Below are 288358 nucleotides of genomic sequence, written 5' to 3' on the forward strand. Positions count from 1 at the left end.
AGGAAAGAAATTTTAAAAACCCCACAAAAACATACAAACTCCATTTTTTTATTGTTAGATTCAATAAACAAATATAAAATCACTGTCAAAATGTTTCTAGAAATTCTCAATTTCTGTACTTAGGTAATCATAAACTAGCACTAAAGTTTCTGAACTGGCACTGCCCTGGGTCCCAAGACATTTTGAGCAGCACTGCTTGGCACAGCCAAGAATCTAGCTTCTTTATCAAATAAATTACAAGGAGGGAAGGAGGAAGGGAAGAACCTATATATTAAAAATAGCATAATTTAAAAGACCTACCTAAGCCAGTCACAATATGTGGATCTTATTTTGAATCTGGATTCAGACTTAGTAAAGCAACAACCACAAAAAAAATGATTTATGAAAGTTGAAAATCTGAACCAAACTATTATTTAAATGAGATATTTTTAATGGTACTGGTTATGTACCTTATATTTTAGAAATACATAATGAACAATTAACGAGTAAAACATACTGATATTTAAAGTAATACAAGAGAGTTGGGAGTAGAGATACACACACATAACACAACTGGCCTTAAGTTGATAATTATTGGAACTAATTATTGTATGAGGGTAATTATCCTATTGTCTTAATATGCTTGACATTTTCCACAATCAAATAACAAATTAGTAAAATTAAAAATTTAAGTTTTAAAAACCTGACTCCCCTATAAATGTTTTTTAAAGGATTAAAAAGGAGTAATTTTGGAGAGGCAAGTTTCCACAGCATCCTAATGCCAGAAAGGGTAATAAAATCTAAAAACTTTTATAAAGATCACGTTGAATGTAAACTGTTTGAGACCAGCCTGACCAACATGGAGAAACCCCGCCTCCATTAAAAAAAAAAAAAAAAAAAAAAATTAGCCGGGCATGGCGGCACACGCCCGTAGGCCCAGCTACTCGGGAGGCTGAGGCAGGAGAATCGCTTGAACCCGGGAGATGGAGGTTGCGGTGGGCCAAGATCGTGCCATTGCACTCCAGCCTGGGCAACAAGAGCGAAAGTCTGTCTCAAAAAAAAAAAAAAAAAAAAAAAAAAAAAAAAATTAAGTCAGCTGCAATCCTAATTATATCCCTCAATCAACTAATAAGCAGAAACTACTATGTATATGATGTTCCATTTGTGTGGTGCGACTAAAGAAGGGAGATTTTCTGAAAATGCCAAGAACAATACTAAAATTATATGCAAAGAGCACGTTTACTTTCTGAAAACCTCATACAAATCTTTTGTATTTGAAGCCCTATGATAAAAATTACCAGCATTAAGTGCAAAAAGTCCCAGAGAAAAACATTATTTATAATGTATAATTAACGGTCAACATTGGTCACTAGGATAAAACACAAAAATCACCCCTACCATTTTTATGCTTTAGCAGCTCCTCCTCTCATTCTAATCTAGAATCCCAATTTCAAAGGACTGATCCTGACAAGATTAAAGAAGCTTATAACTTCCCTAGTTGCAAGTTCCAAAAGCAAGCTGAGAAGAAAGGAAGATTCTTTAAAAGTAAGATTCTTATTCACTATGACTGTGTTTCTGTAGTTTACAGGCACCTTATTCTCCAATCTTTTAACAGCTCTTCTCCCTCTTATCCGGATTCACCTGTAAGGTTTTAATTCCAACAAACTCTTGACAGCAAGCCGCTCCTCTCTCTACTCCACCCCCTTGTCTGTGACTTATAGTATTCTGTAATTTTACTCAGGCTGTGGGTCTCAACTAAGTATGCAGTGAGTTTCATAGGAGGTGACAAAGAGGTGCTGCCTTTTTTTCTCCAAGCCCGTCTTGCTGACTGTGATGTCTCTCTTGTGCTGTGATGGAAATAAGAGATCTAAAAAAAGTAGGGTTTTTGTTGTTGTTGTTCCCCTCCATTCATCCTCTTTGTATTATTAATTGGTGCACTCTATCTTCAGGCATCAAATACTAAAACAATTATAAGTAAGCAGACTATGTCTGAAGAACGGCTTAATCTAACAACTTAAAAGTATCGGGTTATTTCCATCACCTGCTAGCCATTCAATTATTTTTTTGTGCCCTTAAAACTTCTTATAAACATATTCAAGTATAATTCAAATGGTTTAAAAAGCTACTCTGGTGGTCCACAGAAGTAATGGCTGCTCTGTAGATTCAAGCTAATAATAAATGACTAGCTTGGTGTTACCTTAAATGGGTTCTGGCAGAAACAGCAAGTGTTACCAGAAGCAGAAAAAATACCTTTCCAACACATATAAAAATCAAGCAAAGTTTCATTCAAACCTATCTGGGGAAAATATGCTGTAATCTAATTTTATCCAGAAAAAAATTTGAATTTTAAGAAACCTATGACCTGTATATACGAATGGTTGACGCAAAGTAAAACACTATCATGCTATGACTTCCAGTGATACATGAAGAATCCCCAAACATCCCAAGTCACAGAACTTGTAGTGAAAAACCTTGTCTGCAATCAGAGGCAAGCAAGTCTTTAAAAAATCAGCCACAAACACAGATGGTATTTTAAATATACAGTAGGAACATTTATTTTAACACTTCTAAAAGATATTTCTCCATGCCTGATGATTTGATATAAAAATCAAACCCATCATACTTTCCCCATCAGTCTCTCTACATTTAGGGCAATCAGAAATTTGTACAACACGAATATTTGCTTCTGAAACGAGAATTACAAATTAAATGATAACAAAAATACACAAATCAACTGGACCCTAAACAAATTTCTAGTGAATTCTTTCCCTTTTCCCCCAATCACCTAGAGCTTCTTTCTTCAGCCTCATTCTGCTCCTTTTCCTTTCTTTGCTTGGCCATGAATTTCTGTTAAAAGCAATTTGCAATATAAAATACTTATTAGACATTATTTTGCTACATGTGCAAATTTATCTACTGTATATTTTATTTATAATTTAAAAGAAACTGACCCTACAAAATATTATAAACACAGTGCCTTATATAAACATTTCTTCCTTTCATTCATCAGTCATTTGATGTTTATGATACACCAGGTATTATGCTTGGTGCCTGAGGATTCGGTGGGCAACAAGACAGATAGAATCTTTTATACAATAAAGCTTACATTCTAATGGGAGAAGAGAAACAATAAAAGAAAAAAATAAAATACTTTGGGGGCGGTGGTAAGCACTTCAAAGACAGTGTAACAACGAAACTGAGGCTGAACTTTTTTGGGGGTTCTACTTAGCTAGGTCTTTCTTAAGCAGACCTTTCTGGGGAAGTGATACTTGAGACGAAAAACATGAAGAACTGGCCATGCAAGTAGGACTGGGAAGCAGCAAAAGAACAGCAATATAAAGGTGCTAAGGCAGCAGTGGGTCTCTCATGTATGAAAAACAGAACAAAGCCAGAAAAGCTGAAACACAGAAAGCATTCAGAGAAGTAGAAAAGAAATCAGATCATGCAGGGCTTTAAAGACCCAAAATAAGAAGTTTGGATATTAGACCAAGTGCAATATGAAGCTACTAGAAGGTTTTAAATGGAAAAGTGACATGACGAACTAAGTTAAGCACACAGGTAGCAAAGCACAATGCATAAGAGCTTGGGCCTAGAATGAAATAGAGCTGAGTTCAAATGCTAGGTCTGCTACTAACTAGCTATGTGACCTTGGGTTTAGATATATAACCTCCTTAAGTCTATTTTCTCATCTTTAAAATTGGAATAATAGCATCTACCTCATGAAGTTGATGAGATTAAATAAGCTTCCAGCATAGAACAGCTCAATAAATGTTAGATGAGTGTCTGTGCCACAAATTCAACAGAGAGGATGTACAAAACTCTCAAATATTCAGCAGGAACTAGAGTCACCATTTCAATTATGGCTAATAATGATTCTCTAGAGTAACACTTCTTAAAGATGTGTACAAGTTAAAAAAGGTTTTGTGATTAAATCAGTTTAATAAATGGGTTGCATGAAGTTAAGCAGGATTCATTCCAGCTAGACAATTCAGAAACTTTAATATGCTAATGTCTACATGACAAGAGGGCATCAAAATATGCAGTTTCTTACTTTAATAATGGAGTGTCAAATGAGACTAGTGATCTACAGAATCTACTCTGGCAAATGTTGCTGTTCAAGTAAAAGAAATAAGGACTAGAAATTACAGGCAAGGTACACTGAAGGAGAAAACAGGACTTAGGAGGAATAAACTGGCATAAACATTCTCCTAAAGCGGGGGGAAATGTACGTTTGGGGTAGATAAATAATTTGATTCTAAGACAGTAACAACACTTCAAGATTTTGCAAGAATTTTAAAAATTACCTCAGTATTTTGCTTATGACGTGTACTCTTGCAGTGATTTGTCATTGCTTTTTCACCTGAGTAGAAGAGGGAACAAATTGGACAGAAGAATCCAGCCTTAGGTACAAGAAAGTCTAATTCTAGAGGATAAGAAGAGACAAGAAGAAAATTAACAATAATTAATCTCCAGTTGTGTTCATCGATTTATTTTATTTATTTATTTGAGACAGAGTCACTCTGTCATCCAGGTTGGAGTGCAGTGGCGCGATCTCAGCTCACTGCAACCTCTGCCTCCTGGGTTCAAGTGATTCTCCTGCCTCAGGCTCCCAAATAGTTAGGATTACAAGTGAGTGCCACTGCGCCCGGCTAATTTTGTATTTTTAGTAGAGATGGGTTTTTATCATGTTGCCCAGGCTGGTCTCGAACTCCTAACCTCCCCTATAGGATCTGCCTGCCTTGGTCTCCCAAAGTGCTGGGATTACAGGTGTGAGCCACCACAACTGGCCTTCATCAATTTATTTAAACATGACAAAAATATTAAGCACAGTACATACTTAAATATAAGAACAGTACACACTGCTATAAATTTAGGGATCAATAGTAGTAATTTTAATCAGAAAACGTTAAGTCTTTATTTCGTTAACACATTCTATAATATTCCAGAGCCTCTAGGGAATGCCAGTATGCCACTGCTTTGGTATAATGCCAAGTTGAATAGATTCCCACGGAGAATCTTCAGATAACAAAGAACTGTTCAATAATCAGAATACCAAGTCATTAGATAAGAACCTAACACTCTAAAATACCTCTGGCTGGGACAGGTGGCTCAAGCCTATAATCTCAGCACTTTGGGAGGCCAAGGCGGGCAGACTGCTTGAGCTCAGGCGTTTGAGACCAGCCTAAGCAACAAGGCGAAACGCTGTATCTACCAAAAATACAAAAATTAGCCAGGTGTGGTGGTAGACGCCTGTAGTCCCAGCTACTCATGAGGCTGAGGTGAGAGGATTGCCTGAGCCTGGGAGGAAAGGGTTGCAGTTAGCTGAGATCACATCACTGCACTCCAGCCTAGGCGACAGGGTGAGACCCTGTCTCAAAATAAAATATAATAAAAATAAACCTCTTAGGAATCCTGTTAAAATAAAAGAGAGAGAAGAGGTAGAATGATGGGCAACTGTCTGACTGAGGAGTATGATGGCTGAATAAGGTCCCCCCTCAGCTCACCTTAGCTGACCATGAACAAAGTCGGCTAGCAAAGATTTTCAGCATGTTCTGCTTAACTGGGGTGACTTTCTGCCTGTGGGCAAGTATAACTCAATTCTCACCAGAGTGGCAAAGAAAGCACCAGGAATAAAAGAGGAGATACATCCCAGATTTCAAGAGTGCAGTAAAAATATCCTTCTCAGGTAAAAACAGCCCAGTAAGCTGTCTTCAAAAATGCCACTGTGTAAAACATGCAAATTTCCACTATAAAATGACAACGCAGGCAAGGTTACCCAATTACTCACCTAAACAACAGAATACTTATTATGGTGTTGATTTTTAAATTTCATATGGGTAAGAAAAAAATGTCATTTTAACTTTACCCTCAGGGATATCAGATGCCACTGATTTGCCTGAAGAAGAGTCTTCAGTCTTCTTGCGTTTTCGCTCTGGTTCTGAATCCTTTAATCCAGATTCCTCATCAACTAAAATTTTTCGAGGAAAAAAAGCTATTCAGAATAGACTTACAGACTTTGTTAACATTGGGTAATTCTTACCTTTTTCTTTCTCAGGGAAAACCTCCCTTGGTTAATCCCATCTGGCCATTCTTTGAACAATATTCTCCAATATTCTTTAATGTAAGGAATAAATGGGTAAATCCATTCAAATGGATTTAGGAATATAGGTCTAAAGCTAACAGCAAATTTTATTGATATATGTTCCGGGCAGAATTTAAAGAGTAATACAAGTCCTATCATTACTGGCAAGAGAACTTATATATGCAAAGTGCTAAGCTGAGCAGAGAGTGGAGATTAAGGGAAAAGGATACCAGCAGAAATTGATTCTATGGCCCAATACCGAGGCCCTTCCAATCTAGAAAATTGAGCCGAAACTGATAGCCTAAGACCCCTGTTAGAATCACAAGTAAAATTATTAATATAAATGTTAAAGCCCACCGAAGTGAGTAACACGTAAGAAGCACTCAATGTTAGCAGACTCTGCATACTATGATCTTGGGGACAGACAAAAATGAAGACTGATTCCAAGCAATTCTGATTACCCTCAGTAGCTGAAATGCCTTACTGTTGCCTAATACTTGACAAAACCCTTTTACATATATAATCATTCATTTACCTTTTACCTCATGTAAGATAGGCAGGTCAAATCATTATTAACCCATCCCTATTTCTTCAGAGATAGAGAAAGCACAATCAAAAGAGGTAATAAACGGATATGCCCAAGGTTGCATAGCTAGTGAGTGACACAGGCTAGAACCAAGACTTTGTGACTTCAAGTTCAGTGTTCCCTCCATACATCTGGGCTACTCTGACTACTCTTTAGTATTCCTGAGGCGATGGCCAGGAACTTTGAAATCATTACGTACTCTTATTCCTCTCACACTTTACTGATCATCAAGTCCTACAATCAATAAGAAAAAGGTATCTTTCTTTTCTTAACTTGATGGTTAAAACAATCTGGTTTCCTTGCCTCCAATCTCCTTCTATAATTGTTTATTTCTTCATCAGGGTAATAAACTTTCCCAAACATATCTGTTCCTGCCACTCCAAAGGCACATTTATCTTAATATATAACATATATTAAAGTTATATAATTAAAATAGATTAAAATAAATGATTTAAGTTTACAATTGTGTGGAAAAATGACTTTTTCTTAAGCTAGGTCCTTTTGTCAAAACATATTGTTCATTAGTAAAAATATATTGTTAAGTAAGCAGTAACTAAATCATCCTTTTATATTACTCAGTTGCAGTGAGGTAGTTCTAAGCAAGCTGACTGCCAAGGTTGCCCTACCACACAGAAATTCTGAAGTTGGAGGGTGACCTTGTGAAATCATGCGAGAACCTAATTACTGAGCCACCACCTATACCTTGGTTATCAAAGATTGGTTATGGAAAAGAATAGACAAGGAAGAAGGAATGAATACCCACTTGACCATGACTTGGCAAAGAGCTTCGAGGGCATAATCAAAGGTAACCAATCATGTGGAAAAGTCAAGTAAGACTAACTTAAGAAAACACTTTAAAAAATCACGTTTGACAACAACCTAATGGGGGATTCATCAACATCATTTTCAGGAAGGTGGTAGGAGAAAGAAACCAAAATACATTCAGTTCAATGGGAAATTAAGACATAAAAGTAGGTGGTTCTTTCTAGATGTTTTGCTCTAAAAGCAAGGAGAAAAGATAGGAGCTAGAGAGATTTCAAGGTCAAAGGGATATTTCTTTCAATGGGAAAAACTTGGCCAAATTGTGTATTTTATGTGTATAAAGCAAAACATAAGTTGGCAGACAAGGGAGATCCTAGATTTACTCTGGCAAATAAAAACGAAAGCAAGGACATCCAGTGAGAAATGGGTTAGGTGATGTAGAAGGGAGAAAAGGCTAATTTTACATCTGGTTAGCAAACAGTAAAGAAAGGAGACCTCTAATACATTGGGAGCAGCACTGACAGCCCACCTGAGATCCTTGGACCAAATCATACTTGGTAAGTTTTCCTTAGAGAAGATAGGATAGGAAAGAAAGAGGGCAATAAGGGTGCTACAAAGAGAATGGTAAAAGCGATACCCTTACAGTGCTCTATTTAAATCATACTGGCAAGGTGATTTTTTGCTTAACCTCTCTAAATCAATAAACCCTTGCGAGCAAGAGCTATGAACTTTCTTTTGTCCACCCTTTTTAACACTGTTATGAAGGATGCCCAATACGACAAGTATCTGTTGAGTGACTACAGTATTCTCTCTCACTAGACATTTCCTTATTTGTTTCAAGTTAAATTTTATAAACGCTATTAAGGCTTCCTGTTTAATTCACTGGCTGGCTGCTGAGAAGCATCCACAAAGCAAGGTCCACAAATAATAGCTAGTTAATAAATAATTTCTATCTGATGCTGCAACGTGGTCAGAAAACCTTTCAAGGATCATTTAATCTATCACATTCTAATATCAATAATCCATTCTCTCTACATTACAAAGATCAAAATGTTACCCACATCTAATAACTATAGTTGACTTTTCCCACCCCTGCTCTATTCCACTGATTTTCTACTTTTCTTCTTAGATAGATCTTTAAAACTTCCACTACTCTCTTGTGTTGTGTAACTTTCCTTCCCATTCCAACAATCCTGCTTTACCTTCACTCATCTGGAAGGCCTCTTCACCTTTTGCTGGTTCTGTCACAACAGCTTTTTCTGATGGCAGAGTTTTCCCAATTCTAACTCTCTTGGTTGGAGTTTTAGCTTTAAAAAGAAAGTCCCAATTTATTGCTCTAGTAACAGTATTTAAATTGCTTTAAATTAAACATATTATACTGTCTGAATCAACATTATACATTTTTGCAAAAAATACCCAAATTTGGGTGGGAAGCCTACTGCTAACATAAAATAGAAGAATTCTATTTTAAAATAATCAGTTTAATCTAAGCATTTCCTTTTGTTCCCAGTTATCATTTTCCCAGTAACTATGCTTTTCTAACTTCTTTTCCCAGGGTGTCTATAAATGTTTTTCTAATTTGTTCCATAAGCTGTGGGACCTTCCTAGTATTTTATTCTTAGATGAGTTAAATCTTTCAGAAGGTTTTTTTTCTTCTTTTTGGAGACAAAGTGGCTCACTGTTACCAAGGCTGGAGTGCAGTGGCAACCATTGCTCACCACAACCTCGACCTTCTGGGCTCAAGCGATCCTCTCGCCTCAGTCTCCAAAGCAGCTGGGACCACAGACGCATGCCACTGTCCCTGGCTCACTTTTTAATTTTTTGTAGAGACGGAGCCTTGCTAGGCTGCCCAGACTGGTGTCGCACTCCTGGCCTCAAGCGATCCTCCCACCTTGGCTTCCCAAAGTGCTGAGACTACGGGCGTGAGTCACAATACTTGGCCTCAAGATTTTCTTAATGGAAATTATGTTTACCTCCCTCAAGTTCGGAAAGTGAGCTGCCCTACTATTCTGTATCATTACAATATTACTTTAAAATCAAATAGTTCCTTTATAAATAATTCTTAATCCTAAGTCTAAGCAAAAACTGGGAGGTAATCTGATGTAAATGTTCTTCTATTTATCAAAAGTTGTCTTTTTCCCACAATACAAATATATCATTTTCATTCCAATTCTAATTTGGCTACTTTAGTTTGTTTTCTGTTGTCATCCTTTCTTGAAGTATAACCTGGAGCAAGTTCTGCTGTATAACTTTAAAAAACTGTGAAACTTGTACACATTTCTTTGGAAAATTTATTGTTGATTTAACTATCTGTTGGCCTCTAATATCAATACTGGGTGACATTATTGGTAATGCCACAACATGTATTTTAAAATTAATTTTAAATGTAATCCCCTCATAAAACAGAAAGACTACCCCTTCCAAGTATCTACCTGTTAAGTGTCTTTCAATCATGGTTTTTAGATCTTCTTCCATAACATTCTCATTTACTGGACTCACTTGGGACAAGGATTCAAGTTTTGTCTTTTTTGTGTCCACAGCTCTCTTCTTTCTGTTCCCTTTTTTATCTGTGGGATGGTCATTTTTGCTTTGTGCTAACTCAACTTTTAAATCATTATCTCCATCTTCCTCCTCTCCAACTTCATCAACAGTAACAAAATTAAGCTCTTCTTTAAGGTTGTTAAAATCCGCCAGAGAGTCTTCATCCTCTTCAGTTACTTCATCCAAAGTCACTAAATGCAAATCACTGCTGTCATCTTGTATTTCATCTACAGTAACTAAAGTAGAAGGGTCTTCAGGCATCTGAGAAGAAATGAAGCCAATGGAATCCCTTACGGTATCTCCTTCATTTCCTTTAGTATTTAAAGTGGCAAAAGTTATGTCTGCTGACTCATTCAAAGGTAGTTCTTCCACTTCTCCAATTTCATCCACAGTTACCAAGCGTTCCTGTTTGAGGAGATCTTGTTCTTCAGCCACTGACAGAACAGTAACATCTTTAGGTTCACTGTGGGAAATGCAATCATCTTGGTCAATTAATTCATCTAATGTAAAAAGTGAATTTGAATTTTTTACCATTTCTTCCATATTTAGTTCTTCTTCATCAATTACTTCATCCACAGTGACTAGAGCTTGTGCTAGATGTGCAGCTGCATCTTCCTCTTCCCCAATCTCATCCAATGTTACAAAAGATAGTTCTCCCTCAACACCACGAGGGGCGGAGGTTTTCCCCTTTTTCTTCTTTAAGTTAAGTTCAGAGAAAGGAACATTTTTGAGAGTTTCTTTCCTTTTTCCCTTTAGTGGATTCTGCTTGGCCTGAGAAGGATTCACTTCTTCTATAACCTCATCCACAGTAACAAATTCATCCAAATTAAATGGAAATAATGGCTCCTGTTGGAGAGTTAAAAATCATAATACTGTAAACAAATTTTGACCACTGGCTAGATTCCAAATAGTCATGATAAATGTGCATGCAGATCATTTGGGAGAATTGCAGTACAAATTAGGTTTCCTAAAGACTAAAATTAGAGTTATTTTATTTTGTTTTTTTTGAGACGGAGTCTTGCTCTGTCGCCCAGGCTGGAGTGCAGTGGCGCAATCTCGGCTCACTGCAAGCTCCGCCTCCCGGGTTCACGCCATTCTCCTGCCTCAGCCTCTCCAAGTAGCTGGGACTACAGGCGCCCGCCACCATGCCTGGCTAATTTTTTTTTTGTATTTTTAGTAGAGACGGGGTTTCACCATGGTCTTGATCTCCTGACCTCGTGATCCATCCGCCTTGGCCTCCAAAAGTGCTGGAATTACAGGCTTGAGCCACCGCACCCGGCCTAGAGTTATTTTTTTTAAAGCCCACAAATGACTTAGCTATAATTCACAAAGTGTAAGCCAGAGGTAAAATCCTAACAGTGTCAACCTAATTCCACTTTTACTTAAATTCAATAAGATTACATTTCCTAAATGATGAGTTTTGAAGTATGACACATAAAAATACATTTAAAGTATTTGTCAGACAATACAAAGGATTTACTGTTCCGTATGTCAAACATCTAATAAGTGTTCTAGAATACTTACTGGACTTCTAAAAGCACCTCAAGTATAGTTAGAAAGTAAACAGCTAATTAGGCTGTTCCATTTATCAGTATATATTGATTACACATTAATTATATATAGAATACATATTTTAAGAAATACAGGCCGGGCATGGTGGCTCACACCTGTAATCTCAGCACTTTGGGAGGCTGATCACCTGAGGTCAGGAGTTCAAGACCAGCCTGGCCAACATGATGAAACCCCATCTCTACTAAAAATACAAAAATTAGCTGGGTGTGGTGGCAGGCGCCTGTAATCCCAGCTACTCGGGAGGCTGAGGCAGGAGAATCACTTGAACCTGGGAGATAGAGGTTGCAGTGAGCTGAGATCGCGCCATTGCACTCTAGCCTGGGGCACAGGAGCAAGATTTCGTTGCAAAATAATAATAATAAAAGAAATATAATGGTTACATTTTGAGAAAGTTGTATGAAAAAATTATTACTAAGACTCAATGCCTAACATAACTGTATTTGAAAACAACAGTACCTGTAATTTTTTTAAATGCCATCAATAGTAAAGAAGATAAATTCCTACCAGGGCTCCTATACATTTAGTATGTTATCAGTGATCAACTGCTATTTTATATACATATATATACACACACACACAAATATATATATAATAACGACATTAGAATATGTACCCTGTAATTTCTAGGGAGAATATCTGCAAGCTATTGTATTATCAAATTAACAAAGCAAACTGAAGTAGCCACAATCTTTACTTCTGCTTTAGTAGCCATAATCCTTACTTCTGCTTTAGTAGCCATAATCCTTATTTCTGCTTAAAACTAGTAACATTTCTCCTTGCCCCAACAACATAGGCCCAAATTCATCCCCTACCAGGTAAGAAAAGTAAAATGACTGAAAAAACATTCTATGAATGGTAAAAACCTAAAATAACCAAATATAAAATATGTTTGACAACAGAACTTGGTACCAGTAAAGTAAATCTTAGAGACCATCCACTTAAGGCTAAATTAGAGCAAAAGGATAACCTGTTTTAACAAAATGACGATGACTCAAGTCAAATGTCAGTCTCTTTTACATATATAATTTTTTTTTCTGTGTCTACAACCTATTCCCGTCAATATGAGATTGGAGGTACTGCCCTACTCTACTCTCTTTCTGTCCCCATATAACATTTTGCCCCCCTCCCACCAAGAAAGCACCAGGTGTTTAGACTAGCTCAAGGTCAAAAAGTAAATTAATGGTAGGATTAGAGATAAGTTAAAAACAAAACATCTCATTCCTATCCCTTGCTCTATACTCTTAGTCTCTAACATTGTTAAGGCAGGCACAGGTTGTAAGATAGATGAACTGTGCTATGGAGATGAAAAAGAAGGGTTAGGGTCTGTGATCTATTTTTTACCTCTTTAGATTTGGAACTTCTACCAGTAGTGCTTTTAGTATTCTTAGTGTTTTGCTCAGCCAAAGTCTGAAACAGCAAATAAGAAATACAGAAAAACAGAATTTACAACCATATTATTAAAGTTCTAAAAAAAAAAAAAAACCCAGTAAACATTACTCAAATATAGTCAATTATGCAAATTATTTAACATGTATACAAAACTAAGTCAACAGTCACTAAACAGTATAGGCACAGTCTCTACAAGTTGTAGTTAAATTCAGTTTTACTGATCTTTTCGTCTCACAATGTCTAGTTAGGCAATCAGTGACCTGATAAAGGAAGCTTCAATTTAAGAGAGGAAACAGTTTCCCATTCAGAAGCAGAGTGGTAAATCACCTTAGGAGATTCACTGCAGACTTTTTTTTTTTTTTTTAAAACCACAGTTATTTCCAAATTGTATCCAAATAATGCTTTTCAAACTTGTCAATAAATTATGAACTTGAGCTTAATACTCTAAATGTCTACTGGTTTAAACAATGGAATCATTTAAGAAAAGGAAATGGGAGCTTCTGGGGTAGAGTGAGGAGATGAAAGTATGAAACAAAATTACATCTCCTACTACACAGCTACAGCAGCGGAGCTAATCACTTCAAAGACACACTGTGCCATTCTTCCTACGCTCCTCACCTTATTGTTGCTGTCATCCCGTTTCATGATGGAAGGTCTAGCCTCTGTTTCCTGAGATTGTTTTGTTACATCCCTGTAATCCAGTTTAGAAAGCTTGCCTTGCAGGGCTGAGATCCTTCCACTGCCTCCTCTGGTAAGACTGCTCTGAGTAGGTTTGAATTTACTGCTGCTTTCTGCCAAGCCTGACCTGGCACTTGTAGGTTTAAGCAGACCAAATTCCTTGGCTGAAAGTTTCTTTTCAGCATTTATTTGATCTCTGGGCACGGGTTTTGGAAAACTTTTCTGATTTTCAGTTTTTGAAACTGTAGCTTTTGCCTTAGAAGAGACTGTAACAGCCTTGATGCTTGGTTTACTGCTAGATACATCTGATACAGCCAGAATACTAGTTTTACTAGTTTCATCAGGCTTATTAACCTGACCCACTCCTTTATTTGGGTATGCCTTGAATAAAGTGTTTTCTGCAGGCTTTTCTTTCATTGCTGCCATCTTTTCCACCTTTTCTGCATCCATCCTACCTTCGTTCTTTTCAGCCTTCTCTGTTCCTATTTGAAGATCCATTCTGGTTTCCTTAGTATTAAATTCATTCTCCTCCTTTTCATCCATGTTACCTTTTTTTCCAGAAATATTCTTTTTGTCCACTGTCTTCTCATCCCCAGTGGAAATTCCTGGTACTAACGTCACAATACAAGTTGATGGCAATATTTCTGAAACAGTTTCATGTTTTTCTGCTTCAGCTACAGCTTCTACCATAGTCTGTGTAATTCCAGAAATGAAATCTTCTGCTTCAGATGGAGATTCTTCCAGAATTCCTTTGATGTTCCTTTCTTCTATAAACACACTGTCAGATGGTAACAATTCTGTTTTAGGGTTAATAATTTCTGCCTCTTTCTTCTCCAAGTCACTGTTAAACATCTGCTGATTTAAAGCACACTCCTCGGCATTTTCAGTGAATTGTTCAATACTGACTGGAGTGGATGCTACAAGAGGAATTTCTTCTTTGACCTCCTCTCCTTGAGTTTCAAGCTCCAAAGTTTCAATAGCAAAGTCAGTATCACATGTTGCTTTTACAGGTTCTTCCTCACAAGGCTCTTCCTGCTGTACCAAAGTTTCTGTTTGAATGCTGGGAGTACTTTCTTCTTCAAGCTCATTAGGTTTAACAGAGGGACTATCAGTTGCTGTTTGCACCTCACTTTCATCAACTCGACTGTTTTTCAAGTCAGGGCTAAAAGTATTTAAAAACAAACAAAAAGAACACAAACAAAAACACAAACAAAAATCAAACTATGATGAGAATTCAACCATTATAAAGATTCCTGTTGATGCCAATTGTTAAGACTTCCTGATGCATTCGTAATAAGCACTGGGAAATCCAACCAATCAGCATAAAATGGGTAAGATGTTTTGATGGAAATATGTAAATAATATAAATTATGACTGTTGATATGTTCCTTTTGCATTCATGTGATTATAGCCAGTATTTTCCCTCCTCTGTCAAGTTAACCTCTGACATTGAAAGGCCAAATGTGAATCTGAGACACTTCAAATATCATCAGGTCCTATTCCCAACAGTGGAAACTGAAATAATAAAATATGTGTACAGTTCTACAATAAAACTAATGATCCATGCATTATGATTTAAAATTTTATAAGTGAACCTTACCTAAAAAGAACATAAACAGAAACTGGTGGGGGGAAAAGACCATACTCTAAATCATATCACCTTTTTATTTTTTTTTGGATGTAAAATATTTTTTTAATTACCCAAGAACCATATTTATTAATGATAAAACTTAGAACATTTTTTGGAAAGTATTCTTTACATACTCTATTGAAGATTTAAAGCTAGTGACAAAACCTGATACAATCACCTTATGTGAACATACAGTCTTATTATAAATATTTGCCTTTGGCTGTAAGAAGAAATACATTAAAAAACAAACCTTCCCAATTCAAGAGAATAATGTATACTTCTAATATTTAACTTAAATGTGTAAGTAGTAGTATTCAGAAGAAATGGAGGAAATACATGGCTAAGTATATGTAATTCATCTTATTTCATCATGGTCTTCCCAAATCTAAAGTACATGAAAAGTGAGTAGTCCTATAATTCCAGTACTTTCACCGAGGTAGACACGGAATAAGTTATTTTTATATTAATGTTCCACAAATCAGAGGTTTTCTTGAAGAAGAACAAGGAAAACCTTAGCTTCCAAAAACAATGCCCAACATGCTATCAATGCAAATTAAAATTTACCAAATATATTCATATAATGAGAAGCAGCAGATTGGAGAAAGACACCAGAGAGTGATCCTATCATATCAATACCTGATTATTAAAAAGTACTGACTTTCTTCTCCTATTTTTTAAGGAAGGAGAGGATGAGCCATCCCTTTTGACCTGCTTCTTAGAGGGTGGCCACGTACCCTTCAGTTAACAACACAAGATGATCTGTATCGTGTGTGCTGAGATGTTAACCATATTTAAGAAAGTCGTGCTACCACATCAGTATCTTAAATCATTTGAACCAAACTGGTCTTTCCTCATGCCCCAAAGATTACATCCTGAGGAAACTCTTTACCAGATTAGAGAAATACCTCTTGACCCTAAACCTTAATCAATATATATTCTATCCATTGTGCAAGTTATTCTTTGCATGCTGAAATGGTTTTTTTTTTTTTTTTTTAAATAATCACACTCCTTTTATTCAAAATATAAATGGCTTATTTTAAGAGTTTCAAATCTTTACAATTCAAAATAAAATTTGTGGCAAAGCACAACCGGAAAAAGAGTAGTGACATTCACAGTTACAGCAGGTATATGAATATTACTTTTCAAAACAAGCTTTTGTCTTTAAATTACAAGACTCATTTCCAATAATGAAGAATATACTCAAATTCCTGCCTCATTACTGTACTGCATATTAACCCTATATAAAAGCTTTAGAAACTTAGGGCTAAGTAAAAACATCTATGGGGCTAAGATAACAATGGAGACCTTGATTCCTGGCTCAAGGATATAGAAAGACTTTTCCCTTCACAAGTTTTTCAATAAAAAAGTTATTATCTTATATACAAACTGAACCATTATGCAGTTCTATATTTGAAATAGAGAACACAGGTCTACTCAGAAGAATTATTTAATTCCATATTTCTCCTTGTGTGCTAGTCTTTTTAAATCATTTTTAAATGATTTAAAGTAAAGTGTTTTCTTTAGAGAAGTCATCTACCAAAACTAGTATCTGCTTTCTGGCTAATATGGGAAAAAAGCCTCAATATTCATCAAGTTAGTTTGAAAAGACAGTTTGAAATGTCAAATAAATGACATTAACACCAAAGTTAAACAACCACTCTTTGTAACGATCAAATGAAAACACAGCCATATTCTGGGAAATGGAACAAAAAAGGATTCCAGAAAGGCATTTGAGATACAGATATCTCATTTGCCACGCCTCCCTCCAGCCCCAATATCCCATCCCAATAATACCAGAATTTCACAGCCTTCAGAAAAAGCATACAATAAAAGCTGGACATGAGAACAAACGTTAACACTGAAAGACAAACATCCTGAGAAACTTTAAACTGGGACTTCACAATAGTAAAGATTAGTGTTTATTTCAGAGGCCAACTGGTTACTTCCTAATATTAACGAATTAGAAAAATTTCACTTAGCATTCTTATTTGTGGCTTTGATCAGATGATAAATAAAATCTGTTTACATGCCAACAGGATGAGTTCAGACATAATGTGAATTATTAAATTATGAATGTATCCATGAGTTTCCTCTAAACAGTAAATAGTTTACATTAGTTATAAACAGAAGTATCATATTCATAATGAATTGGCAACCACAAGTGCTTTAAAACAAAACAAAACAAGTGCATGTAGTACCAGCTACACAGGAAGCTGAGGTGGGAAAATAGCTTGTGCCCAGGAGTTCAAGGCCAGCCTGAGCAACATCGCAAGACCCTGTCTCTTAAAAAAAAAAATAAAAAAATAAAAACAACAAACAGTATTTTCTCAGCATCAGCTCACTCCAAAACAAACGTTCAGTATTCTGGACATATCCCACAACTTTTTCTCTAATGTAAAAAAGGGGGGGGGGTGGGAGGAATTAAGAAGTTTTTGGTGCTAATTTTAAAAATTAGTTTTTTAATTGAGGTTGAATACATCTGTAAATTCTTTAAGAAATATATTCAATTTTAAAAGCTATGTCTAAACAATGAGAGGAGAACAATGACCAACTGCTATTGCTATGGAGAACAACTTTTCATGAAGACCTCAAAAAAACTCTGTAAAATGAAATAAAATGGGTTTTGCCACAGAGTTATCCTGGCCAATCTTTAGGTCTATATATAGTACTACGTAGGCACTGTTATTTATTAAGCCCTTTGTGAGCTTTCAAATCACACACTGCTGGTGGTACTATTTCTTAGGTATGTGAATGCACCTGGTATGACATACAACTTAAAAAACCCTGTGCTGACACACAGAGCAAACCTATTGCTTAATGTTACTGGTATATTTTAATGTACTCATCATCTTTACCAACTAAAATAATCTGATTTTATAAAAATTACTGAGAAGAAAAATCCGTTAAGACGTGCTGTTTTTCAGGGATCTTAACATCAGTGCATCAGATAAAATAAACACTTTACATATTTAAACACTTTCAAACTGCTGTTTCAAACAAATATACGCTCTTACAACAAGGACTAATAAATACTGATGACTCAGTATACAGGAGGAAAAAGAAATATTCTAAATCAGTGATTTACAATGAAGAGCAGTGAAAGGCAAGTCATTAACTGGTGGAACAAGGGTGGTGATAAGGAGGATATCCATCAGAATGAGAAAGTTATTAAGGAGAGGGTGTACTTTATGTGGCCAGAACAAGGCTGTAAGTCACCAGTTTGTGGAGACTTTGAAAAACAAGCTTTCATTCCTCTGATAATGCAAAACTGTATACATAGATTTTTTGAACAAATACTTACTTGCCCCGACCCAGTTGTTTTTAAAAAGTATCAAAACACAATGAAATTAAGTAACATTAAAAGGTTAAAATTTTACTATCGTGTTTATTTTGGAATAGGAAAATCTAACAAAAACAATGTAATTACTGTTCTGAAGTTCAGTTATTCGAGAGTCTTAAAACATTTTATAAAGAAGTGATTTAATTCAAACTGTTTATATGTGCAGTTACTCTAATATTCAGTAAATACTTAAATGAGAGTAAATAAAAAACAACAAACAAAACTCCTAGGTCAGGCTGAATCCAAAAAGAAAACTGTAACAAGCCCATATGTACACAAAATAAATACGCAGAATGGAACGTTTCACTACATGTGAGCCATTACTATAAAATACAGCAATAAAATTCAGAAACTAAATACTATACAAAAGTGTCAGTAAACATAAAGCAACATACCTTTCTTTTTCTAATTCTGGGTCATGCTCAGTTTGCACCTGTAATATAATCAGCATTTTATTAGATGCTATTCCACTGGACTTGAAATATTTAACTATAAAAGCAATGTTTTTAGTTAAAATTTAAGCTCAAAAAAAAAAAAACCTTAAAAATGTATCAAAGCAGTATCAAAGCAGCTAGTTTTCAGTGTCTACATTACTATCAGGTTCTAGAATTTTTTTTCTAATTAAAGACCTCCAAATTAGGTCACACACAATAACTTACACTAATGAAAAATAAGTTTCCTTAATAATGATATAAATAAACTTTATTAACTTTAGAAGCCTGAAAATTCTATCTTTTCCCTAAACAATAAACGTGAAATATCAACATCTTCCTTGTGGAATTATTTTAAAAGACTTCTAAGAGAGATCAGCTGACTAAAAAAGTTTCCTATTCAAAATACCTAGAAATGCTGAACAAAATTGAACAATAATCCTTTTAAATATTTGTCTGATATCTGATAAATATTTTAAATATTTGTCTGATATCTGATAAATATTTTAAATATTTGTCTGATATCTGATAAATATTTTAAATATTTGTCTGATATCTGATAAATATTTTAAATATTTATCTGATATGTGGGTCCCAAGAAAGCAATATTCTGGAGCCCCAAAAAAGGGCAGCAATTAAAAATCAGTCCCTATATGCCAAGCACTGTCCTAGGTACTTGGGATGCATCAGTGAACAAAATGGCAAAAATATCTGCCATTTAGAGCTTATACATACTAGAAGGAAGCCTTTTTTGAGAAATCATGCATTCTCTGGGTAGAAACCTTCTAGAAAGATTTTGTCAGACTAAAAACTGAAAACGGTACTTTAAGGAAATTCAGTGTGTCTAGAGAGGATTCCTGGCATAGATGTTTGAGTCCAACAGTAAAGACTTCCTTTACTGGGATATCTGGTGATAAGTCTAGCTTATATCCTAACGATACTGCCCAAAACTAAAGATGACGGTTTTTAAGTCCCAATTACAGAGAGTGTTTACTAGCAGCTTTCCATTAAGGAGAAAACCTTATTAGAGAGAAAAAAAAAAAAAAACCCTGTATGGTATCAGAGGAACTCTACATCAGATAAGAAGTTGGCCAACTTACTTCCTTATTCATAATGGAATAACAGAAAAACAAATGCACAAAAGTGAACAAGGTAAGCTAAAGAAAAGATATTTCAGACAATTGAAATGCCTTTTAAAAAACTCAAAAGAACATCCTCAGAAAAATTCAAGAGAATATAGCATCTATGAAATCAGTGCTGGTGTTATTTCCAGAAAAATAGAATATTAAAAATTGAAGGAAATAAATCAAAAAATAGTAACAGAAAAACTTCCCTGGGGCCAGGCGTGGTGGCTCATCCCTGTAATCCCAGCACTTTGGGAGGTTGAGGCAGGCGGATCATGAGGTCAGGAGTTCGAGACCAGCCTGGCCAGCATGGTGAACCCCATATCTCTAAAAATACAAAAAAAATTAGTGGGCATGGTAGCACATGCCTGTAGTCCCAGCTACTCGGGAGGCTGAGGCAGGAGAATTGCTTGAACTCGGCAGGTGGAGGCTGCAGTGAGCCGAGGTCATGCCACTGCACTCCAGGGAGGCTCCATCTCAACAAAAAAAAAAAAAAAAAAAAGGAAAAAAAAAGAAAAACTTCCTGCTCTAAAAGCAGGATGTAGGAAATGAGTCCCAAACCAAGAAAAAACCTTACGCACTGGACTAGCAATACCAACCCTCTCTTTAGAAATTCTTGAATCACCAAACATGTCCCTAAAGCCTTTGATCTGGTTCTTCTGTCTAAAAATCTCTTCTCCTTGAAATTTTCTTAGAGCTTGCTCTCTTCCATCAGGTCTCTCAAATAACTCTTCTGCTGAGGGACTATCACTGACCACTTTAAGATACACATTCCCCACATTAATCATTCTCTTTTTATCTCGATTTATTTATTCACAGTCTTTTTATTACTTTTATATCTGTTTATAGTCTATCTCCTCCACTAAAATATAATCCTAGAGGACTAGGACACTGAAACAATGTTCATCATGGTATTCTAATACCTAAAATAGTGTTAGCATAGAGAAAAGGAATTAGATAAATATTAGTTTAGGGCCAGGCACAGTGGCTCACACCTATAACTCCAACACTTTGGAAGGCCCAGGGTGGAGGAGCACTTCAGGCCAGAAGTTTGAGACCAGCCTGGGCAACACAAGGAGACCCCATCTACACACACACACACACACACACACACAAATCAAAAATCAAATAAGATAAAGTTAGCCGGGCATGGTGGCATGCCCCTATAGTCTACTCTGGAGGCTGAAATGAGAGGATTGCTTAAGCCCAGGAGTTAAGGCTGCTGTGGGCCATGACTGAACCATGGCACTCCAGCCCAGGTGACAGAGTAAGACTTCGTCTTTAAAACAAACAAACAGAAAAACAAACTCGTTTAAAGAATATATAAATCCTAAAACCTTTCAGAGGAACAAAATAGTTATGATCTAAATCAGCCTTCTCCTCGATAATACTGGATTCTGGATGCTAAAAACAATCAAAGGAAAAATAGCCTAAGCACAGAATTTTACATCTAGACAATCAATCAATGAAATATGTAAGAGCAAAATAAAGTCAGTTTCAAACATGCAGAATTTCAGAAAATGTACTGCCTCCACCACATACTTTCTGGGGTTAAAAAAAAATATTTGAGAATGTACTCTAGCAAACAGAAAAACAACCTGTGACGTGACAGAATCCAAGAAAAAGCAGACATAACTCAGAAAAACAATGAAAGAAAACCAAAGGTGTATAATTGGTCAACAAAGCAAATGACCATAAATTTAGAAAAGAGTCACAAGAATAGCCCTGAAAGGAGATTCCATTCAACAAATAGTAATTAAGTTACACAGATGATCACAGTAACATGAAGACTGTCATTTTTTCCCCCTTTCAACAAGATACAAACCCTAAACCATACAAGAAAATCATAATCTACCTACTCATGAAAATGTGGCACCATTTTGAGAAATGACTGGGAATATAAGAAACTCACCTGTGAGTGTAGAGGTTATGGACACATATTACGTATTGCCTTCTTTATAAACCCATTTTCATTATTACTTAATTCTGCAGTAAGTATCTTCATAATCACAATATCAAAAATGCAGATACTAGTTTTCAGTATTTAGAATGGAGTGCTACATGCTTTGTATACAAGCTAACTATAGATATTGAAATAAAGGTCAAACATACTATACAAAGAAGTAACATTTCAGTCTAACAAAAACAGTAGGTGTTGAAGAGAGGATAATACAGAGTTGATTATTAACTCATTTTAAATAGTAGTCAATTAAAAACTGTTATAAATAGGCCATATGTGTTATCCAACTTAAGCTATACGAATAAGGTTCTGGGTAAGCGCTTAGGAAGTGAAGTACCAATTCAGGCAGAAGTTTATGTAAATTTTCACTTGTTTAATTTTCTTTTAACTCTAAGAATTTGGGACTATATTTCTGGGATAAGGATTTCTGTACAGTCAGTGTTTAATTTTGAACTTAGTTGAACATAACTAAATAATAGCTTGAAAAATATAAATGACAATTGTTTAAAAATGCATGTTCTGCTGAGGAATAGCTAAAAACTTTTACACATTTTTTTCTGAAATTATCAAGTGAAATGAGCCACTCATTTGTGCTTAAACTGGTACCTACCATAATACATTTATTTAAAGATACTCTAATTTAGATTTAGATGATGAAATTGCCTTTTTCTTTAGATAGTGCAAGATTTTTAACAGACTGACAAACAATACAAGGACACCAAATATAAGGTCCTATTATTTACCTCTGATATCAGCATACAATGGAATAGAAGGAGAAAATACCTGAGTTTGAATTTAATGCTTTCAAAGGTGAACTATTCATAGCTTTCCTACATGTACTACTGTGTAAGCCAAGAACCTGTGAAATCTTATTTCTTAACATAAAAACAGTTTATAATAAATGTAACTGAAACAAAAAGAAGAACAAACAAACTTCTTTCTACCCAGAGGAAGCCAAAATGGATTCAAAGTAGCTGCATTCTGGAGACAATCATGTTACATACAAAGAGTCACTGTACACAAAAATGTAGATACCTACATGTCAACAATAAGTATTCAAATGCATATATGTTACATTGTTGAAAATTTCTTTATTCTCGTTTAGACAAATTTATACTGCTTTATAAACTATGAAAATTGGAACACTCATTGCAAAACAAATTGTAAAAATCATCTCTAAACACAGAAACAAGTTTGACTACTGCCTGAGAATGACCTTTATGTTCTCTGTATTTTCTAAAATCACAAAAGCTGAAGCAAGAGAAATCTTACCTCTGGTAAGTCTATCTTTGGAGATAATGAGCAGGTCAATATACGGTCACCAATGTTTTGTGGATTTTGTTTCAGAAAGCTGTACATTGACTGAGCAGATTCAGGACTATCTAACTGAAGAATTGCCTTTGGAGAAGATTAAAAAGTTATGAATAGTTCTTTAAAAAAATTAAAATTAGAATAACTACATAATCCAACAATTCCACTTTTTAGTATATCCTAAAAGGAATGAAAGCCGATACTTGAACATGTATTTGTACACCCATGTTCACATAAGCATTATTCACAACAGACCAAAGGGAGAAGCAACCCAACTGTCCATCAATGGATGAGTGGATATAAAAATGTGTTACATGCATAAAACAGAATTATTACTCAGCTTTAAAAATGAAGAAAAATCTGACACATGCTGCAACATGGATGAGCCTTAGAGACATTATGCTAAGTGACATGAGCCAGTCACAAAAAAGCAAATATAATTCTACACACATGAGGTAACTAAATTTATAAAAACAGAAATAATAGTTGATAAGGGCTGAATTAATGGCGAGTTATTGCCAAAAGGATAGAAAGCTTCAGTTTGAGAAGATAAAAAGTTCTGCAAATGGATGATGGTGATGGTTGCACAATGTGAAGGTGCTTAATACCACTGAACAAACAAACATGATTAAAATGTTAAATTTATGTCTTACAAACGGTAAAATTTGTGTATTTTACTACAATAATAATGTTTTTGTTTTAAAAGTTTGGAATATATTCTTCTTTCAGGTTTCAGATATGTGATTACAAAGGTAAGGTTAATCCTTATTTAAAGGAAACAAGAGAAAACAATCCTTAAAATGTTGTAAAGGCAAGGCAAAACTGAAGAGAATGATAGGTATTTTTTTAAATAGAGGATTAAAAATGTTTACAAGAAAGGTTCAGAATTCCTATGTGCCATCTGTGCCCCACCTTCCACTCTTTGTCACACTATTCATCATATTCCATTCTATGCTCTATTTATCAGAAGCATATCAAATAAGTTATTACCTAGTTGTTGGTTAATTAAGTGCTCTTTATGAATATTGTCCACTTTTATGTAAAACCCTGCCTTTCTAGGTAATATATGGCTGATAAAAATTTAATTTTAATGAACATATAGCTGAAATACATATTAAATACAGAAGGCATACCAAATGTAAATAAATGAATAATTTGTGGTTCTTTAAGAGGCCAAATCATGAAAGTAAGGAATGATTATTTTTGAGACAGGGTCTCGCTATGTTACCCAGGCTGGAGTGTGGTGGCGTGAACACAGCTCACTACAGCCTCCAACTCCTGGGCTCAAACCATTCTCCTCCCTCAGCCTCCCAGGTAGCTGGACCACAGGCACACGTCACCATGCCCAGCTAATTTTTAAACTTTTTGTAGAAACGACATCCCACTGTGTTGCCCAGGCTGGTCTCAAACTCCTGGGCTCAAGTAATCCCCTCACCTCAGCCTCCCAAAGTGCTGGGATTACAGGTGTTGGCCACTGAATCCAGCAATTATTTTATCTGTATCTCTCTCTTTCCATATAAACAAACAAATAGACCTAACTCAGGTGTTTCATAGCTGGAAGGGACTTAAAGAAACATTGGGTAATACCCCTTTCATTTTACAAATAAGTGTAAACCAACTTAGCCAAGACCACAAAGATAGTTAAGATCAGAGCCAAAGCAACTCAGGTCTAAACTTCCCAGTAAGATAATGCTGTCTGCATTATATTACCTTTCCCCCTTGTGTAAGTCTTATTTTTCCTTAAAAACTAGGAGTTCTGAAAAAAGAGAGGTCATCTCTTCTTTCTCGGCCCAGTCCAGAATAAAATATTCTGGTTTATCATAATTCTGCGAAGTGGTTGAGTAATATTTATAGGTGCTTCAGATCAGAAGCTGAGTTAGAAGTTGCAGATTGTCAGAATACAGGGTTATTATATATTCTTTATAGAATGTATAGCTAAATTATGAGGGAACTTGTTACCTTGTTTTTATTACTTATGAATACATGGTGATCCACTTTTCCAAACTGAAGTCCAACACAAAGTACACACTGAAGTCCATCTTCCAGTAAATTATCAAGATGTACAAATCGATCATAAATTGTATCTATGTTTGCCTGTAGTTTTTTTTTTAAGAGACAGCACAGAAAAAACCACAGCTGAAGCAACAAACGGTAAAACAGATTAACATTAACTTTATTACAGAGGTCAGATGATGTTCTCTCCCAAGAGTAAGAAAATGACTACATGGGGGAAGATAGTGAGGTCTTAATTTTACATACGAGTAATCAGTAAAACGACGTACTAAAATGGGAAGTATAATATTTCTACTATCAACATAATGTTTACCCAAAACATCCTCAGACAAGATATTGACCTATTAGACCATCTAGTATGCACTCCAGTACCTGAAAAAATTTTTCGCATCAAGGACTACAAGAAACCTTTATTTTTTTATTTTTACCAAGAAGACCCATCTGACATCTCCATCACCTCTATATCTTAAAATTAGTTCTAAAGTTTTAATTCCTAAAAGGCAAACAAGTAAAACAATGTTTCCATCAATTAAATAAGTATACAAAAGCATTTAAATGCAAAACTTACCTCTGGGTCATTTTCTTTTACCAAGGTTATAAATATAGCTTCCTAAAAAGCCAAAATAGATAAAGGTTGACAGTATAAGCTCTTTCTCATACAACTACTTACTTAGTTAAGATTTATAACATGACAATCTATACAAATATGCATTACAAAGTATTTTATAAAATTAAGAAGCAGCAAGATTTACATTATTTCCAAAAATCTTTCTCTCCTAAACAAGCCTCATTCTAACCCATACAATTTAATTCTTCTTATTCCCCTAAGAACATAAAAGACTAATAAGATAGTACCATTTAGGAAAGACATTCAAATTCACATAAGGAATAAAGAGATTTAATTTAGACAACAGGAAGAGAATTCAAACTACAAAAGAAAAGTTAACTAAGCAAAGTAGGAGATGAGAAAGAACAGAAATGCAGGCAAATAAAACAGCATAGAGCATAAATGCAGATTTGATGCTACTGAATTATGAAGAGACCAAGAACATCAGGAAACAAAGATATCAAAGCAGGCAGAGGACAACTAATGGAAGGCTTTGTGTGCAGCAAAGGAACTTGGACTTTATAAGACTGAGGATCCTAAATTTTTTTCTTGTTGATACTACTGACGTGTATAAAACAATCTCGCCAATTACATCACATTAGAGTGATTCTTAATGAAAGACGTTTTTACATTACATGCATTTCTACCTGCCTCTAGAGAGGATGTAATATTTCTACCTCATGTAATGCATACAATATTTCTACCTCATGCTTCTCAGCAGTTGACAGTAAATGTTTATAGGCCACACAGAGGCACTGAGGGGTGTGTACATGCGATAAAAGCTGAGAACTCAAACGAGTTTTATAAAACCGAAGGTAGCATGTATGTACAAGAGACAATTACTTTTGTGCATACAAAAGGTCCAGGAGGAGGTCTATTTGTTTTAGAGACTAGGTCTCCCTCTGTCACCCAGGCTGAAGTTCAGTGGTAAAATCACAGCTCAGTGCTGCCTCGAACTCCTAGGCTCAAGGGATCCTCCCACCTCAGCATCCTGAGGAGCTGGGACCACGGGCGTGTGCCTTCAGGCCCAGCTAATTATTTTAAGTTTTGTAGGCATGGGGTCTCACTTTGTTGCCCAGGCTGGTCTTGGGTCCTCAAGTCCTGGGCTCACACAATCCTTCCACCTCAGCCTCTCAAAGTGCTGGGATCACCAGCGTGAGCCACCATACCTGGACCAGTAAGAGTTTTTAAGAGATAAAGCAATGGTATACGGGATAAGGAAGAGGGAACAAGCTCACTGAGTTAAACAAGATTTATAAGGAACTAAATTTAAGAAATGAGAGAAAAAAAATTAAAGATAACTTCCAGAATTCTAGTTTAGATGACAGATAATGGCAGAAAGATAAGAGAGAAACCTGTCTTTAGACAAAATTCCACCTTTTTTCCATCCCAACATACATGAAGAATAGGATTCCCTCACTATGAAAGTAACTCTCAAACAGTGGGATGGGTGACTGGGTGATTGTTGGTGGGACAGGAAGAAGCTTTCTCAGTGTCTGTGAGAAAAATGTGACCCAAAGTGGAAAACTAGAAAACATAACAGACTGTAACACATCCGATTTAAAAACTTAGTAAGAACTAGTAAAAATGGTGGTCTGATTTACCTCATCTTTTATATTCATGTTTTCAGGAGCCATACTAATTGAAAGTTGATTTCCATCCATCAATACTGGGAAGCAGGTATAAAATTTTACCATAGACTCAGCAGCTTTTCTATTTATTTCTATATATGCCTTTTAAAATAGAAATTACGGTAACAAAAAAATCTTATGTTACTTTTTCTCAAAAACAGACTTACAAGTATAAACAAACTACTTCAAATGTCAAGTGAACTGAACAACTTAGTAAATATTTTTAAGATAAAAAATGCAGTCCTCAGAAAATTGAGGCCCAAAGACTATTACAACCATAAGCAAGAAATAAAGAATGAATAAACTCACTATACTAAGGCAAACTAAAGAGGGAAAAAAGAAGAGACATTCTAGCCACTGACATTAAGAAAAATCTTATTCAACACTGTATCCTTAGTACCTAGAGCAGTATCTGGCATGTAGCAGATATAGCTCTAATCAATATTAGTGTTTCTTCAGTAAATAAATTTATTGATAAAATATGAGAAATATGAGAAATGAAAGAACCAAAGAAACGTGTAATAATTGTGAAGTCATTTTTCATTTTGTTATTTTCATAGGTGTAAAACTGTAGCTCCACACATTTTGGTTTTAATTTTCACACCTTGGTAAGTAAAGAGGTTGAAACTTCTTCCATATATTTGATAGTTAATGAGGTAGAAAGCTGTATGTTTACTTATAGTTGTAAGCCTATTTGAAATGAATTATCTCTTAAGGTTATTTATTTATTGTAGTTTTAATAAGTTACAGCATAATGTAGACGTGAATCCTGTTCCCTTTTTTAAACAAATACTCTTAGTTTTTAAATTTTCATTTTAATTTGTTAATTTTGATTTCATAAATGTTTAAAGTATTTTCATTAAGTCTCCAAATATTTTAATAATTTTACTCAACTCCACTCAAAACTGGGCAGATAACTTAGGTTTAAAGTTCAACCACTGTACACAATGCAATGGGTTTTAGTATATTTACTGAGCTCTGCGATCATTCAAATAATCTACTTTTAACATAATGTGAAATTACACATAACTCACCTGTACTCATTCTCTTCTACCATCTTCTCAAGCACACTGGCTCCGAGTGCCTCAAAACATATATCCTATTCTACTTTCAAAGATCTCTAGTGACTACCAACTCCTTTCTATCCTAAGAACACTTCTTCCCACTATTCTAATGGTGTTATTTCCATGATTTAAACTATTTCCTGAAATCTCGCTCAATTAAACATACTTCCTACAAGTTGTTTATTAACATACATTTTAATGTGTTGTTTTAAAAATACAAAGCCAGCACATGCTTATAGAAAATTTAGAACATAAAGATAAACCTAGATTGTTTTAAGTACTGATGACATCATTAGTCTGAGTCTGAAAATGGTTACTTCCCATTTGAGTATCACTGATAAAAGAGCAGAAAGAGTATGAAATACAAGTAGAAGAATGATCTACAAAATCTTATAAATATAGCTTCCTAAAAAGCCAAAATAGATAAAGGTTGCTGGTATAAGCTCTTTCTCATATATATACTTATGTATTAAACATACTAAAGATATAAAACATTTCCTATTATTAAACATATTAACATAACATAGTAAAGATATATTTATTAAACATATTGAAGATATAAAACGTTTCCTATTAAACTAAAATTTTGAGTAAAACTTTGACATATTAGAAAGCCATTTGTCCCCATCATTAAAACTATGTCTCATTACAACAATACTAAAATACAGGACATCTGTGTTTTATATTTTAAAATCCCTTAGCTTGAAAGTTTACTTTGAGATACTGCTTTTAAACCCTTTCTTTTTAGTTTTGTAAATTTAAGTTTTTCAAAGCATGCTTGCAGAGGATATGAACAGCTATTAATCAACTCTTACCTTTTTATGAGATGATAAAATCAAGATATCCTTTAAACCACCAAATGGTTTTGCTAAGTCATAAACTTCTTCTACAGAATATCCTTTATTAGGCAAATTAGAGATAAGCATCACACACATTTCTTCTGTTTCCTTCAAAACAAATTTTTAAAATCTGTTATTAAAATTTCTTTGTTTTATATTTACTTAAGTTTATACTGTATATCATGTTATGTTACTGTATCATTGCATTTAATACTGAGGAAAGTCTGATAAATTCAAGAGGCTGGTCTGAACCTCAAATTAAAAAGAAAAGCAAAAAAGTTTGCAAATTTACACTCTTCAAGAGCACAGACTAATTGTAGTTATACCATCTGTCATCTAGTCCAGGTCTGCTGGACTCTTTTTCACCCACTGTTTTTTTTTTTTTTTTTGAGAGTCTTGCTCTGTTGCCCAGGCTGGAGTGCAGTGGTGCAACCTCGGCTCACTGCAAGCTCTGTCTCCCAGGTTCAAGTGATTCTTGTGTCTCAGCCACCCAAGCAGCTGTCACCCACTGTTTTAAAACACAAGTTCATTTGTTTCTGGCTACAACTGCTTCCTTTCATATACTGTCGCCATCCCAGTGCCTTGTGATAATATCCCCACACTCCAAATCAGTGTGTATCCTTTTATCTTCCTGAATAAGATAATCACTTTTAGGCAATACATAATAAAAAAGCTCCTGAGAATCTTTACCCCACAACCCAATCCTTAACGCAATTAAGCACTTTGTTTTCTGCCATCCCTTCTCTCAGATCCATTTTATTCTTCAAGGTAACTCTCTCATCAATGCCAATTACTCCTTTCATGGTTATTGGGGAAATTTCTAAAGATGATGTGCTATAGTCAACTTGGCAAGTTCTGATTTCTAGGGGGAAAAAAGGCAGGAAGTTACAATCTTCATAAACCATTTTAGTGTGACTTTACACTAAATTGGTGCTCTAAAATACTCTTCCTAAAATAAGACTTTACTACTTAGTTACTACTTGAAGAATGGATCTACTAGACAAAAATAAACTTATGCTCAACACCTGAAGGATCTAAAAATCTACACCAGCAAAATATAAATGATTGTAATGTATTCATAATAACAGATATAAACACAAAAAAACAATATATTAAGTGAACTTTACGTCCTTTAAATAAAACTGCAAACTCCACTTGCTTCCCCAAAAATGCAAACAACTGGTATTCTAACCATTAACATATCTCCCATTTACCTCTAAGAAAAAAACAGACTTCACAAAATTCTACTGATTCTAATTTAACCAACTACTGTCTACCCAAAACCCATTTTGGCATAACATGTTGTTCTCAATGAAAAGTAATCTTCAAAAAACATGTACATTTGTTGATGATCTGTTCCTAATTTTTGTGACTTAGTCCGCACCTCGGGGTTTTTGAGCTAAAATCACATTTTTTTCTCTTTTCCTTTTTAAAATTCATGTTTTAAAAGTCACAAATGACTGGAACTTCTCACATGCTAAATACCGTGAATTTTTTACCTGGGTTTTTAAGAAAAATATCTTTTGTTAAAATGTCTGGAGCTTTAAAGAAATAAATAAAATATGAAAACTGACCTTAACTGGTTCATTTTCTGTGGCCTCCAAAGCAGCATCTTAATACAAAATAAAATTAAAAACGATGCAGACATACTTATCAAGATCCCACTTTATTCCACAATAGATTAAACAGTAGCTACATGAAAACATGTAACACAACAAAAGTCTAGAGAATTAGTACAAAATAACTACAAAAGTGACATTGGCTTTTAAAAAACATACTTAAATTTCATTCTTTCTGACATCAAAATTTCAGATTAAGAGATAAAGACATGAATCATAATATTCTTAATTTCACTTAGGTATGGCATTGGTAATTAAAATAAGTAAAGAACAAAATAAAATTTCTATTGACCTACCAGAAATAGCTTCTTTAGCACAGTTTTCAGTGGCTTTGACTTCAACACTGGTCTTTATTTCAGAGTTTTCTGCATGAAATAGTCTGCTTTTATAGTCTAGTAAAACACTAATATAATTAAACTAATGAATCTAAATAGGAACTTAAGCTAGTTTGACATTTCAAGTCTCCTTAGGCTGACCTGACATAAGCCAAATACCTCTCTTTGAAAAACAAAAGACAGCAATCCCCGCTTTGATAATTTTTAGGCAGAATTTCAAAATATACCTTAAAGATGATCTAAAGAAAATAAATGGACCCATAGAGGGAAACAACACACACTGGGGCCTATTGGAAGGTGGAGGATGGGAGGAGGGAGAGGATCAGGAAAAATAACTAATAGGTCCTAGGCTTAATACCTGGATGATGAAATAACCTGTACAATAAACCCCCATGACACGTTTACCTATGTAAGAAACCTGCACATGTACCCCCGAACTTAAAAAGTCAAAGAAAAGAAAAGAAAACAAAGCACTGAATGACCACATTTCAAGCTTACCTGGTACAGTCACAGGTTTGTTAGAGTCTTTGTTTTTGACATTCCCAGTCTTTTTGGCTTCTAGAGACTTCTTTCCACCAGATTTTGCTTGTAAAAGTACAGTCAGCCATTATTCTAAAGGTCTGTTAAATCATTTAGCATGTTTCACACTAATGTATTAGCAAATTAGTTTGACTTTATCACAAAAGCAGCTCTTTTCCAAATAGTCATTATTTCTATTTATTTTCAGTACCTCTTTCCCAATAAGATTAAAAGCAAATTTAAATCAAGATACAACTTTTTGGTGATGCCATCAAATGAGCCACATGTTTAACCTTCATGTGGCAGACCAACATCATAATCACACACACACACAAATAATACTGTGTAATTTCTGCAAAGATTCTTTAGAATTTGTCTATTAGGAAAGATACTACTAAAAAGATTGCTCTAGTTGCAAGGTGCTAAATTTATTTTAAATAGTGTTCCATTTCTTTATGGAAAAAAAAATGAATTCTCCTAACATACTTTTTAAAAGTAACACGCATCTAAGAAATTGTACAAACTGGAGATGGCAATGTGAATTGACAACTCTAAAAAAACGAGGGAAACAGAGATTAAACCATTTATGGAGGGAAACGACAGAGCAACCCGTGATTACAAAGCTGTCAAAAATGTACAGTATATATATGTGATTGTTTACACGCACAAAAATGTATCTGCCTATCTGCCAAAGACAAAATTCCAACAAAATGGCTCAGGTTTTAAATATCAAGGAAATATCTACTAAACTCTTCAAGTATTAGATGCTAACAATTATTATACGAATTTAAAACGTGAATAAAGAATAAACAATAAAATCTCTCCTCCCCAATAGTCTTACCTGTTTTGATTGAAGCTTTATTACCTTTAGCAGCTACTGTTACCACAGATTTTACAGAACTTGCTGATTTCCCTAAATCACAAAAGATGCAGTCAAAACTGGTTTACTTAACCTCACAGAGAAAAAGATTTAAGAACAATAGGCTATATTTTATTCAAAACATAAAATGCTATCATCTTTGGGAACATAGGCCATTTTCTAAATCTAGCAATGATGATAATTTCTTCAGAAAAAAGAAATCACTGAAATAAGATATTTACCTCCCTACTGGGGTATAGGTCAAACATCCCTAATCTGAAAATCCAAAATCTGAAATGTTCCAAAACCTGAAACCCCGAGTGCTGCTGACACGATACCACAAGAGGGAAATTCCCAGGTAAGTACTTAAAAAAAACTGTTTCATGCACACAATTATTTAAAACACTGTATAAAATTGCCTTCAGGCTATGTATATAAGGTGTATATGAAACATAAATGAATTTCACGTTTAGACTTGGCTCCCATCCCCCAGATATTTCATTATATATATGCAAATATTCCAAAATCTGAAAAAAATCCAAAATCTTAAAACACTTCTGCTCCCAACCACTTTGGATAAGGGATACTCAACCTGTACTTAAAATAGCATTCATGCAAGTTAAATAAATTTCTGAATGTGTGGATCAACTAGAAGCAAAATTACTAATTCCAAGGACATAAAAACAATCCCATACTTTCAGCAGCTCCAAAAGCAGTTAAACCTAGATCCTCCCAACCCATGCTTCCACGGCTCCTAATTGATTAAAAAGCATTCAAGAACACTTATATCATGGTCAGGTCACAGAAAGATTGTTTTGACTCATTCCTACAGTTTCCTAGCTGTACAGGACTATTTAAATTGCTCTGACCATTATTTGTACCTACATTATCTATTACTATGGTCTATTTTCCAAGATGGTTCTGTTTATAAAGATGTGATCATCAAAGTGTTGCAGAAAATCGTCAGAGAGCCCAAACCCTTTCCACCATTCAGAGAGCAAGAGGAGATTTAACTTCGAAATTAGGATTCATAACAACTAGCGAGAATGGATGAGGAAAAAGCCCAAGATCAAAAATCAATAGATCTAAATTGAATTCCAATTTATATTAAGAAGCTTTGGGGCACGAACAGATTTGTGTACACATTTCCCTATACATAAGGGTGGTGATTGCCAAAATTACCTAACAGGAACGTTATGAGAATAGAATCATACTTTTTAAAATCATACAAAAAGCATTCATTGACATCTACAAAAATCAACTGAAACAGTTTACAAATCCATCCTTTACAGTCAAGACAGTCCATAATCTTTGCTCAAAAAGAGCAATACAAATCCTTATAGCTTGTCACCTAATTTGTCATTCACGACTTTTGCCACACTGCAGTAAACTGAGCCTCAGTGAGCCCTTAAGATATTTCTTTCACTATCCCTATGTTATTATCACAAGTCACTTCTATCTGGGGACTGGGACTTAAGGAAAAAATTAAAAATAGCCGGCATTAATTTCCAACAAGTAAAGGGGTAGCCATCAGCTTAATCCCAGTCTACCACATCCCCAATGACTCCCATACACTTGGTATCAAAGCAACATCAAAGTGTTAGCAAAATAAATGCAGCTTCAAGACAAGTTTCCTAGCCACCCATAACCCACTCAAATTACTGCTTCTAAGAAACTACTATATGAAAATTCTGGATCTGCCACTAATAATGATTTTTGCCAGTTCCAGGCTGTTTCCTTTCCTTTTTAGTATTATATGAAAGATTATTTATTTATTTGAGACAGAATCTCACTCTGTCCCCCAGGCTGGAGTGCAGTGGCAAGATCTCGGCTCACTGCAACTTCCACCTCCCGGGTTCAAGCGATTCTCCTGCCCCAGCCTTCCTAGTAGCTGAGATTATAGGCGTGCACCACTGGTGCCTGGCTAATTTTTTTGTATTTTCAGTAGAGACAGAATTTCACCTTGTTAGCCAAGCTGGACTCTTAACTCCTGACTTCAAGTGACCCACCCTCTTCGGCCTCCCAAAGTGATGGGATTATAGGCATGAGCCACCATGCCTGGCTTGAAAGATAATTTAACACATTGATCTCTATCCACTTAAAGAGATGACCCTGAATTAATCAGGATTTAGCAGAAATGGGAGAAAAACTGGAAAGGATTATGCCAGGGAAAAGAGAAAAAAACTTAATAATTACCTAAAATCCCACTATAGCTCACAAAAATTACAAGGGATCATATTTGTTAAACTATTGTATAAAAGAAAGGAAGAAGAGAGACCTCAATAAGAGAAAGAAGAAAATATGTGATACTCATCATGAGAAATTTCTCCAGTTAAATTATTTCAATAATTACTATAGAAGCATTATCTAGTACATATCATTTCTCAAAACTGCTGATTATAAATCTCAAAGATTAGCATGCATTCAATACAGACTATGTCATGTGAAATCCAAGACTACTACCATACGATTTTAAAATACATTAAAGTTTTAACTAATAGTCTAGAATCCTAATTTAAAAAACATACCTGCAGATTTGTTTACTTTGGCTACAGATGCCTTGGCTTGTCCAGTTTTGGCTAAAATAACAAGAAAAACATTTAAGTACTACATTACAAATAACATCATTTGGATTTAGTTAAAAGTCAACCTAGCAATAATTTCCAAAGAACCCTGCAAGAAACATCCCTATACTCATCTTTGTATGTCCATGGAATTACTATGGGGGCAAATTCTTAGATATGGACTTGATGTGTCAAAAGGCATACAGATTTAAATTTTAACAAGTAACATTAGACTGACCTTCAGAAAGGCTGAACCAATTAATATTCCCAACAACAGTACATAAGCATAGGAACTATTCCGCATTTCCAAACACATACAATATATCAAGTCAAAATCCTGCCAAGTCTGACCCACAGACTCAGGCCAAGCGACGGATGAAAAAAGTACACAGACACAGGTATTTTGCATTGATTGCGGCTAGGGGACTGCTCAGCCTTAGAGACACCAAAGAGAGAATGCAGCCCTGATAAGCTGGAGCCGCTTGTATTTATTCAGTACAGATTTAATGACAAAGGCCTGGAGCCAATACAATCTGTAGGTAATTGTCGCCCCCACCACCTTGGGAGCACTCCTGCACGCGATAGGATGATCAAAGGTCTGCAAAAGTAAATAAACTCGTCTACATAAATTCCTTTACACTCCTTTGTTACCTACTTCTTGCCCTTAGCATCAGGGTAAGAGAATTTAGCTGCCTTCAGCCTTTATTCTCTCCCGAAGCTTTGCAAAACCTCCCAGACTTCCAAGAAGGTTTGCGTCTCTCCTTATAACTTTTCCCACCACCCTGACTAATCTCCTACATCTCCCCCTTTTCTGTTTTTTGAATCAGGTTTTGTTGATTGAAGAGTACAGATGTGTGCAGCAGCAGGTTTGTCAGGCGTAGCGATTACTGCTCGTATTCCCGCTTTTCATCCTAGAATTAGTAAATAACGTAAGATAAACATAATTAGTAACATTTTTTTCCAATCAAGGAGTGAGGGTCTATCCAGGAGAGATGTTCTTGCACATCCTTCCATATAACTGGTTGTTGGGCATGTAGATCTATGGCGTTTAGGGATTCTAGAATTTTGGTTTTAAGTTGCTTTACGTCTGCTGTTAAATTATCATGTAAGGTCACCCAGAGGTGTTGTTTCACCTCATCCCAACTATGTATTGATTGGTTCCATGGTAGAGAGGTGACACAGATATGCTTATGCTCCCAGTCATAGTTTAATTGCTGTCAGAATGCCAGTGCATCTTGTCACTCCCCTACATGTTCCAAGGCAGCCTTGAGGGCTTGCAGATGTGCAAGAACCTTTTGATTTGTACCCTGCTATAAGAGAAGTTCATTACACACATTTCTGGCCAACTTATCTACAAAAGCAGCTATTTGTACTGATTCAGTAATAGATGCTACAGCAACACTAGCAGTTGCTAGGATAACTATGGCTGAGACTATAAAGGCTGTAAGAGTAACTATGAATCTTTGGTGTCTGACCTGGGACAGGGCATGTCCTAAGGTGGCAAGAGCAAAGGAACCTTGCCAGTCATGTGTCAAATTCACTGGTAGGAATGCCTCAGATTGTCTCCTTAATACCATAACACTGGTAATATTTAAATTAGATATATTGTAATTAGTGATACATGAGGTGAAGCAAGCCTGTCCTTGCATTCAGGTCACAAACGTGGAGTTTTGAGGTGTAATGGAAATACTGGTTCCCATAAGAAAAACATATGGATGGGTAGGGCAAATCAGGCACTGATCTGTGTGATTATGCATAAAGGTGCTAAGACGTCCCAGATGCCGTGTGTCTTGGGGTGGCAAGGACTCTACGTGGGGTCTGGGATATCCCAACCCCCCTTCGGCCCAAATCATAGGGGAACGGACATGGCTATGAAACTATGATTGGTGCCACAATGGATGCAAACATCAGTATGGTCGCCCTGTAAATGACCGTGGGGGCTCCAGTCTAAGATGTTAAATTGCCTAACTGGAGACTAAGGGCTTGTCCCCCCATGACAGACCTCCCAGCCAAAGTGGAATCCATTACTTTCCTGGCTTTGTTCTTTAGCACAGGGAAGAATGCTGGGGAAAGTGGCACTGACTGCCTTGCCCACTTTGAAGCTACTAGCAACCAAGAATGTTAAGGCATTTCCTTTGCCATGATGTAGCCGTAATTGTGTTTGGGCAGGTACATAGTAAGGGTTAGAACTTTTAAAACTTACACACGGTGGGAAGATAGTGGAGTGATATGCTAGTGTTACCTGGCACCTTAGTCCAATGTGTGCCATTAATAAGGGACCCTACTAGAGGTAAGTCAATCCCTCCTAGCCAAGCAGTTACGTTATTAGAGGCTGGGAAGGGGGTGTCTGTCCAGGTAACAGGGCGTAAGAAAGGTGGATCTAACAGACGAGCCAATAGAGTGTAGCCGGTACGGGTTGCAGGGAAAGCGAGAGCATAAAAAGGATCCTATGTGAGTTGCAACTTACACCAGAGAGCAGAGCAAGGAACAAATTATCTGGAGTGAATGGTTTCTGTGTCTGGAGCAGGATTTGCTCAGCCTTGTAAGTTGTCTTCTTCAGCATCCCCCAGGTAATGTCCGGGGCTTGTATCGTCTGAGGAAGCTGTGTTGTCTGGAGCTGCGGGTCCTGCAGGGTCATTTCCTTCACTTCTGGTACTGTGTTGGGTCCTAGCCATGCCATGGTATGGTCTGATGCATCGTGCTGGAATCCAAAGAGGGCCTGAGAGGGGTGTGAACATAAGCATATCATCTTCCTCACATTAGCAATTCATTTGGACCCCACCATACATTACTATTTACATCTTTTCATAAAACTGCGAGTTTTATGTCTTGAGAGGTTTTAGCAAAGTGCTTTTCTATAGTTGATTGAAATTTATCACTTAAATTTTAGAAATTAAGGGTAAATTACACTTGTGCTAGTAGTGTTGCAGGGTCCTTACTAATTTTCCCCCTTTTTTGTTTTCTGAGCATATCTTTAAGGGTGGAGTGGGCACGTCCTACTATGGCCTGTCAGTTATACGGGATGCCTGTGGAATGTTGGACGCTCCATGTGTGACAAAATTGTTGAAAATGTGAGCTGGCATAGGCCAGATTATTATCAGTTTTAATTTTTGTGGGCCACCCCATAAACACAGAAGTTAAAAGATGTTTAATGATATATCGGGTGGACTCTCCAGGAAGAGCACATGCGCTAATTAGGTAGGAACTGGTATCAACGGATACATGTACATATCTTAGTTTTCCAAATTTAGGGACGTGTGTAACATCTGTTGCTATAGTTTCAGTTATAAGGTTCTATCAGTTATAAGGTTCTAGTCCTCCAAGGTTAACACCTGTTGAAGGAAGGGATGTGCCTGTGAGCTGGCAATCTAGGCATTGCAGGATAATTTGTTTAGCCAGTCTTTGGGTAAGCTGCTATTGTTAAATTTCTCTAATTTTGGTGGAAAAATCGATGCAACTGGGTGGCTTGGTCAAGCAATGACGTCATAACCTGCAGGTCTGCTTGATCACTGCCGTTAAGCCAGTGGGCAAGGCAGTGAGCTGTGTGCTCGAATATGTGTGATAAAACTGACTGTGTATGTTGATCCAGCAAATGCTGAAGTCCAAGAAAAGGTGCACACAGGGTGGGCTCGACAGTGGACTTAACGAGGGCGGTCTCAAGGTTTTGCAACAAATAAACAGAGTCACTAACAATGTTAATGGGCTGAACGGAATAGGTTTCTAGGGCCAGTATTAGGGCTCCAACCTCAGCTCCCTGAGCGGTAGTAAATCCACATCAAGTGAGGGAATTATGTGGTTTCCACCAAATAGCTGCTTTTCCATTTTTACCAGAGCCATCAGTAAAAAGCATTAAAGCATTAGGTATGAGGGAGTGAACTACTTTTGCTGGCAAAACTACAGGAGTATGAGATAAGAACTGAAATAGTTTGTCAGCAGGAAGGGCATGTTTTATATGGCCTGCATAATCAGAGTGCTAATTGAAGATCTAGAGATGGAGCAAGACTGCTTCGAATTCTACTCAAGAAAATTCTTATGACATCAGGGTCATAACCTAGCAACAGATTGCATCGTCTGTGGCCCGTATAGATGACTTTACTAACTAGCTGGATATAGTGAGATAGTGTTTTAGTCCCAGTATGTGAGCAAAAGACACATTCTAGGAAGTGCAGTGCTGTGGCCATCTGTCCTATTAATCCTGTAGAGGAGTGTTTAGCAGGAAAAACAAAGAACTGAACTGAATATCGTGGATTTACGCTATCTAGTTGTCTCTGAGAAATAACTTGGTCTATTTCCTCGATTTCCCTTTTTGCTGCGGGGGTTAAATACCTGGGTGAGTCTAGGGCAGCACCACCTTTTAGTACAGAAAACAGGTTCTGTAATTTATCAGTAGTTATGCCCAAGGTGGAGGGATGCCAGTTAATATCACCCAGTAATTTTTGATAATCATTTAAGGTATGTAAGTTGCTAGTATTTAATTTAACCTTTTGAGGTCTTACTGACCAGGAAGTTAGTACGTACGCAAGATATTTCCAAGGTGAGGACATCTGTACTTTTTCAGGTGCTACGATTAACATCTTAACGACAGAGGCATATAAACTTAAAAGTATTGGCTCTGTTGGGTCTGCTAGCAAAATATCATCCACAAAATGAATAATCTTGCAATTAGGAAATTTTTTTCTACTGGGGAACAAAGCCTGATTACATGATGCTGACACATGGTAGGACGGTTCAGCATTCCTTGAGAAGTACTTTCCAATGAAACTGGCGAGCTGCCCTTTCATTACTGAAAGTTGGTATGGTAAATGTAAATTTTTCTCTGCCCTGTTCTGCAAGGGGAATAGTATAAAAGCAGTCTTTTAAGTCAATATCGACTATAGGCCTATCTTGAGGAACTGCCACAGGGGAAGGGAGCCCCTGTTGAAGGGGCCCCATAGGTTGCAAACTGGCACTGATAGCCCATAAGTCATGCAAGTCTCCATTTGCCAGACCTTTAGGGAATGATGAAAATGGGCAAATTCTAAGGACTGTTTGATGGTTCTATATGGCTGGCTTTTAATTGCTCAACTAATTCATGGGCTCATTGTAATTTCTCTCCCTTTAAAGGCCACTGTTCTACCCAAATTGGATCTTGAGAGAACCACATTAGGGGTAGGGGAGGAATAACAGTGGCCATTATTAGAAAGGGGTTTGCAGCACCCACTGGGCTAATAGGTCCCGTCCCCAAAGGTTAACAGGGACAGCCATGATTAGAGTTGTTAACTGTTTTTTCCCTCCAAATCGCAAGGTTAGGGGGTGCGTGCTCTGCTTGGCTGTGTGCTCTGCTTGGCTGTGTGCACTTCCCCAATGCCAACAATTTTTTGTTTCTGAGTGACCCAAGACCAAGTTTCTGGCCAGTTTTGATCACTAATAATCGAAATATTCTCCCCTGTATCCTATAAGCCAGTGAAATTATTTCCAATTTTTAAGGTAATCATGGGTCTCTGATCAGTGATTAATTGGTTCCAATATACTCCCATGGCTCCCGTGCTTCCAAAACTTCCCTTACTCTTTCCCTGGGCATTGGGAACCCAGTACGGTAAGAGTAGTAACTGAGCTATTTTAGATTTAGGGGGAAGAATATGCAGACTGTTACATTCCATCATAACTAATAGCTCACCTTGATAATCACTATCAATTACCCTGGTGAGCACATTGATTCGTTTACTGGATAGGCTTGATCATCCTAGGACCAATCCCACTGTTCTGGAGGCAGTGGGCCCCAGATCCCTGTTGCAACCCTTTTAGGGTCTTCTCCTTCTTTTAGCACTAATTTGTTGGGGGCAGAGTAAGTCCAATCCTGCGCTCCCAGAGGTGGCTGTTCTGAGAGTGGACTGTGGGCTTTCCAATTGACCGAGGAAAGCCACTGGCATTGCCCAAGTTTACAGCAGGGCCTGGGGCTGGCCCCTCATGAAGTTTCCCACCTGATTACTTAGGGGGTTGGCATCTTTATCAAATTTGGACTTGCACTGATTTGCCCAATGTTTCCCCTTTCTACATCGGGGGCATACAGAAGGGGGTTCTTTTCCTGAGTTACCTTGGTCTCTACTAGTGGGGCATTCCCTCTTCATATGACCTGGCTCTCCACATAGGAAACAATTTGGGTTTTTCTCCCTTTTCACTTCAGGAGGCTTTATTGCCATGGCCAATATTTTGGCTTTGTGTTTCAGTCCCCATCAGTTGATACGCTCATGTAAGTTCCCTGACCATAACTGCCTTTCCTCTGACTGCCTGCATTGCTTGCTAGCAGTCGACGTTAGCATTGTCATAGGCCAACTGCAACAATAAGATACCAGCGGCCTGGGCATGACTGATTTGTCTCTTAATTGCCTGGGTTAACCTATTGATAAATTCAACAAATGGCTCCTGAGGTCCTTGTCGAACATTTAGAAAGATCCCTGTTGAACTCCGCTTTCGGGAATTCAGTCCCAAGCCCTGAGAGCACACAAAGATACTTGTGCATAGGCTTAGGGAACAAAACTTTGTTGTTGTACACTGGCATAGGAACCCCTGCCCTGAAGCATAGCAGCTGTTATGTCTTGCCCGGCCAATTGATTCTGGTTGGCTTGTTATTCACACAACTCATCATACTCTGCCTTCCAGAGGAGGTACTGACTGGGCCCTAAAGTTGTTTTAGCTAGCACTGACCAGTCCCATGGGGCCAAACAGAAGTTTGTCTGCTATAGCTTCAATTAATCCTTTCATAAATGGACTACGGGCTCTGTTTGCTCTAATGCTTTTTCTTATCTTTATAAGCGTCAAAAGAAATGGGTTCATATACCTGAGGGCCTTCCTGATCTTGCATTACTGGGCAGGTTAAGAGCTCCCCATCTAATGCCACTTGCCTAAGACAGGGTCTCACAGCTGTAGTGTATCCCTTGTATTTTTCCAATTTACTGGGGGAGGGGGCTCTGGGAAAACCTCTGTTTCCTCTTTGGTATCTTTACCGGGTAATGGCAGGGCTGAGGGAGGCGGCGGCAGTAAGGTAGGTGATGGTTCCTCCTCCCTTCCCTTCTTGGGCTCTTCTGTGTACAGCAGGGCCAAAGCAGCCCTAAGTAAGGCCCATAAGGTTAAAGATGTTACTGGGACTCGTTGCCCTTGTGCATGATCTTGTTTAAGATTTCTCCCTACTTGTTTCCAGAGCTCTAGGTCCAGCGTGCCTTCTGCTGGGAACCATGGATTACGGGAAACAACAGTTTGCATGAGGTCCCTTAACTGAGCCTGCAAAACCGAGGCTCTGCTAGCTTTAAGCAGTTGTTTCAATATTTTTATATACTGTTTCTGTTGTGCAGACAGCTGTTGTCTCATGATGAAACTCCAGCCTGAGAATTCCCCTGAATTTAGATATCCCGAGTGGGCACCAATGACTTACTGACTGCACAGTCTCTTCGCCTTCATTTTCGGGGGTTCCGTCGTGATCCCTTGCAGTGTTCCTCACGAGGGGCACCAGCTGCTGAGTCTGATTCGTGGACTCTGGCCGAGCGACGGATGAAAAAAGTACGCAGACACAGGTATTTTGCGTGAGCGCAGCTAGGAAACTGCTCGGCCTTAGAGACGCCGAAGAGAGAACGCAGCCCCAATAAGCTTGAGCTGCTTGTATTTATTTAGTACAGATTTAATGACAAAGGCCTGGAGCCAACACAATCTGTGGGTAATTGTTACCCCCCCCTGTAGGGAGCAGTCCTGCACGTGGATGATCAAAGGTCAGATGATCAAAGGTCAGATGATCAAAGGTCGGATGATCAAAGGTCAGATGATCAAAGGTCGGCAAAAGTAAATAAACTTGTCTAGATAAATTCCTTTACACTCCTTTGTTACCTACTACTTGCCCTTAGCCTCAGGGTAAGAGAATTTAGCTGCCTTCAGCCTCTATTCTCTCCCGAAGCTTTGCAAAACCTCCCAGGACTTCCAAGAAGGTTTGTGTCTCTCCTTATAACTTTTCCCACCACCCTGACCAATCTCCTACAAAAGCCTAACATGGTTAACTGAAATGATCAACCTTCGCAATGTGAAATGGTAACTGGTAGGATTTTTTTTTCTTTAATTATAAGTGTAGTTGTATCCGTCTTCATATGTTTAAAAGTCATCTCTACTTCTTTCTCTATAATCGGCCTAATCATACTATTTTCCAATTTATCTTTTGGGTTGAGGCTTTTTTCTTATTTTTTATTAGAGTTCCTTGAGAAAATTAACACATAGGTTAACAATTTTTTAAAGTCACTCAAAATACTTATGCATTAATACATTTTATGTAGTCAAATGTCTTCCTGATTGGGAAGGACTTCTCAACCTAAATTTTACAAAAATTTTCTCCACACTTAAAGAATACTGTTATCATCTTATGTATCATTGTAAATCTTTGATCCAACTACAGTTTGATATAAGTGCTTTTACAATTTTTTTTTTTTTTTTTTGAGACAGAGCCTCACTCTGTTGCCCAGGCTGAGTGGCATGATCTCAGCTCATTATAACCTCCACCTCCCGGGTTCAAGCGATTCTCCTGCCTCAGCCTCCTGAGTACCTGGTTCTACAGGAGAGCACCACCACACCCAGCTAATTTTTGTATTTTTAGTAGAGACAGGATTTCACCATGTTGGCCAGGCTGGTCTCAAACTCCTGGCCTCAAGTGATCCAGCCACCTTGGCCTCCCAAAGTGCTGGGATTACAGACATTAGCCACCGCACCAAGCAAAATGCTTTTACTTTTATCAAAAGTAAAAAAAAGTAGCTAATTTAATGAATAATTGATCTTTTCCCAACTAAAATGAAATATTATACAAATTTACTGATGTTCTGTATGTTTTGGGAAATATCTCTGGACTCTCTTCTGACCTACTTTTTGTCTATTTAACTATATGAAACTATTCTAAATCTTCAAACTTTGTAATATATTTTAATATTTACTGTGGATAGTCTGTTTTCATTGTTTTCTTTAAAGAACTGTCCTGCCTATTCTTCTATGTTAATTTCTTATAATATATAAACTTAGAATCAGCTTATGTAATTTAAAATGTTTTATTGCTATTATTCTTTATACTTAGTGTACAAAGAAAAAAAAAAGGTTTAGCTGGATGAGGTGTCTCTAGCCTGTTATACTAGCTACTCAGGAGGATGAGGTGGAAGAAGCACTTGAACCTGGGAGGTGGAGACTGCAGTGAACTGAGATTCCACAACTGAACTCCTCCAGCCTGGGCAATAGAAAAAAAAGAAAAAAAGAAAAAAAAGGCATTTTATAACAGTGAAGCTTTCTATCCAAGAATGCTGTTTTTTCATTTAAGGCTCATTTTATGCCTTTTAATATTTTAGTTTTCTTTTTATAACTTCTACCATTTTTATTATTATAAATGGACTATTTAATATTAGATTACATAAGGAGCTCTTCTTTATAAAGCAATTAAACATGACATATTAGAGAATTAAGATGGGTAATTATAATTAAATAGCACTGTATAATTGATTCTCTTAGGTTTTCCATCATACTATCATATTTGCAAATAATAGTGTATCCTACTTTCCAATTTCCATGCCTCTTGAATTACACTGTACTGGTTAATGGTTATTAGTTTTAAAAAATATTTATTTTAACTCAAAGAGGTGTTGATGCATATTCTCAGTTTAGTTCCCAAGCTTAATGGGAACGCATCTAATGCATTATTAAGCATATGCTGGCTTTTCACATATGTGTACTTGTATATGTATGTGTGTGCATAAATAAAAGTATATATACACACATACATACCATATTTAAGAAACTTTTTTTTTTTTTTTGAGACAGGGTCTCACTCTGTTGCATAGGCTGGGATACAGTAGCACGATCACAGTTCACTTAAGCCTCCACTTCCTGGGCTCAAGCAATCCTCCCAGATCAGCCTTGCAAGTAGCTGGCACATGCCAACATGCCCAGATAATTTCTTCATTTCTGATACAGACTGAGTCTCGCTATGTTGCCCACGCTAAGAATTCTTTTTTAAATGCTAGAAATGGATGTTGAAGTTAATATCCCTCTCAGTATTCATGGAAAGGATCATATGTTCTTTTTTTAATATGGTAGAATTAACAGATTTCCTCATTTTGAACCATCTTTATACTTCCAATACGACCCTCTCTTGTGCATAGTCCGTTATTATTCAAAGTGCTCACAGACACTATATGTTAAAATTTTACACTAAAATTTAACATTAATATTCCTACACATAATTGTTCTACAGTTTTATGAAAGCTGTCAGCATTTAAAAAATATTTAACTTTCACTTTTGGGATAATTGTAAATTCACATGGAGTTGTATGAAATAAGAGGGAGAGACCCCATATACCCTTCACCCAGTTTCCCTCCAATGGTTAACACTTTGTATAACTGTAGTACAGTATCACAGACAGCAAACTGACACAATTGATACAATCTACCAACATCCAGATTTCACTTATTTTACATGCAATGTGTATTTAGCTCTGTGAAACTTTATCATAGGTGTAGATCAGTGTGACTACCACCAGCCAAGATACAGAACGGTTCCTTCATAATGATCTCTTCTAAAACCCATTTATAGCAATAGCCACCTCCCTCCCACCAACCCTGACAATCACTAATCTGTTCTCTCTCTGTAATTTCATTTCAATGTGATATACATGAAATTTGATAATATAAAACTTTTTAAAATAGCCATCCACTGAAGAACATTTGGGTTGTTTCCAGTTTGGGGCAATTATAAACAAAGTACCCATAAATATTCGTGTATAGGCCTTTGTATGAGCGTAAGTTTTCATTTCTCTGGGATGAGTGCCCAAGAGTATAAGTGATGTCATATGGTAAGCATGTGTTTAGGTTTGTTAAGTTAAATTGTCATACTCTTTTCCAGAATGGCTGTACTATTTCACAATTGCTCTTGCACACAATGTATGAGTTTCTCTACATACTCATCAGCATTTGGTGCTATCAGTATTTTTTATTCTAGCCATTCTGATAGGTGTTGTAGTGTCTTTGTCAGTATTTGATGCATTAGCCTGTTCCCCCACCTTTTCTCATTTCCCTTTTTATAGGAAGCTTTCCCTTCCCCTGAATGCCATGGTATAGCTGAAATCGATTTTGCTTTCTGAAAGATTTGGTGGAACTCACATGTGGGAGTTCCCACAGGTGAGCAGAGGGCTTTTATTGGGGAAATAACTGACTTAAGCAAACAAACACGAGGTGATCTCTGAATGGTGTGAATCACTTTCTTAAAACATTTTCTGAAATATTTTAAATTTTTCACAATAAACATTCATTACTTTGATAATTAGATTTGAAAGAACATCATTTTCAGCTGGGAACTGAAAAGGTAAAAAGAAAAGGGGACATATTATTTCTAAAGAAGAGAAAAGCCATAACAAGAGAAAAAAATCATTCGATCAAGGAAGTTTCATCAGAGATGAGCCTTACAGGATAAATCAGAATCTGTCTCCCAACTCTCCCCAAAAGGAGTCTTAACTGACTTTTTATCTTCAGTACCTTGCCTGCGACCTATTAAGTGCTTACTAAAGTTAAATGAAGTCAGACATCAATTCCATGCAAATAGACAGCGTAAATAAAGAACCAAGGAATGAAATAACATGGAAAATAAACTATTCTGAGTGACTAGAAAATACTACGCAGTTGACTGTTAATAGGTTCAAAAGATAATGTGGGGTCAAAGGGCAAAGAATAACTTATGGAAAGCCAAAGAATTCGGACTTTATTCCACTGGTCGCTAGAAGTAGAATGATCAGATCTGCTTTAAAGAGACCTCTGGGCAACAATGTGTATAATAAAGCAGAGAATGGAATAAAAAATACCAGTCAGGAGGCTATCTTCAAAAGTTCAAATGTGAGACGACAGGTCTGAATTAAAAGGAGTTACAGGCATGATGGAGCTACCTATAAAGCATTTGAGAGCTGAAGTAGATTCAAGGGAAAACTAATATGGATCCACCACTGATTGGCTGAAAAGAGGAAGGATGTTATCTAAATCTGAATTATGTTGAACAGAAGAAAAGAGAAGACAGGGTTAAGAATTACTCTACCGGATGATTAGTGGTAACTGTTAAATAATATAAGAAAATGAGAAGAGTATACTCAAGGGGGTAGAAGAGTTTATGTATGTATGGGAGATGTCCTTAAAGACTGAGAGGAAAGAAATCACCCAGGAAGAGGGCCAGGCGTGGTGGCTCACACCTGTAATCCCAGCACTTTGGGAGGCCGAGGTGGGTGCATCACTTAAGGTCAGGAGTTTGAGACCAGCCTGGCCAACATGGTGAAACCCCATCTCTACTAAAAAAAAAAAAAAAAGAAAAAATTAGCCACGCATAGTGTCGCATACCTATAATCCCAGCTACTTGGGAGGCTGAGGCAGGAGAATCACTTGAACCTGGGAGGCAGGGGTTGCAGTGAGCAAAGATCATGCCACTGTACTCCAGACTAGGCAATAGAGTGAAACTCCATCTCAATAAAAGAAAAAAAAAAGAAACCGCCCAGGAAGAAAAGCATGACATGAGAAGAGGAAAAGATTATTAGGAAAACTAGAAAGGCTGGAGAAAAGTAGTGATCCAAGAAAATCAAGAAGTTTTCATTCTTGAGGGAGGTAATTTAGTATATGCACAAAGCTTTGGAATCATGAAGTTTTGGGTTCAAATTCTAACTCCTCCACGTGGCCCTGACTCATTTAACCTTTCTGAATCTATCTCTTCTAGAAAATGAGAACAATGTATTTTTTTGAGGTGGAGTCTTGCTCTTGTCACCCAGACTGGAGTGCAGTGGCACGATCTTGGCTCACTGCAACCTCTGCCTCCCAGGTTCAAGAGACTCTCGTGCCTCGGCCTTCTGAGTAGCTGGGACTACTACCACCACACGCAGCTAATCTTTGTATTTTAGTAGAGACAAGGTTTCACCATGTTGGCCAGGCTGGTCTTGAACTCCTGACCTCAGGTGATCCGCCCACCTCCACCTCCCAAAGTGCTGGGATTACAGGCATAAGCCACCACACCCAGCCAAACATTAACTATAACTCAAAGAATGGTTTGAAAGATTAAACAAAATAACATAAATATACTATATGCCCAGCATAAATATCATACCCGCAAACATGAAGCTTCTTTTCCTTTTTCTCTCTTCTGGTACAGATTATGCTAGTAGGCCTGTCTACTTAATAAGTCATTTTTACCTTATTTTGTATACTAAATTCTAACTTTAAAACAAACTAATCCTGCATCACCCTTTACCCTGGTTCTGCTTTAGCTTTGTGTCACGGAACTTCTCGTTTTCTAAAACTCATATTACTTAATGTTTATTTTATATTTAATATTTGTCATCTCAAGTTAAAAATGTCAACTGTCTGGGGACAGGCATGCCTATTTGGTCCACTGATACATCCTAAGCCTCTACAAAGTGCCCCCTATCATGGGCATATAATAGGTACTCAATAATTACTATTTTTCTTTTTAATTAGTACTGGGTAAGAGCTCTAATGTTTCCATTTATGATCAAATCACACTCTTGCTTCCTCCCTGTGCTTATAATCAAATTTATCCTTAAAATTGCCCTAATTAACTCTTCCTATCACTCTTCAATCTGAGCGGATCTCAAAAACTTATCAAGTACCCTTCTTTTTCACCTGTCACTTTCTCAGTCCTGTTTATAGGTTCCTTTTTCTTTCTACATTTATATTGGAAGGAAGTACTTAGCTTTCCAAAATTTAGACCTTAAACTTAAAACAATTCCCAAGTATCTCACTTTCAATGCCATATGATTGGCTGACTAAAGAATATCTCTAGCAGATACCCATGACAGCTGAAATTTGGTAATGTTGAAATCTAAGGACCTAACCCCAAATTCAAAGGCACCACTGTGAGTTTTCCAATTGTAATCAATAATATCATCGCACTCTTAGTAAAACCTATCAGGACTGAAACTTGGAAATTTTTTAATTACTTAAAAATTTTTTTAAACTCATTTACTGAAAAATTCCATATAATAAAATGCAAATTTTACCTCCTCACATCACTTAACCTTTTTCACATCAGGTCCTAATCATCCCAAAGTGAAGCCCAACTGTTTTTTCTCAGTGGGATTTTTACACCTCTCCAATTTATCCAATCTATATAAGAATCCTAAACAATTAGTGAGTGGCTCCATATTCTCTACTGCAATTTCCCAGAGTCTGTACCAATTGTTACTAGCTCTTATACAGAAAAAATGGAGTGTACTTTTGCCAAGCTTAGGAAACAGTGGACTAAACAAAGCTAAATAGGTTTCTTTCCTAAAGGACTTCATAAAATGTGTTCTGTGGATTATTGTTTCAAAAGAGAAAAAAAAGCTATAACACACACCCCCAAACCTTTTTACCCAAAACATCTTTCAGAAATTACTTTTTAACACGACACATTCTGAAAATGCTACTAATGGGGTCAAATTTGAAAATTTCTCAGCATGACCCTTCAAGGCGTTCAATAGAATTCAACTTTGTTACCTTTGTTATGTGCCCTCCACATGAAGTAATCTTCTGCCTCCACATTTTATCTCTTCACATAACGTTACCTAATTTAAAATCTTAATCAAAATGTACTGCCTTCCAGAAGCCATTCATAGTATCTCTGCTAACCTTCAATACTTCAAGTACTCTATACAACTAAACATTGCGGGGAAATGTGATATTCCACACAATCCAATTTTCACCTCACTAGTAAAATTTAGTGCCTAAATTCTTACTTCATTCCAGTTAGAAAAACCAACACACTATATTTTTACCTTCCCCAAACAGAACATACAAAACGCAATGTAAGTTCCTAAATTTGTGTCTGCCTTATTTTAGCTTTTCTTTCCTTTCACTATCGAGCTGTTTACCCTCACTAGTAGTAGTCTCAAAACTTCTTTCCACCTTTCTAGTACTAAATGGACTAAGAAAAAAGAGAACCTGGATTATAAAACTGTATGCAAAATTTAACTAGATTCATAATGATGGCTTCAAGTATTTTCCTGAGTATAAAGAAATAGCTTTTAGTACATGAGTATGATAACATCCATTTCTGGATAGTCTTTTTTGCTTGCTTTTTGGCTCTCAATTAACCTCCAAAATCAAAGGGGACCAGATAAGCAATCTTAACATACCTTTCTTATGTTTTGTCTTGTGGGTTTATCGGGAGGGGATGGAGGGAGATATTGCGTAACTAACCTAAACATGTAAAAAACAGCTATTAACTGTGGAACTACGACAGATATTTCACATACATTATCTCAGATTTGTTGTATTTACTCCAAAGTGATTCTGTAATTACACAGCATTAACTATTAACCACCTGCTTAATACAGAGGCCAATTAAAGAATGCAATTTGGGTCTCCTTCATTAAAGCACAATAGTGTCTTCCTAGCATCATCATCTACGTTTCTACTAAACTGACAAGATACACTCATTTGAAACAATATTAAAAGTAACAACTTACCAGCAGAAGTTGAAGTAACAATTTCAACAGCTTTTGAAGCATCTGCATCTCTTCTATTTAAAAGGAGAAAAAATTTAGCAGCAACTTAGGAATTCTAAGTTCTACAAAATCCTAAAAATGTAATATTTAAACCTAAAAAAGTTTAAAATAATTCAACTGGAGTGATATCCCTCTTAAATTGCAGGTATAGTGATAAAATATATTTAAAATGCGGTTTTAAAAATTAAAATTTCTTAAGTCATATGCACATTTCATTCTCACATATGAAATCATAAAGTCACTTACTTTAAGGTAGATGCAGATACTTTCTTTGACTCTAAAGTCTTTTTCTTCACCTCTTTGTTCTATGTAGGAAAAATATTTTGAACAAAAGAAATTTAGTATAAAGCAATTTAGAAAATATAGAAGAAAAATCTAAAATCTTCCTATTCTAAAGGACACATGCTTATTACTTTTTCTATTTATAAAGACATTTTTTTCAATTTGTGATTACACAGCCTAATTTTACAACTCATCTTTTACAACTCATCTGCATTTTCTTATCATTAACTACAGTAGTTTCCCCTTATCCAAGACCCCTGGTGGATGCCTTGAAACCGTGCTCGTGCTGAACCCTATATGTACTATGTTTTTTTCCTATATATACATGAAAGTTTAATTTATAAATCAGACATAGTAAGAGATCAACAATAATAAAATAGAAAAATGCTCCCTTCAGCAGCATATATACTAAAATTGGAATGATACGGTTATTAGCATGGCCCCTGCGCAAGGATGACACACATATTCGTTAGGCATTCCATATTTTAAATTAAAAAAAGTTGTAACAATATAGTGTAATAAAACTTACGTGAATATGGTCTGTCAAAATATCTTACTGCACTGTAGATCTTAGCAACTTCAGCATACAATTTTTTTCTTTCCTTATTAAGCTGAGAACTTTCAACTTTTCACTAAAAGGAAGCATTTTTCAGCTTCTCTTTGGCATATCCAAATTGCCAGCATCACCATACTTGCATTTTAGGGCCATTATTAAGTAAAATGAGGGTTAAACACAAGCACTGCAATACAGTGACGGTCAATGTGGTAACCAAGACAGCTATTAAGTGACTAGTACGCAGGTAGCATATAAAGTGTGGATACTCTAGACAAAGCAATGCCTCACAGCCCCAGTGGGCTGGAGTTGGACTGCATGAAATTTCATCATGCTAACTTAGAACGGTGCACAATTTAAAACATGTTAATTGTTTATTTCTGGAATTTTCTATTCAATAGTTTCAAACCACAACTGACCACTGAAACTGCAAAGCCAAGCCTCAGATAATGGGGAACTACTGTATCTTTCAAAAACATGGTTTCTCATAGCACTGTGACATTTCAAATGTCTAAAGTTCAACTGCTATCACCCTGGTCTAATCTACTACTATCTTTTGCTTTGATTACTATAATTGCCTCATAATGGTCTCTGCTTCGGTCCTTGCCATTCACCCACTCTCTATTTACAACATAAACCTAGACTGAACCTGCTGTTCCACAACTCAAAACCTCTTGTTAGACTCAAGGAAAAAAAGCCAGTACCTACAATGGCCTCTAAAAGTTTACAACATATGTTCTACCTACCTTCTAACTCCCAAACCACAATACACTTCTTCCTATACTTCTTCACTCCAACCCCAAGCATCCTTTCTACTCCTCTAAGATGCTACACAGGTATAGGTTTGGCAGGTGCTATTCCTTCTGTCTGGAATGCCCTCAATCCAGGACGTGGTTTGTTCCCTCATCTTCTTCAGGTGTTTGCTCGAACATCACCTTTTCAATGAGATCTTCCCCAACTACCTTACTGAAAGTTGCACAGTTCTTCATTCCCCAACAAGAGTACTTCTATTGTCCTTTCCTAATTTTTTTTTTTTACCATAGCACTTGTTGAAAACAAACATAATATGTATGCATTTTTAACTTATTTGTGGTCTTTCTCTCCCTACCCCTTGAAGTTAAAACTCTGTGATACCAGGGACTTTGTTTTCTTCAATATTCTATTCTCAGTGCATAAAGTCATGCTTGAACATTCAGCAAGTACTTGTTAACTTGATCTGAATTTCATCATAACTGTTCTCATGCAATTTTATAGTTTGTTCTTTTTCAGCACTCTTGTCATTTCCTTTTGCACTATATGGGATTTTATCCCAAACGTTCCTTCAACTCAAATATTTAGAAGAAATTAGTTCTAGTTCTATTCTACTAATGGTAATTTTCAATTTTAAAAGAAATTTGAAACTACTGAGTTCCAATGTATAAGTTGAAAAATTTAGCCTTTACTCCTTGGCTACATTCCAATTTTTGATTATACATTTCAGACGAAAATTATCTTTCTGGTAATTTTAAGTGATATTTTTTGAAATTTATTTTATAAAAATATGATTATTTAGATTTCAGTCTATGTTTAACTGGTTTCATTGTTCACTGCCAACATTTTATATAACTTCTCCATTTCTTAAGTTCTTCATTTTAATGTTTTAGAAAAAGATGTATTAGTGAAATACCTTCTAAGTCCATGCATGTCTGAGAATAAATACTGCCCTAACATACACCTTAGGATTCCACTTGAAATGAATGTACTCAATTACAATGAATCACAATCTTTTTCCCACTCAACTCTTAAGAATGTGTTGCTTTGCGATCTCAAGCTAGACTATTTCTTTGTATAGTTAAACCATTTTCTGCCTAGATCACTATAAGGTGCCCCACCATAACCATGAAATTTAAAATCCTCAGTATTCAAGTGATGTTCTCTTTCTGGAATTCCACATAGGTACAGATTATGTCTTCTAAATATATCTACCGTGCCTTTCCTCTAATCATTTTTCACTCTTAACTTTCACACCAAGAGTAGGATCACACCTCTTGCTCACCACTGCATCTTCTGTAGATATTACAATGCCTGACACAACAGAGGCGTAACAGACGCTTAACTAATAAGAAATAGTTTCAGAATTAAAATGAAAACCTCTCATCCGAATTCTGATTGCATATTTTCACTTTTATCTCGTTAATTCATTAGATTTTCTGTAATGCTCAAATGTTCACTAACGCCCAGCATTATTTTGCATATCCATGCAATCTTCTTAGTTGACTACTTGCTCCAGTTTTAATTGTAATGTCCCCATGAATCTTGCTGAAAACACTGAATTGAAGTTTTAAAAATTGTTTTTTTGCACAGGGTTGAACTGCAGTAGTATGTCAAGGCTGAAAGGGTTTTATTAGAAATCTGATCCTACTCTTTTCCACATCAAGGGCTCCTGATCATTCCCCAGCCCCTTTTTGTTGAGATAGGGTCTCACTCCATCACCCAGCCAACCTCTGCCTCCCGGGCTCAAGCGATCTTCCCAACGCACCCTACCCAGCAGCTGGGCGCGTGCCACCACACTAGGTCAATTTTTAAATTTTTTGTAGAGATAAGATCTCACTATATTGCCCAGGCTAGTCTCAAACTCCTGGGCTCAAGCAATTATCTTGCCTCGGCCTCCCAAAGTGTTGGGATTACAGGCGTGAGCCACTGCACTGGGCTCCTGATACTTTAAAGAAAACTTTTAAAGTATGAGTACATGGCCCTTTCTCTGGGAAAAAAAGAATGTTTGCTTTCATCGGATTACTGGTAATGGTGGGGCAAGGAGTAGCTCAAAAAGACTTAAGAATCACTGCTTAAGAATAGATGTTGAGGTTATTATTAAATTATTATTATTATTATTAAAGACTAGGTTACAATGTTATTAATAAAGACTAGGTTACCTAGTTTCTGACAAGAGTTGTACAAATCCATATTAACATAGGGATACAGGATATTTTTTACCTTTTCTGTAATATTTAGATTCACAGAAGCAGCAAAATGGAGAAGATGTTACATGAAACACAGCTAGAGTTAGAGGCAGTCCTAACATGAAATATCAAATGTTGGGCAGGTAAGTTTTTTCTACGTTTTGACATGCCATGCCAAAATCAAGATTTGGACCAAGAAAGCTATAGCACAGCTCTTCTTTTTCCTAGTTTGTTCTTTGTTTATTTTTGGCTTGCACTGGTAAAAAAACTTTAAGCGGTAACAGGCCAAAAAGATTGCACCTTCCTGCCTCAGACACTTATTTACAAAACAAAACAAACAACAACAATTGTCCACATACTTCCAATATGAAGAAGGTACAACTCAAATTCTGTTCAGAGTTCCCTCCACTCAATCCCTAGGCATGTTGCTCTGTCACAACAGAGGTGTCATGAGTTAGCCTTCTTGTTCCAGCATCATCCAAACAACATTTAGCTGAAGAACATTAATATTTGCCGTGAAAATGGCATGTTTTCTAGCTTCTAGTGCTAGTATTTTCTTTACCCTATTCATTACTAAGAAAATCATGACAGTAAATATGCCTGGGCTCTTGGACTTACATTGCTACCTCACCAACTTCATCAAGAAGTTGGCCAAGAGAATTTTTTACGCTATATGAAACATTCTATTTCCTTAAATGTATCCTTACCTATGTTTCTTAACTATGTTAACCGTTTAGAATGAAAGAAAACTGGCCTTTTCAAAAATTCCCAAAATATAATGATCAGCTAGGTCTTCCTGGACAGTCACTAGTATAAGCCACTATTCCTTTCTGTTTTCAGGGTTACTAATCTACCCACAAACCACTACCATTATCACAAAAGGCTGAGTATATTGATTAAATGAGTCTTCTAATTGGACTTCAGTGCTCTTCTCCACTTTAATCAATCTGCTAGGCTTTGCCTTCAGAATCATTTGCCTAACTCATTCTCCAAACCATTTCCAAATGAATCTTTCTAATCTCCATTTTATTATGTCATGCCCCGGTTCAAAAACCTTGAATAACATATACCTTTCTACCGGATAAAGTTTAAAGTTCTTAAATTATGTATTTAATCCTTGTTTCTCCTTAACTGCCTCTGCAACTAGATGACCATGTGTCTGGTAGTTCTGGTAAATCAAATGCAGGCAAATGTTGCTGGCGAACTCATTCTTTCCAGAAAAGAAAACAAAAACTCATTTTGCTCTGCATTTTTATTCTTCTATGTCTCGAAGATAGAAAAGATGCCAGAAGGCGCAGAAACCCATCTTACAACTGAGGATGAAAGACACGTTCTAAAGATAGTAGTGCTGGAAGACAAGGCGAGGTTCCTGAAGATACTATGGAGCTGTTGCACAAGCACTGGACCACCTACATGCAGATTTCTGTTATGAGATAAATGTACCTCTTATTTGTTAACAATCCACTAGTGAGGTTTTATTAGTTGAAACTGAATGAAATCCTAAATGATAAAATTGGTAATAACTAAGGCCACACGATTTAATTTATTATCCAAACCAGGACAATGGGAATAAATGGATGGCATGTAGCAGGTATAAACTAGGATGACAGGTTACCCTAGTAGTAACTAACCAGAAAACATATGAGAACTAAAAAATAAAGATCCTCTCTAATAGCTATATGTAAAAATAAGTAAAATAATAAATTTAACCCCCACGAAATGTTCAAGAACTTTATGGAAAAAAAAAATAAAACTTGCTAAGGGCATAAAAGGAAATCTAAATAGACAAACCATGTTCTTTGTTTGTTTAAGACAAAGCCTGGCTCTGTTGCCCAGGCTGGCGTGCCATGGTGCTATCTCAGCTCACTGCGACCTCTCTACCTCGTGGGCTCAAGCAATCCTCCTGCCTCAGCCTCCTCCTGAGTAGCTGGGACTACATGCACACACCACCGCACCCAGCTAATTTTTGTATTTTTAGTAGAGATAGGGTTTCATCATATTGCCCCAGGCTGGTCTCAAACTCCTGAGCTCAAGTTATCTGCCCACCTCAGCCTCTCAAAATGCTAGGATAACAGGCAAGAGCCACCAGCCAACGAATCATGTTTCTTGATAGAAAGACTTAGTGTTGTAAAAATATTACTACAAATTCAACACAGTATTAATTAAATTCCAGTAAGTTTTTTTAAGAGAACTTAAACTGATTCTAAAACTAATGTGCAGGAGTAAATGTTCAGGATTAAACAAAATGAATTTAAATAAAGAGGAAAAACATTAACCAAAATGAATAAACAAAGAAAAATAACTCTACAAGAAAGACAGGGAAATATTATGAAGTTATAATAATTGTTGTAACAGAAACCACATAGTATTGCCACAACAGAAGAGCATGAAACACATCTATGTATACAGAATTTATACACATAAAAGAAGCTTTTCAAATCAACAAGGAAGGATAAATTAGGCATAGTGTTGAGGCTAACTGGCTCCCATTTTGGAAATAATACTGATTCCAATCCTATATTATGCTGCAAATAATAGATTAAGGAATAAAATCTTTTAGGCACTAGCACAGGCAAGTTCTTAAAAAGACAAAAGAAAAAAAGCAGGCCAGAAACAGTGGCTCACACCTGTAATCCCAACACTTTGGGAGGCCGAGGCAGGAGAATCACCTGAGCCCAGGAGTATGAGATCACCTTGGGCAACAAAGTGAAACCTCGTATCTACAAAAAGTAAATTAAAACTTAGCTATGCGCGGTGGCTTGCACCTGTAGTCCCAGGTACTCAGGAGGCTGAGGTGGGAGGATTACTCGAGCCTGGGAGGCGGAGGTGGCAATGAGCTGAAACTGTGCCACTGCACTCCAACCTGGGCGACAGAGTGAGACCCTGTCTCAAAAAGAGGGGCACACATCCTCGGAACCTCCTGAGGCTGTGTCCACAGGCAAAAAAATAATAAACAAAAAAATGCAGAAGCCATAGAATACCAATAAATTTGAGTTCATAAAAATTTCAAACTTGGTCGGGTGAGGTGGCTCACGCCTGTAATCCCAGCACTTTGGGAGGCCGAGGCGGGCAGATCACGACGTCAGGAGATCAAGACCATCCTGGCTAACATGGTGAAACCCCATCTCTATTAGTGGCGAACACCTGTAGTCGCAGGTACTCAGGAGGCTGAGGCAGGAGAATGGCGTGAACCCGGGAAGTGGAGCTTGCAGTGAGGTGAGACAGTGCCACTGCACTCCAGCCTGGGCGACAGAGAGAGGCTCTGCCAAAAAATTCAAACTTGATATATGTATGCATAACACAAGCAACAGACTATAAGAAAATACTTCTTACATATAATGCAAAATTAGTGTCTAGAATGCACAATATTCATGCACCTTCAAATGAATATTTTTAAAAAGACAACAATAACAAAATAGGAAAAGATATAGACAACTCACTTAAACAGTTAATAGATAATAGCTAACAATTATATAAAAAGATGAAGTTAATGAATAATCAAAAAGATGCAAATTAAAACTAGGTATCATTTTCTACATAATGAATTTTTAAAGCTGAAGAAATTAAGATGTTGTTGGTAATACTCTCATAAATTACCAGGGAGTAAATTATTACAGTTATTTAGTGAGCAATCTTTTATTATCCATTACTGTGTCCTATAAACCAACCATTCCATTGGGTAGGTATCATCTAAAAAAACACTATCATAAATGTCAAAAGACGGCCTGTGAAGGTACACAAGGTGTTAACTAAAGTTCTGTTTCTAGAAACAACCTAAATATCAATCAGTAAGGAATTGGTAATATATCTGTGGTATATTCATACAGAGAAACACTATAGAGAAGTTACAAAGAATGAGGAAAATCTAAATGCACTAACATTTGGTTAGACTACCAAATCAAATTGTTGAGAAATGTGTGTTATAGAGCCCCTATAAAGTAGCCATTCCACAGCTAGAAGAAAAATTAAATTACTAGAACACATAGCTGGGTGGAGCAAAATGGTAGAATAGAAGCCTACACTGTTCATCTCACCCCCAGCAGGAACACCAAATTTTAACAACTATCTGCACACAGAAAAGCATCATCACAAGAACCAAATATCAAGTGAGCAATCATACTACCTGGTTTTGACTTTGTATCACTGAAAGAGGCACTGAAGAGGGTAGGAGAGAGAGCCTTAAATCCCTGACAGCACACCTCCCCGATCTGGCCCCACAACATGGACAGAGTCTATGCACTTTAGGAAAGGACAGCGCAGTAACGAGGGGACTTAATACATTGAACTCAGTGCTGCTCTGTCACAGTGGACAGCAAAGCCATGCTGTACTCTGCCAGCACCCATGCACTGAAGGAGCCTTTGGACCAGACCTAGCCAAAGAGGAATCATCCATCCCAGCAATAAGAACCTGAATTTCTTGGCAAGCCTCACTACCATGGGCTAAAGTGCTCCAGGGTCCTAGGTAAACCTGAAAGGCAGTCTAGGACACAAGGACAGCAACTCTTAGGGCTGGGGCTGGGATTAGAGCTAGTGGGCTGGGATGGCATGTAACCTAGGGAGGTACCAGCTGAGAAAACTGGATATCCATATGCATTAATGAACCTGAACCCTATCTCTCACCATATACAAAAACCAAGCAAAAATAGATTAAAGACTTTTATCTAAGATCTCAAACTATGAAACTACTACAAGAAAACACTGGAGGAACTCTCTCTCCAAGACATCGGTCATGGCAAATATTTCTTCAGTAATACCCCACAAACATAAGCAAATGCTGTACAAAAATGAACAAATGGGACCACTTCAAGTTAAAAAGCTTCTGCAGAGCAAAGGAAACAACAAAGAGACAACCCACAAAATGAGAGAAAATATTTGCAAACTATCCATCTGACAAGGGATTAATAACCAGAATATATAGGGAACTCAAGCCATTCTACAGGAAAAATAAATCTAATACTCTGATTAAAAAAAAAATGGGCAAAAGAGCTGAAGAAACATTTCTCAAAAGACGACACACAAATGGCAAAGAGGCACATGAAAAGGTACTCAACATCACTGATCATCACAGAAATGCAAATCAAAACTACAACGAGATACCATCTTACCCCGGTTAAAATGGCTTTAATCCAAAAGACAGGCAAAAACAAATGCTGGCCAGGATGTGGAGAAAAGGGAACCCTCAGTATATTGTTGGTGGGAACGTAAATTAGTATGATCACTATGGAGAACATTTTGAAGGGTTCTAAGAAACTAAAAATAGGATCTACCATACAATCCAGCAATCCCAGTGCTGGGTATATATACCCAAAAGAAAAGAAATCAGTATATCGAAGAGATATCTACACTCTCATGTTTCTTGCAGCACTGTTCACATTAGCTAAGATCTGGAAGCAAACTAAGTGTCCATCAACAGATGAATAAAGAAAATGTGGTACATATACACAATGGAGTACTCTTCAGCCATAAAAATGAAGAGATTCAGTTATTTAAAATAACATGGATGAAACTGGAAGTCATTATATTAAGTGACATAAGCCAGGCACAGAAAGACAAAGATCACATGTTCCCACTTATTTGTGGTATCTAAAAAACCACAATTTGTGGGCTCTAAAACAACTGAACTCATAGAGACAGAAAGTTGAAGGATGGTTATGAGGCTGGGAAGGGTAAAAGGGGGTAGGAGGGGATAATTAACAGGTACCAAGAAAAAACAGAATGAATAAGACCTAGTATTAGCTAGGGCAACAGAGTGACTATAGTAAAAAATAATTTAATGGTACATTTTTAAACAATTATAAGAATATAACTGGACTGTTTGATACAGAAAGAATAAATGCTGTAGGGGACAGATATCCCATTTTCCATAATGTGATTATTACACACTGCATGCCTGTATCTAAATATCTCATGTACCTCATAAATATATATACCTACTATGTACCCACAAAAATTAAAAATACAATAATTTTTTTTTAAGATATAAAAATATTTTCTCAACACCCTATTTTAAAAAACACACACATACACATAGAAAACCTTACAGGTGAGATACACATATAGCTTTTTACTTAACAGAAAGCTCATCCTTAAAGGGTAATTTAAAGTAATTCTATAGATATTATCTACGATCATATAAACTGAAGCATAGAAATGATCTAGAAAAATGAAAGTTACAAAACTTGATACTTCTAAGGAAGTAAAGGCTCAAAGAATATACATTCTATGATTTTGTTTATGTAAAGTTGAAAACAGGCAAAACTCAACCATGGCATTAGAAATCAAGTTAGTGGTTACTTGTGAGAAGAAGGGAGGGTGTAAGAATTGGGAAGAAGTAAGCAAAGGACTTCCAGATACTGTCAATGTTCTCTTTTGTGACCTAGGTACCGGATTCACAGATGTTTGCTATTTTTGTGTTATATATGGCAAGTATTTTCTCCTAGTCATTATTTAATACTGTATATAGCACCATACATATATGAAGTTTTAATTTCAACATACTTGAATTAATGCACATATGTGTTGAGCTAACATTTATGTTTCTATGCATATTTCTATATGTGTGCCATACTTAAACAAAAAAGATAAACTAAACAACAGTGATAAAACATTTAACACCTAAATCCAGTTTACCTGTGCTTTTTTCTTTCCTGGAACACATATTTTCACACTTTTTCCTTTTATCATAAGAGGTGTTGTTTCAATGTACTTCATAATTGCAGTAATTGCCTCTTTAAATTCCATTTCTAGGTAAGCCTAAAATGAAATTTATTCCATCTTTAGTCACAAATCTATCTTTAAAAGTTCCTGCATTTTAAAATGGACTTAATCCTTTCTTTTGTAACATCAAACTATGAAACTACCTCAAGTCATGGTTGCTTTTGCCTGTTTTTATTTTGCTCAAATGTAATTTGACTAAGGATGTTTCACACATTAAATGGACATTTAACCTTACAGAATTTCTATACCACTACCAAGATAAAAAAAAATCCAGGCAGGCTAATGGAACAAGAGGAAATGAAAAGGCAGGGCTCACTGAACAATAGGAGGGAAGGGAAGATATGGTCCAACTTGTGGTAGATCTGACATTTTAAAGGCTTCTTGAAACGAAGACAACACTATCACTACGTTCCCTGTCCTGACTCACAAACTTTTAAAAAAAATTAAGATGGAGGTCTCGCTATGTTGCCCAGGCTGGTCTTGAACTCCTGGCCTCAAGCGATCCTCCAGCCTTGGCCTCCCAAAGTACTGGGATTACAGACTTCAGCCACCACACCCGGCCTTAACTCACAAACCCTTTTTTTTTTTTTTTTTTTTTTTTTGAGACGGAGCCTTACTCTGTTGTCCAGGCTAGAGTGCAGCAGCGCGATCTCTACTAACTGCAACCTCTGCCTCCCGGGTTCAAGAGATTCTCCTGCCTCAATCTCCCACGTAGCTGAGATTACAGACACCTGGCTAATTTTTGTATTCTTAGTAGACACCGGGTTTCACCATGTTGGTCAGGCTGGTCTCAAATTCCTGATCTCAGGTGATCCACCTGCCTCGGCCTCCCAAAGTGCTGGGATTACAGGCATAAGCCAACATGCCCAGCCTTAACTATTTTATGTTGTGCTTATGTTAAGAACCGTTCATAGTTCTTAACTTTATCATGTGAGTTACAGGAATATAACCCACAGAAAATACTTACCATACAAAGGAAATAATTTTAGTATTATCTAACCGGTGTTCTGAAGCAATGACTGGCAAACTATGGCATACTACCTATTTTTGTAAATAGTTTTTTAGACACAGCCATGCTTGCTCATTTACATATTACTTATAGCTGTTTTTGTACTAGAATGCCACAGCACAGTAGCTGAGATCCTATAGATGGCTCATAAAACCAAAAATATTTATCTGGCCCTTTACAGAAAAAGTGGGCACTTATTTTAAAGGATATAAAACATTATTTTGGGGCCTTGTTTATTCACATCCAAACATATAACTCTCAAAGAATAATTATATATGCAGTACAAGCAGCTAAGGAACACAACAGCAATTTATAGAATCATTAAAGCAATCACTTTGTATGAATTTTTACCACAGACTAAATGACTCACCTCTTTTCTATATGGAACAATCAGGACATCATTCACTTTCCCAAATGGCTGAAATAATTTTCTAACATCTTCTTCAGTACAACCATCCTCTGGTAATTCAGATATAAGAAGAACCGAACCATAATGCAATGACTGTTCTTTCCGAAGCTGTTTTTGGAGTGAAAGAAAATTTAAAATAAACCAAATTAAGCTACAATGTACAGGAATAACTTCCTATATAATTTCTTCTACCACTAATATTAGTACACTAAGGGTCTTTTCCAAATATTTTACCCATTTTTCTTTTTCCTTCACCATGCTCTTTATGCAGTTTTTTTAAAATCACAATTTTAACACTTTAATAAGATTTTAAATGCAAAAGTGGTAAGAAATGTTATTTATATTTTTTAACCCAGAAATGGTTTATAGGTGCTCTTTTCTGTTTATAGCATCTTATAGCAAATAAGATCTATGGAATGGTCCAAGGCCATTACAGAGAATTTTTCTATGAAACTACATGGCCCACCAACAAGTAAAGCTGAAATTAAAGCTCTGCTCACCCCCTCTGTTCTAATAATTGGAAATGATCTCTAGACAGGTATAATATTTTTAAAAATTCTTATGTAATACATACCATTTGAATCACACTGTAGTATCAACTTTACCACTTACGTTAAAAATTAGGGCCAGGCATGGTGGCTCTTGCCTGTATCCCACTGCTTTGGGAGGCCAAGGCAGAAAGATTGCTTGAGGCCAGGAGTTTAAGACCAGGATGGGCAACATACTAAGACTATAAAAAAAAAAAAAAAAAAAAAAGGCCAGGCCCGGTGGCTCACACCTGTAACCCCAGCGCTTTGGGAGACCAAGGTGGATGGATCACAAGGTCAGGTGTTCGAGACCAGCCTGACTAACATGGTGAAACCCCGTCTCTGCTAAAAATAAAAAAAATTAGCCAGGCGTGGTGGCACACGTCTATAATCCCAGATGCTCAGGAGGCTGAGGCAGGAGGCAGGAGAATCACTTGAACCCGGGAGGTGGAGGTTGCGTGAGCCAAGATCGCGCCACTGCATTCCAGCCTGGGTGACAGAGCGAGACTCCATCTCAAAAAAAAAAAAAAAAAAGTAAAACACCCAGCTGGCTGTGGTACAGCATACCTGTAGTCCTAGCTATCTGGGAGCCTGAGGCAGGAGGATACTTGAGCTCAGGAATTTGAGGCTGCAGTGAGTTATGACTGTGCCACTGCACTCCAGCCTGGGTGAGACAGTGAGACCCCCATCTCTCTTATTTTTTACTAAATAAGAAAACTTAAAAAAAAAAGTTCCACTGCCACCACCTAGCAGTCTTGAAACAAAATGAAAAGAACTTCATATATTAATAATCTTACGAGACTAATTCAGCCTCTTCAAAATTTTCCCTGTACTCAAAAATTTCTTCCCAATGCTCTTGAAAATTCTGTCAATTATCGGTTGATTACCGTAAGTTTATCCTTCTAAATGTAAGTTCTTTGGGGCAGGGAACAGCACTTACTGAAAGTCTTTCATGTATTGAAATACTGTTGAGAGCAATGCATTCCATACCTAAATACTTGAAGACTTATTAACATTAAAATATACAAAATATTTGATATTGGGCCTATTAGGATTTTCTCTGAAGATAGTCTCTTGATGTTTTAATATATTATTTAATAGTGATTTAATAAACATATACAATAAAACAATACCTTAGTATTGTAACCAGTAGGTTACGGTCAAAATACACTAATAAATCAGTACCAAAATATAAATTTTGCACTGTACAACAGAGTATTTGACTTCTGAACTGTACCACAAAAAGTATAGAACAGATGAATAATGATAAATTCTCAGGAGAGGCTCACTCTTATACCTTACTAAAAAAGATTACAAAAGCTCGATAATGCTGCTGGTGATTATTCATTTTCCCAATTAGAGAGCAAAACTCATCACAATGATCTGCCTGTGAAGCTAGCCAAAAATGCCAAACCATCAAAATGTTCTTTTGACACATCAAATACCAAACCACTGGAATTCCTAAGATACAAGATTTTGAACCTTGGACTTTTATTATACTCGTAAGAAAAACCAGTAAAATATTCCATACTAAAATCATGTAACAACTCATAAGTTCAAAGTTATTGGAAATATGGAATAAAAAAGTTAAGACAACTTCATTTTTTTTTTTTTTTTCTTGAGACAGGGTCTTCCTTCTGTAGTCCAGGCTGAAGTGCAGTGGTGTGATCTCAGCTCACTGCAACCTCTGCCTCCCAGGTTCAAGCGATCCTTCCATCTGAGCCTCCCAAGTAGCTGGGACTACAGGCACCTGCCACCACGCCCAGCTCATTTTTATATTTTTTGTAGAGAGGGAGTTTCACCACGTAGCTCTGGCTGGCCTCAAACTCCTAAGCTCGAGCGATCCACCCCACTTGGCCTCCCAAAGCGCTGGGATTCAGGCATAAGCCACCATGCCAGGCAACAACTTTGTTTTCTGTTTGTCACAGCAAATGTATGCGTACTTGCACCAACAAAGAATTATGAAGCCAGGCATAGTGGCTCACACACTTAGGGAGGCCGACGTGGAAGGACTGCCTGAGCCTAGTAGTTCGAGACCAGCCTGAGCAACATGGCAAGACCCCATCTCTACAAAAATTAAAAAATTAGCCAGGCATGGTGGCACACGCCTGTGGTGCCAGCTACTTGGGAAGCTGAGGCAGGAGGATCACTTGAGCCCAGTAGATCGAGGCTGCAGTGAGCCATGTTTGTTGCACCACTGCAGTCCAGCCAGGACGACAGAGTGAAACCTTATCTCTAAAAATAATTATTAATTAAAGTATTACCTTTCGCTGGAGAGAAACAGCTTTATCAGACACCTGTTTACATTCTGACAAAGTGTCATCTTCAAGATTCTTTGATTTACAACGAATAGAATGTCCTCCCAGATTTGAATCACTCTTTGTAGCGCTTGTAGGTTTAACTGATGGTTTTGTTCCACTGCTAGTTTTAGGCTTTTGTGCTGGTGAATGTCCCTTATCAGCAGCTTCAAGATGCTTCTGTTTATTAAATTCTGTCCCATGCCCAGATCGTTGTACTACATCTTCTAATGCTTTTTTTCTATCTAGTAAAAAGATATAAATATAATTTCAATTGGAAAAAAATTAAGGTAGGAGCCATCTCATGACATAATCACACAGTGCTATTCTTAAGCTAAACAGGGAGCACACAGCCAATACAAAAATCTAGATTTTATTCACTCAGAAGGCTTTTACATGAAGTTCCTTTATTCTCTTATACCAGTGATCCTCAAAGTTTTGGTTTTGAGACTGCTTTACACTTATTGAAGACTACAAAGATTTGTGTTATATTTACTGATATTTACCATATTAGAAATTAAAATTTTAAAAATATTTATTAACTCATATGTTAGGTTGGTGAAAAGTAACTGCAGTTTTTGCCACTGAAAGTAATGGCAAAAAAAGTAAATTCCCATATTAACATAAATATTTTTATAAAAACCAACTGTAATTCCCAAAACGAAATTAGTGAAATGAGTAGCACTATTGTACCTTCTTCCACACACTTTAATGTTGGGCTTAAAAGAACCACCTAAATTCTTATATCTGCTTCTGGATAAAGAAAATCCAGCCTCACGGTGGCATGTAGTTAGAAAAGAGAAGACCTCATAGAACTCTTAAAAGATCTTGAGGACCCCAATCGATCCTTGGACCATACTTTAAGAAAGAATGCCTTACATAATTAAAGGTATCTCCATTTGAATTCAGCATTTTAGACTATACTAGATACAATAAGACCTGTGCAAAGTACTATTTTTGAATTTTTCAGGCTAGTCAAGTGAAGCAGTGGGAGTGGCAAAGTACTTCTCAGATATTAACTATGGTTTCTTTCATTGTAGAAGAAGGTGTGTGTTTGTGTGTGTGTGCAGTGCATGTGTGAGCTATTTTTGAAAGGGTCATAAAATCAACATTAAGTCACAGGTTAAAAAAATAATAATTTCAAAAACATTTTAAATTAATCCATGGAATTCTATAATCAATTATTAAAGCCAACTAAGACATTTTTACCATCCTTGGTTTTTAAATATGATGTTGGTGGACACATACATTCACACACATTTCTTTGCCAAGTTACCAGAGGGAATAATTAACTCTGTGGCATGTGGGTCAGATTTCATTTATCAATTCTAAAATTTAATAAAATAGAACATTTCTCAAAATCCAAAAAGAAAGACATTTAACAAATTTAGTCAAAATAAGTACATTCACTATTTCATGGCCATCAGTGTACCTGATGATCTCACTGATCTCCTTGATATCCTTTCAGGGCTAACTGACCGAAAGCATTTTGGACTACCTCTAAATGGATTTCTAATTCGATATGGTGAACGGGATCTGGATCTGGATCTGTATCTAGAAATGAAACGATGACAAATTCTTGGACTTCGACTTCTCGGTCTATACATGTAATGCATTGGGCTTCGAGACCGACGGAATCTGTGACTTGAGCTTGATCTTCTAGAACGCCTAGGACTGGGGGAATGAGAACGTCTTCGTGGAGTTTCATTTTCTTTTCTATTGCCCTCATTTCTACAAGCAGGGGGGAAAAAAGAAAGTGATCAGCAATTTAATGTAAATTTAAATGATACTAAATGACAGAAGTACACCTTGTTAAAAACAGACTGTTAACAATACCAAACTCTGATAAAAGATATGTACTTAAAAATCTGTTTGTTATGATGTAATTCAGCCTTATAGGTAAATAAGAAACAATCAGAAGTTTATCAGCCCTCCATCTGCTTGGATGTCTGTTTTCTAGTTTACAGAAGAATACGATAATGAATTTCTCTGGTTTTTCCTGTACCAACATTATATCCAATTACGTTTTTAAAGTATTAAATTATGTAAAGAATTTAGGAAATGATTTAAACAGACGTTTTCAATCATTTTTTCCTGAAAGATTACGCCATCTATAAATATGACTTTGATTTCTCTATGTGTGTGTACGTGTGTGTACACACATCACCTGAGTAGAATCCCCTAGGGGATACAGAACTTAATAACACCACTCCTAGCATTCAAGGCATTTACAAGAGAAGATGTCATAAACATAAAATAATAATGTCACAATAAAATATTTTCAGAAAAGGCTAAAGAAAGTAGATCAGGGGAGGGGCTGTGTCACATTTAAGCTGGAATAAGTTAAAGATTCATAGAGGTTTTTGCATTTGCCTATTGTTTAAAATGGCAGAAGTAGAACTCAAAAGAATCACTTCCTTAAAATTAACTGTTTACTTTTAAAAGACAATCAAGTTTTAATAATATTACTATTCTTAAAAATTACCTTCTTGATGGGAGGATCTCAGGATTCCAATCAGGATACCTATTTTGAAAATAAACAATATTAACTAACAGCTAAAATAAGACTGAAAGGCTGAATTAATCTTTACCGGTAATATATCGAAAGGACTTTTCACAACCTTTATTGGAAATAAAATATTTTGAGTGTTTAATTCAATAAATAATCAAAGTATTATGCTAATAGGTGTATCAGGGAAACACAATCCCCATACTTTAACGGCCTAAACTTTCATTTAAGTAAAACGGCCAGCATATGCACAAAAGTGTTAAGACGTACAAGATACAAGCTTAGGTTAAGGGTTAAAAGAGAGAAGACAGTTCATCTACTTTACAGAACTCTAGGGAACACCACTCTTATCATATTCCATGTGGCAACTCACAGAATAAACATGAATGGTGCCCCTTAACTTGCACCAAGTAGTCCTCTTAAACGTATGTCCAGTGTGAGGAATCAGGAGAGAACTCACAGAAAGGGTTTGCTTTTCAAGTAGCCCTTACAAAGATCTATTAATAGGAACGGATCAGGTTAAGATTTCATGCAGTGGCAATATATAAACTAAGATTGGAGGCAAAACATTGGTGTTTTGTTCCAGGAAATGGTCTAGCTACAGCACAGAAATGATGAAAAGGAATTATAAAGGGGGAAACTTGGACAGGCTGTCTGTTGTTTCAGGTACAGACAAATTACGAAGAGCCTTAAAATCAGGTAATGAGGTTACACATAGGAAAAAAACAATGTGAACTTAACGAACATTTTTAAGAGAGGATAACAGGAATGTTTTCAGAACAAGCGTAAAGGAGTATCTGGAATTAGGGGAAAAGATGAGAGCTGAGATATTTAGAAACCAGGCATGTAGAAGCCACAATTATAGCCCTAAGAGTGAGACTAACACAAGATGGAGTTTATAGGAAAAAAGAGAGCCGAGGACAGAATCTTAGGCACATCAACAACTTTAGAGTAAAGCAAAGAAAAAAAAAAAACAATAAAGGATTAAGGAGTAATCACGGAAAAACTAGTAGGAGAAACAGTATTATCATAGAAGCCTAAGAAAAAGGCTACATCTTCACTCTCAACTTCTAGAAAATCTGAACTCTAAGAGGCATCTGGACATGCTGATTATATTAAATAAATAAATCACTACATTTAAGAATATAATTTCAGGAGCAAGGTGGAAGCCAGGTAAGGAAATGGAGGCAGCAAACTTCTGACAAATCACCTAGCAGGAAAATAAAGTTAGCTCAAATCTTATTAAAGTGGTTTGTCTTGGTTGCTATTTGCCTCAGACATTGTTAATGAGCTAACCCCACAGCAATTCTCAATTCCCTTTTCCCTTGTTTGCCTTTACTACAATGGCTAAAAAAGCTAAATATTTGCTTTCCCACTATCTCTAGAAGATAGTCAGTGGTAAGTTCTAACCAATGAGACATAGGTACAAAACCCCTGACGGACATCTGAGAAAGCTTCTGCCTCATTCTTCCTAGAGAATAGATATATTGTCTGGAGCATCTTTTAATTATGAGGACAAACTGTGAAGACAAAAAAGTTAACTTTAATCCAACATACCCATCACCTAGTGTCAACAATTCCCAACATATGGATAATTTTGTTCCATCTATTTCCACACTTTTAAAAACTTTCATTGCTCTGTACCATCCAGGAAGATAAATTCCTAGTCTTACAGTGATTCAAAGCAAATCTTTTATCATCAAACAAAACTGGGTTTCACTGTAGGTGCTGTCATTTAATGGCTATGAAACTTAAAGCCAATTACTTAGTATGTGTAAGCCTTAGCTTTCTCACATGTACATGCTGAAAATGAAGGTGATTAACAACACATCAAAGTTATTAAATTTCCAGAGCTCTCTAGTTTATGGTTCACAACAGCTTGAATACTAATATTCAAGAACTGGTAATAACAGTTGGGCACAGTGGCTCATGCCTGTAATCCCAACACTTTGGGAGGTTGAGGTAGGCAGATCGCTTGAGCTCAGGAGTTTGAGACCAGCTTTGGCAACCCTGTCTCTACCAAAAATACAAAAAATTAGCTGAGTGTGGTGGCAGTCACCAGTGGTCCTAGCTACTCAGCAGGCTGAGGTGGGAGGATCACTTGAACCCAGGAGGTGGAGGTTGCAGTGAGCTGAGATAGTAATAAATAATATTGTTGATCTTCACTAGGTTCAGGTTCACCAAGTTTAGACCTGTTCACTAGGTAACACATGTTCTCATCTCTGCTGCCCAGGTAGAAAGATACAGCATGTATACATTCTGCAAGCAGAATCTGGAAACACCTCTATACTGCCCAACTAGTCAAAAATGCGCTTCAGAAGCAATAACGCTCCTAACAAAGGTGGTATAACGTAACTATTAAGAGCAAGGACCTAGTTAACTGATATTATCTTTGTCCCAATGTGATGCAATAAATACACATCACCAATGAAGTATTTGCAACAAAAATGTTCTCAGTGAATTTAATGCTAAGGAAACAAATAGGAAACTATAGAAAGTGGGACACTCAACAAGTTTCCCAGACATTTCAAGGAAAAAAATCAACACCATAAAAACATCCTTCTCAAACAAACAAAAAAAGATGACAAACAAAACAAACAAAAAACAAAACAAAGAGTAGGCTATTCTAGATTAAAAGAGACTGTAATACATAAATCTTAACTGAATACTGGACTGGGGGTATGGATGGGGCAGACAAGAAGAGTTATAAAAGGCATTCTGAAAAGAAATGGGAAAATATGAATTTGGCTTACGTATTAGAAGGAAATGTGGAATTATTGTTATCTCCTTAAATGTGTTGTATTGTGGTTATGCAGAACGACGTCCTTATACTTCGGAGATAGATGCTGAATTTAGAAATGACATCTCATAATGTCTGCAATTTATTTTCAAATAGTTCAGAAAAAAATGTATGAAGATATAATAAAGCAAATATTAACAAATGGCGAATATAGATGAACATATAAATGTTTTTCTTCCTTTTTCTCTTCAATATTTTATTCTGAAAATTTTTTAAGCCATAAAAGAGTAAATAAATAAGATAAATAAAGGCCCATGAGCTAAACTAGTTCCGTTTAACTATGTGCTGCATGATGGTAGGGAAATTGTCTCTGTGCCTCACTTCTCTCACTGATAAAATTAGGAATAATCCTTATACTTAACACCTTGTAGATGGTTTTGAAGACTAAATCAATTATGTAAAGCACTAAGAATGCCCAGCACACAATAAACATAGCATAATTATCTATTTTTAACACTAAAATTCTGATGCACTGTATCTTTCCTCAACTACTCGTGTCATAATCCAGAAAGGTCCAATAAAGCGCCAGAGAGAGTAAGCCATAAGAAAAGAAAAATCTAAATATACATCAATGGAGGAATGAGTAGAAAGAAGGAATATCCCCATAACACAGCTTAAAAGAATAAAGAATGCAGAGCCCAAGCACCTAACCAAATCTAATTTATTTATTAAATGATTTTGCAGTGGAGAGAAAGTCATGAAGCAATTATTCAAGTGCATACAACCTGAATGTGATGGTTAATTCTGGATGTCAACTTGACTAGATTGAGGGATGCTTAGATGGCTGGTGAGGTATTGTTTCTTGGTGTGTCTGTGAGAGTGTTTCCAGTGAAGATTAGTCTGTGAGTCAGTGGGCTGAGTAAGGAAGATCTGCCCTCAATGTGGGCAGGCATCACGCCACAGGCTGGGAGCCCAGATGGTACAAATAGATGGAAGAAGGTGGAATTCCCTCTCTCCACCCCTCCTTCCCTCAGAGCGGGATGCCCTTCTCCTCCTTGTTCTTGGACATCAGAACTCCAAGTTCTTTGGCCTCTGGTCTATGCAACTTTCATCAGCAGGCTCCTGGGGCTATAGGGCCTTCTGCCTCAGACTGAGAATTATGCTATCAGCTTCCTTGGTTTGGAAGCTTTTGAATTTGGACTGAGCCACGCTACCAGAAACCCAGAGTCTTCAACATGCAGACAGCATATTGTGGGACTTCTCAGCCTCCATAATTGTGTAAGCCCATTCCCCTAGTAAATCCTCTCTCATATATCAATACATAGGCATACCTCAGAGATACTGTAGATTCAGTTCTAGAACATCACACTAAGCGAGTCACAGAAGTTTTTTGGTTTCCCAGTGCAAATAAAAGTTATGTTTAGACTATGCCAGTCTATTAACTGTACAATAGCATGTTTTTAAAAATGTACATACATTAATTAAAAAGTACTTTATTGCTAAAAAATACTGATGATCATGAGCCTTCAGCAAGTCAAAATCAAAGATCACTGATCACAGATTGCCATAACAGGTATAGTAATAATGCAAAAATTTGAAATACTATTGAGTGTGACTCAGGGACACAAAGTGAGCACATGCTGTTAGAAAAATGGCACCGATAGGAAAGAGTCCTGACTGGCCCAGTAGAGATAAGAAAAGAAGGAGGCCCTGGATCTGCCATTGTGATCAGAGTGAGGCCAGGTGGAGAAAAATGTGCAGAAGGTAAGAAACTGTGAAGGCATCATGAGGCCTGGTTAGGAGACACAGCCTGGAGAATTAGGAAAGATATACTGTTATTTTAAATTTCAAACCACAGTTACCTGTATAACGAAAGAACCCTTAAGCCCCACAATAGGAAAAAGTGGAAACTGACCAAGAGGATACCAGATCAAAGGATATATCCAGTTGCAGTTCTTACCAGCATACAGGTGCTAATACACATACTGTTCATTTTCAGCTTCAGCTCTTGATAGCTTTTGGCAGCAAAAGCACTGCTCAAGGCCAAGACGAGAGAGCGATTTGGTATTTGGGGAAACTGATTAAGATGGATTCTTGAATGGTACTCCCCAGAAGATACATACACATATATGTTCCAACCCCTGGAACTTGTGAATGTTACTTGATTTGGAAAAGGATCTTTACAGATGTAATCAAACTGAAACTCTTGAGATGAAATCATCCTGAATTATCCAACGGGCCCTAGATCCAATAGCCAGTGTCCTTCTAATAGCAGGGCATAGGGAGGTTTGAGAGAACAGAAGGTGGTGTGAAGACAGTAGCAGAGATAGGACTGATGGGCTACAAGCCAAGGAATGTCAACGATTGTCCCCAGTCACTAGAAGCTAGGAGAGATGCATGGAACAGATTTTCCCCCAGAGCCTCGGAAGGGAATGGCAGCCCAGCTAACACCATGATTTCAGACTTCTGGACTCTAAATAGAAATTTATTCTCTCCCAGTTTAAGTCAAAAAGAAAAAAGAAAAAGAAAAGAAAAAAAGAAAAATGGCATCAATAGACTTGCTTGACACAGGGTTCCCACAATCTTTCAATTTGTAAAAAAGGCAAATTATGGGAAGTACAATAAATCAAAGTGCAATAAAATGAGGTACGCTTATATCTATATATATCTCCCCTATTCATCTCTGTGGAGAACCAAAATACACTTGATATGGTTAAAAAATAAATAGAGTAGAACATTAAAGTAGCAGGCATGGAAAGCAAATGCTTTAAATCAGGGTCCTAAGTATATGAAAAAAATAATAGGCTTACCTACAATAAAGGCTTTAATAGGCATATACGTGCTGTTTGCTCAAGTAAATTAACGTTGTTATAATCCTCTTACTAGCATGAATGACTCTCTAAAATAAGTAACTCACTCCCACCCAACTAAAAATTCACCTTCGTAAGAATTAAGACATCCCACTGGGTACCTGTGGGAAAATGTTGCTTAGGAGAGATTTTCGATTTTCGACTGTATTCCTTACAGTGGCAGTAAGGCATATCCAATTCAGGTAACAAATTATCTCCCCATGATAACCTATGTTTGTCTTTACAGCATCTATATAGGGTAGTAACCCAATTTCCAGTCTTAGTGCCTAAGATCCAGATGACGCTTATTTCACTCTCAACACCAGTAGACATATGACACAAACCGAGATGGACTACCCTATTCCCACAGCCACTATAATGCGTTTAGGGATGGACAACTAACCAAAATTGAACCAGAAGAATCAAAACAAGGATTTCTGACAGAGTTATGGAGAAAGAAGTGCTTTAAAGGAAAAAGGTCAGACGGGAGGCATATGTTCTCAGAACCTCCCGAGGCTGTGTCATAGGGTGAGGGGTGGGATAAGGAAAACAAAAACAAAAACAAAAAAAACTCCTAGAAATGCCAGCTATACAGATCACTTACATCCAGAACCGTGGGGTCCATTTTGCTATGTGAAAGAAGTGTGTCCAAGATTTCATAAGGCCAATGCAAAAGACAACAGCTAAGAAAGAAGTATTTCTGACACCAATTTTTATTTGAGCATCCAATACAGCTGGCTCCTGAAACTTATTAATAGAACCACCAACCTCATTTAAGCTTCCCAGTTAAGTGAGCTTGCAAATTCTCTTACTTAAAAAAAAAAATTTTTTTTTTTTTTTTGGAACAGGCTGTTTGTTGCCCAGGCTAGAGTGCAGTGGCACAATCATGGCTCACTGAAGCTTCTATCTCCCACACTCAAGTGATGCTACCACCTCAGCCTCCCAAATATTATAACTACAGATGTGTACCACCATGCCTGGCTGATTTTTTTATTTTTATTTTGGTAGAGATAAGATCTTGCTGTGTTGGCCAGGCTGAACTCCTGAGCTCAAGCAAGCCTACCTGCCTCAGCCTTCCAAAGTGCTGAGATTACAGTCATGAGCCACTGCAACTAATCTGCAACTTTAATCACTTACGACCAAAAGGATTCTCAATAATAATCTCAAATCCATTTGCCCAATAACATGTTACTCTCAGTCTGGTGGCTAGGAACTGTTTCATGGTACTAAGGAAGACAGAGTTTAATTTGATGTTACTCCAAGAGATACAGGAACACAGTGTTAAAATCACACTTTTTCACCTCTATGGCCAGTAAGGAAACCTTCACAGGTGCCCTGTCTTTAAGAAAAAGGTGGAAGAATTGAAGAGCCAAGGTTAAGGAAGTAAAACATCTAGCTTGTCCATCCCTTACTTAAGGTATATTCTGAAAACTGGTTCTAAGTCAGAGAAGAGCTTTAGGTCCAAAATTGAATACTGGTGTTTGGTTTGCACTGATTTTCAGTTACTTGTCCTATGGGAAGAGGTGGAGATAGGAGAAGAAAGGATACCTGCTCTGATATAGATAAAAGATCCTGGGGAAGGTAAGCCAGCAAAGAATGAACTAATGACATAAAAAGTTTACCTACTAGGAATTAAGTTAGAAAAGTGTCAGAGCAAAGGATATATTGAATTCTACCATTTTGGAAAAATATTAAATATACTTCCACAAAACTAATATTTTTAAAAGACAATAGCTTTCCAAAAATATTTTTCTCCAAAGTATTATACTAAGGGTATTTAACAGTCACATCTGAACATTAACTATTTTGGAAATATGCTATCTATAATAAAAGAAAAAAATATTCTTACTGTTGACGTAACTGTCGACAGCTCTCAATATGAGTAGATGTATTTTGATGCTGAATCCAATCCTATTGTAAAAGGAGAAAAGTGTTGAAATTAGAATATTCCTCATGTTGACTAATGAATTAGGCTTTTAAAAAAGACAAAATTTCTTTTCAAAAATTCAACAAACGTACTCATAAACAGCATTTGGCTGCTCAGTAAAATTTTCACAAAAATTAAAGGCCTTGAAACAAATGCACTTAATACCATACCTCACTGATCCCATTTGAAAATATTTTAGTATAGAAAATATTTTAAAAATCATACCCGTGGATGCTCATTTTGAAATCAATATATAAACTTGGAGAAAATAAAAGCATGGATCAGAAAAAACTTACTGCAAATATAAAAACAACACACCAGAAAACACCAAAAAATCTATAAGTAAAATGGTATCTGTGAAACAGCATCTTCAAAATACAATATTTCAATGATAAATACCTCTAAAATTCACGCTAACAAAATCAACAATCAAAAAATGCTGCTGGGCACAGTGGCTCACGCCTGTAATCCCAGCACTTTGGGAGGCCAAGGCGGGCGGATCACAAAGTCAGGAGATCGAGACCACTGTGAAACCCTGTCTCTACTAAAAATACAAAAAATTAGCCGGGCGAGGTGGTGGGCACCTGTAGTCCCAGCGATTCGGGAGGCTGAGGCAGGAGAATGGCGTGAACCCGGGAGACGGAGCTTGCAGTGAGCCGAGATCATGCCACTGCACTCCAGCCTGGGTGACAGAGCGAGACTCCGTTTCCAAAAAAAAAAAAAAAAATGCTACCTGATAGACCAGTACCATTCCATACAAGGTACTCACTATATTGGCAAATAAATTAGGAAAAACATGGGAGAAAACGCTACTGATCAAATCTATTTTCAAAATTTAAAAGTAACAACATTTCAAAGATACAATATCCCTTACATACAGAGCTTTGAGCTTTACAATTAACGAAATGCTTTCTTTTTTTTTTTTTTGAGACAGTTTCACTCTTGCTGCCCAGGCTGGAGTGCAATGAGGCAATCTCAGTTCACTGCACTCTCCACCCCCTAGGTTCAAGTGATTCCCCTGCCTCAGCCTCCCTAGTAGCTGGAATTAACAAGCATGTGCCACCAAGCCTGGTTAATTTTTGTATTTTTAATAGAGACAGGGTTTTACCATGTTTGTCAGGCTGGTCTCGAACTCCTGACCTCAGGTGATCCACCTGCCTTGGCCTACCAAAAGTGCTGGCATTGCAGGCGTGAGCCACCATGCCCAGCCCAAAATGCTTTCTTATACATTACTTCATTTACAACTCAATCTGTCCTAAAATTACAATGTGTACCCATAAATAACTCTGGAAGACACATCTGGTTAAAAAAAAAAAAAAAAAGCCAATACAGTTTACAAAGATACAGTTTCCAAGGTGAAACAATTAGTTAAAAGCAATATGTATGTTACTCAATGTTTTACTGTTCCTCCAGCATTTGGAAAGGCAGAAAACTTAATAACTCTGTATTTCAACACTTTGCTTAAGGAAAATGTTATTATTTGTTTCCATTTGAAACACATTTTAGTTTAGGTCATTAGAAGTTTCCACAGTTAAAACCACGGTTGACAATAATTTTGAATTCTGCCTTGGCAAGAACTATCTGAATGAAGGTACACTGATTTGCAATGCTCAGCATCAATTTAAACTCAGCAACAAGGTATGACAAATCCTAAACTATTTCATTAAGCCATGGAATTGATTGTGGACTACAAAAAGAAATGTTTGTACATCCTGTTTAATAATACAAATAGAAAGCTAGAAGAAGATTCTCTAGTAGTACTAAAACCCATATTTTTAATATTAATTGGACATTGTTTACATCAAACAGACACACTGGTGCAGGCAGTGGGTTGGGCATGATTTATTTGAACCATAAAGTGTTTTATCTGAATATGTTGCCAACATTTAATAATCCAGAGATTTTTACCCCCAAGTCCAGATTTCCAGCTTTTCTTGAAAAAATAGGAAGATACAGTAATACAGGATATCATTCTTATAGCAACTATCACCTGAAGATGATGGCTGCCCTATTTAAAATATACTCTTCTCAGTTCAACACACACATGCACACATTCTCTTAGGCTTGCTTCACAAATTGACATTACTTGATTTAAGTTCAGTAAATACACCCATCCCACCCCCAACTTCTAGACTCTCTAGTAATAGACTACACATTAGATAATAGTCCAAAAGCAGCACTACCTCCCCAGAGAAAAAGTGATAATTACCTACTAGCAAGAGATGCTGCAAGGACTGTACAGAATTAGGCAGGCTCAGAATGAAACTGAAAATATCTACTCGTGTCAGGGCTCACTCACTATTCTCATCAGTTTTTTATTGTCGGTACTTTCTCAAACTGAATTATTTCAGTCATTATGACACAGCTCTAAACCAAGGGAAGTTTCTCCTTTAAAATCTGAACCCCAATTTAACAAGCAAATACATTTCACGTTCTCAAAGTACATCTTCACAGCTATAGTTTCAAAGACTCGAAGGTGGGGAATATACATATTGTCAGATTTACTCAGTAGGAAAAAGTTTACAATTGGTAATTTACATTTATTGGCTTCATATTTATGTCATATATACACACACAGGAACACTTACGAGGCTGCAAAATATATCACAGAAACGAGAGGCAGTGTGTACCATCAAAATCCATCTTCACAAATCCCTATCATTTGGCCACTTGGCAGTGAAAAATTCATTACTTAGATGAGCCCCATTCTGTTGTGCTGTCTGTTAAAAGGTGTGTGTGTTTTTTAACGGCAATCTAGGTGAGCTCTAATGATGACTAAATGATTTCCTTTCCTCTCAAATTTTTACTTTTATCCTATTAACCCAGGTTTTTACCATCTTATACTTGAACAATTAAAGAAGCTTCCAAGTGGAAGTCCTACTCCACATCATCTCATTTCTATTTACCCTGCATACTTCAGTCAGGTCTCCCTAAAATATACTTCTAACATGTCACTTCACTTATCAAACTTATTTAGCTTTCTAATGCCTCTCACCTCAAGTCTAAACTCCTAGGCTAGCTCTTCAAGAACTTTCATACTTATTTCTAATATGCTCATCACTCCTTCCCAACTGCCTCCTACCACAATGAAATGTAGTCTTCTCTCTGGACCTTTGCCTCTCTGTATGTTGTTGCCATCCCTCCTCTTTTTCTTTCTTTTTTTTTTTTTTGAGATGGAGTCTCGCTCTGTCACCCAGGCTGGAGTGCAGTGGCACGATCTCCGCTCACTGCAACCTTCTGCCTCCTGGGTTCAAGCGATTCTCCGCCTCAGCCTCCTGAGTAGCTGGGATTACAGGTGTGCATGACCACACCCGGCTAATTCTTGGATTTTTAGTAAAGATGGGATTTCACCATGTCGGTAAGGGTAGTCTTGAACTTCTGACCTCAAGTGATCCACCCGTCTCAGCCTCCCAAAGTGCTGGGATTACAGGCAGTGAGCCACCGCACCCGGCCCCCTCCTCCTCCTTATACTGGTATATCTAAAGCCTCAATTCAAGGCCCATCTTCAACCTACTCCATGAAGTCTTCTCTCCTACATTATTCTAGTCAAGACAGACTTAGTGCATTTAGTAACTGTCATTCCATTAGTCTAACTAGGCTATGAAAGTCTTTTGATGTCAGGATGCATATTTATACTTCTTTTTAAACACATACTGCTACAAATACAATAGTTAAAATAATTAAATTGGTAAATTGGTAATGATTAAATTGGTAAATTGATGATGCTGGCCTGAGTGATACACGCCTGAAATCAAGATAGAAATCTCTGTCCCCTAGAGCATATCCAAACAAGTTAAATAAATCACAAAACCACTTGTTGCCTTCTAATTGTTTTAAATGTCTTGGGTGCATAATTTCTCTCCTCGGTAAGACTAAATAAACTGCTTAATAACATCTAAAATTTTACACAGTTCCTCACTTCTGCCCCAGTACCTAATTGGAGTCAAGTACAAAACTGGTATCCATAAGTACATACTAAACTAAATGTACACCTTTTCTACTCTACAGAATACAAAACTTCAAGTTCTTTATTTAAAGATGTATTTTCTTGGATTCATTATGATTAATTAAAAGTTCAAAATAAATTTTAAAAAATTATGTGGTATGCCCAGTCACAAGAATACAGACAGACTAACACTCAATTCACTACTTAGGCCAGGACTACTTACAGATTACAATTAGGTGATATGAATTATTCTAAGACTTTCCCTTGTAAGGACTTTGCTATCCCTTCTGATGGAATAAGGCAACTATTATTTTAATAGAATTTGGCACATCTGGCTAAAATGGGGTAGAATGCTGCTTTCTTTCGCTGGAGTTAACCTTAAGAAAATAGCAACAGATCTAATTATCAGATTCATGTTGACAAAAACCTAGTGAGTGAATAATGAAAAGAAAATCAAAAGGCAGCACTGGAAGAAAAGAACAAGAGCATTAACACATAGATTTTTAAGCCTAAGTATACAACCAATTGCAGGCCATGGCCTTAAATCAAAGCTTTTTCCTATGTTAGTATATTCCCTTCTGACCTTTTACAATCTAAATCTATAAATCACATTACTAAATAGAAGAAACAGTGATTGCCAACCATACATAAGTAAATAAAATTTACTTGGAAATTCCTGCTCAAATCTACCAATGATTACGACTGAACAGTATGTTCTACATTATAGTACACTTTACTGCCTCTGCAAAATACTTCCTTCTAACTATACTATCAAAGTACCTAAATCTTCTTTATTTTTTAAAGATTTTTCTCTACAAATTTCTATCATTTTACACTATTACAGCTGGTCCCAGAATAATTACTGCACGTTGACTTATTTTTGCTATGAAGTTATTTTAGAAAGTTTCTTCTCAAAAAATACTAAAAATCACTAGTCTACATAAAGTCAGGAAATATCTAAACCAACATTAATTGTCTTTATCCCAAGACAGGTATATATGTGCAAGGCTATAATATACTGTCTCTTAAATGTGTGCATTACAAATGGGTTATACCATCACTTCAGTACAAATGGGTTATACCGTCTCTCTGTATTTTTATACTAACAGATCTTTTTAGAGAAAGGTGATTCCATGTGACACTGTCTTATAAGTACACAGCTTAAGTTACATACATTTTATGTTGTGTAAATGGGATAACTAAAAGTTCAAAATAAATGGACAAACTATTAAAATATGGTGTGCCCGGTCATAGGAATACAGTAAGCCTAATACTCAATTCAGTACTAAGGCCAGGGCTACTTAAGATTACAACTATGTATTGAGGTTGCAATTAAAATTACCTTCTGCCATTTCCTTAATGCCTAGTTAACAGCAGCATACATATCAGAATTTAGAGAAAACTTTGGCGCTGAGCATCATTATACAGTGATCTTTTTTGAAAAACACTCACCTTCAAATGACTACATTCTACGTTACACAGAGAACACAAATGTGGAAATATTCTTGGAGATGCTGCATAATAATCATTCATCATAGAAGGAGTTGGAAGTCTCTTCATCTTCTGGGCATCAGCATGTGAAAACTTTGGTAGCCAGGATGCTTTCACAATACCAAAGGGAGACCGAATGGGAATGTCAGCCTGTGACTGGTAATTCTTTTTACTTCCTCTTGATCCAACATGTACATTAGATGAATTAATCACAGGTTCATGTGGGATCCGCTCTTGCTGGCTTACAGACGAAATTAATTCCGACGAAAAAGGTTGCTGGTTCATAGATGGAGGAATCAGAGATTGACTCATTGTCTGGCTAACTGTTTGGTTAATGGATTGGTTGACGGATTTTATGGGTTCAAGGACTGACTGTCCTCCCGAAATGTGTAAGCCTGACATCTTGGTTCCACTCTCAACTGAGAAAAAGGACCGATTATTGGAGGACTCACTGGGAAAGTCCATTTGGCGAAATACGTCTTCAACAGGAAACATAGAATTACATATCACATTTGGATTGGGAACAGATGCAGAAATGTTCTGCTGTGACTGAAATTCATTCTCGACTTCATCAGTTGGAATTTCAGGATCATAAATACGTACTTCAAGTGGATCTTCCGTGTAGCCATATTTGCTTGCATGCCCATAATCGATCACATTACTTGAAACTGCTTCACTACCAAGTGTTTCTTTATTTCTGCTCTGAGAAGGTAAATTAGGTAATCGGCGCCCCATTTTTCGCATTCTTATATCCCTCAAAATTAATGGCATATTTTCAGGAGTTAGTTGTTCATCAGGATAGCGACTAAGTTCTTCTAGGTCTTCATTAGATAATCCAAAACTTGCTAAGATACTTGAGGCACTCTCTTTTGTATAGCGGCTCTGTACTTTGGGACTCTGCTCTGTAACCTGTGTTACAGAACTCTGTTTCACTGCCACTGATGCAGATATATGAGGCTCATCATCCCATCGGCTACCATGAGGCTTCCCCTTCTTCTGTTGTGCTTCATGAAAATCCAGTTTTTCTTTGGTCAATCTTGGATCAGTTCTGTGTTGAGTTACCTGAACATTCATTCTCTGTGGTCCCATGTTCTGATAAGATTCATGGCCAGCAAATCTGTGTGGAATTCCACGTGCTCTCCCTGCTGGGTAAAATCTTGGGAGACCCATAGATCCAGGCCTCATAAATGGTCCAGGAGGCCTCATCCCAGAAGGGTTAGGTGCTCGTGGCCTTTGAAGTGGAAAGTCTCCTCGAGGATTAAACCTGGGTCTCGACATGGCTATTTTCAAGAAAGCCTGATTTAATAAAGTATAAGGTGGTGTTGAACCATGTGAGGCAACGGCATTCAGCTGCTGAAGCGCCAACTGAGTCTTAATCTGAGCAAAGTGCAAAGGAGATGGGCCCAACAGAAGTGGGTTTGCAATGCCCAGGTTCAAGGAATTCACAAGTGGTGCGAAATTTTCCAAGAATAACACAAAGCTGAAAGTTAAAACACAAATATTAGATCATTTTAACTCAAACTACTTCATGAAGTGGGTTCTACAGCCAGTGTAAAACATTTTGAAATAAAGCCATGAAACCATTCTGCATTTCATATACTTTCAGAGTAAGGGCTTACGAGGATTTAAATTTCCCAAAAACTTTCTCTTCTTTTCTTTCCTGAATGCAGAACACAAGCCCCAAACCTCAAGACAGAGTTCATGTACATTGTGTTGCACTGGGTGCTGTCCTAGGTGCTGAGCAGTAATTACAACTCCTTTTACATAATCTTGAAAAATACTGGGAATTTATTTCACGCTGTAATACTGGGGAAAAAAAAGATGAAGGCATTAAAATACTTACAAATGCACACATATTTAATATGCATGTTATCAGATATACAAATAATGAAAATAAGAACCATAAGCCTAAAAGACCCATTTTTGTAAAACACAATCTTCCTTGGAATCAGCCTTGACATCTAATAAATCCCATAAGGCAATTAACTACACTTATGTTCCTATTATTAAACAGTTGTTTCTTGTAAGATAAAAATTTGTTTCCAACAACTTGACTACAGAGTCTAAGAAAACAGTATGCAATGGCATGGAATTCATTATAACACAGAACATAATACGTAACAAAACCAGTAACCTTTCCCTTGGATTCCCTCCACAGTCGCAGTATAGACGAATATATATGGATGACAATAATGATTAACTTTATAGAGCACTGTCCATGTGTCAGTCAGCGTTCTATGAACTTTAAATGGAATGGGTCATTTGATGCTCACAACAGTCCTGAGATATGTACAGTTTTACAGAGGAAGACACTAAGGCACACACAGGTAAAGTAACTTACAAAGACAAGTGATTGTGCTGAGATTTGTATTCAAGATTATCTGGTCCAGTAATCTGTGCTCTTAACCATTAACAGATGTGAGCAAAAGTATCTTACAGTTTCCAAGCACTTTATTAGTTAAAACTGGTTGCTGACCAGTTTTAACTGGTCATCAGACTGTACTACCCACTTCAACACTCTTCTCAGAAAACAGTACTTTAGCTACCATTCAGAACCAAAGTCAGCAGCCACATAACTTGCCTTTCCTCCTGCAATTAAAAAATGTATGAGCATGTAGACTATGCTGGTGCTTTCTATCAGGACCTCACTTTTATGTGTGATTGAAATGCATGGTGGAAAATGTGAGATCTTGAGGCATCTACAATTGTTATAAAAATCAACATCATGGATCCTATTTGCTAACCATCACTGTTTGGTTCAAGCTACAATTCCATCCATTACTTTACTATACACTTTTCTCTTTATTTATATATAATGTTAGTAATTGTTAATTTGGCTGGGAAAATGGTCTTTATCTGGTTAACACCCTCCCTTCCAATCATTTTGCATGCTGCCACATTTAACCTTTGCAAAAGGACGTTTTTACCACACAACTCCTCTGTTCAAAAATCCACAAATATCCCATTCCCTTCATTTCTTAGCTTTATTGTTTAAGGTCCAACCAATCTAACCAATCTAATTTTATCAGACAGGTATTTTTGCTATGCCTTTGTTCCTATTCTTCCCAACTCTCTTCATCTCTTCCAATCAAAAACAAACCTTGCCCCGGACGCTCACTTGACTTTATTTATCCTTCAAGGTCACCCCCATTCAACCTCCCTTGACTACCAATGCCAAGAGTGAGTCTTCTAATAATCTTTCCTTTTTTTTTTTCTTTTTTTAAAGACAGGGATGCGCTTTGTCACTCAGGCTGGAGTCCAATGGCGCAATCTCGGCTCACTGTAACCTCTGCCTCTCGGGTTCAAGTCATTCTCCTGCCTCAGCCTCCCGAGTAGCTGGGATTACAGGCATGCGCCACCATGCTACCTGGCTAATTTTTTGTATTTTTAGTAGAGAAGGAGTTTCGTCATGTAGGCCAGGTTGGTCTGAAACTCCTGATCTCAAGTGATCCACTCGCCTTGGCCTCCCAAAGTTCTGGGGTGTGAGCTACGTCACCCGGCATCCAATAACCTTTATTTATTGCTTGCACCATTTGTGGATTCTTACTATCTTATGTTTTTGCACTCATACACACATGGTCTTTTTCAACAACCTAATATCAATTGAAGGTTTATGTTCATGGCTAAGTCTTATCCCCCAAGCATATAAACCCTACTCCTACTCAAAAGATCCTCGAATATTTGTTAAACTATCTAAGTGACCACATCCAAAGTACTCATTAGTAACATGCCCAGGTTAATTTTCAAATAAGAATGAAACACAAAAATACATCAAATACATAGGCTTTTGATTCACCAGATACAAGCTGCAGACACAAGCTTACCAAACAATGATACCCAAATTCTGTTAAAACGTTCATTTATAACAAACTCACGGTCTTTTTAAACAATCATGAATCATATGAAATTGTGCCTACCTTCTACATAGTAAAATCTCTTCCAAAAACAACTGTCTTCACCCAATCCTAAAAGATACGCATTGCTTATGTAAGCAGTTTATCATCTAGTTATCACAATGCTTTCTGAACCACGTATTCCATTTGGTGAAGACTCCTCTTATAACTTCATAAGCACAAGCTCTTCCAAATAATGTTTCTCCCCCAAAATAAAACAGCAAAGGAACAAATTTCAATCAGAGTGATCTAATTACAAAATGGAATTGTGAACAAGTATCACTTGGAACAATCTCCATTTTAAATTCCTTAAAGGCAAAAATCTACTGTGTATTTCCTAATGTGCCCAACATTGCATTACAATGATTCAAGTACACATTTATAGAAGGTTAAGAGAACTGCCCTGGACAAACTGTATTCTCCAGAATACTAGAGTACTCTAAGAGTGGTCTTCTACAAAGATGTTCCCCGGCCAAGAAAGTTTGAAGGGCACCATACTTGCCTTTTAGAGGGGAACAATGTCTATTAGCATATTAAAGTCTATGAGAGGCCAGGTGAGGTAGCTCACTCACGCCTGTAATCCTAGCACTTTGGGAGGCCAAGGCAGGCCGATTGCTCTGTGCCCAGGAGTTCAAGACCAGCCTGGGCAACATGACGAATTCCTGACTCTACAAAAAAAATACAGGTGGCTCACACCTGTAATCCCAATACTTTGGGAGGCCAAGGCAGGGGGACTGCTTTGAGCCCAGGAGTTCAAGGCCAGCCTGGGCAACATGGTAAGACCTCATCTTTTCAAAAATGAAAAAACCAAGCATGTTGGTTTTTTCCAACTAGCTACTCAGGAGGCTGAGGTGAGAGGACTGCTTGAGCCCAGGATGTCAAGGATGCAGTGAGCTGTTTCCACCACTGTACTCCAGCCTAGGTGGCAAAGCAAGACCCTGTCTCAAAAAATTTATATAAATAAAATATCTGCCTATGACCTATATGCCAAATAACATATCTTCAATGGTTAAAAAAAAGTAAGCATTATGTTGCCTTTTCTTTGTGAATGAAATTTAAGGAGTATAATGGTCACCCCTTCTCTGAGGTGAATGCATTCCAAGATCCCCAATGGATGCCTGAAACCATGGATGGTACTAAATCCTATATATACTGTGTTTTTTCCTATACATCCATACCTGTGACAACATTTAATTTATAAATCAGCTACAGTAAGATTAACAATAAAAAACAGAATTAAAATATAGCATAATGAAAGTTATATGAATGTGGTTGTTCCCAAAATGTCATTCTCATACTATACTAACCTATTTTTGGATGGTGGTTGACTACGGGTAACTAACTGCAGAAAGTAAAGCCATGGATAAGGGGAGACTACTGTATACTCATATTTCATTTGCACAATTTTCACTTTTAATTAAAAATGTTAAGTACATTTTTAATCATTTAGCAAAGTTTGTCTTCTATCATTCATATCCACTCCAAATAAAATGTTTTAACTAAAAAGATGCTTGTTATTTATACTTCAAGCTTTCTATTTACAAGGTATCATAAAGTTTCCTTTTGCAATTACATAATTCTGAAGCCTTATTTTTTCAAATTTAACTTAGGTGCCCCACCAACAGCACTTTTACTTTGTCACTTAACTTTTATGTCCTTCTCAATCAATTCAAGGGAATAAAATTCCAAGATTAAGTATCAGGCCATTCAAGATTTTTAAATGCTAAGTACTCCCAAGAAATTTTGAGAAAGTTTTCTTAGCAATAAATCTAGAGAGTAAGTTCAAATTCAGCCTTTATTCATACAAAATAATTACTGACATCATTGTTCTACGTAAGGAAGGACCAAAGATATTACAGCCAGAACAGATCTCTCCTTCATATAGCTAACATTCTACTTTTTAAGACGGGGCTAGTAGCTCATAAAATAAGGGTAACCAAAATGATACAATATATAGTTAGAAATCTCTTGAAAACTTCCCTTTTCATGCTTCTGCAATTATAAAAGCTTGCAGAGAGACTGGAAACTGGTCAAACTATAGTACATCCGTATTTTCAGCATCCACTGGCAGGTCCTTAGAATGTATCTCCCTCAGAAAAGGGGACACTACTACGTAAAGGCTTTTAATGACCAGAATCAGAATCCATACAGAAAAGATAGGAAATTCTTCTGGGTTGGAGGGAATTTCAGAATTTGGATACTAAAAGTAGAGGGCAAGCTGTTATTTATTTTTTTTTTTTTTGAGACGGAATCTCGTTCTGTCACCCAAGCGGGAGTGCAGTGGCGTGATCTCGGCTCACTGCAACCTCCACCTCCCAGGTTCAAGCAATTCTCTTGTCTCGCCCTCCTGAGTAGCTGGACTACAAGCACGTGCCACCACACCCGGCTGATTTTGTTTTTAGTAGAGACGGGGTTTCACCATATTAGCCAAGATGGTCTCAATCTCCTGACCTCATGATCCACCCGCCTCAGCCTCCCAAAGTGCTGAGATTACAGGCGTGAGCCACCGCGCCCGGGGGCAAGCTGTTAATTTTAACAGGAGATGGTGTGATACAACAGGAAAATATGTGAGATTTTTTTGGTTGGGAGAGGGGAGCAGAAAGCAGTAAATTCAAATTCAAACTATAAAAGTCTGTCATCCATTTGTCTAAAAAGTCTATGACAAAAAAGGTTAAGAAATTCTATTTAGGGGTGTCAGAATCTACATTTTTAAGGCCTCATTCACATGGTTAGGAGACAATCTAATCTCTCTTCTATTCCATTTAATTTTTAGCTACTGGCTTTCCTACACTGCCACATGCCTAATGCTTTCTACTGGATCATCACTTCTGTACATCTCAATTTTGCTAAACACTGCTTTTTGTTGTTTCTGTTTTACTTATTGGCAGGCAGGAACATTTAATAGGGAATGACAGTAGGTCACAAATTTCCTTCTTATAAGTTTCCATCTAAATCCTGCATGCCACTGTGGGGTGGGGTGAGGAGATACATCCTAACAGACCCTTCTTTTTCCCCTTTTTGATTTTAGTGGAAAGGAGTAAGCTCAGAATTATTCACTCAATGTATTAAGTATCTTCTGAGAGCCTAACACGACAGTCACCAGGCTACTTCCTAGTTTCAAAGCCAAATAAAATACAGTTGCGTTCCTATAGCCAAAGTGCTAACAATCTAACAGAAAAAAAACAAATTTCAGTAAGGTTTGTCAGTATTATAAGGCTGAGGTATCAGAAAAGGAAGACAGAAATGCTTGAACTGAGTTTTGCAGGACTGCATCTTCTACAGTTTTGAGGAAACTAGTAGAAATGAGATTTCAAATAACAATGTCTTACTAAACGTGTTTATCAAATTTTCAAAAATTTGGAGTATCCTAAAGTCTTTGGATAAAATACTATAAGACAGTAGTACTGGAAATGATAAAAAGTAAATTTTAACTTATTAACTACATATTTCTGACAAAGGCGTAATATTCAAGACAAAAAAAATAGCTTCAGCTAAAACATTAGAATCTTCGCACCCTCAGGACTACTTGATAAAAGTCAGCTATGAAGACAGAAATCATCCCTTATGCCATATGTCAGCTACTGTTTTTACTGGTTTTTTCAATCCTCTGCTCTCTCTATACCAATTCCCTTACAAAATTACCAAGACACATACACAAAAAAAATCTCCAACTATAAAATTCAATGCATTCCTGTCAATACTTCTCATACGTACTTTTCTTTTTCCTCTCACCACCATCATCATCCCAATGCCTTTTCTTTGGCTATTATAAACTTTAAATCTACAGTTATCTATGTAGATTCACAGATGCACTGGCAAAAAGAGGCAAAAGTTACAGGCTGAAGTGCCTAATGAGTAAAATAATGTGGCTGAGATTTTCTTTAAAATTATCTGGGCAGGGGTGAGGGAAAGAGTGAACATGTGTAGTGGGGCAAGGGGCGGTGGTGGTGGTAGATGAAGGGAATTTGATGAAGCAAGACACGTAAAAATACTGGTTGTGGAAGCTGAGTAATGAGTCCCTAAGAATTTATCTGTGCTTTTTTTACATTTCTGAAGCTTTCCAAAATAAAAAAAGTCCTAAATATTAGGTATGACTTTTTTTTTTTTTTTGAGACAGAGTCTCACTGTCACCCAGGCTGTAGTGCAGTGACACAACCTCAGCTCACTGAAACCTCCACCTTCTGGGTTCAAGCGATTCTCCTGCCTCAGCCTCCCGAATTGCTGGGATTACAGGCGTCTGACACCACGCCTGGCTTTTTGTATTTTTAGTAGAGACGGGGTTTCACCACGTTGGCCAGGCTGGTCTTGAACTCCTGACCTCATGTGATTCACCCGCCTCGGCCTCCTAAAGTTCTGGGATTTCAGACATGAGCCACCATGTCCGGCCGGTATGACATTTTTAACAAAACAAAAAAACGGGAAGAGTAAAAAACCACGAACATGAGTTAGTAAGATGACATCATTCTTCTCAATCTAACATTATTACACCAAGGTCTAACAAAAGCCAAATCAGTAACAAGCTGATTAACAAGCAATGTATAAATAATAAATTCAGATTTAAGTCTAAAATCATTTTAATTATACCCTATACCCTTCCTTCCCACTTGACTTTTTTAACTATTACTAAACAGTTTGATATTTTGCTGTCTTTGTTTTGTTCCACCTTTTGGTGGAAAACATTTGTAAAATTTAGAAAGTAAAATTAAGCAAAACAAGCAAAGTGATCTTGGTAAGAAACCTCTAAGAATTAGGTTATATCACAACGAAGAAAATAAAGCCTCTGCCTTTTTAAGATAATGATGTAACCTGAAAACAATGTGATAAGAAACAGAAACCAAACAAAGGCAAATTTGGCATTAATACCTGGAAAACCACCAAACAAATTAAGACAGCCATTATAAAACCTTTCTCCTTTAACCCCAGGAGCTCTGGTCATAAAGAGGCTCGTTCATCGGAAGATTTATGGATAGTCATCTTATGAAATAAATAACCTGGAAAAATGAGAGTTGAGATCAGGGTTCTTAACTATTAACTCGTTGGGGAAAAAACTGCAATTAAATAGCATTAACCCTTTAAAATAAATGTTTTATTCCTAGTTATGTAAGTAATGTGTGCTTGTTACAGAAAACAGTAACAACCTGCAAACAAAATCCTTACCAATAAAACCATCAACCAGAGTAAATTCATACTCTGGTATAGTTTCATCTACTTTAGTGTACATTCATGCACGCATGATGGGGGGTGGGGTATATCAAACATTGTACAAAATTAGAACTATGCTATTTGCTCTTTTCAGTTGACATTTTATTTTTCTAAATTTACTATTTTTCAAAAACTGGATACTCAATAGTGACAAAACATTCTGAACCTTTGAACTGTTTTAACAAGTAACTAATAACTCTCATTTATGTCCTTTTAAGAACTAAAACATACCACTGTAAAACAAGAAATATTCAATATAATGTCAACCACAAAAATTCTTTCAGAAACACATAGTAGAAACTGGGTTCTTGAGGAAGCCATGACGAAACAGCTTGATGAATTGAAAAGATAGCGCTATTAGATCCTGTGAGGTATTTCTGAGATCTCCAATACCATGGACAATCAAGAACTGCCTATTATTTTGATGCAGTCTTTCAGAAGGAAGGGAGCCCTTAATTTTCTTTACAGATATGGGTAGACTTTATCCAAAACCATTATCAAAAATCAATCCATCAGATAATGGCTCCATTAGACTTATAAGGAAAAGATTTATATCAAACACGATACTTGGACTTACACTACTTTATAGTTTACAAAGCACTTTAAATATTATCTCGTCTGAGCTTCACAATGACCTAAAGAGCAAAGGAATTCCAGTTTACACATTAAGTAAAACACAGCTAGGAAGTAACAAGATTACAACATCTCCCATTGGTGTTCTTTCCATATACCAGATACATTAAGTGTAAATTTATTTTATAACTTTATTTCTAATCATAAAAAAGCAATACAGTTTCATAATCCGCCCCCAAAAAACAAAAACCACCCTATAACATGCAGGAAAGAATAAAAAGTATTCCATAATCTTCCCACAAAGGGAAAACTACCACTAACATTATTTTTCTAGACATACACCCATATACCTTATTTGGTACTGTTTTGTTAGAGCACTGTTTGTCTCAGAATATATAAATTCACTTTGGTACTTAAGAATGCAGTTATTACAATGGCTAGTTAATACAAGAGGCTGATTGTTTATTCAGCTATAAAAACTAACATGTCATTCTGTGCTTCCTGGTACTCAATCTGCTAATCTCTCCTACCACGCAGATAAAGCCACTCAGTCAACTTCTTTAATATTAGTCTTTGTCCTCTCTTGTCTCACAAAAGGTATGCAAGTAACAATTCTGAGGGTGCCACAAGTGTTGACAGAGAGTACCATGTTTAATGTTAAAATGCCAAAATGTGGTGCCCTCAAAGAAACAGTCAACGAAACAGAAAGCAAAAATAAGCAGAAAATTAGAAACGTTATCTGGCATCATGAAGGGCAACACCAAATTTCACTACTAACTGCAAGGATTGATAAACACCATGATTTCAGATTTGAAAAAAAAATGGAAAACTGCTAACGCACAATGTTAAGAGATCTCCATGAGAACCAGGCATTAATCCCATATAGCAATGATTTAATATTGTTATCAATTTCAGGAAAATGATTTTTTGATAAATGGGCTATTGTAAGATATACCTTTTTATTTCTTAGGAGCATGTGCACTGCATACATAAACGGGCCTCTAGGGCACAACATTGTATTTATTGTAAATGATGCTCCCCCGCAGATGTGCACTGGTGGCCTTGCTCTAAACACTCCTAGTAAGTATAACAGGTTAGCCCAAGAGAAACCACCTTATCCAAGTTGGAACAAAGAAATCTTCCCTAGGATTTTTTGTTAAACTAGAAATGAGAAAAGCAGTAGATGTTTCTAAAATTCAAATGCTGTTAACAGCCCTATTTACTGCTTTACCGAGAAACTGCACCATAAAACAACAACAACAACAACAAAAAAGTCACTGGAACAGAGGTAAGCAAGACCAAGAAGACAATAATGAAGGTATTCAATATCCAGTCTCAATTGTTTCTGAAGCCTAACTCATCCTTGCCCTCTCTGCCATTTGGTTATTTGCTTTTCTTCATGGAGTAACGTGGGCCAAAAAATGTTTCCATTTACCTAAAGTGGGTTCTAAAATCTTCAATTAAATATACCTAAACTGGCCGGGCGCGGTGGCTCATGCCTGTAATCCCGGCACTTTGGGAGGCTGAGGCGGGCGGATCACCAGGTCAGGAGTTCAAGACCAGCCTGACCAACATGGTGAAACCCTGCCTCTACTAAAAATATAAAATTAGCCGGGTGTGGTGGCAGGTGCCTGTAATCCCAGCCACTCAGGAGGCTGAGGCAGGAGAATCTACTTGCACCTGGGAGGCGGAGGTTGCAGTGCGCTGAGATCGTGCCACTGTACTCCAGCCTGGGTGAAAGTGAAACTCCGTCTCAAAAAAAAAAAAAAAAAAAAAAAAACACACACACACACACACAAACAAAAACAAACAAACAAAAACCTAAACTGACTAAATGCATTAAAAGCCATAAGCCTTAAAGTCTTTACAAGTACAGATGAGCATACAGTATGCCATCTTTTGTGTTAAACAAAAAAGGAAAATAGGAAAACATACATATACCTGTTTATGGTTAGCACAAAGAAACAAAGGAAGGATAATACAGAAAACGATGAAGCTGGTAATCTATAAGGGGCAATGGATAGAAAGGATTGAAGAGATATGGTAATGTTATTTCATGGAGCTTCTTACTATACAGTTTTAACCTTTGGAAACATGTTAACAATTTACGTATATTTTAAAAATCAATAAGGAAGGGATGGAGAAAAATATCTAACACTGAAAGCAAACTAATCCAATCATATTTCAAAGGCATACCACAATACACTGAAGGGGAAAAAGAAAACTAATCCAAGAACTTATAAACCACTATTCAATTTATGTACCTCACAGGAGGCCACACCCCGAGTGTTACAGCCCCCCAGGAAAATAAATAAATAAAAAACGATTTATGTACCTCAGTTTTGATGGAGCTAAGGGAAAGAGAATAACAAATTTTCACTCTTTTTAGTAATTTTACTTTTTGTAGTGGTATGGATGAAGCAATTCTGAAACTACTTTAGATATATCATAGATTTGAGCAAGTAAGTAAATGTTTTGATGGTGCTAGGAACTTAGGGCTTTCACTGTGGAAGACAAGAAATACAAATAGGAAATAGGAGAAAGCAAGAAAGAACTGAACAGTAATAAATTATCAAACACTGGAAAAAACAGGAGTCCATAAATACATAGCAATAAATTGATCAATGCAGAAGAAGGGAAGCTCTTATAGAGTGCTGAGTACCTACTAGTAAATGTAGAGTAACAGTTGGAGTAGAAAATCATTTTGCAACCATCATAGTAAAGAATGTTTCAGGTAAGAATCATGAGTGGGTGTTACAGAGGTAAATTCTGATGAGTAGGATATTTGCATGGTCTTAAAATGTCTCTCCACAGATTAATTCCAGGGGGAGTGGGGGGAAACAAGCACTTTAACCATAACATATGCTCACACACAGTATCATGCATGAAGGGCAAATGCAAATGGTGAATCTCCAGATCTGATTTCCTGGGGACATAGCATTAGTTACATGATTTTTCTGCCCAGGGACATATAATCTACATCTAATCAAGAGGAAACATCAGATAAATCCAAAATGAGAAGTGCTCTATTAAAGAGAAAAGCAAAGCAGATTGTATTCTTCAAAAATGTCAACTTCACAAAAGATAAAGGCAGACTATGGAAATGTTCCAGATTAAGGAAGATTAAAAAGACATAACAACGGGCCGGGCGCGGTGGCTCACGCCTGTAATCCCAGCACTTTGGGAGGCCGAGGCGGGTGGATCACGAGGTCAGGAGATGGAGAGACATCCTGGCTAACAGGGTGAAACCCCATCTCTACTAAAAATACAAAAAAGTAGCCGGGTGCGGTGGTGGGCGCCTGTAGTCCCAGCTACTTGGGAAGCTGAGGCAGGAGAATGGCGTGAACCTGGGAGGCGGAGCTTGCAGTGAGCCGAGATCGCGCCACTGCGCTCCAGCCTGGGCAAAACAGCAAGACTCCGTCTCAAAAAAAAAAAAAAAAAAATAGACATAACAACTAAATGCAACATCTGATCTTAGTTTAGTCCTGTACTGGAAGAGGAAAAAAACTGCTATAAAAAACATTATTGGGTCAACTGACAAAAACCAGAATACAAACAGTAGATTGAATAATTTTATAGGCTGCGCATTGGCTCACGCATGTAATCTTACTATTTTGGGAGGCCGAGACGGGTGGAATGCTTGAGCTCAGGAGTTCGAGACCAGCCTGGGCAACATGGCAAAATCCCATCTCTACAAAAAATATAAACAGTAGCCAGGCACGGTGTTGCGCGCCTGAACCAGTACTCCCAGACACTTGGGAGGATCGCTTGAGCCCAGGAGGCAGAAATTGCAGTAAGCCTGAGCCGAGATCACTCACTGGACTCCCGCCTGGGTGACAGAGCCAGACACTTCCTCAAAAAAAAAAAAAAAAAAGGATTTTATAAATGTGAAATTTATTGAAGTTGGTAACTATGATGACTATGAAAGAAAATATTTTTAGGAAATACACACTAAAGTATTTAAGGATAAAGGACCACAATATATGCAACTAACATCAAACTTTTCAGGAAAAAACCATGTATGTAGGAGACAGGGAACTCCGCCACCACCTAGCACTTAAATTCATTCAAATATAGTTAATGGCACAATATTTCATGTCCAACATTGGACTATGTGATCTTCTTACTGTATACAAAGTCAAAAAAAAAAAAAAAAAACTATAAGCAATATGGCAAGAGGCAGAAAACCTGCAGTATAATAAAGAGCATCAGCCTTAAACACATTTTTGGATTTGGCCCTTCTTTTCTACATCATGTTCACTTCCTAACTATTGACTGTTAGCCTATTATGCAATCCATAATAATCTAATCTTTGGGGAAATTTCCACTGATCTGAAGATACCCACCCTGCTAGGAGGGGTGCCAGTGAATGACTTCATGCAAAATTAGTTAACTCCCATAAGTAAAATTTAACACTATTAATTCAGCTTTAGAGAGGTAGTGCAGCATAGTCTTTAACAACTTAGACCCTACATTCAGTGTTTTAAATCTGGTCCTGCTGCTTGGTAACAATGTTACCCTGAGCAAGCTGGTTAATCCAAGCCTGTTTCATCCTGTGAAAATGAAACAACAGTACCCACTGGGAATGCTGCTATGAAGATTAATTAAAACTGTAAATCCTGACACGCAACAGGTGCTCAAAAAACGCTAAACAGTAAACAAAATGCTTTACTTAATAGGTGTTTCTTCCTTTTAGTAAGACTTGAGTAATTTTTCAAAATTATATTAGACATAGGAGTTAATTGCTTACATCCACCTTTTTTTCAGTATTTCCTATATTGAGATCTAGCAATTTATCAAGCACTTGTTTTGTTTGTTTGTTTGGAGATGGAATTTCACTCTTGTTACCCTGGTTGGAGTGCAATGGCGCAAATCTCGGCTCACTGCAACCTCCACCTCCCGGCTTCAAGCGATTCTCCTACCTCAGCCTCCCGAGTAGCTGGGATTACAGGCATGCACCACCACCCCAGCTAATTTTGTATTTTTAGTAGAGACGGGGTTTCTCCACGTTAGTCAGGCTGGTCTTAAACTCCCGACCTCAGGTGATCCGCCTGCCTTGGCCTCCCAAAGTGCTGGGATTACAGGCGTGAGCCACCGTGCCCGGCCTTATCAAGTACATTTTTAAAGTCACATCAAAATTCATGAATTCAGATGCTGATGAAGCAAAGGATTATCTAAATAATGTATAAAAAGCAAAGTTTTTCTTCAAGTAAACTGTAAGAAAAGGTAGGTGGGGAGTTTATAGACTTGAGAGTTATCAATCGTAACCAATTATAAATGAATTATGAACATTGGTTAGATCCTGACTCCAACAACCTTTACCACATATGCATGGGGGTGGGAGGTAGTGAGTTACAACTGGGGAAATTTGATATCTGTCTGAATATCTGATATTAAAATTAATTACTCATAGTTACTGTTGTTTTGGGTGTAATATGCATTTTTTTCTAAACACTCTAGAGAAAATTCTGAACTATATATTGAACTGATAGAAGGATTTGTTTAAAAAATAAGCAAGTAGAGATGAAACAAGACTGACCATTAGCTAGATAACTGAAACTGGACAGGCACATGAATGAATTAGTATCATTCTCTCTACTTTTGTATATGTTTAAAATTTTCCATAGTAAAATGGTTTTTTTTTTTTTTTGGTAAAAATATTTAAAAGAAAAGTTGGCAACTTTTACTCAGCAGAGACAACAGGCAAATTAGCTAAAAGTTTAATAGACTGTGGAAATAAGATAGGAAATTTTTTTTTAAACTTGAAAGAACAATAAATATATTTTGGTTCAAAAGAATTAAAAAATAATCCAAAATATATGTTCCTCAGGGTAATCATTAAGAAAACAGGCTGGGCGCAGTGGCTCACACCTGTAATCCCAGCAATTTAGGAGGCTAAGGTGGGAGGATGGTTTGAGTCCAGGAGTTTGAGACCAGCCTGGGCAATACAGCAAGACCTTGTCTCTACAAAGTTTTTTTAAAAAGATTAGCCAAGCGTGGTGACGTGTGCCTGTTGTCCCAACTACTCATTAGACTGAGGCAGGAACATCGCTTGCACCCAGGAGGTAGAGGCCGCAGTGAGCCATGGTGGCCTTCAAGAAAGGGTGAGATCCTGTCTCAAAAACAAAGCAAGAAAACATATGTACGTTAAAGCTATTTCTCCTGTTTCCCGGACTTTCTTCTCAAACCAAAACCCTTGTTATTCTTGACCCTCACTGGAGTTTTTTTTTTTTTTGAGAACGGAGTCTAGCTCTGTCGCCCAGGCTGGAGTGCAGTGGCGCAATCTCGGCTCACTGCAACCTCCATCTCCCGGGTTCACGCCACTCTCCTGCCTCAGCCTCCCGAGTCGCTGGGACTACAAGCGCCCGCCACCACGCCCGGCTAATATTTTTTCTATTTTTAGTAGAGATGGGGTTTCACCGTGTTAGCCAGGATGGTCTAGATCTCCTGACCTCATGATCCGCCCACCTAGCCTCCCAAAGTGCTGGGATTACAGGCATGAGCCACCGCGCCCGGCCCTCACCCACATTATTATAGTTGTGTGTTTTATTTCTACATCTCACCTTTTCCTCACTCTTTTTCCTTTCCATTATTCTCCTCTCATCTTCTATATACTTATTTTCCTTCCATTTTAATTTTCCATCACAAATTTCAAAAGACTAAACAAAGTTAAAGCAATTAAGAGTAGATAAGCTGGATACACATGAGGGCTTATTAGCTTTAGCCACAAACATAATTACTTTCAATTTGGAGAGTCTCTAAAACCACTACATTGCAACATTCATTAGCGCCTGTTTCGTTGCAAAACAGCCCAAGCTGTGTTACTGGGTACCAATACTGTAAGTATTGTTTCTAAGTATATAACGCATTTTATTAAGGATTTGAACAAATTTAGTCCAAACCTTAATCAGTATATATTAAGGTACAGTGGAAAGAGCATGATTTAGAGTCCAGCCTCTGGTGACTACCAGCTGAGTTCATTCACTCAACATCTGAGCATCTAATACATACCAGGCACTGGGAAACATACAAAGACCAACATAACAATCATATAAATGTTTACAATATATATTGATAAGTTCTACAAGAGAGGCATGTAAAAAGTTTATAGAAGCACAAAATATTTTAATGAAAGTTAGATTAGATGGCCTTTCAACTCCAAAATTCTATTACTCTAAATCCTTTTAAGCCGTTTAATTAGAAGAGAATACCCACAGATTATAATTTTCTATCAAATGATGCTGCCTAAGCACTTACATTTTGAAATAAAAGTAACAGCTAACAGTAAGCACCTAGTATGTGCCAAGGAATAGAAGCTTTCCATACACTGTCTCACTTAACAGTCACTCACAAAAATCCCAAGCAGGAAGTAATAATGTCACCATTTTAGAGATAAGGAAACAAAAGCTCAGAAAGACTAAAATAATTTACCAAAGTCTCACACGTACTGAGGAAAAGAGAGATGTGAATACAGATCTTCCGATTGCAAAGCCTATTCTCTTTCCGCTAAACTATGTCTCATTTTCTTCCACTACATAAAAACAAAATTTCCAGAGATCACCTACTTAAGAGCACCCAAGAAAAATCCTAAGATAGTCTTTAAGTACAAAGTGATGACTTTTTTAAACTACAGTACCTAAACCTTTTTAGAGTACCTGCCGTACACACCCTCCAAAACAAAATGCAAAAAAAGATTACAAAACAAATACAACCAATATACAATATGTGACCATAAACACATTATGAAAACTAGTTAATAAAAACGAGTAAGATTTTGTGATTTCTTCCAACTGTTATATTTACCCTTTCTTGGTTCCAAGACAAATAAATCCCCATGGAAGGAATGGCCCAGCATATTTTAATGTATAACACGCTGGGACGCCCTGTAATTATTTAGAAGTACATATTACAGAATATGGAGTACAAAATAAAATATAAAATGCTGTCAAATAAACTTTTTTAAAAGACAGCAACATAAATCCACTAAGTCTCGAATGTCTAATCATTAACAAAATTTAAAGCTATTTGAATGTCATTTACATGTTTGTTTTTCTGCGAAAACTTCCTTAAATTCACGTTTTTTTGGTCAATCCTTTTCTCCAGGTTATCAATTTTTACTTGTAAATCTGAACCAGCAAGCACAACATCCCTGAAAAAATAATCCTTTACAACAAATGAGGGAAAAACGCAGAAAATTTTTTGTGCACAATTCCAAAGCTCGTTGGAAAAAGTACTTGAACATAAATCGCTGGATCCTGGTGACAAGTTTTTCATCAGGACTCCTTTAGACTACTACAATTCCTGGTCCTGGCCCCAAACTTCGCCTAAGGGCAAATTTTAAGATTAAGAAAAATTAGCTTCAGGTAGCCTTCACTGTCTAGCTCAATTAATGATTTTGTAATACTAAGTATCCCTCATAAGCAATTACCTCAAATAACAAAACATCTATTTCAAACGTTCTCACGGATTCCAGTTTGTGATATATACATTCCCCCTCCCTTTAAGAGAACGGGGCCCAAGCTAAGAATCACACAAAAACAATTCACTAACGTTCTGTTTTCACAATTCCTCTGAGAAATTTGGAAATAGTGAGGTATCACAACCATTTATGAGTCCTCAGTCTCCCACAGAGGTGACATTTTCTTTGCTTTCATACCTGCACTACGCAGCACAGAACACCAGCCCGCGAAAGCCGCTGGATCCTAGCATTCCCTCCTTCATCCCGACACCCCCTCCCCAGCCCCAAACACAAACACGCTCTTCTCTCCACGCTTCTTGCACAATGTCGCTGGTCAGAGGGCTCAGCTCAAACTCCACCGCCTCTTCGGGCCCGACTGGAACGCTTCCTCCCTGCTCGGCGTTCCCTCACCACCGCTTCCTCGGCTGTCAGGCCCAGCGCAGCCTCGGCAGGCCCTGCGCTGCTGGGGAAGGGGCCGCCTCGGCCTCGCCAAAGAGCTCTTCACGATCCTCGGCCCAGTGCAACGGCGTCAGGCAACTCTTCTCGAGGCAGGGTCCTACACGGGTGCCCGGACGGGACCTCCCGGGTAGCGAAGTGAACAAACGACGCAGCAGGGCAGCACAGCACAGCTTCCCTTCCCTTCCCATCCCGGGGGTCCCCCAACCTCCTCCCGCCCCCGCCGTCTGCCCGCCGCCATTTTGTGCGGAGTCGCTGCGACACAGATACAATAGTCGGCCCGGATCTCACAGGAAGGGCTCAGGACCCCCACGATACCGGCCTCCGCCTTCCAACCCCCTACTCCCCACAGGGCAGCGGGTCCTACCTATGCCTACCCGACTAACAGCTGGATCCCATTCGCGCCCCACACAGTTCAGCACTCAGCCTCCAGTCTCGACGCCGAAAAAGCTACCGCCTCCAAAGAGCTGCACGCATGCGCGCCTCTCCAGCCCCTGCGAGCCCTCGTAGGCTCCCGGCGCCTGCGTACCGCTGGCACCGCGCTCGCCCGAAGCCCGAGGAGAGCCGGACGGAGCTGGCTCCCGGAAGGGGGCGCTCCCGCGTGGTGGCTGGCGGCCAAGGCGCCTGCGGCAAAAAAACAAACAAACAAACAAACAAACAAAAAAAAACTCCAGCGCCGTCTTAACTCCTTTGCTGGTTCTGTGCCTGTCCTCTCCAAACCGCTCATCCTTTTAAGACCTATATTGTCTCACGTCCTTCATGAAGTCTTCCCTGATCATTTGTGCCTTCAATAATAACATTATATGGCCAGGCGCGGTGGCTCACGCCTGTAATCCCAGCACTTTGGGAGACCGAGGTGGGTGGATCATCTGAGGTCAGGAGTTCGAGACCAGCCTGGCCAACAGGGTGAAATCCCGTTACTAAAAACAAAAAATAGCCGGTGGCGCGCGCCACTACTAGGGGTTGCTGAGGCAGGTGAACTGCTTGAACCCGGGAGGCGGAGGTTGCAGTGAGCAGAGATTGCACCACTGCACTCCAGCCTGGGCAACAAAGTGAGACTCCATCTCAAATAATAATAACATTATATTATAACAGGTTATATTCGCGCCTAGCACGTTAATATAATGCTTTGTATAGTCAAGATTTTGCCTGCTTTTATCCTGTCACCTTGCACCTTTTGATCCCTATGGCAATGATGTGTGTCATAGCTACTCAAAACTGTAAATTAGAATTCAACTAAAGCTTATTCAGCTAAAACGTTAACACTCTGAAAATCCTTTTGTCATTTCACAATAAAAAACCCTATCTGTGGGGTAGATATTTGTAATCCTCATTTTACCTATGAAAAACCTTGGGATGACAGACGTTAAAGAACTGTGTTATGCAATGTTTTATCTTCTCAAGGTGACTATACTACACCAATGTGAAAACCCAGTTATTGGACAAAATCTGGTAAAGCTACAAGCCCTGCCATATGCATACCACACAAATCACACCACCCACCCTGAGTCTCACACATCGGTTTTACCTAGCACTCAAGCAGATGCATTTCTTTTATTCACATTAAAACAAGCATTTGAAAGACTAAAAAGAAAAGTCGTTTTAAAAAGATATCTTATCGGATTTTCATTTCAAACCAAAAATCCTGCTAGGAACAACAAACCAAAAACAACAAAGAAAAAGCCAACAAGCTCCCCCTAAACACCAAATAACCCATGTTAACATTTGATGTTTCCTTCTATACATTTCTTTATATTCATACAAACACATTATTTGCATGTAACAGGAAATATTTTCTTTTTTCACACATTAGCTATTTGCTTTTCTGATTACTGACATTTCTCCAAGTAAACCACATAATCCTTTTTAAAATAATTGTATAATATTCATAGTATAGCTGCCTCAGCAATTATTCAACCTGTTGTTGAACACTGAAGTTGTTTCCAGTCTTTTTGCTACTACAAACATTGTTGTATACAAAGACTTACCAAATGATGCTTTAATTTCTAAAGGCTAGAATCATCATACTGGGACTGCTAGATTAAATGTGTATGTGTGTACATACATTTAATTTTAATAGGTGCTGTAGGAAAACTTCCCAAAAAGTTTCTACAAAGTGTCACTTCCACTAAATATGTAAGAAAATAGGCCAGGCAAGGTGGCTCACATCTGTAATCCCAGCACTTTGGGAGGCTAAGGCGGTTGAATCACGAGGTCAGGAGTTCAAGACCAGCCTGACCAACATGGTGAAACCCGATTTCTACTAAAAATACAAAAATTAGCTGGCTGTGGTGGTGCACGCCTGTAATCCCAGCTACTCGGGAGACTGAGGCAGGAGAATCACTTGAACCCAGGAGGCAGAGGTTGCAGTGAGCCGAGATCGCGCCACTGCACTCCAGCCTGGGCAACAGAATCAGACTGTCTCAAAAAAAAAAAAAAAAAAGAAAAGAAAATAACCATTTCCCTACAAACTCACTTCTTTCTCAAACCTGAAATACTTTAAATATCATTGGATTTATCTGTTCTTTAAAGTTTGAAATAATTCACCTTTGAAATATCTTGTTTGGTGCTTTTTCGGAGAGTTGTTCTTCTCTAATTTACTCTTGATACTTTATGATATTTAGTTGGATAAGAATTTCTCTCTTTTCCACAATGAATTTGGTAATTTATCTTTTGCTTGAAAAGCATCCATTTCATCTAGATTTTCAAACATTTCCCTAGAGTTAGGCAAAGTCACTTATGAAATTTCTTTCATTTCCTTTATGTGGGCCCCTTCTATGGCTTTATTTATTTGCACAGCACTTATCACCTTCCTATATACCAATAATTTATTTATTTGTTTCTTCTCCATCTTCTTCCACTAGAAATGTAAGCTCCCTGAGGTCAGGGATATTTGTCTGTTTTCTTCACTGCTTTATTTCCAATACAGAGAATGATACTTGGTACACAGTAGAAAATCAGCAAATATTTCTTGAAAGAATGAATGACTCTGATGGGTGTGTGTGTGTGTGTGTGTGTGTGTGTGTCACTGTCAAGCATCTTTTCATATCTACTAGCCAGGTGTATTTCTTTCTTTTTTTTTTTAAGTCTCCATTTAACAGTTTTATCTGCTGCTAATAAATTGGCAACACAATTTATTAGCAGGGTGAACTCCCAGCCAGGCTCCCGTGTCCAGGCTTTGGCAGGAGCCATGTGTATTTCTTCATTTAAAAAAACTCTTTTTCATATTCTTTGTGTATATTTCTAGTGAAGTGATTGTCTCTTATCAGGAGGTAGATTGTCTCACTATATATATTTGTCAAATATGTGGCAATTAGTTTCTCCTCACTAAAATTTTGTTTCTATCTTTTGCTATTATAAACTAAATGTTCATGAAATCAAATTTATCAACCTTTTCATTTATGACTTCTGAGTTTTCTTTTCATCCCACTCCCTTGAAGCATACACACCCAGAAATTGCACAGAATTCTCCTGAGTTATCTAAACTTCACAGTTCACAATTGTTCACTTTTGTTTACAACCTCACAATTTTATTTTTTATATTTAGATGTTTAATCAATCTAACATAATTTTTATGGTATGAGGTAGATCTAGCTTCATTTTCTTCCAAATGAATAAAGGCAATCATGAAGGTTCCAGTTGTTAAGTAAATCATCCTTTTTCACATAATTGAAATATATCTTCCCCTTAAAAAGCAAACAACAAAAACTATTTCGTTCCCATGTATAAAAATGGATTTATGGCCCTTCTAGTCTGGTTTAATGATCTATTTGTTTACCTCTGAGTCAGGGCCATTTCATTAACTGAGCCAGTAAATATGTATTGTTTATGTTTTTATTTTCTGCATATTATGATGTTTGACATCTTATTAACCTTTCTGGCTGGGGAGAAATTGCCACTCCTGGGGCTAGCCAATTCTTAGAGAAGGCAAAGTTCAGCCAGGAGCTTGACTTTCATATGCAAACTACCAATTCAGAGCCATCCTCCTCTATCTGGCAGGTATACCCCAGGAGGCAATATTCCTCTGCCTTAGTCATCCCAGGGTCAGGTACCAGGCAACCACAGACCTCTCCCATAGCTTAGAGCCTGTGGAAATAATTCAAACTAGCCAGTCCTGAGCTGTTTACCCTGCTCACACAAAAGAACACAGAACAAAATATTACTTGAGGGTGCACTCTGTGCCTGGAACTATTCTAGCCATCAAGGAGTGAGTAGCAAACCAAAAGGCAACACTCACTCCTGCCCTCATGGCACATACGGCCTTGATCAGGGAGACAGACAATTAACAAGTACATTTATACTATGTCAGATGGTGACAAATGCTATGGAGGAAAACAAAGCAAAATCAGGACACGTAACAGAGGCTGCAATTTGAAATGAGATGGTCAAGAAAGGCATCACTAAGAAGACAACATTTGAACAGAAATCTGACAAGTGTGTGAATAAGCAATATAGAATCTAGGAGGAAGAGTATTCCAGGAAGAGTGAAAGTAAAATGTAAAAGCTCTGAGGTGAATGCTAGCTTGCTGTACTTGAGAAAGCAGAAAGGCCAAAGAGGCCACAACAGCATAATTAAGAGGGGACATGGGAGATGAGGTGGAACGGAGCTGGAAACACTTGCTGGATTAGTGTGCTAGGGCTGCCGTAACAAATCACCACAAGTTGGGTGGCTTAGACAACAGAAATTAATTCTCTCCATTCTGGAGGCTTCAAGTCCACAGTCACGGTATCAACAAGTTTGGTTTCCCTTGACATCTCTCTCCTTGGCTTGCAGTTGGCTGCCTTCCCATCGTGTCCTCACATGGTCTTTTCTCTATGCATATGCATCTTCCTCTTATAATAACACTAATCATATTGGATTAGGGCCCCATCCTTATGACCTCATTTAATCATAATCACCTCTTTAAAAGTCCAATCTCCAAATACAGCCACATTCTGAGGTATGTGGGGAGTTAGGGCTTCAACACATAAATTTGGGGAGGACAAAATTCTGTCCATAACATAGGCCATTTTGAAGGCTTTGGTTTTTTACTGTGAATGAAACAGGAAGGTTTTGAGCAAAGGAATAACAAAATTTGACTTACATTACATTGAATATTTACTCTCTGTCACTGTTCTAAGAACTAGAAGATATAACCGTTATCAAATACCTGCCTTCATAGAATTTACATTTTAGCGAAGGAAATAATAAACAAATATATAATGTGGTAATGTAAAATTTTAAAAAATACTAGTTAGGGGGAAAATGATGAGGCAGGGGCTGGGGAATGCTTTAGATAGAGCAGTCAGGGAAATCTCAGATAAGGTGACATCTGAGCAGAGATATAAAGGAAGACAGGGAAAAGACATGTAGATATCTGGAAGAAGAGTTTCCAAACCAGAAGAAACATCAAGTGCCAAAGCCCTGAGGCAAAATGTATTTCAGGACTAACAAGAAGGCCAGCTCAGAGGAAGAATGAAGAGGAAGGATGAGATGAGGATGAAGAACCATCAAGGAACCAGACCACACAAAGCCTTATAGGCCATTTAAGACAATGCATAACACTGAATAAAAAACTGGATTAGAGATCCCAAGAGTTATCCTTCTAGCTCCTTCACTGATACTAACTTCACTGGATTTCAGATTTCTTACATGTAAAATGTGGGAAGAAAGGGTACTAAATTAGCTTTTCCATAAGATGTGAGTCTGGAAATCTATAAACTGAAAAATGCTCACCAATTTATGGCATTCCTAAGAAAATTTCTTTTTTATTTTTGGAGACAGAGTCTCATTCTGTCACCCAGGCTGGAGTATAGTGGCACGATCTCAGCTCACTGCAACCTCCACCTCCCAGGTTCAAGCAATTCTCGTACCTCAGCCTCCTAAGTGGCTGGGATTACAGGCATGAGCCACCATGCCTAGCTAATTTTTGTATTTTTAGTAGAGACAGGGTTTTGCCATGTTGGCCAGGTTGGTCTCAAACTCCTGACCTCAGGTGATCCGCCCACCTCAGCCTCCCAAAGTGCTGGGATTACAGGTGTGAGCCACTGCACCTGGCCAGAAAAATATTTTTTATCTTAGAGTCTACTATATCTAAGCTTTTATGCCTTGTAGTCATGTGGATTATTTCAATAAATCCTTATTCCTATCTAAAAATGTCAATATTCTTGACAAGGAAAAAAAATCTATTCTACTACATATCATCTTCTTCCACAATTCCCCACTTTCTTCCCTCACCCACTCTGTTTTCTGATTGGCCAGACAACAAGCATTGAGCAGCTCTATCCAGAGCTCAGCTTCTGCCTGCTCAGCACAGTCACAGCTCAACGCGTGATTAGAAAACAGAACAGTCATCACAAACTTTGTTAACATAAATGGGGCTCTGTCTCAATGACATAGAGAATCTCATCACCATTTCAGCTCAAGTGCAAGTTCCTAATAAATAGGATCTGGGGGCAACTATGGCCTTTTTGTATTTAGAAACTAAATCTAAGAATTGGGATAGATAAAGGGCCATGATGAAAAGTGTGAGAAATCCCAGAGTCATTTCCTGTCCTGAAAAAGGAGAAAAATATCAAGAAAACTTGATTCTAACTGATCCTTAAATTTTGCAGACTATAAGGTGCAACCAGACATAATATATGGAGACGTTATTTTTCTGAGTTTTTTTTTTTTTTTTTTGAGACGGAGTCTTGCTCTTTCACCCAGGCTGGAGTGCAGTGGCGCAATCTTGGCTCACTGCAGGCTCCGCCCCCCGGGGTTCATGCCATTCTCCTGCCTCAGCCTCCCGCGTAGCTGGGACTACAGGCGCCCGCCACCTCGCCCGGCTAATTTTTTGTATTTTTAGTAGAGACGGGGTTTCACCGTGTTAGCCAGGATGGTCTCGATCTCCTGACCTCGTGATCCGCCCGCCTCGGCCTCCCAAAGTGCTGGGATTACAGGTGTGAGCCACCGCGCCCGGCCTATTTTTCTGAGTTTTAATCAAAGATAATGCAATGGCAAACAGAAATCAGTTTGTCTCTTCTTGTTAAGGTAGTTTTAAGATATGTTCATGATTTCTTTAATACACTTCACTTCAAGAGGTGGCGCCTAATTCCCTTTCCCTTGAATGTGAGTCAGACTTAGTAAATTGTTTTTAACGAAGATAATGTGGTGGAAGTGATGCTATGTGACTTCCAAGGCTATACCATAAAAAGGAGAGCTTCTGCCTGACGGTTCCTAACTCCTGGATTACTTACCCTCAGGAAAGCCAGCTGCCATGTTGTGAGAACATCCAAATAGCCTGTTAAACAGAAGCCATAAGGTGTGCCAGGTGCAGTGGCTCATGATTGTAATCCCAGTACTTTGGTAAGCCTGCGTGGAGGGATTGCCTGAGCCCAGGAGTTCAAGACCAGTCTAGGCAACATAGCAAGACCCCATCTTTACAAAAAATCATTTAAAAATTAGCCAGGCATGGTGGCTTATCTGTAGTCCCAGCTACTTGGGAGGCTGAGGAAGGAGGATCACTTGAACCCAGGAGTTCCAGGCTGCAGTGAGCTATGATCACACCACTACACTCCAGTCTGTGTGAAAGAGCAAGGCCCTGCCGCTTAAAAAAAAAAAAAAAAAAAAAAAAAAAAGAGAGAAAAGTGCCAGCCATTTCAGTGAGCCACTTTGGAGACAGAACCTCCAGCCTTAATTAAGCTTTCAGTTGACTATAGCTTAGGTAGATGTCCTCAAAGCAATTTCTTGAGAGACATTGAGGAACAACTGCCTAGCTAAGTTACCTCTGAATTCCTGACTCATAGATGAGGATAAAAAACGTATATTGTTGTTTTAAGCCATTAAGTTTTTGGGTAATCTTTAATACAGCAGTACATAACTATACAGCAGTATATAACTAATATACTTGTTATATGAAGACTATGAAGTCAATTCATTAAAACCATGACTCAAAATCATTATACATCTATCAGTGGAAAACAAGCTGGGATTTAGAAACAATACAATTTTGACTTGAGTCCAACTTAAGCAATATTAATAATTAGTTTCCTCAAGCATAAAATAATAATCCTTTACCTGCAGGATCATCATCTTATGAACCTCTTACCCTGATAGCACTGTGTACACAGTCTACACACTAGCTACAAAAGCAATTCAAGATATGGAAAATCATGGCGGACAGGAGGTAGGACGAGACTGCAGCTCCTACTTGGATGGACAGAACAGCGTGTGAAGGCTCACATCATGAACTTTTGCTCCAGAATGACTGCAAGAATACATTAGGAAAGCCAAGAGAACCCACAGACCCTCTGAAGGAAGCGGATTGCTCCTGTAGGACCCAAGAGATACCCCCCCAAATCCTGTGAGTGCCCAAACTGTGGAAGTGGGAAAGGGAGATCATCTGCCCCCAAACACACACCCCCACCGGGGAACCTGAAGGTCTGGATTACGGGAGAAGATTCTGACCTTACATGGAGCTGAGTCTATTTAGAGAGCCAAATGAAATACAGGGGTAGAGAAAGCAGCAGGAAAAGCCCTATAGGCTCACTGGGTCCCCCAGCAAGTCATTTCTGCCTCGCCTCACAGGGGTCCTTGAGGAGGGCTGCCAGAGGCACGGGGAAAAGGCCACAGGGAAAAGGAAACCTCCTGCTGAACTTTGTAACAAATTCAACCAGTCAAGAAGTCTTCTGGCCAGAACACAGGCTAGGACATGAATCCAGTGTGCAGACTCCACAGGCAGGAGAAGAAGGAAAGCCCTACTTACTTCTGCAGCTGGGAGGCAGGTAGCCTGGGGCAAGTTCTCAGGCCTGCTTGCCCACTGCCTGGAAACAGACTCAGTGCTGTTGTGGGGAGCACAGTGGGAGTGAGACTGGCCCTCTGGGTTGTGTGGGAGCTGGGTGAGGCCTGTGACTGCTGCCTTTCCCCCCACTTCCCTGACAACCTGCATGACACAGGAGAGGCAGCCATAATCCTCCTAGGAACATAACTGCATTGACCTGGGAACCTCACTCACCCCCATCCCCACAACAGCAGCATGCTGCAAGACTTGCCCAAGTAGAGTCTGAGCTCAGACACACCTAGCTCTTTCCCCACCTAATTGTCATTCCCTACCTACCCTGGTAACTAAAGACAAAGGGCATATACTCTTGGGAGTTTTAGGGCCCCTCCCACCACCTGTTCCTCCCCATACTACCACAGCTGATGCTCTCTTGAAAGCACCACCTCCCAGCAGGAGGCCAACCAGCACAAAAATAGTGTACTAATCAACCAAAGCTAATGACCCTCACAGAGTCCATTTCAACCCTGCTACTTCCACCAGAGCAGGTGCCAATATCCATGGCTGAGAGAACCACAGACAGTTCACATCACAGGACTCTGCAGAAAACCCTCAGAACCAGCAGGGAGCCTGGAAGACTTGCTGGGTGACTAGATCCAGAAGAGAGATAACAATCACTACAGCTCAGCTCTCAGGAAGCCACATCCCTGGGAAAAGGGGGAGAGTACTACATCAAGGAAACACTCATGGGACAAAAGAATCTGAACAACAGCCTTGAGCCCTAGACCTTCCCTGACAAGAGCCTACCCAAATGAGAAGGAACCAGAAAATCAACTCTGGTAATAGGATAAAACAAGGTTCTTTAACACCTCCCAAAAATTACACTAGATCACCAGCAATGGAACCAAACCAAGAAGAAATCCATGACCTACCTGAAAAGCATTCAGAAGGTTAGTTATTAAGCTAATCAGAGAGGCACCAGAGAAAGGCGAAGGCCAATGAAAGGAAATTTTTTAAAATGATACAAGAAGTGAAGGGTGAAATATTCAATGAAATAGGAAGCATAAATAAAAAACAATCAAAACTTCAGGAAACAATGGATGCACTTATAGAAATGCAAAATGCTCTGGAAAGTCTCAGCAACACAATCAAACAAGCAGAAGAAAGAACTTCAGAGCTCGAAGACAAGGTTTTTGAATTGACCCAATCCAACAAAAAGAAAGAAGAGTAAGAAAATATGAGCAAAGCCTCCAAGAAGTCTGAGATTGTGTTAAATGACCAAACCTAAGAATAATCAGCATCCTTGAAAAAGAAGAGAAACCTAAAGGTTTGGAAAACATATTTGGGGGAATAATTGAGGAAAACTTCCCTGGTCTTGCTAGAGAACTAGATATCCAAATACAAGAAACTCAAAGAACATCTGGGAAATTCATCGCAAAAAGATCATCACCCAGGCACATTGTCATCAGGTTATATAAAGTTAAGACAAAGAAAGAATCTTAAGAACTGTGAGGCAAAAACACCAGGTAACCTATAAAGGAAAACCTATCAGATTAACAGCACATTTCTCAGCAGAAACCCCACAACCTAGAAGTGATTGGGGCCCTATCTTCAGCCTCCTCAAACAAAACAATTATCAGCCAATAGGCCAGGTGTGGTGGCTCACACCTGTAATCCCAGCACTTTGGGAGGCCTAGGTGGGCAGATCACAAGGGTAGGAGTTTGAGACCAGCCTGGCCAACATGGTGAAACCCCATCTCTACCAAAAATACAAAAATTAGCTGGTCGTGGTGGCACATGTCTGTGATCCAAGCTACTCAGGAGGCTGAGACAGGAGAATTGCTTGAACCCAGGAGGCAGAGGTTGCAGGGAGGTGACATCGCAGCATTGCACTCCAGCCTGAGCGGCAGAGCGAGACTCCATCTCAAAAAAAAAAAAAAAAAAATTATCAGCCAAGAATTTTGTACCCGGCAAAACTAAGCTTCATAAGTAAAGATAAAGTCTTTTTCACACAATGCTGAAAGAATTCACAACTACCAAACCAGCACTACAAGAACTGCTAAAAGGGGCTCTAAATCTTGAAACAAATCCTGGAAACACATCAAAACAGAACCTCTTTAAACCATAAATCTCACAGAACCTATAAAACAAACAAAAAAACGCAAGGTCTACAGACAACAAATGAAACAATTAATGAACAGAATGGTCCTCACATCTCAATACTAACATTGCATGTAAATGGCCTAAATGCTCCACTTAAAAAATACAGAATTGCAGAATGGATAAGAAGTTACCAACCAGCTATCTGCTGCCTTCAAGAGACACACCAAAAGCAAACAGGAGTAGCTATTCTTATATCAGATAAAACAAACTTTAAAGCAACAGCAGTTTAAAAAGACAAAAAGGAACATTATATAATGATAAAAGGCCTTGTCTAACAGGAAAATATCATAATCCTAAACATATGCACCTAACACTGGAGCTCCCAAATTTATAAAACAATTACTAATAGACCTAAGAAATGAGATAGACAGCAACACAATAATAGTGGGGGACTTCAGTGCTCCACTGACAGCATTAGACATGTCATCAAGATAAAGTCAACAAAGAAACAATTTAAACTATACCCTAGAACAAATGAACTTAACAGATATTTACAGAACATTGTACCCAACAACGGCAGAATACACATTCTATTAAACAGCACATGGAACATTCTCCAAGAGAGATCATATGATAAGCCACAAAATGGGCCTCAATAAATTCAAGAAAATTGAAATTATATCAAGCACTCTCTCAGACCACAGTGGAATAAAACTGGAAATCAACTCCAAAAGGAACCTTCAAAATCATGCAAATACATGGAAATTAAATAACCTGCTCCCGAATGATCACTGGGTCAAAAATGAAATAAAGATGGAAATTTAAAAATTCTTTGAACTGAACAACAATACTGACACAACCTATTAAAACCTCTGGGATACAGCAAAAGTGGTGCTAAAAAAAAGTTCATAGACCTAAATGCCTACATCAAAAAGTCTGAAAGAGCACCAACAGACAATATAAGGTCACATCTCAAGGAACTACAGAAACAAGAACAAATCAAACCCAAACCCAGCAGAAGAAAGGAAATAACCAAGATCAGAGCAGAACTAAATGTAATTGAAATAAAAAAATACAAAAGATAAATGAAGCAAAAAAGCTGGTTCCTTGAAAAGATAAACAAAATTGATAGACCATTAGCATGATTAACCAAAAAAAAAAAAAAGAGAGAGAGAGAAAATCCAAATAAGCTCAGTTAGAAATGAAAACGGGAGATATCACAACTGACACCACAGAAACACAAAAGATCATTCAAGGCTACTATAAACACCTTTATGTGCATAAACTTGAAAACCTAGAGGATATGAATAAATTTCTGGAAAGATACAACCTTTTTAGCCTAAATCAGGAAGAATTAGATACTCTGAACACACCAATAACAAGCAGCGAGACTGAAATGGTAATAAAAAAATTACCAACAACAAAAAGTCCAGGACCAGAAGGATTCACAGCAGCATTCTACCAGATATTCAAAGAAGAATTGGTACCAATGCTATTGACACTATTCCACAAGATACAGAAAGAGGGAACCCTCCCTAAATCATTCTATGAAGCCAGTATCGCCCTAATACCAAAACCAGGAAAAGATATAACCAAAAAAGAAAACCACAGACCAATATCCCTGATGAACATAAATGCTAAAATTCTTCACAAAATACTAGCTAACTGAATCCAGCAACATATCAAAAAGATAATCCACCATGATCAAATGGGTTTCATACCAGGAATGCAGGGATGGTTTAACATATGCAAGTCAATAAATATGATATATATCACATAAACAGAATCAAAAACAGAAATCACATAATCATCTCAATAGATACAGAAAAAGCACTCGACAATATCCAGCATCCTTTCATGATTAAAACTCTCAGCAAAATCAGCATAGAAGGGACATATCTCAATGTAATAAAAGCCATCTATGACAAACCCACAGCCAACATAATAACGGAATGGGGAAAAGTTGAAAGCACTCCCTCCAAGAACTGGAACAAAACAACGATGCCCACTCTCACCACTCCTCTTCAATATAGTACTGGAAGTCCTAGCCAGAGCAATCAGACAGTAGAAAGAAATAAAGGGCACCCAAATAAGGAAAGAAGAAGTCAAAGTGTCACTGTTTGCTGATGATATGATTGTTTACCTAGAAAACCCTAAAGACTCCTCCAGAAAACTCCTAGAACTGATAAAAGAAAGTTTTTCAACAAAGTTTCCAGATACAAAATTAATGTACACAAATCAGTAGCCCTTCTATACACCAACAGCAACTGAGCTGAGAATCAAATCAAGAACTCAACCTCTTTTACAATAGCTGCAAAAAAAAAAAACCTCAGGAATATACCTAACCAAGGAGTTGAAAGACCTCTACAAGGAAAACTACAAAACACTGCTGAGAGAAATCATAGATGACACAAACAAATGGAAACACAGCCCATCCTCATGAATGGGTAAAATCAATATTGTGAAAATGACCATACTGCCAAAAGCAATCTACAAATTAAATGCAATTCCCATTAAAAAACCACCATCATTCTTCACAGAATTAGAAAAAAAATCCTAAAATTTACATGGAACCAAAAAAGAGCCCGCATAGCCAAAGCGAGACTAAGCAAAAAGAACAAATCTGGAGGCATCACATTATCTGATTTCAAACTATACTATAAGCCATAGTCATCAAAACAGCATGGTACTGGTATAAAAATAGGGACAAAGACCAATGGAACAGAATAGAGAATCCAGAAATAAACCCAAATACTTACAGCCAACTGATGTTCCACAAAGCAAACAAAAACATAAAGTCAGGAAAAGACACCCTATTCAACAAATGGTTCTGCGATAATTGGCAAGCCACATGTAGGGGAATGAAACTGGATCCTCATCTCTCACCTTATACAAAAATTATCTCAAGATGGATCAAGAACTTAAATCTAAGACCTGAAACTATAAAAATTCTAGAAGTTAGCACCAGAAAAACCTTTCTACACATTGGCTTGACAAAAATTCCATGACCAAGAGCCCAAAAGCAAATGCAATAAAAACAAAAATAAATAGCTGGGAATTAATTAAAGTAAAGAGCTTTTGCACAGCAAAAGGAACAGTCAGCAGAGTAACAGACAACACACAGAATGGGATAAAATCTTCACAATATATACATCTGACTGTTGGGAGCAAGCCCCCCAAAATCTGGCCATAAACTGGCCCCAAAACTGGCCACAAATAAAATCTCTGCAGCACTGTAACATGTCCATAATGGCCCTAACACCCAAGCTGGAAGGTTGTGGGTTTACGGGAATGAGGGCAAGGAACACCTGGCCCACCCAGGATGGAAAACCGCTTAAAGGCATTCTTAAGCCACAAACAAAAGCATGAGTGATCTGTGTCTTAAGAGCATGTTCCTGCTGCAATTAATTTGGCCCATCCCTTCATTTCCCATAAGGGATACTTTTAGTTAATTTAATATCTATAGAAACAATGCTAATGACTGCATTGTTGTTAATAAATATGTGGGTAAATCTCTGTTCGAGGCTCTCAGCTCTGAAGGCTGTGAGACCCCTGATTTCCCACTTCACACCTTTATATTTCTGTGTGTGTGTCTTTAATTCCTCTAGCGCCGCTGGGTTAGGGTCTCCCTGACCGAGCTGGACTCGGCACATCTGACAAAGGACTAATATCCAGAATCTACAATGAACTCAAACAAATTAGCGAGAAAAAAACGAACAATCCCATCAAAAAGTGGGCTTCGGAAATGAATAGACAATTCTCAAAAGATATACAAATGGCCAACAAACATGAAAAAATGCTCAACATCACTAATGATCAGGGAAATGCAAATCAAAACCACAATGCAATACCACCTTACTCCTGCAAGAATGGTCATAATCAAAAAATCAAAACATAATAGAGATGATGGTGTGGATGCAGTGAACAGGTAACACTTCTACACTGCTCGTGGGAACATAAACTAGTACAACTACTATGGAAAACAGTGTGGAGATTCCTTAAAGAACTGAAAGTAGAACTACCATTTGATCCAGAAATCCCACTACTGGGGATCTAGCCAGAGGAAAAGTCGTTACACAAAAAAGATGCTTGCATACACGTGTGTTTAACAGCACAATTTGCAACTGCAAAAATGTGGAACCAACCCAAACGCCCATCAATCAAAGAGTGGATAAATAAACTGTGGTACATATACACGATGAAATACTACTCAGCCATGAAAAGGAATGAATTTATGGTACTCACAGCAACCTGGATGAGACTGGAGACTATTATTCTACGTGAAGTAACTCAGGAATGGAAAACCAAATGTATGTTGTCATTCATAAGTGGGAGCTAAGCTATGAAGACACAAAAGCATAAGAATGACACAGTGGACTTTGGAGATTCAAGGGCAAAGGGTGGGAAGGGGGTAAGGGATAAAAGACTACAAATTGGGATGCAGTGTATACTGCTCGGGTGATGGGTGCATCAAAATCTCAGAAATCACCACTAAAGAACTTACCCATGTAACCAAATACCACCTGTTCTCCAATAACCTATATCAATAAATAAATAAGAAAAAAGCATTTCAAGAAAGAGATCAATTTTGAGAATGGAAGCATGTAGAGTTCAATGGACATGCTTTCCAGTGAATTAACTACAATTAATGAAAATTATTTTTTAAAAACTACCATGTAAAGTCTCTGTAATTCTTCTAAGGCCATCAAATGAAGAAACATTATTGAAGAAAATCTACTAATTCTTGGTAAGAAAGTCTGGGACAGTTGAGTGAACTGCTCATTCACCATTTCCACCAAACTTAGTGTGACAGAAACTCTACTCCAGTTGGTATAAAGAAGAAGAAGGGACTCCTTTTTCCTACAGCTCCAAAGGGATATGGTATCTCTCCAGAAAAACAGGTGACCAGTACATCTCTTTCCCCTCAGCTCCATGTTATGGGGGCTAAGTTTCAGGTTTGGGCAGCAGAGAGGTCTGGAGCTCCCTTCTTATGCCCAACCACATTTATAAGATGGAGGCTCTACACCACATGGAGCAGGCCAAAAATACTGGGACCCAAACTGGCTTCCTCCCAATATGTTTGTAGTGCAGAGATTCCACTCCAAGGCTGCTGATTCATTCCTCTGTCAGTTTAAATCTATTGTTGAACCCCTCTAGTGAGTTTTCACCTAAGTTATTGTACTTTTTACCTCCACAATGTATAACAAATAATAGCACAAAAAAGGGGTAGAATCAATAGAGCTACGAAAGAGTCACATTTTAAAAATTTCACTGGATAGGCAACATAGGGAGACCTCGTCTCTACAAAAAATAATAATAAAAAAGCCAGGTGTGGTGGTGCACACCTGTGGTCCCAGCTACTCAGGAGGCTGTGGCAGAAAAGGATCCCTTGAGCCCAGATGTCGAGGTTGCAGTAAGCTGAGATGGCACCACTGCACTCCGGCCTGAGTGACAGAGTGAGACTCTCTGTTTCTCCAGAAACACACACACACACACACACACACACACACACACAATGCTGTATATAATCTATGACATATATATCATATAGCTCACTAGAATTAAGTTATGATAAATTTGAAGTCAATTCTGAAAAATTAAGATGTACAGTTGACCCTTGAACAACATGAGTCTGAACTGCATGAATCCATTTATGCACAAATCTTTTTCAATAACTATAATGGAAAAATTTTTGGAGGTTTGCGACAATTTGAAAAAACTCAAAGATGAAATGCATAGCCTGGAAATATCAAAAAAAAAAGAAAAAGTTCTGTCATGAATACATAAAATATATTTAGATAAGTCTATTTAATCATTTACTACCATAAAATATACAAAAATCTATTATAACATTAAAACTTACATATATAAACACTTGCAAACCATACATGAATCTATTTGCAGTTGAGAGAAATGTAAACAAATGTAGAGGAAGTATTAATTCATAACTACATAAAATTAACCGTAGTACATACTATACGACTGTAATAATTTTGTGGCCACTTCCTATTACTATTGCAGTGAATATCAGCTTAAAATGCCATGTGACACCAGTTGTCTCTCTAGTAAATTGCAAATCACAATAAAAATTGATCTTTCATATTTCTTGTGTATTTTTCATTGTGTTTAGTGTAATACTGTAAACTCTGAATAACACCATGGGACCCATACAAAGAGCCATCTGCGATGCTGGAAGTGCTCCTAAGAAGCAAAGTCATGATATTACATGAAAAAGTCAAACTGCTTGACATGTACCATAGATTGAGGTCTGTAGCTGCAGGCTGCCCACCATTTCCAGATAAATGAATCCAGTGTAAGGACCACCGTAAAAAATAAAAGCAAATTCATGAAGTCATCACTGCAGCTATGCTAGCAGGCACAAAATCCCTGCTTTTTTTGCGAAACACCTTTCAATGTAATCTTAGACATGCAGATTCTATAAGTGTTCAGGGCTGCTATAAGAAAGGTATACTATAGCCTCTAACATCATTCAAGAAAAAGCCAAGTCATAAGACAACTTAAAGCAAAGGAAGGTAAGGGATCTAGAGTTGGAGAATTTAATGTCAGCCAAAGATGGTTTGACAAATTTAGAAAGAGATTTAGCTATAAAAATGTCAAGATAACAGGAGAAACAGCTTCTGTTGACCAAGAGGCAGCAGCTGAGTTTCCAGACATAATTAAGAAAATCCTTGAAGAGAAAGAATATCCACCTGAACAGGTATTTAACACAGATGAGAGTCCCCTATTCTGGAAAAAAGAATTGCCACAAAAAACATTTATTAGTAAGGAAGAGAAGCAAGCACCAGGATTTAAGGCAGGAAGGGATAGGCTAACTTTACTGTTTTGTGCAAATGCAGTCAGGTTTATGATCAGGGCTGCCCTTATTAATAAAGCTGCTAACCCAGATCCATGAAGAAAAAAGATGAACACCAGTGAAGTGTCTTTTGGTTGTACAACAAGAAAGCTTGGACAAGGAGAACTCTTTTTCTGAATTGACTGCACTGATGCTTTCTCCCTGAAGTGAGGAAGGACTCTGCCAATAAGGAATTGCCTTTTACAGTTAATTTGATATTGGACAATATCCTATGAGTTCAACACTGAAGACAATGACATGGTCTACTAGCCCCTAAACACAACATTAATTCAGTCTCTAGATCCAAGCTATGGAAGAGAACTTCGACAAGGAAGACACCATAAAAGTCTGGGAGGATACTATTGAAGGTACCATCGTTGTGAGGATTCTTTTTTATAGAGACGGTGTCTTGCTATGTTTCCCATGCTGGTCTTGGAACTCCCGGCCTCTCAAAGTGCTGGAATTACAGGTGCAAGCCACCGTGTTTAGCCCATGGTTGTTATGGAATAAGTCACAAAATGCTATCACATTTGAGGTGAGGGGAGGGAAGGGAAGGGGAGGGGAGGAAAAGAAAGAGAAAGGGAGAGAGAGAAAGGGGGGAGAGGGAGGGAAGGAGAAAGAAAAAGAGAAAGAAAGAAAAAAGAAAGAGAGGGAGAGAAAGAAAGAGAAACAGAATGATAGACAAAGAGAAAAGAAAAAGGAGAAAAGAGAGGAGAGGAGAGAAGAGAGAAGAGAAAACAGAAAAGAGAGAAAAGAGAAAAAAAAAAGAAAAGCCTCCCAGCTACTTCAGAGGCTGAGGCAGGAGAATTGCTTGAACCCGGGAGGTGGAGATTGCAGTGAGCCGAAGATCACACCATTGCACTCCAGCCTGAGCGACGCCGGGGCCAAGGACAGACAGGACGGTATGGAAAAAGGGGAAAGGAAAGGAAAGGAAAGAGAAAAAGGGCTATGAAAGCCATCAAGCCCAAAACAATACATTCCTACTGGAGAAAACTATGTCCAGATGTTGTGCATGACTCACAGGATTTACAACAGAGCCAATCAACAAAATCATGAAAGATACTGTGGACATGGCAAAAAAGATGGCGGGTAAAGGGTCTCAAGACATGGATACTGGAGAAATTCACAATCTTTTCAAGATAGATACCACACCGGAGGAATTAAAAGAAGATGATTTGATGGAGATGAGTGCTGATAAGGACAAAGATGAAGAAGAAGCAGTGCCAGAAGACAAATTGACATTAGACAATTTGGCAGAAGAGTTCTGATTATTCAAGACTGTTTTTGACTTCTTTCACAACATGGACCCTTTTATAATGTGGGCACTGAAACTAAAGCAAACGGTGGAAGGAGGATTGGTACCATACAGAAACATTTGTAGAGAGATGAAAAACCAAAAACATCAGACAGAAGTTATGATGTATTTCTGTAAAGTTACACCAAGTGTATCTGGTCTGCCTCTCTTGACTCCTGTTCCACCTCTTCCACCATCCCTGAGACAACAAGGCCAACCTTTCTTCTTCCTCCTCCTCTTCAGCCTATTCAATGTGAAGATGATGTGGATGGATACCTTTATGATGATCCATTTTCACTTAATGCACAGTAAATATGTTTTCCTTATAATTTTCTTAATAACATTTTCTTTTCTCTAGTTTGCTTTACTGTAAGAATACAGTATATAATACATACAACATATAAAATATGTGTTAATCAACTGTTTATCAGTAAGGCATCTGATCAACAATAGGCTATTTGTAGTTAAGTTTTGGGGAAATCAAAAGTTATACACAAATTTTCAACTGTGTAGGGTGTCCATACCCCAACCCCTATGTTGTTCAAGGGTCAACTGCCTATTATGATAAGTAAGCCCTAGAGCAACAACTAAGAAAATAATTTTCAAAATATCTATATAATACAAAAATCATAGAAGGAATTAAGATGTACTACCAAAATATTCGTATAATGCAAAAAAAGCAGTAAAGGAGGAATAGAGGGAAAAAGTCATGAATACGAAAAAATGAAAATCGAAATGGCAAACATAAACTCAACTATATTAATAACATTAAATATGAATTAATGAATTCAATCAAAAGACAGTGATTGTCCCATCCAATAAAAACACATGACCAATATATGTTGTCTTCAGAACGCACACCTTTTTTTTTTTTTGAGACAGGTTCTCCCAAGCTGGAGTGCAGTGGCATGATCTTCAGTTCACTGTAGCCTCCACCTCTCAGGCTCAAGCGATCCTCCCACCTTAGCCTTCCAAGTAGCTGGGACTACAGGTGTGTGCCACCATGCCCAGCTAATTTTTATGGTTTTTGTAGAGACAGGGTTTTGCCACGTTGCCCAGGCTGGTCTCAAACTCCTGAGCTCAAGCAATCCACCCACCTGCACCTTCCAAAGTGCTAGCGTTACAAACATGAGCCACCACGCCCAGCCTTAGAACACACACTTTAGACTCAAAGATACAAACAAGCTGAAAGTAAGAAGATAGAAAACTATGTATCACACAAATAGCAAAAATATAAAGCTGGAGAGGCTATATAAATATCAGACAAAAAAGACTTTATGCCAACTTAGTGTCAATAATACACAAAAACTCTTGCTTCTTTACAGCGCCACTCCCCTTTATGTTTGTCACAAACTACATCTTTATTCATTGTGTGACCATTAATATAGATTTACAATTAGTGCTTTATGCATTTATTATTTGTATGGGAAAAAAGAAGAGTTACAATTTAAACATGCAACATTGGTTTTTATATTTACCTATGTAAATTCTAGTCATTTATTTCTTCATATGGTTTTGAATTATTGTCTACTATCCTTTTGTATCACCCTGAAAAACTACTTTTAGCATTTCTTTCTTTTATTTATTTTTTTTTTTGAGATAGAATCTCACTCTGTTGCCTAGGCTGGAGTGCAGTGGCACGATCTCGGCTCACTGCAACCTCCACCTGCTGGGTTCAAGCAATTCTCATGCCTCAGACTCCCAAGTAGCTGAGACTACAGGTGTGCACCTCCATGTACAGCTAATTTTTGTATTTTCAGTAGATACAGGGTTTCGCCATGTTGGCCAGGCTGGTCTCGAACTTCTGACCTCAAGTAATCTGCCCGCCTCCGCCTCCCAAAGTGAGCTACTGCACCAGGCCTCTTGTAGCATTTCTTATGGAGGTTTACTAACGACAAACTCCCTGCGGTTTTTTTTTATCTGAAAATGTACTAAAATCCATTCAATGGTGCACTTTCAATAGATGAACTGTATGTGTAAATTATATCTCAATAAAGCTTTTGTATTAAAGCTTCCTTTCATAACTAATTAAAGTGGATGTTAGGGTTACACGGAAAAGAGAAAAGCACAAGGGCCCAACTCAGCTGATGGAAGGACAGTTTTCACAGAACAATGGAAAATGAACTCTTCATCATTCATGACCCTGCTGTCTTACTTAGTCATCTTGTCATTCCCTCTGAAATAGGCAACTGTCGTTCCCTACTGAGGTGACTCTACCATACAGGTAACTCAGTCTTTCTAGGTTTCTGCTTCACCTCTAATCTTGGTTTCTGCTTCTTTTCTTTTTGAAAATTTCAAATCAAAATTTGTTTGGGTCTCATTGTCCATTTTTAGAAGACTTCTCACACTAGTCTACTCATAAGTTACTTGCCCAGCTAATATAATGTAGCTTTCAGCTATGACACTTACCCCTAATTTAGTTAACTATGGCAAAGACAGTAAGGTAACATTGTCTAGAAAATATTTTGAACCTAATAAAATGTACCATATAAAAATTTAGAGGGAAATTTTTAGTTTTAAGTGCTTATATTAGAAGAAAGTTATCAAATCAATAACCTAATAATCTTTCACATTAATATATGTATATTTATATGTAATTATTTATATAAATACATAGATGCATAATTAAATACATAAATACAACACATAAATAAATAGAAGAAAAGAAGAAATGATAGAACTTAACAATGAAAAACAAAAGTTGGTTTTTTGAGATCAATACAATTGATTAATTTCTAGCCCGACTGACCAGAAAAAAAAAATAAAGACAACTTATCAATATTCAAAATGAAATGTGACATTACTACAAATATCCCATAAATACTGAAAGGAAAAATAAAGGAATACTATAAAAATTTTTATGCCAATAAATTCAACAATTTTTGTGAAAATGGACCAACTTTTAGAAACTGCAAGCCACCAAATATAACGCAAAATGAAACAGATAATATACATAGTCCTTCCAGGTGAGATTTCTATTTTATAAAAAAATATATATAGTCTTATAACTACTAAATAAATTGAATTTATAGTTAAAACCTTCCAAGAAAGAAATCTCCAGGCCCCTATGGCTACACAAATTAATTCTACCCATTATTAAAGAATAACACTAATTATATACAATCTCTTCTGGAAAATACAAGATGAAAGAACAGTCCTCAAATCGATTATAAATTTAAACGTAAAGCATAAAACTATAAATATTTACAAAGAAAACATAGTGAAAATCTTTATGACCTGAAGATTTCTCTAAGATGAAGAGTTCTTAGACATGACACCAAAACCATATTCTATAACAGGAAAATTGATTAACTGGACTTCATCAAAATAAAAGCTTTTGTTTCTTAAAAGACACTAAAACAGACTAGGAGAAAACATTTGTAAATTGCATATCTGACAAAGGACTGGTATTGAGAATATAAATTCTTAAAACTCAACAATGAGAAACCGTCCAATTAAAATATGGGCAGTGGACTTGAACAGACCCTTCACTAAAGAGAATATAAAGATGACAAATAATAGCATGGAAAGGTGTACAGCATTATTGGCCATTAGGGAATGCAAATTAAAACCAAGGTAATACACTGCTACATACTTACTAGAATGGCTAAAATGACAATACCAAGTGCTCCCAAGCAAATGGAGCATAGAGTACTCTGACATGTTGCTGGTGGAAATACAAAATGGTATAGTTGGCCGGGCGTGATGGCTTACACCTGCAATCCCAGTACTCTGGGAGGCTGAGGTAGGTGTATTGCCTGAGGTTGAGACCAGCCTGCCCAATATGGTGAAACCCCAACTCTACTAAAAATACAAAAATTAGCTGGGCGTGGTGGCACGCACCTGTAATCCCAACTACTCAGGAGGCTGAGGCAGGGGAATTGCTTGAACCTGGGAGGTGGAGGTTGCAGTGAGCCGAGATCATGCCACTGCACTCTAGCCTGGGCAAGAGAGGGAGACTCCATCTCAAAAAAAAGGTATAGTCACTCTAGAAAATAGTTTGGCACTTTCTTATAAAGTTAAACATGCATTTACTGTATAAACCAACAATCCAACTCTTGAGTACTCTAGAAAAATAAAAATTTATGCTCACACAAAAGCCTGTACACAAATGTCCATAGCTGATTTATTTAAATAATAAATAATAATAAACCCAAACTGGAAACAACCCAAATGTCCTTCAGTGAGCAAATGGATAAACAAACTTTGGTACAATGGAACACTACTCAGCAATCAAAACAATGAACTATTGATTCATGCAACAATTTGGCTGAATCTGAAGACATTATGCTGAGTCCAAGAGTCCAGTCTCAAGAAGTGATATACTATATGATTTCATTTATATGACATTCTCAAAAATGTAAAACTATAGTGATGGAGAACGGCTCAGTAGTTGCCAAGTTATAGTTGGGGGAAGAGTGGGATTATAAAGGGTTAGCACGAGGGAGTTTTTTGAAGTGATGGAATTTTTTTTTTAATCCTGACAATGGTTGTGGTTACACAAATCTATACATGTGTTAAAATACAAGGCACTGTACACCAAAAGGGAAAAAATTCAATTTTGCTGTACCTAAAAAAAACAAAACAAAACCAAAAAACAGGCTTAGGATATCAACAAGCAAGTTTGAGAAGAAATGCAAACAGCCAACAGAGAAAAGATCCCCAAATGTATTCATCATCAAATAGCAATAAGACATTGTTCACTCCTCACGTTGGCAAAAATGAGAAATATTGTTAACATCTAATGGTGGTGAAGATGTGGAAGAACTAAGCAGCCTCATATGCCATGGTGTCTATGTAAACTAGTAAAGCCTTGTTACAGGGCATTCTGATGGCATCTTAAGGAATATGCACATATCCTTTAAACTAGATAGTACAAGTCCTTTGTGCAAGTCCAGTACTTACTACAGTATCTGGTATATAAGCTATCAGTAAATGTGTGCAAAATGGTTGAAAGAAGGCATGCAGAGCAGATATACATTAGTAAAAATGGAACGTATCAAGTAAGGTTTCCTGGAATAGAGGAAGCTGTGACCTGAACATCCAAGGATGGCTAGAGTTTAAATCAGTGACGAGGAAGGAAAAAAAAAAATTATAGGGACAAAGAAAAGCTGAGGCACAGTGGCTCAAGAGACAGAATAAATATGGTAAATTGGCATCAGCTAGGCTTCAGTGAAAGTGAAAAGCGGGTAGCTCGAGAGTAAGAAATAAACATTTCTTCACAAGATGAGTTCTACCTCCTCCTTTAGGGTCTAAATTGGATTCCACCTCCCCTAAGTAATCTCTCCTACACCCAGAATTAATTGCTTGCCATATCACACTTCCATATTCACCTCTTTGATCAGTGGTTTCCTTTTTTTTTTTTTTTTTTGAGACAGAATCTTGCACTGTCGCCCAGGCTGGTGTGCAGTGGCGTGATCTCAGCTCACTGCAAGCTCTGCCTCCTGGGTTCACGCCATTCTCCCGCCTCAGACTCCCGAGTAGCTGGGACTACAAGTGCCCGCCACCATAACAGGCAAATTTTTTGTATTTTTAGTAGAGACGAGGTTTCACCGTGTTGGCCAGGATGGTCTCGATCTCCTGACCTCGTGATCTGCCCGCCTTGGCCTCCCAAAGCGCAGGGATTACAGGCATGAGACACTGCACCCGGCCTTATCAGTGGTTTTTCAAAGTTATCCTGCATCAGAATCACTTGAAGGGCTTATTAAAACACAGATTGCTGGCCCTACCACCCATTTCTGATTCAGAACTGGAAATGACAATATGAGAATTACTGCTCTAGCCAACTTGGCTTCCTTTGAGTTGCTAAAATACCATTATAATGAGCAGCTGCTATTTTTGCCTTCCCAGCGTTCATCCCCTCTTCTCATAACCAAACCCTTTTCCAGACAGGAACCACTTCCTTGCAGTTTAGGTGTGGCCGGATTGCCTTCTCAGACCACAAGAGACACATGACTCAGGCCTGACCAATCAGAATATTCCATTCCCATGGCCATAGTCATTGAATCAGGAACAGGAGTGTTGCCAATTAGAATCCTCTCTGGTATTTTTTTCTGCCGGAGTTATCAAAGAAGATGCTCTCTTTCTACCAAGGTTGTTATGCTGGACCTCAAGATTACAAAATGGAAAAAACCTGTGAGAGAGAAAAGGAAGACCTGGATCACATCACTTGAGCCCTTAGATCCAGCCATGCCCAAAGCCAGACATTCCAAAGCCTTTTGTGTTCCATGTACACTATTATCATTTTGCTTAAGCCAATTTGAGTTTGGTATTTGTCATTTGCAAGCCAGGGTCCTGACTAACAAATGAACTGATAACATAAGCGGGGAGGGGTGGCGATGACAGACCTTAAATATGGAATGCAAAGAGACAACCTACAGAATGGGAGAAAATATTTGCAAACTATACATCTGACAAGGGGTTAATATTCAGAATATATAAGAAACTCAAACAACTCAATAGCAAAAACAGAAAAACACAAGCCAATTTTTAAAATGAGCAAAAGATCTTAATAGATATTTCTCAAAAGAAGAGACATACAAATGACCAGCAGGTGTATTTAAAAATGCTCAACATCATTAATTATCAGGGAAATGCAAATCGAAACTACAATAAGATATCACCTCACTCCAGTTAGAATAGCCATTATCACAAAGACAAAAGATAATGAGTATTGTTGAGGATGTGGAGAAAAGGGAACCCTTGCACATTGTTGGGAATGTAATTTAGTATAGCTTTATGGAGAACAGCATGGAGGTTCCTCAAAAAAATTATAACTATAACTACCACATATTTAATCCAGTAATACCACTGCTGCGTATATATACCCAAGGAAATTAAATCAGTATGTTGAAGAGATATCTGCACTCTCATGTTTATTATAGCACTATTCACAATAGTCAAGATATGGAATCAACATAAGAATCCATCCACAGATGAAAGGACAAAGAAAATGTTGTATGTGTACATATATATACACAATGAAATACTACTCAGCCATAAAAAATAATAAAATTCTTTCTTTTTTTTTCTTGTTTTTTGAGACAGAGTCTCACTCTGTTGCCCAGGCTGGAGTGCAGTGGTGAAATCTCGGCTCACTGCAACCTCCGCTTCCCGGGTTCAAGCGATTCTCCTGCCTCAGCTTCCCAAGTAGCTGGGACCACAGGCACATGCCATTACGCCCAGCTAATTTTTTTATTTTTAGTAGAGATGGGGTTTCACCATGTTGGCCAGGCTGGTCTTGAACTCCTGACCTCAGGTGATCCGCCTGCCTGAGCCTCCCAAAGTGCTGGGACTACAGGAGTGAGCCACCACGCCCAGCCAAAAATAATAAAATGCTGTCATTTGCAACAACATGGATGAACCTGGAGGACATTATATTGAGTGAAGTAAGCCAGACACAGAAAGACAAATACTGCATATTCTCACTCATATGTGCAATCTAAAAAAAGTTGATCTCATTGAAGTAAAGAGTAGGATAGTGACCAACAGAAACTGGAGCAGGAGAGGTGGGGAAAGGGAAGAATGGGGAGAGGTTGGTCAATGAGTACAAAGTTAGGTAGGAGGAATAAGTTCTGGTGTTCTATTACACTGTAGGGTGACTATAGTTAACATAATGTATATTTCAAAATAGCTAGAAAAGAAGATTTTGAATGGCCTCATCACAAAGAAATGATAAATGTTTTAAGGTGTGGATTTGCAAATTACTCTGATCAGATCACTATCAAAATATCATATTGTATCCCATAAATATGTACAAATTTTTTTTGAGACGAAGTCTCACTGTGTTGCCCAGGCTGGAATGCAGTGGCCCAATCTTGGCTCACTGCAACCTCTACCTCCAAGGGTCAAGTGATTCTCATGTCTCAGCCTCCTGAGTAGCTGGGATTTCAGGCGTGCATCATCACGCCCGGCTAATTTTTGTATTTTTACTAGAGACGGGGTTTTGCCATGTTAGCCAAGCTGGTCTAGAACTCCTGGCCTCAAGTGATCCACCCACCTCGGCCTGCCAAAGTGCTGGGATTATAGGTGTGAGTCACTGCACCCAACCATAATGTACAATTATTATATGTCAATTAAAAATAAAACTTTTAAAGAGAGCCAATTAGAATATTTAACTGAAAAAATGTATACATACAGAATGCCAGGAGGATGCCTCTATCCTTATCTGGAAAGTGTGGGAAGTGATCATCCTTATTCTGTGGTTACAAAGGTGCTGGTTAAACTCCTGTAACTTGGAACACTGACTTTGCTAAGAACAGCAGAATGAAGAGAGGAATGGACCTGGGTCCGTAATGATATAACTGAGCCACTGTTGATCTTTATCAGCTTGAACCCATTCTACCTCTGGACTTCCTTTTATAAAACGCAATACATCGATTTGTTTGGATTAGGGTTTTCTGTAACTTGCAGTCAAAAAGTTTCCTAACCAATATAAATTGACTACTTCTACATCTAATTCTTGCGAAAGAAACAAGGTTCAGTTCAGTTGGTCCAGCTGAAAGCAAACAGGAAAGACCATAGAGCCTTGCAAAGAGGTACATTTCTTGCCCACAAACAGTAAACTCTAAACAGATGTGAATCAGACAATCCATAGCTTTGCTTGGTTACAAAAGCCTAAATTTCCGCCCAGCTAAATCAAAGAAGATATCACAGTAGAGATGATCAGGATTTAGGAGCAAATAATGTATTAATGGTGATTCCTGTTTATGCTTTATTCAGTGAGACAGATGATCATGCCAAGGGAACACTGGCAGACTGCTAGGTTTGAGGGGAAATTCGTTAGTTCTGCCTTGTTTAGATATGTAGAGTTTGAGGTAACTTTGACACAAGCAAGCGGGAATGCTAAGCAGCCAGTTAGATACCTAGGCTGGGGCTCTGAGGAGGTTTATGAGCTAGAGACGTAACTCTGGGAAGTCACTGGCATGTATCTAATAACTTAAGCTGTGGGCCATCGGTGAGATTACCTACGGAAGTAATACCAAGTGAGGAGAGAAGATGGCCAAGTGTTGAGAATAGGCAATATCTAATGACCATGACAAAGAGGATGAGCTTGCAGAAACAAATGAGGATAAACTACACAATTGTTTTAAATCCATATAATACAACATTACTTGACAATTAAATTTTTTAGATTTGTAAGATTAACTGAAAGAGTTTAAGGTACGTGTAGTATGTTCCCATTTTTAAATAGAAAAAACATACATATGTGTAATCATATATCCAAAAGTACCTATCAGGTAGGGTGCAGTGGCTCACACCTGTAATCCCAGCACTTTGGGAGGCTGAGGTGGGGGGATTGCTTGGGCCCAGGAGTTTGATACCAGCCTGGGCAATACTGGAGACCCTGTCTCTGTAAAAAGTAAAAAAAATTAGCCATCCATGGTGGTGTGAACCTGTGGTCCCAGCTACTTAGGAGGCTGAGGTGGAAGGATCACTTGAGCCCAGGAGTTCAAGGCTGCTGTGAGCCATGATTGCACCACTGCATTCTAGCCTGGGTGACACAGTGAGAAACTGTCTCTAAAAAAAAATTAAAATTAAAAAAATTTTTTAAAAGTGTTTAAAGAATTAAAACTGTTTATCAAGAGGTAAGATTTTTTTTTTTTTTTTGAGATGGAGTCTCGCTCTGTCCCCCAGGCTGGAGTGCAGTGGTGCAATCTAGGCTCACTGCAAGCTCCACCTCCTGGGTTCACATCATTCTCCTGCCCAGCCTCCCGAGTAGCTGGGACTACAGGCACCCGCCACCATGCCTGGCTAATTTTTTGTATTTTTAGTAGAGACAGGGTTTCACCATGTTGGCGAGGATGGTCTTGATTTCCTGACCTCGTGATCCACCCACCTCAGCCTCCCAAAGTTCTGGGATTACAGGCATGAGCCACCACGCCTGGCCAAGTTTTTTTTTTTTAAAAAAAGCTTAAAGTTAAGGCACAAAGTATAAGAATATGTATGACATGAGTAATTAACAAAAAATTATAATCTGAACTTATAAGGAACTGCTATCAATCAATAAGAAAGTATTAACCTAATAGAAAAATAAGCAATATATTTGAGCAGCCATTTCACAGAAGAGGAAACACAAATGGCTAATAAAAAGTGGCCACCTCATTAATGCTCTGCCTCACTAATAATCAAGAAAATGTAAAACCTCAATGAGATTCATTCAATTCAGTCAACAATATTTATTAAAGTCTTCTATGGGTAAGGTGCTGCTCTAAATTCTAGGGACACAGCAGTGAACAAGATATGAAAAACTCCCTATCCTTAAGGAACTTAAGTTCCAGTGTGGAAAAGCAGTGGCAGTAAGTGGTCCGGAAAGAAATAAAGCAGTGAAGAGATAAGGGAGTGGGAGAGAAGCATGCCAAATTTTAAATGGGATGGACAGGGAAAGCCTCACAGAGAACCTGACAATTAAGTGAAGGCCTGAGAGAGGTAAAGGAGCAAACTACAGAGATAACAGGGACAGAACATTCCAGGCAGAGGAACGAGTAAGTGCAAAGGTTGTGAGGAGCACTAAACAGGCCAGAGTGATTGAAGCAGAGACCATTTTGCACACACCAAGCAAAAACCAAAAGACCAAATATTGGTAAGGATATGGAGAAACATTAATTCTTATACATGGCTAGGAGGAAGGTACATGGATCATGATCACCCCGGAAAACCATTTGTCATTTTCAAGCATTACCCTCACAGGCATGTAGCCTAGAAAAACTCTTGAACAGGTGTACCAGGAAGCCAGTACTAAATGCTCATAGCAGCACTGGTCTTTTAATAGCAAAATTATTAAATTCTGGATTTTAATACCATTTTTAGTTGACAGACCAGTGACAAAAATAAATGATACATACATAATAGAATACAATATAGTAGTAAAAATACATGTGCTCTAGCTAAGTATCTACATGGATGAACATCTGGAATATACTTCTGACTAAAAAAAAAGCAAGTTACAGAAGACGAAGAATATGAATCATTTTACGTAAAGTCTTCAAACATGCAAATCTAAGCAATACAGTGTTTATGATTTTGCCCATTAGTGGTAAGATGTTTTTTCATGTAAGAGAATAAGAAATCATCACGCCTATAATTCCAGCACTTTGGGAGGCCCAGGCAGTTGGATCACTTGAGCCCAGGAGTTGGAAACCAGCGTGGACAACATGGTGAAATTGCATCTCTACAAAAAAACACAAAAACTAGCCAGAGATGGTGGCACACGCCTCTAGTCCCAGCTACTCAGGAGGCTGAGGCAGGAGTATCACTGGAGCCCAGGAGGTCAAGGAGACTGCAGTGAGCCATGATCACACCATTGTACTCCAGTCTCGGTGACAGAGCAAGACTCTGTCTCAAAAAAAAAAAAAAAAAAAGGAGAGAGAGAGAGAGAGAATAAGAAATCAAAAAGTCAGATTGGGGGAAGTTCAAAGAGAGGCACAGGATGAGTAAGGGTATAGAGGGCTTCAAAAATTACGTTAATGTTCTATTTCTTCAATTGAGTGGTTGAAGAAATGGCATTAATTTTATTTTTATGATTTTATCTTACAAATATCTCAGATTTTCTTTTGGATATTTGAAGTATTTTATTTAAAAAGTTTTATTTTCTAAACAGAGAATGTACAAGCCCAGTGCAGTGGCTCATGCCTGTAATCCCAGCACTATGGGAGGCCTAGGCAGGTGGATCACCTGAGCCTAGGAGTTCGAGACCAGCCAGCATGGTGAAACCCCATTTCTACAAAACACATGAAAATTAGCGAGGTGTGGTGACATGCACCTGTAGTCCAGCTACGTGGGAGGCTGAGGCAGGAGGACTGCTTGAGCCCAGGACGCAGATATTGCAGTGACCCATGATTGCACTGCTGCACTCCAGCCTGGACAACAGAGTGAAAATGTCTCAAAAAAAAAAAAGAGTGAATAAAGTGAAGGTACAGATTTTAATTTCATTAGCAGATCATTTTAATGTGATCCTAAAATAGTTAAATATGTAAGGCATAATATCCTTTTAAAAATCTTCTTGATTATTGAAAAGGTCTTTCTTCTGTGCCGATAGAAAATATAGGACAAAAAAATCTATGTTTTTGGCCAGGTGTGGTGGCTCACGCCTGTAATCCCAGCACTCTGGGAGGCGACGGGGGCAGATCATTTGAACTCAGGAATTCAAAACCAGCCTGGGCAACATGGTGAAACCCCATCTGTACTAAAAAGACACACAAAAATTAGCTGGGCATGGTGGCATGTGCCTCTTGTCCCAGCTACTTGTGAGGCTGAGGCACGAGAATCGCTTGAACCCAGGAGAGGGGGGTTGCAGTGAGCCAAGATCATGCCACTGCACTCCAGCCTGGGCAACAGAGCGAGACCCCATTTCAAAAAAAAAAAACTACTTTTTTTTTCTTGTTTCACTTTAACATAAAAATCTTTCATATAAATAAACAAAATCCCTGTCCTTTTCTCTTCAGTGACTAATGTAAGGGTGGGAAATAGGGAAACATGACTGACAGAGGAAAAGGAAAGATATTAAGTGCCTCCTAAACCAAAAGCAACTAAATTTTATTTGGAAGTTGTGTGTGCGTGAGAGAGAAAATCCTCATGCAGCTCACTCATCTACTTAATAAATTTTAAAAAGTTAACTTCAAAAACCAATAGAAAATCATTTAAATTTTAATTCCATATCATTTTAACATTTTTATGTGCCAGCCATTGCTCTAAGTGCTCTTACACTTATATACATTTAATCCTGAGAATAATCAATGAACTAGGCACTATTGTCATCTCCATTTTAGAGAAAAAGGAACCAAGGCACAGAGCTAAGTGATTTGCTGTATGTCACACAGTTAATAACTGGTAATCTGTATCTGAACTTAAGCAGCAGGTCTCCGGAATCCACGCCCTCAACCACTACATTAGATTGACTTCCTCATACGATGGAGTCTTTTGAAAGGGGACAGAGGTACAGAGGACAGAAAAGAGAGAAAAAGAGAGCAGAAAGCTACGGAAACAATGCTGATGTCTGCTAAAGCCTAAGAGACAAATATCTAACTCATTTACCAGTATTGTTCTTTAACATGAATGAAATCTTTTCGTTTAAACAATGGGCAAGTATTGCAAAAAACCTGCTAGAGAAAGTATTCTGATCATTCCATAAAACTTGAAATATAGACATTCTTAAGCTTTCTTTTCCTCATTTTCATCAGGGAATGTGTGATTGCTTCCAAAAAAAAAAGCTTTAAAAAAAAAAAAAGATACCTTAGAATTTTGTCACCACCTTGTGGTCTTTTGTATTAGTGCTACTGAAAACTTCAAAAGAATTTGGGCTGGGGTCCAGTAAAAACACCAATGCCAATCTTAGGGCTATTTTGCCTGCTTTCAATAATTTTGGTCACCTTCGATGGACTCCTGTACTTATCTACATTATTTTTGAAGTGTGGTGACCAAAATGAGGCACAATCCAGTCTATTACTGAAATACCAGACCAAGGTTGGCCATGCCCAAAACCTTTCTAAGGACAGCAGCTATCCTACCAAGCCCCTGCTAAGGGGACGTCTGTGTGACTTTTCAGTTATAACTTCAGTCAAGACACTTCCTTGTACTGAACTTATTTTGAGTTTCTTTAGTCTAGTCCAGTAGTACATTAAGTCAAATCAGGTTTGTTCTTTTTTTTTCCAGACAGGGTCTCGCTCTGTTGCCCAGGCTGGGATGCAATGGTGCAATCATGGCTCACTGTGGCCTGGACCTCCTGGGCTCAAGTGATCCTTCCACCTCAGCCTCCCAAGTAGCTGGTATCATAGGCAGATGCCACCATACCTGGCTAATTTTTTTCTTTTTTAGAGACAGGGTCTCACTACATTGCCCAGGCTGGTCTCAAACTCCTGGGCTCAAGTGATCCTCCCACAAAGTGCTGGGATTACAGGCATGAGCTACCTCGCCTGGCCAAATCAGTATTCTCAAATTAGTAACTATCCTGTTTCCTCACCTTAGAGATGATTTTTCCCTCTTAAGGGTGTTTCCCTTCCCCTCCTTAGGGAGAGAGGAGGGACAGGCTGCCACAGGGATAATAAGTGCAGGTTCCAGGAGAACACTTCAGGGTAAAGGTGGGACTGAGGAGTCCTTCAAGCACGTCTACTTCCTGGCAGATCCCTGGAGTTGGCAACTGAGAGCCCAACTTAAATTCCAGGTAGAACTTACATGCAACCATGTTGCCCATTTTCCTGTTTTGCTTACGGTCAAAATAATCCACAAAAAACCCTTACATTACTTATTCAGGCGTAGCATATACAGTTTTGAGCAACCAATCCCAAATCCCATGCTGTGAATTCCTCTCAGTCTTCACTCAGTTTCTCTATGACCCTATATTATTTCTTCTATTTTTTTTCCCCCTCTAGTGTTCTTAGCCTAAAAACACTAAGGTGGTATGCTCCTAAATCCCATCCCATCCACTGATGTTTGAAGATCTGCAGAGCAGTTCTTTGGTTGACCCAATACCTCAGAAGCTACTGATATTTAATGGCTGAGGGCCAGACATACCAAAAATCATTCAGTGTGTAAGATACTGTCTTAAGACAAGCTGTGCTGCACAATAGTTAGGAAAACCACTACTGTTCCAGTGCCTGGCCTCCTGCATTATGTATAACTCTTCCTTATAAATGGTCAGTAAAACCCTTAAAATTACACACTATTTCACAGACTAATAGGATAGACTGCATACTTAGACAAAGTGGAAAAAAGGCCAATGCAGTCCCCTGCCCTGTTTAATAATATATAACTTCCTTTCTTTTACCTACATGAGTTGGTTAATTTTGAGTAACTGAAATGAATATATGATGAGATTCTACTGTATCTATTCCCTACACTTTTTAAAACACATTGTTCTGTATCTTGTTTTTTGATTTAATAATTCTTTGAGATTGCTCTACATTCACGTAAAGAAATCTACCTCATTCTTTTTAATGACTGTAGCATATTTCATTTTAGGGAGATATCCTATAATTTACTTAACCAGTCTTAGTGAAAGAATTTTAAGCCAAAGAGTAAAGTGATGATACATATTTTGAAAAGATTATGTGGCTATGTGGTAGGAAATGGCTTAAAGGTTTTCAACAGTTTATGTGAGGACCCCAGTGACAGGACAGTACCACAGTATTCTTGATAAGCAATGACTTATTTTTACTGTTGATCTCTAATAATTCCCCAGCAGGGTGAAATTTTTTAAAAATATATATATATAATAGAGACTAAGTCTCGCTATGTTATCCAGGCTAGTCTTGAACTCCTGGGCTCAAGCAATCCTCCTGCCTTGGCCTCCCAAAATTCTGGGATTACAGGTGTGAGCCACCATGCCCGGCCAGGGGTAAAATCTTAATGGAAGGAAGAAAGGATTGGAGGGAGGCAGTGAAGAAAGAATTTTGATGTAGTCCAATTTATCTTTTCTTTCTCTTTACAGTTAGTATTATTGGCATCCTATTAAAAAAGTCTTCTTATACCAAGGTTATGAAGATATTCTCATATATTATCTTCTAGGATGGTTTTGCTGCTCACATTTAAAACCACAACCCACCTGGAACTTTTTTGTTTGTTTTGTCTTTTGTTTTGAGACGGAGTTTTGCTCCTGTTGCCCAGGCTGGAGTGCAATGGTGCGAACTCGGCTCACCACAACCTCCGCCTCCCGGGTTCAAGCTATTATCCTGCCTCAGCCTCCTGAGTAGCTCGGATTATAGGTATGCACCACCACGCCCAGCTAATTTTGTATTTTTTTGTAGAGACTGAGTTTCTCCATGTTGGTCAGGCTGGTCTCGAACTCCCAATTTCAGGTGATCTGCCCGCCTCAGCCTCCCAAAGCTCTGGGATTACAGGCATAAGCCACCATGCCCGGCCTTTTTGTTTGTTTGTTTGTTTTTTAATAGTGTGATGTTCGGTTAAGCTTTGGTTTGATTTTTATTTTGTATGTTTTTTCCTTCCTTTTAAAAAGAATAATATCTGATTGTCTCCGTACCATATACTGAAAAAAATTTAATTATTTCCCTTCTTCTCTTTAAGGTCAATTTTGACATACATCAAGTGTCCAGATACATGTGACTCTGCTTCAGCACTCTCTATTCTAGTCTTTTGATCAATTTTTCTATTCTTCCATTGATATTATACTTTCTTAATAATTACAGCATCATGTTGTCTCTCTTTTAAGTAAAAAAAAAAAAAAAAAAAAAAAAAGGCTGGAAGCAATCCTCCCACCTTGGCCTACCAAAATGCTGGGATTACAGGTGTGAGCCACCATGCCCGGCCATATTAAGTCTTGATATCCAATATGGCTAGCCTTCCCACTGTTCAAGATTGTCTGTGCTACTCTAGTCTTTTGCATTTCCAGATACATTTTAGAATCAACTTGTCCAGTTCTCAAAAAAAAAAAAAGAAAAAAAAACTTACTGGATTTTGAATTGGGACTGCATTGACTCAGTGAATCAATTTGGTAAGAAGTGAAATCTTCACAATATTGAGACTTCTAATCAACAAAATATGGTATATCCTTCTAATTACTCACTTCTTTGCCTTCTCCCAATAACATTGGTTTCCTGCATTAATATTATGAATATATTATGTTACATTATTTAATGTTTACGATGCTTTCGAAAATAGTATCCCTTTTCAAAATTTGTTTTGCTTATTCCTACAATATAGGAAAATAATTGATTTTTGTATACTGGCCTTAAATCTGGCAATAATTTAGTAATTTTTTGCATCTATATTCATGAGGAATATTGGTCTGTACTTTTTTTTGTATTCTTTATCTCGTTTTAGAATAAAAGGCCAGGTGCGGTGGCTCATGCCTGTAATCCCAGCACTTTGGGAGGCCGAGGCAGGTGGATCACCTGAGGTCAGGAATTGGAGACCAACCTGGCCAACATGGTGAAACCCCGTCTCTACTAAAAATACAAAAATTAGCCAGGCATGGTGGTGCACACCTGTAGTCCCAGCTACTTGGGAGGCTGAGGCAGGAGAATCACTTGAACCCAGAAGGCAGAGGTTGCAGGGAACTGAGATCATGTCATTGCACTCCAGCCTGGGCAACACGGTGAGACTCCATCTCAAAAAAGAAAAAAAAAAAAGTAATTCCTAGCTTCATACAATGAATTGGAAGGACAAAACCACATTATCTCAATTGATGCAATAAAAGTATTTAAAATTCATCATCCTTTCATGATAAAAATACTCAACAAACTAGGAATAGAAGGAAACTGCCTCAAAACAATAAAAGCCAGATATAAAAAACCCACAGCTAACATCGTATCCAATGATAAAAAACAGAAAGCTTTTCCACTAAGATCAGGAATAAAACAATGATACTCACTTCAGACACTTTTTTTTTTTTGAGTTGGAGTCTTACTCTATTGCTTACGCTGGAGTCCAGTAGCACTATCTTGGCTCACTGCAACCTCTGCCTCCCGGGTTCAAGTGATTCTTATGCCTCAGTCTCCGGAGTAGTTGGGATTACTGGCGCGCACCATCACGCCTGGCTAATTTTTGTAGTTTAAGTAGAGACGGGGTTTTGCCATGTTGGCCAGGCTGATCTAGAACTCCTGACCTTATGTAATCTGCCTGCCTCATCCTCCCAAAGTGCTGGGTTTACAAGTGTGAGCCACCAAGCCCGGCCTCACTTTAGCCACTTCTATTTAACATAGTGTTAGAAGTTCTGGCCAGAGTAATTAGGCAAAAAAGAAGAAATAAAAGACATCCAAATTGGAAAGAAAGAAGTAAAATTATCTCTATTCACAGATAACATGATCTTATATGTAGAAAACCCTAAAGATTATACACACACGCACACACACACACAACCCCATGAGAACTAAAAAACAAATCCAGTAAAGTTGCAGGGTAAAAAACACAAAAATCAGTTGGTTTCTATACAATAGCAATGAACAATCTGAGAAGGAAATTCAAAACAATTCCATTTGTAATAGCATCAAAAAGAATAAAATAGTGGGGATAAACTTAAGGAAGTAAAAGACTTGTATAATGAAAATTACAAATTGCTGAAAGAAATAAAGGAAGACACAAATAAAAGGAAATATATCCCATATTCCATGAATTGGAAGAGTTAATATTATTACAATGGCAATACTATCCAAAGCAATCTACAGATTCAATGCAATCCCTTTCAAAAATCCCAATGTTTTTACATAAATCGAAAAATCCATCCTAAAATTCATATGGAATCCCAAAGGACCCTGAATAGCCAAAATAATCTTGGAAAAAGAAGAACAAAGTTGTAAGATTCACACATCCTCATTTCAAAACTTACTACAAAGCTACAGTAATCAAAAACAGTGTGATACTGGCATAGAGACAGACATGCAGATCAGTGGAATAGAACTGAGAGCCCAGAGATAAACCTTCACATATATGATCAAATGATTTTCAACAAAGGTGCAAAAATCATTCACCAGGGAAAGGACAGTCTTTTCAACAAATGGTGTTGGGAAAAGTGTACATCCACATGCAAAAGAATGAAAGTGGACCCTTACCTTATATCATATACAAAAATTAATTCAAAATCGGTCAAAGACCTAAACACAAGAGCAAAAACTACAAAACTCTTGGAAGAAAATATAGGGCAAAGGCTTCACGATATTGGATTTGGCAATGATTTCTTGGATATGACCCCAAAAGCACAGGAAACAAAAGAAAAAATACGTAAGTGGGACTTTGTCAAAATTGAAAAACTTTTGTGCATCAAAAGATAGTATTCAAGAGACAGTATCGGTGAGTGAAAATGCAACCCACAGAGTGGGAGAAAATACCTGCAAACAGTATATCTGATAAGAGATTAATATCCAGAATATGTAAAAAACTCAAAAACGGTGGCTCACACCTGTAATCCCAGCACTTTGGGAGGCCAAGGCGGGTGGATCACGAGGTCAGGAAATCGAGACCATCCTGGCCAACATGGTGAAACCCTGTCTCTACTAAAAACACAAAAATTAGCTGGGTGTGGTGGCACGTGCCTGTAGTCCCAGCTACTCAGAGGCTGAGGCAGAAGAATCACTTGAACCCGGGAGGCGGAGATTGCAGTGAGCCGAGATAGTGCCATTGCACTCCAGCCTGGCGACAGAGTGAGATTCTGTCTAAAAAAAAAAGAAAAAAGAAAAAAAAACCCAATTTTTAAAATGGGCAAATAACTTGAATAGAAATTTCCCCAAGGAAGAATACAGATGACCAATAAACACATGACATGATGCTCAACATCATTAATCATTAGGAAAATACAAATCCAAACCACAATCAGATATCATTTCACACTCACTAGGATGGCTATTATTAAAAAAAAAAAAATTCCAGCAACAGAAAATAACAGTGTTGGTAAGGATGTAGACAAACTAGAACCCTTATTCATTGCTGGCGGTATGTAAAATGGTGCAGTCACTGTAGAAAACAGTATGGCAGTTCCTTAAAAAGTAAACAGAATTACCATAAGATCTACCAATTCCAATTTTGGGTATATATCCCAAAAAACTGAAAGCAGGGACTTGAACAGATATCTGTACGCTAATGCAGCATTGCTTACAGCAGCCAAAAGGTGGAAACAACCGAAAGGTCCACTGATGAATGAATGGACACATGGCATATATACATACATGCTAAAATAATATTCAGCCTTAAAAAATTAAATTCTGATGTATGCTAAAAAATGGATGAACCGTGAAGACACTATGCTAAGTGAAATAAGCCAGACACCAAAGAACAAATATTGTATGATTCCACTTGTATGAGGTACCCAGAAGAGCCAAATTTATAAAGAAAGAATTGTAGTTACTGGAGGCTGGAGGGTGTGTAGAACGGGTAGTTATCACTTAATGGATACAGAGTTTCAGTTTGAAATAGTGAAAAAGTTCTGGAGATGGATAGTGGTGATAGTTGCACAACAATGTAAATGTACTTAATGCCACTGAACTGTACATTTTAAAATGGTTAAAACAGTAAATGTTATGTATATTTTACTACAGTAAAAAAAATTAAATCAGAATGGCACATCCTCTACTTTTTTTCTCCAGTGGATTATTTACATCAAGTAAATGAAGATGAGAATAACTGCTTTGGCCATGTCTCAAAGCATAGGTTCCCCTCAGATCAGTAGAGTTCCTAGGAGGCCAGAGCCAACTGAATTTCCTAGAAGTGCCAAAGGCATCTCTGTCTCAACCGTTACCTCAACAATTAGTTGTCACTGAGGACAGTCAACTGAGTACAACTATCATAAAGTCCCAGCCAGGTTGGGTAAAGGTCCACAGCTCACCACAGAGTACATACTTTAAATCTCAGACCCCGAAGTAATAGGAGGAAAGCAGGAAGATGCTGAAGGAGTTTGGGAACTTTCATAAGTTTCCATGTAAAAATCCAATATAGGTATAATTCAAGTTATATACAACAGTGGTTCTCAAATTTCAGCATATATGAGAATCATCTGAAGTGCTGTTAAAACACAGGGTGCCACCCACTCTACTCCTCAAGAGTTTCTCTTTCTGGGATTTATGTAGGTCTGGGATGGGGCCCAAGATTCTGCGCTTCCAACAAGTTCCCAGGTCATGCTGGGAACTGCTGGCCCAGGGTCCACACTCAGCGAACCACTGCAAAGAGTCCTCAGAAACAACTCCCCCTATACCTATCCGACTCCAAAGAGGATCAAACAGGAGCAAGGAGAAATGTGAATATATTAACAATGATAATTCAGTATCCACAAATTATTTAAGATTTAGAAAAATATTTTCCATTGTCCTCTTTTTCTCTTTCCTTGGGCTGGTTTGGAAACTTTAGGAAAAAAACTTTTCCTGTGGCCAAAAGCCTTACTAGAGAGTCTTTAAGGTCTATGGTTCTATGAAACAGCAACACACAGCAAGCAATTGAGAAGGCAGAGCCATAGCTGCATCCGAGCCAGGGCGAGGGTAGCACTGCCAGGGAGAAGGAGCACAAGGCAGCTTCTCATAGGCTGCAGACATCTGCTTCAAAACCAAAGAATTTCAGTGACACAACAACAGAAACACAGGAATTATTACAAAATACAACACAAACCGTGATGCCTCACCTAAATTTTTCATGTCTAAACAGAATTACATGTCTAAAACACAGTCTGGGTGGAGTCTTGGATCCTATCGAAGCTTATAGGTATTATTTTTTTTAAATGGTTTGCCCTGAAGCTTTCACAGGAAATTCTCATTGAAGATTCTGCAGGGGGTGGGTGAAGGTTGAAGAGAAAAAAAATCTTATTACCTGATACTGGGCTGTCTAGTATGTATTTACAATGTTGAAATAAGCAAGCATAAATTTTCCATGTTCATATTCTAAAACTGCCACCATAAAATAAGCCACCGCAAAAATATGTTTATGCCTAAGTAAGGAAAAGAGGTACCAGTGTAAAATTAATTGGAACAAGATGATAACCACATTTTTGTAGGCATCTTGCCCAAGGACATAGTCAGGTTGTACCTTCTGCCTATGACAAGAATCACAAATTCAAATATCTACAGGGGCCAAGCCAGGAAACAAAATAATTGAAGCGATCAAGATTTAAAAAATTCAAATGCCAGAAATAGAATTAAGCATTATTTGTAGTAATGTAATACAACACAAGCAGTTATGATATCAGAGATTATAAATTTGAAATTGAAAAAAAAATACAAATTAAAACAACAGGAACACAGGCCAGACATGGTGGTTCACACCTGTAGTCCCAGTACTTTGGGAGGCTGAGGGGGGTGGATCGTCTGAGCTCGGGAGTTCGAGACCAGCCTGGGCAACATGGCAAAACCCTATCTCAAAGAACAAAAACAAAACAAACACCACCAAAAAAATAACAGGCACAGGCTGGGCACAGTGGCTCACACCTGTAATCCCAGCACTTTGGAAGGTCAAGGTGGGCAGATCGCTTGAGCCCAAAAGTGCAAGACCAGCCTGGACAACATGGCAAAACCCCATTTCTACAAAAAACACAAAAAATTAGCTGGGCGTGGTGGTACACGCCTGTAGTCCCAGATATTCGGGAAGCTGAGGTAGGAGGATGGCTTGAGCCAGGAGGCAGAGGTTGCAGTGAGCCAAGGTCACCCCCACTATATTCTGGCCTGGGCAACAGAGGGAGATCCTATCTCAAAAACAAAACAAAAACCCCATAAACAACTAATTACTAAATTTTTCTTGTAGGTCATAACACCACTGACCTAAAACCCAAAACTTGACACCTTTTCCCCTATATCAAGGTGTCAATGTGAGCTCCGATATCTAGAACTGCAGGTAATATGTAATACAGAATTCAGCCCTGAATCCTTGAACTAAGAGAAGAAAAAACAACTCTTAAACACAGGCACTTTTCCAAACAAAGATGAATTTTTTTGCAAAGTGATTATTGAATTTAGGGTAATTACTCCAAAGGTGTTTGTAGAATTCTGCTGCTCCAGTGTTATAATATTTAGTTTTCCATACACTTGCAGCTATCCATTCACATTGTTATTAACTGAGAAATGCTAGTTCATTTTCATAAAGTGTAAAATCAAAGAGGTTGCCTTGGAATTCAGTCTTAAATTCCATTCATTTTGAGAATGAAGTAAGGTGCTAATTTTCATCTCTGGAAACCAACTTCAGCACATGAAAGTGACCCAGATTATTCCTTAACATAAAAAGCCATTTTGCCAAAAAACATGTTATCTACTAGAAATGAGAGAACTGAATCATACAAATGGGGCATTCTTTATGAATGCCCCTATAAATAAATATTTGCAGAATTTAAATGGGCAGTAACATCAACCAAAAATGCCAATCTTGGAGCCATTCTTCACAGGTAAACTGAGGCAATGCTTTTCCTTTTTTTTTTTTTTTTTTTTTTTTTTTTTTTTTTTTTGAGACGGAGTCTTTCTCTGTCCCCCAGGCTGGAGTGCAGTGGCGCGATCTCGGCTCACCACAACCTCCACCTCCTGGGTTCACGCCATTCTCCTGCCTCAGCCTCCCGAGTAGCTGGGACCACAGGTGCCCGCCAACACGCCCGGCTAATTTTTTGTATTTTTTAGTAGAGACGGGGTTTCACTGTGTTAGCCAGGATGGTCTCGATCTCCTGACCTCGTGATCCACCCGCCTCGGCCTCCCAAAGTGCTGGGATTACAGGCTTGAGCCACCGCGCCCGGCCCAATGCTTTTCCTTTGTATGATACGTACAGGTTGATTTAACAGTTCAAAAAGTATTTTCAGCTCTAACCTACACATAGGAAACTAGCATGTTGTACATATCATTAAACCTGCAAAGTCCTGAACCACCTGAATTTCAAGTATCAGTATCCACTTCATTGTGATAATTACTAATAACTATATTGGTTGCATTTTTAGTCTTTTGGCTTAAAATTATTCCTACTACAATGTATATTAAACAGATTAAATTCATGTCTATTTCCGGCCGGGCATGGTGGCTCACACCTGTAATCCCAGCACTTTGGGAGGCCGAGGTGGGAGGATTACGTAAGGTCAGGAATTCAAGACCAGCCTGGCCAACATGGTAAAACTCTGTCTCTACTAAAAATATAAAAGTTAGCCGGGTATGGTGGCGGGCACCTGTAATCCCAGCAACTCGGGAGGCTGAGGCATGAGACTCACATGAACCCGGGAGGCGGAGGTTGCGTAAGCCAAGATCACTGCGCTCCAGCCTAGGCGACAGAGCAAGACTTCGTCTCGAAATAAAAAAATTAATTCATTCATTCATGTCTATTTCCTTTCAGTACTTTGTCCCTAAGATCTCCAATGTTAACCCCTAATACTTACTATTTCAAGAGCATTATCTATACATAATCAAGCCGATAAATTTTTACCCGTTTTCATTAAATTTTGACTTTTTTTATATAAATGAGTCCTTTGGTATGGACCCTTCCATGGGCAATAAATATAAAAGTTTTTCAACTGATTAAAATTTTCAGACACCACACATATTGCTGTGTGGTATTATCTATATGTTTTCCTTAGCTTAAATTGAAAATATCATAAACGATTTTTTTAATTTTTTATAGAGATGGGGTTTCACTTTGTTGCCCAGGCTGATCTCAAACTTTTTGGCTCAGAATCCTCCTACAATGGCCCCGCAAAATGCTCAGATTACATGCATGAACCACTGCACCCAGCCTCCATAAATAATTTAAATTTGTAATGTAACTTGCCTTTTAAATTCTCAGCCATATATTCAATATGCTATGAAACAGTGTTCCAATGATATTTACATTATTTATATATGTTTCTTTCTGTTTGAGAAACATAATTTCTTCTCTTTAAAAAAAAGGCACTGTTCTAGGAACTTATCATCTATATAAGGTATTGACACCCAGGACATTTTTTTTTTTTAACCAAAAGCTATATATCATAATGATATCCCTTATTCAATTCCCATTACAAAACAAACCATTTTATCTTTTCTGTATACTAGTTATGGCGTTTATTATGCATCACTGATTTTTATTTTTTTTTTGAGAGAGGGTCTCCCTCTGTCACCTAGATTAGAGTGCAGTGATGCCATCACAGCCCACTGTAGCCTTGACCTCCTGGGCTCAAGCCATCCTCCCACCTCAACTTCCCCAGTAGCTGGGATTACAGGCACACACCACCATGCCCAGGTAATTTTTTTGTATTTTTCTGTAGAGGCAGGGTCTCTCTATGTTGCCCAGGCTTATCTCAAACTCCTGGACTTAAGCGATTCACCTGCCCTGGACTCCCAAAGTGCTGGGATTACAGAAGTGAGCCACTGTGCCTGGCTTATAGCTGATTTTTAGGCGGCATCTTAATTTGTTGGTTTTAAAATGGCATCTTTGTTTACATATTAAAACACAGGAATATTCTTTACTTGCACATACACATATAAAATGCCCCCTTACCTCTTAAGAATGAAAAGACCTTTTTATTTTCCTACTTTTGGGAGAAAAAAAGGACCCAAAAATCTTTTTTTCTGAAAGCTACAGTGGAAAAAGAGTAGCACAAGTACAAAGCATAAATGTCTACTAGCACTTGGTCTACACACTCAGGTGGCATGAGGAAATGGTGGGGAGCACATGACTGTCTAGAAGAGACAGGTGCTCCCTAGCTCCAGCCTACTGCAGCCATGTGCTAATGTTGTCTCAGCATTCCTAGAGCTTCCAAGACTTTAAACACTGGAAATGCAGGTGGTATGTATGTGTGTGTGTGTGTGTCTGTGCCTGCTTTATTTTAAAGTGTTGGCAGTTGATTCAAACACATATGAAACACCATGAGGGCCAAACAAATGATCCACGGCCCATCAGTCTGGAACATCTTCCCTCCCAGTCCCCCCAACATCCATCATGAGATTTAAGTCCTATTAACATCCATCTATATTCTTAGGAAAACTAGTAAAGCAAACAGCAAAATCTTTTCACACAAAAAGACCTCCCAACTTTGGCTGGGTCTTTTTGTGGGGGTGAGGGGACTGGGTCTTGCTCTGTCACCCAGGCTGGAGCACAGTGGTGCAATCATGGCTCACTGCAGCCTCGATCTCCCAGGCTCAAGAGATCCTTCCACCTCAGCCTACCCAGGCTGGTCTCGAACTCCTGAGTGCAAGCAATCTGCAGTAGGCTGCCTCAGCTTCCCAGAGGGCTGGGATTACAGGCGTGAGCCACTGCGCGTGGCCTAGCTGGGTCTTAACAGCCTCTACCAACCTTGGTTAACTGCCCAGAACACCCAGTTACTTCTAAAAAGTCTGCGTTTTTCTGGTTTTGTTTTTGTTTTCTTAATAGCATCTATCCTCTAACTTTTTGTCATCCAAACTGTCCTTGTTCTAATAAAACAGCGATAACCAGGAGTTAAACTTTTCTAAACTACAATTTGTAAAGGAAAAAAATGATAATAATAATAATAATAAACAAGAAAATTCTGGGATGAGAAATTCTGTTTCTGCAGCTGGTTTGTGTCATAACTCTTCAATACATGGCACATATTCTGTCTATCTGAGAAGAAATTAGCAATGCCATCCTTCCCTACAAAAAGTAAAAAACTTACAGAACAAAAATGCTTAAGCAACTACATCATTTAAAATAAAGAAATCACCCGTAATCCCAGCACTTTGGGAGGCCGAAGTGTGAAGATCACTTGAGCCCAGGAGTTTGAGACTAGCCTGGGCAACAAAGCAAGACCCCATCTCTACCAAAAAAATAAAATAAAATAAGGGCCGGGCACGGTGGCTCATGCCTGTAATCTCAGCACTTTGGGAGGCTGAGTCAGGCAGATCACTTGAGGTCGAGTTCGAGACCAGCCTGGCCAACATAGTGAAACCCCGTCTCTACTAAAAATACAAAAATTAGCTGGGCGTGATGGTGAGCATCTGTAGTCCCAGCTACTTGGGAGGCTGAGGCAGAAGAATCACTTGAACCCAGGAGGCAGAGGTTGCAGTGAGCCAAGATCGCGCCATTGCACTCCAGCCTGGGTAAAAGATTGCAAGACTCCATCTCAAAAATAAATAAAAATAATAAATAATAAAGTAAAATTAGCTGAACCTATAGTCCTAGCCACTTGGGAGGCTGAGGTAGGAGGATTGCTTTGAGCCCAGGAGTTAGAGGCTGCAGTGAGCCATGACTGCACCAAGGCATTCCAGCCTGGGAAACAGAGTGATACCCTGTCTCTTAAAAAAAAAAAAAAAAAAAAAGACACTCTACTGCTTCAATGGCTAAAGAAACCAGTAAGACTACTACTCTACTGCAAACTAGCAATATATGCAGTGAGATAAAGCATAGTAACACTTTAGTTAAGTGATTATATCACTTAGAGGTACCCAAATTTTGGATCCAATGATGTTAATATTTATACAATTCACAGTACTGGTAATGATAAGGCATTTGCAGATAGCAAAAGGGTAAATAACATTTCTACACTGCTGAGTAAACAGAATTTGGTGACATGAAACTAACAGAAGAGAAACTTTTTTAAAGCGAAGCAGTTTTGAAGAAATGGGATGCATATAGGTTTATTTCTGGGCTCCCTGTTCTGTTCCATTAGTTTTTGTGTCTGTTTTTATACACTTACCATGCTTTCTTGATTACTATAACCTTTAAATGAAGTTTGAAGTCGGGAAGTATAGTGCCAACAGCTTTGTTCTTTCTCAAGATTGCTTAGGTTACTGAAGTTGCTTAAGGTTACACTCAAATTCTACGATTGTGTTCTATTACTGTGAAAAATGCCGCTGAAATATTGATACAGATCACACTGAATCTATAGATAACTTTGGATAATATGGTACTTTGACAATATTAGTTATCCTAATGGAATTATGTTTCCATTTATTTGTGTCTACTTCAATTTCTGTCATCAGTATTTTATTTAGTGTATAGATTTTTATCTCATTAAATTTATTTTGATTAAATTTCCTGTTTAAAAAAAAGAAAATGAGATGCATATTTGTTAGGATAAAGGCCAAGCTGCTACAATGAAGTTCCAAAATAAGATGGCTTAAACAAGATCAAAGTTTCCTTCTTTCTCAATTAACTGTCTAGACATAGGCTAGCAGCTTTGTTCTGTGATGCTGTCTATGCCTCCCAGTTCTTTCTATCTTGCTGCTTGATTCCCCCTTTCTACATGGTTGAAGCCGGCACACTACACCATGTGTGCCTTCCAGCCCACGTGAAGGGAGAGCATTCCTAGTCCATCTAAAGCATGCATTCTCAACAAGATCAGCATCATCCCCAATGGGAAAAAAGGTGGTTCCTGGGGGGTAGAGAGGTAAAAACATTTTAGTCTTTTTATGGATAAAGCATAGATATATACATACAGGGTATACGCAGGTATATATTATATCTGTGGCATTAAAATTTCAAGGGAGCAATTATGGAATAAGAGTCGAAAAAGCCTCCTTATGGGAGGCCGAGGCGGGCGGATCACGAGGTCAGGCTAGATCAAGACCACGGTGAAACCCCGTCTCTACTAAAAAAAAAAATACAAAAAATTAGCCGGGCGTGGTGGCGGGCGCCTGTAGTCCCAGCTACTCGGAGAGGCTGAGGCAGGAGAATGGCGTGAACCCGGGAGGCGGAGCTTGCAGTGAGCCGAGATTGCGCCACTGCACTCCAGCCTGGGCGACAGAGCGAGACTCCGTCTCAAAAAAAAAAAAAAAAAAGAAAAAACGATTGAGAAACTGTTTTAAAGGCAAGTACCAGAAGGTGTACACATTACTTTTTGGAGGTTTGCTTAAGTGTTCCCATGACATAACAGAGCAAGTAAGCCAAGAGACCATGATGGAAACAGCAGTGTCTCTTATGACCAATCCTTGGAATGCACACACTGCCATTTCTACCATTGTATATATGGGTGTACAGACCAACCCCCATACAACATGGGAGAAGACTACACAATGGTGTGAATACCAGGAGGCTAAATCTGGGCATAATCTAAGAGACTGGCTTTTTATTTGAAAGTATAATGAGAAGTTCCCGTATCTGTATAAATGGAAAACCATTCTGGTTAAGTTCTGGTTGTCCTCCAAGCCCCTGATGAAATGTTTAACTTCCCAGCCAGAATTCATTGCTTCTTTTCTGATTCTACGTCACACTATTTCCACCTCTGGTACTGTACCTATCATGCTGTATAATCCTTCACTATGTACATGGCCCCATCTCCAATGAGAACATAGGGCTGAGGCTTACTGACTTTGATGCTCTCCAAGCTTGGGGCAGTATAAACTGCAAAAATATTGCCAGTCGCTGTCAATGTTTATTGGAAGGGAACCCAGTCTGGGACCAAAGTAAGAAGCTTTCTAAATTCTTATCTATTTTGGGGGAAGGTGGGAATGTTTAATGGGTACAAAACAAAAATAAAAAATAATGAATAAGACCTACGATTTGATAGCACAATAGGGTGACTATAGTCAATAATAACTTAATTGTATATTTTTAAATAACTTGAATGTAATTGGTTTGTAACTCAAAGGATAAATGCTTGAGGGAATGGACACTGCTATTCTCCACGATGTACTCATTTCACTTCTTGCATGCCTGTATCAAAAGATCTCATGTACCCCATAAATATATACGGCTACTATGTACCCACAAACATTTAAAAAAATAAAATATTTAAAAAAACATCTATTTCAGTCATCACTGATCTGCCATGTGAACCTAAACAATTTGCTTAAAACAAGCAAGCAACCTAGCAAATGAAACATACCCAGAATACAAATTTGTTCATTTCAATGATACATATAATTTCCCTGTCAACCAGAATTTTTGCATAGATAATTTTACATGGGAAAGCAAATTAAAATCTACACTTTTCTAGATGAGTATTGCAGGGGAAAATGTGTGCTTCAATGGAAAACTTTTAAGCTTTATTTACATCACACTCTTCCAACTTATCTGATTCTAGCCTTTCACTGCTGTTGAACGATTTTACCTTTCTAGTTTTTACTGAAAAAAACTGATAGCAAAGCAAAATAACACTTGTCTCTAGGCATGTAAATTCTGTCTGGCGGAGGTTCAACTGACGTCCCTCCTCCACTATGTAAGAAGCCATTGCTGCCTTCATTTGTGAGTCATTTCAATATTCCTCATTTATAAATGTATCTGTTCTTTAGATTCTCCCTTTGAACTGGTTGTAACATCTTACTGGTTCCTTCATTTAATTAATGAGTTAAATAAAATAAAATAAATAAGTTAAATAAAACTTTTATGACATACATACAACAAGGAATAGGTAGATAACTATGAAAGGGAAAACTGCGAGACTCAGAAAAATGGGAGATGTGGGCTTCTCAAGCTCTTTGTTGGTCCAAAGACCTACATATTTAAAAAGTACTGAGACTTCAAAGAGCTTTTGTTTATATAGGTGTAACTATCAATATTTATCATCTTAAGAAAAACAGAAATTTAAAATTACTAGTCCATTTAAAAATAAAAAACTCATTTTTATGAAAAATAACTATTTTTTTAAAAAAACAGTGATAAGAGTGGCACTGTTTTACATGTCTGCCTTTGGTCTATTGCAATATCCTATCACCTCTGGAAAACTCCACTGTATACCCTGAGAAAAAGCCAAATATCACATTAGTATTATTATGAAATGGGTCTCAGGAGTCCCAGTCCACAGTTTGAGAACAGCTCATCTAGTCATGGTTTACCCATACAAAATGTTTGGATACACCCTTTCCCAGTGCCTCACTCCCATCCTGTGGCAGCCAAGTGACCATCTCAGTTCCATAGCAGGAGAGAGTCTTTGACCTCCAGGTTACCAGTAGAGGGCATGAACAAGGCATGAGGCAGAAGAAGGATAAGTAAAAGCCTATGTATTAACTGTGGGGCCCTATGCTCCTGTGCAGAAGAGTTCACAGAGCACGCCTCAGACTACTATGCTTTAAAAGTCTTACTTGCAAGCTTAGCCCATGGCTGTTGTCTGGTAACTTTGATTTCAGGAAGGTTCCCACCATTCCCTAACAGTGAGTGGCTCACTGTACCTAAACAGTGTAAAAATCTAAGAATAGTGGTTTATGCTGAGCACCTGATTTCCTTCTGGGAGTGTGGAATTTTGGTAAACGCTAGGCAAGGGTGCCTATGTAACCTGCACCCAGTTATAACCTTGCACACTGAGTCTAAGGAGCTTCCCTGGTAGACAACATTTCACGTGTGTGGTCACAACCATTCAGCACATCCTGTGGAACTCCACTCAGAGAGGACTGGGGAGCTTGTGCCTGGTTTCTTCCAGACTTCACTCCATGCACCTTTTCTCTTTGCCAATTTTGTTTTGTAACCTTTCACTGCAATGAGCCATAGCTGTGAGTATGACTATATGCTGAGTCTTGTATGTCCTCCTAGTAAATCGCTGAACCTGAGGGTGGCCTTGGGGACTCTCAACACATTCCCCTTCCTTGCCCTACTCCCAGGATTACAACCTATGCTGCACAGGGCTGGACGCTTCTCACTGAATAAACTGAAAAGCCAAATAAAGAGGAAGAAAGACTTCAAAAGGCAGAAACAATGAAGGAAACAAAAGAAAACTCCAAAAACAAAACTTGGAATTAATATCTTTAAAAAGATATGAAATACATGACACTCATAAAAGCAGGATGCTTTGAAAAGAAGCAGAGAACAAGAAACACCTCTACAAAATTAAAAATATGACGATCATAATGAAATACTGAATAGAAGGGTTAGGAGAGATAGCTGAAAAAAATCACCCAGAGAAAGTGAAAAAAAAAAAAACAAAAAGAGAGAAATGAAAAATAGAAGAGAGATGATAAGAAAATTAAAGGATCAATCCAGGTGGTCTAAAATCCAACTAAAGAAAAAGAGAACAGAATAAATGGAAAGGAATAAATTATTAAAGTAAATTTCATCAAACTAGGGGAAAAAGTGGGGGAGGTCCTCAGGTTAAAATGGCCCACCAAGTGCAGAGCACAAGAAATGAAAAAAGAATCACACCAGGGACACAAAATCATAAACTTTCAGAAAACCAGAGAGACTATACTAAAAAGCTTTCAGAAAGGGAAAACAACCCATATAAAAAGGAATAGGAAACTTAATTATATCAGATTTCTTAACACCAACACTAACAGCAGACACACTAGAATTAAACCTTTAAAATTCTGAGGAAAAACTTAGACTTTAAAATCAGCCAAACTGTAATTCAAACGCAAGGGTGGAATAAAGACATTTTTAAGACATACAAGGACTTAGAAAATTTATCTTTCCTTAGAAAGTAACTGGACTGTTTCAGCAAAATGAGGAAAACCAGATTCATGATCTGGATAACAGAAGGTCCAAATCAGGAGAAAGGTGAAGGAAAGTCCCAGGACTATAGCTATGCAAACCTAGACAACTTTATCTTCTAGGTCTTCTATTCAGAGTTCATTTTGACTATCACATTTTTAATTTCTTTTTTTATTATTAATTTTTTTTGCACACAAAACAATAAACATTTTCTAAAAATACATACAAACAAAAAGATGCATATCAAACATATTAGGAAGGTTGCACATGGGAAGACGGGGAATAGAAATGGGGAGTGGGAATTAAAGAAAATAAATGAGAGAGGGACTTCATATGGATCAATGATAATAACTCAATCCTCTATTTGACAAAGAAGAAGGAGAAGGAAGAGGAAGAAAAAGAAAGTGGGATAAAGGATCAGAAAGGGAGGAAAATAGAAAAAATTAGAGTATGACTCCAGGGTAGACCTGTTTTGTTGTCACTGGGTTGGTTGGTTGGTTTGTCTGTTGTATTTTTCATATGTTTCGCCATGTTGGCCAGGCTGGTCTCGAACTCCTAGCCTGAAGTGATCAACCCGCCTCGGCCTCCCAGAGTGCTGGGACTACAGGCGTGAGCCACCATGTCCAGCCCCCACATTGCTTCTGGCCTCCGTGGTAGACCTCCCAGACGGGGCGGCCCGGCAGAGGCACTCCTAACTTCCCAGACGGGGTGGCCGGGCAGAGGCGCTCACTTCTTCCCAGACGGGGCGGCCGGGCAGAGGCGCTCCTCACTTCTTCCCAGACGGGGCGGCCGGGCAGAGGCGCTCCTCACTTCTTCCCAGACGGGGCGGCCGGGCAGAGGCGCTCCTCACTTCTTCCCAGACGGGGCGGCCGGGCAGAGGCGCTCCTCACTTCTTCCCAGATGGGGCGGCCGGGCAGAGGCGCTCCTCACTTCCCAGACGATGGGTGGCCGGGCAGAGGCGCTCCTCACTTCCCAGACGATGGGTGGCCGGGCAGAGGAGCTCCTCACTTCCCAGACGGGGCAGTCAGGCAGAGGCGCTCCTCACTTCCCAGACGATGGGTGGCCGGGCAGACGCGCTCCTCACTTCCCAGACGATGGGTGGCCGGGCAGAGGCGCTCCTCACTTCCCAGACAATGGGTGGCCGGGCAGAGGAGCTCCTCACTTCCCAGACGGGGCGGTTGGGCAGAGGCGCTCCTCACTTCCCAGGCGATGGGTGGCCGGGACGAGGCGCTCCTCACTTCCCAGACGGGGCGGCCGGGCAGAGGCGCTCCTCACTTCCCAGACGGGGCGGCCGGGCAGAGGCGCTCCTCACTTCCCAGACGGGGCGGCCGGGCAGACGCGCTCCTCACTTCCCAGACGGGGCGGCCGGGCAGAGACGCTCCCCACCTCCCAGACGGGGCGGCGGCCGGGCAGGGGCTGCAATCCCAGCACCCTGGGAGGCCAAGGCAGGCGGCTGGGAGGCGGAGGCTGCAGCGAGCCAAGACCACGCCACCGCACTCCAGCCCGGGCAACACCGAACACCGAGTGAGCGAGACTCCGTCTGCAGTCCCAGCACCTCGGGAGGCCGAGGCGGGCAGAGCACTCGGGGTCAGGAGCTGGAGACCAGCCTGGCCAACATGGCGAAACCGCGCTGCCAGCCAAAAGAGAAAAAGTAGGCAGCGGTGGTGGCGCGCGCCGGCGATCCCAGGCAGCCCGCAGGCCGGGGCAGGAGAATCACGGGAGCCGGAGGCAGGGAGTGTGCAGTGCGCCGACTAGATTCCAGCCTGGGCCACAGAGGGAAGGAAAGAAAAGAAAAAAGAAGGAAGGAAGGAAGGAGGGAGGGAGGGAGGGAGGGAAGGAAGGAAGGGAAAGGAGGGAAGGAAGGAAGGAAGCCACATTTTTAATTTCATAGAGCTCTTTCTTATTCTCTTATGGTTTCTTTTCATAGCAACCTGTTCTTATTTTGTAGGTGCAATCTCTTTTCTTATCTCTTTAAAGATATTAATCTTTAGGTTTGTTACAAACTTAGAACCAGACCAGAGTATGAAGAATGGAAGCTATAGGAAGGAAGTTTAAGGAAAAAATGGCATTGGTAAATCCTTACATTTGTTGGCCCATTTGATGGCATTGCAGCATTTGGAAAAAATTAACCATGGGATGAAAGAAAATTAGGTAAATTAGTTTATCATTTGGCTCAAAGGCTAGTCATGTTTACCTGGTCATAATAATATAAAACCTAACTACTAATTTAACAAAAAATTATGACAAAATCTAAATTGGGAGGATAGAAGAAGGATATAGAAGAAAGAGAGAATAAAGAGTTAAATCCTCACTTTATCAATTCTTAATTTATAAAAAGTAAGTAATACCTAAACTATTTAAGTGAAGAAGTGGTTATAAAGTATACTTTTTCAGAAAGACGAAGGTAAATACTAGAATAAAAAGTTAAAGGACTTGAAAGTGTTTGCCTTCAAGGAGAGAAACAGAGTAAGAAATTAACAAGTGTCTCGTATTTTTGTGGTAAATCTTCAGGAACTGCTTTATTTGTTCAATCATGTACATGTATTACTTTGATTTTAAAGTAAAAATTTTAAAATAATTATTTAGTCTAGAAGGTTTTACAACACCTTACCTCATGCTTCAGTACTCTAAGTGATTCCTTTTTCACACAGCAAGAGTGTTGTACCCAGTACCCCAACCACAAAGAAAACTCTTCGTCTCTTCAAGGTCCATCTTTTCTCTTTTCTCTTTTTTTTGAGACAGAGACTCACTCTGTCACCCAGGCTGGAGTACACTGGCGCGATCTCAGATCACTGCAACCTCCACCTCTCAGGTTCAAACGATTCTCCTGCCTCAGCCTCCCGAGTAGCTGAGTAGCTGGGACTACAGGTATGCACTACCACACCTGGCTAATTTTTGTATTTTTAGTAGAGACGGGTTTCACCATGTTGGCCAGGTTGATCTTTAACTCCTTACCTCAGGTGACCCGCCCACCTAGACCTCCCAAAGTGTTGAGATTACAGGCATTAGCCACCACCACACCGGCCATCCTCTTTTCTTTCATTCTCTTTCTTTGTTAATTACTTTTCAGGGAAAAAAAAAACAAAAACACCTTTCATTGAGGATGTTCTCTGTGTACTGATAAGAAAAGATCTCTCATACATTTTCAAGCGGAAAAAGCAATGGAAGAAAACTGCAAATACATATAAGAAGGGGAAATGTAAACCTGTTTTCACTTTTATACATATAAAATATCCTGGGAGGTAAAGTAATAAACTAATAATAATGATTACCCAGCATGCAAATTGTCAGAATGAGAATTGAGAAGCCGAGAAACAGGGGAAGGATGGAGACTTTACATTGTATACCTTTTTAAACTTTTTAATATTTAACCCTGTGAAATTATCGTCTACCCAAATAATTTTTATTTAAAAAAATTTAAGTCATTTCTTTTTCTTGGTTCAAAATTAAAATATTTTCAAAAACTATTTTCAAAAACTTGGGAAATAACGAAAATAAAAAAAACGATACTCCAAAGATCCCACCTGCCCAAAAGCAGGGGAAACAAGATACTTTACTGATGATTCAAGCTGTGAATCTTGTTATCCAAGTGAACCTTGGTATAGATCTCAAACTGTAAATTTTTGCACATGTAAGTCAGAAATGAGTGGATTTAACCTTCATACCAAAACCGCAGCTCCTACATGAATGCAGTAAGGAAAATGTTGAGGCCTTGGAGAGAGGGCAGAAAAAAAAAAACCTTTTGGTAATGGCACATTACTGAGAGATGACAGAAAGACTCAAGTTACCAAAACTTTCTAATTGAATGCCATTTAAAAAAATCACAGCATTTAATGTTAGTGGTCATAATATTCGAAATTACTAAAGCATTTTATCATCACATCCATTTCTTGAAGGAGATAATGTCATAATATTAATAGTCTCTGGTGGGGCTGACATTTCAATGGAGAAAAAAATAAAATTTTCATACAACCTATAAGCCATCCCATCCACCCACATACACCCAGAATTGCACATTTGACACTATTAGCACCATTCCAAATTTAGAACCTGGGCATGTGGTTGTGGATGAAAGCAAACCTAAGCAAATTTGGGAAAAAATAATCCTTCAAAATTGATGACCGAAAACAAAATAAGAAAGCTCAAAACTTATTATTTAGGAAACAGAAGTGTCAATGTACACTCAAATGTTTACCCTGAAATGGAAAATTATTTTGGATGAGATATAGCAATACCATACAATTTACCAAATCATAATGAACCCAAGGCATTTTTTAAAGGAGCAATCCCCAACAAATTCCTTAAACCATTCTATTCTGGTAAATCAGCACTAAATAAGTCTTCCTTGCCACCAAAAAACGTCCCCAGAGGCAAAAGGGATGGAAGTACTACATTTCGTAGCTCCCCTTCCTCGAAGACACAAAATCAAATACAAAGACACTAAGAATCCAGACCCAAATCCTTTAAGCATATGTAGAAGATTTACAGAAAGGCTAAATTGGGGGTGCTTTTTGGTTTTACAAGACAGTTCACAGTAACACAGGCAATTTTGAAAGGGTGCATTTAAAGTACTTAAGCTTTCCCTAATTACTGAATAAAATAGGGCAGCATTTGTACTTCCCAACATCCTATTAAGAATAATTACAGTAGTCTACAATCCCTCCATATGCCTTCATTTTAAAAAAAATCCATAATCTTCCAATCCTCAGAATTCTGGCAGGAGAGGATAACTTACAGCACCTCTTTCTCAAGCCAGCAATCCCTTTTCCTAGTCCTTATGGGGTAAGAAATAGGCACTCCTTTCCCCTCAAACTAACCCAGGGGCCTGGGAAAGGGCAAAGCAAGCTGAAACAATGTCACCAGAACTCGGACCTAGAAACCAGAGCCAAGAAGGATGACTTAACACTAGAGCGTTCCGCTTCTGCAAAATGTCTATCATTCTCTCCACTCCCCGCTCTCAGCAGCTCACACAAACGCCACAAAGATTGGGAGAAGGCAGTACAGCACTAGTATTCATTTGTATCAAGAAAGAGCAATTCACTTCATTACTCCGAGGGTCCGTTGTAGCCTGCTCCATCCAGAGGACCGGAGGCAGACTCAAGCAAGAAGGATGAAAAGAAAGCTGATGCTGCTATGAAGTGACCCCCCAGATGGGGACGTGAGCAGTGTCCCTCGTGACTCTTGGAACATCCAAATCGCTGCAATAAACAGCCGGGCCAGCAGGACAGCCTCTCCTACGCTGGGGACAGCCCGGAGCCCGCAGCCTAGTGGCTGACTTTCCTTCCGCTAAGTGGATGGGGGCCGGGGGGCGTTATTTACACCATTCCAAAATCTGGAACCTGGGGGTGTAGTTGTGGGTGAAAGAATGCCTAAGCAAAGTGGAAAAAAAATCCTTGAAAATTGATTCAAAACACAGAGCGTGGCTACTTTATTCTTCTGTAGTATCAGAAATTTCTTTTTCTTTCTTTTTCTTTTTTAGGACCACTGCAGCGGGATCTTGCAGTAGGGGAGAGAGAGTGGATTAACTCCCTGAGAAATTTCTCTCATGAAAGAAATCTATTACCATACAATAAGAAGCTCAAGACTTATTATTTAGGGGGGTAAAGGGGTCAGTGTTGCGTTCATGTGACTACTCTGACATCAAAAACTATTTTTGGATGAGATAGAGCATATTATGCAATTCTACAATGTATTTTTTTTTTTTACAAGAGTAATCTTTAAAAAGAACTGGAGCTGGTCCAAGCGATTTCACCGACACAGAAGCCACCTTGCGCCTCCTCAGTCCACCGCTCCCAGATACCCTGCAGTGTGAAAGATCATTCAAGAACCGCCGTCTCCCCAGACCCGCGTGCACAGCGCGGCGCGTCCACTGAGCTGGTCTAGACTCGCAGGAGGCGCTGCCACTGCGAGGCCGAGACAAGTGTCCGGGAAAGCGCCGGCCCGGCCAGTCGTTCTGCCGCTATTCGCTGACCGACTGGCACACCCGCCCATGCAATTTAGCGCTAAAGACGGGCAGCCTGGGGAATGGCATTCACTGGGGGAATCCGGACCCCATTCCCGCGACGCGGGGACGCCAACGTGCGGCGCCCTGCCGGCCCGCCCCTTCCTGCCCACCCACTGCCAACTGCCCCAGAGCCCGGGCGAGGGCGAGGGCGCGGGATATAGGGCAAAGGCAGCGCTCACCGCTTCAGCGGGTCCAAAACCTGCGGTGCCCCGGCAGTCGCGGAATCCGGGCTCTGCGCGGCAGCCTGGGCTGCCGCGGGGGTGGTATTCCCGGCAGGAACGCCGTCCCGGGGCATCGTCGACGGCGCGCGCGGCTCTCTACGCGCCTCACACGCTTTGCACGCCGCCGCTTGAGCCTCAAGGCGCAGGACTCCGCGCGGCGGTGCCCGCCCACCCCCGAGGCCAGCCAATGGACGTGGAGCGCGGGAAGTCGGGGGCGGGGCGGGGCGGGGCGGGGCCCCGCTCCTCCCCCGCAGCCGAGCAACGCAGCAGGCTCCGTGGTCCTACGCTCGCGCCCGCCCCACCAGGAGCGGTCTGGGATTGGGGGAGCACATTCCTCAAACAGAAGGTCTGTGAGGCCTAAGGTGTTCGGCATGCGCTGCTGCTTTTGCGGGGGTCTTTCTGTCCTTTTTAAGACTAATAATTTCTTCACCTGCTGTTTACAGAACACCTATTTAGGGCCAGCCACAGTGCTTGGGGACACATGGAAACAGGAAAAAGCTTCCACTTCGAGGATCCCCCAGTCATTCCGGTGGATGAGCAGATATGAAAACAGGTCATTAGGGGAGCCCACATAAGGCACATTCCAACGTCAAAAAACATGTAGCTGTGGCGCCTGCCTGTGGTCCCAGGATGAACCTGTTTTGGATTAGGACACACCCCAGAGGACAACTTGGCTATTTCTGTGTCCACCTCACCTAAACCTGGCAAAGCAGGCACCCGGGGAGGAGTCCCGACAGGTGACAGGAGACTATTTTCTGATTTAAGGAACACAGAAAAAGGAACAAGGGAAAAAGTGAGAAAAACTTGGGAGGCTGAGGCAGGAGGCTGAGGCGGAACGCTGCAATGAGCCATGATTGCGCCACTTCACTCCAGCCCAGTGTCTTGAAAAAAAAAAAAGGCTTGTTGTGATATGGGGCAGGGTGTCGGGGATGAGGAGATTTCGGCCAGAGGACAACTAAGAGATTTGTTACCCTGGAATTCTGGTGGCCATCATTCGCAATGGAGAACAATCCACATTCATTTTCTTTTTTTTTTCAACTTTTAAGTTCAGGGGTACATGTGCAGAACGTGCAGGTTTGTTATATCGATATACATGTGTCATGATGGTTTGCTGCACCTACCAACCCATCATCTAGGTTTTAAGCCCTGCATGCTTTAGGTATTTCTCCTAATGCTCTCCCTCCCCTTGCCCCCCACCCCCCAAACAGGTCCCAGTGTGTGTTGTTCCCCTCCTTGTGCCCATGTGTTCTCAATATTCAACTCACACTTACGAGCAAGAACATACGGTGCTTGGTTTTCTGTTCCTGTGTTAGTTTGCTGAGGATGATGACTTCTAGCTTCATCCATGTCCCTGCAAAGGATATGAGCTCATTCTTTTTTGTGGTTGCATAGCATTCCATGGTGTATATGTTACCACATTTTCTTTATCCAGTCTATCATTGATAGGCATTTGGATTGGTTCCATGTCTTTGCTATTGTAAATAATGCTGCAATAAACATACGTGTGCATGTGTCTTTATAGTAGAATGACTTATTCCTTTGGGTATATACCCAGTAATGGGATTGCTGGGTCAAATGGTATTTCTGGTTCTAGATCCCTGAGGAATTGCCACACTGTCTTCCACAATGATTGAACTAACGTACATTCCTAACAACAGTGTTGTGTGATCTTATTTCTGAGTTCTTTATTCTGGCCCATTGGTCTATGTGTCTGTTCTTGTACCAGTACCATGCTGTTTTGGTTACTGTAGCCTTGTAGTACAGTTTGAAGTCAGGTAATGTGATGCCTCCAGCTTTGTTTTTTTTTTTTGCTTAGTATTGTCTTGGCTATTTGGGCTCTTTTGGTTCCATATGAATTTTAAATAGTTTTTCTAATTCTGTGAAGAATGTCAATGGTAGTTTAATGGGAGTAGCATTAAATCTATAAATTACTTTGGGCAGTATGGCCATTTTCACGATATTGATTCTTCTAACCCATGAGCATGGAATGTTGTTCCATTTGTTTGTATCCTCTTTTATTTCTTTGAGCAGTGGTTTGCAGTTCTCCTTGAAGAGGTGCTTCACTTCCCTTGTTAGCTGTATTCCTAGGTATTTTATTCTGTTTGTAGCAATTGTGAATGGGAGTTCATTTATGATTTGGCTCTCAGCATGCCTGTTATTGGTGTATAGGAATGCTATCAATTTTTGCACATTGATTTTGTATCCCGAGACTTTGCTGAAGTTGCTTATCAGCTTAAGAAACTTTGGGGCTGAGACAATGGGGTTTTCTAGATATAGGATCATATCATCTGGAAACAAAGATAATTTGATTTCTTCTCTTCGTATCTGAATACCCCTTATTTCTTTCTCTTGCCTAATTGCCCTGGCCAGAACTTCCAAAACTATGTTGAATAGGAGTGGTGAGAGAGGGCAACTTGTCTTGTGCTGCTTTTCAAGGGGAATGCTTCCAGCTTTTGCCCATTCGGTAGGATATTGGCTGTGGGTTTGTCATATATGGCTCTTATTATTTTGAGGTGTTTCTTCAGTACCTAGTTTATTGAGAGTTTTTAATATGAAGGAATGTTGAATTTTATCAAAGGTCTTTCTGCGTGTAGTTTTTGTCTTTAGTTCTGTTTATGTGTTGAATCACATTTATTGTTTTTTGTATGTTGGACCAACCTTGCATCCCAGGGATGAAGCCTACTTGATCGTCGTGGATAACCTATTTGAAGTGCTGCTGAATTCAGTTTGCCAGTATTTTTTTTTTTTTTTTTTTTTGAGACAGAGTCTTGCTCTGTCACCGAGGCTGGAGTGCAGGGACACAAAGATATAGACCAATGGAACAGAACAGAGCCCTCAGAAATAATGTCACATATCTACAACTATCTGATCTTTGACAAACCTGACAAAAACAAGCAATGGGAAAAGGATTCCCTATTTAATAAATGGTGCTGGGAAAACTGGCTAGCCATATGTAGAAAGCTGAAACTGGATCCCTTCCTTACATCTTATACAAAAATTAATTCAAGATGGATCAAAGACTTAAATGTTAGACCTAAAACCATAAAAACCCTAGAAGAAAACCTAGGCAATACCATTCAGGACATAGGCATGGGCAAGGACTTCATGTCTAAAACACCAAAAGCAATGGCAACAAAAGCCAAAATTGACAAATGGGATCTAATTAAACTAAAGAGCTTCTGCACAGCAAAAGAAACTACCATCAGAGTGAACAGGCAACCTACAGAATAGGAGAAAATTTTTGCAACCTACTCATCTGACAAAGGGCTAATATCCAGAATCTACAATGAACTCAAACAAATTTACAAGAAAAAAACAACCCATCAAAAAGTGGGCGAAGGATATGAACAGACACTTCTCAAAAGAAGACATTTATGCAGCCAAAAAACACATGAAAAAATGCTCACCATCACTGGCCGTCAGAGAAATGTAAATCAAAACCACAATGAGATACCATCTCACACCAGTTAGAATGGCCATCATTAAAAAGTCAGGAAACAGCAGGTACTGTAGAGGATGTGGAGAAATAGAACACTTTTACACGGTTGGTGGGACTGTAAACTAGTTCAACCATTGTGGAAGTCAGTGTGGCGATTCCTCAGGGATCTAGAACTAGAAATACCATTTGACCCAGCCATCCCATTACTGGGTATATACCCAAAGGATTATAAATCATGCTGCTATAAAGACACATGCACACATATGTTTATTGGGGCACTATTCACAATAGCAAAGGCTTGGAACCAACCCAAATGTTCAACAATGATAGACTGGATTAAGCAAATGTGGCACATATACACCATGGAATACTATGCAGCCATAAAAAATGATGAGTTCATGTCCTTTGTAGGGACATGGATGAAGCTGGAAACCATCATTCTCAGCAAACTATCGCAAGGACAAAAAACCAAACACCACACGTTCTCACTCATAGGTGGGAATTGAACAATGAGAACACATGGACACAGGAAGGGGAACATCACACACCGGGGACTGTTGTGGGGTTGGGGGAGGGGGGAGGGATAGCATTAGGAGATATACCTAATGCTAAATGACGAGTTAATGAGTGCAGCACACCAACATGGCGCATGTATACATATGTAACAAACCTGCACATTGTGCACATGTACCCGCAACTTAAAGTATAATAATAAAAAAGTTAAAAAAAAAGACAGTGAAACATGATGAAACCCCGTCTCTACTAAATACACAAAAATTAGCCCTGTGTAGTGGTACATGCCTGTAATCCCAGCTACACAAGAGGCTGAGGCAGGATAATTGCTTGAACCTGGAGGCAGAATTTGCAGTGAGCCAGAGTTTGCACCACCGCACTCCAGCCTGGGTGATAGAGCAAAATTCTCAAAGAGAAAGAGAGAAAGAGAGAGGAAGAGAGGGAGGGAGGAAGGGAAGGAGAGGAGGAGGGAAGGAAGAAAGGAGGGAAGGAAAGAAGAAAGGAAAAGAAAGGGAGGGAGAGGAAGGAAGGAGGGAGGGAGGGAAGGAAGGAAGGAAGGAAGGAAATAAATAAATAAATCAGGGCAAAGGATTTGAATAGCTAGTTCTATAAATGCCAGTAAGCACATGAAAGGTGCACAACATTACTAAACGTCAAATAAACGCAAATCACGACCATAATGAGATACTACTTCACAGCCACTAGAATGGCTATAATCAAAAAGATAGATAGTAACTAGTGTTGGCAAGCGTATAGACTGAATTGTGTCCCCCTAAGATTCCTGTGTTGAAGCTGTAACCCCCAATGTGACTATATTTGAATATTGGCCCTTTAGACAAGTACTTAAGGTGAAATGAGGTCATAAAGGTGAGACCCTAATCCAAAATGACTGGTATCTTCATGAGAGGAGGAAGAGACACTAGGGATATGTGCACAGAGAAAAGGCTATGCGAGGACACAATGAGAAGGCAGCCATCTGCAAGCCAAGGAAAGAGCTCCTGGGAGAAACCAAACTTTCTCATACCTTAATCTTGGATTTCTAGTTTTCAGAATTGTGAGCAAATATATTTCTGATGTTTAAGCCACCCAGTCTGTGGTGTTTTGTTTTGGCAGCCCTAGCAAACTAATACAGCAAGAATGTGGAGAAATTGGGACCTTATATACTGCTGGTGGGATTGTAAAATGGTACCACCACTTTGAAAAACAGTCTGATAGTTACTGAAACAGTTAAACATAGAGTTACCATATGACCCAGCAATCTTTGGGATAATGAAATGTTGTAAAATTGTGGTGATATTTATACAACTCTGTGAATATACTAAAATTCATGGAATTGTACACTTTCAATGGAGGAACTGTATTTGAATTATATCTTGATAAAGGTGTTAAAATCAATACCCAGATTTTACTGAACAAGGGTCAAAGTATACGTGTAGCCTGGGCACGGTGGCTCATGCCTGTAATCCCAGCACTTTGGGAGGCGGAGGCAGGTAGATCACCTGAGGTCAGGAGTTCGAGACCAGCCTGGCCAACATGGTGAAACCCCGTCTCTACTAAATACAAAAAATTAGCTGGGCATGGTGGCACATGCCTGTAATCCCAGCTACTTGGGAGACTGAGGCAAGAGAATCTCTTGAACCTCGGTGGCAAAGGTCGCAGTGTGTCAAGATTGCACCATTGCACTCCAGCCTGGGTGACAAGAGCAAAACTCTGTCTCACAAACAAAACAAACAAACAAAACAAAACATGTGTAAATAGTTCACACATGAAGAAACTCAGAAAAGTTAATTTGGGGGAAATTATTAGCCTTGCTGCAGTGCTAATTGAAAATTTAAAAAGAGAATATTGATGGAGTTAAATTGATAAAATTATTTATTAGAACAACTGTTTTCAAGAGTGTTGTAGCAAAGCACACGATCTATGAAATCGTTTATTTTCAGCTCATAATCTACATTTGGGAATATAGTCAAAACTATTCAAATACCTAATAACTGGGAAGATATGTATTAAAGTAGCAAACATGGGCTATATTATAATAATAAATGGGAAAGTATGTATAAGATAATGAGAAAAGTAGAATACTAACTAGTTTGCAAATATGATGACTGTACATAGATGAGTCTACATTGTTGAATATAATGAAGATAAATTAGTAAGACATGGTACCAGAATTCTTCTTAGGGAGAAAAAAAAAACTGTCTTTATTTGGGAAAATACCCTGATAAGCTGTTTCGGGTATAAAATGACACTCTGAAAATATGGCTACGAGCAGAAGCCCTGGCAACACAAGAAAAACTGCCCTGCCTGAACCCTGAGAGAAATTAATTTTTCCCCCTGAGAGAGAGAAAAATAAAGTGGTGAGAAGAGATGAGCCAAGCAAGGAGGGGAGGGGAGGGGAGGGGAGAGACAAGTCAAGGGGAGAAGTCTGGGTGGTACATAGAATTAAGGAATAATGGGAATCTCTGGGGAAAGGGTAAAAAAATTGACTTTTTATAGAACAAGAGTGTCTAATATACAAATTTAAAGTTATTTTTCTAAATCTAAAAATCTCACTACAACTTTATGTGAATGGGGTTTTGTAGAAACTGAGGGAAAGGCTGATGTTTAGGTGGTTGGAACAGTGAAAAGACAGTGCACATAAAAGTAGGGGCTCAGGAGTAGAAAGGACAGAAGAAAATAAGCCCCTCAGAAATTACTGGTAATTGGCCAGGCGCAGCAGCTCATGCCTGTAATCCCAGCACTTTGGGAGTCTGAGGCGGGTGGATAACTTGAGTCCAGGAGTTTGGGACCAGCCTGGGCAACATGTTGAAATGCCCTCTACAAAAATTTGGCCAGGCATGTGTCTATAGTCCTAGCTACTAGGGAGGCTGAAGTGGGAGGATTGATTGAGCCAGCAAGGTTGAAGCTACAGTGAGCTGAGATCATACCACTGCACTACAGTCTGGGTGACAGAAACCCAGTCTCAAAACAAAAAAAAAAAAAAAAAGAAATTACTAGTGATGCTAATCTTTGAAGGGCTATGTACATCCAAATTGGATGTCTGGGATGACCTTATTTCGATTGCAAAGGGGAGGGAGGCTCTGGCTGACATTTTCCTTACATAAGGATAAGAAGATAACTGATGTAAATGTAGGTGTTTTAAGTTTATGAGAGACTTAAATGTATGAATTTTTGTTAAAAAATGTCCATTTGTTCTAACAACATTGATTCCCATCTACTAACTAAAACAGAATGCATGGATCCTGGTTAAGCTCCTGCCTCAGTGAAATCCAGTGGACATGATTCAAGTGTACCTGTATGATGGGTAGGAGAAATGGAAATGAATATGTAAAATGTAATAATTTATACTCTCTCTTAGCAGTAAGGTTGGAAGGAATTTAGGTGAGACCATCCAAATTTGGAGAAATCATCCTTTTATTATTTTTTTTTTTTGAGACAGGATCTTACTCTGTTGCCCAGGCTGGAGTGCAGTGGTGTGTGCACAGCTCACTGTAGCTTTGACCTCCCAGGCTCACTTGATCCTCCCACGTCAGCCTCCTGAGTAGCTGGGACTATAGGTGCATGCCACCACGCCCCGCTCATTTTTGTATTTTTTATAGAGATGGGGTTTTGCCATGTTGCCCAGGCTGGACTCGAACTCCTGGGCTCAAGCGATGTGCCCACCTTGGCCTTCCAAAGTGCTGGGATTACAGGCATGAGCCACCATGCCCAGCTAGGAAAATCATTCTAATGTATTTTATGTCGAAGTGTTACTAGAGCAAAAATATGGTCAAATATTCAAGAAGGCTGGTATGTGATAAAGTTCAAAAGAATGAATGTGTCAATAGCACTCTCCTGGAGCGTTTAAAAGTTCTTAATTGCCCAACTCCAGAATTCATGACTTCCATTGACCTGGCCAGAGGAGGATTACTAAACAGCCCTAATTTACAGATGGCAGGTCTGTGGCACAGGACCTAGAAGTGATTTTCCCAAGGTTATAGAGCAAGCCAAAGGGTGAGATGAAAATAGAACTGTACCTCACACTCCCATGCGGCTATATGATAACTTGTGTACTGTCAGCAAAGAGTTGTGGAATGAATGTCCTGGACAGGTTAGCATAGATTTATGGCTAAAGAGAGCCTTGCTCAATAATTGCAAATGTTACTTGACAACAGCAAATGACCTACCTAATCTTATAAACAGTAACATCCTGGGCACTTTGGCAAAATCTTCGGAGAAAATAAAATTCCTGTACGACAATTGAAAAAATTTTAAATGCACAGCTCCATTGTCATGAAGCTACCACTTTTGTAATGCTTAAGCCTACAGAGATAGTCACCTTCAACCCTCCCCCTCTAAAGACTAAACTTCCAAGTGGTGACTCCTCAACTCTGTAATATCAGCAAGCTTATAGGATCTTGCAGAAGTGTCTAAATGTTTTCGTAAGTTTAGGATTTTCTAGAGACTAAAGCCTTCACTGGTAATTTTCTGTAAGTCTCCTTACTGAATTAACAGAACTAGAAAGTAGAATGGAAGAATCTGATAGTGACAGCCTAGGGCTCAGCCACTAAATTTATGTCTCTAGGTAGCCAGGCTATGGAGAGATCGCTCACCTAGCTGTGATGCTTATACCTAGGGATGTTTTAGGAAAACAACAAAAGCTAGGACCACTATTGCGTGACTGTTCTCTAGGGTGGCTTCTTACGTTGTACTGATCTATTCAATAGACAGGTTAAAGTTTTATGTTTTCAGAAGTGTGTTCATCCCATTCCCACTTTTCAGAAAGGATTTTTTTTTTTTTTTTTTTTTTGAGACGCAGTCTTGCTTTTGTCGCCCAGGCTGGAGTGCAACGGCACAATCTCAGCTCACTGCAACCTCTGCCTCCTGGGTTTTAGCGATTCTCCTGCCTCAGCCTCCAGAGTAGCTGGGATTACAGGTGCCTGCCACCACACCCGGCTAATTTTTGTATTTTTAGTAGAGACGGGGTTTGGCCATGTTGGCCAGGCTAGTCTCAAACTCCTGACCTCAGGTGATCCACCAGCCTCAGCCTCTCAAAGTGCTGGGATTACAGGGCGTGAGCCACCATGCTTGGCCTCACAGAGGATTTTTAAAAATGATTTCTGTGGGCCGGGCGCGGTGGCTCACGCCTGTCATCCCAGCACTTTGATAGGCTGAGGCGGGCGGATCACGAAGTCAGGAGATCGAGACCATCCTGGCTAACACGGTGAAACCTCGTCTCTACCAAAAATACAAAAAATTAGCCGGGCGTGGCGGTGGGCGCCTGTAGTCCCAGCTACTTGGGAGGCTGAGGCAGGAGAATGGCCTGAACCCGGGAGGCGGAGCTTGCAGTGAGCCAAGATGGCGCCACTGCACTCCAGCCTGGGCGACAGATCAAGACTCCGTCAAAAAAAAAAAAATAGATTTCTGTGTAAATGGTCTAATACTTTCGGTCCAGCCCTAAGTGAGACTCACAATCACAGGAATTCTGTTTTTGGTTTTTTTTTTTTTTTTTTTTTGAGACAGTTTCATTCTTGTTGCTCAGGCTGGAGTGCAATGGCGCGATCTCGGCTCACTGCAAACTCCGCCTTCCATTTTCAAGCGATTCTTCTACCTCAGCCTCCTGAGTAGCTGGGATTACAGGCATGCACCACCACTCCCGGCTAATTTTGTATTTTTAGCAGGGACGAGGTTTCTCCTTCTCGGTCAGGCTGGTCTCAAACTCCCGACCTCAGGTGATCCACCCGCCTCGGCCTCCCAAAGTGCTGGGATTACAGGTATGAGCCACCGCGCCAACCAGGAATTCTTTACTGCTAGTTTTCTCCCCTTCATATAGGGGGCTACACTGTTACTGCTTCTGATCAGTTCTTCAGAGTCATGGTCCCGACCAGAAAATAACATCTGAGGGAACAACAGAAGAGAGAAAATTAGAGGTCCAGCAACTATTTCTCAGCAAGCTGTCACTGACTGGTAAACTGATGATAGAAGTCAGTCCCTTTCCATAGCATAACATCGTATCTGAAAGCATCTTAGAGGTCCCATGAAAAGCAGGAACTACAGAACTACTTGGACAAAATGTATGTCAAAAATATCCACCAATAAAATCTGAGTTATTGAAAATGTTACCTTTACAGGCAATATTTTATTAATAAACAAATAACCCAACTATTATGAGGTAAAGGAATAATCCAAACAACCAAATTTGCATGAAACTTTCTGTTCCTTCCATCTCTTCTAGCATAAATATTTTGGCTACTACCGTTTTCTTTCCTTTCTAGCATCACGGTGACATAGATTAGGAATTTCTGTGTTAAACACACGTAAATATGTAGCTTAAATACATTTTGTTGGTCCGGTGTAGTGGCTCGCTCCTGTAAGCCTAGTGCTTTGGATGTCAGTGCTTTGGTATCCTCAAGGGAGGATCCTCAAGGAAGGATCACTTGAGGCTAGGAGTTGGAGACACCAGCTCTACAAAAATAAAAATAAAAAATTAGATGAACATGATGGCGTTGCACCTGTGTGTTCCTAGCTATGGGAGGATAGCATAAGCCCAAAAGTTTGAGGCTGCAGTGAGCTAGGATTGTGCCACTGCACTCCAGCCTGGGAGACAAAATGATATCCTGTCTCTAAAATAAATCAATTAGTACATTTTGGATGGGGCATGGGTATAGCTTTATTCAGAATGCCTTTTGAGTATTCTTGGTCATTCTACTGTTTGGATTCTGGCAACATACAGGATTCATCTCTGCCAACCAAAATAGAAAGGCCATATTTCACACAGAAGGAAAAAGAAATGTGAAGAAATGCATGGAATCAATAGTTTATCTGGGTTGCCCATTTTCTCCCTTCTCTTAGTTTGACCCATGCTCTATTTTACTGTCCTGGCTTTTTAGTTAGAACCCTGGTTTAGTAATTTCTGTGTGTATAATTCCAATATATGGACTATTAATATTTTAATTGATTCACGTATTCATCCATCAGTCTATTTACCAACACTTTTGTCAACATAGGGAGCACGAGCTCCTCCTACCCTTAATAAGGCTGCAGTTAAATGGGGGAAATTGTTCGCCACAGTGACAAACACAATGTAAAAATGTATGAAATGCTAAAGGTATGCTTTGGGTCAGAAAGACTTAAGTTCAAATCCAACTCTGCCATTTATTAACTGAATGATCTCCATCGTATTACTCAACTTCATTGAGTTTCAGTTTCACCATCAAGGAAAATGAATGTGGCAGTTATCTTTCAAGATGGCGCTAAATGATGCTGGTATTCATGCCCTTGTGTAATCCTCTTACCTTGAATGTGAGCTGAACCTCGTGACTTGCTTCTAAAAAATAGAATTCTGCAAAAGTGATGGAATGCCACTTCCATGATAGGGATACAAAAGACTGGCTACCTTCTTACTAGATTTTTCTCTATTGCCTTTTTAGTTTATATACTTTGATGAATCAAGCTGTCATTTAGAGAGCCTCATGTGGGAAGGACTGAGAGAGGTGTCTAGCCAACAGCCATTGGGCAACTGAATCCTACCAACAACCATGTGAATGGGCTGGGAAGCAAATCTTTCTCAGGCTTGAGATGACCACAGTCCCTGTCGGCACCTTGATTATAGCCTGTGAGTCCCTAAAGCAGAACCAGCTAAGTCAGCCCAGATTCCCAACCCACAGAAACTCTGAGATAATAAATGTTTAAAGCCACTACGTTTTGGGGGTAATTTGTTACACAGCAATGGATAACTAACATAATGGGATTACATATTCCTTACAGAATTATTGTGGGGATCAGAATGTATATAAGAATTAGAATAATGATGATGATGATGGTAATGACAACAGAAATCCCAGCTGAGCTTAAAATAAGGTTCAGAAGTGCTGCTATTGTGAAGAAAATATTTTTAGTGCATGACCCCCTGAATACTACAAGAAAGATGAAGGCATAGGGAGCAGGGTAATATTGCATTTCTCACTCAGGACCAAACTGACTGATAGAAAGGGGCTTGTGAGCAAAAACCAAAGTAGCAGCTTTATGAGACTCAGTGAAAAAGAAATGTTGTTTGGGAGCCCAGGTGACAAAGTTTGACAAAGAATTTGGAAGAGGGCTCTTCTCCCACTTCTGCTCAGTTTGGATGGAGGCTAGCTACCGCTATGTTTGTGGTAGGTGGACAGGAGACCATGGGAAGGAGCATAAGCACGCTGGATTTGGGGCAGCTTCTGGAAAGGTAAGCTGAGGACCTACATCACTGTAAGCCAATGAAACTGAGAAGATAAGTGTCTTATAGGATGTGCAGAGTTTTGACAAAGAAAGGTGAACTGAGGGAATAGCACACCAAAGATTCAGAGCTGTGAACATAAATTATCTCCTTAGGGAAAAGCAAGTGGTCTTGTGTGACCAGAGAAAGAAGTACAAAGTAGTGAACACTTCTTGTTCTGATTCTGATTCAGTCCCTAGAGCAGTGATTCTCAAAACTTTTAGGTGTTAGTTTCCCTTTCTAATAATTTTCTTAGAAATTATTGATAGCTTCCAAGAGCTTTTGTTTTGTGGATATCTTTTGAATATTTACCATATTGGAAATGTAAATGGATAAATTTTTAAAATATTTAGTTTGCATTCATCTAACAAAAATAAACCCATTACATGTTAACATAAAAAAACATTTTTATGGAAAATATAATTTCTAAACCACAACCAAAATAAATGAGAAGAGTGACCTTCTTTGACATTTTTTTAAATTACTTGTGTCTGGCTTAATAAAAGACATGTGGATTTTCATATTTGTTTCTATTTTCATATTTGTTTCTATTTTCATATTTGTTTCTATATCAATCTGTTGCAATATCACGTAGCCTCTGGAAAACTGCAGTGTACACTTGTGAGAGGATGTGAGTGAAAATGGCAAATTGTGTCTTTGTATTATGAAAATAGTTTTGATCTCCCAGACCCCCTGAGAGAGCTTCAGGGACCTGGATCACACTTTGAAAATCATTGCCCTAGAACAAGAGCAGTAGATATTATTCAGAGAAGAAGCCAGAGTTTACTTGTGTAGTAATGATGATGACGATGATAATAATTAATAATAATAATAATAACATTGAGAGGTAACATTTATTGGTTGCTTCTAAGCACTCACAAAAACCTAAGAAGTGGTTACAATTATCCTTTACAGATGAGGAAACTGAGGACAAAGACATTAAGTAACTTGCCTAAGTTTATACAGCTGGTAGGTAATGGTGAAACTCAACACAAATACAGGCAGCCTGGCTCCAAAGCCTGTCCTCTTAACCACTGCACCACCCTGCCTCTCTCACAGACAAAGGCGTGCAGTATAATTGACAAAGGCTTGAGTCATCCCACTCGCCCACCCCTTTTCCCTCCTCTCTCTGCCATTTTCGATTTCAATGCCCCTTTCTCTTTTCCTGCCTGTTTAGGGAACTCATATTTCTCTTCACTCTGCACTAAGTCCTTGTCCATTGCCTGTTGTTCATTATTCCCACCACTCCACAGAAACTGCTCTTGTAAAAGCACCAGTGACCTTATAATTACCAGATTCAATGGCCACTTATCAGTCCTTGCCATCCTTGCTCTTTGAGATATGGGTTATTACTGACCACTTTCTTTTTTTATTGATATTCTCTCCTGTCTTAGGTATTCTGACACCAGATGCTTCTGTTTCTTCTACTACCTATTCAATAAGTTCAGAAAATCCTTTATGGTGGTCTTCTTCTTTGGCCAGTCGCTTAAACATCTTAATTCCCCATTATTTGGTTCTAGGCCCTTCTCATTCTGTATCTTCTCCAACTGCCATGGCATTCACTTCCATAGACTTAATTACTAAATATATACTGTTAAGGTCCAAAGATATTATTTATAGCCCAGGCGTCTGTCATATGTCCAAATGATGCCTGGGCATATCCTCAGGCGCCTCAGAATCAAGATATCCAAATCCTTTTTTTTTTTTTTTTTTTTTTTTTTTTTTTTTTTTTGAGATGGAGTTTCACTCTTGCTGCCCAGGCTGGAGTGCAATGGTATGATCTTGGCTCACCGCAACCTCCACCTCCCGGGTTCAAGCAATTCTCCTGCCTCAGCCTCCTGAGTAGCTGGGATTAGAGGCATGTGCCACCATACCCAGCTAATTTTGTATTTTTAGTAGAGACAGGGTTTCTCCATGTTGGTCAGGCTGGTCTTGAACTCCCGACCTCAGGTGATCTGCCCGCCTCAGCCTCCCAAAGTGCTGGGATTTCAGGCGTGAGCCATCGTGCCCGGCCCACATCCAAATCTTAATCTATCGTCTCTCCCTTCAAACTGGTTTCTCCTCCTGTGATCTCTGACCTGGGAAATTATACCACCATCCTCCATGAGCCAGACACTTGGGAGCCATTCCAGACTTCTACCTGTCTCATGGTTCTACTGGATCTACCTCTGAAACATTTCTGATATCTATCTTTTCTTCATTTTCATGGCTACTACCCTGGCTTAGGCCCTCCTCTTCTCCTATCCAGACTATTATACTAGTCTCATTAGTAGTTTACTTCTAGTTCTGGCTCTTGACAGTTCATCCACAGCAACCAGGGTCACCAGTCTGCACAAATATAGGGACCATCATTACCTTGTCTTCTACATTATTGGTGCCCCTGGAGTTGTAGAACCCTGAGGCTTTGTACTATAGTACTGTTGAATCCCATGTCTGATTAGGTTACTCCATATCCAGAAACCAATGATTCCCCGTTTCCTGAGGAAGCCCAACTCTGACATGGTTAGTGTTCAGTTATTATGCCTGGGTAATAAACTACTCTAAGCTTAGTGATATAAAACAGCAACCATCTTATTAGATTCATGGATTGTGGGGGTCAGAGATTTGGAAAGGATATGAGAACAGAGTTTGTCTCTTTTTCTTGATGTCTAGGGCCTTACCTGAAAGTATCTCAGCAGATGGTGATTAGGATCATCTGAAGGATCATTCACTCACAAGTCTGGTCCCTGGGCCAGGTGGAGAAGATCAGGACTGCTGACGACAGCACCTATTTGTAGCCTCTTCTTTTGGTTTGGTTTCTTTGTACCTTGATGGCTTTGAGGTAGAGCATTTCAGAGTTCCAGCTGCAAGTGCTCCAGAGAACAAAGTGGAAGCTACGTCATCATTTAACAGACTCTGAATTTTCAGTGTCACTTCTGCCACATTTTGTTGGTTATAAACAAATTTGTCCAGATGCAAGGGGGAGGGTACATGGACTTTACCTCTCAAATAAAAGAATATCAGGGCTGGGTGCAGTGGCACATACCTATAATCCCAGGACTTTGGGAGGTCGAGGAAAGTGGATCACTTGGGGTCAGGAGTTCGAGACCAGCCTGGTCAGCATGGTGAAACCCTGTCTCTACTAAAACTACAAAAATTAGCTGGGCATGGTGATGCAGGCCTGTGATCCCAGCTACTCGGGAGGCTGAAGCAGGAGAATCACTTGAACCTGGGAGGCGGACGTTGCAGTGAGCCGAGATCACGCCACTGTACTCCAGCCTGGATGACAGAGCGAGACTCTGCCTAAAAAAAAAAAAAAAAAAAGAATATCAGGTCACATTATAGATGAGCAAGTGTGGAGATGTTGTTGTGGGCATCTGTAGAAAATACAATCTGCCACACAAATCATACTGCAACTGCCTGCAAGCCCAGTCTCCCCACCTGCCATCTCTCCTGACCTCTGTGCTCCAGTCACACAAACTCCTGGCTGCTCCTTTCAGCACATGCCTCTTCCTCCACTTACACATTCCTATACCTCCTTTAAGAGTTAGCTCAAGGACTGCTTACTGAAGGCAGACTTAGGCAAGCAGAAATAAAAAATAATCCCGTAAGCTTTCAAGCAGGGAAAATAAAAAACAGGTGGCGTTATAAGGGTTAAAATACATTTCTGAGGCCGGGTGCGGTGGCTCATGCCTGTAATCCCAGCACTTTGAGAGGCTGAGGCAGGCAAGCAGATCACCTATTATGTTCCCTTAACATGTGAACAAGTTTCATTTAATGTTCATGTGTTTATTGAGTATCCACTATACGCCAAGCACACTTCAAGGTGCAGGGAATAGAATGAGATAGCAGGTGTTGTTTTGTCCCCATCCATATACCCACAGGCCTTACCATTATAGTGCACACCATCCCACTTTTAATTACCAGTATCTGCATCTCTTCGCCTGTTAACTCTCTTCAGCAATATGGTGTGCCCATGGGCAGTGGGCTCATCAGGCCAGAAGTACATAAGAATTAACACGTCCAGAAACAACCCTCATTCAGTGACTAACAGGAGTTGGTATATTAATAGCTCAGCAATCATACCCCTCAGAGTATATTCTTTGAGGCCCAGAGTTCCCATGCAGGATTAAGCTCCAGTTACCCACAGTGGTAACTGGCTTGATAATGCGTCCTTTATTGACTGCTTTCTCATTCCTGTCTCACTTCTTCATACTCTTACCGGCATTTCCTGGGATAATATCCCACATAAACAATCACACTCAAATTCTTGTCTGGGGTCTGCTCCTGGGACATCCCAAACTAGGATAGATGGTTAAAATAATATATTTCTTTAAAATGCAAAGCCCTGACCTCATGAAGAAGGTATATAATAAATAAGTAGACAAATGTATGTGTGATTTTAGGAAATGAGAAGTGCTATGAAGAAAAATAAAAGAGTAACGAATAGAGTCATTGGTAAGCATAGGTAGTCAAAGGGATGCTATTTGAGTAGGGTGGTCAGGGTGATCCTTTGTTCTGAAGAAGTGACATTTGAGAGGCTTCAATGAAGTGAGCGAATGAGACTTGAAAATGTCTAGAGAAAGAGCATTGTTGGCAAAGCACCTGAAGCAAGAATGGTTCCACATGTTTGAGGAACAGCAAGAAGGTCAGTGGGGGCCCTCTCCTCTCCTTACCTATACTCTCTCTTTTGATGATGTCATCCAGGCTCCTTGGTTTAAATACTATCTATTTACTTTCAACTCCCATCGTCGTATCTCCAGCTGAAATTCTTTCCTAGAATCCAGACTCGTAATAGCTACCTAGTTCCATTTGGATTTCTAACAGACATCTCAGACTTAACTATTGGGATAATTGGTTAGCCATCTGGGCACTGTTGAGGGAGATTAGTTGAATCCCCACCTCAATTCCTAAATCAAAGAGATAAATTCCAGATTATTTTTGCACTTAAATGTAAAAAGTTGAAACTGACATTAAAAGAAAATACAGTGAATATGGATAGAGGTGAAGGGCATTTGGAAGCATAAAACAAAAGTCTTAAATCCTAAAGAAGAACAGGTAAGTTTTCCCTACATAAGAATTTTTAAAACTTCTACGCAGGCATTTATTAATAAATATAGATGGGTAAATTATAAAGAAAAACGAGAATAATCAGCTTAAAATTCTATATAATAGTTACATTTTGGGGAGGAGGTAACTCAGCAATTTTACTTCTATAAATTATCCTATGGAATGAACAATACAAATTCCTAAAGATACATTTGCAAGGGTATTAATCCTCATATTTTATGTCAGGAATAACACAAAAATTAATAGGGAACCAGTTAAATACTTACGACAGACATACAACAATAGAAACCTATACATATATTAAAAATTATAATCTAACTTTTCAAAAGAAGACATACACGCAGCCAACAAGCATGAAAAAATGTTCAACATCACTAATCGTTAGAGAAATGCCAACCAAAACCACTATGAGATACCGTCTTACACCAGTGAGAAGAGCTATTATTGAAAAGTGAAGAAATAAAAGATGCTGGCAAGGTTGCAGAGAAAAAAATGCTTATACACTGCTGGTGGGAATATAAATTAGTTCAGCCATTGTGGAAAGCAGTTTGGCAATTTCTCAAAGAACTCAAAGCATAACTAGTCAACCCAGCAATGCTATTATTGAGTATATGCCTGAAGGAGTATAAATCACTCTACCATAAAGACACATGCATGCATACGTTCATTGCAGCACTTTTCTTCATAGCAAAGATTTTAGAATCAACCTAAATGCCCATCAGTGGTAGACTGGATAAAGAAAATGTGGTACATATATACCATGGAATACTACACAGCCATCAAAAGAACAAGATCATGTCCTTTGTAGCAATATGGATGGAGCTAAAGGCCATTAGCCTAAATACATGAATACAGGAACATAAAACTAAATACCACATGTTCTTGTTTATAAGTGGGAGCTAAACACTGAGTACATATGGACACAAGGGAATAACAGATACTGAGGCCTACCTGAGGATGGAGAGAGAGAGGAAGGTAAGGATCAAACAACTACCTATCCAGTGCTATGCTTATTACCTGGGTGCTGAAATAATTTGTAAACCAAACCCCTGTGACATGCAATTTACATGCAACAAACATGTACAGGTACCCCTGAACCTAAAATGAAAGTAAAAGAAAAATGATAGGGGATAGTTTCCAAGATGGCTGAAAAGGAACAGCTCTGGTCTGCAGCTCCCAGCGAGAATGACACAGAAGACGGGTGATTTGTGCATTTCCAACTGCAGTACCTGGTTCATCTCACTGGGACTGGTTGGACAGTGAGTGCAAACCACAGAGGGCGAGCTGAAGCCAAGGCGGTATCACCTCACCTGGGAAGTGCAAGGGGTCGGGGGATTTCCCTTTCCAAGCCAAGGGAAGCTGTGACAGACTGTACCTGGAGAAATGGTACACTCCTGACCAAATACTGCGCTTTTCCCACAGTCTGAACAACTGTCAAACCAGGAGATACCCTCCCATGCCTGGTTCAGCGAGTTCGACACCTATGGAGCTTGCTCACTGCTAGCGTAGCAGTCTGAGATCAACCTGCAAGGCTGCAGCCTGGCGGGGGACAGGGACGTCCCCCATTGCTGAGGCTTGAGTAGCTCACATTGTAAACAAAGAGGCCAGGAAGCACGAACTGGGCGGAGCCCACCACACCTCAGCAAGGCCTACTGCCTCTATAGATTCCATTTCTGGGGGCAGGGCATAATATAACAAAAGGCAGCAGACAACTTCTGCAGACTTAAACGTCCCTGTCTGACATCTCTGAAGAGAACAGTGTTTCTCTCAGCATGGTGTTTGAGCTCCGAAAATGGACAGACTGCCTCCTCAAGTGGGTCCCTGACCCCCGTGTAGCCAGACTGGGAAACACTTCCCAGTAGGGGCTGACAAACACCTCAAACAGGTGGGTGCCCCTCTGGGATGAAGCTTCCAGAGGAAGGATCAGGCAGCAATATTTGCTGTTCTGCAACCTCAGCTGGTGATACCCAGGCAAATAGGGTCTGGAGTGGACCTCCAGCAAACTCCAACAGATCTGCAGCTGAGGGGTCTGACTGTTAGAAGGACAACTAGCAAACAGAAAGGAATAGCATCAACATCAACAAAAAGGATAAAAACCCCATCTGTAGGTCACCAACATCAAAGACCAAAGGCAGATAAAAATCACAAAGATGGGGAGAAACCAGAGCAGAAAAGCTGAAAATTCCAAAAAACAGAGCACCTCTTCTCCTCCAAAGGATCACACCTCCTTGCCAACAAGAGAACAAAACTGAATGGAGAATGAGTTTGACAAGTTGTCGGAAGTAGGCTTCAGAAGGTCAGTAATAACAAACATCTCTGAGCTAAAGGAGCATGTTCGAACCCATTGCAAGGGAGCTAAAAACCTGGAAGAAAGGTTAGACGAATGGCTAACTAGAATAAATAGTGTAGAGAAGACCTTAAATGACCTGATGGAGCTGAAAACCATGGCATGAGAACTTCATGACACACGCACAAGCTTCAATAGCCGATTTGATCAAGTGGAAGAAAGGATATCAGTGATTGAAGATCAAACTAATGAAATAAAGCGAGAAGACAAGATTAGAGAAAAAAAGAGTGAAAAGAAACAAACAAAGCCTCCAGGAAATATGGAACTATGTGAAAAGACCAAATATATGTTTGATTGGTGTACCAGAAAGTGACGGGGAGAATGGAACTAAGTTAGAAAACACTCTTCAGGATATTATCCAGGAGAACTTCCCCAACCTAGCAAGGCAGGCCAACATTCAGATTAAGGAAATACAGAGAACACCACAAAGATACTCCTAGAGACGAGCAACCCCAAGACACATAATTTTCAGATTCACCAAGGTTGAAATGAAGGAAAAAAATGTTAAGGGCAGCCAGAGAGAAAGGTTGGGTTACCCACAAAGAGAAGCCCATCAGACTAACAGAGGATCTCTTGGCAGAAACCCTACAAGCCAGAAGAGAGTGGGGGCCAATATTCAACATTCTTAAAGAAAACAATTTTCAACCCAGAATCTCATATCCAGCCAAACTAAGCTTCATAAGTGAAGGAGAAATAAAATCCTTTACAGACAAGCAAATGCTGAGAGATTTTGTCACCACCAGGCCTGCCTTACAAGAGCTCCTGAAGGAAGCACTAAACATGGAAAGGAACAACTGGTACCAGCCACTGCAAAAATGTGCCAAATGGTAAAGACTATTGATGCTATGAAGAAACTGCATTAATTAATGGGCAAAATAACCAGGTAACATCATAACGAAAGGATCAAATTCAAACGTAACAATATTAACCTTAAATGTAAATGGGCTAAATGCCCCAGTTAAAAGACGCAAACTGGCAAACTGGAAAAAGAGTCAAGACTCATTGGTGTGCTGTATTCAGGAGACCCATCTCACGTGCAAAGACACACATAGGCTCAAAATAAAGGGATGGAAGAAGATCTACGAAGCAAATGGAAAGCAAAAAAAAGCAGTGGTTGCAATCCTAGTCTCTGATAAAATAGACTTTAAACCAGCAAAGGTCAAAAGAGACAAAGAAGGCCACTACATAATGGTAAAATTCACCAAAAAGAGCTAACCATCCTAAATATATATGCACCCAATACAGGAGCACCCAGATTCATAAACAAGCCCTTAGAGACCTACAAAGAGACTTAGATTCCCACACAATAATAATGGGAGATTTTACAACCCCACTGCCAATATTAGACAGATCAATGACAGAGAAGGTTACAACGATATCCAGGACTTGAACTCAGCTCTGGACCAAGAGGACCTAATAGACATCTACACCCCAAATCAACAGAATATAGATTCTTCTCAGCACCACATAGCACTTATTCTAAAATTGACCACATAATTGGAAGTAAAGCACTCCTCAGCAAATGTAAAAGAACAGAAATCACAACAAACTGTCTCTCAGACCACAATGCAATCAAATTAGAACTCAGGATTAAGAAAGACTACATGGAAACTGAACAATCTGCTCCTGAATGACTATTGGGTAAATAAAGAAATGAAGGAAGAAATAAAAATGTTCTTTGAAACCAATGAGAACAAAGACACAACCTACCAGAATCTCTGGGACACATTTAAAGCGATGTGTAGAGGGAGATTTATAGCACTAAATGCCCACAAGAGAAAGCAGGAAAGATCTAAAATCAACACCCTAACATCACAATTAAAAGAACTAGAGAAGCAAGAGCAAACAAATTCAAAAGCTGGCAGAAGGCAAGAAATAACTAAGATCAGATCAGAACTGAAGGAGATAGAGACACAAAAAACCCTTCAAAAATTCAATGAATCCAGGAGCTGGTTTTTTGAAAAGATCAAGGAAATTGATAGACTGCTAGCAAGACTAATAAAGAATAAAAGAGAGAAGAATCAAATAGATGCAACAGAAAATGATAAAGGGGATATCACCACCGATCCCACAGAAATGCAAACTACCATCAGAGAATACTATAAACACCTCTACGCAAATAAACTAGAAAATCTAAATGAGATGGATAAATTCCTTGACACGTACACCCTCCCAAGACTAAACTAGGAAGAAGTTGAATCTCTGAATAGACCAACAACAGGTTCTGAAATTGAGGCAGTAATTAATAGCCTACCAAGCAAAAACAAAGTCCAGGACCAGACAGATTCACAGCTGAATTCTACCAGAGGTACAAAGAGGAGTTGGTACCATTCCTTCTGAAACTATTTCAATCAATAGAAAAAGAAGGAATCCTCCCTAACTCATTTTATGAGGCTAGCATCATCCTGATACCAAAGCCTGGCAGAGACACAACAAAAAAAGAGAATTTTAGGCCAATACCCCTGATGAACATCGATGCGAAAATCCTCAAGAAAATGTTGGCAAACCAAATCCAGGAGCATATCAAAAAGCTTATCCACCACGATCAAGTTGGCTTCATCCCTGGGATGTGAGGCTGGTTCAGCATACACAAATCAATAAACGTAATCCATCACATAAACAGAACCAATGACAAAAACCACTTGATTATCTCAATAGATGCAGAAAAGGCCTTAGACAAAATTCAACAGCCCTTCATACTAAAAACACTCAATAAACTAGGTATTGATGGAATGTATCTCAAAATAATAAGAGCTATTTATGACAAACCTACAGCCAATATCATACTGAATGGGCAAAAACTGGAAGCATTCCCTTTGAAAACTGGCACAAGACAAGGATGCCCTCTCTTACCACTCCTATTCAACATAGTGTTGGAAGTTCTGGCCAGGGCAATCAGGCAAGAGAAAGAAATAAAGAGTATTTGATTAGGAAAAGAGGAAGTCAAATTGTCTCTGTTTGCAAATGACATGATTGTATATTTAGAAAACCCTATTATCTCAGCCCAATATCTCCTTAAGCTGATAAGCAACTTCAGCAAAGTCTCAGCATACAAAATTAATGTGCAAAAATCACAAGCATTCCTATACACCAATAATAGACAAACAGACAGCCAAATCATGAGTGAAATCTCATTCACAATTGCTACAAAGAGAATAAAATACCTAGGAATCCAACTTACAAAGGATGTGAAGGACCTCTTCCAGGAGAACTACAAACCACTGCACAATGAAATAAAAGAGGACACAAAGAAATGGAAGAACCTTCCATGCTCATGGATAGGAAAAATCAATATCATGAAAATGGCCATACTGCCCAAGGTAATTTATACATTCAATGCTATCCCTATCAAGCTACCACTGACTTTCTTCACAGAATTGGAAAAAACTACTTTAAAGTTCATATGGAACCAGAAAAGAGCCCGCATAGCCAAGACAATCCTAATCAAAAAGAACAAGGCTGGAGGCATCACGCTACCTGATTTTAAACTATACTACAAGGCTACGGTAACCAAAACAGCATGGTACTGGTACCAAAACAGATATATAGACCAATGGAACGGAACAGAGGTCTCAGAAATAACACCACACATCTAAAACCATCTGATCTTTGACAAACCTGACAAAAACAAGCAATGGGGAAAGGATTCCCTATTTAATAAATGGTGCTGGGAAAACTGGCTAGCCATATGTAGAAAGCTGAAACTGGATCCCTTCCTTACACCGTATACAAAAATTAACTCAAGATGGATTAAAGACTTAAAGGTAAGACCTAACACCATAAAAACCCTAGAAGAAAACCTAGGCAATACCATTCAGGACATAGGCATGGGCAAAGACTTCATGACTAAAACACCAAAAGCAATGGCAACAAAAGCCAAAATAGACAAATGGGATCTCATTAAACTAAAGAGCTTCTGCACAGCAAAAGCAACTATCATCAGAGTGAACAGGCAACCTACAGAATGGGAGAAAGTCTTTGCAATCTACCCATCTGACAAAGGACTAACATCTGGAATCTACAAAGAACTTAAACAAATTTACAATTAAAAAAACAACCCCATCAAAAAGTGGGCAAAGGATATGAACAGACACTTCTCAAAAGAAGACATTTATGCAGCCAACAAACATATGAAAAAACGCTCATCATCACTGGTTATCAGAGAAATGCAAATCAAAACCACAATGAGATACCATCTCACGCCAGTTAGAATGGTGATCATTAAAAAGTCAAGAAACAACAAATGCTGGAGAGGATGTGGAGAAATAGGAATGCTTGTACACTGTTGGTGGGAGTGTAAATAAGTTCAACCATTGTGGAAGTCAGTGTGGCGATTCCTCAAGGATCTAGAACTAGAAATACCATTTGACCCAGTGATCCCATTACTCGGTATATACCCAAAGAATTATAAATCATGCTACTATAAAGACACATGCACACTTATGTTTATTGTGGCACTATTCATGATAGTAAAGACTTGGAACCAACCCAAATGTCCATCAATGATAGACTGGATTAAGAAAACGTGGCACATGGCCGGGCGCGGTGGCTCACACCTGTAATCCCAGCACTTTGGGAGGCCGAGGGGGGCAGATCACGAGGTCAGGAGATCGAGACCATCCTGGCTAACACAGTGAAATCCCATTTCTACTAAAAATACAAAAAATTAGCCAGGCGTGGTGGTGGGCACCTGTAGTCCCAGCTATTCTGGAGGCTGAGGCAGGAGAATGGCATGAACCCGGGAGGCAGAGCTTGCAGTGAGCCAAGATGGTGCCACTGCGCTCTAGCCTGGGTGACGGAGCGAGACTCTATCTCAAAAAAAAAAAAAAAAAGAAAAGAAAAGAAAATGTGGCACATATACACCATGGAATACTATGCAGCCATAAAAAAGATGAGTTCGTGTCCTTTGCAGGGACATGGATGAAGCTGGAAACCATCATTCTAAGCAAACTATCACAAGGACAGAAAACCAACCACTGCATGTTCTCACTCATAGGTGGGAGTTGAACAACAAGAACACATGGACACAGGGCAGGGAACATCACACACCAGGGCCTGTTGGGAGGTGGGGGGCTGGGGGAGAGATAGCATTAGGAGAAATACCTAATGTAAATGATGGGTTGGTGGGTGCAGCAAAACAACATGGCACATGTATACCTATGTAACAAACCTGCATGTTGTGCTCATGTACCCCAGAACTGAAAGTATAATAATAAAAAAAAGAAAAATGATAGCTGTGATTTATTAGCATGAAAAAAATGCTCAATATTTTTTTCAAATGAAAAAAGGAGACTAGAGAACATTATGTATACTACAGTCCCATCTGTGGCTGTGTGTGGTGGGGGGTGTTTAAAGAGAGAGTTATATGGAAGGAAACAGGTTATCTCTGGATAATGATATTTCTGGACACATTTGCCACCCTTTTAATATTTTTCTGGTTTGCCAGCCTTTTAATATTTTCCTGGGTCATTAGATTTGTTTATTAATATAAACTATCATTTTGTCTAGAAAAATAGACACCCTTGTCTAGATAAAATATGTTCATTCTTCAGAGCCCTTGGTCATCAACTCAAGGAGAGGATAAGGGGGGCAGGACAATTCTCTTCATTTTTCAGATGGAATATCTGAGAGCTAGAAGACAGATGAGGGACCTTGCCAAATGGCCACACAGCAAGTTAATGTCAAAAGTATTCAAAAAGTATATTTGCTAACTATTATATAATTAGCCATTATGTAAAAGTACAGGACACTTACCACAATCATTAGGAACTTATCTCAGGATGCAAGATTTATACTAAGTATTTAGGTGATAACACCTAAATAGCTATGGACAAATAGCATGTGCCATAAAAATTTGAGGAATTTCAGGCTTCTGGTTAGATAATGGAAAACCTTAAAGCAGCAGCTTGGAAAGAATTCACATGGTTAATTGTGAATGGTTAGGAAATATGGCTCCTAAGAACAAAAGGGCAGGTGGAAACTGGAGACCCACAGTTTATTCCATTCCTGTTTGTATGGGTTCCCCATGCCCCATACAGTCTGAAACCCTTTGTAGTTCTCATTTATACTTTAGTTTTTTCCACTTGCTGTGTGCCCTTCAAGGACAAGAACCATGTCACATTCACCAGTGGGTCCACAGCACCAATTTTCTATATCAGCAGCATATATAGATTTTCTATATCAGCAGCAGATATAGAAAAGATAGTCAGTAGGTGGGCATTGAATGAAGAGATGAATGGATGAGGCAGTATCACTATGTACAAGACCTTGGAGACCCACAGACCATTCCTGTTCTTATATACTTCCCACATTTTCTAATTTTCCTCTCCAGTATATAGGTGAAATTAATATATATATCACTTTTCAGGATACAAGATGCAAATACACAAGTGCTGGGGAAGTGACAAATTAGAGCCACTATCCTACCTGTTTCCCCAGGCCCTCAACTCCTGGCTCTGCCAAGGGCTCCCTGCCCAGAAACAGATGCTGTTCTCTCTCCTGCCAGCTTACTGTGCTGACAGCTATAATTGCTAAATGAACAGCCTGTGTTTCTAGTAGGGAGAGAGGTTTTCAAAAGAGTGTTTGGGCTCCTGCAGCCCTGGAAAGGGAACACAATATTGGGCAATCAGAAACTACCACCTCAGCAGGAGAGATTTTCCATTACAGGAGGGGTAAATTTGGAACCTGGAAGTATTCTTGGAATTTTGGTTCCCAGAGTATAGTGGGACACTTGTGATCATTGGGAATGTGGATGCACTTTGCTTTCAGCATGCAAGCTACCATAGAAAAATAATGATTTGCAGAAGATAAATTGCATAATGGTAGTGAGGTTTATGTGTTCTGGAAATGTATTCAGGACATGAATCTTAAATAAATAAGTATTTGTCAGGCATGTACATGTGGAATAGAGAAATCAAGAATTCTGAAAAATGAACCTTGAAGAAAAGACAACTTTGCTGAGGAATAAATCAGTCACAAAGACGTAACTAAAAATGCTAGACAAAAGTGGTAAAGATCATATAACAGATACAAGTACTTGCAGAAAGAAATGATTACTCCCAATCCCCTTAAAACAGATGCATTTGCAAATGAATATTTAGACTACTGAAATCAGGAGAGACCTAAGAAACTTCTAGAGAACTTTGGAAACTATTTTATTACCATCTCTAATCTCAAATTTGCTCTGCAAAGTTTCCTTATGATAAAGACCTTTGCCCAATGTTTCTGGTCGACATTGATAATTGATAACATATTTTCACCCACATAGTCTTGATTTTTCATTAGCATAATAATTTTATACCTAGCTGTATTTTAGCTTCTGGTAGATCTATTGATAAAAACTAACTTTTAGCTTTTATTTATAACTGCTTTTAAGAAAAATATTTAAACAGGAAAAACAAAAGAACAGTACATGGAATTATTACCTGCATCCAAAACTAGTTAAATTTTTGTCATATTTACTTCATATATATGTATATATATGAGTATGTATTACCAAACCATTTCAAAGTTAATTTCAGTTATCATGAGTTAATCTTCTTAGAGCTCGAAAACATTAAGAAGATTCTCGGCCGGGCGCGGTGGCTCACGCTTGTAATCCCAGCACTTTGGGAGGCCGAGGCGGGCGGATCATGAGGTCAGGAGATCGAGACCACGGTGAAACCCCGTCTCTACTAAAAAATAGAAAAAATTAGCCGGGCGTGGTGGCGGGCGCCTGTAGTCCCAGCTACTCGGAGAGGCTGAGGCAGGAGAATGGCGTGAACCCGGGAGGGGGAGCTTGCAGTGAGCCGAGATTGCGCCACTGCACTCCAGCCTGGGCGACAGAGCGAGACTCCGTCTCAAAAAAAAAAAAAAAAAAAAAAAAAGAATATTCTCCCTATTAACTGCAATACCACCATTACAACCAACAAAATTACCAATAATTCTCTAATGCTATCTAACATCTCCAGTACATATTTGTATTTTCTCAACGATTCCAAATGTATCAAAGGTATTTTAAAGCTTATTATTTAAATAAATGGTCATTGATATCGTCATTACCACTAAATAACTATCACAGTATCATGTGTATTCTTAGTTATATAATGTTCCCTCCTAACCTGTGCATTTAAATTTGGCCAGCCTACTCAAGCATCTTGAGGTTGCCTTCCTCTTTTTTTTTTTTTTTGAGATAGAGTCTTGCTCTATTGCTCAGGCTGGAGTGCAGTAGTGTAATCTCAACTCACTGCAACCTCCGCCTCCCAGGTTCAAGCGATTCTTCTGCCTCAGCCTCCAGAGTAGCTGGGACTACAGGCGTGTACCACCATGCCTGGCTAATTTTTGTGTTTATAGTAGAGACAGGGTTTCACCATATTGGCCAGGCTGGTCTCAAACTCCTGACCTCATGATCTGCCCGCTTCAGCCTCCCAAAGTGCTGGGATTACAGGCGTGAGCCACCATGCCCCGCCTGGCTATCTTGACCCTTTCTACAAGTTCTAGCTAGGTCCTCTTTCCCTTTTGTGTTGTTGTTGTTTGCCTTTATTCCTTACCTTCCTTTCATCTGGCTCCTAACCTTCTAGCTTTATTTGCTTTTGTCACCTCTCAGATGTGACACTACTTTCCCTCTCCAATCTTAGCCTTGGCTCTCTTTTGAACAGCTGTTGGACTCTCCCTCTGGATGTCTTTCTGTCAGCTGTTCTATCCTAATTGACTTAACCAATGCCAACATCAGCCAGATTATGCCTTTGAGGTCTGCTGGGGCCCCTATCTTGGGGGATGGGACATTTTTTCATTTAGTCCATGATGGGTGGAGTGGAGGGGATTTCAAGTACCATGGAGGATTTGTCATGATTCAGCCACACCAGTCTTGCCCTGCCTCACTGTGGCTGAATACTCTTGCATGGCCCCATTCCTGGCTCCCGTGTCTCTGCCTGGCATCATCACATTGCTGCTTCATTGAAATATCTGTTTGGTGCTGTGCTCTAGACTCAAATACAAGAAGAGTTTTTCTGCATTCCAATTATACTTAGAATCCTGTTCTTAGGGCAGATAGAGAGGGCAGATCAGAATATGCAAGTACCCAAGGAAGCCAATGATTTGATGTTCCATTAAATCAGTGCTTAAAGAGTATTTGTTCAGTGTTTCTTTAGAGACAACGTTAAGCACTGTGTGAGGAAGGACCACAGGTCCTTGTGTATTTGCATACTCAACTCAGCAAAACAAAGCCTTGTGGTTGACTGGACCCACTTTCTGTAAAAGAAAAAAAAAACATTTGGGAAGAAGAAAGGAAGTAATATTGCTGAAGTTGAAATGTTGGGGTAGGGGGCAGGCAGGGAGAGAGGACAGTGACCCCGAAGACCACGTGAATCCAGCTGTTCGTGGAGGCTGTGTGTCCAGAGCCAGCTCCTATTAGTCACATGCTGCCCACACTGTCTGAGGGTCTTGACCTCTCCAAGCTGAAAGCCACTAACCAGAGCATCTCCTGAAGGACTCATGTCTGCCACCCACCAGCATGGCTTGGGACCTGGAGCATCAGTTCCTCTGTCACATCAATGCCAGAGGTTTTTGATGCATACCACCTACAGGGAGGCTGAGGGGCTGCCCTGTCATCACTCCCTTCTCTAGTACAAGTGTCCACTTGAGTTTGTGCCCAGCCTGAGATCTAGCCAAGCAGCTACACTCCCTTTTCTGAAGCTGAAACTCTTCTCACGAACCATAACACCAATTCCTCAGCCAGCCCCCAGTGACCTTTGTAAAGAGCTCCTACCAGGACTACCAAGGCCTCAGTGTAGCTCATAGCCATATTTGGGGGCATTGGATGTTACTAGTGGCTCATTTGCTCCTTTTCTACCCTCACAGCACCACTAATTGACTCATTCAGAAGGTAAAGTGATTTGTTAGGTCCCAGGAAGCAGCTCTATAATCCAGAGGCTGTAGGGTTTGTTTGTCCCTGCTTTGACCTTGTCTGAGCCAGTATGGCATTTTATAGTCTCTAGACTCTTAGCTTACATCAAAGTTATAGGCATACCTGCATCTCAGAAGGACATCAGATCTGTTAACTGCAACCCTGTTCCCATTTTGCATGGAAGCTGAGCCCAGTGGAGACAAAATATTATCCCAGGGAATGGAAATTTTAGCTTTTAGCCACTGTTTCCTGAGGTAGGGCATACATCTCATACATCTCATCATAGCCTACAGCAGCTGCCACGTGCAGGGCACTTCTGTTGATACAAGGCAGGCTGCCCCTTTTTACTATTCTGAATTTCCAATATCATATACTCTAGGCAGTCAAAACTGCCAGGTAGACACTGTTTCCCTAAAGCTCAGGGGGCATGTGTTCAGGTTGATGCTCTGCCACCATGCTTCCTGACTAGTTATACCTAGCCCTGAATATGGTCTCCAAAGGCCACAATCAAAAATGGCATCCTACACCTTACTGCTACATGATATCTACACACTGAAGGAACACCTGAGACATGTAAGGAATTAATGTGTCCTGTCCAACACTCAGTGCTTCCTTAAATGTTCCTGACCCAACTTTCTAACAAGGACATTTTTCATATTAGCCCCAATCTGCACCTCTGGAGACAGTCTATTAATCAGATCTTCCTTTACAGAGGACTCAGTCATTTGACTTCTGATCTCACTTTCAGTTCATCTCCCAGCTTAGAAGTCTACAACCTTGTCCAGCTGAATACTGCCCACTACACACAGTGATGACCAAATGGAGCATCTTATTCAGTGGCTCAAAGGGAACCTATCATCAGCATCTGTGTGCCTCTACAGAGTTCCTCATCATCGCAGGGTTTGTTTTCAACACTTTGCTCCTTCTCTCTAATCAGAGCACCTGCACTGTATGCCTATATCTCCCTGTACTACCAACCTGAAGCTCCACAAACTGCATAGTACTGATGCTTCCACCACCCTCATGTCCACTTGACCTTGAGCCGTCAAACCTACCAGACTGCCCTGTGGATCAGAGCTGAGAAAATAATAAAGACAGGTATTACTCACTTTAATTCACTTCCTTCCCTAGGAATTAACAAGCATTCTCTGAGTTTTACTTCTAACCTGTTCCCATGCCAGTCCAGCTCTTCTCAGCTCTTGGCTCTTGACTTTGCCATCATTTGAGGCACTGCTCCTCTCCTTTGGATTCTCTGAATGAACTTGGTTTTCTGGACTTGACCCATTGAGTTCTTAAGGCAAAGTCACTGCTTTCAGAACACTGACTGGTACTTCAGGACCTATATCAGGCATCACGGGTTAGGTCAGGCTGTGATGACAAACAATCCTAAAGTCTCAGAGACTTAATACAGCAAAAGTTTGTCACTCTTTCTCTATGTTCATTGTGATTCAGCAGGGGCCTCTCTCAGTAGTTACTCAAGAGACCCAGGCTGATGGAGGCTCCATCTCAACGTCTGCTACTTGATCACTGTGATACGAGAAGATGTGGAATATGATGTACTGGCTTTTAAAATACCTGTCCAGGCTGGGCGTGGTGACTCACGCCTGTAATCCCAACACTTTGGGAGGCCAAGGCGGGTGGATCACTTGAGGTCAGGAGTTGGAGACCACCCTGGCCAACATGGCAAAACCCCGTCTCTACTAAAAATACAAAAATTAGCCAGGCGTGGTGGCAGGCGCCTGTTATCCTAGCTACTCTGGAGGCCGAGGCAGGAGAATCGCTTGAACCTGGGAGGCACAGGTTGCAATGAGCAGAGACTGCACCACTGCACACCAGCCTGGGCAACAGAGCGAAACTCAGTCTCCAAAAAAAAAAAAAATCTGTCCAAAGCACATATGCTTCTCCTACATTTTACTGGCCAAAGAAAATCACATATCCATGCCTAACTTCAAAGGGGACAGAAAAGTGCCATCTATCATGAGTCTAGAAAAACTATTGGAGGATTTGGAATGACAGGTCCAGGACCTAAACCTTCGGATGGCCCATTTGCTGTCACCCCCTCTCAAGGACCAACCCAGTGCCTCAGTCCCCTCTGCCACTCCTTGTTCTCAGAAGGCACTTCCATTCCTTCACTGCTGTTCACTCATCTCATGTTGCCTCTACGACCTTGCTCCTGTTCTCTGTGTTGCCCCTAAGATTAACTCCCCAGTGTATGAACTATAATTTTGCCTTTGATTCTGATATTTGCCTTCTGGCTTGGACCACATAAACATGCGAAAGAGGTGCTTTGTCCACAAGCCATGCCTGGAACTCACCAAAGCCAGGTAAGTCCTTGTTTAGTCCTGCTTCTGACAGCAGAGGTTTAGACACCCAGAGTCCCAGGTCTTCCAGTTGGAGGACAAATACCAAAGCTTCCAGTTGGAGGACAAATACCAAATACAAATGTCCAAGGGAGGGTGCTAAGGCTGAGGTAAGTCAGCCAAACCCAGCTATCATGCAAAGAGCCAAAGACAAGAAACAGGATCCTGAAAGAAGGTCAGGGAGCTGGGAAACATGACAGTGAAGACTGGCAGGGAGGACACTGCAAACAGAAGCTCCTTAAACAGAGTCCCATATGCACACCTTGGGGTTTTCTAATGAAATGTGTTTAATCAAAGAAATACCTACACACAGTTTGTAAAATCAATTGGTTTTTCACGGCTGATAAAAATCACCAGTTCCCCCTGCCACCCTTGAGGCAATGCTTTTCTGCTTTTTTTTTTTTAGACGGAGTTTCGGAGTTTCGCTCTTGTTGCCCAGGCTGGAGTACAATGGTGCTATCTCAGCTCACTGCAACTTCTGCCTCCTGGGTTCAAGTGATTCTCCTACCTCAGCCTCCCGAGTAGCTGAGATTACAAGCATGTGGCACCATGCTGGCTAATTTTTTGTATTTTTACAAAATACATGGGGTTTCTCCATGTTGGTCAGGCTGGTCTCAAACTCCTGACCTCAGGTGATCCGACCACCACGGCCTCCCAAAGTGCTGGGATTATAGGCGTGAGCCACTGCGCCCGGCCTGCTTTTCTGCTTTTATCTGCTTCTTTTGAGACATATATTTCTCATATGTTAAGAAACGCTTATATACTTATTCTTGGATTTTTTTTTTTTTTTTAGTTTTAGACTAGTCTAGTCTATCCATTTGCCTTTCTGCTGTGAAATATGAAGAATTAACTCTCTAATGCCACTCACTACATAGCATTTGGTATGTGCTAGGCACTGTTCTTTGCCTAGGAAATACTAAATGCTATGTAGTGAGTGGCATTAGAGAGCTCCCTAGCCTAATCCCTATCCTCCCAATGTGGTTATAGCCCAAACTTCGTTATAGCCGTATTTGGTATTCAGATGATGATGATTATGTGAGTATTGTCATAAAGGCCCCAGAGCATAGTGATTAAGAGTCAGAACTCTGGAAATAAGTTACTTAGGTTTGAATCTTGCCTCTACCCCTAGCTGTGTTTGACAGACTGAATACTGTCCCCTCAAAAATGCCCACACCCTGATCCCCAGAACCTATGAATATGTTAACTTACATGGTAAAAGGGACTTTGAAGATGTGACTAAATTAAGGATTCTGAGATTGAGAGATTATCCTGGATTGCTAAGTGGGCCGAATCTAATCACAAGAGTCCCTGTTAGAGGAAGGCAGAAGAATCAGAATCAGAGAGAGTTGTAAGGACAGAAGCAGAGTCAGAGGGCGAGAAGATGCTATGCTGCCGGCTTTGAAGATGGAGGAAGAGGCCACTGGCCAGGGAATGCATGTGGTCCCTAGAAGGTGGAAATGACTAGGAAAGGGGTTCCCCCTAGAGCTCCAGAAGGAATACAGGCCTGCCAACACTCTGATTTTAGCTCACAGAAACCTCTTTTTGGCCTCCAGAACTATAAGACAATGAATTTGTATTGTTTTAAGCTATTAAGTTTGTGGTAATTTGTTTCAGCAGCAGGAGATTGATATACTGTGTAATATTTGACAAGTACCTTTACTTAACGTCTTTGCCAAATATTTCTGATCTGTAAAATGAGCTGCTGGGAGGTTTAAATGAGTAAATAAATGAAAGATGCTTAGAACAGTGCCTAGCACATACCAAATGCTGTATGTGTATTTTTTATTATTGTTTGTAGCTAAGCCACAAAGAGTAGTAGTATGATTACGTGCCTTTTCTTTTATCTTTTCCTGAACTGACAATGCCATCTTAGTCTTCCACGCATTTATCATTAACTCATTCCCAGCTATGAAATCACCTGTCAGTATTGCCATGGATTTTTTTTTAAGTGGTGACGTATCAGTTCCTGTTTTTCTGGAAGACATCACTGCTGGAGCACTCATCTCACTGCAGGCAGCCCGCACTCTATGCCTGCGGGACAGGTCTTGCCCCATTTACTGTCATGCTGAGAAATACCCCCCATTCTTCTCTTTTCTTAGCTCTCCTGCTTTCCTTAGTTATGTGTCTTCCTCTTTCTTGCTTTCTAATTTTGATGATGGTTTTGTGTTCTTGTGACATGGTCAGTCAGGTGCAGCCACAAGAGGAGGCACAGAAGAGGCTCATGAAAACAAAGCTTATTATACTTACAAGGCTTAGAGAGGGGATCACTGCATGCCACACAGGGTCGCAGCAGGAGGCACCAGGTTTTGGCTTGGTAGCCCAAGATAGGAACAAGGAAAAAGCCTAAGCTGGAACCTTAGTTGGGATTTCCTTGGGAAAGGCAAGGCTGGGTTTAGGAATGGCAAATTCAAATGATTTGGGTAGGCTCTAAGCTATAGGGATGGTCTCTAGCTGCCTGATACCTGGCTCTGGCCTGATTAAAGCAGATGAATATTTCTTCTTGGGGTCTGTGGGCCAGACAGAGAATGTATGGCTCCTGCTGAGCCCTTTGCCATCTCTAAGAATTGACTGGCCCCAGGAAGGGCAGTTTCTCCCCATATATATATATATATATATATATATTTTTTTTTTTTTTTTTTTTTGAGACAGGGCCTCACTCTGTCCTCCAGGCTAGAGTGCAGCGGCGCCATCACAGCTCACTGCAGCCTCCACCTCCCCAGGCTCAAGAGATCCTCTAACCTCAGCCCCACCCCACCCCCACCCCCAGTAGCCAGGACTACAGGCTTGCCCACCACACCGGCTAAGTTTTGTATTTTTTGTAGAGATGAGGTTTTGCTATGTTGCTAGTCTCAGTCTCCTGGGCTCAAGTGATCCATTTGCCTCAGCCTGATTTTTAAAGATGACAAACATCATTATATACAGAAAGTTGAAAATATACAAAATATACAATATGGTAGTGCATATCCTCCAGTAGCCCCTGATAAAGGGTATCTGAGAATTAGATTTCTTAAGACTTTGCTTTTCTGAAAATATCTTTATTCCACCCTCACACTGAATTGATAGCATGGCTGGATATAGATTTCTAGCTTAGAAATCATTATCCTTCTGAATTTTGATGGTATCGCACCACTGTTTTCTATCTTCCTGTGTTAGTTATGGAAAGTCTGATTTTCCTCTGATTCCTGACTTGTTTGCGTGTGACCTATTTCTTTCTGGAAACTTTTAGGATCTTGTCCTTATCCCTACAGCTTTGCAAGTGCTTTGACTTGAATTGCAGCTTTTAATAAAGAGTCAGACCCCATTTTTAATATTTGACTGCTGACAGCTTTTATTTATTTACTTATTTTTATTTATTTGAGATGGAGTCTGGCTCTGTCACCCAGGCTGGAGTGCAGTGGTGTGATCTCAGCTCACCGCAACCTCTGCCTCCAGAGTTCAAGCAATTCTCTTGCCTCAGCCTCCAGAGTAACTGGGATTACAGGCGTGCACCACCACACCCAGCTAATTTTTGTATTTTTAGTAAAGATGGGGTTTCACCATGTTGGCCAGGCTGATCTCGAACTCCTGACCTCACGTGATTCGCACACCTCAGCCTCCCAAAGTGTTGAGATTACAGGTGTGGGCCACCAAACCCGGCGAGCTGACAGCTTTTAATCACCATCCTCCCTCTTACCCTCTTGCCCTACATGTAGGCAAGTCAGTAAAAAAAAAGTGCACCCTCGTTTGGGAAGTTCAAATCTTGCAAGCCCTAACCTGTTAATGAACACCCTTACCCCAGCCCTACCTGCTAGCCACAATTAAACCCCAAACCAGCCACCCCTCCTGCCTCTCTCATTTGCTGACCTGCTTGGAAGCCTGAAGCATGGAAAATCTCATGATGTGTACAATACATCTCTTCGTGCCTTCTTGGTACTTGTGTAGTGTCATCAGGTTAGACATCTGAGTGCATTCCTCTTCTGCAGGAACACAGAACACCACCACTTACTAGCTGAATGATCTGCCTCAGTTTATCCATTTGTAAAATGGGAATAATAGCAGCACTCACACTGTTGTTTTGAAAATTAAATGGGGTTAATACATGTTAAGTTCTTAAAGTGATACCTGGCACACAGTTAAAATTTAACAAGTGTTACTTATTACTGGTGTGGGCCCTTTTTATTCAAAGTGTTGGACACTTGATGAATTCCTTCAATTAAGGGACTCAGATTATTTCAGTTAAGAGGCATTTTTTTTTTTGTTTTGAGACGGAGTCTTTCTTTGTCCCCCAGGCTGGAGTGCAGTGGCGGGATCTCGGCTCACTTCAAGCTCCGCCTCCCGGGTTCACGCCATTCTCCTGCCCCAGCCTCCCGCGTAGCTGGGACTACAGGCGCCCGCCAACACGCCCAGCTAATTTTTTGTATTTTTAGTAGAGACGGGGTTTCACTGTGTTACCCAGGATGGTCTCCATCTCCTGACCTCGTGATCCGCCCGCCTCGGCCTCCCAAAGTGCTGGGATTACAGGCTTGAGCCACCGCGCCCGGCCGAGGCATGTTTTTGATATTTAATTTATATCCTCCTCTCTTGGGGACTACTCTTTCCTTCTAGAACATTTATCATACTTTCTTTCCTATTTTCCATCTAACTTTCTTTTTTATTTTGCTTTATGAGACATTATAAAATTTCGTGTCTTTATCTTCCAGTTTTTCTGTGATCTTTAGATCCATTCTCGTGTTTAACTAGTCACCTGGTCATATAACTCATTTGCCAGTCTCTCCGGTGTTGTGGGAAGTCAGGGACCCCGAATGGAGGGACCCGCTGAAGCTGCAGCAGAAGAACATAAATTGTGAAGATTTCGTGGACATTTATTAGTTCCCAAAATTAATACTTTTGTAATTTCTTATGCCTGTCTTTACTGCAATCTCTGAACATAAATTGTGAAGATTTCATGGACCTTTATCACTTCCTCAGTCAATACTCTTATAATTTCCTATGCCTGTCTTTACTTTAATCTCTTAATCCCATCATCTTCATAAGCTGAGGATGTATGTTGCCTCAGGACCCTGTGATGATTGCATTAACTGTACAAATTGTTTGTAAAACATGCGTGTTTGAACAAAATGAAATCAGGGCACCCTGAAAAAGAACAGAATAACAGTGATTTTCAGGGAACAAGGAAAGATAACCATAAGGTCTGACTGCCTGAGGGGTCGGGCAGAATGGAGCCATATTTTTCTTCTTGCAGGGAGCCTGTAGACAGATGTGTGAGTAGGAGAAATATAGCTGAATTATTTTCCCAGCAAGGAATATTAATAATTGATAACCCTGGGGAAGGAATGCATTCCCAGGGGTAGGCCTATAGATGACCGCTGTGGGAGTGTCTGTCTTATGTGGTTGAGATAAGGGATGAAATACGCCTGGGTCTCCTGCAGGGCCCTCAGGCTAACTAGGATTGGATTGGAAATTCCAGCCTAGTGAATTCTAGTCAGACCGGTTGTCTGCTCTTGAACTCTGTTGCCTGTTAAGATGTTTATCAAGACAATGCGTGCCCAGCGGGACATGGACCCTCATCAGTAATTCTAATTTCACCCTTGCCTTGTGATCCTGCTCTGCCCTTTTGCCTTGTGATCTTTTATTGCCCTTTGAAGCATGTGATCTCTGTGACCACTCCCTATGCGTACATCCCTCCCCTTTTGAAATCCCTGATAAAAACTTGCTGGTTTTGCAGCTTGGGTTTGCCATCACGGTCCTACCAATATGTGATGATGCCCCAGGAGGCCCAGCTGTAAAATTTCTCTCTTTGTACTCTTTCTTATTTCTCAGACCAGCTGACACTTAGGGAAAATAGAAAAGAACTTACATTGAAATATTGGGGGCTGGTTCCCCCAATACTCTGGCAAGCTAAGTTTATCCAGATGACTATGTTCTATTCAGCTGGATGGAAACAGTGAGTGAAAGACTTCCTCGAAGTCTCTTGAGGGCAGAGACATATCCTTCTTTACTTCTTGCTCCTACCTGCTGTGTGGAATGTGGAAGCTCTGGAGTTTCTTACTTCCAGGCTGCTGATATGTGAGAGCAAAATAAAGCTCTAAATTTTGAAGAGTTTTTATTTTTAATTTCCAAGAATGCTTTTTTGTTCTCTGAATGTTTCTTTTTAAAAGCAGCATTTTATTCTTTTTTGGTGATACAGTATCTTATTTTTTTTTTTTTTTTTTTGAGACGGAGTCTCGCTCTGTCACCCAGGCTGGAGTGCAGTGGCGCGATCTCGGCTCACTGCAGGCTCCGCCTTCCGGGTTCACGCCATTCTCCTGCCTCAGCCTCTCCGAGTAGCTGGGACTACAGGTGCCCGCCACCACGCCCAGCTAATTTTTTGTATTTTTAGTAGAGACGGGGTTTCACCGTGGTCTCAATCTCCTGACCTCGTGATCCGCCCGCCTCGGCCTCCCAAAGTGCTGGGATTACAAGCATGAGCCACCGTGCCTGGCCTCAGTATCTTATTTTTAAAGAACATTAAGGGTTTTTTCCATTTTTCTCTGCTTCCTGAATTATTTCTGTTACCACTGAGTTAATTTTTTTCTGTATATTTATTTTGATCTTTGTCATTTATGTTAGAGGCTTTCCTCAATTTTCTGGTAATCATTAACTGTCTGTTTATATTAAAGAATGAGGCACTAGGCCTGGCGCAGTGACTCACACTTGTAATCCCAGGGCTTTGGAAGGCCAGCGTGGCAGGATTGCTTGAGGCCAGGAGTTTAGGACCATCCTGGGCAATATAACAAAACCCTATCTCAAAAAAAAAATAAATTATCAGGACATGGTGATGTACACCTGTATTCCCCATTATTTGGGAGACTGCGGAGGGAGGATCACTTGAGCCCAGGAGTTTGAGACTGCAGTGAGCTATGATGGTGTCACTCTATTTCCACATAGGCAATAGAGCGAGACCCTGTCTCAAAAAAGAAAGAAAAAAAGAATGAGGTACTATAAAGATAACAGTGTGTAATGGGGCTTGTTGACTAGTTGGTCTCTCCACAGGGAATAAGGTGGGATCCAGAAATTTCTTGGGTACTTCTAAATGCCAGTATCTCTAGGTATTTTATCATGGGTTAGTCAATGTCCCCATAGAAGATTATTTGCCTAGCAATATAAGCCTGGGTGCTTGGACTGATTAAGTCATAGATGAGTGGATGATGGTGCCCCGAAAGAAGTGTTGAAGTGTTCAAGTGGAAATTGCCCAGGGTTAGTGATCCTCGGTTGCAGAAGTCCTCCTGATTCTAGCATGAATGGATAATACAACTTTCTTGAGAGAGGAGTCAAAGACTCTTCTCTTTTTCACATTCTTCTTGGGGTACCTGAAGATGTCTAGAAGAATCTTTTGGTTGGCTGTTGGTGTATCCACTGATTTCTTTATCTCCCAGCTTATCTCATTTTCTTTCAGGAGCCTCTCTAGGTTGTGAGAGGAGACCAAAAACCAACTAGATATCCACTCCACTTTAAAGCTTTGTCTGGTTAAATAAAATGAACCTTATAAGAAATGCTTAGCTCTTTTTGGAAAAAGTGATCTGTCTCTGTAATAATCTCTCCATACCCAGCAGTGCTTCTTTCCCTAAGGTGGCTTTCAGGAGTATGGTAAGAGAGGGCTTATGAGATCTTATAGCTTTGAAAAATAAGCTCTCTAGTACCAGATGGTATACTTGCACAATCAGAAATATAGTCCCCAAGTATTAAAGGACATTATCAATATAGAGAAAGGGCAACTCACAGGATATTTGCAAATCGTATATTATCTGATAAGGGATTAATGTCCAGAATATATTTCTTTAAACCCCTACAACTCAAAAAGAAAACAATCTGATTCAAAAATAGGCAAGGGACTTGAATAGACATTTCTCCAAAACAGAAGTACAAGTCGCCAATAAGCACAAAAAAAGATGCTTAACATAACTAATCATTAGGTAAATGCAAACCAAATGGAGTGGTAGCTCATGCCTGTAATCCCAGCAGTTTGGGAGGCTGAGTTGGGAGGATCATTTGAGTCCAGTCACAAGACAACCCTAGGCAACAAAATGAGACCCCATATCTACAACAAATTTAAAAATTAGCTGGGCATGGTGGCACATGCCTGTAGTCCTAGCTACTTGGCAGGCCAAGGTGGAAGGATTGCTTGAGCCCAAGAGTTGAGGCTGTAGTGAGCCATGATCATGCCACTGAACTCCAGCTTGGGTAAAAGAACAAGACCCTGTCTTGAAAAATAAATGAAATAAAATTGCATTCTGAGTTATGGGAAAAATAAAATAAAATGCAAACCAAAACCTTGATAAGGTACCATTTCACACTCATTAGGATGGCTATTATTTAAAAAAAAAAAACAGAAAAGAAACTACTGTTGGCAAGTATGTGTAGAGATTGGAACCTTTGTACATTGTTGGTGGGAATGCAAAATGGTGCAGCCACTGTGGAAAATAGTATGGTGGTTCCTCAAAAAATTAAACATAGAGTTACTATATGACCTAGCAATTCCACTTCAGGATATATACCCAAAATAATTGAAAGCAGGCCCTTGAACAGATATTTGCATACCAACCATTATTCACAATAGGCAAAAGATAGAAACAACCCAAATGTCCATCAATGGATGAATTGATAAACAAAATAGGACATATACCTATAATGATATTACTCAGCCTTAAAAAGAAAAGAAATTCTGATACTTAAACGTGGGAGACATAAAGCCAAACACAGAAGGACAAATATTACATAATTTCACTTACATGTGATACCTAGAGCAGTCAAATTCATAGATACAGAAAACAGAATGGTGATTTCCAGAGGCTGGGGTAAGGGGAGAATGGGGAGTTAGTGTTTAATGGGTACAGAATTTTTGTTAGGAATGATGAAAATGTTCTGCAGGTGGATTGTGGTGATGATTGCACAAAAATGTGAATGTACTTACTGTAAATGAACTGTACACTTAAAATAGTTAAGATGGTAAATTTTATATATATTTTACCACAATTAAATTTTAAAAAATGAAATGATGTGCCGGGCGCGGTGGCTCACGCTTGTAATCCCAGCACTTTGGGAGGCCGAGGCGGGCGGATCACGAGGTCAGGAGATCGAGACCACGGTGAAACCCCGTCTCTACTAAAAATACAAAAAAATTAGCCGGGCGTGGTGGCGGGCACCTGTAGTCCCAGCTACTCAGAGAGGCTGAGGCAGGAGAAGCGCGTGAACCTGGGAGGCGGGGCTTGCAGTGAGCCGAGATCGGGCCACTGCACTCCAGCCTGGGTGACAGAGCAAGACTCCATCTCAAAAAAAAAAAAAAAAAAAAAAAAAATGAAATGATGTAATCTTCAAGGTTGAAGATTTATTGCCCTAATAGCAATAGGATGTGGGGAAGGGTGATGGGCTTCTCTTGCCTCCCTCCCTCTCATTGACATCATCTCCTACAACTTTATAACTGGTTTTTGTCTCATATCTGTCCCTGCACACCGTGACCAGATACCCACATTGCTACCTCATTCCTTCATTGTCTTTTGGCTTCCATAGTTTCTGATAAGAAATTTGCTGTAATTCTTATCTATTTTTTCCCCTCTGTATGTTTCCCAGCCCCTTCTTGCTCTTCACTTCTTCACATCTCTGTTCAATGGTCTTTCCTCAAACAGCTATTAAACTAACCATTCTACTTAAAATGGCCATATTTTTTTTCTGCCTGCTTTTAAGACTTTTCTCTTTATCACTGGTAATAGCCAGCCATGAATTAATAATAGATGGCACCAGTGGTAGGAAGTGAGACAAGAGAAGTTCATCAACCCTTCCTTACATCCCATTGCTATCCTGATAATAAAGGTTCATTCCCAAGGAGTATTTCTGACTGTTCAAGGACACCATGTGGACCTGAAGAGCCTGTTTTTCAAAGCTATGGATTGTGTAAACTTTCTCTCATCATACACCTGAAGGCCAATTCAGGGAAAGAAGCAGTGGAGGGTATGGGGATGCTATCTTAGAGAGAGATTTTTTTTTTCTAAAAGACACATGTTTCTTGCAGCCTTCATTTAACTTATGTAATCGAATAAAGCTTTAAACCAGAGTAGGCAGCCCTAAATGGATGTACACGTAACACACAACTTCAAAATACATGGAGCAATGTGAATAGTGATCCTGGAATTGTGCACTGTAGTGGCTCTGCTTATTAGCCCCTTCCCACTCTTCACTTCTTCACATTATTCACATCTCTGTTCAGTGCTGTTTCCTCAAACAGCTCTTAAACTAACCATCCTACTTAAAATAGCCATTTCCCCAACCATCCCATAACTCTGCTTTATTTTCCTTTGTAGCATTTATTCACAACATACCATTTTATTATTTATTGGTTACTTTTCTGTTGTCAGTCTCCTTCACTACAGTATAAACACCATGGGTGCATCTTCATTGTCTTATTCATATCATATACCCAGTTCCATGATCAGAGCCTAGAACATTCATAGTAGATGCTAAATAATATTTGTTGAATGAATGTATTTTTGTATTTACTTGTTATATTATTTAATATGAAGTATGTATTAGTCCATTCTCACATTGCTATAAAGAACTACCTGAGACTGAGTAATTTATAAAGAAAAGAGGTTTAATTGACTCACAGTTCCACAGGCTGTACAGGAGGCATGGCTGGGGAGGCCTCAGGAAACTTACAATCAGGGCAAAGGGGAAGAAAGCACGTCTTCACATGGTGGCAAGAGGGAGAGAGAACTAAGGGGGAAGTGACACACACTTTTTTACCATCAGATCTTGTGAGAACTCACTCACTATCACGAGAAGAGCAAGAAGGAAATCTGCCCCCATGATCCAATCACCTCCCACCAAGTCCCTCCCCCGACATTAGGAATTATAATTTAACATGAGATTTGGGTGGGGACACAGAGCCAAACCATATCAAAGTATACAGCTAATATTTATAATTGTTTTTGAGTTTATCTTCTTCATTTTTATATTTTTTCCATTCATTCTGCAATCCCTTAACCTTGTGTCATGTATACAGTCAGTTTGAGAGGTGGGGGGGAGAGAAAAATGTATAAAGTAAGAGCTCCACAAAGAAATCCCCACTTCCTGTGGAATACATTTCAAAGTCTTTTGCAAGGAGATTGGACATTCTAAATCCAAGGGGGGAAATAGGTTTTGTTTTAATTTGTATTTATTTATTTATTTTTTTTTGAGTCGCAATCTCACTCTGTTGCCCAGATTGGAGTACAGTGGTGCGATCTTGGCTCACTGCAACCTCTGCCTCCCGGGTTCAAGTGATTCTCCTCCCTCAGCCTCCCGAGTAGCTGGGACTACAGGCGCCTGCCACCACGCCCAGCTAATTTTTGCGTTTTTAGTAGAGACGGAGTTTCACCATACTGGCGAGGCTGGTGTAGAACTCCTGACCTTGTGATCCGCCCGCCTCGGCCTCCCAAAGTGGTGGGATTACATGCGTGAGCCACCGCGCCCGGCCAAGTTTTACTTTTTTAAAGCACTCAAGAAGTTCGGTTTGTTTCTAGAAACGTGGAAGCATCCGTCTGCTTCCTTCCAGCGTCCCTTTGCTTCCTTCCAGCCTCCCAAGGAGCCCAATTCCTTAATTTTCCCTACAGAGAATAGCACCAGGTCCGAAGCAGCCTGAATCAAAGCTCCTCCTTTGGTAATTGACAGCTGGGGGAAATCCTACTGAGGCCCACCCCCACCCTCCTCCTTGCTAGGCTGACAGGCAAAACTCGGTGGCAGTGGCTTCCAGCTCAGCCAATAGAAGATGCGGGGGCAAGAGCCTGTGTAAACAAACCCAGAGTGCGGCGCCTTGGTCTCCTCCCCCACGAGTGGGCCGGGCGCATCCTTGGCCCAATGCCTATCCCAGGCTACCGTAGCGTCCTTTCAGCCAATCAGAGCCGGCGTCTCCCACAAGGAGGTGTTCCACCACAGGAAAAAAATGAAGGAAGAGAAAAGACAGACATTAAAACCAATCAGAAGCTGAAACTTCTGAGGGAGTGGGCGGGCACCGCTTCATATTTAGACCAATAAAAGCCACATATGCCATTCTAGGCGACCGAACGGCATCTTCTTTGGCCCAATAGACGAATGGGGCGGTGCCCGGCAACCAATGGCTTGGGTTCGGGGGCGGGGCGAGGAGGCAGTGTGCAGTAAGAGATAACCTGGCAAGTGGTAGTGGCGCTTCTCGGGTGCTGTGCTTCACGTTTTGGTACTAAAGGCCGAGACGGTTCTGGCGACGGCGACCTCTACGGCAACGGCTTAAGCTCTCGGCGGAGTGGCAGAGTACGATCTGAAGGAGGGGCTTCTGGTCAGCCCAGGTGGGCTCGGGTGCCCGGGCTGCTGGGGACAGGACTCGAGGGAAAAGCCGTTCTCCCGGCTCTGGGGGCGCCCTGCGCCTCCCTTTCTGCCGCCGTCGGGGCTGTGAGGGGCGGCATGCGCCTGCCCGAGCTCCTGTAGGGAGGGAAAGCGCGCGGGGTCCCACGTCGCGGCCATCGGCGAAAAGGGGCGTCTGCTGGGGTCAGCCCCTGCCCCTCGGGGGCGATAGGGAGTTTTCGTCCCTTTCCCCCCCGCACAGGTGCTCTGTCTCCCCCGCACCCCCACCCAAGTTCCTGACTCCCCTCTGCGTCCTCTTAACACTCGAACCGGATTCTTGGCCTGAGTCCCATTGCTACCCAGGTGCAACAATGCTAGGCAAATTGACCCGCGCTGCATCCCCCGCCCCTCTCCCCGGCCTGGAGGGGGAGGGATTGCGCGTCGTGCCCTTCCCCCATTCGCGGGCCCCTGCGCGTCCTCTGCCTTTTTATACTTGCTCCATCTCCCCCTTGACTCCAGCCCTCATTCTTCATGCCTCATTTGCCTGGGAAACGTTCGCCACTTCTCTTGTGCCTTGCGGTCCGTGAGTGAGTCCATCACCCCCTACCAACCCCTAAATTCCATTCTCATCTCTCCAGAAAACTAGCATTTTCCACTTGCCTCTTCCAGGCAGCTGGAAGGTGAACTGAGAGAGGCAGAATAAGCCGAACAGGGAGTTTGGCAAGGTTGGGAACTTTCATCGGTTTTGTTCACGGTAAACTGTTTTTGCCTTCCTTAAGATGGCATTTGACCATTATACCCGCTCTAGAATCTTTGTCCTAATGCAGTTCTTTTGGTGGTAATTGCTGAAAATGCAGTTGAAAAGGGCTAACTAGAAGCAAGGGATTTAAATTTTGTTACTATTATTTTAAGTAAATTGAATTGGATTATACTTTAAACAGCTTAACTGGGGTTTCTGGGAGTTTGTAGTGTAAGGGCCTGGCTACCCTACTTTGTCATAAAATACAGAACATAGTTGTACAGCACAGTGTGATGTGATCACACCCAACCTATGAATGGATAATAACAGCATTGAATCTGTTGAAAAACAACATTCCCTATTCCCTCTTCACCTTCATAGTATATTCGTTTGGTTTCTAGTAATGTCGGTTCTAGCTATATGTTTTTAGATAATAGTACAAACTATGTTGTACCTAAGTAAAATTATACCAACAATTTTATGGGGAAAAGCTAATGCACTGCTCTTAGTTTTGATTAAGATTTTAGACGTTTGAAAATATAAATTCAGATATTGGACAGTGAGGGTTTTATTTTGAAAGTTGGAGGAGATTGAAGTGTTGGGGTAAGACTGATAGGCTGCTTTGGCTACTTGTGTATCGGGGTGGGGAGAATATACAAGTTTTCAAAATCTTGTAAATTCTCACAGTGCTTAGTTTCCTGACTTTACAAAAATTGGAATTGTTTTTCCTAGCTTTCAGTGGAGAAATGTAAGCTATGAGTTTAACGTCATGTTCACTGTGTTTTGGCCAGGATTTTGCAAGCTTTTGTGGAAAAAATGATACTGCTTTCTTTATCCTGTTTGTAATGTATGTATCAATATGCTTCCTTGTATTTTACTGTGGTAAAATTGTATCTTGCATATAAAGAAAAAAGTCTATTATGGTGAATTAAAAGAAATCTTTACTCTGAGGTGGCAGCCTTGTCTAGTGGACCATATGTTTAAGCCTTGTTAATAAATCACACTAGAGCCTAGCACAGTGGTGTGTGCCTGTAATCTCAGCCACTTAGGAGGCTGAGGCAGGAGGATTGCTTGAACCTAGGAGTTTAAGACCAGCCTGGGCAACATAGTGAGACCCCATCTCAGTCAATCAACCAATCAATCACACTAAAAAGAGCAAGATCTTAAAACTGTTCCAACAAATGTCTGGGTGTCTAAAACAATGAAAAGAGTTTATGACAGAGTTACAGCAGTCATCAGAGAAAAATCCTGGACAAATTGCAAATCTGTAACAGTTGTGAATTGCTATGACTGCAGCTGAAAACCAAAGTTATTTTTGTACAGCCTTTTTTGGGAGTATTTGTGTTTAATAATAACTTGTTTGCAAATTTAGAAGACTCTAGCTATGATTTCTTCTTAGAGACCTTGACCTTGAGGAGCTCACAGTTTAATGGAAGAGAGAACTAGAAACCAATAATTAAATGCAGAGAATGAGGTTCTGCAGTACAAGGTATATACAGGGTGCAGAGAAGCACGATGGCACTGTGTTCTGACCTCATCTCCTACTGCTCTAGACTTCCTGAAGTGCCATTTCCTGAACCTACCTGTTTTTTTCCACCATCTGGACCTCTCTCTGTAGGCACCGTTCTCTCTCCTTGCAAGCCTTTTCCACACCTTATGTGCTTGGTGAAATCCTGTTTCTTCAAAATCTTGAAGCCTGCCTCTGCCTCATCCAAATAATTGTTTTGCCTATTTCTCTGTTATTTCTTTATAAATAATTATAGTCAATTCTCATTATTTGCAGTAGTTATATTCTATAAAGTTGCCAAGAACACTGAATTATCAAATATTCAACCCTTGTCCCCAGGGAAAATATATACATATATATATATATATATATATATATCTCACATAGATTACAAAATTCCTAAAAGCAACTCATCCTGGTAGATTGAATTTTCTTTACAAAAAGTAAAGGAAGTACAGAAGTGTTAAGCGATTTGCCTGAGGCCACTCCACTAACAGGTGCCAGAGTTAAGATTCAGACTCGTCCAGATGGCCCCAGAGCCAGAGCTTCTTGCACTACACTGCACTGCCCTCTGCTGTCTCTGTCCTCTGGTCATCTTTGTATGAGAGCTGAGACAAGACTGAGGGTCACCTTATTTGATCTTAGCTTGGGACTTGGGCAAACAGTGACATATTTTTCACTACTGTGTGTATATCGATGAGTCACCTTGAAAGCTCCACAGGTATTTGGGGATTACAAAGACATTTTAGCAAGTAAGCAAATTTGCAAATATGAGATCCACAAATAATGAAGATGAACTGTATTTGTAAGTGACTGCTAGGGTCTGTTTCATGATAAGCCCTTCCCCCAACAATGTGGACTATTTCTTTAGCTTATTTCATAGTTTGTAGATTTATTCATAAATTTATTCATATATATTCATTTGTTCAGTTTGTTCATTTATCATATATTAAGCACTTACCATAAATCAGACTCGGCTGGGCGCGGTGGCTCACGCCTGTAATCCCAGCACTTTGGGAGGCTGAGGCAGGTGGATCACGAGGTCAGGAGTTCAATACCAACCTAGCCAGGATGGTGGAACCCTGTCTCTACTAAAAATACAAAAAAATTAGCCAGGCATGGTGGCAGGCGCCTGTAGTCCCAGCTATTCAGGAGGCTGAGGCAGAGAATTTCTTGAACCCAAGAGGCGGAGGTTGCAGTGAGCCGAATCGCATCACTGCACTCCAGCCTGGGCGACAGAGTGAGACTCCATTTCAAAAAAAAAAAAAGTCTCTTTTTTTTTTTTTTTTTTTTTTGAGATGGAGTTTCGCTCTTGTCGCCCAGGCTGGAGTGCAATGGCACAATTTCAGCTCACTGCAATCTCTGCATCCTGGGTTCAAGCAATTCTCCTGCCTCAGACTCCAAGTATCTGGGATTATAGGCTCACACCACCACACCCAGCTAATTTTTGTATTTTTAGTAGAAACAGGGTTTCACCATGTTGGCCAGGCTGGTCTTGATATCCTGACCTCAGGGGATCCACCCACCTTGGCCTCCCAGAGTGCCGGGATTACAGGTGTGAGCCTCTGCATCCAGCCTCAAACTCTGCTTTAATCTGTGTTGAACAAGCTGGAGATTAAGGTCCTGCCTTGTGGATTTTATATTTGCCTAAGAAAGACAGATAAGAGCTAAGTCAGGAGCTCTGGGGAAAGGCCCAGGTTGGAATTATAGATTCACTTGACCAAGGTAAACCTGGTGTGCCTGCTCCTACTTCACATCCCCAGACATACTTCCAGAACATTTCTTTTGCATTTTTGTGTAAAAACTCTTCCTTTTGAACCTCTCTCCATTGTCGCATGTCAACCTCTACTTGTCTTTTGTTGATTTTGAGGCCACTTGCCCAGTAAGTGGCAGGATATTATAGAAGAATCATGCTGACCTGGGTCTTTGAATTCTGGTTCTGCTACCTACCAACTGAGTTCCTTTGGTCAAGCTCTTGGACTTTTGAGCCTGTTTCCTAATTCCAAAAGTGGTATATGATGTGCTAGTCCCTGGTGGGTTGCAAGAAAGAGGCACACACATATCAGCTTTGGTGATGAGGGCTGAATGTAAACTTGGATGGAAAGTCATCTAAGCAGCCATATTGTCTCTTGGCCCTAGTACTTTCAAAACAGAACATTAATTTAGCAGTATTTAGTATTTGAGCTCTGAAGACCTGCCCTCTTTTCCTTTGTTCACTCAACATTTGTATTTTCCAAGAGAGAATATCTGATTGGATTAGTCTGTCACCTTCTAAAAACAGAAGGCCCCTATTAGGGAGAATTTTGAGCTATGCCATGTCCTTGGTGATTGATCTCCCCGAAGTTCAGCCTATATGTTGTCCTTAGCTGAAGTACTGAGCCCTGATCCAGTCACTTGTGGCCAAAGAAGTAAGATTGGTTTTATGCATTATCAGTCACACAGATATGCTACAGATATGCTTTTTTGTGTATGCCACAGTCACACAATAGTTGTATTGTGTCTGGAGTTGGTTCCTACCTGTGGGTTCATGGCCTCACTGACTTTAAGAATGGAGCCCCAGACCTCGGTGGTGAGTGTTACAGCTCTTAAAGATGGTATGGACCCAGAGTGAGCAGTAGCAAGGTTTATTGTGAAGAGTGAAAGAACAAATCTTCCACAGCCTGGAAGGGGACCCCAGCAGGTTGCCACTGCAAGCTCCGGTGGCCAGCTTTTTTTCCCTTATTTGTCCCCTCCCATGTTCCGTTTCTGGCCTATCAAGAGTGCCCTCTTTTCAATCCTCCCCACGATTGGCTACTTTTAGGATCCTGCTGATTGGTGCATTTTACAGAGCACTGATTGGTGTGTTTTACAGAGCGCTGATTGGTGCATTTTGCAGAGCGCTGACTGGTGCATTTTATAATTCTCTTGTAAGACAGGAAAGTTCCCCAAGTCCCCACTGGACCCAGGAAGTCCAGCTGTCCTCACCTCTCACTATGACTGTAGCATATTTTAAAAGAACCCTTTGGAGAGTTTCTTTAGAAGACGATTGAAAGTATAGCAGTTCTAGAGTTTCATGGCCTTTTGTCCAATTTAAATACTTACCTAATATAATCATAGATAATTATTAATAAAGAGTCTAACAAGGTAATTGCCACATGTCAGATATTCAATACATCTCCCTTTTGGTGTTGCATTTAGTATTATAGTGTGGTTATTTGTTCATATGGCTGTTTTTCATACTAGACCATGAGCTCTTTGAGGGCAGGGTCTGCAGTTTCAACTGTAGGAATTCTGAACTCTTACTGAAAGAATGGGAGGATAGAAAGGCTTCCCAGAGAAGGTATTATTTAAGCTGATTCTTTAAGAGTGAGTAGGAATGCTTTCCAGGTAAATAAAACCTTCAGACATCATTCCAAACAGAGACTAGCAGGTGCAAAGGCACAGAGATATAGAGATGGTGAAGTTTACTTATGTGCTGTTTGTATTAAAAATACAAAGAGCAGGCCGGGCGCGGTGGGTCAAGCCTGTAATCCCAGCACTTTGGGAGGCCGAGGTGGGGGGATCACGAGGTCAGGAGATCGAGACCATCCTGGCTAACACAGTGAAACCCTGTCTCTAGTAAAAATACAAAAAATTAGCCGGGCGTGGTGTCGCGCGCCTGTAGTCCCAGCTACTAGGGAGGCTGAGGCAGGAGAATGGCGTGAACCCAGGAGGCGGAGCTTGCAGTGAGCCGAGATGGCGCCACTGCACTCCATCCTGGGCGACAGAGCGAGACTCCATCTCAAAAAAAAAAAAAAAAAAAAAAATACAAAGAGCAAATAGAAACAAAAATTAAAAATCATCTAGAGGAAAAACTATGAATGGGCTTGGCCAGAGGGCATGTCACAATTGAGTTAGCTATGACCATAGATACTCAGTAATGGATGGAAGTTTTAGGGAAAGAGTATAACATTCTCAGGTTGTTGGCAGAGTATCTAGAACAATTTAGACATACAGGTAATTGAATTCTGGGAATGATTACACTGTAGGGAAATCATTTACTTCTTCTCTGCCTGTGAAGCATATATGTGTTGCACACTGTTCAAGGTCCTGAAAATGAGACTTCTTCTCAAGGAGCTCATGAGCAATCAAGGGAGACAGATGGGTGAGCAGCTGATTATCATGTGACAAGTGAGGTAATAGAGGTATAACAAAAATACTATCTAAACAAGAAGAAAGGAATAATTAGTAATATATGGAGTGCTGGGGAAAGATTTCTCAAATGAAGCTGGCTGGGTGTGATGATGGCTCATGCCTGTAATACCAGCGCTTTGGGAGGCAGAGGTGGGAGAATCCAGGAGTTCAAGACCAGCCTGGTCAACAGAGCAAGACCCTGTCTCTATATTTGAAAAAATAAACAAATATTTTTTAAAAATGAAGTGATATTTGAGCACTCTGGAGCACTATACACATATAGGACAGACTGAAGGAATGTTAACTTAATTTGTTAACAAATTATGTTAATTTGAGTTAACATTTTTAAACATTTTATATTGCAGAAATAGTACATATTCACTGTTGTGAAATTAGAAATAATTGATTGGCAAGGAGCAGGGGACTACAAAGCACTCCACAGATCCACCATACTGAGACAGTGGTTAGTGCTTTGATGGGTTTATTTTATACTTTCTATGCATATACATGTATTGTATACATACATATGCATGGTTAAATAGAAATGGTTCATCCTAGGTGTTCTGTTTATCCCTTTATTTTTATGAAATAAATCCCCAAAGAGTACATTTGCTTTGTCCAAGGGAATCTTTTGTTATATGCTGCTGTACATAATGAAAACTGAAAAAGGGGCTAACATTTCAGCCTAGTGACCATGTGGGCTTGTAGTGATTTAAATAGAGGCCTCATGAGAGGCACCTTTGGAAATGAATTTGGTGTGTGTAGGTGGTTATGCTTGGCATCATTTTTTGTACTAGTATGATAGGGATGACTTCAGTGCCTGCCATCAGGGAACTGGTTAAGTAAACTGTGGTACATCCAAATGATGGAATACTGTGTAGTTGTAAAGAATGAGAAAGACCTATGTATTCATGTGGAAGAACTAGATATTGTGTGTGTTTTTAAAAAAGGAACAAGGAATGGTATATGGATGGTATAGTGTATATGGTATGCTACTTTTTGTGTTGAGAGAGAAGAGTAGAATAAGAATATACATGTGTTTGCAGAGATAACTTATGAAATGATATATAAGAAACCAATTAAAAGTGTTTGGCTGTGGAGGGAGAATAGGACTATGAATGGGATTTTGCCACATACATTTATAGATAGTCATATTTTAAATTTTTTTGAACTACGTATTTGCACACATTACCCTTTTAAAAATAAGTGAATGAAGGAATGAAGTGGGATTGTGAGTACGAGATAAGAAAAAGGTCCTATGGGGTTGCCCATCTTTCTAGTACCCAGAGAATATTAATACATAGCAATAGCAGCAAAAATTGGAAGAGTAGCCCCAGGAAGGTGGGGAATCAGCCTTTCCGTTGTCTTTTCCTCAATTTCATATATTTTAAAAAATACTCTGAGAACAGTAAAACAATTTAAAACACAAATGTTTCCAGAACCTGTAAAATAAAAGGAATATAGGGCAGCTTTGTGTAGTGCACATCCCGAAAATGGGCTGATTCACCTCAAGAGGCAGACAGTCAAGCTCTCTAGCCTACATGGGATACATACATGAGAAAAATAAGAAAAACAAAAGAAATGTAAAAATAAATGAAAGTAACACTTATCCCTGATTATAAAGGAAATCACATTCTTTTTACAATAATTTAACAAAATATAAAGAAAAACCTTTAGGCTGGGTGCAGTGGCTCACGCCTGTAATCCCAGCACTTTGGGAGGCCAAGGTGGGCGGATCACGAGGTCAGGAGATTGAGACCATCCTGGCTAACATAGTGAAACCCTGTCTCTACTAAAAATACAAAAAAAAAAAAAATTAGCCAGGCGTGGTGGCGGGCGCCTGTAGTCCCAGCTACTCAGGAGGCTGAGTCAGGAGAATGGTGTGAACCCGGGAGGCGGAGCTTGCAGTGAACCGAGATCGCTCCATTGCACTCCAGCCTGGGCGATAGAGTGAGACTCTGTCTCAAAAAAAAAAAAAAAAAAAAGAAAAACCTTTAATTCTGGCACTCAAAACATTCTGGTTTGTTGCTTTTTATACTTTTTTTATGCATATAAACATTTTTAAAAGTAGAATCATAAAATATAGTCTTGTCACATTATATTTTGGACATGTTTCTGTGGCAGTAAATATATCCTGGCATCATCATTTTTAATAGCTGGCTGTATATTAAGTGAATCATTGCCACTCCAGAGGTGAATTTCCTTATATATACATTTTAATGGACTTGAGCAAGCATTTTTGGACTGAATTCATAGAAGTAGAATTTCTGGAGGAAAATAGCAAAAAAGCAGTTTTAGGGTTTTTAATAGAAATGTTCAAATTATCCTGCAGGAAAATGGGTCCAGTATATACTCCCACCAACAGTGACGGAGTTCCAGTTTCCCCCTTCCATTTGTCATCTTTGCTCGTCTTTAAGCAGAAAATCTCATTGTTTTAATTACATTTTCTTTAATTTCTAGTGCTTTTGAGTCTTTTTTATATGCTTATTGGCCATTTTTATTCTTGTGGGAAGTGGCTTATTTCTCCATTATTTGTTTTTTTCTGAGTAATTTTATAAAATTATAAAATAATTTTATCTTTTTTATCACTTTTCTTTTTCTGAGTAATTTTAAAGATTTCTTTATAGGCTAAGGATACAAACCTTTTATCTGTCATTGAGGTTACCAAAACTGTCTCCCAGTAAGTAATTTGTCATTTTGCTTTATTTTTTCTTTCTCTTTTTGCTAGCCAAGCTCCAAAGTCACATTTCACTTTATTTTTATTGGGCTGAATGAAAGCATTTTAACTTAGTGATTTTAGTGTAAACAGGAGTAGGGCAGAATGTAATTATCTAGGTCTCGGTCTGTCACCCAGGCTGGAGTGCAGTGGCATGATCATAGCTCCTGTAGCCTCAAACTCGTGGGCTCAAGTGATTTTCCCGCCTCAGCCTCCCAGTTAGCTAGGACTACAGGTATATACCACCACACCCAGCAGATTTGAAAAATTTTTTGTAGAGATAAGCATTCGCTATGCTGCCCAGGCTGGTCCTGAATTCTCGACTTTAAGTAATCTCCCCCCTTGGCTTGCCAAAGTGCTGGGATTGTAGGCGTGAGCTACTGCTCCCAGCCCGAGAGCTTACTTTTGTTTGCTAGTGGTGTTCTTGGGATCTTTTCATATTTGAGGCTTTGTTGCTAGTGCTGAGGTATTACCTTCACCATCTGAGGTTTAAGGACTTTTGTTTTTAATGTTGAACAGATGGAACCGTTTAGTTCTGCATCTTTGCAGGTAACACAATGTGCCTACCAGGACTCTGCTTCATATCCATTGAAAGCAAGAAGCAATACAGTAAAACTTTGCCTGGGTAGAGGCTTTGAAAGAATGGAGTATTCTGGTTTAATTCTATTAACTTGGAAGTGTGAAGGTGAAAAAAATTCAAAACTCTAATTTCCTGTAGAATGCAATCCAAAAATATAGGCTGGGCATGGTGGCTCACACCTGTAACCCTAGCACTTTGGGAGGCCCAGGTGGGCGGATCACCTGAGGTCAGGAGTTTGAGACCAGCCTGACCAACATGGTGAAATGGTGAAACCTTGTCTCTACTAAAAATATAAAAATTAGCTGGGCCATGGTGGTGGACTCCTGTAATCCCAGCTACTCGGGAGGCTGAGGCAGGAGAATCACTTGAACCTGGGAGGTGGAGGTTGCAGTGAGCCAAGATCATGCCACTGTACTCCAGCCTAGACGACAGTGAGACTCTGTCTCAAAAACATTAATATATATATGTATATATATAGCCAATAATTCCACTTTTCTTCTCTTAGTAAGTTTGGACATTCAGATCTACTTGGTGTTTTATTATAGAACTCCTAGTGTGCCTGAGACTTACATTGTGAAATCCTTTTCTAAAACTTTAGATGTAAGAGGATGTAAATGGTATAGTATCAGAGCAGGCTGGATGAGAACTGACACCTGTAAATGCACTAAGTCTCTGATTGCCATTTGCTCTTATTTAACTCATAAAAATAAAACACATTGGATGGAGGGTGAGAGTAGAAAGGAGATATATGTCTTAATTGGATGTCATTATTTCATATCAAGATAGAACATACAGTACCCCTGGCTTTGGGCCTACAGAAAGAAACACATTTTTCTAAGTCCTATATGCCAGAGGTTCTTGAACACCTGGAGGGCTTATTGCAACACAGATTGCTGGGCCCTATTCCAGAGTTTCTGATTCATCAGGTCTAGGGTGGGGCCTGAGAATTCGCATTTATAACAAGTTTTCAGGTGATTCCGATGCTGCTGGTCCAGAGACTACATTTTTGAGAACCATTCTTGTATACTAAATGTAGAACTCCAGAAGAAAGCTCTTTGGGTCTGGGATGAGAAGCACACAGGTTATGGAGCAAATCATGACAGATTCAACCCTTGATCCCAGCCTAGTGTGGAGTTCAGGTTACAAGCAATACACAGGGATATAACACAATTCTTGTTTTTTTATGATTGGAAGTCATAGCCAAGTATCTAGTGAGAAACTCCGTTTCATTTGCAAGGCTTAGAGAGGCCAGGAGATTCTAGTCAAATAGGATTTAGTGATTAACTCCATGAAAGTAGGAGTTATTTATGTCCTTTTTCTCTCCCCCATCACTTAGCATTTAGCCTTACTTTAGAAGGGCCTTGTATTTTTTAAAACTGGTAAAGAGCTTTGAGTGCTTGTTAAATTGAAACCTTTGTGTGTTTTTAAAGATATTAGACATGTTTCTTGAGATTATTTTAAATAGTAATGTAGGAGAATAAGAGAAACTTTTTCCAAAAAAGAAAAATCATTATGTTTATTTTATCTTATTGGAATGTTGGATAATATAGTCTGCTTCATTAATCACCAAGCATGCTATGGGTTTTCCATTTTTATAGGATTTGTACCTCAACTGAGGTAATACTGGTAATTCTTGTACTCCATTTGAAGATGCAAAATCAAGGCCAAAATCAAAGACCTGGCAAAGAAGCTGGATAATGAAGACAGCTTCGAAGGAACACATAGATACACACACACATAGATACACAGATATATAAAGTACGCACGCATATATTTTTGAAAGTTTTATTTATTGTTATTATTGTCAGCACAGACAAAGATATCTGTGCTGAACTTAGGCATCATATGTAGAATCTTTGGGTTGAAGAGAAAAGAAACTGTGGAAGCCACACCTTTTCATAGAGGAGTTTTGCTTTAACAAGTTTTTCTTGCTTGTCAACTCTAATTTCTATTGTTCCACAGCTAATAGCCTCAGTTGACCAGCTGCTTCAGCCCAGACTGTTTGAAGGAATAATTAGTAGTTACAAACAGTGGGTTAGGCAGATTCCCTACTTGGAAACATTCCTGTTTTTCTCCCCTTACCCCTCAGAGAAGAGTTTGAGTGAAGAAGGGTAGAACTAGAACCCACAGATTAAACTGTTGGCTCTGAAGCCTGGCTGCACATCAAAAACAACCCAGACTGTTTTCTAGAAAACCATACAGCTTTTGCGCCCCACCTTTAGACCATCTGAATTGTGATCTCCTAGGATGGACCTTTTTGGGAGGTGGCGGGGAGTCTGCATTTTTTTTTTTTTTTTTTTGAGACGAAGTCTCGCTCTGTCACTCAGGCTGGAGTACAGTGGCACAATCTTGGTTGGGTCTGCATTTTTTAATAACTTTCCCAGGTAATTTTATGTAGGCTCTTGGACTGTATGCCTCAGATCAGATCAGTGCTAGTCCCAGGTGAATTTTCACCAGCTTATTGTGAAATAAGAAATATAAGGACCACATAGTATTTTTCGTAACATTAAATTTATTCAATTTAAAGAATTGTCTTTTGCATTGAATTAAGCCTTCTTTTGTTTTTTTTTGGTGCTAAAATAACCTTTTATAGAATGATATTGATAAGGATGTTTTTACCATCTTTGTATGGTTTTTAATTGGAATCCTATATTGTCCTCAATATTTTTAAAAATCTCCTGGTTTATGAAATCCTAAACACTGAGTGCCTCTGATCTAATCATCCTTGGAAATTGTTTCTTAAATTCTTTGGAATACAGGTCCATAGAGGGTCCAAAGCCCTTGGAACTAGACAATTCTCAGAATTCAGAATTTTTCAGGTTTAGGAAGATGCTTTCTCTGTTATGAATGCCTCAGTGTGTCGTGCAGCATCCTTAGTCACATACATTAATATTTCTGAGCAAAACAGGAGTATTCACACTAAGTGGGTAGATAAAGGCTGTATATAGCTTCATATCAGTTCAGGCCAAATTTTACTGTCCTGTAAGTTTTGACATAAAACATATGAAAAATTCTTGGTTTTTAGAGCTGTTTGGATATTGGAATTGTGCATAATGGATTGTAGACCTATTTGGAGGTTTGCTTTCTCATCCTAAAAGTATTAGCAAACTTCAAATTAAATGGAACTTCATATGTTCATGGTAGGGATTGTAATTTATTTTGAGTTAAATAAACTACCATGTGCTGTGATTGGTTTGTGTTTTCCTTCCAAAGACCTCAGTACTTTTGTTGAATAGCATTTTTCTTCAGCATGGTTCCCCAAACCCCATTTTTAATACTTGAGATCAAATCAGAGTTTTCTGTTATAGCCTTTCTGGACCTAAAGTGGGAAGTGTGAGAGTATGGGGTAGTCACTACATGGAAGTGGTTAAGAGCATGGGCTTTGGGACCAGAAAGACGTAAGCTTAAGCACCAGTTCTAGTACTACTAGGTTATACTTTAGTCAAGGTGTTTAATCTCTGATGGCTCATACCTGTAATCCTAGCTACTTGAGAGGATGAGGCGGGAGGATCACTTGAGCCTAGAAGTTCAAGTCCAGTCTGGACATCATAGTGAGACCTGTCTCTAAAAAAAATTTTTTTAATAAATAAATGAAAGGCGGAGTATTTGTATGAAAACAACTAGGAGACTAACAGTCCCTACCTTGTGGCATTGTTATGAAGATTAAAAGAGAAACTGTTACTGAAGTACTTAGAAGAGCTATTATTTTATTGCTGTCCTTTCCCCCTTGTATTTGGATAGATTACCATACTTGTATTTTCTATGTAACTTAATCGTCCAGTGGGGTTCTCATTCCCTTAAAGGCCTGGAGAAACTTGTCTTAAATGCTTTCCCAATTCATAAATTGGGACATAATTCCCAATTCATACTTAAGTCTCGCCGTTGCAATTTAGACATAAAATCTGCCTCTTGAGTGGTTTCCACACCAAAAAATCCACAGACTCCTGAATTTTATATGGGCCTAATAGTCTTACCGAAAATTGGAAGTCTTAAGGTGTAGTCCATTTTACACAGTGTGAGTGAGGCCTTTCATACTCTGAAATGTACGACTCTTGACTTTTTCTTCTTAACTCTGTCTAGCACTGTGCCCTCATCAGCCAGATAAATGTTCCCCTTTCTCCCAGGAAATATTCTGACCTTACCCTGGTCCCTCTTTCTCCCCCAGATTAACTTTCAAAGAGCTTTTCCAACCCAAAATGGCACCCTTCCTGAAAAGATTTCTAGTGGATACTGTTTTCTCTACATCATTACAGATGCATTATGCTGCTTGGCTCTCCTCTCCCTACTTTGCTGTGGCAAACCTTTATTTCCAGAAATGTGTCAAATAAAATGAACATGTGATCCCTTTTTGTGATTTTTGTTGGGATTCACTGTATGGATTTCTTCTAGTTTAGATAATTCCACTGTGGCAAGCTTTTATTCTTATTATACAGCTCGTAAAGAGAATGTTACAGTCACTTGGTGTTATTAATGCTAAAATAGTAAAAAAGAACACAAAATTTTCTAGATTAGAAGTGTTTTTCCCCACTGCTCCCCAGGCCAGGCACAGTGGCTCACATCTGTAATCTGGCACTTTGGGAGGCTGAAGCAGGAGGATTGCTTGAAGCCAGGAGTTTGAGACCAGCCTGGGCAACATAGCAAGACCCCTTCTCTAAACGAAAAAAATTAGCCATGCCTGGTGGTGCACACCTGTAGTCTTAGCTACCTGGGAGGCTGAGGCGGGAGGATTGCCTCAGCCTGGGAGTCCAGTGCTGCAGTAAGCTATGATTGCACCACTGCACTCCAGCCTGGTCTACAGAGTGAGTCCCTGTCTCTATAAAAATTAAAAAATAGGCTGCGCATAGTGGTTCATGCCTGTTATCCCAGCACTTTGGGAGGCTGAGGCAGGAGGATCACTTGAATCCAGGAGTTCAAGACCAGTCTGGGCAACATAGATCCCATCTCTAAAAAAAATATAAATAAGTGTTTTTTAATCCCTCTTGAGTAACTTGATTTGTCAAAAACAGATTCCAGAGTAGTGCTGTCACTGACTGACTGTGGGGAATAACTGTTCATACTCAATGAAGAGTGCTCACTCACAGATCCTAACCCCTAAGGGCATGGGCTTCCTGCCGAGGAAATGAGATTTAGAATATAGCATTCTAAAAATGGCAGTTAATCAACAGATTATTTATTAAGGACCTGGTGGGTGCACAGAGGCATGCTAGAAGCTGTAAAGGACTTGATTCTTGCCCTCAAGAAACTTCCAAGGTTATAGACTAGTCCCAAAACAAATAATGAGTGATGCTCTCTCAAATATACATATAATCAAATGTGAGATGGAGGTGAAGATAGGGAAGATCTTAGGCTCAGAGATTGTATTCAGGCTTTTATAATGGCATGTCTTTGATATAATTATGCATTTAAAAAACAAATTGTCATCACATCAGTCTGAAATGTATAGAGACACTTGTTGGTGAGAAAGGTTTTTTATATATAATAATTTACCCATAGGAATGTTTTTGATTAATGTTATCTGTTAAAGACTTCACAATATTTCCCCCATTAATAGTCTATATCTTTTTGGAGCTGATCTGGAGAAGTCGAGGACCATATGCTAATTCCTATTCGATGTTATTCTGGGAGGACAATTGATTGGCTTTGGGGCAAGGAGTTGGAACTTGAGGACTCAAAGGTGGGTCTGAGTCTAGAGATCTTGCCACTGACTTTTGGCAAGTCTTTTGATTCTACCTTTGAAACTGCCTTTAAATGCCTTGTGGAGTACATTTTATGACTGTTCTGTACGTTTCCAGTAGAATGATATTAATATCACAGAACATCCTTGGGGCATTGTTTCTAAAAGTTTGGGACGGTTAATAGTTACTAGGTTAAAAATGTAATATATGTAATAAAGGTAACAAATTAATACATAAATTTGGGAAATGCTTGGTAAATTAAACAGGACTTCTCAGGACAATGAATTTACACATGACCATGATTTTTTTTTTTTTTTTTCAAAGAGCATTCACAAGACTGTAGTTTGTAGAACACTAGTTTGGAAACTGTTGGTGTAGTAATTAGGGTAATTAGGATTTGGACTATTCCAGGTAGAGGTTGTCACTATATTCGAGGAATTGTTCTTAAGTCTTTAGTCTTTCTATATATCAGAATTACGTATGGCAAATTAACAAGCAGAAATACAAAAATTGGGCCTTGGCTCAGGCCTAACAAATCAGAATATCTGCAAAGTATGGATGTGGAAAAACTTCCAGGTGATTCTATATACTCCTAAGACTGAAAACCGCTCAATTAGAATAGACCTTCTTGCCACTTGATAAATGCAGTTTTTTTTTTTTTTTTTTGAGACAAGTCTTGCTTTTGTCCCCTAGGCTGGAGTGCGATGGTGCAATCTCAGCTCACTGCAACCTCCGCCTCCCAGGTTCAAATGATTATCCTGCCTCACCTCACCCCCTACCTCCCCGAGTAGCTGGGATTACAGGCGCCTGCCACCACGCCTGGCTAATTTTTGTATTTTTAGTAGAGATGGGGTTTCACCATGTTGGCCAGGCTGGTGTAGAACTCCTGACCTCAGGTGATGCACCCGCCTCAGCCTCCCAAAGTGCTGGGATTACAGGCATGAGCCACTGTGCCTGGCCAGCTAAATGCATTCTTAATCCTATTTGAGGATGCTTCTGTTTTGTTTTCTTGGATCTGGTCCAGGGACTAGACTGTTGCTGTAATTAAGTTCAGTTTTATTATTCTTCCCAGAGTGTCTGTATCCCAATTTTCAGATTCCATTTCATCGTGGGGCAAACTATAGGTCAGTATAGGACAAGTTTTAAACATTAATGAAAAAGAGATTTTATTGTATTTATATTGTCTTTCTCATTTGGCAGCCTTGAGTTTAATTTAGAAAATGCCTCTATTTGTAATTTACCTTTGTTTTGATATATTTTACAAATATAGGGACCACATAAGTGATTTTCCTCTTTTTCCTGACTTCCTTGTCAACTAATACATTTTTGAAAGCTTCTTGTTAACTTGTAATTGCAGGTAAGTTCCATTTTCTGTTTGCTTAAGCTCACTGACGTTATATTTGCAAGCACTGTTCTTGCATCAAATGGAAGATAACCAATGGAACATTTGTGCATCGAGGTCAATATACGAAAACTTAGCAGAATGACTACTTATTTGTTTTCTGTTAATGTCCATGCAGCTGCTCTGGAAATAAATGAAATGGAAGTACATGGGACAAAATCATTCTAATTTGAAATTTACCTGGAGCCTTTTTAAAAAATTTCATATATATGTCGTACGTCTCCTCACCCCACCAAAAGCTGAACTACTCCCCGTTTCTCTTTTTTTCCGTTGATCCTTCACCAAATAATGGAGAAAATCTGATGGGTTTATTTACTTAGTAAAAGAAAATCTTGTAAAACAAGGAGAGAAATTATTTTAGTGCAAAGTATGACATGGTATATAAAAATATGTTCTGGCTGGGAGTGGTGGCTCACGCCTGTAATCCCAGCACTTTGGGAGGCTGAGGCGGGCAGATCACGAGGTCAGGAGATGGAGACCATCCTGGCTAACATAGTGAAACCCTGTCTCTACTAAAAATACAAAAAATTAGCTGGGCGTGGTGGCACGCACCTGTAGTCCCAGCTACTCAGGAGGCTGAGGCAGGAGAATCGCTTGAACCCGGGAGGTGGAGGTTGCAGTGGGCCAAGGTCGTGCCACTGCACTCCAGCCTGGGGCGACAGAGCGAGACTCCATCTTAAAAAAAAAAAAAAAAGAGTTCTATGTGATTTTAAAAGGCTTTATAAAATTATTTCTTGTATTGCTTATGTAGCTTTAAAATGTTTATTTGTGTTTGTGTATGTGTGTGACCCTGTGAAAAATTAAAAGAATTAACAAAAAGTTAGAAAGTTAGAAAGTTGGAATTTGATGCATTAATCCAGCAGCTGTCTGGGCAGGCCAACTTACACTTGGGGGATATAAGCATTCCTGCCACCAGGGAAGTGAAATTTCCTACCGTGGAGTAAGGATGTTTCATGTGGCTTTGTAATGGATAAAATCTTTCTCCTGATGCTTTTCCTACTGCTTTGATTTCGTGTTCACCATGCAACCATCTTTTACTAATTAAGCATCCCAGGCATTTGGATTTTGAATGGTAGGAATGTATTAGCTATTCGAAAATAAACAAATATTCCCTTCTGCCTTCCCAGGACCTACACTATCAACTATACCTTCTCCCTCCTATATGTATAACCTGTCCCTCTCCACTAGACCCTTTCTATGAACACTTAAACATGAACTAGACTTTCTAATCTTTAAAGATGTCATTTCCGTGGACTTCATACCCCTCCAGTTTCTGTCCATTCCTGCCTCTTCCCTTGGCAGCTGGACTCTGAGTTATCTCATACCTGGTATCACCTACGATTCATCCTACCTCCATTTGGCTTTCATTCTCATTTTTCTCCATGGAAACTGCTCTCATTAAGGTCATCAGAGACTCCATGGTCCTGAATTCTATGGACACTTCTCAGTCTTCTTCCTACTTGACCTTTCAGCAGCCTTCTGTATTCCTACTTTACTGGAATTGGATTCATTCCCTGTGGCTGCTGTAACAAATTACCACAAACTGGTATCTTAAAACAACATTTATTCTCCATAGTTCTGGAGCCCAGAAGTCCAAAGTCAAGGCATCAGGAGGGCCACTTTCCCTCTGGAGGCTCCAGGGGAGAATTTGTTCTTTGCCTCTTCCAAATTCTGATGGCTGCAGGCATTCCTTGATTTGTGGCCACACCACTCCAATCTCTGCCTCCATGGTCACATTGCCTCCTCCTGTTCTGTGTGTGTGTGTTAAATCTCCCTCTGCTTTTCTCTTATATACTTATCATTGAATTGAGGGCCCACCTGAATAATTCAGGATGATCTCCTTATCTTAAGGTCCTTAATTATATATATATAAACACCCAGATGTTTATATATAAACACTTCACAGATTCCATGGATTAGGACATGGACATATTTTTTGGGGGGCTACCATTTAATCCAAATCAAGAACACTGGGTTCTGTATTTTCTTGATTTCTGTGATGTCACACTCTTCTGATGGTCTTCTCAACTCTCTGGGTTCTTCTCAGTTTCCTTTTCATGTTGCTTTCCTCCACTACTTGACTTTTTTTTTTTTTTTTTTTTTGTGAAACGGAGTCTTGCTCTGTCACCCAGTCTGGAGTACAATGGCGCGATCTCAGCTCATTACAACCTCCATCTCCCAGGTCCAAGCGATTCTCCTGCCTCAGCCTCCCAGTAGCTGGGATTACTGGCATGTACCACCACACTCAGCTAATTTTTGTATTTTTAATAGAGATGGGGTTTCACCGTGTTGGCCAGGCTGGTCTTGAACTCCTGACCTCAAGTGATCCACCTCCCTCGGCCTCCCAAAGTGTTGGGATTACAGGCATGAGCCACAGTGCCCGGCTTGTACCTGACTTTTTAAAATGTTCACACACATCAGTGCTGGGTCATGGGCCCTCTTCTCATCTCACTGCATTTTCTCCATAGGCAGTATCTTCTATTCCTATGACTTCAGTTACCATTTATATAAACGACTACTCCAACTTTCTATATTTAGGCAAACTTCTCCTATTCTTGGTGCATACAGCCAACCTACTTAACGTCACCATTTGAGTGTTTCAGAAGCATTGCAAATTTAACATGTCCAAAATAGAACTCATCACCTTTTTTACCCCCACGCCCCTATCACCACCCAAGAAAAGTCTGCCCTTCCCACAGAGTTCCTTAGCTCAGTGAATGACATTACCATCCACCCAGTTGCTTGTGCCAAAATTATCCTTGATATTTCCCTCACTCTGACTCCCCACATCTAGTTCATCACCAAAAACCTCCTAAAATAGTTTTGGAGTCTACCTCTTCTTCTTACTGCCATCATCTTAGTTCAAGCAGCTACCCTTTTTTCATCTGGATTGGAGCAATAGCTGCCTTACCAGTCTCTCATTATTAACTCTCAGTCTCTCCAATCCATTTTCCACATGTGGCTTTGTAATGGATCTCAAAATATGTCGAATCATGCTACAGTGCATTATAAGGAATTTCAGAACTCCTCATAATGGCTTCTATTATTTAGGATGAAATCCAAAATCCTTCATGTGGTCTCTTAAGGTCCTGAATGATCTGATCTGGCCCCACCTGCCTCTCCAACCTCATCTCTCTTCCTTGTCATTCTCCGGCTATATACATACCTACCTTCTTGTAGTTCCCGAAAATTCCCTCCTGCCTTTGATTCATTGTATGTCCTTTTCTGTCTCCTCGCTATTGCTAGTAAACTTACATTCTTTAGGTGTCAATGAAAATGTTTCTTGCTCAGGGAAACCTTTCTGAACCATCCCCCTCTCCTGGACTAGATTGAGCCCCCTGTTGTTTTCTAATAGTCCCTTTTATAGCATGGATCATAATTATTTTTAACTATTTTCTTGTCTCTCTCCTGAGAGAATGTAAATATCACCAGGGCAAGGGCTGTGTACCCTATCAAAGCAAGAGTCAAGCCCAGTGCCTCAGCACAGAGGGTCAATAGGCACTCAGATATTAATGAGTGAATAGATTTAATGATCTTAGTTGTTCAGATGTAGCTGAGAGAAAGCAAAACCCGAATCCAGTGGCAGAATATTTGAAATAAAATTTAAAGCTGTCATCCACAATATTTACTTTTTAAAATGGTATTAACCAGACTGAAGGAAGTAATGAAACTGTAGGAAACAAAATAGGAGGGACTAGTTTTTATTTCAGTTGTTCAGTAGACTTTTTCCAGGTAATTCAGTCAACAGTCCTAAGTAATCTTAGCAAACTGTTATCATAGGCACATTGCAGGTTTGTAACTTCTGAAAAATATTATTTAAGTTCAAAGAATAGCTAGTTTTTGGTATGAGCATGTTGGATCTGAAAGTTGTGGGTGTTTAAAGTGTTAAACTGATGAAGCATGTATCCTTGAAATATCCTAGATACATTAAAAGTCCTGGAGTTCTTTCTAACTTGGAACAGAAGTCCCTATTTCAAGCCACATATTTTAGACACAAATATGTTTTGACCCTTGACCATGATAGTGCCACCTCAAATGCTTGGCAGGCCTTAGCACCCGTGTATTGACTATTAACACGGTTGCGAGCTTTCCCGTTTTCAGCCAAAGTGACAACTGTTATTTCCTATTTTCAGCGTGTTTGACATGTGTATAAGAGGGAAAGTGGGGTGAAGGGGAAATAAGTTTCAAATTGTTCTTAGATTTCAAGATGCAATATAGTCACAGACCAGACACAGACTCCTTTATCTACTGTTGAAGTCTAATTCTTAAAGAACTGCTTCTCAAGCAGTGACCTATTTCAAATTGCACATTTGTCTTCTTGATAGATAAAAAGATGTTGTGACGTAGTGGTTTGGCGGAGTTAATTGCCAGTGTTTATTGAATACCTGTATAAGCTATTGTTAGGTGACAACTTTTCCCAAAGCTTAGCAGGTTAAAACAACAAATATTTATTATTTCATAATTTCTGTGCATCAGGAATCTGGGAGTAGCTTAGCAGGGTGCCTGTGCTTGAGACTCTTACAAAGTTGCAGTCAAGCTGTCATCTGGGGCTGCTATCTCATCTGAAGGCTTGACTGGGAGGAAAATGCACTTCTAAGCTCACTTACATGTTGGTTCATTTCTTCTCCCATGAGCCTCTCTGTAATATAACTCACAACGTGGCAGCCATTCAGCCTCTTAACCCGATTTATGTAACCAAGCATTCCTCGCATCTCTGGAAGCTTTGGGCATATTTTCTTTGTCCTCACTACACTAGACTTTCATCCTTGGTGTGAATGAGGATCAAGTAAAATAATGAATGTGAAATGGTGAAATGGAATGACTAGAGAAACACAGTGCTCAAGCATGGACAGTGAGCTGGGGAAGAGCTGGAAACAGAAAGAGAATGTTACGTGAAACTGGGAGCAGGAACTTCAGGGAAGTTAAGAGTGATGATCCTGTCTTCCCTCATGTCTTCCCCAAGTTGGAAACATCCAAATGCCTTCCCTAGGAGTTACCAGTCTCCAGCAAAAATCTCCCTATTGTCACCTAGCTACTAAAGCCAGGGCACATTAAGCACCAGTTCACTCACACCCAGTAGGCCCACAAAACAATGTTGTTCTTCAGAGCCCTCAGAAATAATGCCGCATATCTACAACTATCTGATCTTTGACAAACCTGACAAAAACAAGAAATGGGGAAAGGATTCCCTATTTAATAAATGGTGCTGGGAAAACTGGCTAGCCATATGTAGAAAGCTGAAACTGGATCCCTTCCTTACACCTTATACAAAAATTAATTCAAGATGGATTAAAGACTTACATGTTAGACCTAAAACCATAAAAACCCTAGAAGAAAACCTAGGCAATACCATTCAGGACATAGGCGTGGGCAAGGACTTCATGTCTAAAACACCAAAAGCAATGGCAACAAAAGCCAAAATTGACAAATGGGATCTAATTAAACTAAAGAGCTTCTGCACAGCAAAAGAAACTACCATCAGAGTGAACAGGCAACCTACAGAATGGGAGAAAATTTTTGCAACCTACTCATCTGACAAAGGGCTAATATCCAGAATCTACAATGAACTCAAACAAATTTACAAGAAAAAAACAACCCCATCAAAAACTGGGCGAAGGACATGAACAGACACTTCTCAAAAGAAGACATTTATGCAGCCAAAAAACACGTGCAAAAATGCTCATCATCACTGGCCATCAGAGAAATGCAAATCAAAACCACAATGAGATAGCATCTCACACCAGTTAGAATGGCCATCATTAAAAAGTCAGGAAACAACAGGTGCTGGAGAGGATGTGGAGAAATAGGAACACTTTTACACTGTTGGTGGAACTGTAAACTAGTTCAACCATTGTGGAAGTCAGTGTGGCGATTCCTCAGGGATCTAGAATTAGAAATACCATTTGACCCAGCCATCCCATTACTGGGTATATACTCAAAGGACTATAAATCATGCTGCTATAAAGACACATGCACACGTATGTTTATTGCGGCACTATTCACAATAGCAAAGACTTGGAACCAACCCAAATGTCCAACAACGATAGACAGGATTAAGCAAATGTGGCACATATACACCATGGAATACTATGCAGCCATAAAAAATGATGAGTTCATGTCCTTTGTAGGGACATGGATGAAACTAGAAAACATCATTCTCAGTAAACTATCGCAAGGACAAAAAACCAAACACCGCATGTTCTCACTCATAGGTGGGAATTGAACAATGAGAACTCATGGACACAGGAAGGGGAACATCACACTCCGGGGACTGTTATGGGGGGAGGGGGGAGGGACAGCATTAGGAGATATACCTAATGCTAAATGATGAGTTAATGGGTGCAGCAAACCAACATGGCACATGGATACATATGTAACAAACCTGCACATTGTGCACATGTACCCTAAAACCTAAAGTATAATAATAAAATAAAAAAAAATGTTGTTCTTGAACTATGTGCCTTAAAGTGTGGGTATGAAAGTGCTTTATTAATTTTTAAACAGTATAAAAATTAAGTTGTTGGAATGCTGCTGTTTGGAAACACCAAACTTTCTAATTGTGTGGAAAACACAGGTTGAATAGTACAAAATACAAATCAACACTGTATAATCTTGTAAGAGAACCACTTGCCTAGTATTGACAATACCATATCAGTGTTTTCAACTTCTGTGAAGTATTTGCGCTCGTTAACAGTTTTCGTTGAGTTTATGGTAATTCCCCACTCCCTTTCTCATGAATAAGCACATCCTGGAATTTGCTATCTGTGTTCCACCTTGCTCTTGAATTAGAAGGGTTTTTTTTTTTCTTTCTTTCTTCGTTTGCCTTCCCTTTCTCTTTTTCCTTACAATCATGTGCACTCAGGACTTATTTTTTGGGCACAGGAAGATATTTTTTTTAAAAAAACTGAACTCTGATTTCTGATTCTCTGTAGTGATTTTCCATATTGGTGGTGAGAAATCAGTGTGCTAGTTGCAAACAACTGCCAAATCTTTGGAAATAATAGTACAGTATATCTTGCTTCCCAGCAAGGTTCAGGACCTTTAAGAGTCTCTGTGCTTAGGAATACCCCTCTTACTTACAGGGCAAATACAGTTGCCCTGGCATTTAGAACAGACTTGCTTCTATCATTGTTATGCTACAGATGGAAGTGGTGAAAATAAAGAACTGGTTTCTTCCCCTCTATAGCTTATGAAATTATTATTATGGATCTGTATTTGGAATAGACATTGATTTCTTTTGTTTCTATTTAAAATATGTTAAGCAGATATATTTCATATTAGTAGCCTTATTTAAACCTACAGTGATTTAAATCGGTTCTATTTTAAATGAATTCTTTTAGAACTATGTACTACTGAGTTGTTTTCCCATCTATTCTTTACTCTTCACAATTTTACTTTGTCTTTTTAGAATATTACATTTCTAATATCCATAACAGGTTAGGAAATTACAAAACAAACAAAAAATAAAAACAAAAAAACCTTTAAAGAGAACTAAGAAAGAATATTTTACTGTATCCAGAAACAGAAAATAACTTATTCACGAGTGTTGCCAAGATGGAAACAACCCCTGGGAAATAATTTGTTATAGAAACTTAAGCCCCAAGGAAGGTGGGAGTCGGGGTAGAGATGGAGTCAAGGTTGAAGGGAGATGAGTTAGAGAGGGAAAGTTGCCTAAATACAATTAAGCCTCAGGTATTTATGGAACTCCTAATATTGTGGTGAGTTACAAAATCTATAAAACTCAATCTTGCTTGTCAGGAATTGAGAATCTAATTGGAAGGAGAAAAATTATTCATATCAAACAACAATTAAGTAGTGTTAATGCTGTACTAAGCACAGAAGGGAAGCAGTGAATAAGTAGAGAAGGAAAGTAGTGAATGAAGACTGGAATGATTTTTGAGGAATTGTTAAGATTTAGAGGAATAACAGGAAAAGATGTATTCTAAATGATAGCAAAAAACATCAAAATGGGTTTAAAAGCCAAAATAAACAATTTTATGTACATACAATTTTACAAAGCTGTAGACAGAAACATATACATGAGCTAGAAAAAAATTAAGGCCAGCAAAAATTGCCACAAAAAATTAAATATAATGAATAACATATTTGTTTTAGTTATAAACTTTCATTTATTTTATAAAAAATAAAAATTATAACAAATATAATAAATGTTTTTACAAAAGATAAGGAAAAGATATATACCCCAATAGAAAAATGGGCAAAGCACTTTAGCAGTAAAGTTACAGAATAAGAAATATAAATGGCCAGTAAACATATCTTAAGATAATCAGCCTCAGTAAAAATTAATGTAAAAAAAATGCAAGTTTTATGAGATTGGCAATGGTTTAGAAAATGATAATACTCATGAATGTTGGGAAACGGGCACTTCCACACCACCGGTGGAAATTTAAATTCTTATAGTAGTGTGGCAATGCCAAGAGCCTTAAAAAAGAGAGCATACTCTCCAATGTGACGGCTCTATTTCTAGGAGATAAAAAGAAATAATTAGAAAAGACCTCTATAAAGCAGAACCTTTATAAACAGAAACATTAGAAACACCCCCAAAAGATGGTATGGCTATGTTATTAAATAACATTGGAATGAGAAAAAGCAAATGATGGGGCATCTTGTATCACATGATCCTATTACTATTGAGAATGGATACTTGGGAAATGTGTGTGTATGTTTATATCTACACAAACATATGGGAATTCAGGAAGGTTATATGCGCCACATTGTTAATTGTTCTTAACTCTGGATGGCTGGACAACAGGTGGCTTTTGTTTTTTCCTTTTTGCTTATCAATATGATAAACATGTATTTTTTTAAAATACATTTTAAAGTAAAACAGCTTGAGAATTAGAATAAGGAGTAGGTGCTTACAGTGTTCATTAAGAATGCATTTTTGCTATCTGTTTCAATGTTAAGGAAGCTGTAATGATCTTGACTAGGTTCCAGGACCTACAGAAATTTGGCATGGGAAGATTCCTACCCCTCCCACCCCTGTCCCACCTGCCTAGAAAGACTAAGTGAGCCTAAGTGTTAATAGACATCTTTTCTTTTAACTCTTAAATAATTGTACATCTGTCTAGTTGATAACTGCAGGATATAGATGGTTTTATAAGAGTTACAGACTAAGTTTCTGTTTATCTATAGTTAAAATCTTTGACTTAGAATTTCAGAAGCTTCTGACAGAATCTGCATGTTTTAGGTCTACATTTCCTTTATCCTTATATTCATTTTATCTTTTCTTTTGCTCCTCTTTAGGTTCCATCATAATGAATGGATCCAATATGGCAAATACATCACCCAGTGTAAAATCCAAGGAGGACCAGGGGTTAAGTGGGCACGATGAAAAGGAAAACCCATTTGCAGAGTACATGTGGATGGAGAATGAAGAGGATTTCAACAGACAGGTAAAGAAAGAAGTGGAAAAGTGGAAGGTTGATGATACATGTAACTCAACAGCTATAATATTTTACTGCCAGTTTGCTACAAAAGAAATGGATACAGTTAGCTTTAGAATAACTTAAAAATTCATTGGTGGGGGGCCTCATCTGGAATGACCAAGAAACATCTTCATCTGGTAAGAGACCAGAGTGATAGTAACTTGGAGGAAGATATTTGTATTTTTCTTACCATGTTGATTAAAAGAGGAAACAAATATCAGACTAATTAGTTGGTATCTGAACATCCTCACGTGAGAGCCCATGTATAATCAAATAGATTTGCATATACTCCACACTATGATAGGCCTTCTAAGTGTAGTTCACATTACACAGTAACTACTACAGAAGGTCCCTGCCCTCAGCCTTGTTCTGGCTAGATTTGTTTATGACATTTCTCTCAGCAACTGTAGACCATTCTAGAATATTCCCAGAATTTAAATCAAACAAGACTCTTCTCAATCTTAGAGGATTGACATAAAACCCTTGTACCAAACCATGGTAGCTGAGGTCCTTTATCCTGCCCTGATTCTGCCTTTAATCCTAGAAAGCACAGTGGTTCTATAACTCTCTGTAGTGATCAATGCGAAATTAATTGCTTGAACAGTGGAGCACTAAAAAACAGAATGGTAGTGAGGCTGTTTTTCCATACTTTGTAGTTTGTTGCTTTCACTTGCTTATAGGAAATGTGATACTCTGCATTTCATTTTGAAAATAAATGAAGACATAAAAGAAGTTTAAGGCCAGGCATTGTGGCTCAGGCCTGTAATCCCAGCACTCTGGGATGCCAAGGCGTGCAGATCACTTGAAGTCAGGAGTTCAAGACCTGCCTGGCCAACATGGTAAAACCTCATCTCTACTAAAAATACAAAAATTAGCTGGGCATGGTGGCATCCTCCTATAATCCCAGCTACTTGGGAGGCTGAGGCACAAGAATTGCTTAAACTGGTAGGTGGAGGTTGCAGTGAGCCACTCGCACCACTGCACTCCAGCCTGGGCTACAGAGCAAGACTCTGTCTCAAAAAAAAAAAAAAAAGATAAAGAACTCTCACTGAAGGTAAATATGTTTTCCATGGGATTTTAGAACAGTCGTGTTTAGCATTTTTTGTTGACCTAATGGTTTCACTCTGCCTTTATCTAGCCTCTGAATGAAATACATGTTGTTGAAAACATAAAACAATTTTCACTAGCTTTGTTAACACTCACTGACATGCTCTTAACCCCAGTGATCAAGATTGCACCAGGACTATTAGAAGCCAGATGTCTGAGCTGTGCGTCAGCTGTGCGCTCCTACATTCAGGAGTTTAGCAAACTCAGAGACAAGGTACATGGAAAAGTGCTGGAAAGCTAGGGGCTTGCAGAGACACACATACACATTCACACACACAGACACACACCCCCCACACACAAAGAGATTGAGGAAAGACAGTTGAGAAGCTTTAAAAATTATAACTTTTTTTCTGGAGATCTAGGTAAGCAATGACAGATATATGCATGGCAGCTTCCAATATTGCAGTAAATACCAGGCCTTAAGTAGGGCTGAGCAGATAAACAATTGTTTGCTCAACCCTAATGTTTTACAGGTAATACTAGCTTGGCAACATAATTTTGGGGTTTTTTTGTTGTTTTTTGTTTGTTCATTTGTGGAGATGGAGTCTTACTCTGTTGCCCAGGCGGGAGTGCAGTGGCTCAATCTCGGCTCACTGCAACCTCCACAGTCCAGGCTCAAACCATTGTCATGCCTTAGCCTCCTGAGTAGCTGGGACTACAGGCATGTGTCACCATCCCTGGCAAATTTTTGCATTTTTAGTAGAGATGGGGTGTCGCCATGTTGGCCAGGCTGGTCTTAAACTCCTGGCCTCAAGTGATCTGCCTGCCTCGGCCTCCCAAAGTGCTGGGATTACAGGCGTGAGCCACCGTGCCTGGCCTGGCAACATAATTTTGAAACTGTTATATGATTTCGGGTCATAGGATTAAGTATTTCAGAGAAGCCTTCTTTATCCTTCATTTGGGAGCAGGAGGGTTTAGGAATCTGGGATATGAATGATGTCAGTTCTTTCTGAACACCTGTATATTACTGTGTTACACTATGGTGTGCTGTACAGTTTTTACCACTGCCAACCCGCATTCCATTACTAGCATAATTTTCATGGTAATTCAGAAGTGGTTTTGCATACCATGTACCTTGAGTTGGATCTTAAGGAGTAGAAACTGATTTCTAGCTAGCAACCCTGATATAATGTCTTCTGACTTTCTAATAAAATATCTAACAAAACAGAATAAGATGAAAATAGCTTACAACCCCCCAGACTAGGAGTGACATTCATTGGTCCTTTGAAAAGATTTTCATTGACTGTGAGGCTGATAGAAGTGGATTGAAATGTAGTTTTGGGGGGAAAAAGGCTTAGGTCTCAAGAAAAGTATTTATTTTAAAGTAACTCAGGAAAGAAGTAAGACCTAACATACTAGTTATAATTGTGAATGGCTTATATCCTCCAACACCCACACACATACAGAATTTTTTAAGAAATGGGGTCTTGCTATGTTGCCAGGCTGGACTTGAACCCCTAGGCGCAAGTGGTCCTCTCACTACAGCCTCTTGATTAGCTGTGACTACAGGCATGTGTCACAGTGCCTGGCTAGAATTTTTAAGAGAGAAGATAGGTGGCGGGCGCCTGTAGTCCCAGCTACTCGGAGAGGCTGAAGCAGGAGAATGGCGTGAACCCTGGAGGCGGAGCTTGCAGTGAACCGAGATTGCGCCACTGCACGCCAGCCTGGGTGACAGAGTGAGACTCTGTCTCAAAAAAAACACACAAAAAAAACAAAAGATGTGACTTGCTCCTCCTTGCCTTTTACCTTCTGCTGTAATTGTGAGGCCTCCCCAGCCACATGGAACTATAAGTTCAGTAAACCTCCTTCTTTTTTAAATTGCCCAGTCTTGAATATGTCTTTATCGGCAGTGTGAAAACAGACTAATACAAGGATACCATCCATGAAAACTTCCCCAGCCATGTTAGAGAGTCCAACAGTCAAATTCAGAAAATACAGAGAACTCCTGCAAGATTCCACACAAGAAGATCATTCCCAAGACACATAATCATCAGACTTTCCAAGGTCAAAATGAGAGAACGTTAAAGATAGCCAGAGAGAAAGGGTAGGTCACCTACAAAGAGATCCCTATCAGGCTAACAACAGACCTCTCAGCTGAAACCCTGTAAGGCAGAAGAGACTGGGGGCCTATATTTAACATTCTTAGAGAAAAAAAATCTTCAACCAAGAATTTATATCCAGCTAAACTAAGCTTCCTAAATGAAGGAAAAATAAGATCCTTTTCAGATAAGCAAATGTTGAGGGACTTCATTACTACCAAACTTGCCTTACAGGAGACCTTGAAAAGAGCACTAAATATAGAAAGGAAAGACCACTACCAGCTAATACAAAAACCCACTTAACCACACAGACCAGTGTCACTGTAAAACAACCACACAAACAGGCCAACATAATAACCAGCAAACAGCACAATGACAGGACCGAATCCACACATATCAATACTAACATTGAACGTAAATAGGCTAAATGCCTCACTTAAAAGGCACAGAGTGGCAAGCTGGATAAAAAAGTAAGACCCAATAGTATGCTATCTTCAAGAAACCCATCTCATACATAATGACACTCATAGGCTCAAAATAAGGGGATGGAGAGAAATCTACCAAGCAAATGGAAAACAGAAAAAAGCAGGGGTTGCAATCCTAATTTCAGACAAAACAGATTTTACACCAACAAAGATAAAAAAAAGACAAGGGAAGGACATTGCATAATGGTAAAGGGTTCAATTCAGCAAGAAGACCTAACTATCCTAAATACGTATGCACACAACATAGGAGCACCCAGATTCATAAAGCAAGTTCTTTATGAATCTGGGTGCAAAGAGACATAGACTCCCACATAATATTAATAATGTGAGACTTCTATATTCCACTAACAATATTAGATCATTGAAGCAGAAAATTAACTAAGATATACAGGACCTAAATTCACCATTGGAACAAATGGATCTGCTAGACCTTTACAGAAGTCTCCACCCAAAAACAACAGAGCATACATTCATCTCATTGCCACATGGCAAACACTTCAAAATTGACCACATAATTGGACATAAAACAATCCTCAACAAGTGTAAAAGAACCGAAATCATACCAAACACACTCTTGGACCACAGCACAATAAAAATAGAAGTCAACACAATGAAAATAAAACCATACAATTACATGGAAACTAAACAACATACTCCTGAATGACTTTCAGGTAAATAATGAAATTAAGGCAGAAATCAAGTTATTTGAAAATAAGGAGAACAAAGATACAACATACCAGAATCTCTGGGACATAGCTAAGGCAGTGTTAAGAGGTAAATTCATAGCACTAAATGCCCACCTCACAAAGTGATAAAAGATCTCAAATTAACAACCTAACATCACAACTGAAAGAATTAGACAAGCAAGAACAAATCAACCCCAAAGCTAGCAGAAGACAAGAAATAACAAAAATCAGAGCTGAGCTGAAGGAAATTGAGACATGAAAAACCATTTCAAAGATCAGCGAATCCAGGAGTTGGTTTTTTGAAAAAAGTTATGAAATAGGCCAGGCATGGTGGCTCATGCCTGTAGTCCCAGCACTTAGGGAGGCTGAGGTCTGCAGATCACTTGAGGTCAGGAGTTTGAGACCAGCCTGGCCAACATGGTGAAACCCATCTCTACTAAAAATGCAAAAATTAGCCAGGCATGGTGGCATGCGCCTGTAATCCCAGCTGCATGGGAGGCTGTGGCAGAAGAATGCATGAACCCAGGAGGCAGATGTTGCAGGGAGCTGAGATTGCACCACGGCAATCCAGCCTGGGTGACAGAGCGAGACTTCATCTCAAGAAAAAACTAATAAAATAGGCTAGTAGCTGCAGTAATTAGAAGAAAATAGAGAAGATTCAAATAAACACAATTAGAAATGACAAAGGGAATGTTACTACTGACCCACAGAAATAAAAACAACCATCAAAAACTACTACAAACACTCTACATACACGAACTAGAAAACCTAGGAGAAATTGATAAATTCCTGGACACATAAACCCTCCCAAGACTGAGCTAGGAAGAAATTGATTCCCTGAACCGACTAATAATGAGCTCTGAAATTGTATCAGTAATAAATAGCTAACCAACCAAAAAAGCCCAGGACATGATGGACTCACAGCCAAATTCTACCAGATGTACAAAGAAGAGCTGGTACCATTCCTACAGAAACTATTCTTAAAAATTGAGGAGGAGGGATTTCTCCCCAACTCATTCTACAAGGCCAGCATCATCCTGATACCAAAACCTAGCAGAGACACAACAAAACAAGAAAACTTCAGGGCAATATCCTTGATGAACATTGAATCCTCAACAAAATACTTGCAAACCAAATCCAGCAGCACATCAAAAAGCTAATCCATAGTGATTAAGTAGGCTTCATCCCCAGGATGCCAGGTTGGTTCAACATGCAAACATCAATAAATGTGATTCATCACGTAAACAGAACTAAAACTAAAAGCCACATGATTATCTTAATAGAAGCAGAAAAGTCTTTTGATAAAATTCAACATTGCTTCATGTTTAAAACTCTCAGTAAACTAGGTATTGAAGGAATATACCTCAAAATAATAAGAGTCATCTATGACAAACCCACAGCCAACGTTATACTGAATGAGCAAAAGCTGGAAGCATTCCCCCTTGAAAACCGGTACAAGACAAGGATGCCCTCTCTCACCACTTACATTCAACATAGTATTGGAAGTCCTAGCCAGAGCAATCAGGCAAGAGAAAGGGCATCCAAATAGGAAGAGAAGAAGTCATACTATATCTGTTTGCAGACAACATGATTCTATATCTAGAAAACTCCGTAGTCTCAGCCCAAAAGCTCCTTTAGCTGATAAATAACTTCAGCGAAGTTGCAGAATACAAAATCAATGTACAAAAATACTAGCATTTCTATACACCGACAACCCCCAAACTGAGAGCCAAATCAGAAAGGCAATCCCATTCACAGTTGCCACACACACACACACATACACACACACACACACAACCTAGGAATATAGCTAACCAGGGAGGTAAAAGATCTCTACAATGAGAATTTCAAAACACTGCTCAAACAAATCAGAAAAGATACAAACAAATGGAAAAACATCCCATGCTCATGGATAGGAAGAATCAATATCATTAAAATGGCTATACTGCCCAAAGCAATTTACAGATTCAATGCTATTCCTATCAAACTACCAATGACATTCTTCACAAAACTAGAAAAAAATATTTCAAAATTTATATGGAACCTAAAAAGTGCATGAATAGCCAAGGCAATCATAAGTAAAAAGAATAAAGCTGGAGGCATCATGTTACCTGACTTCAAACTATACTACAAGTCTACAGTGACCAAAATAGCATGGTACTGGTACAAAAACAGGCACATAGACCAGTGGAACAGAATAGAGAACCCAGAAATAAGACCATACATCTACAACCATCTGATCTTTGACAAAGCTGACAAAAACAAGCACTGGGGAAAAGACTCCCTGTCTAATAAATGGTGCTGGGATAACTGGCTAGCCATATGCAGAAGTTTGAAGCTGGACCCCTTCCTTACACCATATACAAAAATAAACTCAAGATGGATTAAAGACAAATGTAAAACCCAAAACTTTTTTTTTTTTGAGACGGAGCCTCGCTCTGTAGCCCAGGCTGGAGTGCTAACTGCAAGCTCCGCCTCCCGGGTTCGCGCCATTCTCCTGCCTCAGCCTCCAGAGTAGCTGGGACTACAGGCGCCTGCCACCATGCCTGGCTAATTTTTTGTATTTTTTAGTAGAGAAGGGGTTTCACTGTGTTAGCCAGGATGGTCTCGATCTCCTGACCTCATGATCTGCCTGCCTTGGCCTCCCAAAGTGCTGGGATTACAGGCGGAGCCACTGCGCCCGGCTAAAACCCAAAACTATAAAAACCCTGGAAGACAACCTAGGCAATACCATCCTGGACATAGGAATGGGCAAAGATTTAATGGCAAAGACACCAAAAGCAATTGCAACAAAAGCCAAAATTGACAAATGAGATCTAAATAACTTAAGAGCTTCTGTACAGCAAAAGAAACTATCAACAGAGTAAACAGACAACCTACAGAATGGGAGGAAATATTTGCATACTGTGCATATGACAAAGGTCTGATATCCAGCATCTATAAGGAACTTAAACAAATTTACAAGAGAAAAACAACCCCATTAAAAAGTGAGCAAAGGACATGAACAGACACCTCTCAAAAGGAAGACACACATACGGCCAACAAGCATATGAAAAAAAGCTCAATATCACTGATCATTAGAGAAATGCGAGTCAAAACCACCATGAGATACCATTTCACACCAGTCAGAATGGCTATTACTAAAAAGTAAAAAAAAAAAAACAAAAAAAACACATGCTGGTGAGGTTGTGGAGAAAAGGGAAGGCTTATACAATGTTGGTAGGAGTGTAAATTACTTCAGCCATTGTGGAAAGCAGTATGGCGATTCCTCAAAGAGCTAAAAGTAAAACTGCCATTCAACCCAGCAATCCCATTACTGGTTGTAGACCCAGAGGAATATAAAGCATTCTACCATAAAGACACATGTACACAAATGTTCATTGCAGCACTGTTCACAATAGCAAAGACATGGAATCAACTAAATGCCCATCCATCAGTGACAGACTGGATAAAGAAAATGTGGTACATATACACCATGGAATATTACGCAGCCATAAAAAATAATGAGATTATGTCCTTTGCAGGAACATGGATGGAATTGCAGGCTATCATCCTTAGCAAACTAACACAGGAACAGGAAACCAAATACCACATGTTCTCACTTATAAGTAGGAGCTAAATGATAAGAATTTATGAACACAAGGAACAACAGACACTGAGGTCTACTTGAGGGGGGGAGGGTGGGAGGAGAGAGAGGAGCAGAATAGATAACTATTGGGTACTGAGCTTAATACCTGGTGATATGATAATATGTACAACAAACCCCTGTGACATGTGTTTATGTAACCTTCACATGTACTTCAAACCTAAAATTAAAAAAAAAGTAACATCAAAGATTACTGTTACAGAGCACTATAGCAGATACAATAATAATGAAAAAGTTTGAAATATTGAGAGAATTACCAAAATGTGACACAGACATTGAGCACATGCTGTTGATAAAAAGGCGCCAATAGGCTTACTTGATGCAAGGTTGCCACAAACCTTCAATTTGTAAAAAATGCAGTATCTGTGAAGCAAAATACAGCAAAATGCAATAAAATGTGTGCCCATATATAATATTTTTCATTAATCATACATGGTAAGTCCAGTTCCTAAACATCTAGTTTCTGCTCTCCTTTTGCAATGTTTTCATGGAAAATTTGTGTTTTGGGAAAAGGTGAGGAAATTTATTTTATGAAAGAAAGTTGTTTTGGTCTAATGCCCTGTGTTATTGGGTGTAGATTTGTGGGAAACAGCAGCTATATGCAGACAGGTCAGCATGGCATGCCTCGAATGGGAACTCGGGATTGGCAGGATGTGAGTCTGAAATAGAGAAGTACATGAGGTGGGGGTTGGCTGGACTACTTCAGCAAAGATTCAGCAGTAATGCATTGTTTTATATCTCTGTGAGATTAACAGCCCAAGGTAAGCATTCTGGATAGACAAATGATCTGGTGCCCACTTGGTCCCTTCCACGGTATTGCTCTGCCACCCCCAGGGCATATATCAGCTGCGTGGCTGAGGGAAAACTGGGAAGTCCAGCAGCTGGGAAAGGGAGAGCGCCAAAGGCCACGGCAAGGGGTCTCCTTTTAACCAAGGGATGCCAAAGTATCCATGTCCCTTGTGGGAACATTTTGTGAGGAATAGTCACTTGGCCATATACAGCGTGTGAGGTGACAAATGTGATTTTAACTGAACAGCCTGGTACTCTGGGAAGAAGGAAATAAGTTTAAAGGGGACAGACAGCAGTTTCCACCTAACGTGGCTCTATCGGGATCTGTGTGAATTGCACGTAGCATGTTTCTGTTACACCTCTGTGCCCAGCAACCATTTTCAATGGTTGTGCCAGTGAACAGGGGTAAATTTAATAAGAGCTAGCATGCTGTTATGCTCTTGTAGAGTCAGGGCAGCTCTTAAGTGGTCATGTTACATCTTGTGGCGTGAGAATATTTTATTAAGCACTTCATAACTGTCTAGTTTTCACGTGTGGCTAATTGTAGTGTTCAAATACTATTCTTAAGTCTCATTACCAGTAACTTTTCCTCTGAATTCATTAGGTAACTGTATATTCCAATTTGGGAAATTATTTTTTGCTTGACCTCATTTCTGTTGGTGGTGCTAGTGAGCTGTGAATCTGTCACCAGGCAGCCTGCAAGAAAGGGATGCCAAACATGAAGCAAGAGGCCTATCAAAGACACTGAAATCTGCAGCGTGAACCACACTCTATACTAAGAGTTAACAATGTCTGCAAAGAAGTGTAAAATATCCTAGATATATATTGCTTTAGTTTAGGGCAATGTTTAAGAAATGCAGAATTGTTTGAATATTCATATATTTCATCTTTTGAAAGAATACTACATTGATTATGTAATTTTCTAGTGGTATGCCAAAAAGTGTTCTTCATGTCTTCCTAATGTTCTGAAAGTATTTTTCTCCTTTGAGGGTTTCCTTACCCAAAAAATGGCCAGAAGCTGAGAGCATTGGCTTTGATTTTATCTCCACTAGCCAGGTCATGAACTAGTTACATACTTGCTGTATCTTTTTCATATTTCTTATAAAATGGGAAATTTAAGAAGCGTTACTTTGTAACAAGACTGAGAAAAGAATTTTAGGCTCTAAAATGATTTTCCATGATACCTGTATCACCTATTAGACATCGTAGAACATCTGCGGAGACCTTGAGTTTCTGTTACTGTGAATAACTATTTTCTTAGTCTTATTATTGATAGAATTTGGTTGAGAAAAAATAAAAATTATGTTATCTCTAGCTAGTCATTAGGCGCATTGAATCCTTAGATCCCTTGGACCTCATGTAAGATCATAAAATCTTTTTTTTTTTTTTTTTTAAAGAATTGGGGTCTCATTCTGTTGCCCAGGCTGAAGTGCAGTGGCGCAGTCTTGGCTTAATGAAGCCTTGACCTCCTGGATTCAAGTGATCCTCCAGCCTCAGTCTCCCAAGTAGCTGAGACTACAGGCACACACCACTATGCCTGGCTAATTTTAAAATTCTTTTGGAGAGACAGGGTCATGCTATGTTGCTCAGGCTGGTCTCAAACTCCTGGCCTCAAGCAATCCTCCTGCTTCAGCCTCCCAAATTGCTGGGATTACAGTTGTGAGCCACCACACCCAGCTCAAGATCATTCTTAATTGCAGAGTAATAACTTCTGAAGGAAAGAGGTGGAGGAAAAACTGGACGGGGTAAGTCTTGCTGTGACAGTAAGTCTGAGCTGCTCCCCTTTGCCTGCTAGGTGGAGGAGGAACTGCAGGAGCAAGACTTCTTGGACCGCTGCTTCCAAGAGATGCTGGATGAAGAAGACCAAGACTGGTTTATTCCATCACGAGACCTGCCTCAGGCCATGGGACAGTTGCAACAGCAATTAAATGGACTGTCAGTCAGCGAAGGTCATGATTCTGAAGATATTTTGGTAAGAGCCACATGTAGTTCCCCAGGTTATATAGTGAAAAGAATATAGGATTTGGAATGACAGACTTTCTTTCCGGCCCTACAACCCTCAACAAGTCTGGAGCCCTATGAGCTGTTGTTTCTTTGCTCGTTCTATGGGCATTATTAATAAGGGGTGCATTAAAGATACATTGCTCCTCATAAAGCACTATAAAACATTACTGTTGCCAGCATCACCAGCTTTTTACTAGCCAAGATTGGACGCTACCAACCTTTACTTTCTAATGGGCTCTTCAAAGTAGAATTGGGATTAAGGATAACAATTTGAACACTGAAGAAGTTTTTTCTCAAATTATCATTTGCTGCTATTCTTCTCTTTTACTATCCCTCAAATCTGTATTTAATATACTTCTAAATGATTCTGTTATAAAAATTAGCTGTTCATTTTGGAAGAAATGTACTCCTGAGAGGTCATTTTCTCCACTTAGAATTAGAAAACCAGATAAATGAATTTCCTGCCTTTCATATTTATGTAACGTCAGAAGTCTGTGAGCAGGCTGGGCACGGTGGCTCACGCCTGTAATCCCAGCACTTTGGGAGGCTGAGGCAGGTGGATCACCTGAGGTCTGGAGTTCGAGACCAGCCTGGCCAACATGGCAAAACCCCATCTCTACTAAAAAAATACAAAAATTAGCCAGGCATGGTGGCGCGCGCCTGTAGTCCCAGCTTGGAAGGCTGAGGCAGGAGAATTGCTCGAACCTGGGAGGCAGAGAGAGGCGGAGTTTGCAGTGAGCCAAGATTGCATCACTGCACTCCAGCCTGGGTGACAGAGCAAGACTGTCTCAAAAAAAAAAAAAAAAAAAGAATCTGTGAGCAATATAGTTTTCACACAACACATATTCTGAACAATCTTGCCCTGTGGTTTGCTAAGGTTTTGGATATTCACAAGAGAGTAAAGAACCAAAGAGAGTACAGAAAGATGAAGAAAAATAGAGATTGTGGTATCCAACCTGGTCTGATGGAGTACCCTGGTTTTCACCAAGTTAAGGTACTCAATGAATTGAGAAATTCTTCTTGGAGTTGAACTTACAGGCCTCTGATGAGATTTTGGAAAGCATCAGGAAGGAAACAAGAGTCCAAAGGAGGAAGGAGAAGATGAGCTTGCTCAGGGCTATGTCAGGTGCAGTTGAGATAACCTAGCAATAACAGCCTGAGTTACAAGGAATTTTCTTTCTTTTTCTCCCTAAAGCTAAGGGGAAGGTACTGATAATGATGGACTGGGTAAGTTTTAAAATGCAGCTTGCCTTAGGATTTACTGTCTCTTGGTTCTTATTTCAGAGCAAAAGTAACCTGAACCCAGATGCCAAGGAGTTTATTCCAGGAGAGAAGTACTGAGCCGAGAAAGCTTTGGGGAGGACTTGTCTGTCCCCACATCTGGGGATAGTAATGCACAAAATGGTGGAGCTGAAGAGGGGGATGGGGCGGGCGACGGGTGCACAGCGGGAAGGGGAGTGGTGGTCTCACGATACTGTGACTCTGAGTAACTAATATGCTCAGTCTTATTCTAAGCCTCTGAGTATTTCTATTTTGTTCTGCTGACTTTTGTTTGGAACAGTTTCCTGTTTTGTTTTTTTAAATAGCTCTTTCGAGTTAAGGAAATTGCATTTTCCCCCCTTCATCAGAAGTGTTCTGTGGTGTGTATTTAAACAAAATAAGCTGACCAAGAAAAACTGGATATTTAGGAAATGCCCCTCTCACCCTGCTGTATATTTATCAGGGACAGTGAGCACCTGGAGAGCTTTTTGTGGAATCTATTGAGTTGGATGGGAAAAGGGACAAGCAGAAAGAGCAGGTGGTGCAAACTGGAATTTGAGGCTCAGCTCCCCCACCCCTGGGGTCTCCTGCAATGACCTGGGATAACAAATGTCCTGTCGAGCCCTTGCCTGTTTGTCCTTAACCCCATTCAAGAAAACACAGACTTAAAGTACTTAGTTTACAGTAACTTTTGATGATTGCTGAAAGTTGTAAATCAGAAGGTAGGGCTGTGATGGTGGTTGTCACTTGAGTCATTTAGTTACTGTTGTCCTGTTCATAAGCCTGTGTTCACCAGCACCATCAGACTCACCATTTATAAGCAGAAGAGCACTAGGGTTGATCTGCCACCTCATCTTTCATGAAGTCTATTCCCTGGCCTCCTTTTTAAGAAAAGATATTGCTACCAAAGGCATAGGGGAGGCCTGCTGTGCTGGCAATTAGCATGAGCCTGCAGAAGTCATCCTTGAATCTGTTGTGTCTTAATTTTATTTGGACAGTTTTTTTTTTCCAGCCTCATCAACACTTGGTCTTTCTGGTGTCTTAAATCCCTCAGACAAGTTTATGCACTTTTTTAAGGAAATAGTTTTCAGGACACTAGTAAGAAGCTCAGTTCACAGTTTGGATATTTCTCCCCACATTACAGAATTATGGAAAGGAACTCAAAACCAGCCTAGGAAAGTGAGTCCTGCTTGACCCGTGTGACTGTGTACCTGAACCTCTGGGATCTTTTCAGCTATTAAAACATTTTACTGTTCCCACATACCCAGCTTTGCAAGTTTCGTAGATTGACCTCTTAGGGTGTGTTTCTTTGTCTTTCCTGCCTTTAACTTGCTGGGATCTTTTGTTGCTACCCCTAAGGAACTAAACTGGGTGCCAGGAGCTGCCGTTGTGTACAGAGATATAGATGGCAGTGTGGTGTATAGGAGAGCCATCCAGGCCATTTTCCCAGGGATGAGGACTTGGAGAGCCCTGAAGATAATAGTGGCTTCTTTCTGATTGCTACTGTTTTGTGTGATAGGCCTAATAGGGAGAAGATATGTAACTTGAAATAAAGTTGGATAAATTCAGTATGTGCATGTGGGACAGAGGTTGGAAGGAAAGGACTAGGGTATGGAAAGCTGAAGAAATTCTCCTTATGAGCTCTCGTTACTTTTTGAACAGTGACAAGCTAATGCCAGATTTAAAACACACATTTTTTCCTATTTGAAGCTGTAGGATTATATCATTTGAAAAAATTGCCTTCCTTGTTAGGTCACATGTCATAGGAGAGTAGCTTAGAGACCTTGCATTACCAGACAGACACATTAATTCCCAAAGCCTCTATGTGGAGAGAATGAAACTGTTAACTCTTTTTCAGGGAGGACTATGAATAAAGAAACTTCTTTATTCAAGCTTCAGCTTTCAGCTGGGTTGTTCCCTCTAAAAAGGAAAGGGCATTGCAAGTGCATAGAGGAAATCTCTCCCTTCTGGGACTGCTTTTCCTCCTTCATCCTCCATGAGCCTGTCCAAGCTCAGAAATCTGAAGGCTGTTAGAAATGTGTTGGGATTGCAGAGAGAAAGGAGCTTGTCTTTCCTTCTGCTGGGCTGGTCTTGTTTTGGATGTCAGTCTTCAGCCTGGTTTCACAAGGTATATTTGGTCAGGACTATGAAAACTTCCTGCCAGTTTAGCATGGACACTGAGGGCTGGCATTTCTAGTCCTCTTCAGACACTGAACATGCTGACTCCAGGTATAGGAAGCAGCTAGCAAATTGATTCTTTTTTAAATGCATAGGACTCTGCTTCCAGCGGTTCCTCTTGTAGTCCAACTCTTTTTGCCATCTATTTATGTTGGGAGGTGGGGGCACAATTGTCACTCACAACGCAGGCTAGTTAGAGTTTGCTACCTTCTTAGCAGAAAATGCATGTGTGTCTTGTTGGACCTTCACTGGGGAATGGCTGGGAGCCTCTAGCTGTCAGTGACTTTTCTCACAGGAGAAGAACCAGCAAGCCAGACTGGACACCTTTACCCTTTAATGGTGAGACTTGTATTTATAAGGGGTAATTTTGATGTTGAATTTAAGCCACTACTTTGTTTAAACTTTTTTAAATTGGCAGCTAGAAGTTTGAGAATTTGTATAGAAATGGAACATGTATTTTTAACAGTTGCCAATCTGGCTGGTCCCAATGTTAGTTTATTAGTGATTGATCTGTAATTATTGGGATTATTTATTCAACTCTAAAATTCCAAGATGAAAATAATTTACCTCTTTCTTTTCAAGGGAAAAAAACCCAAATGAATGCACTTTCAGTTTCTCCAGGCCTTTGAACTGCAGCAGAAAATTCAAGGATACAGCCTAGGCCTGGGCAAATGCAGCCCTGGGTCTTTGGGCCAGTTTCTGACAATAATAGTTGAGTTTTGGGAATCACATAAGGGTGAAACCAGAAACGATCCTAAGGAAAGGCTTGACCTTTGTAGCACCTTTAGTTTCCAAAGTCACAGCAGCTGGGGTCCCGCTTTTTTTTTTTTTTCTTTTTTTTTGAGACATAGTCTCACTCTGTCACCCAGGCTGGAGGGCAGTGGTATGACCATAGCTCACTGCAGCATCAAATTCCTAGGCTCAAGCAATCCTCCCATCTCAGCCTCCTGAGTAGCTGGGACAACAGGTACACACCACCACGGCCAGCTAATTATTTTTATTATTTTTATTTTTCACAGAGACTGGATCTTGCTTTATTTCCCAAGCTACTCTTGAATTGTTGTGCTCCAGTGATTCTCCCACCTCAGCCTCCCAAAGTGCTGGGATTATAGGCTGGGTGTGGTGGGCCACCCCAGCCTGGGGTCTCTTTAATTAAGGTTATAATGCTAACTATGGCTTAAAATGCTAAGCAACATTTCCCAAATTGTTTATTACTATTGCTTTGATTTTGGAGAAGCTGGGAAGTAAGGAGGTGAGGTGAATACTCTGACAATTAACACGTGTTAGAGAGGAAAGTTGTGTGAAGAGGCTGCCAAAGTTAAACAGCATGAATGAATCTTCTTGTATTAGTGCTGCTACAAACCCCAGGTAGACAAATGACAGCCCAGGCTCCTGAACCATCGGGAACCCAGGAGTCTACCCTACTGTGAGGAGGGGGCAGGCCTTCTTCAGTAAGGGTCCCACCATCACGGGCTAATAATCTTTCTCAGTTTAGGTGATATTGAGGTATTGGAACTATTAGAAATCTGACAGATTTGACCAAGATTTGGAGATGTCCACATATTGGGAAGGACTGAGTGTCCCTAGCTGCTCTCCTCTGGGATAACGTGGACGTCATTAGTTTCGGAAGTAGGTGCGGAGAACAGGAGGATTGACTCTAATTTGGTGTGTAGTGGGGGCCTTGATGTCCTTCTGCCTCTGTCTACATTTCCCCGTGTGACTCATTGCACCCTGCGTTGCTCACAGGGATCATTAGTTCTCCCGGTAGACAGAGCACCTCTGCAGCCTCTGCTCTGCTGCCTTGTGAATTTCCTACACAGACTTGGTTAGTTACAATTTGGAAACAGTTTTTTGGGGTTTTTTTCCTTTGTTTTAGTCTTCTCACAATGAAGCTGCTATTGGTGACAGGGACAGGGAAGAAGGAAGCCAACCCAGGGAAACATGCAAGTTTCCTGCACACCACTTGGCCACCTGCCCTCACTGGCCAAACCCCTACTGCTATTCCCAGTCAGTCTGGTTTTTAGAGGAATCATGGGAATAGAACAGCTGGATACACTAATCTCTACAAAGTGTCAGGCAGGAGATTCACCTTCCCCAGTCCCAGGGGACAGGAGAGAAATCTGAAAAGGGACAGATGCACCATCTTTATTTTAAAAGAAAAAGCTCCCTCAGATTTTGTTACTAGGAATCTCCTTTGTGACATTTACTGAGCTTTCTCCCCAATCCTACCTTCCTATTGGCTACTTTTTAAATAAAAATAAACATTTTAGGCTAATATGACAAAAATGAGATAAAATCTTAACATTTTACTAGTGTACAGATACTAAAATGTGCTTACTATAAAACAGTAAAATATTTCACTCTGCAAATCATCACTAAGTAGTTATTCTGTCCTGTTGATTATGAGTCTTCAAAAATGTTTAATGCTTGAAGGATGGTTTGGGAGGCAGGGAATTCTTTTCTTAAAACAACTTTAATGAGGCATATGTTACAAATCATAAAACACCCATTTCAAGTGTACAATTCAGTGATTTTAGTAACTTTCCTCAGTGGTGTAGCTATAAGTATTACTCAGTTTTAGAACATTTTTATCCCTCCCATTAAGATCCTTCATGCACTTTTACAGTTAATCCTGTTCTTACCCCCAGCAACCACTAATCTACTTTCTCTATAAATTTGCCTTTTCTGGACAGTTCGAATCAATGGAATCATAGAATATGTGGTCTCTTGGGTCTGGCTTTTTTGCTTAGCTAATGTTTTTGAGGTTCGGCCATGACATATAACATGTTTTGGTAGTTTGTTCCTTTTATTGCTCAGTAGAATTCCATTGATGGATGTACTACATTTTGTCAGCAGAGAGCCTTTTAAACTTGGATTCCAACTTCCTGTTGTCTAAACGGAACCCTCTGAACATAGGACTTATAGGGAAAGCTGCTGTGCATGTCAAAAAAGCTACTAATCAGAACAAGCTTTGTCATCCAGAGCCAGAACTGCTGCAGAAATTTTTATAATTTTGCAACTTCTTTTTTTACAAGGAACTTTTGTGCTACTACACATCAGGATTTTTGAGGCGTCCGATAAATCCATTTAATAAGTATGAGCATGTGTCTGGGTGGACAAGAAAGTGAAACCATCCATGCTACATTGGATAATTTTTCCTCCCCCAGATTGGACAGGGATCTCAGCTTTCAAAATAGAGTATCTTGGCTCCACTTACAAAGCTGCACAGGTATTAAAGATTATGCTGCCTTTGTTAGGCAGATTTGGAGGGGAGGCCCAACAGCAAAGACGGAGAGGAAAAAGGGAGTGGAGCTTGCGGAACAGGAAGCCCCCCAGGGTCTGTGCAGGGCTGCTCAGCTCTTGAGGATGTTGTGGATGGTGAAGTGGTGATGGTGTCCCGGAGCAGCCCAGCACCTCCACTGGGCCCAGAAGGTCTTGACTTTGGACGCTTACCCTGTTTCACAAGTGTTTAAAAGCTGTTTTTGCTTTTGTTTTTCTCCTAAATAATCATTACTTGGTAGTTATTAATCCTTCTTTGGGGGAGGGACAGGGCTTTTAAACTGAAGAAAATAATTTTCATAAAAATATCAAAAATGGAAAAAAGTTACTTTGTAAAAAATTTGCTATACAAACCAAATGGCAGCTGTTGAAAATCTCAATAAAATGTTAAATGCATTTGCTGGCAGTGGTACCCTTTTGCCTAAGATTGGATCACTGTGTCATACCGTGTGTGTTTGGGGCGGGGGGAGGTGTGAAACTTTTTGTCTCACACATAAGTTGTCTCATGGGCCATAATCTCGTTGCAGTTTTCCTTTCAAATAGGGTTGCAAAGTAGAAAACATGAGCTTGGAAGTGACAGACCTGAGTGAATCCCACCTTCACTACTTTGTGCCATTGGCCTGCATTTTATTTACAAATAACCTCTTTATTTGTAAAGGTGCAGCACCTGTCCCCTGGGAACTATAATGACAGAATTTTAAAATACTGCCTGGCACATAATAGGCACTTAATACATGGTCGCCAATAGTGGCAATTGTATGTCCAACTTTGAACAAAGAGGCAGTGACATCTTTGGGCTAGAAGGGAAACTAGGCATTTGCTTTCCTGTTTTTGGGCAAAACTGACTACCTACCTAGAAAACAAGTATTCCGTATCTGCCTTTCAACTATTGAACAAGTTTGACAGCCTGCTACATGTCAAGCATTCTCTTAGGGACAAGGGCTACGAGGGTTACCAGACCCATTTTTTCTTCCCCCAGACTAGACAGGGAATCTCAGCTTTCAAAAAAGAGTATCCTGTCTCCATTTACAAAGCTACACAGGTATTAAAGATTGTGCTGCTTTTGTTAGGCAGATTTGGAGCAGCAGCCACAGTCCCTGCTGTTGTGATTATGGTTTGGTGATGCCTAATTATTTCAACTTAAACCTCGCTCAAATCTCCCAGTGATTTCTTGAGGGGCTTTATCATATGGTTAAAAAATTATATGGGACCAGCCCAGGGCCCATGGGTTTTGCTGAGCCCTATCATTTCTTTGCCTCCTTCCTAAAAGCAGAGGGTGGAGGTTGGGGTATTCTGAGCTTGCCTATTTATAGGTTTTTAAAATAGTATACTTATATGTAGTTTTGTGTATATAGAGTTTATTAGAATGTAACTTTCTTGAAGAGGTGGATGGTGTATTCATTTTAAAAATTCCATTAAAGATAAAATTTCATTAACTTAGTTGAAGTATAATGTTACAGAAAGGTACAGATATTTTGTGTGCAGTTCCATGAATTTTCACTACTGGAAAAAAGGTGTACGTATTTTTAATCCCTAGAGTACTCATCACACCTACAAGACATTCAATAAATATTTGCTGAATGAATGGGACAGATGAGGCTGTACTATCCTTGAGATCACACAGGGAGATAAGGCAGTGCTAGCCTCATTCCAATGCTTATTCCAAGTTCTCTTGTCTCATCACAGGGCTGTTGCAGGCTCAGATCAGATGAATGTATTCTAATGCCTTGGTAATACAAAATCCCATGGATACCTCCTGATAGTTTGTTGGGGAAAGGACACTACATTTAAAATTAAAAGGGGAGAAACTCAGCAAAAATCACTTTTGGGCTGGGCATGGTGGCTCACACCTATAATCCCAGCACTTTGGGAGCCCAAGACAGCAGGATTGCTTGAAGCCAGGAGTTCGAGACCAGCCTGGGCAGCATAGCAAGACCCGTCTCTACAAAAAAATGACAGAATTAGCCAGGTGTGGTGGTACATGCCTATAGTCCCAGCTACTTGGAAGGCTGAGATGGGAGGATCGCTTGAGCTCAGGAATTCAACGCTGCAGTGAGCTATGATCATGCCACTGTACTCTAGCCTAAGCAAAAGTGAGACCCTACCTGCAAAATAAAAAAATTTTTTTGGAGACAGAGTCTCACTCTGTTGCCCAGGCTGGAGTGCAGTGGCGTGGTCTCGGCTCACTGCATCCTCCACCTCCTGGGTTCAAGCAATTCTCCTGCCTCGGCGTCCTGAGTAGTTGGGATTACAGGTGCCTGCCACCACGCCCAGCTAATCTTTTGTATTTTTAGTAGAGATGGGGTTTCATCATGTTGGCCAGGCTGGTCTTGAACTCCTGACCTCATGATACACCTGCCTCAGCCTCCCAAAGTGCTGGGATTACAGGCATGAGCCACCGCACCGGGCCTGTAAAATAAAATTTTAAAAAATCACTTTTGATTTTCTGCACTGCAGCCTGTCTAATAGAGCCTTAATAACTGGGGAGTAAGGGACCTCATCACATCTCCTAAATGTGACAGGAACTAGGAACACATCTGACCTATGCACTTTAATACTGCCTTTTTTCAGCATTTTTTAACACATATGCTGGGACTAAGAAAATCAAGATGTGCTCCTCCACTAAAACCTCCACTGTCCAATTGGAATTGTAGTCTAGACAATTCTAAGGAAAAGTGATGACCATATTCTGAAGAACATAAGTAGATCTCAGTAGTTATAAACTCTAATTTATAAGCATTTGGTGAATAAAATATTTACATAATATGTAAAGCATTTGGTGAAGAAAATATTCACCAAAATGCTGTTTGATCCTCATCGTGAGAGCATATTTTTAAAAATCTCCAAAGCTCACCACTCATTAATAACCCAGCAGTTTTATCAAGACTGTGGGATATAGCAAAGATGCCTCTGCTGTGTCCTTGTTCTCTCTGCAAGCTTTTTACCAGGTGCTGAACTGGAGACTTGCTGAGTGCTAGACCACAGTGATTTGGTAATAGCTGGATGTGAAGATGGCTGGCTGTTCTTTCAGAAGACCTGGCTGGAGTTCTTATTGCTCAAAGCTCCAGCTTGCAGCACTGGGCTAGAGCTGATGGAAGGAGAGCTGTTACCATTCTGTTCTACATGAATGCTACACTGTGAAAGAACATTGTCATCTGACTTGGGCAACAAGGTAGTGTTCAAGACGTCTTAGAGGGCCTAATCAGAACTTACCAGCTATAGTGTAGAGCTCCCTCTAGTGCAGATGCTGGACCTTTGCAGCAGAAATTACTCAAGCTGTTTAGTATAATAGAAACGAAAATTCCCCATCCCATCCTTAACCTATTATCATCAGATAATAGTCTAACACTTTACTGCCCAGTGGGCTGTATTAGAATGCCCTGAGGAGCTTCCAGAATGCTCTATGGCCAGGCTGCATCCCAGACCAATCACTCAGAGTCTCTGGAGGGGTGTGTGTGGGTCTGTCCAAGGTCAAGCCCCACTGCCATAGATTGTAATTGGTACTAAAGGAGGGAGTGCTCACAGATGGAAGAGATGGCCAAGAACAGTGGAGTAAGGAGCAGCACAAGCTGCAGACTGCAGGAAGGATGGCACACAGAGAAGGAGCGGCCAGAGAAAGGGGCAGAGAACCAGAGTCCTCATGGTCTGGACAGCAAAGAGCGAGCAGGCAGTCAAGTCACTTCGGTGGCCTGGTGCCTTAGTCAGCTCAGGCTGCTGTAACAAATTATAATGAATTACCAGGTAGCTTAGACACTAATTTATTTCTCATAGTTCTAGAGGCTGGGAAGTCTGCGATCAGGCTTTCAGCATGGTTGGGACTGGGTGAGGACTCTTTTCTTGGTTTCTCATACGGACGCCTCCTTGCTATATCCTCACATGGCAGAGAGAGAGAGAAGGCATGCTTGCTTATGTTTCTTCCTATAAGGGCACTAATCCCATCATGCAGGATACAGACATTCAGTGCACCGCACCTGGGAAGGCTCAGGTCCAGGGGTAGGAGCAGGGTGCCAGGAAGAGCAAAAATTTCTGTCATCCTGCCACTCTCCTCTTTCACCTCTACTTCCTCCTCCTGCTCCTCCTCCTCCTTCTGATCACCTCCCTCCTTCCCGTCTGCAGCTCTCCACTCCCCTCCTAGACTTTCTTGATAGAACCAGAAGGGAATGCTTGAATTGGCCTGGACTGCCCAGCCTGTATGGTTCCGGGAGTGGGGTGGGTGGATGCAGTGACCTCCGCAGGCCCTCCCAGCTCTGCCCTTCTGTGGTCCTGTGGTTGTGACTGGATCTCCAGGATGGACTTTGACCTTTCCAGGTCTAAGCACTGAAGATGCTTTGATGCTTCTCCCCAGGAGGAAATTCAAAATAAAAGCAAAACCACAAACCATACAACTTTTATATGTACGCTAAAAATAAAATGGCTTTTTTCTTAAATTTTCCAATTGCAAAAGTCTGAATATTTGAAAGCTGTACCTCCTTTGCCCTCTTTTGAGTTTTGCTCTGTCACCCAGGCTGGAGTGCAGTGGCTAGATTCTGCTCACTGCAACCTCCGCCTCCTGGGTTCAAGTGATCTTCCTGCCTCAGCCTCCAGAGTAGCTGGGATTACAGGCGCGTGCGACAACGCTGGGCTAATTTTTGTATTTTTAGTAGAGACGGGGTTTCACCATGTTGGCCAGGCTGGTCTCAAACTCCTAACCTCAGGTGATCTGCCCATCTTGACCTCCCAAAGTGCTGGGATTACAGCCGTAGGCCACCACATTCAGCCCAACCCAGTTCTTTTGTTAACCCTTTGTTCTGTGATCTTTGTCACCCCATCTCTTTTCAGAGCTGTGTGCTATGTTTTGTTGTTGTTGTTGTTTTTTGAGACAGGGTCTCCCTCTGCCACCCAGGCTGGAGTGTAGTGGTGTGATCTCAGCTCACTGCAACCTCTGCCTTGAGGGCTCAAGTGATCCTCCCACCTCAGCCTCCTGAGTAGGTGGGACTATAGGTGTACGCCACCACGCCCAGCTAATTTTTGTATTTTTTATTGTAGAGACAGGGTCTTACCATGTTGCCCAGGTTAGTCTCAAACTCCTGGGCTCAAGCAATCCTCCTGCTTCAGCCTCCCAAAGTGCTGGGATTATAGGCATGAGCCACTGTGGCTGGCAAAAGCTGTGATATTTATGGGTTGGGGGGAACATCAAGAAAGTAGAAGCTTGCTTGGCTTGCTGGATCTTGGGAGATTCTGTTGCCATCCTAAGTCTTGGGCCTCTCTCACCTGGAGCTGCAGCAGACATTTCAACATTTCAGCCACACCTCACAATCCTGATTTCAGCTCTCCCCTCTGCCACCACATGACAACCAGGAGCTTCATTAGAAAGCCTTAGCCTGACATTGTAACCTTTACCCTGCATTGGGCAATGCCTCCCCTGGGAGCCTCCCACCCTCCACTGGCCTCTATTTGTGACATTCACCTTTATGTTTGAGTGCCAAGTTCCTCCCTCTTGGTGTCCCACATCAACAAATCAGATGAATACAAAAAATTACATAATTCCTATGAGCCAACCAGAGGGAAAGTGAAGACCAACCATCTAAGGAAATGGGGCATGGATTATCTATCACCCCTGGTTCAAGTCAGTTAAAGACATACAGGCTGATCATGGAGTCAAATATGGCCTGATCTAGAAGCATGGGGAAAAAATGCCAACTCTATCAGCTTTGTCCTCAGACCCTGACATGAAAGCAAAGTTCACATCTACTGTCCAGATTCTGATGGAGGCCACCTGTGGTCGGCAGTTCCATTGGTTTGCTCTGTGCATGTATGAGTATAGCCTCCAGATCTCCCCCAGCTTCCCACCCCATCCTTCATGCAGAGGTCACTGTATGTTTGGATAGATGCCAGGGTGCCATGGGGCCATGTCTGCCAATGGGCAGGGGGACTACTATGAAAAGGCTCTACACTTGGGGCCCTCAGGGGTACCGCTGTCTCCATGAGCCTCCTATGGCAGGACAGGCTGATCCTGGTGTGCAAAGCCTGGTCATCTCACATCCATTCCTATTCTGGGCCAAGCACTCCTGGGCCTCAGTCTCCTGCCCCTGTGCCAGCCTGTGGGTGGTAGGATTCTGAGGTCCATGTTGGGTTAGAGCAGTAGGTCTCAGCCAGGAGATACTGTCACAACTAGGGAGAAGGTGCTGCTGGTATCTAGTGGGTCAAGGTCAGGGATGCTACTAAACATGCTACAGTGCACAGGACAGCCCTCAGAACAGAGTTCTATCTAGTCCAAAATGTCAAAGAGAAACCCTGGGTTATGGGAAGGGGTGTCCTCCAGAGAGCATGGCCTTAGATTTTCAGCCCCTCTAAGAATGAGATGTTCCTTGTTTATTTTCTCCATCTCTCATCGGCCCAGTTGTAGGGGAGGGAAGAGTTAGACCAGGGTAGGATCCAAGCACTCCTGATCCTCTGAGCCAAATATGGTTCTCCAGATAGCACAATTTCCTCTAAAAATGCAGTCCAGAATGGAATGGGTAAGAAACCTGCGTCCTTCCTTCTTCTAGTACATTGACTTTAAAAACTCATCTTAAAAATATGAAAAAGACATTTACTGTAGCACTGTTCATAACTGAAAAAGATTAAAAAAAATCCTAAATGTCCACTTAAAAGGACCGGATAAATAAATTATGATACATTCATGCAGTGGAATTATATGCAGTTGTTAAAAGAGTGAGGTAGCTCTAAATATAATGATATGAAACAATCTCCAAGACATATTATTAAGAATCCCATGGCCAGGCACAGTGACTCACACCTGTAATCCCAGCACTTTGGGAGGCCCAGGTAGGAGAAGGGCTTGAGCTGAGGAGTTTGAGACCAGCCTGGGCAACATAGTGAGACCACATCTCTACAAAAATAAAACAATTATCTGGGCATGGTGGTGCACACCCGTGGTCTCTGCTACTTGGGAGACTGATGTGGGAGGATCACTTGGGTCCATGAGGTCGAGGCCACAGTGAGCTATGACTGTGCCACTGCACTCCAGCCTGGGTGACAGAGCAAGACCATGTCTTGAGAAAGAAAAAGGATACCAGCAAGATGCAGGAACAATATGCCTGGTGTACTAATACTTGTATGAAAATATTATTTTAAAATACTATTTAAACCTATGGTGGCAAAAGGCAGATTTACCACTATCCCTAAGCCCTTTTATAAGGCACTAATCTCATGCATGAGGGCTTGCCCTTATGACTTAATCACTTTTTAAAGGCCCCACTTCTTCATACTATCACCTTGGCAATTAAGTTTTAACAGATGAATTTTGGGAGGCACATTCAGGCTATAGCAATACTCTTCATGAAAGGTCTTGTGTATATTTTGCTAGATATATTCTCAGGGTTTTGTTGCTATTGTGAATAGAATCTCTTTTTCTATTACATTTTCTTAATTTGTTATTACTGATGTATAGGAATGCTAATCATTTTTTAAGTTGATCTTGAATTCAACAACCTTGCTAACTCTCTTACTAGTCTTAATAATTTATCTGTATATTCTTCTGAATTTTCTTTGTAGATAATTATATGGTCTGCAAATACAGGAACTTTTCTTTCCAATTTAAAATGTTTATTTCCTTCATTTTTTTTTTTTTTTTTTAAGATGGAGCCTCACTCTGTCGCCTAGGCTGGAGTGCAGTGGTGTGATCTTGGCTCACTGCAACCTCCACCTCCCAGGTTCAAGAGATTTTACTGCCTCAGCCTCCTGAGTAGCTTGGATTACAGGCACCCACCACCATGCCCAGCTAATTTTTGTATTTTTTTTTTAGTAGAGATGGGGTTTCACCATGTTGGCCAGGCTGGTCTTGAACTCCTGACTTCAAGTGATCCTCCTGCCTTGGCCTCTCAAAGTGCTGGGATTACAGGCGTGAGCCACTGCACCTGACCTTTATTTACTTTATATATCTCACCTATTACTGCTGCAGTTTGCAGAAGAGAGGATGCCCTCAAACCTAACTTCTCCAAACCATTCCAAAGGGGAAGTCTGCTCCACGTCAACAATGTTATTGTTTTTAAAGACCATAAGTCAACATGTTAGATTATAGCAAAATGATGTCCAAGGGGCAATATGAAAGCAAGACTGAGAGTCCTGGAGAGAAGGTGGCAGAGCTGCCTTTTTAAGATGGTCATCCCCTCAGACCCTACCCTTCTTGCCTTGTTCTCCAGTTGACAGATTTGCCTGTTGGGGCCCACACGGGGAAGGAGATAGGAGGCTGGACTGAGAGGGAGATGGAGAAGCTGCCAGAGGCCCTTTTGGATCCAGAATTGAGGCAGCAGTTCCAGCCAGGTCCAGAGGTGGGGGCTGCCCCCCAACCCCCAAGGGAATGGCACCGATTCCAAAATGTGGCAAGAACTCTCTGGCTGGGAGAGGGTTGTGCTTGCCCCCTTGAATCACCTGAGCCCAGTCTGGAAGGCCCAAGGGGGAGCACAGGCCAGCCCACTCCAGCCCCATCCCCTCCCTTTAACCCTAAGCTATTCACTCTCCCAGATTCCACTCCTTTTTCCTAATTGACCTCCCTGCAAAGTCTGCAGAGAGCAGCACTCCTTCATGCCAGCTCACCCCGCACTGTCCTTTCTTTCAGCAACCCCCATGGGTATGAACTTGAGATGATTCATTTTCCTAAAAGCCTCTTTGGGGTGAGGGAAGGCATGGGTGGCTCTGAGGTTTGGAGTGGGGGCTGCCTCTTCTCAGAGCCACTGGGAGAGCCAGTGTCACCCTCCATGGTGGGTGTCTGCGGGCTGGGGAGCAGCCATGGATGACACCATCTTTGCAGGCAGCCCGGGTCATCCCCCGTGGCCTGGGAGGCTGAGGGTGCACCAACTCCCACTCCCAACAGGGCCGAGGCTCCTTCCTCACCTAAGAGGTGACTTTCTTGAAGAGTAGGGGCAGAGGAGCCGGCAACCTGGGCGGTGTAGGCACCCGGGAGCAAATCTGCGGCTCAGTCTCAGAGAGAAGTCTCCTCCAACATAGCTATTGCAGAAATGGGGAAACTGGGCTGAGAGGGAAGGGGGCTTGCCCAAATCACCAGCCCTGGAATGTTTTGCGCTTCCGGGGTGGATCTCCCAGGAAATGCATTTTATGGCACCGCCGCCTCTGGTCAACCACCTCGAGGTGTGGTGGGCCTGGACCGTCACCTTGACTGAGGGCCAGGCTGATGAAGTCAAACCTACCACTCAGGAAGGAGACCCAGCCCTTCTCCAGGCAGAGTTCAAACGTGGGGACTGCCTTCTTTGGGCCTCAGTTTCCCCACCTGAATTCCAAGGACCCCTCTAGCTCCTACACTCTGGGCCAGGCTTTTCCTCTGAGCCCCAGTCAGCCTAGAGGACCAGGGCTACATCTTCCTTGGACAGAGACCCACCATAGGGGTGGCAGGAGGTAGGGGTGGGGGTAGGCAAGGTTCCTGTAGGGAGGTGAAGCTGTCATCAGAGATGGGGAAGTTAACGAGGCAGTAAAGGCTCAGGGGTCAGGGAGGACCTCTGTTGGGAGGAGGCTGCTAGACCCAGTTCTGCCACTGACTTGCTGGGGGTCCTTGAGAAAGTTGCTTCCCCTCTTTGGTTTCAGTTTCCCCAGCTGAAAAATGGAGGGTTGGGCCAAATGGTCTAAGGTTCTGGGAACCTCTAACTTAGGGCCCGTAACTGGTGGTCAAGATGAGGGAGAGTCCCTCGGGGTCAGCTGAATGCCTGAGAGGCAGGACAGGCCCAAAGGTGAGCAACTTGAGCACACCAGGTGGGCTCGGAGCTGGAGATGAGCCCCACAGCCTGCAGAGCAGCCCTGGACCCTGGAGCCCCATCTCACCAGTCCGGTGGGACTTCAGAGACGTGGGATCCAGCCTCCCCTAGTATTGCAAAGCTGGGGGATGGGAGCTGCAGATTCTGACACCACAGCTGCCTTAGATATGCCAGATGGGCTGGGGCAAGACACACCCCTCTCTATGAAATGAGCAGTCAGTCCAAATAGATACGCTAAAGAAGGGCTGTGGGAGGGACCCAGCTCTAGCCTGAGGCTACAGACTGGCTTCCAGGGTACTCAAGCAGCTGCCTCTGGGGGAGGGGTCCCAGGTATGAGAGGCAGGGCTCAGAATCTAGGCCAAGCCTCCACAGGACCCCCCTCTGGAGAGCTCGGGGCAGTCTGGGGGAGGGTCAGCAGGCAGCAAGTGCACTAGGAGCATCTTTCACAAGGCACCCCATATTGCATCTGCTCCAATAGGCAGCGAGTTGGAAAGTGGATGGAATAGGCAGGGTGGCAGCTGCTCCCCAGGGCCAGGAGTCCAGCCCAGCACCCACCCAAGTCCACCTCATGCCTGCTCAATTGGGTTGATCCGTGCTCTGGGCCCTCTGGCCCCACCCTCAGAGGGAGGGGTTTGGGGCGACCAGGTGAACTGGCCCTTGCGGGAGGCAGGCAGCCCCTCACCAGCATCCCCACCCCCACCTCTCCAGCCCCCCTCATTCCCTGATCCTTCCACCTGCTCTCCTGCCCCAGTAGTTTCCTCTGCTCACTCTCATCCCTTTTCCTGCTCCCAGGCTCACCTGCTCAGATGTCCTTGACTCTCCTCTGAGTCTCCCTCTTTCCAAGCCGCCTCCCCTCTACCTAACACATTCTCCCTGAAGACACCAGAGTACACAAGCTCAAGTTCCTGCACCTCACCTTTACTCCCAGACATGGGAGGGAGATGACATGAAGACCCAAACGCCACTTGGCAAGAGATCTGGGGTACGCAGGGGGCAGATCTGAGGCTGTGGAAGCTCCGGGGGCTCCCTGCAGGAGGCTGCATTTAAGCTGGCTTTTGAATGTGGCTCTGAGCTGAGACCTCTCCTTGAAGCTCCAGACCAGGAGCCAGCTGCCAGCTGGACCACTTCATTTGGTGTCTCAGAGGAACCTTGCACTCCATAGGTCTAACTCTGAACCCAGAAAATCCCCCCATCTCAGCCTCGTTTCTTCTTAGGGAAAGCACCACCTCATACCCAGTTCTGCACCAAACCCACACTATGAGCGCTCTGGATAAGCCAGTGCCAAGAGGGAAAGAGCTCTGAATGCCAAGCCAAAACATGTGAGTTTTAATTCCACCTCCAGCTCCAAGAGTTGTGGGTAGGGAAGGGCCCTAGTCCATTTTGCTGTAGAAAGACCGGTCTGGCACTGTATTGTACATGGATGACAGGGGAAGAGTGCGGGTGGAGAGACCAGAAGGAGGGCAGGACTGAGGAGGTAGGGACATGGCTGTAGCGGTGGAGATGGGAGAACAGACAGGACTTGGTGGCTACTTGGATGAACCAAGGGAGGGGTCAGGAAGAGACACCCAGTTTTGTACCAGATGTGTAGAGTGTGGGATGCCATTTATTGCTCCAGCGAAGAGGAGGAGGAAGAGGTATGGCATGGGAGGAGATAGCTGAGTTCTCTCTTGAATGTCACTTGAAGTCCCCAAGGAGAGACAGGCCTGCCAGCACCTTCGTGAACTGCTTCAGCCGGCTCTTGGGGTGCCTGTGGTCCCTGGCCGTCTCGACTCTCCCCTTTGTGGCTGTCAGCTGCCATGGGGGTCAGTTGCACAAGGGCCCAGCAGGTCTGTGTGTTTTCCCAGGGGACCGCTGCATGGCCAATGCTGAGGAAAAGCTGATGGACGACCTTCCCTTCTGAACAAAACCCGTTATAGCTACCTGATCCACCCAGCCACCAGCAGAGGCCCTCACAGCTCATCTCCAGCGAGATGGAGCTCTCCCTGGCCCAGCGTATCAGCATGGTAGGTGCAGAGGGCAGCTGTGGCTCAGGCTCAGGTGAAGAGGCAGCTCATGCCCACACCCCAAAGCAATCATTGGCCAGAGGAATGAAATTACTAGGGTTGACTTAGACTTACAATTACATGGCAGGGAGGCTGCAGAAGGGTCCATGAAGTTCCTAGGTGTCCAACATTTAATGAAGTCAAGGTTTTGTTTACAAAGAAGAAACAAGGGTGGGAGTGGGATGACCACTGGGTAGGCAGCCAATGGGCCTGCTCAGCTGAGTCTCCAGCACGACCATAAGCTTCTCCTCATCCTCACGGTCCCACCTTACTATCTCCCCCCACCCTACTCAACAGATGACCTTACATGCTGCCTACTTGTTGGGGGAAATAATAACCAGACTGGGGGAAGTGACGGGTACAGAGGCCCAGGTGTAGGGGCAGGACCAGAGGCAGTGCAGCGCCTACTGAGCCAGGTGGGTGAGGGTCTGGACAGTGGGCGTGGCTGCTGCAGGCATGGAAAGGAGATGCAGATGGAGGCACTCCCAGGGACCATTGTCAGGCTCTCCATATGTGGAGGTGTGCAGAGGTGGGGGTGCTGAGGAGGGAGGAGGTGCGGGGAATTTCTCTTCTCCTCTCTACTGCCTCTGAGTTGGAGATGTCAGAGGCAACCATGACCCACTGTAAATGAACACAATGTCCCCACCCACAGGGCTAGAACCTGACCTTGGAAGCAGCTCTGAGGGCAGCATTCACATGGGGAGAGTGCAGGGTGCTGTGTCCAGCAGGGGAAGGAGGTCACCAAGGGGGCTGACCCTCCTCTGGTGAGGTGGCTGCCTTCTGACACACCAGCCTCTCTCTTTAGCATGGTTGGCCCCCACACACCCAGCCTGTCAAACTTACAGCCCTCAAGAAGGCTTTGGCTAATTAATGAGCAGCTCCCTCTCCTAGGAGGAAGGATGTCTAAAGGATGGGGAACCCTGTATGCTCTGCCCCCTCCCTCCATAGTTGGACCGGAAGGAAGGGGGCTTTCAGACAGGCTTGCCCAGGCTGGGGTCTGAGTGTCACTGTCCAGCCAATGGTCATCCCGCTCCCACCCTCACCTTCTTGCTTAATGGGTGAGCCCAGCTGTCACCCTAGTGAGGGTGAACGAGCAGGAGGCTGCGCTGCACTTCCAGGCTCAGGCTGCCTGGCCAGATCTGCTCTGAGGGCCCTGTAGGCTGATAGAGGCTATCAGGAGGAGGACGGGGTGCAGCTGCCAGCCCCCACCCATGCAAGTCGTACTTCTAAAAGTTTGGGTATACAGTAAATATTAGGTCCTGGGCTGCTGGGCCAGGAAGGGGTATTGTCCTCCTATTTTTCAGGGTTTGTTTATTTATTTGATGAGGGAGGGTTATAGGTACAACCAGTTTAAAGATGGAAATTTTTAGAGTGCAGGCGGGGATTTAGGGTAAGCCAAGCAGACTTGTCCAAGCAGCTCTTCTGGGGAGGCCAGAGTCCTGTACCAATGTCCTCAGGCACGTTCAGCGGCTGCTGGGGGAATGCTAGACAGGATTAAAGCACAGGAGAACTTTCTGGATGATAGAAATGCTCTATATCTTGAAAGGAGGTAGATTACATGGGTAATGCATTTGTTAAAACTGATCAAAGTGTACATTCACATCTGTGCATTTCATTGAATATAAATTATAACTCAAATTAAAACCATTTTTTAAAAGACAGATGGGTCAGGCGCAGTGGCACACGCCTGTAATCTCAGTATTTTGGGAGGCCGAGGCGGGCGGATCACGAGATCAAGAGATCGAGACCATCCTGGCCAACATGGTGAAACCCTGTCTCTACTAAAAATGCAAAAAAATAGCTGGGTGTGGTGGCACGCACCTGTAGTCCCAGCTATTCAGGAGGCTGAGGCAGGAGAATCGCTTGAACCCAGGAGGCAGAGGTTGCAGTGAGCCGAGATTGTGCCACTGCACTCTATCTAGCCTGGCGACAGAGTGAGGCTCTGTCCCAAGGAAAAAAAAAAAAGCCCTGAGGTGGAAGATTGCCTAGCGGGCTCTAAGAAAACCAAGGAGGCTGGAAGACTAGAGCAGAAACAAAGCAAGAGAGGCAGCAAAGAGCCAGATCATGGAGGGCAAGTGTTAGCAAATGTGTTCTGTGAAGGGCCAGATAGTAAATATTTGAGGCTTTGGGGGTCACATGGCCCCCATCATAACTAGGCAACACTGCTATTATAGTGTGAAAGCAGCCATAGACAATACGTAACATATGAGTGTGGTTGTGTTCCAATGAAACTTTATTTACAGAAACAGCTGGTTAACTTGCCATCCAGCTACTGTTTGCCAGCACCTGATGTAGGACCCTGCAGGTCATTGTATGGATTTGAGCATCGACTTTGAGTGAGATGGGAGGAGGGGAGACAAAGATTTTGAGCATAAGCTCTGAAAGGACCCCTTTCCCTGTTGCATTAAGAATAGATCATGGGGTACACAAGGATGGAAGCAAGAGAGGGAGCGAGGAAAACAGAAGGCTGATGCAGTAATCCAAGGGGAGATGGTGACATTTTGTGTCGGGGTGTTGGCATTGCCATTGATAAGAAATCGTTATATTCTGAATATATTTAGAAGACTGAGCCAGCAGGATTTGCTCATGGTAAAGGTAACATACAAGAGAAAAGTCAAGGGAAACTCTGAGGACTTTAGCCTAGCAACTGGCAGGATGGAGGGGAAAGATTAAGAGTTCAGTTTTGGACATGTGAATGTGAGATACCATTCTTGAGGATGAAAACCCTTGAACTGATGTAATCAAGTCAGGTCAGAGAGGAAATATAAATTTGGGAGTTGTTGGGGTTTAAATGGTATTAATACATGGGACCAAGGATTGACTGTAGATAGAGAACTAAGAGGTCAAAAGACTGAGCATTTCATTAACAAAAGACAGGGCAGTAAGAAGGAGCCTGCAAAGGAGACTGAGCTAGCGCAGTAGGAAGAAAAGAGACTTGGCAGCCAGAAAACCAAGTGAGTGATATATGTCAAGGACTGAGGGGCATCAAATGCAGGCAGAGAAATGCTGTGGGGCAGGGCCACCACAGAGAACACCTTCCCAGGCAATGCCCAGCACAGCCACTGGGGCAGGGCTGCCCCTGAGACCCTGGACCTATACAGCCACCAGTGTGCAATGCTAGGCTGGGAGAGCTGCATGCACAGGACTCCAACCAGTGAGAGCCAGGGCATGGGCTGCACCCAGTAAAGCTATGGGGGTGGAGCTGCCTGGAGCCTTGGGGATCCAACCCTCACCCCAGTGTGACTGGAAGGTGAGACATAAAGTCAAAGACTATCCTCAAGCCTCAAGATTTAATGTTGTTTACCTGGTGCATTTTGGACTTACTTAGGACTAAGCTACTTCTTCTTTCCTATTTCTCCCCTTTAATGGGAATATCTATCCTATGCCTATTCCACCGTTGTATTTTGGAAGCACGTAACTTGTTTGATTTGACAGCTGGAGGGAAATTTGGCTCAGGATGAATCATACCTTGAGTTGGTCTTACCCATGTTTACAGACTTTGGACTTAGAATTTAAAGTTGATGCCGGAACAAGTTAAGATTTTGGGAGCTATTGGGATGGAATTAATGTGTTCATTTAAGAACGTGAACTTGAGCAGCCAAGGGTGGAATGCTATGCTATGATCTGAATGTGTCCTTCAAAATTCCTGTATAGAAACTTAATGGCCAATGAGCTATTAAAAGGTAGGACCTTTAGATGATTAAGTCTTGAAGGCAGAGCCCTAATGGATGGGATCAGCATCCTTATAAAAGGACTGACGGAGTGAGTTTGATGGCTTTTTGTCCTTCCACCCTCTGCCAAGTGAGGACATAACAAGGCACCACATTGAAGCAGAGCAGCTCTTACCACTCAACTTGCCAGCATCTTCATCTCAGACCTCCCAGCCTCCAGAACCGTAGGAAATTTTCTATTGTTTATAAATGACCCAGTCTCAGGTATTTTGTTATAGCAGCATAGATGGACAAAAGCCAGTGCTTAATTTAGCCCCAGCCTAGCTCTACCCCGCTGCAGCCAGCTTCTGCAGTAACAGGAATGCAGAGTGCAAACTTCCACAGGCTCTTCTTGACCACTGATTGACGCCTTGTAGATAAAAAAACCAGAAGGGCTTTACCTGTTGCTTTGGTGGAATCTTAGTCCACATTCTCTACCGATCTGGGCTAAGGCTTACTGCATTTCCATCAAATCAGTATGAGAGCCTATCAGACAAAAGGCATTTTTCCCTGGATGGGGAGGCTGAAACAATGAGCACCTAGTGGTCACAGAACACTCTGCAGACTGCAGTTTACATTCCTGGCTGTATTGAGCTTCTATTGCTTCTAGATTCACTTCTCCATCATACCTGTCCTCTGCAGCTGATTGTGGATAGTGCTCTACAGCCTAAATTAAACCTTTGTTCAGATGATATGAGATCATTTCCCAAAGGGGAAGGAAGTAAGGCACAGGCATGAAAACGCTACTGTTTTATGAAATGACAGGGCAATGGGAGAAGGAAATCAAGAGCCCAAAGAGTGAGGACCTCTGCTGTAGACAGCTGCTTGTGAGGGGGTTGGCTGGCTCTGTCCTCTTCTTAGCCTGCAGGCCAATGCTTGCTCACCAGCCCATGTGGACAAGCTGGCCTGGCCTTCACACAGGCCTGGGCCACGGCAAGACACAGCAGGATCAGCTCAGGCAGTGCCTGAACAGGAAGGGCCTGGGGAGGAGCCAGGTCCTGCTTCACACCAGTGAAAACCGGAAGGGCTTTGCAAATGGTTAGGAGTTTGTCTTTTCACACCATGGAACCCTCAAATATCTGTCATCAATGCAAAGAAAGGTTCTCAAGAATTTTATTATAAAACAGAACAATGACACAATATAAGCTTACACATTAATATTTACATTATATTCAAAATATATTACAGCTTTAATTTATGAACAGAAATATCCTGTCTTTTCTTCTTTTTCTTTTCTGTTTTCTTTGCATCATTGATTTGCATTTTTACTTGATCTTGTAATTTAGAAAAGAATGCTTGAGAGGACTTTAAGGCCTTGTCTTTACCTTCATCCTGCAATTAAAAACACCACAGGCTTATGCTGTAAAATGTACTTATAAGTGAAAAAAGCCAAAAATAGTACATCACCATTACAACAATGTATACAACCATAAATATGAAAAAGGACTAGAATTACAGAAAACTGAATCAGTTAGCATAGAGGTATTCTATACTGCTACAATGTTCTTATAATCTAAGAGAGAAAGGAGTGGAAGACAAGCTGCTGCTAGGACCCAGGTTATTGTGAGGACCCTACATGAAAAACTCCAGAACATTAAAGGTTGCGATTCCAGCCAGTCAGCATCATGCATCTCCATCCCGCAGGTGGGCTGTCGGCTGGCTCAGACATTCCAGTCACCCAGCACTTGCTATCCACTTCCCCCACAAAGGTCCCCTTGAGCAGTTTTCTTTCCCTTGTCCTTACCTTTATGAAGGAAGCTTTGCCAGTTTTGGTCAGCTGTTTTAACTTCTCCGAAGCTACTGCTTTGCTGTATTTCCCGGCTTGATCTACACTGCTCTTTTCAAGCAGTTTTCTCCGCTTCTCCTTCTCTTTTATTTTCATACGCTTTTGATATTTCTTTTTCCTTCGCTCTCGTTTCTTGTCTGTAGCTGTTTTTTCAGCAGCTGTTTTTATATCTCCAGCTTTATTTTTCTCCTATTAAAAAAATAACCACCAACATATTCGTTCATCAAGTTTAACAATTAGGAAACTGGAATGGAAGAAACTGCAGGGTAGCCAGCAAACAGGCTGTGCATCTGTGGCCAAATGCATGAAGATGCAGAGCAATCCCCACCTGCATTCCAATGAACGTTGGTAACTCAGCTCTTTAAAACCTGAAATGCGTTCTTTGACAGGCACAGACTTTTATAGTGACGGTTCAGTTCCCAAACTAATTCACAAGACGGCAACATGGAGAGTTGGGTTCACAACCTAACAGCACGAGAGGAGCCAGCCCTCCGCAGCATTTAGATTCCAGTGGGCTTCAGGGACATACCAGAGGGAGCCTCAGCTCTGAGCTGCTAATGACAGCAACTGGACTGAGGACAGAGGGCAGAGACCGAGGAATAGAGGAAGGGAAGGGCAACATCTCTCTAGTGGGGATCAATTTTATCTCTTTTCTCCTCAGCTGCCAGCCTATCCTGCCAGGGCTGTCACCTGCACTGAGGTGGCAGAGGCTCAGACAGAAGGGGTGAGTGTAGGTGTGGTAAACCAAATGAGGAGGGAAAAAGAAGGCCCTGCTGCTAAGCCAGCCAGGAAGATGAGCACCTGGTGGAAACCATTATTACTGTGTAAGGAATGAGCGTCAATGTTCACATGGCAGGGATTGCTGCATTTGATATATCCAACCTCTTCTGATAACCAAATGCTCGATTCTAGATTCAGATGCCATTACTAATTAGCATTACATGAATAAAATAAGGGGGAAATGCTGATACTAAACTATTGCTAGTATATATGCAATGCAAGCAATTTGTTTTAAACTTAACATCACTGCTAGTATTTGGATTGGATTATAACAAGATATCGATACTAGCTATTTTAAAACTGCTCTTACAGTAACTCTCAAACCTGTACCTCATAATAAAGCCAGAATATAGAAGACTGGTATTTGAATATTATAACATTACTAGTTTGCTTATACTTAGAAACTGCGGAGATACATTGGAATAAGAACTACAAGTGCAAGGCAAATGACGTTAAATAAATGGAGTCTGGCTATAATCAACTAACTTGTAACAGACATTTAAGGTTTCAACATTGGCTTCTTACCTTGATCTCCTCTGGGGCCAGGAGAGCTGCATCACTAACACTCACTGGGGCTACTTCCTCCATGGTTATGGCTGGCAGATTTGACACAACTTTAATCTCTGGTACAGGCTAGAAAAGAGATAATACATTCAATAGGAAGCCAGAAGGGACTCTAACACAAAATGTGTGAACTGTGAACCTATTAACTTAAAGTTTAATATATAAAATACTTCATGGAGATTATCTTTTTTTCACTTGCTTGAAAGTCAGCAAACCTAATGGAGACTATTTAAAATGTTAGATACGGTGACAGCCAAAGTCCTAAGTGGACTGGCATGACGGCAGTGCTGAGGGATGGCACTGCTTCAGGATCCCAGAGACCTGGGTATTTTAGGGTTTTCTGTCTCAAAACCATTCCAACAGCATGTATTTCTTTTTTTTTTTTTTTCTTTTGTTACAGAGTCTCGCTCTGTTGCCCAGGCTGGAGTGCATTGGCACGATCTCAGCTCACTGCAAGCTCCGTCTCCCGGGTTCACGCCATTCCCCTGCTTCAGCCTCCCGAGTAGCTGGGACTACAGGCGCCCGCCACCACACCTGGCTAATTTTCTGTATTTTTAGTAGAGATGGGGTTTCACCGTGTTAGCCAGGATGATCCGGATCTCCTGACCTCGTGATCTGCCCACCTTGGCCTCCCAAAGTGCTGGGATTACAGGCCTGAGCCACCATGCCCGGCGTATTTCTACATTTTTACATAACATTTCTGCCATCTTCAAATATCAGTTCTTCCATGTCTTCCTCAACTATTCCTATCTACCATGCATGTGGACATTCTCAAACAACCATTAATGCTGTTTGGTAAGATTTACTGATTTCTATTAATATTATCTTGACTTTGCTTACAGAAAAGAAAGCTAGCTCTAAGAAGTATATGGAAAAAGATGCAAGGAAAGATGTTTATGGGAACAAGAGTCAAAGATAGACTACTGATAAATTTCCTCATCTTTCAACTACTGAAAACATCTCTATAAACAAATATGAAATAATACTGAAAAACTAAAACAGTATCAAAATAAATCAAAGCTATCAATTACAAAAAGGGGGAAAGAATGCAATGTTAATTGAAAGACCATCTGCTTCAGATTTTTGTCTTTTTTTGAAAGAACTACCCAAGAAATCCAGTAATTAAAACAGGTTTCTTACTGATCCTGCAACTAAAATGGTGACTATATATTGCAGTTACATTTTGCAGTTACATTGGCATTCTTTCTTCCCTATCACCATCCTGTCCATGGAGTTATTTGCTCAAGGAAACTTCACAAAGAACAAAAACAAGCCATAATCACAATAGGATCCTGGATTCTAAGTGAGAGAAAAATGAGAGTGTGAAAGAAATCATTTCTTCCACTGGATCACTGTTCAACTGTTATTAAAAACACTGTGTTCCATTCTATCATTTAAAGAGAAATATGGAGAAAAAGAAGACAGTCCAAAAAGCCACAAAAGCCTGGGCACGGTGACTCATGCCTGTAATCCCAGCACTTTGGGAGGCCAAGGTGGGTGGATCATTTGAGGTCAGGAGTTTGAGACCAGCCTGGCTAACATGGTGAAACCCCGTCTCTACTAAAAATACAAAAAAATTAGCTGGCCGTGGTGGTGCATGCCTGTAGTCCCAGCTACTCGGGAGGCCGAGGCAGGAGAATCGCTTAAACTTGGGAGGCAGAGGTTGCAGTGAGCCAAGATCATGCCACTGCACTCCAGCCTGGGCAACAGAGTGGGATTCTGTCTCAAAAAAAAAAAAAAAAAAAAAAAAGCCACAAAAAATAATGGCTGTGATTGGTAAATGGAGTCTACAGAGATGGTGAGAAATACCAACCTGAACATGAAAAAAGTAGTATCAAGGGGAACCTACACTAGCAATTCTACATTTCTTAAGGGAAAAAAGAAAGGCTTTTCATTTGGGGCACATAGACATATATAAATTCACTTCTCCTTCACTTCCCAATATTCCAAGGAATGTCTAAGGGCTTCCCTGTGTTAGATCCTAGCTAGTGTGAGGAACAGAGTGGAACAGTAGCTGCATTTTGTGCTGCCTGAAGACAAGTAGAGAGCAATGAACAACTAGTGAATGACTGCAAATGTGCGATGCAGCTATGAGGAAAAGGAGCCAAGTGGTGAGACATGCAGCAAGGCAGGAAGGGGAGCCTACCCTAGGTAAGGAGCCAAGGAACATCTGCAAGGAGGGGAAGGCGTCTAGCCTGGGCAATAAGGAGCCAGCCATGCCAAAAAGGAAGTGCAGCCTACTGGGCCAGGGGAAGAGCACAGCGAGAAAGCACAAGGGACTTGGCCTGCTGAAGGAATCAGAAGATCAGTGGGGGTGGGGATAGCAAGCCAAGGGAGACCGAAGGGGCGGGAAGAGCCAGATCACACAGGTAAGGCCCAGAAAGGCCCACGTCCTTCGCCTCAGTAAGACCTGCTGGACAAGAGGAGTTGAAAAATTCCACTCATCTCTTCACCTGTTTATTTTACACAGCCCATAGTAGGGACTTTGGGAATCTAAAGATGGCTCCTGCCATCAAGAACTTACTTCCATGTAATTACAACTGGATTAAAAGCATACATATATACCCCCCCCCAAAAAAAAAACCAGGTAAAAAAAAGCTTACTGTCTGAGGAGACAAAATATTTGCATGGGAATCACCTAGCCATCAACTAATAATAAAGGATCTTGGAGATTAGCTCTTCTGTATGGATGAAACGTAAAGCGATTGCCTGTATCATAAAGCTAGTTAGGAGCAGAACTCAACTCAGGTTCTGACTTCTAGACTAGTCTTTAATTCATGACATTCCATTTCAGACAACAACACAGGCACCAAAGGGCAACAGGTGAACAAGTACCAAAGGATGGTACAAGCAAGTTTTATGGGTTCACAGAAGCTGGTAAGCAGGAGATGAGGCCCCAAGGAATAAACAGGTAGAGCCAAGTCTGGGTGACAGACAGACAGGGGAGGAGCATTTGAGAGGGTTGGGCCTGGTGAGGGAACATCATGCGGAGACAGCTGGGCCCAGAGTTAGTTCTCACTCTCCCATCTCCTAAACCTTGGTTTTCTCCCCTGTGAAATGGAAACTATAGTACCTGCCTCAGTGTTGTGTGCATTAAGTGTTAGTGTATGTAAAGAACCTAATATGACACACAGCAGATATTCCATAAATGCTGGTATAGATATCCATACGTCTCCAAACCCATTATACAATGAAAATGCAACAGAAGACTGAGAGGGTAGGGAAAGGAGGAGTCCCTGTGGCTATGGCTGAGGGTCTTTAAAGTGTGAGGTAAGTTAAAATAGTAAGAGGCAGTACTAGCATGATGCCTGACCATGCCCAGCCCCAGCTGGCAGGGGCTCACTGAAGATCTGGGTAGAGCCAGAACTGTCATGGGACCAGAAGTGAGCTTTCCTCTTGGAGACCCTGCCTGGAATTTACAGCAAACTACAAGTTTGTATCCTGAAACAAAATAAAGAGCTAGTCTCACAAAGGATCAAAGCTATGAAGGTCACCCTGCTCTAGCTACACACTGAACTGTTAACACACTTACCGGTTTAGGGATAAAGTGGAAGTTTGAGAGGGCATCCAATTTTAAGAAGAGGGAATCCATCATCTTCTGAATTTCTACATGCTCTGGATTTTCTTCTTCTGCTGTTTTTTGCTTAGGAAATAAGTTCAACAATGTCAAACTAAGCGACTTGATATATATCACAGGACAAAACACTAAAGGTCAATGAGGGTATTCCCAACTTCTCATCACCAAAGCTTCAGCTACAAAGAAACATTCCAAAAGCAAAATTAAAAGCAGCAGTACCATGAGGGTTCCAGCACCTACCAGAGATGTGATGTGCATTTTAGGAGCTACGGTAACCATTACCTCTAATATTCAGAACTTAAACATTTAATTACCTTGGTATTTACTTCTGTCAAAAACTAAGCTATTCCTCTTAAGACGGCTACAGTTTTCTTTTAAAAGGAAAATAGCAAGTGATAACAAGTGTTGGCAAGGATGGAGAAACTGGAACCCTCGTGCATTGTTGATAGGTAGGAATGTAAAATGATGCGGCCACAGCGGCAACAAGCTTGGCAGGTCTTCAAAAAGCTACACAGAGAATTACCATCTGACCCAGCAATGCCACTCCTAGGTGTACAACCAAGAGAATTAAAAACAGATACTCAAATACATGCACATGGCACTATTAACAGTCAAAAGGTGGAAACAGTCTGAATGTCCATCAGTGGATGAGCAGATAAACTGTGGTACATACACACAATGGAATCTGTGCAACCATAAAAAAGAAATGAAGCGCTGACAAATGCCAGTCTTGAAAACACGACGCTAACTGAAAGAGGTCAGAAATGGAAGGCCACATATGGTATGGTTCCATTTATATCAAATACTCAAAATAGGCCAATCCACAGAGATAGACTGCAGACTGGGGTTTGTTGGGGCTGGGGCAAGTGAGGAAAGGGTAGCAACTGCTTAATGTATATGGGGCTTTATTGTGGGCTGATAAAAATGTTTTAGAACTAGAGAGAGCTAGTAGTTACATAACACTGTCCTAAATGCTCCCAATTTGTTCACTAAGTGGTTCATTTTATGTTATATAAATCTCACATTTAAAAAAAAAAAAAAAAAAAAAGGCCCAGCATGGTGGCTGGCTGGGCGCAGTGGCTCATGCTTGTAATCCCAGCACTTTTGGAGACCAAGGTGGGCGGATCACGAGGTCAGGAGATCGAGACCATCCTGGCTAACATAATGAAACCCTGTCTCTACTAAAATACAAAAAATTAGACGGGCTTGGTGGCTGCGCCTGTAATCCCAGTTACTCAGGAGGCTGAGGCAGAGGAATTGCTTGGACCCGAGACGTAGAGGTTGCAGTGAGCTTAGATTGCGCCACTGCACTCCAGCCTGGTGACCAAGCAAGACTCTGTCTCAAAAAAAAAAAAAAGAAAAAAAATAAGTGTTAATATAGACTTCATAAAATTATCCAAATATCCATTTGGATGGTAGGGACTTTTTTGTTCTTTTATTTACACGTAATGTGTTAAAGATTTATTCTCACAAATCACACTGAAAAAATTGACAGCAATTTTAATTCTACTGAAGAGAAAAAGAAAACTTCATGCTTCTCTCTCTGTCCCCTTTGGCCCCAAATGCTTATTCTAAATGCCTAAGAGGGCTTTTTGTGTGCTTGTTATTAAGACATGAAAAAAAGAAACCCACCAGAACTAGGAAACGATAGGCTCTTTGCCTCCTGATCCTGATGACAGAGATGCATTCAGGTCTGTTTCCAATGTCCATCATCAGCACCCACCTTCCAGCCATAGTCAGGCATCACGCTACTACTGCTTCTAACTATTTTAACTTACCTCACACTTAAAAAAATCCTAAACATGTCCTTTCACCTCATTCTAGGTAACAATATCTGTAAAATCAAATATGTAGCTATATATTGGCTATATAGCATTTTTCTGAGCCACATTACATACACAAATGTGAGTAAAGGCTCCTACATGTGCTATTTACCATCATTTCACTTCTAGAACTAGCCTAGCTACTAGAACTCCAAGCCCATCCTCAAAAACTTCTGAACTGGCTGTTGACTTCTAAGAGAGAAATGAAACTAACATTTAGAGCTGGCATAAGCTATTGCATTACATATCTAATTTTTAATTCTCGTGGTCACCAAATACTTTCCGTATCTACCCAATCTCCTCAAAGACTCAAATGAAACTTTACACATCCTCCTTCAGCTACCACCTTGGATTGCAAGGCAGCCAGGAAGAATTTTAATTCAAATCTTTTCAGTTCTTCAATTTCACAGTGGCATGAGGGCAATTTGCTGTTGCTGAGAGGCATTCATTAACAAAATCTGGTGGGAATCATAAATGGCTTTTGCAGAAGAAAAATGCCATCTGATCCCTAAGTACATATTAACCACATTCCCAATAAATCAAATGTGAAGGAATAATTCAATTATTATATCAGCATATAATATTCCTAGGAATAGGACCTTGTCCTATTATTTAAGCAGAGATTTCTTTCTTTCTTTCTTTCTTTTTTTGAGATGGAGTCTCACTCTGTCGCCCAGGCTGGAGAGCAGTGGGGCAATTTGGGCTCACTGCAGTCTCCACTTCCCTGGTTCAAGTAATTCCCCTGCCTCAGCCTCCCGAGTAACTAGGATTACAGGCACATGCCACCATGCCCGTCTAAGTTTTTCGTATTTTTAGTAGAGACGGGGTTTCACCATGTTGGCCAGACAGATCTCAAACTCCTGACCTCAAGCAATCCGCCTGCCTCAGCTTCCCAAAGTGCTGGGATTACAGATGTGAGCCACCACACCCAGCCCAGAGATTTTAGTTAAGTGAAAGAAAAAACAGACCTAAAAATCAGAATGAATTCATAATCATGTAAAATACATCAGTTACTTCAAAATATCAATGAGAAATGGTTTTAAAGTTGTAGCACCACTATAATTGCTAGAAAGGTAATGAGTTGTAAAAGTATCAGGTGACCAAAGCCTAATTGCAAAGCAACCCCCCACAACCCCTCACATCCAGTGGGAATATTAGAACCCTTCTATTCCTAGCATGCTCTGTCTCATATTTACATGAGGTAGCCGAAGAGCTCAAGATTTCTGTTTCATGATTTCAACAGTCACAAAAAGCCTAGTTCTCTACTTCTATTTCTTTAATAATAATGGTTTTGCCTTACAGGCTTCCTCACCTGGTTGAGTTTGATGTACTCCTGTTCATAAATTTCAGCAAGGCTCAATTTACTCTTCTCATGGTCTAAGGTTAAACGCTTTTTATATTCATATGCATCCTCTTTAGGTTTTTCTTTACGTACTACATCATCCCAAGCCTGAAACATAAAGTGCAGGTAGAACATAACAAAACCTACAATTTATTTCTAGGTTCACTTAAGAATCTTCCTCTGGAATATTATTATAATAAATATTATCAATATATTAATTATCATTAATATATTAATAGTAAATTATTATATCATTGTTATAATAAATATTTATTATTACTTATTATTACAGAGTAAGCAAATTATAGCAAAAAGAAAATTTTCAACTCCTAAAATAACTATTCAAGTCACAAAGAATAAACATTAGGAAACCAAAGAAAGCATTACTCAAGTATCTTTTTCTGTTTTAAATGAGTCTTCCTACCTGGTTACCAACTTAAATTCCACATTTCCCCATCATAGTTTGTTTAAAAGTCAAGCTTTGAGTTAGTTTATCATGTTTCATTTCAAATTTTAAGATGTTCTGCACGTGATACTCACCCTTCAAACCCTTTCTATTTTAGACCCACAAGTATAGGCAAACATTATACATGTTATAAAGCCATCTCTTACTGTACATGCCATATATCTAAGTTTTATTCTAAGTTTACAAAATCAGATCAATTCTTCAACAAAAACCACTAGGTTTTTAACATTTGAAAAAAATACACCATTGAGAAATGGTTTTAAAACTGTAGTACTACCACAATGGTAGGGTTTGAATGTCCCCTCCAAAACTCATGTGGAAACTTAATCCCTGATGTGGCAACACTCAGATGTGGGGCCTTCTAGGACGTGACTGGATCACCAGGGTTTTGCCCTCATGAATGGCAGCTGCATTTATGGATTAATGGGTTATCATCAGTGGAGGAATGGTGGCTCTTAAGAAGAGCAAGAGACACCTGAGCCAGCATCTTAGCATGCTCAGCCCTTTCACCATGTGATGCCCTGCACCACCTTGGGACTCTTCCCCACTGGTAAGAAGGCCCCTCGACCTTGGACTTCTCAGCCTCCATAACTGTATTCCTTTTAAGTTACCCAGTCTCAGATATTCTGTTATAAGTAGCAGAAAAAAGACTAAGACATATGCTGAATAATTTGCCACACCAGATACTGTGACTACGCCAAGGGTTCTGGGTGCAACCATCACAGGTCAGCCACCAGCTTCACTGAGCACCACCCAAAAGGTCAGCAAGACTCACGAGAAAGGATAATGGCTTCTTGCTCCTCTCAGGCACAATACTCGTCTTTCCTGGGTACTACTGAAGAGCAGTACCTCACACAACAAAAGCTGACTAGGTAGCCTAGATTTAAGGTTTGTGAACACTAAGTGAAAATAAAAAGCAATAGTCCTACTCTCAAAGTAGTCTCACGTTAATTTCTAAAAATTTCAGTGACATTTCAATTAAGTTAAATTTAATTCTTACTGACCTGATCTCTTATCCTCTGTTTAATGATATCTTCCAGTTGAAGGGTGGTTTCCTCTGTAATCACAGGTGCTAAAGGAAATACAACGTTTATTCATTAGGTAGATACCCACTAGACCACTGATTCAGTGCAGTCCTTGGACCCACAGCATCAGCAACACGTGGGAACTTGTTAGAAATGCAAATTCCTGGGCCACCCCCATCTTCCTGAATCAGAAAGTGGGGAAGAGGGACAGCTATCTGTGCTTTAACAAGCCTTGTGATGCTCCCTGAAATTTGAAAACCACAAAACTAGGATACATATGGTAGTAAGTGCTAATACTTCACCCAAGGTACCCAGGGACTCTTCCCCTCTTTTCCATTCTCTCTTCCATTGAAATAAAATGAAAACTCATTTTGATGTAATGGGTACAAGAAAGAAGGCAATGAGATGAACACAGTTTCAGGTTGAAGTTCAAAATTTAATCAGTGGACCGTGACAGGATGCAAGCCTTTGAAATAGATTACTACAAGAAAGCTGATTACAAACTATATGTTAGGTATCATTAGTGTATTGTTAAATTTTTTGGGTGGATTAATGGTATTGTGATTACATAGGAGAGTGTCCTAGTTCTTAGAAGATACCTGCAAAAGTACTTAAAAGTGAAGTGCCATAAGATTGGCAACTTACTTAAAGGGCACATATACAATCTTACATATGCTAGGGAGAGAGCAAATATGACAAAATGGTAACTGGTGAATCCAATTGAATAGCATATAGGTGTTCACTGTTGTATTTTTTCAACTATTCTGTGTTTATAAGTTGTTTTTTTCTTTTTTGACAGAGTGGCGCTCTGTTGCCTAGGCTGGAGCACAGTGGCACAACCTTGGCTCACTGCAACCTCCCCTTTCCGGGTTCAAGCGATTCTCCTGCCTCAGCCTCCCGAGTAGATGGGATTCTGTAATCCGCCACCATACCCGGCTGATTTTTATATTTTTAGTAGAGACGGGGTTTCACCATGTTGGCCAGGCTTGTCTCAAACTCCTGACCTCAGGTGATCCGTCTGCCTCGGCCTCCCAAAGTGCCAGGATTACAGGTGTGAGCTACCATGCCAAGCCATGTGTTTACAAGTTTTTTTTTTTTTTTTTTTTTTTGAGACAGAGTCTCGCTCTGTCGCCCGGGCTGGAGTGCAGTGGCGCAATCTCGGCTCACTGCAAGCTCCGCCTCCCGGGTTCACGCCATTCTCCTGCCTCAGCCTCCGAGTAGCTGGGACTACAGGCGCCCGCCACTGCGCCCGGCTAATTTTTTGTATTTTTTAGTAGAGACGGGGTTTCACCGTGGTCTCGATCTCCTGACCTCCTGATCCGCCCGCCTCGGCCTCCCAAAGTGCTGGGATTACAAGCGTGAGCCACCGCGCCCGGCCACAAGTTTTTAAAATAAAAAGTTGAGGGAAAAGAAACATCACCCCAAATCTTTGTATGAAATGGAACCATGGTAAGCACAGACGTGAAAACTACAGAAGAGGGCACCGTACCCATCCGGACAGCATGGTCAAAGTGTAGGGTCTCCTCCAGGAGGCTGTTCTCTGGCCTCTTCTGTGCTGTCACTTCCCCTTGAAGCTGCCAAGGCTTTTTTTCTAACAACTCTTTTTCTAAAGATGCAATTTTTTCATTCATCTAAGTAAGAGATAAAATAATTAGTATACATTTATAAAATAAAATCTTCTATTTGTGTAAAAGCAAAAAATAATTTAAAAAGTGGGAAAGCAAGAAATGTACTGTTCTACAATTCTGTCCTTGCCATCTTTTTATTCTGTCAATGACTTCCTATTTCTGCTGCCTATGGTGGGGTGAGCTGCAAACAATTTCTTTTCCTGATTAATTTAAAATGCCATGTTTATAATATACTAAACTCCCCCAGCAGCATTTGGGTTTGTATCTGGGCTCTATTCTATTCAAGTGATCTATCTATTCGCAAGTCAAGTAATTCTTTGATTAGAATATTAGTATCTGATGGAGTCTGACCCTTTTGACTCCAAACTCAAATTCTTACTCTAACTTCTTTTTTTTTAAATTTTTTTGAGGCAGTCTCGCTCTGTCGCCTAGGCTGGAGTGCAGTGGTGTGATCTCAGCTCACTGCAACCTCCATCTCCTGAGCAATTCTCCTGCCTCAGCCTCCCGAGTAGCTGGAATTACAGGCGTGTGCCACCATGCCCGGCTAATTTTTGTATTTTTTAGTAGAGATGGGGTTTCACCAAGTGCTTGGATTACAGGCGTGAGGCACCACGCCTGGCCATTATCTCTAACTTCTAAAAGACAACAATGATGACTTCAGTGTATAAGATGCCAGCCTTTTCAGCTACCTTACAGAATTCTCTTATTTTCCTAATATCAATTCAGTTTATCCATTCGGTTTCCTCTCCAAATACTAACACTTTCATTTTTCACTCCTAGTGGAATATAAATACATCTGCAGTATTCCTAATCTTTTTTTTTTTTTTTTTTTTGAGACAGTCTTGCTCAGTTGCCTAGGCTGGAGAGCAGTTGCGTGATCTCAGCTCACTGCAACCTCCACCTCCTAGGCTCAAGCAATCCTCTTACCTCAGACTCCCAAATAACTGGGACCACAGGCGCGTGCAACCACGCCTGACTAATTTTTGTATTTTTTGTAGAGACGAGGTCTTACCATGTTGTCCAGGCTGGTCTCGAACTCCTGAGCTCAAGCAATCCTCTCGCCTTGATCTCCCAAAGTGCTGGGATGCACCTGGCAGTTTTCCTCATCTCTTACGTTTATCTTTTATAGTTACACTGGCCTATGCGTCTAAAAGAATGTTAATCAACAGTGGTAACTGTAATACTGGACATCTTGTCTTATTCCTGATCTTAAAGGGATGTTTCTAGAATTTCATGCATCATGCATGATGGCAGCTTTTGGCTTAAATGTATTTATATTCCGCTAGGAGTGAAAAAAAATTAGAAATGAATATTGAATTTTATCAAATGTCTTTCTGACATATATGGAGGTGACTATATGTTTTTTCTCCTTAATGTCTTGCGGTCAGGAATCATACTAGATTTTCTAATACTGATTCAAGAGAATAAGGTTCATGCAGTTGTGTGGCATAATTTTTCCACTGTGCTGTAGGATTTTTGCATCACTGTGCATGAATGAGACTCTGTGCTCTGTGTATGCATGTATGTATGTGTGTGTGTGTGTGTTTTAATGCTACCTCTGTCAGGTTTAGGTTTTCATGTCCTAACAGTTTCAAAAAAAAAAAAAAAAAAAAGTTTGAAAGTTCTACTTTATTCTTTATATGTGGAAATTGAAATAAATTATTTGTGATTTATTGAAACTTAACTTGAAGGTCTGATGTAATTTCACAATAAAACCAAACCTTTCTTTCTTTATTTGTTGGGGGAGGGTGGGAGGAGTGGGATGGAAGGATACTAATTCATTGATATTTTATAATGGTGCTTTTTTTCCCTTAGAAGTTCTCTATCTTCTGGGGACAATCTGACAACCACAGATTTAATTCAGATTCTTAGATTTTAAAAACAATTCTTTTGATATTCTTGGTATCTTTTATTATCTGCCTATACTCTTTTTTTACTTTTTTCAGACAGTCTCTAGCTCTGTTGCCCAGGCTAGAGTGCTGTGGTACAATCATAGCTCACTGCAGCCTTGAACTCCTGGACTCAAGAGATCCTCCCCCATCAGCCTCTCGAGTAGCAAAGACTACAGGCGCACACTACCATTCCCAGCTAATTTTTTTAATTTTTAGTGGAGACAGGCTTTTGCCCTGTTGCCCAGGTTGGTCTCGAATTCCTGGGCTCCAAACAATCCTCCCTCCTCAGCCTCCCAAAGTGCAGGTGTGAGCCACTGTGCCTGGCCCTATTCTCATTTTTATTGTGATAAAAATTTTAAGGTAAATAAAGGATAGAGCCAAATTATTAGAGCCAGACTACATCTACAAAAATTAAATGAAATTTCACTTGTCTGAAATCATGACACAAAGAAACAATTTTTACCAACTTTGGAAGATATGTTTGTGATGGTATAAATTAAAATTCTGGCTATTTGGCACTCACAAAAATCTGCGGAGCACCTTAAAGACATAGGTGGTATAGGCCAGGCGCAGTGGCTCACGCCTGTAATCCCAGCACTTTGGGAGGCCGAGGCGGGTGGATCACCTGAGGTCAGGAGTTTCAGACCAGCCGGCCAACATGGTGAAACCCCGTCTCTCCTAAAAATACAAAAAAATTAGTTGGGCGTGGTGGCGGGCACCTGTAATCCCAACTACTCAGGAGGCTGAGGCAGGAAAATTGATTGAACCTGGGAGGTGGAGGTTGCAGTGAGCTAAGATCACACCACTGCACTCCAGCCTGGGTGACAAGAGTGAAACTCCATCTCAAAAAAGAAAAAAAAAGACATATGCGGTATCCTCCAAAACAGTCAAAATAGTTAAGATGCTCACAGGACAGCTTTATCAGGAGAGACATGCTATACATATAAAGACATTAGGGACAGAGAAAAAAACAACTATCTTTAAAAATTTTTTTATTTTTGAGACAGTCACACTCTGTCGCCCAGGCTGGAGTCCAGTGGCACCATCTCGGCTCACTGCAACCTCCGCCTCCTGGGTTCAAGGGATTCTCCTGCCTCAGCCTCCCGATTAGCTGGGATTATAGGTGCCCACCACCACGGCTGGCTTTTTTTTTTCGTAGAGATGGGGTTTTACTATGTTAGCCAGGCTGGTCTCGAACTCCTGACCTGAAGTGATCCACCTGCCTCAGCCCCTCAAAGTGCTGGGATTATAGGCATGAGCCACGATGCCCAGCAGAAGCAACTATTTTACTCACAGGCCCCAAACTGAAATGCAGGCACTGATTTTTGCAAATCAGATGCTTTCCATGTAAGATTTTTGGTTTTTTGTTTGTTTTAAGACAAGGTCTTGCTCTGCTGCCCAGGTTAGAGGGCAGTGATGCAATCACAGCCCACCGCAGCATCAACCTTCTAGGCTCAAGTGAGTTTCCCGCCTCAGCCACCAGAGTAGCTGGACTGCAGGCATACATCACCATGCCCAGCTAATTTTTGTATTTTTGGTAGAGACAAGGTCTCACTATGTTGCCTAGGCTGCTTCTGAACTCCTGAGCTCAAGTGATCCTCTTGCTTCAGACTACCAAAGTGTTAGGATTACAGGCGTGAGCCACTGCACCTGGCCAAGATATTTGTTTTCAAAGGATGGTTAATAGTTTTCAAAGGATGATTAATATCAAGTATTAAAAATTGCTTAAATTACTAATTACCTTTTCCTGTCTTTTTTCAAAGGAGGATTTAACTTCATCAGAATTTTTCTTTACATTTAAAACACCTGTATCTTCTTCAGTTTCCTCGTCATCTGGTAAAGCAAAGGTCACTCTTTTCAAGCTTTTTTTATGTTGTTTACTGTCTTCATTTTCTTCAAGGTCATCATCTTCATCCCTACAATACCAAAACTCTTATAAAAAGAAATATACTACTTTCCATTAGAAAAACAAAAGGAAACAAATTTTCCCTTAATAAAGTTCTTCTTTTACATACCTAATACAACCAAATACTCAGGACTTCCAAAATCATTCAGTTATTAAGGAACAAAAGGTATTATTTAGGTAAAATGCTATGTAAGAAACAGAAGAAAGGCTGGGCGCGGTGGCTCACGCTTGTAATCCCAGCACTTTGGGAGGCCGAGGCAGGCAGATCACGAGGTCAGGAGATCGAGACCACGGTGAAACCCCGTCTCTACTAAAAATACAAAAAAAAATTAGCCGGGCATGGTGGCGGGCACCTGTAGTCCCCGCTACTCGGGAGGCTGAGGCAGGAGAATGGCATGAACCCGGGAGGCGGAGCTTGCAGTAAGCCAAGATTGCGCCACTGCACTCCAGCCTGGGCGACAGAGCGAGACTCCGTCTCAAAAAAATAAAAAAAATAAAAAAAAAAAAAAGAAACAGAAGAAAAAGTGTCCAACATATAGAAATAAATTATTCATCAATCTATAATACAAATCTCTTATCTCACAAAAATAACAGGATTTTATTGACACAAAACCAAATCAAAGTTCCTGGTAAGGAAGGTTTGATTGCTACTACCAGAGATATTTTTCTTCATTAAGTGATCTCTAATGTCCCTTTACATTCAGAGACTTTCCTCTGGCTATCTTGAGAATATCTGATATTAGAGAATCAAACTTCCTAAGACAAACACATTTGATAACTACGAGTACACATAAATGATTGGGCAATTCCAGCTTACAATGTAAAGGATGGTTCAAAATACTCACGTTTCCGAAATACTTAGTTCTTCTGCTTCTTCTTCAGCAATTTCATCATCTTCTTTGTTTGAATCCAGCTCATCATCATGAACACTTGTTATGTCTTCATCACTTTCAACTGGATCAAAAAAATCTTTGTATTTCAGATTTCTGGAACTTTTACCTGACTAAAATAAAAAGATTTTAAAAACTATTAATTAGGGATAGAAAAATATATTAACACATGCATATAGATTTGTATGTATATTGTATGTATATATTACTTTCTGACTTAATAACACTACAAGCTAATAACTAATAACTAAACTAATAACTAAATAATTATTAGGTGAAAATGGCAACTAATAACACTACCACAAAACTATAAGACCAACTGGAACATAAATTGAATGGAAGTACAGATTCATTTATAACTGATAAGATAGAGCACAATATTTCTTATCACTAAATCTTCTAACTACAATTAAATCTCTCCTAGAAAAACAGAAGGAAAGCTAATTTGAGGAGGAGGAAAGTGCTCTCTCCTCTCTCAAAACTTTACCTTAAGTTTTTTATTTCCAAACAGTCCCCCTTCATCTTCATCAGAATCAATATCTTCAAAAAAATCAATATCTTCCTCCTCATCATCATTATCATCTTTTCGTTCCTCTTCTTTTTCTATGTTTTCTAAATAGGCCTCCATTTCGGAGAGTTTGAAGAATTTATCATCTACTATGGACTTTTCTCTTGGTTTTCCATGTCCTTTGTTTTGCACCTTGCTCTGCTGTTCCAATTTGCTGATATCAAAGTCAAGGTCAGAATCCTCATCACTGAAAACAGGGCTTTTCCTTAGATCAGATTTGCTTGAGTTTTCAGCTCTCTCCCCCACTTCAGGATCATCATCACCCATGTCTGACACTTCCTCCTCCTCCTCTAAATCTTCTAGGTCCTCCTCGTCATCAGCCTCTAGCTCCGAACCATCCTCTTCATGTTCCTGTTCTTCACTCTCTGGGAGAAGACTGATAGCTTCATCATTAATTGTTTCACTAACTGCATTCTGAAAGTATTGTAAAATTGGTTCATTTTGCAATTCCAGTTGTTGCCAAATCTGTTCATCATCAAAATTTGCTATCACAAGTTTTTGCAAGGGGCTTCCATGGATCCTACCATTCTCTAATATTTTATTAAAGTCATAAAGCACTTTTGTTAAAGAAGTGAACTTTGATGCCAATCCCTCTTGAATCCTATTGGGAGGAAGTAAGTGGGATTTAGAATTATAGGTAATAATTTCACAGCACTCTTAATAAAAATAAAAAACCCAACTCCTTTGTAAAATAAAATTTGCATGAAGTGTAAGTATAGATTCTGGCCCCCAACAACATACAAGCTGATGAGCTACACTGATATATAAAACCTGTCAACCAGGTATCTGTGAATCGGCTGTATAGATTTTAGGCAGGAGAACCATTACAAATCTATTTGCTTGGAGATATATAGTGAATTAACCTTAAATTATCAATTCTGCTACATTATATACCACTCCATTCATTCATTCACTTATTCATTCAATGATCAACATTTGCTTTGGCTATAGTGGTCAAGGAAAACCTCTCTTAGATGTCACATCTGAAGAGGAAATCTATAGATAAGGAGATAGTCTTATAAAGATTGGGAAACATGCATTCCAGGCAGAAGAAATCCTCTAAGATGCAAATCCTCTAGAGGTGAGCATGGCTAGAGTGTGAAGGAGGCAGAGGGTGAAGCTGGAGAGACTGATGGGAGCCAAATTATGCATGGTTCAGGAGTAAGAATTTGTCATTTAAAGTGTAAAGAGAAAAGATTTTAAGCAGAGGGATGAAATGATGATTTACACGAAGGAAGAACAAAGGGAGGAGGGAAGAGGAGGAAAGTACAGTGATTAGAAGGTTGATGCAGCATTCCAGCCAAAGGATAATGGTGTTTAGACTGGAGTTAGAGCAGTGAATATGCTGAGTATAGTTTGGAGGTAGAACTGACAGGATTGCTAAAGAAGTGGATATAGAACAGAGAAAAACGAAGACATTAAACCTAGTTTTATGTTTGAGTAACTGAAAAGACAGAAGTGTCATTTACTGAGATAGGGAAGGCTTGCGTGGTGTTGTCAGGCCTCTGAGCCCAAGCTCAGCCATTGTAACCCCTGTGACCTGCACATATATGTCCAGATGGCCTGCAGGAGCCAAGAAGTCTGGGGCAGCCGAAAAACCACAAAAGAAATAAAAGAGCCAGTTCCTGCCTTAATTGATTAACCAACATTACAACATTCCTCCATTGTGACTTGTCCCTGCCCTACCTTAACTGATCAATCGACCTTGTGACATTCTTCTTCTGGACAATAAGTCTTATGATCTCCCCACCATGTACCTTGTGACCTCCTCCTCTGCTAACAATAGATAACCACCTTCTACTGTAATTTTCCATTACCTACCCAACTCCTATAAAGCAACCCCTTCCCCATCACCATTCGCTGACTCTCTTTTCGGACTCAGCCCACTTGCACCCAAGTGAATAAACAGCCTTGTTGCTTACACAAAGCCTGTTTTAGTGGTCTCTTCACACGGACGCGCTTGACAGGCGGTGCATGGGAAAAGGACTTCAGGGGATGGCAGAATATAGGTGGGTAGAAACAACAATTCTATTAAACAGAAACAACAGCTCTATTTTGGACGCAATGAATTTGAGATGGTTGACAGTACCAAAATTTTAAAAATCGTTAAAAGTTGTACAGTGCGGATATCCCAGTTGTGTGCTACGGAATTCAAACTAAGTTCAGTCTGTAGCTGCTGTGAGCTGGGAACTCAGGGAGAGGTTGGGGTTTGAAACATAAATGAGTAATAATTTCATAGATCACATTTTAAATTCTTCAACAAAATACATATAAAACGCTTGTGTTGGGAAAAGACATGGAAGTTCTATTTCTCAAGAAGCTTAGTCATGGGGGGTGGACAGACAAGTGACAAGTTCGTACTGTCAATAAAGTATGTTAAGCGCTAAGTGCTTTGGGAGCACATAGGAGGAAGGAGAAACCAACAGTCTGTGTAGAGGGATGGGGTCGTAAGAAGCCCAAGGGAAGCTTCTAGGCGTTAATAATTGAGGTTAGAGTGATTTCAGTAACACTCAACTGTGAGATCCATCTATACAAATTTTAACAGTTTTTAAAATTTTGATAGCCTACGAAAGTATAAACTCTGAAATTTGGGGAAAAGTGATTTTACGTTTCCCCTTATCTTCCCCCAGCTCCACAATTTGCCGTTGGCCTGCAACCCGTGTCCACGTGAGACCCGGGTCGCACCCCGAGCCCAGGAGCTGCGCACTTACGTGAGGAAGCACTCGGGCCGACCTGTGGCTTTGCCGACTTCCGTCAGACACCGCTCCAGGGTCCGTCGACGCCAGACCTGCGGGGCCATGGCTGTCAGCAACTCCCGACACAACGCCGCATGCAAGGGAAGGGAGCCGCCCGGAAACCGCGCGGCAAAGATGCGCCTAGCGCAACTTGGATTTCAGAGCCTAAAGTTCCGCGGCGCACAGGTTCCGGACTCGCCCTCAGCCAGAGCCAATGGCAGCGCGAGAGCTTTCGCTTTTGCAGGGGGGCGGGAAACAAAAATCTCCATGGTCAGCCCAAACGCCTTTCAACTCTCTCCAAACTTCGTTTTGTATTTTTCAGGGGCCCACAAAGGGTGACCTGTCTTGGCTTTACGTTTCTTTACGTACTTTAGCTAAAGTACGCGCGTTGTAGCAGGAAAGCAGCGACCTTCGCCACGCCCCTGACCTGTCTGTCCCCGCCCCCTCTGCCTCCCGCCCCGCCCTCTGCCGCGCGTCTCTCACCATCCGTGGCTAGTCTGGACGTGGCGTGTTGCTTTCCAAAATGGCGCGCGCGCTGAAGACTGCAGCCGCGAATGCTGTAGGTGAATACCGGGCACCGGCGACCTTCGCCATGGGGCAGGGCGCGTGGGAACGGCGGTCGGGGGCGGAGGAGGCCTCGGCGTGGCCAAAGCATCTTGATCTAATGTCCTCCCCCGGGGGCGCGTTCCACGGCCGCTGCTGGCACCTAGGCAGAGGGTACCTTCCAGAAGCGCCTCCGCTTAGTAGCGGGGATTGCCTTGTGCATGAGTCCCATTTCCATCCGAGAGCTGTGCGCCTTGGGCTCTGCACCTTCCAGTATGTGGGCGGGAGAGTCGAGGGAACTTGCCCGGCAGGTCAGGCAGGGCAGGGTCAGAGGTAAATAGAAGCGGGTCGGTAAGTTATTTTACTGCGTACCAATAAACAGACTGAGGAGGAACCAGAAAGGAGAGCAAGTTCTACAAAAACAACAACTACTAGTCGGCCGAACTCCAAGCATGACCAGCTTTCTGTTAGGAACACTCAAAGGTCAGTGGTGTAAAGAATACAAAAGGAGTGGTTTTTCCACGCGCACTAATATATTTATCGCGTACACAGATAAAAGCATGTGGATTTGGAAACTTCCTTGAGTTTTCTCCCCCTTCATTTTTTTAAAAATGTGTACATAGAATCAGTTATGACAGAAATAACTGTAATAATTGTCACGTTTTCTGACTCTTACTTTCTCCTCTTTTTATCCTTTTATATTTTTTTTCTCTTCCTCCTTTTATGAGAGGGCAAGTATTTCCTTTAATCTGAGATTCCCTGTTAGGAAGAAGGTGCCAAGTGGTAATGCCCCAGAGTTACTCCGGGACATTCGTGATAAATCCTTCTGGCACCAGAGCCCACATTCTTAACCGTAAGGCATACCCTCCTCTTAGGTGATACACAAAATAGGAACGTAAAAATATAAATAAATGAATATTTGGGAAAAGGCATTTTTATGTCTGTATTTTTAGAACTGCACACTTTAATGATTGACAGTTTGGGAAAAAGTACGACTTCCAACAGGTCATACATACTGCAAGAACTCAATGCAGATAAAGGTGCGTGTTTGTTTTGTAACTTACATATACATCGTGGCATAAAGGAAAAATGAAGATAGTGTATTCCAAAGATTGCCTTTGATTTGCCCTATTAAGATACTTGAAGCTTAATGGCTCCACTTGTGTGTGTGTGTGGTTGAATATACATAAAGTAAAATTTACCTTTTTTTTTTTTTTTGAGACAGAGTCTCACTCTGTCGCCCAGGCTGGAGTGCAGTGGCGTTAGCTCACTGCAACCTCTGCCTCCCAGGTTCAAGCCATTCTTCCGCCTCAGCCTCCCGAGTAGCTGGGATTACAGGCACCCGCCACCACGCCTGGCTAATTTTTTGCATTTGTAGTAGAGACGGGATTTCACCATGTTGGCCAGGCTGGTTTCGAACTCCTGGCCTCAGGTGATCCGCCCACCTCGGCTTCCTAAAGTGCTGGGATTACAGGCGTGAGCCCGTCTCTACTAAAAATACAAAAATTAGCCAGGCGTGGTGGCACACACCTGTAATCCCAGCTACTCGGGAGGCTGAGGCAGGATAATCGCTTGAACCCGGGAGGCGGAGGTTGCCGTGAGCCAAGATCGCGCCACTGCACTCCAGCCTGAGCAACAAAAGCGAAACTCCGTCTCAAAAAAAAAAAAAAAAAAATTGCTTTTTAAGACTGAATAATATTCCATTGTGTGTGTATACCACATTTTGTTTATCCATTCGTCTCTTGATAGACATTTGGGTTATCCCCACCTTTTGGCTATTGTAATACAGCTATGAACGTGGGTGTACAAATACCTCTGAATTCCTGCTTCTTTGGGGGTGTGTATACTCAAAAGTGGAATTACTGGATTACATGGTAATTCTATGTTATGGCCCCTCTTTTAAGGAACATAAAACTTCGCCGAAACACTAAAGCACAGAAAAATCAGAGTGAACATGTAGAAAAGTTCTGAAAATGGAAACTGAACCTGTTAGGTGGGAGACAAGAATGACCAACTTACATGACTGCATAGGTTTACTTTCATTAATCGTCTGTAAATGGGCTAACAGAAATGTAATCTGTTTACTTACTGTAATGAATAAAACAAATTTGATCATAGTTTGAAACAAGTTGAAGATATGTATATGGTGCTGTGAAATTAACTGGTCAAATGTTTAAGAGAAAACTTACCAGACTAACTTGAAAGCACTTCTAATGAATGACTTTCTAAATACGTATGTTTCCTCAAACCAGATATGTGAAAATTCAGACTTATGTTCGGCCAGGCACGGTGACTCACGCCTGTAATCCCAGCACTTTGGGAGGCTGAGGCAGGTGGATCACCTGAGGTCAGGAGTTCAAGACCAGCCTGGCGAACATGGCAAAACCCATCTCTACTAAAAATACAAAAATTAACCGGGCGTGGTGGCGCGCTCCTGTAATCCCAGCTACTCCGGAGGCTGAGGCAGGAGAATTGCTTGAACCTGGGAAGCAGAGGTTGCACTGAGCCAAGGTTGCGCCATTGCACTCCAGCCTGGGCTACAGAGCCAGACTCGTTTCAAAAACACAAATAAACAAACTTATTACGTGTTCTAAAATTAGATTATGTGAAGGCCGCACAACTTTGCAAATATGCAAAGAAATGAATTGTACACTTCAAATGGGTGAACTTTATGGTGTATAAATTTTAAGTCTGTTTAAAAACTATTAAGAGATAAAGCTGTTAAAAAAAACCTATTACAAGTGATTATTCACTTTTATAATACTTTTTATACAAATTTAACATCTAATGCCTTTAAATAGTAAGTACTCTTAATGCATTTGAGTATAGATCCTTGCAGCTAAACCTTTATGTATTCAAGGACAGTGTTTAAAAAGTGTGATCTGAAATAAGTGCAAAATCTGAACTGAAAGAAATGCAATGTTATTTTTAAGTCAGGACACTAAAAGTGATTAACGAGAATTGATATTGAAAGGAAGATTGGAATGAGAGTTAACATACACATCCGATTTTGATCTTTTACTTGTATACCAGCTTCCTGACATATGTGAAAATAGTTTCTTAAATCTATATTCATCTTTACACGCATTTTTTATTAACACTTCTGTTTTTAAATATCTTATGCATTTATTCGCACATGGTTTTACACTGTAGTATATTCATGCAAAGCAACCTTTACTGGAATAATCACAAATTAAACATTACAGAATTCAAAATAATGCAATTCTGCTGCACTCTTCTGACATGGGAGGCAGAGAAACCTAAAACTAAAGAGCTGTGAATTCCTACCAGCTGGAGGGCAACCTGAAATAAAAATAGCTTTAAAAAGTTAGCTTCAGTGTTGGTAATCATTTTCATAATTTATGTATATATTAAAACATCACATTGTATACCTTAAAGATACACCATTTCTATTAGTCATCATATCTCAAGCTGGAAAAAAGTTTCTACAAGTCAAAGGAGAAATATAATAAGAGTTCAATTCACAACAAACTTTTCAGGAACACATTTTTATTAAATATAAAGCTCTATCTCATTTTAACTCCTTTATTCAGTGTTCTCTACCCAGTTTGCTTGGTCTACACAATTTCACCTTTGGATTTTTATTGTTGGATCATTTTTTTTTTTTTTTTGGTAAAATGCACATAACAAAACCCTTTAAAAATGTACAGTTTAGGCTGGGCACAGTGGCTCATGTCTGTGATCCCAGCACTTTGGGAGGCTGAGGTGGGCGGATCACGAAGTCAGAAGTTCAAGACCAGCCTGGCCAACGTAGTGAAACCCTGTCTCTACTAAAAATACAAAAATTAGCCGGGTGTGGTGGCACGTGCCTGTAGTCCCAGTTATTCAGGAGGCTGAGGCAGGAGAATCGCTTGAACCCGGGAGGTGGAGGTTGCAGTGAGCCGAGATCACACCATTGCACTCCAGCCTGGGCGAGAGAGCAAGACTTCGTCTCAAATAAAGCGCAGTTTAACAGTAATTATTACATTCACTGGGTTAGTACAACTATCACATTTGTCTGTTTCAAAATATTTTCACTGGCCTAGTGCGGTGGCTCACATCTGTAGTCCCAGCACTTTGGGAAGCCAAGGTAGGAGGATCGCTTGAGTCCAGGAGCACCATGGGCAGCCTGGGCAACATGGTGAAACCCCATCTCTACAAAACGTGCAAAAATTAGCCAGGCATGGTGGCTCATGCCTATGGTTCCAGCTACTCAGGAGGCTGAGGTGGAAGGTATTCTTTTTTTGCAATTTAGTTTCAATTATACATTTATGTATATGTGTACTCGGTTGTAATCCACTTGGATTTCATGATAACAGTGAAACTTACTAAGTTTCTAACTTGTAGGTTTGTTGTGAATATTAGATAGTTGGTGTAAAAAAATAAATACAGTGCCAGACAGTAGGTGCACAGTAAATTCAGGCCATTCTTGTTGTTAATGACATGCAATGACCGTTTGCTAAATGAATGGAATGCAGAGTTATCTGTGGAGATCAAGAAACTATCTGATGAGGACACAGTGACAGTGAATTTTAAAAATGCTAAAAACTGGCTGGAATGGTGGCATATGCCTATAATCCCAGCACTTTGGGAGACCGAGGTGGGTGGATCACCTGAGGTCAGGAGTTTGAGACCAGCCTGACCAACATGGTGAAACCCCATCTCTACTAAAAATACAAAAATTAGGGTGGGCACAGTGGCTCACATCTCTATTCCTATCACTTTGGGAGGCCGAGGTAGGTGGATCACCTGAGGTCAGGAGTTCGATACCAGCCTGGCCAACAGGGCGAAACCCCATCTCTACTAAAAATACAAAACTAGCCAGGCATGTGGCAGGCGCCTGTAATTCCAGCTACTCGGGAGGCTGAGGCAGGAGAATCGCTTGAACTTGGGGGGTGGAGGTTGCAGTGAGCCCAGATCGTGCCACTTCATTCTGGGCGAAAGAGTGAGACTCCGTCTCCAAAAAAAAAAAGATATATATATATATATACACACACACACACACACACACACAAATTAGCTGGGTATGGTGGCGGGCACCTGTAATCCCAGCTACTTGGGAGGCTGAGGCCAGCGAATCAGTTGAACCCAGGAGGCAGAGGTTGCAGTGAGCTGAGATCGCACTGTTGCACTCCAGCACTCCGGCCTGGGCAACAGAGCATTAAAGAGTACTGTATGTACTCTTTTAATGTATTTTTATACCTTTAATGAACTTACTACAAAATATGAGACAAAAAATTGGGTACAGGTAGAGAAATTGCTTGTTCTTATTAAATATATGTTGTTTCATTGTGAAATGCAGAGAATAGCAAGTAATTCTTAATATGCCACTATTCTTTAAGTGTTACCAGTAAATATGAATCATTATGAAAAAATGTTATTCTATGTTTTAAATCTAACTGCAGCTCAGAATTAGCTTTTTTATTCCAGTCAGTTATTTATTTATTTATTTTTTTTTGAGACAGAGTCTCGCTCTGTCGCCCAGGCTGGAGTGCAGTGGCGTGATCTCGGCTCACTGCAAGCTCCGCCTCCCGGGTTCACGCCATTCTCCTGCCTCAGCCTCTCTGAGTAGCTGGGACTACAGGCGCCCGCCACCACGCCCGGCTAATTTTTTGTATTTTTAGTAGAGATGGGGTTTCACCATGGTCTCGATCTCCTGACCTCGTGATCCGCCTGCCTCGGCCTCCCAAAGTGCTGGGATTACAAGCGTGAGCCACCGCGCCCGGCCCCAGTCAGTTATTTGAATGGGCAGAGCAGAGTAATTCTGATGTAAGTTTTTCCATTTATCTCCTGGTTTCATTTCAATAATTAAAAAGAACAGATATATAAATAATGAATTTTTGCATGCATTATTGTTTAGTTTTTAAAATTCAATTTAGAAGTGCATTAATTCTCAAAAGAAGGATATCAATGGCTGTTCAATTTTTCAGGGCTTTTTTCCAGACTGCGAGCTCCCATTCCAACAGTAAGAGCTTCTTCCACATCACAGCCCTTGGATCAAGTGGCGGGTTCTGTGTGGAACCTGGGTCGACTCAACCACGTAGCCATAGCAGTGCCAGATTTGGAAAAGGCTGCAGCATTTTATAAGAATATTCTGGGGGCCCAGGTAAGTGAAGTGGTCCCTCTTCCTGAACATGGAGTATCTGTTGTTTTTGTCAACCTGGGAAATACCAAGATGGAACTGCTTCATCCACTGGGACGTGACAGTCCAATTGCAGGTTTTCTGCAGAAAAACAAGGCTGGAGGAATGCATCACATCTGCATCGAGGTATTTTAATTATTTTAATGCCTGGTATTTTAAATCTCTGTTTTAAAAAATGTGTTTTACTTTTTAAGTTTACTTATGGTCACTGTCATTAGAAACTTTTGTAAAGTTCTTTAAGGAGAATGATAATATTCATCCTCCTCAAAGGTGGATCCTTACATACATTTCTTTTCCCTTTAGAAAATTCTAACATGTAATATTAATGTATTTTTTTGAAGTCTGGATTCAGTGACCACTGTAAGTGCCACCGAAGTTAGCCACAATGTAGAATCTGCTTTAGAATTGATCATGTTTGACCTCCCATGTAACAGGAATACAGCTGTTTTCACTGTCACAAGGCAATTAGGAGAAACAAATGAAAAGACTTTATAAAGTAAAGCTTTCAAGGTACATGCTAAGTATTCTTTATAACTCTTTTCTCTCTTTAAAATGCTAATAACTTTGTTATTGCAAAGTCAATACATTTTCAATTACTGTAATTTTTAAGATCTTCTGGATTGCACCTGCCAACAATTTTTAAAGGAATGTGAAGAAATGTTAGACAAGAAAAGTCCATTAGAGAACATTTCTATAGATGTTCATGTTCAGATAACTGCCTTTTAGAATATCAGCAATGACAATTATGC

General features: G+C 39.9%; 4 protein-coding genes, 1 long non-coding RNA gene, 1 other non-coding gene and 1 pseudogene across 21 annotated transcripts in view; 5 read left to right on the forward strand and 2 right to left on the reverse strand.

Annotated features, from left to right (window-relative positions):
* Positions 1 to 2506: 2506 nt before the first annotated feature.
* Positions 2507 to 156763, reverse strand: ZNF638 (zinc finger protein 638). Of its 5 annotated transcripts, none has more exons than XM_063617845.1 (28): positions 156586 to 156763; positions 81113 to 82631; positions 75637 to 75698; positions 68175 to 68213; positions 67122 to 67420; positions 65657 to 65934; positions 62827 to 62973; positions 61361 to 61483; positions 51203 to 51261; positions 50918 to 50970; positions 35400 to 35450; positions 32854 to 32925; positions 31992 to 32078; positions 31455 to 31523; positions 31114 to 31151; positions 29516 to 29647; positions 27610 to 27738; positions 25967 to 26008; positions 25345 to 25479; positions 23347 to 23472; positions 18955 to 18992; positions 13530 to 14751; positions 12864 to 12929; positions 9842 to 10796; positions 8612 to 8716; positions 5846 to 5947; positions 4284 to 4402; positions 2507 to 2826 (listed from the first exon to the last, which is right to left on the reverse strand). In XM_063617845.1, exons 1-28 carry the CDS (start codon positions 156699 to 156701, stop codon positions 2761 to 2763), a joined length of 6249 nt encoding a protein of 2082 aa, XP_063473915.1. In that variant the 5' UTR covers positions 156702 to 156763; the 3' UTR covers positions 2507 to 2760. The 5 variants fall into 5 exon arrangements, with proteins under 5 accessions (XP_063473915.1, XP_055098679.2, XP_055098680.2 ...); XM_055242704.2 differs by having other exon boundaries at positions 67188 to 67420; positions 156586 to 156742; XM_055242705.2 differs by having other exon boundaries at positions 4284 to 4339; positions 156586 to 156742.
* Positions 51623 to 51726, forward strand: LOC129463264 (U6 spliceosomal RNA). The gene has a single exon (XR_008651070.1). It is a non-coding gene; the product is annotated as a U6 spliceosomal RNA (small nuclear RNA).
* A 126-nt stretch (positions 156764 to 156889) lies between the features above and the next one.
* On the forward strand, positions 156890 to 168249 carry LOC134732335 (uncharacterized). Its single transcript, XR_010115378.1, has 3 exons — positions 156890 to 156973; positions 157071 to 157180; positions 167989 to 168249. It is a non-coding gene; the product is annotated as an uncharacterized lncRNA (long non-coding RNA).
* A 32331-nt stretch (positions 168250 to 200580) lies between these two features.
* Positions 200581 to 288358, forward strand: part of PAIP2B (poly(A) binding protein interacting protein 2B) — a 118710-nt gene continuing 30932 nt past the window's right edge. The window contains exons 1-4 of one of the 3 annotated variants that reach the window (XM_055242720.2): positions 200581 to 200721; positions 226790 to 226938; positions 237519 to 237695; positions 239012 to 244840. In XM_055242720.2, coding sequence (XP_055098695.1) covers positions 226801 to 226938; positions 237519 to 237695; positions 239012 to 239068 — 372 coding nt within the window. In that variant the 5' untranslated portion in view covers positions 200581 to 200721; positions 226790 to 226800 and the 3' untranslated portion in view covers positions 239069 to 244840. Of the gene's footprint in view, positions 200722 to 201171; positions 201331 to 226789; positions 226939 to 237518; positions 237696 to 239011; positions 244841 to 288358 lie in introns of those variants that run through there. The other 2 variants (XR_010115668.1, XM_063617881.1) reach the window with 2 other exon arrangements.
* LOC129463019 (homeobox protein CDX-1-like) lies at positions 250333 to 255237 on the forward strand (annotated as a pseudogene).
* On the reverse strand, positions 261039 to 281305 carry MPHOSPH10 (M-phase phosphoprotein 10). The gene is made up of 11 exons (XM_055242710.2): positions 280901 to 281305; positions 278109 to 278790; positions 277577 to 277734; positions 276567 to 276741; positions 272795 to 272936; positions 271285 to 271352; positions 269785 to 269922; positions 266605 to 266715; positions 263034 to 263141; positions 261687 to 261917; positions 261039 to 261274 (listed from the first exon to the last, which is right to left on the reverse strand). The coding sequence occupies exons 1-11, from the start codon at positions 280987 to 280989 to the stop codon at positions 261125 to 261127; spliced, it is 2052 nt and encodes a 683-aa protein (XP_055098685.1). The 5' UTR covers positions 280990 to 281305; the 3' UTR covers positions 261039 to 261124.
* Positions 281218 to 288358, forward strand: part of MCEE (methylmalonyl-CoA epimerase) — a 25532-nt gene continuing 18391 nt past the window's right edge. Inside the window, exons 1-5 of one of the 10 annotated variants that reach the window (XM_063617876.1) lie at positions 281405 to 281483; positions 281850 to 281950; positions 282421 to 282507; positions 287398 to 287735; positions 288044 to 288122. In XM_063617876.1, the coding sequence (XP_063473946.1) occupies positions 281479 to 281483; positions 281850 to 281950; positions 282421 to 282507; positions 287398 to 287735; positions 288044 to 288091 (579 nt within the window). In that variant the 5' untranslated portion in view covers positions 281405 to 281478 and the 3' untranslated portion in view covers positions 288092 to 288122. Of the gene's footprint in view, positions 281488 to 281849; positions 281951 to 282420; positions 282508 to 287397; positions 287736 to 288043; positions 288123 to 288358 lie in introns of those variants that run through there. The other 9 variants (XM_063617875.1, XM_063617877.1, XM_063617878.1 and 6 more) reach the window with 9 other exon arrangements.

The sequence above is a fragment of the Symphalangus syndactylus genome, chromosome 14 (genome assembly GCF_028878055.3).
Source record: "Symphalangus syndactylus isolate Jambi chromosome 14, NHGRI_mSymSyn1-v2.1_pri, whole genome shotgun sequence".
NCBI classification, from domain to species: Eukaryota; Metazoa; Chordata; class Mammalia; order Primates; family Hylobatidae; genus Symphalangus; species Symphalangus syndactylus.

What these genes read in the sequence shown, in the direction of transcription:
- ZNF638 (XM_063617845.1), bottom strand. Translation starts at nt 156,701, where the DNA reads ATGCCCCGGGACGGCGTTCCTGCCGGGAATACCACCCCCGCGGCAGCC. An exon ending in TGTCGACAGTTACGTCAACA is followed by an intron (nt 68,214 to 75,636) that starts GTAAGAATATTT and finishes TTTTCAAAATAG; the next exon opens with GTATCCTGATTGGAATCCTG. An exon ending in GAGATCAGTGAGATCATCAG is followed by an intron (nt 65,935 to 67,121) that starts GTACACTGATGG and finishes TCTTTTTACTAG; the next exon opens with ATAGAAAAAAAGCATTAGAA.
- MPHOSPH10 (XM_055242710.2), bottom strand. Translation starts at nt 280,989, where the DNA reads ATGGCCCCGCAGGTCTGGCGTCGACGGACCCTGGAGCGGTGTCTGACG. An exon ending in TTGGAAATAAAAAACTTAAG is followed by an intron (nt 277,735 to 278,108) that starts GTAAAGTTTTGA and finishes TTTTTATTTTAG; the next exon opens with TCAGGTAAAAGTTCCAGAAA. An exon ending in AACAGAGGATAAGAGATCAG is followed by an intron (nt 269,923 to 271,284) that starts GTCAGTAAGAAT and finishes TTTATGTTTCAG; the next exon opens with GCTTGGGATGATGTAGTACG.